General features: G+C 40.1%; 1 protein-coding gene and 2 non-coding genes across 9 annotated transcripts; 2 read left to right on the top strand and 1 right to left on the bottom strand.

Annotated features, from left to right (window-relative positions):
• Positions 1-65,038: 65,038 nt before the first annotated feature.
• On the top strand, positions 65,039-65,131 carry mir181a-1 (microRNA mir-181a-1). The gene has a single exon (NR_129884.1). It is a non-coding gene; the product is annotated as a microRNA mir-181a-1 (primary transcript).
• Positions 65,132-65,231: 100 nt separating this feature from the next.
• Positions 65,232-65,319, top strand: mir181b-2 (microRNA mir-181b-2). Its single transcript, NR_129888.1, has one exon. It is a non-coding gene; the product is annotated as a microRNA mir-181b-2 (primary transcript).
• A 51,757-nt stretch (positions 65,320-117,076) lies between these two features.
• Positions 117,077-253,224, bottom strand: ptprc (protein tyrosine phosphatase receptor type C). 7 transcript variants are annotated; one of them, XM_008115016.3, is made up of 32 exons: positions 252,940-253,224; positions 252,735-252,854; positions 177,319-177,345; positions 173,211-173,420; positions 170,979-171,098; positions 169,253-169,345; positions 165,156-165,179; positions 163,074-163,298; positions 156,944-157,051; positions 156,381-156,536; positions 153,067-153,216; positions 150,396-150,551; positions 150,010-150,203; positions 148,490-148,550; positions 147,925-148,033; positions 146,043-146,077; positions 145,001-145,110; positions 143,579-143,669; positions 143,351-143,427; positions 143,185-143,221; positions 142,382-142,479; positions 139,446-139,571; positions 138,079-138,236; positions 134,452-134,587; positions 131,995-132,144; positions 130,488-130,578; positions 127,754-127,890; positions 126,864-126,998; positions 125,375-125,497; positions 122,077-122,258; positions 121,328-121,463; positions 117,077-120,142 (listed from the first exon to the last, which is right to left on the bottom strand). In XM_008115016.3, the coding sequence occupies exons 2-32, from the start codon at positions 252,799-252,801 to the stop codon at positions 119,864-119,866; spliced, it is 3,801 nt and encodes a 1,266-aa protein (XP_008113223.2). In that variant the 5' UTR covers positions 252,802-252,854; positions 252,940-253,224; the 3' UTR covers positions 117,077-119,863. The 7 variants fall into 7 exon arrangements, with proteins under 7 accessions (XP_008113223.2, XP_008113222.2, XP_016850688.2 ...); XM_008115015.3 differs by having other exon boundaries at positions 169,244-169,345; positions 252,940-253,223; XM_016995199.2 differs by having other exon boundaries at positions 169,244-169,345; positions 252,735-252,850; positions 252,940-253,223.
• Positions 253,225-288,358: the final 35,134 nt, after the last annotated feature.

Raw genomic sequence — 288,358 nt, 5'->3', positions numbered from 1 at the left:
ACTTGTTTTCCTCTCAATTGTGTTGGGCTGCAGTTCTCATGATTCTTCGTCATTGACTTTGATATCTACAATTGCTGGCACTTGTAGTATAATATTTAAAGTACCATAGTTATCCAACCTCATTGCATAATATTAACCACGTGATTGAGGTGATTCCCCATTCTGATCTTCTGTGTGTTAATTCTTGTTTAATATCCAATGCAAGTACAAATTCATGTGGAAAGTTTGTTATATAATAAATGCAATTAAAGCTTTATTTTAAAAGTAATTTGAATGGAAAACCATTCTATACACATGGCTGACCAAAGAAGTTTTATTTCAGAACGCAACAGTCCCATTGCAATGCACACATAAAAACAGGCATCGCTGGGCACTGAGTCCACAGAACTTTACCATACTGCAACATTAGTGTCACTGATGGGTGAAAGCAGGCTATTATTTTAATAAGTATGGCATGGGAAGAATGGGAAGGAAGGCCAGGTTCTTGAAAACACTATCAAAAGTGCAATGTCTATTGAAGACTTTAAAACATGCACACACACAACACAACACAACACAGCTCTGCTCTAATGTCACAATAACTAGAATGATTTGGATGTATTTGGCATCTGAAGACAAGCCTTTGTTAAATAGCGAAGATATGTATGTGAGGAATCTGAGTAGGAGTTAATCGAATCATCCAACCGTGACCTATTTCTTTACTAAAATAATATAAAGTCTGACAACAGAAAGGACATCCAGTGCTAGATCTGCCATTACAATCTCCATTCACTCTGTTGAATTTCAGCAGAGCTGAAATTTCTGCCTGTTGTGTAAGCTTCTCCTATATGCTCCCATACTCTGTAGCAATTAAATGAGATTCTGAAAGGCAGTTTTTTGACCTCATTTTGTTGGTTTTCATCAACTTTAAAAGTCTGACCTTAAGCATTTTCTTGGGGGATGGGTGGGAGAAAGGGAACCTATTTGTGCTACATGCCATGCATTGTTGCCTTATCCTATGGAAACAGCTGCTCTGTGGAAGATTAACTGCACATATTTTCAAATATGGAACTGTGACTCTAGCACATAAAGCAAGAAGCAACCTTTGTTACATGAAGATTGCTTTATAACATTGGACTGTGGAGAGATAGATACGCCATTGAGTCTTGGCGGTCTGAAAGCAATTCAAGCTTATGAGAACAGAAATACAGGAAGCCAACGTAATAACAAACCTCACTTGGAGGACTCTAGATATTTGACATGGAATTCTCACCAAAATGAAGCTCTATGGACACATGACACACTTTGGTCAGTGTGCAAAACGGTCAGCAGGCAGTGGCTAAACACTGTGGTTTTACCCTGGATTAAAAGTAGCACGAGGAAGATCCTGAAGCAGGATTTGGGGTCCTCCCTGAGTTAGAGGCAGTCCAGATGGCTGTACGTGTTTTTTTATGCAGAACTTACCTTAGCGTGTTGGCAGCCCAGGGATGGGGGATGGCTGCCCACTTCCATCCACCCTGCCTGTGTCACTACCAACTACAGCAGGTCTCATGACTTGTGAAGGAGGCTGGGAAGTAGGTGAGAGGGAATTTCCCTGCGATACCAATTCGAGACCACGTTTAGGGTCAATGTACCTCTCCTCCATGTTACATTATCTTCCCAATCTACATCATATTCTATATTAGGTTGCCTTGTACTAATGGAAATGTTTTGTTTATCTAGCCCAATGTTGTCTCTTTAAGATCTCAGGAATTTGTCTTTGCTACCCTCTGCCCAGGAGTGGGTAGTGTATTGCTCTCTAAATATTGTTGTGTTTCAGCTCCCATTTTCCCTTGTCAGCAGAAGCAATAGTAAGGAATTGTGGGAGTTATAATACAAACAAATTTTTAATGACACAATGAGCCCTTTATCGTGAGAACATCTGAATTAAAAAAACATGTATTTTACCCCAGATAACTTGTTCCCCCTTCAAAGTGTTTGGAGAGCCAGTGGATACAGTGCTAGAGGCTGGGGTTCAAATTGCCACTCAATCATGGATACATATTGGATGACCTTGAGCAAATCACACTCTTTCAGTTTTAGAAGAAGGCAAAGACAACCCCCCTCTGAACAAATTATGTCAAGAAAATTGTGTAATAAGTTCACCCAAGTGTTTCTCATGATCAGAAAGGACCAGAAGGCATACAAAAACAGTAACAATAACATGAAAAATCCAGTTTAGGCAAATTTATAAAGATTGTAATATTTTCATATCAAGGGATATGTGTACCTGTCGCATCCAGTCATTCTGGATTCTTACAAAAAACTTGCATTTGCTTGCATTTCAGATTAATATTTACCAGTCTGAAAAAAGACATCCCTAAGATTTTTTTTTAATTTCCCTCACTGTTGGACTAGCATATCAAAATGCACATATTTTAAAACATTAATTTTGCAAATCTTTATGCATTCATGATAACACATACACTAATATATTTTATTATCTGTTATAAGGATAAGGCATCAAAACTCAATATACATGTCCGTTAAATGCATTTGCATATACCAGTACCACAAGTCTTGGCAAGGTCACAGAAACAACTTGGTTAATTCTGCTTGAACAGGAAAAGGGGAAGATAGAGTTGGACATGGGCTCACCCTTCAGTGACAACAGTGTGTTTAAAATCTCATCTACTCTGCCCTCACTCATAGTGAGGAAACTCCAAGACAGATGGCTGCCATTCTTTGCATATTTTTCAGATATGGGAAAGATCGGAGAGAATGTAACCTTGCTTTTAAAATAAGCTACACAGTGTTAATGAAAGCAAACAGAATTTGACCAAGTATAGATCACGTTATCTATAGCAGTTTCCCCAACCCAGGACTCTTGGGATATGCTGGACTACAAATCCCAGAATTCTTTAGAGATGGTTCTAGTCCAACGCCTTTGAAGAGCAATAGTTGTGTGAGGCAGATCTACAGCCATTCACTGCAGACCACTTCTACAGAAATGCAGTTAAGTGTGATATCATCTGATAACATAATTGCATACCTTCCTTCCTGAAACTATGCAACTATTCTGTGTAACAGACATCTGGAAAACCTACTACATAAGTAGCAGTTGTGGTCCCTGGGCTAAAACAGGAAGACAACTGAACATCCACCTCCACAGGTTTTATTGCAATGCAAACTATTAGTGTGATTTAACAGGAACAGCTTTTGCTATTTTCATCAATAAAAATAATATACAGTAAGTTATGTTTGTATGAGACAGTAGGAACAAACACTTCAGAAGGATGGAGGTGGGTTTTTTTTTCATTGCCATATTCTGAAGGCCAGAATATGATATTGAACTCTAAGAAGGCAGGAAAATAGAAAGAAACACATGCTATGGGGGAAAAGTAGAATAGAGCAATATTCTCTTTCAATCTTGTGATTAATTGTTGTGTAGCCAAAAGAAAAGATTTACATTGCAATGCTAAGCATGTTTACTCAGAAAAATCAGAGTCCTATTTGATTAATTGAAACTGACACAACATAAGATTAGAGATTCATTTTTAAGATTGCAGCCATACTAGTGTACATTGAAAATCTTATTAATTGCACATGTAGATGGAGCAATGGTAAGAATGCCTCATAGTATGCATCATTATCACCATCATCATCATCACCACCACTTGCTTAGGCTCTATCACTGCAATCACTGTCTTTATCATTTAAAACATGAAATCATAACTCATTTTAAAAATGTATGCCAAGAAATGTAATATAATCTCAGACTCAAAAGTTCCATATTGCATAGATTTATAAAAAATTGTGTTCACCACCAATAAAAGGAAAAAGAGAAGAAAGAAGAGAAGGGGGGAGGGGGAATCAGATTTATCTTTCAATCCTGAAATGAGTCAATGCATTTCTCTGGGAGAATGTGGCCCCAAAACGTCTTATTTGAGGATATCAAGTTGTGTGAATTTCAAGAACAAGATTCATTTGCTCCCTAAAGCTCAGCCAAAGTCTTTCTCTTGATTGACGCACCACCCCAGCTCCCCCGTTGTGATCTTTTATTCTTCCCTGAATTGTACAGCTTAGGGCCAGAGCTCATGAAAGCAGCCTCCACCTGGAGGCCGCTTTAAATTGTTCCCTGTGGCGACTGTCTCCATGCAGCAAGCTGTTTGTGTGTAGTGGATTGCTGTGCCAAATTGGGCAAAATTCTCCACACATCACCACAAACTTAAGAACCCTTAGGAAAAATGTAAAGCAGCCTCCATGTGACAAGGGTTCTTTCTGCAGTCGCATTTCGTTGTTTCAGAAACCAAGGTGAATAGCCTGAGTTAAGATGCTCTTATTTTCTTTTTCCTCCATCTATCAGCATCATGAAAATTGCATAATTTCTGAGACTATAATCCTGTGCAATGACAGCAGTCCATAGAGTTGCAATAATATAATTTATGGACACATGCACGAAGGAGTCCAAAGGCTTAACTTAGCTATTATCCTGCTTTCTACAATGGTCACCTTGGAGCCTCTGGAAAAATGGCAAATTAAGACAATGTCTCCTTCTGATGTGGCTCATAGCTATCATGGCTAGAAATGTCAGTAACAATGCTCAATCATATCACCAACATAACATTAAAGAATGTATTCAGAGGAGATCACAGCAGCCACTTTGATGGAAATCACTTTCCAACCGATGCTGCTTGTATTAGTGATCACTCTGATTTTACAAGAGTACCTTCTTTGGTATTACATTGCTCATATGAACAGATCACTCCAATGTAGTCCAGATGTTTTCATTCTAACTTCTGAAGAACAATTAGAATAACTTAAAACAACAGGACAGAAAAATACCTTACACAGTGCAGCAGCTGCTTAGAATGACAACTTCTTTATATTTAAGGAGATTCAATTATATCTCTGTTTATGGAGTTGTTCAGCTGCACTGATTATATATTGTGCGTATTCTTGCCAGATTAATCACTAGCATTTCAACCAACTGATTTGGAAAAATCAGTTTGGATTTAAATATTTTAAATTTCAATCATATTTCATATCATCAGAATCTAAGTATCTGTTCACTTTTGAGATGTGAATGGAAGTGTAAAGCAGCTTTAACTACTGCATCCTAAGTTATTCATTACAGAAAGGCAAGGATGGCTTGAGGGAAATGCATTTCATATTAGAGATTCTCAAAATTGGATCTGGGGCTCCTTTCTCCCTCATTTTTACAGCTATTGGGGTGAAGCTTGCTACAATGGAAGAACACATTTACCACTGTTAGCCCATCAAGTGTCGGAATGTTTCACTTATCCACAGAATTTTGGGGACTTTTCAAAGTTTTTATAAACAAGTTTTTTAAAAAACTACAAGAGCCATCTCCTTGAATTTTCTATATAATAACGCAAGATAACAGGGGATCATTCCCCCAAGTTTCAGAAATAATCATCTACTGATTTCAGGGATTTTTTAAATTTTGGAAAAATATTTTTTCAAAAATAAAATAAAAAGCCACAACAACTAACTCGTTTAATGTCTCTCATATTAACCAATAGAATTTCCATTTAGGGATTTCTTCCCAACCCAGCACAGAGATTTACTTACTAGAAGTATCAGTCAGTCCTCCTCTTTGCAGATTCAACAATTTATTGGAACTCTGGCTGGCTTCTGCTATGGAGGTAAGCATCTCTCCCTATCCTGATTACAGCTTTCTGATGATGGGCAGAATTCTGGGAAATATAGTTTAGGGCAAGGCCTTTTGAATTCTCTGGCATAGGCCTCCTTGCCTTCCCAAACTACATTTCCCAGAATTCTGTGCTTTCTCAGTCTCTTTCCTAGCAAACTCTTCTTTCTCCCTGCTGCTTCCCTCTCCTAATGGTGAGAGGCCATTAATTTAAAGAGGAAAGACAGTTTTGTCTTTGCTTTTCTTCTTTGCACTGAAAGTAAAGCTGACTTTGGGAGGCTTCCGGGGCTTACAAAATTCAAACAAAAAAGGATTGGGTAAGTTTGATTCTTAAGTATTTGGCACGGGCCATGCTAACGCATCAGATATTGTATCATAAGCATGAAGTTAACGAATTTGATATGACTAACAAAAAATTGCACACCCCTACTGGCCATATGTTCCAGGATACATATATTTTCACTGCCCTACTTTTTAAAAAAAATTGAAATCTGAACAAATGCCACCTATTATTCTGTGTTATTGTGTAGCTTCTTCTTCTTCTTCTTATTATTATTATTATTATTATTATTATTATTATTATTCTACCTTATTGTGTAAATATATTACAGTCGATGACCAGCACCAAAAAATGTACAAGCATCAGAATAGAATAGAAACTATACATTTAGGCATTAAGAAACACTGTCAAAAACAAAGTTAAAACCCAGTATTGAATATGGTAGTTAAAACGATATTAAACATTTATATGCTAAGATGACAAAGGTAAATACTGAAGTAAATATTAAAACCTAAAACTGTGACAACATCTTGCACTGACAAGCTATTGCTGCTGCACAAAAGCTAGCAACTTTGGCAGTAATTTCGAGGTCTTGGTCTGCCAAAAGATAATCAACATAAAATCTTACAAATCTTCCTGGTAAACTTTCTAAAATTGGATGTATAAAATGTTTACGAAGGTCTCAGTAAAAAGAGCAGTACAACAAAACATGCTCCACAGTTTCCATTGCCTCAGCCTCACAGGACATAGGCGTTCATTGTATGGTATTTTGTTATATATTCCCTCAAGTACAGCAGAAGGGTAGACTATGCATATACTAGTCTTTTCAGTCTACTGCCTGCCTCCACTTAGTCTAAAACATTTAGATGGAAACTTATTTCTTTCTGAAACATCTTTGGACCTTTTTGCAATCCCCATCCCAAACTTTGCCCTTTTAGCACTGTTGCTACAAGCTACTGTGGCAGTGTCACCCACTATTACACATACAATGTAGGGATGTAAATCTGCAGGCATTTCATAAGCAAGAAAAAAGTAATCAGTAATCTTCCCATTGCCAAACATTAGCAATAATGCTGATGTTTTAGAGGATGAAATGATGTAAAAGTTTATTGGAAAAAAATTCTCCAGTTTTTTTAAAAGGAAAAATGGTCAGGGGACATGAGAGAGGAAGGAGACCCTGCCAGCATTGCAAAGTGATTATAACAAATACAGGAGATTGGAAATATCCACATTTAATGTTACAACCCATGTTACTAGCAAGATATTCACAAATCAATTCAAATGTATTACCACTCATTATTATCATCTTCATCATTTATTTATTTATTTATATAGCACCATCTCTGTACACTGTACAAGTAAAAGAACATCAAAACAGCTTTCAGCCCTCAGGCTCAAAATTGAATTAAAGGAAAAAAGGGAAGATGGCATTGTGGGGGAGAATAAGTCCAACACATGCTGCTTTTTCTCTCCCTACAAGACCAGGACAGTGGCAGTTGGTATTGAAGGAGGCACTTGCATCAATATTTATTAAAGGGTTTATTTTGTTTCTCATCCCCCTCCTCCTCCTTGGACTTTTAATGGTAAGTAAAGAAAACATTTGGATGGAGAAGTGACAAAAAACAATGAAAACTGCCAATAAATGGTACAGGACTGTATGTCAGGTTGAACCCTTACTTACATCTAATTCCTATTGAAAGCATGAGGGCTGAAGTTGTTAGTTAGAATAACTTGTTCAACTTTCTTCAACAACATCATGACTGGAATGATTATGTGTATCTATATTCTTATTATTAAATATAAGAAAAATAATACATGTCATATTCCAGAATATCTTCTGCTACCAAAGCATTTCTTTCATAATTTGTTTTATTACATTGACATGTGATAATATAAGATCTGTGGAAAATAGTATAAAATATTTTAATATGCACATGAACAATGAAAATCAGCATCACAAAGTTGTCTGGAATGGCAATCAACTGGGTACATAAAATGAACTTCTGTACAACACAACATGAGTAAAAACCTTTTTACAATTGCCTCATTCATTGCTTCACTATACACAATAATGCATCTGTTGATAGAAATGTTGCAAACTCATTAAAAGGATGTGTGGCTGCCTCACAAACTCATGGAAAGGCATCCCATGAGTTTCAAGAGGTTTTCTTGGGCAAAGAATACTCATAGGTGGCTTTGTCAGTTTCTTCCTATGAAGTATAGACCACAGTATCAGGTGTTTGTTAATGGTCTCATCCTGCTTAGCTTCCAGGATCAGACAGGGTCTAGTGCCTTTAGGGTATGTAGACCAGATATTGAAATCTCAGCATGTATAATATTTATATGTCATTTATTGGATGAAAAAACCTAAAGGGCTTGAGATCGCTAATATAAGATTATCAACTGTGAAACATTGTTAACAGAATTCTCAGAATTGTCTACAGACAATAGTTTCCAGTACTGATTGATTTCCCTTCCCTTATTTATTTATTTATTTATTTATTTACAACATTTCTACCCCGCCTTTCTCATCCTCCAAGTGTTTTGGACTTCAACTCCTAGAAATCCCAGCCAGCTTACTATCTGTTAGGAAGTGTAGGAGCTGAAGTCCAAAACCCCTGGAGGCCCAAAGGTTGGGAAGTCTCCATGTCATCTAGAACACTGATGTTTTATTAAGATTATTGTTACAACTTCACTTACTGATTGACGATTCCCTTCCAAACATAAAGTAATGGGAGGGATGTACTAGCACACTCTCTTCTTTACTTGTCGATTCAACAGAAAATGATGTCTGAATGGGGCTACAGTCTGCTAAAATATGCAAGGCATTCCTTGTTTTTCACCTACATGTGCTGTCTAGTGACTGTCAGTCCACTGATAGATTAAAATATTCTATGCTTAAGTTTTAGAATATTTTGCTCTTATTCTCAGTTTTCCAAAAACAGTTTTCTCAGTTTTCCATTCTTAAGTCAAAACACTTTATTCCCTCCATGTTATCTGATATCACTCGCACTTGCGAGACAAAGTTGCTGTGCTCCAGTAAGCTATAATCAAGTAAGACTGCTGAGCAGCATCTGCTGAAATTCTTCACAACTAGATGATTGAAAAGAAGACACAAGTCACTAGAGGCCACTCAAATATGTTTTTGCTTTCTTCCATTATCCTTGTGAAGGTCAAATTTGTTTTTCTTCAAGGAGTAGTGTAAATCCAAGCAGTGCATTCCAAGTTTTTCTTGAATTCAAATGAAAGGGTTTTTTTCCCTTTTATTAGAGTACCGATTGGTATGAAACTCTTACTTCTTGACAGCTGCATGCTTTGTTCCACATTACTGGCTAGAAAACGTCATACATTTATAGTGGGTCCCTATATCAATCCAAAACAAAAGAACTTCAAAACTGTGTTTCTAAGGGACTTAGGAACAATCTCTTGAAATAAAATTTCAGAAGCATTCACAACATGATGAAAAAGTCAAAATTTTCACTGGCTGTGTCCAAGCTCTTTGGAACCCAACCTTAATATTAATATGTCTTATTCCACCAGTAAAAACATAGTGCAGCCAGTTTACCAACTGTTAGGATTTCTGGGAGTTGAAGGCCAAAAACACCTGGGGACCCACAAGTTGAGAACTACTGTTTTAAGAGAACATATTTGGGAATGCATTTTTGTACAGACTACCCAACATTAGACCTGCCCATGATGAATTATTTGAATTTACCTTCCCAGTTTAAAAAGATCATAAAATACATATATTAAAGAGAATAGAATGTGTGTAACTTTTTCACCTGGGGAAAACTGGGCAAATAGGTTTATTAGTATGTGTGTTTGAATCTCTCTGTGTGAAGGAATACGTGCATGAAAATGAGAGAACCAGAAAACTATAAATTGTGTAGTAAAATAGCCCTTCAAACTGTTTGTTCATGATTGGAAGGTGTGCATTTTATTTGCATTTTGTGAGCTTTCTTTGGAAATATTCATTTAGACAAAAAACCTGAAAGTCTCAAAATTCTCATGGTAGCTGATCATTTCTTCAGACTTTTTTTGTCAAAAGTGCAAATATTTCCAAGTCTTTAGATCCCTATAGAGGACTAACATCAGGGAATATACATTTGAACCTCTAATACTTGTTACAGTTTTAAAATTTTTGTATGTATATTTTATAGGGGGGGGGGTGCAGTGGCACAGCGGGTTAAATTGCTAAGCTGCGGAACTTGCTGACTGAAAGGTCAGTGGTTCAAATCTGTGAAATGGGGTAAGCTCTTGTTGTTAGTCCCAGCTTCTGCCAACCTAGTAGTTCGAAAACATGCAAATGTGAGTAGATCAATAGGTACTGCTTTGGTGGGAAAGTAACAGCACTCCGTATAGTCATGCTGGCCACATGACCTAGGAGGCATTTCTAAGCCAGTTCTTTGGCTTAGAAATGGAGATGAGCATCACCCCCCAGAGTTGGACTAGACTGGACTTAATCTCAAGGGGAAACCTTTACCTTTACTATGTATTTTTTAAATATGATGTGAGCCGCCTTGCATCCGTCCTGAAGAAAGGCAGCATAGAAATCTCCGTAATAATGAATAACTAAATAAATAAACTTGGAGGGGTTCAAAAATGATTAGACAGATTCAATGAAGAAAAGCAATTCAACTCATAATGGTGTAGGGCAAATGTAGGCTTATGTACAACAGAGTTATAATTCTGGGTACCAGATGTGGAAAATACAGCCATCTGGCTAGCCTCAAGTGGAAATGAATCTTGAATTTGATCTGTAACAGCAAGACACAAGTTACATATCACATGAAGACTCCTCATTTTGGCTAGAAATGCTAGGAATTGTGGTCCAAAACATCTGGAGGACACTGGATTGGAGAAGACTGTTCCAGGAGCAAAGTCACCTGAAGCTACTGAAGAACATATGTGTATGTTCACATGTGATTGCAGTAGCCATTAATGGTCACCGTAATGGCAGTAGCCTTACTCATCCCACATGGGCAAATATCATAAGTGGACAAATCAAATTGCAGTTTCCTATGTGATTCTCCAATATATGCTTGGTAACAAAGTATCATCACACACAGAATTGGAATTCAGAAAGTAAATCTAATTGTTGTAACCAAAGCAACTATGACTGACTGCCTTGATAAACGTTTCCCTTAAAGACCTTGTTGTATCAGTAATACTTCAATTTAAACTTTTCATTGAGCCATATTGTTCCTCTTTACAAAATGTGCATGACAAGTCTAAGTCACAGTAACCCACATGAAATAGATAACTTATTTATATTTTATGTAAATGCTAATAATTTATTTTAGCCATTTAAAAACATTTTAAAAACAATTGCATCAAATATCATGCTGTCTGATCTTTCTTCCAACATTTTCAGTAAAGAACAATGGCAATTCTGAAATGTTATTTTAGAGCAATTTCCCCAGTGCAATAAAAATAGCTTTCACTTGGGAAAATAAGGCAAAATTTTCTACCATTTATGGATCCAGTCTCCTGTTTGATAGCTAGCTGGTGTAGACGTTAGGCTGTAAGAAAAGGACAGGAGAGATTCAGGTTCTTCTGAACTCAATGGAAAGGCAAACCTGTTTTCCATGAGCTGGTTCCAGCATGGAATGGAAAATCTTGGCTATTTTTGTTCTTGAATGAAAGAACAAATAATTTCTGTTTTTCTCCCCATTTGGTGAACATTCTATATTTTATTTGTATATTTGAGGACTTTCAAAATAACTTTTAACTATAAGAGAGGGGGGCAGTCTGCAGAAAATGGTGCTTGACTGTTTTATTGATGGGTTGTCTCAATTTATCAAGATATTCTTTGTCATTGTAGATAAAAAAATATATGAGTACTTCCTAGTTCCTAGTTCAAGGGTAAAGGGCCACTGCATTATACAAGCTGGACAAGCATGATGCTGAAGCTTCCAAAGAGCATGGCTGACCATTTCGATCCGTTTTCTGAGGCCCTCACCTGCTTTAGACCTGTATTGGCTTTTCCCAAACACTAAGTGACTATCTGCTATCTTGTGTCGGCTTTTGTTGGCCTAAAGCAGGTAAAAATGTGACAAAGTGCACCCTCTCCAAGACATGTAATACATTGTGATCTCTGTAGAAAAAGTGGGATATAAATGCAGTTTTAAAGCATGTATCGGGAATGCCTTGTGATGTGTAAGAAGCTGAAAGAGTTATTAATTGACAGTAGAGAGAAGAAGAGTGTCCTGCATATATTTGCCTGTCCAAATACTGTAATTCAGGATATAGTTAACATGAGTTCACACACTGGAGGAGACTTGCTACGCATGTACTTCTAAATTATTGATTCCTATTCCTCCCAATGACTATTTAAAAAACCAGTGAGAAAATTACCAAACTTCATTTGTGAGGATTTCTTGTTTGTAAGTGCTCTTTAGAAATATACTTACACTTTCTCCATACCTCAGACTTGATCACTGAATAAGTGTGTTCCATTTAGGGTTTGCTTATTTATCCTATTAGTTTATTGGCTAAGTTAAGTGAAGATCATGGTTTGAATATGTATTTGATGCAGCAATTCCACTAAACATACTGGTATTGCATTCACAATGGATACCCTCACTGAAGGCATAATGTGCTTATGATCTAAATAACATCCAAATCTACATGTATATTTTTAATAATAAAAATAAAATAATCATAAAATTTATTTGTAGATTGCCCTGTCTCCCGGAAGAGACTCAGGGCAGTTTCCAACATATATGGCAAACATTAAATGCCAACAAAAAAACGAATTATACCAAACAGACTACATCAAACAGTGTAAAACAACCTAGCTTTGAACTTATTTAACTTTAAAGTGGGAAGAAAATTACAAAACAGAACATGATGGGTAATTTAAGACACATTACATGTAAGTCTGAATAGAATCCAAAGGGGATATAAGCAACATAGATAGCCATATATCATAAATGCATCTACAAAAGGTTGCAAGTGAGATGGCAGAACCTACTCCCTCCTGCATTGTGCATTACCTGTTGTTGATGACAATGTGCGCCTGCAAGTTGTTTCTGATTTATGAAGACTGAAGGATGAAACTATCACAAGAGTTTCTTGGAAGAACATGTTCATAATGGGTTGGCCTTGCCTTTCCTTGAAACTGAAAAAGTGAGACTTGACAGAAATCATCTAGTGGGTGTCCAACTTTAGTGACCCAGTCCAAGGCTCAAATTGGTACACCATGCCCTCTTTCTCACACATTAATAATAATAATAATAATAATAATAATAATAATAATAATAATAATAATAATAATATAGTTCCCAAGATTTCCCGGGAGAAGCAATAACTGCTCAGATGGATTGATAGTTTGACATAGTATAAAGTAGTTTCCTACAGAAAATAAATGTTCTATTACTCTTCTTGTGTAGTGTCTTAAATAGGAGAACTAATATGATAAAGTGGGAACAAGTGAGATTCCATATCCACTGCCATCAGTGATAGCTGGTGTTTTCCATGTCAGTGGCGTAATAAATATTCTTCCAGGATTCAGTCTGAACTTAAAGGATCTATCTAAAGTGCTATTTTATTTTATTTTATTTCATGTCAAAAACATTGTACAACAAATACATTTCAAATAATGGAAATTAAAAAAAAGAAATCACAAGCAACTAAATAGTTTTGGACCAAAAGCGGGCAACAGCAACCGCATTGTCTGTAGCTTTAAACAACTCCTCCTCCGTACATGAGGCAGGGCATTGTGGGCAAGCATAAATATGCTGAGTTGTTTGTTCAGCTCCACAGTCACACAAGGTGGAGGATTCCTCCAGGTAGTGCCACCTTGCCAAGTTGTCTTTTGATCTGCCCACTCCGCTTCTGAGTCTGTTCAGGGACTTCCAAGTTGCCCATTCTTGGTTTGCCCCTGGAGGAAGACCCTCTTGGGGGGCCATCCAGTTAGAATTGCCAGGTTTAGCTGCCCAGAGGGACACCCTTGCTGCTGCTGGAGGAACATCAAGAGGAGTGGTGGTTCTCATGAAGCCCTTCCTTGATTTGAGTCTGGTGGGAGGAGGGTGATAGCCATGCAGTGGCTATCTAAAGTGCTGAACCCTATCTTCAAAATAATCTCAGCGACTTGGATAGTTTCTTTAAAATTTGGAATAATTCCCAAAGTGTATTCAAGATATTCAAGATACTAATATGGAACTATATAGTTAGCCACCACTGGAGAAAGATCAAGGTGAAATATAAGAAAGGTAGATTGGATCAAAAATGAAAGGAAACACAAATAGGAATTAGTCCTTTTTTCTGACATATTTTAGATTGTAAAAGGGTAGGTGTATGCGTGGGAAAAAGCACACTATGTTTCACAAATTTTCTAAACAAGAAAGCAAAACAGAAAGTCAAGTTCCTAACTATGAAAAATATAATAATATAGAACTGAAAGCTACCTCACCTGTAAAACAGAAAATATTGCCATTACCAATTTATTTTTATTCTTTAGAACAATACTTCTGGCAGATATCATCAGTATTTATGCAGATTTATTAGGAGGATTTTCTCCCTCCTTCAAAAATTAGTTACCTCACACATTCTAGGTAATAAGGGGTACTAGCTACAACATTGTAAAGAGGGCCCCAAAGAAAACAGATGAATTATTCCAGAGAGTGCTGTTAAGGTCCTAAATATATACACAGTTGAATGTTATATTCATTACAATATTTATTCTGAAAACTCCAACTAATTGGAGCAAGATGCTTGGAAATTAGGATTTTATGCAGCTGAGGATGGAATTCAGAATCAATGAGAGTAACTAAAGGAAACCTGTATAGAAATTTGGTTTTAAAAGTCTAAGTAGAGTGTGTTTAGGTTTTACTGGCCCCTTCCAGACAGGCCTATATTCTAAGATAAACTGGCATTTAAAATGTTGATTCCTCTTGGGTTTTAGGCTACAAAGCAGGCCCAAACCAAGCAATTTTGGTGTCTGTGTGTGTGTGGGGGGGGGGGGGGTGGCTAGATGCCCTCCCAGGCCAATCAGAGATCAATCCGGGAGGCTATCTAGCCAGCTCAAGCCTGTCCTCCTTTCCCCATAAACTTAGCAGGCAGGCCTGTCTCCAGCTGCAAGTCTCTAGAAGTAAGCTGTTGATGCAACAGAAGCTTACTCCTAGTAGCTTCTGATAAGTTTACGGGGGAAATGAAGCTTGGAGGGAAGGGTGGCAGTGTCTGGAACCCCCGAAATACAGAATGGAGTGGAGATGGAACCTCAGGATCATGAAATGTGATCCCAAGAGTAAATCCACACAGGCTCCACACCTACAAAGAACTGGATCCTATTGAAAAGTCTGGATCTTTGCAGGTGGTTTTTTTTTTTACCCTGGACCAAACCTAGGTTACTCTAGGTTAAACGGAATTAGCCTGAAGCATTGTTTGGGTGCTAATCCAGACGCAATCATGGGCTTTAGACCTGTGTCGATGAGGGCACTGTTGTTACAGGCCAAGTATATACACAGTTTACCAAATGCTAAGTTAGCAGAATATATGTGCAATGCTGCTCCAAATTGTGAGAGGCTTCTGGGCAGTATTACAGAGGACATACAGCTCTCATAGTGTACATTGGCCAACTTTTGCAATAAATTCTATTCAATCTGCTTAGAAAGCTTGAAACATAACACAAGTTCTCTAAATTTTCTAAATTTTCATTCTTCTATACTTAGAGATGGTTGGATGGACAAGTAAATGCAGTTAGGAGGACAAAAGGTGGTAACTAGGTACCATAAAGTAACTGACTACAGTTTCTGTCTCTGGCATCATCTAAGACTATTTACCTTCCTCATGAAGATTATTTCTCCAGATTTATCATCTTATAGAGTATTGTGGTGCATTTCCTCTTTGTGTTTTACAGTTTGAGAAAACGGGTTTACCAAGTGCTGTCATGTGCTCCATAGTAAAAATAAATGGCAAATGGATTCGGACATCTCCAAACTATACACACTTGTGTATAGTCAGAACCATGCAGTATAAAGTATTTATTTGATGCTAATTTTTTATATTCCTGCCAAAATTAAAGGTACATACCCTAAGCCAGTGGTTCTCAACCTGGGGTCCCCAGATGTTTTTGGCCTACAACTTGCAGAAATCCAAGCCAGTTTACCAGCTGTTAGGATTTCTGGGAGTTGGAGGCTAAAAACATCTGGGGACCTCAGATAGAGAACCATTTCTCTAAGCTAGTGTTTCTCAAACTCTGCTCCTTCAGATGTTTTGGACTTCAAATCCCATAATTCCTAACAGCTGGTAAGCTGGCTAGGATTTCTGGAAGCTAAAGTCCAAAACACCTGGAGGTGCAGTTTGAAAAACATTACTCTAAGCAGTTACATAAACTGTCAGCATCATGAAAGCTTACAGAAGGTCTCCTATTTAGTTCTGGTCTTTCTAGTTAGAAGAACAATCCTAGCTACATGGGCAGATAGGCAGATGGTATTAAATATTACCTATTATTCTCTAGGAAAGCACTGTAGCTCAGTGCCAGATCACTTGCTTAAAATCAGAAGGTCCCAGGAAAATGTATGTCATCACATTATTTGATCTATGAGTGAACTATCTATCTCTATTTGTATTATTCTAACTTATGTCTGGAAAAGCGTACAAGTATCCTGAGAAAAGAAAATAATTGAGAATAGTGAGCAAGTCATCATTAGTCTCTGAAGTTACCCGCTATAGCAAAGACTTTTACTGGGGAAACTAGGTGTCCTTACTCTGGTTTCTTTACATGGCTCAAAGAAAGACACATATTTAAGAAGTAGACTGTGCTGGCTTTTCGTTTGTGTGTCAGAAATTATGCTGATTATTTACAGAATGAGGCAATATTTTCTACTTAATAAATGGCTATCTGCTTTTCCATTTACTCTGACAAGACAAAGAGCCTTGCAATACATCTCAGGAAACAGTCATAATGATCCCATTTAATCCCAGAAGAATGACACCTATTTATTGATCTTAGATATGTCTTGGTCCTATTTTCAAGATCTGGCAAATGACAATAAGAAAATTAAGAAACCTAAACTATTTAAATGCCTGCCATCCTATGTATACTCAAGGATTTCACTAACTATTCTAAATGATGAATTCTCCATTGTCATTACTGCTAACAAGCTCCTCTTCCCTAGGGGAGAAGCAGTTAATTTTCTCCTCAAAGGAAGCAATGAGTAATTTTAGCAATTTTCTTTCTACTGTGGGAAAGTCATTGAAAACTATGCAGTTTGCAGAGACAATTTACAAATACTATATATGGATTTTTGTACACAGAACAGCATTTTGTGTGCAGAAAATATTTCTCCAGGAAGCTAAATGGATGCACATTGTATCAGTCCACTGCAGAAACCAGAACAGCGCAGTTAGGAAAATGTCTCTTTAGTGTAGGAGGCTTCTATACTACAGGTTACCTCAGCAGACAAATTGATGCAGAAATTATACCTATAGAACAGAAGTCCTGTAAAAATATTACTGCTATAGAAGTAAATCACCTATTGCAAAATGTAAACACATTCTACACAAACTGTGCATTTGTGTGCAGTTTTATTGCAGAAACATTTTTGTGCAGGAAACAGAATTTTTGACATAAAATAAAATAGGACTTCTGAGCAAAAGCCATTGCACGTTTTACACAGAATAACTCCCAAATTGAGATAAGTCCCATTAATTCAGCATTCCTATGGACAGGGTTTCTCAGCACTTGAGAAATACATTTTCCTTTGACCTCTAGAAAGAAATTATGTTGTACCTCCACAGGAAGCACTTCTGTATGGGAGTTTCTACCTTCTTCTAGATTAGTGGTTCTCAACCTGTACTTGTCTGCAGTATCCACTGTCCAGTAAGAAATGAGATATTTTAGCTATTAAGCAGCTGTCTCGACAAAGTATAAACTTGTACTATTTGTTCTGTTCTTACATAGATTTTTAAGGTGTTGAGTTCCTTTATCACTACTTCTTATTACAAAGGAAGCTCATAGAAAATGATATAGGATTCCATAGTTAAATGAACTGAAATGAGATAAATGCAAATGCTCCATCCCCAATCATAGACCAGGAGCAACAGGAACATCCTTGGGAGAGTAATGGGCTCTCGGATGTATCTCAATGGATTGTCATTGATGAATGCACTGGGGATGTTGAGGAGGAGGACAACACTTTACACCTACATGATTCACTTCAACAGGAACACTCTTCAGGGGACATACACACTGTCTTGCACAAAAGGGACCCTGTCAATCCTCAAAGGAAACAGGTCTTGGTAGTAGGTGACTCCCTCCTTAGAGGAACGGAAGCCATCATTTCCAGACCGGATGGGATGGCTCGAGAAACATGCTGCCTCCCGGGGGCAAAAATACACCATATCACTCAGAGGCTCAGCAGGCTCCTAAAGCCCCATCACCCTCCCCACCTTATGTTGATTCATGTAGGTACCAATGACACCGCTAGGCATACTTTTCAAAAGATCACAAATGATTTTCGAGCTCTGGGAACAAAGCTAAAACTGTATAATGTACATGTGATCTTTTCATCCCTCCTCCCCGTTGTAGGACATGGCTCTACAAGGGCCGGAAAAATAGTACAGGTCAATAACTGGCTCAGAAAATGGTGTCAAGAGGAGCATTTTGGCTTCCTTGACCATGGTCTACTCTTCCAAGAGGATGGACTACTGGCAAGCGATGGGGTGCATCTCACACAAGTAGGAAAACATCTTTTTGCACACAGACTCACAAACCTCATCAGGCGCACTTTAAACTAAATCCACTGGGGGAGGGGAACAACAGCCTGGCGAACACTATATTACCCACGACCACAGGGAACCGCCGAAAGGCTAAACGGAGGGCTGCACAAACACAGCAAGGACCAAGTACAGAGAGCACAATAATCCCAAATAAACAGTTCGAGGGGAGGTCACAGGGGCTTACATGTCTTTACACTAATGCTCAGAGCATGGGAAATAAGCAAGACGAACTCCAACTCCTAGCACAGCACCACACATACGATGTCATAGGCATCACTGAAACCTGGTGGGATGACTCCCATCACTGGAATTTAACCATTGAGGGCTATAACCTCTTTCACAGAAATAGAACAAAGGGGAGAGGAGGGGGAGTAGCTTTATATGTCAAAAACAGTTACGTTGCAGAAGAAATGCAAGACTGTAATCCGGGAAACCAGCTTGAAAGCATCTGGATAAGAATCAAGGGAACCGGGACTCAAAAAGATCTTGTCGTGGGTGTCTACTACAGACCTCCGAGTCAGGATGAAGGACTTGATGAAGCCTTCTGTCAACAGCTGACCAAACAGGCACAAAGAAGAGATATAGTAGTCATGGGCGATTTCAATTATCCCGATATCTGCTGGAAAACAAACTCAGCCAAGAGTACAAAGTCCAACAAATTCCTCACTTGCCTTGCAGATAATTTTATGGTCCAGAAGGTAGAAGAGGCAACAAGGGGATCAGCAACTCTTGATCTAATCTTAACAAATGTGGAAGACCTGATCAATACAGTTGAAGTGGTTGGATCCTTAGGGGCAAGTGACCATATGCTCCTGCAGTTTGCAATACAAAGGAATGCTGAAACTAAGACAAGTCAAACACGCATTCTGGACTTTAAGAGAGCTGACTTCCAAAAAATGAAGGAATTACTGAGCGGCATTCCATGGACGCCGATATTAAAAAACAAGGGAGTTAAGGATGGATGGGAGTTTTTCAAAAGTGAAATACTCAAGGCGCAAATGCAAACAGTGCCAACAAAGAAGAAAAATAAGACAAGTGCAAAGAAGCCAGAATGGATGTCCAAAGAACTTCTAACTGAGCTAAAGCTCAAAAGTGACATGCACAAGAAGTGGAAAAGGGGAGAAATCACCAAAGAAGAATTCAAACGTATAGCCAACTCCTGTAGGGAAAAGGTTCGCAAGGCTAAAGCGCAAAATGAGCTCAGGCTTGCCAGGGACATAAAAAACAACAAAAAAGGTTTTTTTTGCTTACGTTGGTAGAAAAAGGAAGAAAAAGGAGGCGATAGGGCCACTGCAAGGAGAAGATGGGGTGATGATGACAGGGGATAGGGAAAAGGCAGAACTGCTTAATGCCTTCTTTGCCTCGGTCTTCTCACAAAAAGAAAGCCATCTTCAACCTCAGCAACACGGAATGGACGAAGGATTGGGGGAAATCCAACCCCAAATAGGGAAACAAGTTGTCCAGGAACACCTGGCCACTCTAAACGAATTCAAGTCGCCAGGGCCAGATCAGCTACATCCAAGAGTATTGAAGGAACTAGCGGAGGTTATTTCAGAACCACTGGCAATCATCTTCGAGAGTTCTTGGAGAACAGGAGAAGTCCCAGCAGATTGGAGGAGGGCGAATGTGGTCCCTATCTTCAAGAAGGGAAAAAAGAACGACCCAAACAATTACCGTCCGGTCAGCCTCACATCAATACCAGGCAAGATTCTGGAAAAGATCATTAAGGAAGTGGTCTGCAAACACTTAGAAACAAATGCGGTCATTGCTAATAGTCAACACGGATTTACCAAAAACAAGTCATGCCAGACTAATCTGATCTCTTTTTTCGATAGAGTTACGAGTTGGGTCGATACAGGGAATGCTGTGGATGTAGCGTACCTGGATTTCAGTAAGGCCTTCGACAAAGTCCCCCACGACCTTCTGGCAAACAAACTAGTAAAATGTGGGCTAGACAAAACTACGGTTAGGTGGATCTGTAATTGGCTAAGCGAACGAACCCAAAGGGTGCTCACCAATGCGTCGTCTTCATCATGGAAAGAAGTGACAAGTGGAGTGCCGCAGGGTTCCGTCCTGGGCCCGGTTCTGTTCAACATCTTTATTAACGACTTAGACGAAGGGTTAGAAGGCACGATCATCAAGTTTGCAGATGACACCAAACTCGGAGGGATAGCTAACACTCCAGAAGACAGGAGCAGAATTCAAAACGATCTTGACAGACTAGAGAGATGGGCCGAAACTAACAAAATGAAGTTCAACAGGGACAAATGCAAGATACTTCACTTCGGCAGAAAAAATGGAAATCAAAGATACAGAATGGGGGACGCCTGGCTTGACAGCAGTGTGTGCGAAAAAGATCTTGGAGTCCTCGTGGACAACAAGTTAAACATGAGCCTACAATGTGATGCGGCAGCTAAAAAAGCCAATGGGATTTTGGCCTGCATCAATAGGGGAATAACGTCTAGATCCAGGGAAGTCATGCTCCCCCTCTATTCTGCCATGGTCAGACCACACCTGGAATACTGTGTCCAGTTTTGGGCACCGCAGATGAAGGGAGATGCTGACAAGCTGGAAAGCGTCCAGAGGAGGGCGACTAAAATGATTAAGGGTCTGGAGAACAAGCCCTATGAGGAGAGGCTTAAAGAGCTGGGCATGTTTAGCCTGCAGAAGAGAAGGCTGAGAGGAGACATGATAGCCATGTACAAATATGTGAGGGGAAGTCATAGGGAGGAGGGAGCAAGCTTATTTTCTGCTGCCCTGCAGACTAGGACACGGAACAATGGCTTCAAACTACAGGAAAAGAGATTCCACCTGAACATCAGGAAGAACTTCCTCACTGTGAGGGCTGTTCGGCAGTGGAACTCTCTCCCCCGGAATGTGGTGGAGGCTCCTTCTTTGGAAGCTTTTAAGCAGAGGCTGGATGGCCATCTGTCGGGGGTGCTTTGAATGCGATTTCCTGCTTCTTAGCAGGGGGTTGGACTAGATGGCCCTTGAGGTCTCTTCCAACTCTACTATTCTATGATTCTATGATTCTATAACAAACTGTCTTTGGGTCACATAACACTTCAGAAAGTGGTTCCTGTTCCATGTAAATTTCGGATTACAATACTGAAATGCAGACATTATTCAATTGAATAATAAGACCTTCTTCTAAATATAAATCACAGGATGGGGTTGAAAAGAGAATGGACGAATCTGTTATTTTCATTTTCAACTATATTCTCCATCCTTCATTTTTTTTAAGTAAAGTTTTGTCTGATAAAAACAAGCCAAACAAAATTATCTGACAAAATTGGAAATGCACTGATCACATTCAATTGTTACAGGTATTCCCATGAAAGGATTATGTTGTATTTGCTTGTCATGTATCTTTAAAAGATCAGAGAGCTATCAAGTAGTTGGAAACCTAAATCATCAATGCAAAGCTTAAATTGGGATTGAAATCTAGACTTTCAAGAACATGGCTTTTAATGTCCTTCAAAAGACTGGATAAATAAGCATATTTTACATTGTCCAATATTTCCTTTTTTTTTTTTTACAAAAAATATGTTATTTTCATTGTATTGATAAAAAAACCTTTGGAAATCTGTTGAAATAATTAAAATTGCTATCCATCCTTAAAATAATATTTCATTCTTTCTTTCATGGTAAATCTAAATAAAACTACAATGCCTCTATGGCATCCTCAAGACAGTTTTTTTCTTTTGATTTATATAGTAAATCCAAAAGCACAAAGAAACATTTGAAAACTGATAGACCAATTCTTAGTCTACTCAGCAGTAAGTTCTATTGCATCCAGTGAAACTTTCTTTGGGTACAGAGTCATTCCTATCTTTTCTAAGGAGTAGTATCATCTTCCAGTTTGCCTCAAATCTAGTATATACTTAAAGACAATTAGCTTTTTCAGGGTTAAAGTTTTCAATTAAATACATCTCTTCTGATCCATTGCACTTCCTTTTTCTCACTAGCTGTCATATTAAGATGTTCTCTTCTTCATGCTGCCTACAAACACAGGCATAGTCTCTTGGCTGCCTACATTTGTAACCATCTGTTAAAATGGCAGTATGCCCAGCTCAAAGACATTTGCTTCATTTCTCAAAGACAAGTGATGTTAAGCAAGGTTTGGATGGACAGGTGACAGACAGCTTTGACATCTCTCTACAGACTGGTTTTTCACCTTGAGGCATTTTTTCTGTACTAGTTTGACAAGATTACATCTCCTGGCAATCAAGGTCCATACTTTCCCCTCAGCAAAGTGTTACACTATAGTCGAAGATTCTCTGTGTTTTTCAATGCCAAGAGAAAGATTGTTTCATAGCCAGGACTCTGCCAAAGAGCATATCAAAATACATATAGCTTCCAGACACAGTGTTCTGGTAATCTCATAGACCCATAAAGGATTCAGTTCGTTGCTAACAAAACATGAACATTCCAGTTAAACCACTGGCTGTGCTCAACCTATAAGTCTTCAGCATAACAGCTCTAGTAATTGCTTCAAAATAGTCAAACTACATGGCCATATGTTAGGAGAGTAACAAGAACATGAGCAGGGAGAAAGACAGAGACAGAGCACAGCCTGTCCAACATTCACCTTGTTCAACTCTCCCAGACTCAAATCCAACTCAGACCTTTCCAGAGTTCATGTCCAGCTTGACATGAGTCCCTTTTCTCCTCTAAGTTAAAATTTTGAGTGCTGCCTTTTAGCTTTCCCTGATCCATGCTTAGCCTGCATCAGTTTGTGTCTGGGCTCACCACTGGGTTTCATGGGCTGCCAAGGGTCACTATAAATAATAGGAAATATAGTTCATATGGGTCCTGACATATCAGAATAAATACATTATAGATAGATGGATAGATGGATGGATGGACAGGTGGATGAATGGATAGATAGATAGATGATTTTGATTGTTCTTGCATATATTTGCACAACAAGATGACAGGATCATTTTCCCAGTGGTTCTCTAGCACACAGACAGTACAAATTATAGGAACAGTGGTTCTACCCAACCTTAGCAGCATCTAAAGATGGATGCTCTTTGCACCCTTGTTTCTACTTCTTCTCCTGTAGGACTGTGAGAATGAAGAAGATTAAGAGGTGCTAATATCAGCTTTATATGTTGCCAATGGCATCATATAGCAGTAAAGGGCTCAAACTTCAGAACTATTGCTCTTTGTGAAATCCTGAAGAACTGCTGCCAGCGTAGAGTTTATTGTATTATGATAAAGGGATGTTATACAGATTGGGAAAATGGTTTGACTTCCAATGAAGAGACAGAGCAGAATTCACAAACTTAAAATATCCTTAGATATGTCATGTGTGTTTTGAGTTGCCTTCCCCTTCATCACTCCTAATTCTCCAAACATTCTAAACATGCAGTCTTATGTATGTTTAGATCCTATTATTTCTCTGTGCATTTTAATCTTTTAACCTCCAATAGCAGAGATTTATTTTAATCCCTCCTTTTCCTTCTTCTCAATGTGTTCTTCCATTATTCCAGAGGAAGTGTAGGACAAAATGTCAATCACCCACTTTCCCAGTGGCTGTCATTTTGTCCTGCAGCATTATGTGAGACATTTCCTTTGACTTAGAAAAGTTAAAAAGAAGAAGCCTCTGACTGCTAAAATTGTAAGCACCCACAGCCTGAGAAAACTTCAGAATTTCTCCAACCTATTATATAATGTTTCAGCACGTTCAGAGCCTCTGAATTAAGCTAGGAAAAAATGGACACAATTTCTGGAGTTGAAAAAAAAAGGCACAATGTTGGGATGTACTCTTGAAATATGTCTGTTTTGTTAGAATACTTGCATAAAAGTGGTTTGAGTTTCACTTGCCCTCTCAGATATCTAGATATTAAATATTCAGGGATTAAGTATATGTACAATTGATTTGGACATACATGCATACATGTGAATGTGCTAGAAACCTCGAGCTCTTGGTCTCACACTATCCCAGATAAGGTCAGTGAAGGTATAGTAGACTGCTTTTTTGGTGGCTTCACTCAGGCTTTGGAATTCCCTTTTAGAATCATAGAACCATAGAATAGTAGAGTTGGAAGAGACCTCATGGGCCATCCAGTCCAACCCCCTGCCAAGAAGCATGAAATCGCATTCAAAGCACCCCCAACAAATGGCCATCCAGCCTCTGCTTAAAAGCCTCCAAAGAAGGAGCCTCCACACAGTCCGGGGGAGAGAGTTCCACTGACGAACAGCCCTCACAGTGAGGAAGTTCTTCCTGATGTTCAGGTGGAATCTCCTTTCCTGTAGTTTGAAGCCATTGTTCCGCATCCTAGTCTGCAGGGCAGCAGAAAACAAGCTTGTTCCCTCCTCCCTATGACTTCCCCTCACATGTTTATACATTGCCATCATGTCTCCTCTCAGCCTTCTCTTCTGCAGGCTAAACATTCCCAGTTCTTTAAGCCGCTTCTCATAGGGCTTGTTCTCCAGACCTTTGATCATTTTAGTTGCCCTCCTCTGGACACATTCCAGCTTGTCAACATTTCCCTTCAACTGCGGTGCCCAGAATTGGACACAGTATTCCAGGTGTGGTCTGACCAAGGCAGAATAGAGGGGGAGCATGACTTCCCTGGATCTAGACGCTATACCCCAGGGGTCCCCAAACTTTTTAAGCCGAGGGCTGGTCCACAATCCTTCAGACTGTTGAGGTGCCGGATTATCATTTGAAAAAAAAAAAAACCAATTCCAATGCACACTGCACATGTCTTATTTGTAGTGCAAAAACAACAACAACAACAACAACAACAACAAGAAAAATGAAAGAACAATACAATATTTTAAAATAAAAACTGTCAGCTCACCACAGCCGCTCCTGAATGAACACACGAGACTCTCTGTGTTATCACCAGAAACTTTTACTGTAGGAAACATGAACATCAAAAAAGCCAAGAATGGGAGGCTCCGGCCAACCATCCTTTATATACCCTCCCCCTCATTTGAAAAGTCTCTTCCCGCTCAGCAAAACCCCGCGCAAATTCCCCGCCAAGTCCAGCAGCCGTTTCTTCTCCGAGTCCTGAGCCGCAGGTGTCTTATCAATGTCAGTGACCCTGAAACTCAGAGCCACATCCAGGCTCTAGTAGCAGGGTTCTGACATGGCGTCCTCCTCCCCTTCGTCCTGGAAGGAAAAGATTTAACACAACTATTGTTCTCCGCTGTCCAGAGTTCCTTTATACTTTTTTAACAGGCTGCAATGGAATACCGGGTGTACCTTTCCTAGGTCCTTGGGTAGCCTCAGCTCATAGGTCACTTCGTTTATTCTTTTTGCTACCCTGAACGGCCCTATATAGCGTGGAGCCAATTTTTTAGATGGGAACCCCAATTTCAGGTTTTTTGTGCTCAGCCAAACCAAATCCCCACACAATTCTCCCTTTTCCTTGTTAGTTTGTAACCATTTGTCCATTCCATACGCTTGCTTCAACTCTTCCTCCCATATTTCTCCTCCCCCCGTGGAAATGGCAGTACGTTTGTTTTCTTTGGCCGCTTGTGCTCGAGTTAGTACTGCCAGGCCCCACTGCTTATCTAGGAACAGGCTCCCTTCAGATTCCTGAATTCCTCCCCCGTGCTGAGGCATCCGAGAGAGAGCGTCAGCGAGTATGTTATGTTTCCCCTGGAAGAATCTGAGTCTGAAATCAAAACGGCTGAAATATTGGGCCCATCTAATTTGCTTCGCTGATAGTTTACGAGGGGATCTTAGATACTGTAAATTTCTATGATCAGTCCACACCTCAAACGGTGTTCCACTTCCTTCCAGAAAGTGTCTCCAGCACTCTAGTGCTTTTAGAATCGCTAAGGCTTCTCTCTCCCAAATCGGCCAGTTTTTTTCTGTATCGCTAAACTTTTTTGACAGATAGCCACATGGCTTCAGGTTCCCCCCCTCGTCTTTCTGCAGCAGAACTGCCCCATATGCCCGGTCTGACGCATCGCAATGTAGTACAAAGGCCTTAGACATATCAGGGTGCTGTAGGACAGGTTCCTCAGTAAAACGCTTTTTAAGGGCTTCGAAAGCTTCCTGGCATTCTATTGTCCATGTCAGTTTGGCCCCTGGGGCCTTCACTTTGGCTGTTTCTCCCCTGCCTTTAGTTTTTAACAAATCCGTTAATGGCAAAGTGAGGCGCGCAAAGTCCTTGATAAATGTTCTATAGAAGTTTGCGAACCCTAGGAAGGATTGCAGCTGCTTCCGTGTTTTGGGGGCTTCCCACCCCCTCACGTCTTCCACCTTCGCAGGGTCCATCGCCACTCCCTGGGAGGAAATCCTATACCCCAGAAAGTCTATCTGGTCTTTATTGAACTCGCACTTGGCAAGCTTCGCATACAGTTTCGCTTCCCTCAACTTTTGTAGGACTTCCCTGACTAGTTCTACGTGTTGTTCCTTAGTTCGAGACATTATCAATATGTCATCTAAAAAAATAAAGACTCCCTTGTACAACAATGGATGCAATACTTCGTTGATTAATTGCATGAACGCGGCCCCTCCCCCGCACAAACCGAAGGGGAGCACACGATAATTGAATAATCCGAATGCGCAGGAGAAGGCCGTCTTCCACCTGTCCTCTGGTTTGATCTGCAATTTATGGTAGGCCTCAATTAAGTCCAATTTAGTGAATATCTGTCCTTCCGATAACTGGGCGATCAAGTCCTTCACTAAGGGTAGGGTGTCATGGAGCCAGATCCCAGGGCTGAATTTCCAAGCCCTGAATCTGACTTCATAACATAAAACAACCCTGCAAGCACCTGGCGGGAGGAGATAAAATGAGCCTGGGAACTCAGAGTTGAAAGTATAAACAATTATAATTGCTGTAGTGTGTGGGAATAGAAATCATGGTAGAAATGTGATCCCGAAGGTGGGGTTTGATGATGATATTTGCGTGTGATATTACGTTGCATCAGAAGTGATAAAATTAGATGTATGTAAACATTAGGTCATTCTCGACTTTTCCAAAGTCATGTATTCCTCAATAAAGATTGAATTTGAGAGCAGCTATCTTTGATCTGCGTTCAGACTGGTCCTTTGAAGTGAGCCTGACATTAAAGTCGAGAATCCATTTCTCACCCTCCTGCGGAATTCGCAGTGAAGTGATAATGAGTGAAGAAGGAGATCAAAGCCCAAATGGGGCAGAGAGGCCTTTGCAAGGGGCCCGGCCGAAGAGAGAAGAAACGCTGCAAGCCATAGCTTCCTCTACGGGGTACCCCAGGCCGAACGGCGTGACCCAGAGAATTCCCAGGGGAGGAAGAGGCATCTCTGCGGCTGCAGAAACCAGTTGGGGATCTGGAGGAAGTATGCCGGAGACCGTGGCCCTGCGGTTATCCATCCTGGAAACTAATTTATCCAGGCTGTCGGAAACCGTGGGGAGATTGGTGCCATTATTGGAAGAGAATCTCCAAAAGGAGCCCAGCCGATATGGCGCCGAGAGAGAACCAAGTAAAGAAGGAGATTGGAGCCAGAGGGGCCAGCGAGCGTCAACGCAGAGTCCCGTGGCGGCAAGGGACGAGGGAGATGAGGAATACTGGCGGGAGCTGGAGTTCCGGGACAGAATGGCGCGAGAAGTGGAGCGTCAGCGAGCCCTGGGAACTCTGAGGCCGCCATCTCCAACAGAGCTCCCAACCCCCCGAATGGGCGTCGGGGTGGAAAGGCCACTGGGGCCAGGGATCGGGTCCAGTGGATTAGCAGACGAAGGCGGAGAGGAGCGGGGGATCCAGGAAGAGGAGGAGGATGTGCCGTACGACGAGGAAAGGCGAGATGAGGGGGCTACAGCAAGGCCAGTATGCGGATGGGCGGAAGAGCCGACAGCGGCGGCAGACTTTCGGGAGCCGCGCAGAATGACCACCGGAGTGGGGCGCGGCGTGTTCCAAGGAGCCGCCCGAGGAAACCTGATGCAACCCTTCCCCATGCCTCCCAGACAGCATCAACGGGCTGCAGAATGGATGCCTAGAAGGGAAGATCTCAAACTAGAATACGGAGGGGAATCAGATGAACTGAACTTTTTTCTAATTAGCATCAGAGGATACATGGAAGACAATGCACACACATTCCCCTCCGAGGCAAGCAGGGTTCGAGCCATCGGCAACACACTAAAGCGAGGAGCAGCCAGCTGGTATGTGCAGCTTCATGCCAGACGCGACCCATGCCTGAGGTCAGTGCCCCGCTTCCTCGCCGCACTGGAAAACCGGTTCAGAGACCGGCTAGAGCAATTGAGGGCTCGAGACCAGCTGAAAGGAATAAAGCAGAGGGACAAAACAGTGCCCGAGTACGCAGAGGAATTCCTTCACCTCGCGGAAAGGGTACCAGAATGGTCTGAAGTGACCAAAGTGGAGTTATTTAAAGAGGGACTGCGCCCCGAGATCTTCAGCTGGGCAGCGCACAGAGACGACCCCGAAACGCTCCAGGGATGGATTCAACTAGCGGGGCGCGTCGAATCCACCCTGGCCCAAGTAAAGCGCTTCAGGAGCGGCAGCGGCCAGCAAAGACCGGTGGCGAGGGGTCGAGGAGAAACGAGGAAGCAGGAAAGACCCGGAGGGAGGCCGGGGATTCCCTCCAGAGGAGACGACAACAAACCTAAACCGGGATGCTTTGTATGTGGGAAGACGGGCCATCGAGCAGCAGAATGCTGGGCCCGGAAGGGGGAGCCGCCAAAAGCCCCAAAGCCCAAGCCAGCAACCGGGAGGCGCGCGGAAGAGGAGGTGCAGGCCCCAGAATCTTCAGAAAAACTGGTGAGTCGGGACAACCGCATGATAGTAGTGCCAATCTGCCTCTCAGGGCTAGAAAATCGGGCCACCTGCAAGGCATTTGTGGATTGTGGGTGTTCTAGAAATATTATAACCCCGGAGTTAGCAGGAGCGCTGAAATGCCAGCAGATGGCGCTTGACTCCCCAATTGCATTTTCGCAGCTAGATGGATCAGTCGCTGCTGGGGAAGTATCTACAAAGGAAATACGAGGAATCCCATGTAAAATAGGCAAATGGGAAGGAAGAATATCCTTTGTGATAGCCCCTATTGCCACATACCACGTAATATTAGGGATACCATGGCTCGAACAGGCAAATCCTGAAGTAGATTGGAGAGGAAAAAGCCTAGCATTCAAAGAACAGCAGATGCAATGGGAGATAAGCAAAATTGCAGAAGAGGAGGACGAGGAAGATGAAGCAGGGGAAATAGACCCACAGCTATTGCCACCTGAATACAGGGACTTTGTGGATGTTTTCAATCAGAAAGAGGCCAGTAAATTGCCTCCCAAAAGGAATATAGAAGTAGAAATTGAAATAACCCCAGGAGCAAACTTACCCAAACCAAAAGTGTATCCCATGTCTGTGCAGGAGAAGGAGGAATTGAGGAAATATATTGATAAAAACCTGGCGCGAGGCTTCATTAAGCCATCCAATTCTCCTCTCGGGGCCCCAGTGTTATTTAGGAGAAAGAAAGACAACTCCCTAAGATTGTGCATTGATTATCGAAATTTAAACGCAATTACTAAGGACAATAAATACCCTATGCCCTTAGTCAAGGATTTAATTACCGTATTGAAGAAAGGGAGCATATTTACTAAACTGGATTTAATTGAAGCGTATCATAAATTAAGGATCAAACCGGAGGATACTTGGAAAACTGCATTTTCCTGCGCATTCGGCCATTTTGAATACGAAATTTTGCCTTTCGGGTTAAAAAACGGAGGCGGCTGCTTTATGCAGCTTATAAATGAAATACTACACCCGTTATTGTACAGAGGGGTATTCATATTTCTTGATGATATCTTGATTGTAACTGAAGATAAGGAAAAGCACGTAAAATTGGTCCGGGAAGTTTTGCAGAGACTAAGAGAAGCAAAGCTGTACGCAAAACTGTCCAAATGTGAATTCAATAAAACTCAAATTGACTTTCTGGGGTATCGGATATCTCCAGAAGGGTTAGCTATGGATCCAGCTAAAGTAGCAGATGTGAAAGAATGGGGAGTGCCTCAAACAAGGAGGCAATTACAATCATTTCTGGGGTTTGCAAATTTTTACAGACCCTTCATAAAAGGTTTCGCGCAAATAACCGCACCCCTTACAGAACTTTTAAAAACAAAAGGGAAAGGGGAGACAGCAAAAGTGAAAGCTCCTGGCGCCAAACTGAGTTGGACGCCAGAATGCCAAAAGGCATTCGAAACCTTAAAAGAATGCTTCACTGAAGGACCCATCCTAAAACACCCCGATATCAGGAGCCCTTTCATAATCCATTGCGATGCCTCAGACTGTGCGTATGGGGCAGTACTATTGCAAAAAGATCAAAATGGGAACTTAAAACCCTGTGGATATTTGTCACGGAAGTTCAGCGAAACTGAAAAAAGTTGGCCAATATGGGAAAAAGAGGCATTAGCCATATTAAAAGCCTTAGAATGCTGGCGACACTTCCTCGAAGGAAGCGGAATCCCATTTGAAATTTGGTCTGACCATAAGAACCTACAATATTTAAAGTCTCCTAGAAAATTGTCCCCCAAACAAATTAGATGGGCGCAATACTTCAGCCGATTCGATTTCCAATTAAAGTTTTTTCAAGGGAAGCAGAACGTCTTGGCAGATGCTCTTTCACGCATGCCTCAACACGAAGGCATAACCACAGCAAAAGAGGGGACAATATTCTCTGACAAACAATGGGGCTTAGCTGTCAGGACAAGAGCACAAACCCAAAAGGAGGACACGGCTTTTGTTGAACTCGGCGGGGAAGAAAACTGGGGAAATGAACTTAAACAGTCTTATGAAGGAGATCAATGGATCGCGTCCAACGCAGAAAAGGGGGAACAGAAGGGGGGATTTTGGTTTGTAAACAAGAAACTGTATATCCCAGCAATATTAAGGATTAAGATTCTGCATCGTTTTCACAACAACCAGAGCGCTGGTCATACAGGAATTACAAAAACAACAAAGGCAATAGTAAAACATTGTTGGTGGCCAGGAATGAGGAAGGACATAAAGAATCATGTTGTTCAATGTGATGATTGTGCCAGAAATAAATCGGGAGGAGGGAAGCCTATGGGATTGTTACAAACAGTAGCGGAACCTACCAGACCTTGGGAATGTGTAGCTATGGACTTTGTGGGAGAACTGCCGGTTAGCAAAGGACATCGTTATATTTGGACAGTATTAGACCTGTTTTCTAAACAGGCTCACTTTATAGCGCTGACGAAACTACCATCGGCTGAGAAACTAGCTGAATTGTACATAAATCATATTTACAAACTACATGGATGTCCCAGTAGAGTAGTCAGTGACAGAGGAGTACAGTTCACAGCAAAATTTTGGGAAAAATTCTTGGAAATGCTAGGAGCAGAAAGGAGTCTAAGTTCTGCTTTTCACCCCATGACAAACGGGGCGGTAGAACGTACTCAGCAAACGCTTGGGCAGTTCCTTCGAATGTACTCTAACTTGAGACAAAATGACTGGTCTAGGTGGTTGGCTTTTGCGGAACTAGCCTTTAATTCAACTATACATTCAGCAACAAATAAAACCCCCTTTGAAGTAGTTTACGGGTATGAAATACAGCCTTTACCCCAGTTGCCAAGGTGGACAGAAAATGAGGAAACAGAGGCAGAGAAGTGGAAAACGCAAATGCTAGAATGTTGGAGTCAAGTGACTGCATCCTTAAAGGAAGCACACAAAAAGTATAAAGCGTTCGCAGACAGAAAGAGGGTGGAAGGCGATAAATTAAATAAAGGAGATCTAGTGTGGTTAAGTACCCAAAACATCAAATTGGGGCTACCTTCAAGAAAACTGGGCCCCAAATATATTGGACCATTCAGAATACAGGGTGTTATCAATGAAGTGACTTTCCAGTTGGCATTGCCAAAAAGTTTAGGGAAAATACACCCAGTATTCCATCGCAGCTTACTGAAAAAGTATATGGGGACTTTGGACAAAATGGACACATAGAGTTATTGTTTGATTTGTTTCAGAACTATGATGAAAGAAGAACCGAAGAGGAGGACGAAGAAAACGAGGGCGCCATGTCATGGAGCCAGATCCCAGGGCTGAATTTCCAAGCCCTGAATCTGACTTCATAACATAAAACAACCCTGCAAGCACCTGGCGGGAGGAGATAAAATGAGCCTGGGAACTCAGAGTTGAAAGTATAAACAATTATAATTGCTGTAGTGTGTGGGAATAGAAATCATGGTAGAAATGTGATCCCGAAGGTGGGGTTTGATGATGATATTTGCGTGTGATATTACGTTGCATCAGAAGTGATAAAATTAGATGTATGTAAACATTAGGTCATTCTCGACTTTTCCAAAGTCATGTATTCCTCAATAAAGATTGAATTTGAGAGCAGCTATCTTTGATCTGCGTTCAGACTGGTCCTTTGAAGTGAGCCTGACAGTAGGGGGTATTTATTTACAGTACTGATTGCATTTAGGCCCCTGTAGTCAATGCAGAGCCTCAGCGTTTGGTCCTTTTTCCGCCTGAACAACACAGGCGCCCCTAGAGGGGAATTTGAAGGCTCTATGAAACCCCTCGCTAGGTTTTTATCAATGTATTTTCTCAGTTCCTCCTTTTCCCTAGCTGACATCGGGTATATTTTTGCCTTGGGAAGCTCTGCTCCTGGGACTAGCTCTATTTTCACTTCAACTCTCCGCTTCGGTGGGAAATTGTCTGCTTCCTTCTCATCAAACACGTCCACAAAATCCCGATACTCTGGGGGTAATTTATCTGCCAGTTCTGCTATTCTGATAGAGTCTTCCTCCCCCCTTTTCCCTGGCTCCCTCTCAACTTCCTGGCTCCCTTCTTCCAAATTCATCCTGAAGATCATGCTCTTATCCTCCCAGTTGATTTGCGGGTTGGCCTGCCCCAGCCACGGCATGCCTAGTATAACATTATAGCTGGCTATTTGTGATATCACAAATGACACCTTTCCTTCCCAACTCCCTATCTTACACTTTACATCTTCGGCACTGTACTTAGCTAACGATCCCGATGCTGTGGATCCGTCCAACTGCGAAAAAGCTATTGGGGATTCTAGGTTCGTTCTTTCGCATCCCAATCCCTCGGCTAATTCAGGGGAGATGATGTTCCTGGAACATCCACAATCCACAAATGCTTTGCAGGTTGCTTGTTTGCTGCCATTTTCAAGCTGAATGGGGACCACTATCATAGCTTTGTCCTGACTTACCAACCCCCCCGAGTGGTGCCTCATCGGTGGTTCTTCCTCGGCGCGTTTTCCTGCCACGGCTCTGGGTTTGGGCTGGCCTCCGCCTTCCCCTTTTCTCTGCCAGCACTCGGCAGCCCTGTGGCCCAACCGGCCGCACACGAAGCAGCCACTCCTGCTGGCGCTCACGTTCCCTGTCGGCTCCGTTCTCCTCCCGGCTGGGGTTGATCCCTCCTTCCGGCTCCCCTCTTTCATCTGCGGCCGCTGCTGTAGCCCTCCTCGGTGCCTCCTCGCCTGGGCCAGCGATGTCTCGACGCGCCCCGCCAGCTGAATCCATCCGCGCAGTGTGTCAGGCTCATCACGATGCACCGCCCAGGAGAGGATCTCCCGCCTGAGACCCTCTTTGAAGAGTTCTATCTTTGTTACTGCAGACCATTCCGGCACCTTTTCGGCGAGGCATTGGAACTCCTCCGCATACTCAGATACCGACCTCTGCCCCTGGGAGACGGTCTTCAACTTCTCCCTCGCCCGGATCTGCTCCAGTGGATCTCGGAAACGGGTCTCCAGGGCCCCCATAAAGCGTCGGAGTGACCCCAGACATGGGTCGCGCCGCGCGTGCAGCTGAACGTACCAGCTGGCCGCTCCCCTCTTCAACACTGCACCAATGGCCCGTATCCGGCTGGATTCCGTTCTAAAAGTGTGAGCATTGTCCTCCATATAGCCCCTCACCGTGGTCAGGAAAAAATCCAGTTCAGAGGACTCTCCCCCAAACTCGATCCTTAGTTCCTCTCGTCTCGGTAGGGGTCCCTGTGGTGGCAATCCCCAATTCTCCGCCCGTCGCAAGCCCCCTTGCGGACCAGTGGGCCCCGCTGCTGCTTCTCTTGGCCCTGTGCCACGCCCGGCATTCGCCAGGGGCACCAGGGTCTCAGCTGGGAGCGTAGCTGGGATTCTCGGAGGTTTTTCCCCTTCGTCGTCACTCTCCTCCACCCGCGTCAGGCTTGTTTGGGTCTTGGGCCGGGCGCCGGGCTCCTTTCGCATTTCCCTTCCCTTCGGTGCTGGGAGGTCTGCAAAGCCCTGGCTGCTTCCCACGCTCACGTCCCACATTGAGCCAGCCCGAAGTTCCCTTCCTCTCTCTGGCTCCGCCAAAAACGCCAGGCGCTCCATCGCCCTCGACATCACTGCCAGGGTGGTCTCCATCGCCGACATCCTCTCCTCCAGAAACACCATCCTTTGTGGGCCTGGGGAAGGTGAACCTTCCTCTCCTCCGGTGCTGTCTCCCCGCACCACTCCACGCCTCTGGGTTACCCCATTTGGCTGGGCATAAGCGGTGGATGACGCCAGGGCCGCCAGCTGGTGGAACTCAGCGTCCGGCTCGGGAGTGGCCCTTTCCGACCTTCCTCCTCCTGCGCCCAAGAGCTCTTCATCCTCCACTTGCATGTTACACCTCACCGCTACAGCGGGATGGTGTCCGTATTCTTGGCTTAGTGTCAGCTCACCACAGCCGCTCCTGAATGAACACACGAGACTCTCTGTGTTATCACCAGAAACTTTTACTGTAGGAAACATGAACATCAAAAAAGCCAAGAATGGGAGGCTCCGGCCAACCATCCTTTATATACCCTCCCCCTCATTTGAAAAGTCTCTTCCCGCTCAGCAAAACCCCGCGCAAATTCCCCGCCAAGTCCAGCAGCCGTTTCTTCTCCGAGTCCTGAGCCGCAGGTGTCTTATCAATGTCAGTGACCCTGAAACTCAGAGCCACATCCAGGCTCTAGTAGCAGGGTTCTGACAAAAAACAATTTTAACCAACATACATTGATCAGGATTTCAATGGGAAGTGTGGTCCTGCTTCTGGCCAATGAGATAGTCAAGTTAATTAGGATTGTTGTTGTTGTTGTTGTTGTTGTTGTTGTTGTTTTTGTTTTTGTTGTGTGCCTTCAAGTCATTTCAGACTTTGGGCGAGCCTAAGTCTAAAATTTATTTATTTATTATTTATTTATTTACTGCATTTATTTACTACATTTGTATCACACCCTTCTCACCCCAAAGGGGACTCAGAGTGGCTTACAAATTATATGTACATACATACAATATATTATATTATTAGCATAGCACAATATTAGCATTAAATATTACTATATTGAACTATACCACTATACTGTAATATTATTAGTAATATTATATGTAATATAGAACATATAATAAATATTATTATATGGTATTATTATTAGTGTTATATTGTATTACATTATAATATTATTATCAATATTATATGTTTATACAATATATTATATTATAAAACTGAGGGTGGGGGCCAGGTAAATGACCTTGGAGGGCCGCATCCGGCCCCCGGGCCTTAGTTTGGGGACCCCTGCTATACCCCTATTGATGCAGGCCAAAATCCCGTTGGCTTTCTTAGCAGCCGCATCACACTTCTCCTAGTTTTCTTTCTGTCCATAAGAGAAGTCCTTTATATTAGCTGACCATTGAAAAACTGTTTTTATTTCAGTGTACTCTATTTTATATGATCATCATTAAGGACCTCTTCACATAGGGCAAAATAGCCTCGTTTTGCTGCTTTTATCCACGGCTTGGACAGGGCCTGCTGAACACCATCAGATGGCACACGGCAGGCCCCACCAACATACCACCTACAGAGGGTGCTCCCTCTTCCAGCACTTTCCTCCCCTTTTCCCCGTATGATGAGGGAAAGGGCAGCAGGACAATGCGCGTTGCCATGCATTGCCACCCTTTCTTCCATCTGATGAGGATAGGGACAGGGTGACAATGTGCCCTGTCTTGTCCCAACCATGGTTAACATTGTTGCTTAATTGTGTTACATAGTGCTTTAACTGTATTTGGTTTTAACTTAGTATGTGTTTCCAGACTCATATCACAAAAAAGCCAAAATATAAATAAAATACTTATATACATACATACCATTGTAGTACTTCCCTTCCCTTCCATAATAATTCATTATCCAGATGGTAACACATTGCTCAGCATGCATGAGTTGCAGCTGTTCACTTAGTAATTACAACTAGATCCACTTGTGCAACCCAATCTTGTGTGTGACCTGTTGCTGGAAAAATAGTAGAAGTAAAAAGGGGCTACATTCCCCATCTACTGCTGTTTCAGGGGTGTGTGAAACTCTTTGGAGTAGGCTTCTGAATAGCTCTTACAGGAGGCAAGAGGGGGACAGAAAGGGAATGGAAGGAAACTACATCGTGTCGGTGTAGCAGTGAAACTGATAAATTCAGATCAAAGTTTTACATTTTTTTACTGTGCTGTACATCTTTTCACACATCCTGATAGGACTACAACCTAAATGTAAAGTTTCCTGGGTATTAGAGTGGATGATGAATTATTGTGGCCCTAAGACACAAACCATTTTCCCTCTCAGCTGTTTTGAATCATCCCCATCCACCCCACTTAGTAAAATGTCCATTTAAGCCAACCTCATTGAAGACTATAATATAAAAACAAGAGCAACAGTAAGTTATGATGGGGAATCCTGACATGTTATTGTAATTGAATTATTTGATGGCACACCGATCATTATCTCTGTTTCAATCTGGAAACTTCCAAATTCCAAAAAGGGCAATGTCCTGGCAGCCCTCTATTGGTCTGGAGAACTAGATCAAATGTTGTCTTTTGTCGTGACACAGATCCAGTGTAGGAAGCTTATCACTGGCAATGAAGGAATTCTTAAACTAAAATCATAGATTATGCTAAAATAGCAGTAGGAATACTATTTATGATTAACTTTCTGAGCACCTTAGACCATTTTCCAAAACATAAATGGAAGTGCTGGGATGTATCTTTTGTCCTAAGCAGCAGTAAGCAGCTTTGGGGGCTAATTAGTTGGCTAGGTAAAAATGCGGTAATTCTTCAATATGCTTAGAAATGCTTAAATGGTTTTTTCACCCTACAGTGTATCATCTTACAGAGAAGCAGTAAATCAGCAGGGTTATGGAAAGAGCTAACTTTCAAGAGAAAACCATTAGATGTATTCATATGCTATACCTTGCCACTTATACTGTAATACTTTCCAGACAGTGCTGTTAGGTTGCTAGTTCATTAAGTATTATATATCCTTTCCTTAGGCAAGAAATGTGCTGTGGAAATGCTTTACTTGTGCAGACTCGGATTGAGTTCAATGTGTACACTCCAACCAGGATTCCCTCCAGATGGTCAATGCTTTGACCACCAATTGGTTGTATAGTAGGGAAGATGATGGAACTTACTGAGCCAATCTCCATTTCCTGTGCTTTTCTTGCATAGCAGGGGGTTGGACTAAATGGCCTATATGGTCTCTTCCAACTCCATAAATCTATATTCTTCAGCAAAAAAGTAGAGGATTCTGACCTGTTTGTTCAGAAAGTAACTGGAGTAGTTTATAGTTCAGGTCCAAGATCTTACTCTAAATGTTTAATTGCAGTTTTCATATTATCAGTCTTACACTCCGCATTGACTTTCCGACTGTTCTGGGAGCAATCATCTGATTTATGCTGCCTTATTCTTCAATTGAATGCATTCATGGGCTGTTCTTTTGATGCACAAGAAGCAAGAATATTTAGTTTTGTATGCAGAATACAAAGATTTGAATTTATCGAGCAAGAATAAATTCAAGAGTTCACAAATTTTGCTCTGGAAAACCAAAGTGGTTGGAAAACAAAGCACTTCATATATCACAAGACGAACATTTACTTTTACCTTTTGTGTATATTTAGGGAACAAGGGGGACTAGAAGAGCCTCTTTTCCAGTTCCCCCTTCCTCAAAAATGAGTGGATATACTGCTGGTCAGAAACCAGCCATCATGCTTGAGTCACATTGAAAGACAGCACAAACAGGCCTTGGAAAGCAGGGCTATTCAGTCTTCCATTCTAAAATAAGTTTGGTAAATGCATTCTTTTCACATTTCAGGAAAAGAAACCCATGTTTTGAGGTGTAAGAAGGACTGGAAAGGGAAAGGGTGGAAACTGGAAAGGCAGCACAGAGCAAGGAAAAAGAGATAAGTTTACATAGTGCAACAACATTTGGGTGAAGTCAAAGCCAAAGCAACATCTAACATTCACTGTCCCACTCAATATGCCAAATCAAAATAAATAAATCCTTGTTTCCACCAAAGATATGTGGTCCAGTGACCACTTTCAACTCCCTCTTTCCTTTCAAGGAGGGGAACAGGGAAAGTTCTAATTAAAAGTAGCCTAAAAAAGTTGAATGTGTTTGCTGAACCTCACAGTGCTCTCGAAAGGAAAATCAGAAGTACTGAGGTGGTAGTGTGGCTGCAGTCAGAACAGGGCTGTAAATTCAAAAAGGAATTGAAAGAGTAATATAGATTTGGATTTAAACAAAAATAAGATACCACTAATTTATTTATGTATATGTGCATTTGAATACCATGATCTAGCATTTTCTCTCTTGGGGCCCTTCCACACAGCCATATAACCCAGAATATCAAGGCAGAAAATTCCACAATATCTGCTTTGAACTAGAATATCTGAGTCCACACTGCCACATATCCCAGTTCAAAGCAGATAGTGTGGGATTTTATTCAGCTGTGTGGGAGGGGCCTTGCACTTACCAAAGTTCCTGCTCTCTGTTTCCTACAAATGTATCCCAGTAAGGATTTGTTTTATAATAAACAGCTACTTGTAGTTAAAGTCCCTAAAGTAATAAATGGCTGTCATGATAAGAACTTGATAATAGTATTTCCCAGTTAGAGGCAACTCAATCTATTTGCAGCAGTTCTTAATATATTTACTCAGGATTGTACATGACCCATAAATGTTACAGTGACAGCATAATCTTTTGTTTAGCTTTTAATCTGTGACCCTGCTTCTTATAGTACATTAGCAGCATGAAAGTAAGTAAAACATAGCTCCTTTCTGTGCTACTAGGATAATACTAAAAGCCACAGGCCATATGGGTCTCAGCACCCTAGCAAGCATGATTGAAGAAACAGTGATTCTGCGCAGAAGAGCTACAGCTCTGGCTTTTGCAACATATCCCTGGAATTTTTTACATTGGTGAGGGAAGAACACAAATTACATTTCCCACGCTATCAGTATAACATAAGTAGCACAGGAAGTGTATAATCCTATTGTGTCATGTGAAAACAATGCAGGGTTCTCATTTGTTTTTTCCCCTCATCTGCATCCAGATAACATCTGGATGACATCTACTACTAGTTCTCATTTCTTTCCTATAATGCAGGAAGGATGGTACAACTGAGGTTCATAAGACTTTTCTCAATTTATATGTTTGGTGGAACTCATGTCCTAGTTCTTTTTTGTGGCACCATTGCACTCCATGTTCAGCCACTTTCCTCTTGGATCTAGGCATTTGCTGTTGTGAGTTCAATTCTTGCTTATTGAGACAAACAGTAATATGAGAAGAAAATGCTAATTTTGACTAAACAATAACTTCTATGTCAAGATAACACAAATTGAAAGGTCACTTCTAGCTTATTGAGAACAGCGATAAGACTCTGAGAACAAAGTTAGACACAAAGGAACCCACATAGCATCAGCATCAAGATAATGCAATTTGAAAATAATTATACACTTGTACAATACTTATCAGTGGATGGCCTAAAATTTCAAAATATTTCATTGACAAGCTCTTCTGAAATTTCTCTGTCATCCTTTCTAAGTGCATCTTTCTATCCCTGTAATAGCTATATTTTGAACTCTGACCTGACAAAAGAATGAAATTGTTCAAAAGTCTGAGAAAGAATTAGATTCAGCAATTTGGTAATTTGTTTTAGCCAAAGGAAAGCAAAAAAAAAAAAGAAAGCTGCACTCAATGTTCCCTTTTGTCCTCTTGCTGCACAGTTAATAATAATAATAATAATAATAATAATAATAATAATAATTATTATTATTATTATTATTATTATTATTATTTATTTGTTTGACCAGTCATATGACCATTTCAAAGTGCAACATAAATAAAAACAAGGCAAAAAGGATGGGAGGACAGGCAACTGACCATCTGTTTGCCGACAAAATCTTATTTTCCTGATTCTTCTTTCAGGAAATGTGCTTGATAGCTTTCAGGATAAAAAGGCTTACTGTAATTATGGTGGATCTTTCTTGTCCTTGCAAGAGGGCTGTCAGAAGATCATTTCTGTTGGGAGACCTAAAATTAGATAGTAATGGATGTAAGTAACTGTGTCTAAGATCGGCATATGCTGGTCAATCAATCAAAAAATGTTCGATATCTTCCACTATTTGATCACCCCAGACACAGAATCTCTCATTTCTTGGGATGTTACAGTAGCGACCAGTTTGCATCATAATACCGAGTTGTTCAAACCTGGCCCTGGTGTATATTCTTCTTAAGGGCAGTTGATGTGCAATCTTTACTCAGAGAAGTGAACTGATTTGCATGTGTATTGCTTGGTTTTGTTTGTATAAACTTTACTGGGGGCCACTTTCAGACCAATGTATGAGTCGAAACCTGGTTAAAAGCTCACATTTCTACAAATTTTACATGAAGTTATCAAATCAAAAATGTGTTAGGGGAAAGAACATACGAAAAACCATACATGAGTACAAGTTCTTTCTGTTGAGAAAATTACTTGAAAAACAATATGTGCATTTGGCAAAATTGTGTATAACATTCATATATTAAAAGAAATGTTCACAAAATATCTACAGATTAGATGTGATCCTGGATTTGCAAAATTCAATTTTTTGAATGAATCAGATGTAAGATGGAAACCTGGATGTTTGGGATAAATTGATATTTTTAAGACAAAAAAAAAACAACAACAGAGAAACTGAATATGGCAAATGTGTGCATCCTTAAGAAATACATTTTTACCACACTAAATTAAGTCCAAGTTTACCCTAGAAAACTGTAAAACTCATGAAGGGAAAACAGGACTTGGGAATCCATTAGCCATGCTTGTGAAAACTCATTCAGGAAATTTGTGGAGCAATCTTCTCTTAAATTAAAGAGCATATCTTTGTGTATTCTCTCCCACACATTATAAAAAAACAAGAGCGCATTCTTAAACCAAATCAGGACAGCCACGATTAACAAGAAATTCCCATCAAAGGGAGGAAAACGATGTGCAGTCTTTTTTCTCTCACTCTGTTTCTGTTGTCTTACTTTGTCACACGCTGATTCTCAACTTTTCATGATATTTCCTGTGGTATTATTTCCACTAAGCTGTTTTGGGGTCTTAGCTTACTTGCTCAGTGCCAGAATCTTTTTCCAGTTCCCACTGTCTACAAAGTGAGATTCCCAAAATATTTACTAAAGCATTACATCCTCAACAAGTTGTCAAGATGAGAACATTGGTCTCAATGATATTAATGAGAAAAGCAGTTGCCATGCTTCTTCAGCTGATATACAGAACAGACACACATATATGATTTATAAACATGGATATAGGTGTCTCACTTCTAAAGCAGCCATGTGTTCCATTAGCAAAACTAGCAGAAACCTTACTATCCAGATGTGAGAAAGATTGTCCCCTAATATAAATTTGGTGACATTATAAAACCAAATATATATCTCATCTGTTGATATGAAATTATAATCATAATTAATATGGAAGAACTTGTGAGGTCAATATGATTAAAGGTAAGGGTAAAGGTTTCCCCTGACGTTAAGTCCAGTCATGTCTGACTCTGGGGGTTGGTGCTCATCTCCATTTCTAAGCCGAAGAGCCGGCGTTGTCCATAGACACCTCCAAGGTCATGTGGCCGGCATGACTGCATGGAGCGCCGTTACCTTCCCACCGGAGCGGTACCTATTGATCTACTCACATTGGCATGTTTTCGAACTGCTAGGTTGGCAGAAGCTGGAGCAACAGCAGGCGCTCACTCCACTCCCGGGATATGAACCTGGGACCTTTCGGTCTGCAAGTTCAGCAGCTCAGTGCTTTAACACACTTCGCCACCGGGGCTCCTCAATATGATTAAGTAGACCCAATAATGTAAATAATTTAGCCAATTAGATATTCTGATAAAATATAAAAGTAATTACATGTTCAGTCCTCCACATCTCAAACTATGCTTTAATTCTCAATTTAGTTCTCATTTCCATTTTGGAAGTAACTCCCTTGTTTTTCACTAGGGTGGTCCTATAGACTCCTAGATTTTGCATTTGTTGTGAAATCAGTCTTTTAAAGGGGACCATCAGATATGGTTCCCAATTCTAAAATACTTTGTATTCATCCCATAATACTTATCACATGAACATATTTAATTGTAATTTTATTAGTAGCCATTCCATTGTCCCGATTTTCTAGGCTATTTTCTGATGAAACTTATGTCACTCACAAACATTGATTCTCCTTTCACCATCACTGCAGACTCAGGATAAAATGAAATAAGCATGTTTTCATTAGCATGCCATAGTAAGATAATGAATCAGGGAAAGCATGTACAGACAGTCCCCAAGTTACAAACAAGATAGCTTCTGTGGATTTGTTCTTAAGTTGAATTTGTTTGTAAGTCGGAACAGGTACATTTTTAAGTGTAACACTCTCTCTCTCACTCTCTCTCTCTCTCTCTCTCTCTCTCTCTCTATATATATATATATATATATATATATATATATATATATATATATATATAAGCTTTGGATAGTATAGGAAGAGTTAACAGCTCTGTGGTGTTTCTTTTGCCCCTGTTCAGAAGATTTTTCCTCACTTTCTGTCCCTGTGATAATTGGATTTTGAAAAAGTTGACTTGTTGTGGAAACAAAATTTGGAGATAAAACTTCAGTGGAGACACCTTTTCCCCATGAGAACTTTTTCAGCAATGAATTTCCCTTCTGAGGATAGATTTCTCTCACTTCCTGTTGTCTCACCTCTGTTTTTAACTATGAGGTGTTTGTAAGTCAGATGTTTTTACTCTGGAACTTCCCTTACTGTACACACTCATGTATGTATAAGTCTAAAAATGTTAGTTAAAAAATCTGATTGAAAAAATTAGGTCAGGTTATCCACAGATCAAAGTCAGTGCTTAAAACATATCCCCTCATACCCCCTAAAAGGAATCATTTTTGACTAAAGTGGTGGAAAATGAGAAGCATTTCAGCCTTCACTTTTTACATGGTGGTGGCACTTCTGGTTTTTCTGAATGCCTGGGCAAGAAAATGGTGACTGGCCATTGCCAGGGATGGCTGGCCCTTTTGAGACTCCAGTGGCTCTTTCCTCTCTCTGTGGAATTGACTCTGGATGTATCTACAAGTTAAAGCATAATCCATGACTTTAGCCCCCAAACCTGCTCTCTGTATATAAAAGTACATGAGGTCAACTTATACACAAGTACTGTATATGTGGTACATGAAACTATGCTTATTTGAACCTAAAAGGTGTTTTGGACAAAATTAGTCAATCAAGAAGAGATGTAGCTAGCAACAGTAGATGCCATGGGCTTATCAGTTGATCACATATATAAAATCAAATATAAACCCATTTAACTTTTTTCTTCTTCTCACAGATTTGCAGACCATGCCATAATGATGAAGCATTGTAGCTGAGAATCTTCAAGACACAATGAATTTGAAACCAGAAATAAATGGTAAATATGAATTAAACTAGGTGTCAGGAGGGTAAAGGAAGTATGTCTCTCCTTACGACAAATGGTGAGATTGGCGAAGAATGGCATCAGCGCAATGATTGAAACAATTATAATTATTTCAATTCCCTTTTCTTTATATATTTTGCCTGTTCTTTCTCCCCCACCCCTATTCTCTTATTCTATATGTATAAAAAAACCTCATATATTAGAATTACTGGCATTTCTAAAAACTGGACACAGCAACCAGTGATGACACAATTTTAAGGGCAGAAAGAAATGAGTACATTGAGAAGTTAAAAGGAATAAGGAGCAATGTGTGCTGCTGACTATGAAGAAAATGTAAAATCAATTCTAATAGCATAGTTGCAAAGTGTCATTTTATGTTATTTTATAAGAGAAACATTCACCATAACAGAAACGCATGGAGGTGTTTTTAAATTGCTTAAAATGGAATTTAGAGCCAGATGAATTCCAGATGTTGGTTAATGTTGCTATTTTCAAAAGCAGCTACTTAGATGATAGAAATTTCCAATCTTGCAATTCCGATTTCACATCAGTCTTAACAGATAAAATGGAAATGAAAAACAGGGGGTGCTTTAGTAATTATTAGGCATATGCGATAATTTTTTTAAAAAAGTTTCAAAAGTAATTACAAAATGGGAGAACACTGGTGCTCCATTTCTAAAGTATTGTTAGTGAAAAAATTGTTAGAATAAATTTCATTACTTTTTCATTATAGTAATTGAGCACTGGGGGGGGGAGCTTCTGGGACTCCTTTCTCCCTCATTTTTACAGCTATTGCTACAATTACAACTTGCTACAATGGTAGAATACTTTTATCACTGTTAACCCACCAAATGTCAGAATGTTTCACTTGCTGCTGCTGCTCAGTCGCCCAGTCGATTCCGACTCTTTGTGACCTCATGGACCAGTCCACGCCAGAGCTCCCTGTCACTTATCCACAGATTTTTGCTAAAAGATTTAATAATAAAGAAAATATGTTCCTGGTTTGAACATGTTATTTCCTATTTAATGGTGTATTCCTTACTTTGAAAGTAGTTGTTCTACTCCCAAAACTTTGTTTGTGTAGTGCAAACTATGTTGAATTGGTTGAGACTCGATGATTAAGATATTCATTTTAAAACGATCATGCTATAGCACGATTTCCCTCCCGCAAAGGCAAAGTTTTTGCAGTTTAATAAAAGTTCCTCATGGTTTTATGATAGAACCAATTAGGAAATGACATTTATAACCCAGGTACAAAAATCATAGTGTAGAATATTAACCAATTTATTGGAATTCTGGCTGGCTACAGAAGGGCAAATCCCTCTCTCTCTTATTCTGATTGGGGCTTTCTGATGCTGATGTATTCAGGGAAATGTAATTTAGGGCAGGGCCTTTTGAATTCTCTGGCATAGGGCTCCTTATCTTCCCAAACTACATTTCCCAGAGTTCTGTGCTTCTACCCAGTAAACACTGCTTTCTCCTTCCTTTCGCTTTCCTAATGGTGAGAGGCCATTAATTTAGAGAGGAATGGGAGCCTTTTTGGCTTTGCTCTGCTTGCTTGCCATGAAAATGAAGCTGACTTTGGGAGTTTGGGAGGGAGCCTTCTGAGATTTACAAAATACAAACAAAAATGTATTTGGTAAGTTTTGATTCTAAAAATTTTAGCACGGGCCATGCCCATGTGTCAGATATTCCTTTGGATGTACAGATTTAACTAATTTTCTTACGGCTTACAAAACTTCTGAAATTTTTTCATATTTCTAGTAATTATGCATACTGTAATGTTAATTAAAGATTAAAGATCATCAGACTATAGAAACCTGGAATGTAAGATAAATTAGCCAGGGCAAATTGGACGTGGTTATTAGTGAGATGTGAAGATTAAAGATACACATTCTGGGGGTCAGTGAACTGAAATGGACTGGAATGGGCCACTTCACAACAAATGATCACCAGATCTACTATTGTGGAGGAACACCGAAGGAATGGAGTAGCCTTCATAATTACTAATAAAGTTGCTAAAACGGTGCTTGGATACAATCCAAAAATGATATCATGATCTCAATTCAAATGCAAGGTAAGCTATTTAACATCACAGTGATCCAAATATAGATCCCAATGACAGCTGCTGAAGAAGCAGAAGTAGATCAGTTATATGAGGATCTGCAGCACCTACTGGATAATACACCAAAAAGAGACATTATTTTCATTATAGGAGACTGCAATGCTAAGGTGGGTAGTCAAATGACAACTGAGATCACAGGCAAGCATGGTTTTGAACAACAAAATGAAGCAGGATGTAGGCTGATATAATTTTGCAGGGAAACCTCACTGTTCATAACATACACTATCTTTCAACAACCTAAAAGATGGTCAACACCAAAATCAGATTGACTGTATCCTTTGCAGCCAAATGTGGCGGACATCCATCCAGTCAGTGAAAACAAGACCTGGAGCTAACTCTAGTTCATATCATGAACTTCTTATTGCACAATTTAGAATCTGCCTAAAGAAATTAGGAAAAACACACAGACCAGATAGATATGATCTCACTAATATTCCTAGTGAATATGCAGTGAAGGTGAGGAATAGATTTAAGGGACTATATTTAATTATGGACAGAATTATGGACAGAAACTCACAACATTGTTCAGGATGTGGCAACAAAATATGCCCCAAAGAAAAAGAAAACCAAGAAGGCAAGATGGTTGTCTGCTGAGACACTGGAAGTAGCCCAAGAAAGACAGAAGGGAAAAGGAAAGTGATAGGGGGAGATATGCCCAATTAAATGCACAATTCCAGAGGTTAGCCAGAAATGATAAGGAACTATTTTAAAACAAGCAATGCATGGAAGTGGAAGAAGACAATAGAATAGGAAGGACAAGACACCTCCTCCAGAAAATTAGGAACATCGGAGATAAATTTCAGGCAAAACTGGGCATGATCAAAAACAAAGATGGCAAGGACCTAACAAAAGTTGAAGAGATCAAGAGATGGTGGTGAGACTACACAGAAGATCTGTATAGGAGAGATAATAATATCAAGGATTATCTTTGAAGGTGGGGTGAACCATTTTTGAAGGTGGGGTGAATTAGAACCATACATCCTAAGAAGTGAGGTTGAATGGGCCTTAAGAAGCATTGCTAATAACAAGGCAGCAGGAGACAACAAAATCCCAGCTGAACTGTTTAAAATCTGGAAAGATGATACTGTCAAAGTGATACATGCCATATGCCAGCAAATATGGAAAACACAAGAACGGCAATCAGATTGGAAAATATTATCTCCCCATACCAAGAAAGGGAAACGCTAAAGAATGCTCAAGCTTTCATAGAATGGCACTTATTTCACATGCTAGTAAGGTAATGCTGAAGATTGTGGGAGGTAAACTCCAGCATTACATGGAGTTACAACGCAATTTCATTTTTTCCAAATGCTGAGATGCTCCTTCTATCCTCTGGCGTTCCATTCTCCTTGTCTTATTTTTTCTGGCCCCTTGTTGAATTATCTGCCCTCTTATATAGGCTTTGCTGGCATCCCAGATAACTTCTATTGCAGTGTCTTCCTCTCTATTGAATTTAAAGTATTCTTTCAGTAATTCTCTATACCTTTCCTGGTCCTCCTGATCTTTTAACATTAATTCATTTAGCCTCCATCTAAATTCTCCTTTGTTTAAATCTCCCTTGACCAGTGTCGCCTCCAAGGGCGCATGGTCGGAATTTATTCTTGGTAATATTTTACAGTCTGTTATCTTGTTCGCAATTGATTTGTTCCCCCATATCATGTCTATTCGAGTCCATGTCATATGTCGATTAGACAGAAATGTGTAATCATGTTCGTTCCCGTGCATGTTCCTCCAGATGTCAACCAGGTTTAGGTCCTCCTTCATTTTAAGAAAATATCTGGGTAACTCTCCTCCTTTTGTGTTTTTTGATTTCCCTTCTGATTTGGATTTATCTAATGCAGTGTTCAACACTCCATTAAAGTCACCCATTACTAATAGGTCGTCGTATTCCTGCTCGATTATCTTTTGATATAATCTTTCTACAAATTTTAATTTGCAACCATTTGGCGCATATATGTTACATATAAGAAGTAGCCTGTTATCAGCCTCTACTGTGACTCCTAGCATCCTTCCCTCGTGGTCTTTGAATGCAATTTTGGATAGCAACTTCTCACTTACATAAGTCACTACCCCATTTTTCTTTTCTGGTCCTGATGAATAATATACTTTTCCCAGTTTACTGTACTGTAGATGGGATACGTGTTTGTGTGTAATATGCGTTTCTTGAAGACATATTACCTCGTATTTGCCTTTTCTTATTTGTTGCCAGACTTTGTTTCTTTTATTAGGTGAATTAAAACCATTTATATTGTTAGAGTACAATTTAAGCCTCTGAGCCATCATTCAGATTATCTTCCGCTCCCTTTGCCTTTTCCCCTTTTCCCAGATCCATCAGGTCCAACAGATCTTCAGGCGATTTTTCTCTAAGTCTTTTTTTGAGTCTATTCCATTCTCTGTCTGCCTCTGATTTCCTGTCCTCTTTTCTCTCCTCGCCTTCCCTCTCTTTTCGATAGTATTCCCCACTCTTGTTCTCTTGCTTTCCTGTGTTTAGATATTTCTCGTAAAAGGCATGTGCTTTGGGTTCACTTGTGATCCAGTGCTTGTTACCTTCCCATGTAAGCATCACCCCCTCTTTTTTATCCCATTTAAATCTTATATTTCTTCTTCTCAGCTCGTCTGTCAAAAAGAAGTATTTACGCCTCTTTTCTAGAACTGACATGGGGAATTCTTTTAGGATTGCGATTTTTTTTTCTTTGGAATATGATGGTATTTTGGCGTTGCCCTTAAGTACCTCATCTCTTAGACTTTTTTTATTAAAATGAACCACTATGTCCCTGGGCGTGTTGAATTTTCTTGAATAATTTGAATGGATTCTATAAATTCTATCTATATTTCCGTCCACAATTTCTTTAGTTCTCTGCGTTATATTTGTTATAATTTCGGTAATTTGGTCTCTTAAATTTTCACCTTCTGCCTCATGTATGTTACGAAACCTAAGCTGAAATTCTTTTTCTTTTGTTTCTAATATTTCTTGTCGGGCTTTGATTGCATTTATTGTTCTTTCTAATTCACCTAGATCTTTTCTTATTTCTCCTTGTTGCGTTTTAATTATTGAATTTTCTTTAGATCTTTCCTTATAGTCCTGTTTAATAAATTCTATATCTTCTTTAATCGCTCTTATCTCTTCTTTAACCAATGTTTGAATTTCCGATTTTATTTCATCTTTCAGACCCTTCATCTCTTCTCTAATTTGGGTATATTGTTTATCTTGCTTTTCTTGTATCTTAATCACCTCAGTTTGTAATTTCAATATTTCCAGCATTACATCTTTAATACTATAGTCTTCGGGTAGCGAATCTTTCCTGCCTGTCCCTCGCTTCTCCTTTTCCTTGTCCATCTTCGCTTTAGATGTGTTCATCTCCGTCTATTGTACTCAATCAGTTTTGTGAGTCGCCCCTTACACTGCGCACTCTTATAACAAATATCAAATACAATTTCAATTGTTTTAGCTTAATACATTGATACCTTAATCAAAGCTAGAACAGCCCCTACATAGGCAGACTGAGGATGCTAAAATAGTAACAACAAAATAATGATATTAATAATTAATTATTAATTAATCATTTCAATTAATTAATTAAAATAATTAATTACTTAATTAATTAATAATTAATTAACAATCAATAACCAATTAATTAATAATTAATAATCAATTGAATCAATCAAGCAATTAATACTCTATCGACAATGGTTGGTAGCACCTTACAAAGCTAGACCCCCTCCCGCTATTTTTTTTTCTTCTTTTTTTTCTTCTTTATCTTCTTTGCCTATCACACTCACTGCTCCCTTGACCTGACAGAAAACTGAGCCAGGTTGACAACTGAAATGAGCTCTAACCTGTAGGTACAAATAGATCTCCTTCTAGCTCTGATGGTCGAAGTCAGAGCAATGGCCAATTGCTCCAATCAAAATAGTCAAATAACCAAATAACCAAATCAAAATAATGTCCAATGTCCACTGACAAATGTGTATTTGTTTACCTAATAAAAGGCAAATGGGTTGTGGCAAAAAGCATGTAGAGCTGGTACTGTAGATAATAATACTTCCACAAACCCTTGTATTCGACTGATCCTTATTGGCTGTCCATGATCCTATATGGTCACTCCGCCACGGCGTTTCCCACTTCCGCCTACCAGGGTGCTCTGTTGTAGATCTCCTCTGGCTGTGCTAGCATACACATCTCCGGGCGCCTCCGCGTGTGCGTCTCCGCGTGTGCGTCACCGCGTGTACGTTGGACGTCCGCTCTGCGTCGCTACGTCGCTGCGTCGCTGCGACGCTGCTTCGCCGCGTCGCCGCGCTGCTGCGTGCGTCGCCCCTCGTCTCCTTGGCTTTGCTCCACCGCACCGCTCCGCCGCAGTTCCGTCCTCCACACCAGCGCACCGCCAATCGCTCTCTGGGACCGGCAGTCCCAATCCAGCCGCCAATCCACCGAGGGGTAGGCCGTCCGTCCACGTGCTTCAGGTCTCGTCAAGCAGGGTAGCTTTTCCGTTTACACGCCTTCTCTCCTCGCTCTCCAGGCGGGCGTTCTTTTGCTCTTAGATTTCTCTAGCACTCCGTTGTGCCAGAACTATCTGTCTTTCTCTCACAATGCATGCTCGCTTTTCTTCTCTAGATCTCTTCTTCCCACTCTCTTCTCAAAATTTAAAAATAGTGGCGGCGTTCTACCCTGGCCGTAGCTAGGGGACCTCTGCCTCGCTCTGCCCACCAAGGATTTCCCCTATAATAATAGTAAACGGGTTCAAACTGACCGTTCAATCGACTGTCCTGAGGGGAGTCCTATAGTTTTGCAGCTCACCAGTCTATGCCGCCGGTGAGCGGGAGCCTAGGCTCTACCCGAGCTTCTCGGAGAGGTCAGAACACTGAGGAGCCTCAGCGTTCTGCTGCGTCCGCCATGAGCGCCACTACCGGAAGTCATATCAAGGATTATCTTTGAAGGTGGGGTGAACCATTTTTGAAGGTGGGGTGAATTAGAACCATACATCCTAAGAAGTGAGGTTGAATGGGCCTTAAGAAGCATTGCTAATAACAAGGCAGCAGGAGACAACAAAATCCCAGCTGAACTGTTTAAAATCTGGAAAGATGATACTGTCAAAGTGATACATGCCATATGCCAGCAAATATGGAAAACACAAGAACGGCAATCAGATTGGAAAATATTATCTCCCCATACCAAGAAAGGGAAACGCTAAAGAATGCTCAAGCTTTCATAGAATGGCACTTATTTCACATGCTAGTAAGGTAATGCTGTAGATTGTGGGAGGTAAACTCCAGCATTACATGGAGTTACAACGCAATTTCATTTTTTCCAAATGCTGAGATAGATGGTGACTGAAGCTGGCTTCTTCTAGTCCAGGCACCCTCAAACTGCAGACCTCCAGCTGTTTGGGCCTCCATCACCTAGATCAGGGGTCCTCAAACTTTTTAAGCGGAGGGCCGGTACATGGTCCCTCAGATTGTTGAGGAGCCGAATTATCATTTGGAAAAAAAAAACAAAAAACAAATTCCTATGCACACTGCACATATCTTATTTGTAGTATAAATGCCGCCCCGTCCCCCTCAAACAACATTTATTTATTTGCTACATTTATACCCCATCCTCCCTCAACCCGAAGGGGACTCAGAGCGGCTTACAAGTTGTATGTACATACAATATATTATATTATTAGTATAGTACAATATTAGCATTATATATTAATATATTGCACTATACCACTATACTGTAATATTATTAGTAATATTACAGTACATTTAATATATAATATATAATTTATATTATTATATTATACAATATTATTATATTGTATTATTAGCCACCCTGAGTCCCCTATTGGGTGAGAAGGGTGGGGTAGAAATACTGTAATAAATAAATAAATAAGTTATTATCAATATTATATGTATACACAATATATTATATTATTACCATAGCACAATATTAGTAAATGAAAGAAAAATACAATATTTAAAAATAAAAACAGTTTTAACCAATATACTGTAAATCTTTCAGGATTTCAATGGGAAGTGTGGGCCTGCTTCTGGCCAATGAGATAGTCAAGTTAAGTGGGATTTTTATTGTTGTGTGCCTTCAAATCATTTCATACTTTGGGCGAGTCTAAGTGTAAAACTGAGGGCGGGGGCCAGGTAAATGACCTTGGAGGGCCGCATCTGGCCCCCAGGCCTTAGTTTGGGGACCCCTGACCTAGATGCTTCAGCTGGCCTTTCTGATGAGGCCCTTAGTCTGTTGCTGTGAATGCCATAATTCTTTCCAGACTTGGCAATAATTGCAAGTCCACATCAATGTGATCATTCTAGATTGTTCCATAGAGTATTTCTTATTGCAATAAATTGGTTTTTGGTAGCTGTACAGACAGGACTTCTGTTGGTATTACAGTTAGGGAGACTTTTTTAAAGAAATAGGACAATATTAAATACAGAGGCCAAGATTTCCCAAAGGGAAAAAACTCTGCATTTTAGCCCAATTCTAATGTTTCTATTGGTCGCAAATTACTACTTGATATGAATGAGACACTAACCTGATTGGCCAGTTTCAATTTTGCAGTTATGTATTATTTATTTATTTATTTATTTATTACCAGTTTAATGTTTTTAGCAAATAAAAAAATAAATAATCTGAAACTGGAAAACATCACTCAGTTTGCACAATATTGGGAAACAGTACTTTTAAAAGGTATTCCCAACATGGCAAGTATGACAATGGCACATTTGAAAAGAAGAGTACAAATGGCACTCTGAAAGACATCACTTCTTAGGGTTTAAATGGAAATTCATCAGTTTTTGAGCTCTCGAGAAACTTAACCAGGAAGAAAAACAGTAAATCTAATGTTCCCTCAAATTATGGAAACATTTTTTAATCCCAGCACAACGTAAACGTAGGAAATTGTACAGTTTTTGAGAACTGCACAAGATTTTGCTTTGTAGTCAAATCTTATATTCAGTCTTTTTTATTATTATGCAAAGAAAAATGCTCAGCTTTCCAAAGGGGGAAAATACACCTCACCCACTTATATCCCCCCCCCCCCCCAAATATTACATATTTGGGAAAGTGCAGAACTTAATTGCTCACTATCCAAAGATCCAAACAAAAAAGTGGAGCCTTTGCCAGTCTGAATGCTGTGCAACCCAAAAATACTGTATAGCACAGAAAGAAACTTGGGCTGACTGAGGCTGCAGTCACACTTGTGGGTTTCTTGTATATTTCTGAATTATTGTTATTATTCAGCATTTCTATTTTTATGTAGAAAATAGCAATGTTACATAACAAAAATGTTGCACAAAATCAGCAGTGCTACATGGTTTTGTTATGTAATAGTGATTTTGTGCAACATTTTTGTTGTGCAACATTGTTGCATTGCTGTATTCTAGGTGACAGTAATACTATGGCTATTTCCAGTGGTATTTACAGGGATTTCTACAACCAGCCAGGAGAGCATGGATTCCTCTAAAGGGAAGCTGTAGTATGCTCAGAATCTGCAACATAAGCAGAGCCAATTTGGGATGCATGAATTGTAACTAAAAGCTAGAACATATGGCACTTTTGCTTCAGGGAAACCATCAAAATAACATACAATGAAGATTTCTGTACTTTTTATTGTTAGGTTTTTAGGTTTTTACTGTATGCATAGCCATGATATTATATATTTCTCCATCTTTCTGGAAGCCAACAGAAGCATATTGCTGAGATTTTTGTAGGGGGTTTGATCATCATAGTAGGTATAAGCTTATAAACAACACAGTGGGGAAGAGCAGAACTTGTCACTTCTGTCCTATTTTTGGTGTCATTCTCCTGGCAAGAGCAATATGTGATCCATCTCTCAGTTAACAGCATTCATAAATCATAGAATCGTAGAGTTGGAAGAGACCTCACGGGCCATCCAGTCCTTAAATAGAGGTATGAAAGCAAAGAAAGGAAGAAGAGTGATAGCTGACATCCTAAATTTAGCAATAAATGAATAGAGAAATGGCTTTCTTCACAAATTCAAATACCAGACAAAAGCTGTGTATACAAAACTTGCAACACCATTCAAGATACCACAACTAACATATATTGGTTTCCTGAAAAGACCTTTACCACAAATAAAATTGGCAACAGTCAATGCGACTGTTTCATGAGCAAATAATTTGTGATTACTTTTATATCAATAAAACCATTCCTGCATTCCATGAAATTATTTTATATTCTATATTCAAAACACAATCCAGTCCAAACCTTACTGATTTCAATGGGGGAGACTTAAGTACGTGTTTCTCATTTCTATTGAAATCAATGAACTTTACAAGGACTCAGCTTTGGCTGAATAATGCTTATTGTTTATATTTATACAGTGTAAAGTATTAATGTTTGAATATTATGGTGCTGTCTGTGTTCTGTTTTATTTCATTACATTATAAATTATCAGGACACAATCTATTTATTATAATAAACACATACACATGCAAAAGTAAATCAACAGCCTTAAGGCATTCATCTGTACCCCCAGCCTCCTTGATGCAAGTAAAACATTATTTCCTTCTAATTAACAAGATTAAAGATGCTGCTCAGCCCAGCAGTAAAACAAATGTTTTGTGCGGCATAGCACCCATATCTTCAATTTAGGTCAAGCCATCAAGACGATGCAAAGGGCTGAAGATGGAAGATGAGATGCTCTATTTCACAGATACGCCCTCTGGAAGGACTGGCAAAGGCAGCCACTTAAATTAAGTACAGGTCATCAGACAAGATATTTAATCTATTCCTAAGACAGACAACTTCCACTGCTGAAATCCCTATGGCCTTTAAAGCAACCCAATGAACTACTTGCTCGTGTACTCCTGTCAAGTCACGTTAGGTTTCTTGTTTTTTTAAAAGTGAGATTTCATGTACGTTTATGATGGTATTGCTCAGAGCAAGAAAAAGTGTTTTGGTTTATTTATGACCTACTAACCTTAAATAAAGAACAAAAAAAATTACAGCCAATCTTAATGTTCTCAGAAGCCCAGAGATATGAAATGAACATAAAATAAATCTGGCATTTGTAGTGCAGGCCAGCAAAGGCACACATGGTCAATCCGCAGGGTTTCTTTTAAAGAGAAGATAGAAACCAGATGATGGAATTGGAAGAGGGGAAAGTCATTGTTACTTTGTGCATAATGTAAAAGGCAGACCTAAAACTGAAGTTTAGGAGAGGGTAGGGGTTTTTGTATTGAATTAAAGGTGAGAAATAAACCGAAGAATGAGGTTTGAAATACTTTATTGGAAACAAAAAATGGAAGTGAGATGTAGCCAAGTCTATCATTTGGAGGCTGAATCTAATGGAAATGACATGTCTGAGGAGTCAATTTCTCTGACTGATGCCAAGAAAAAGCAAGATAGTAAATTGGGAGAAAAATAAAGTCATGGGAAGAAGAAAGAAAATCAAAAAGACACACACACAATGGAATGATAATAGGAAGATGGCTGACTGTAAACCACAAAGTCTGCTTTCTTTATTAGGACAGTACAGAATATACTACAAAGATACATTTTAAAATAACTCAAATACTTTATTTCTTTAGTTTGCTGAGCAAGCTACACTGAGACAAAGCTATTCTGTAGTCTTGAGGAACCAGAAACACCAGTACAATGGTTCTCAACCTGTGGGTCCCCAGATGTTTTGGCCTTCAACTCCCAGAAATCTTAACAGCTGGTCAACTGGCTGGGATTTCTGGGAGTTGTAGGCCAAAACACCTGGGGACCCACAGGCTGAGAACCACTGCACTGGCATGTCTTGCAAAAAAACAGTACTTCCATATTAGCTTTCATACTCCTTTCCCAGTCCCACTAAGCTTGTCTTCAACCCCTCCAACATCAGCCCATTCTGTGAAGCAGTTTCATAAACAATTCACCATATGAAGAAAGTGTGACTTTAAGCAATTGTTTTTATTGACATATTTTAATGATGCGATTTTAACGTATATGTTGTTTATGTTGATATGTGCTCATGGCATTGAATTGTGCCCTTGTTGGGTCCCTTTTGGGGTGAGAAGGGTGAGATACAAATAAATTAAATAAATAAATAAAATAAGGTGAAAGCTCTTATGGCATTATGTTAAAACTGGTAATGCCTTACTTGGAGGAATCTTTTCATCAGGCAAAAAAGTGTAGCCTGCACACTGATATCACCAAAAGTATGGCCCCCATCTACTCTCCCATACTCTCCCCATCTACTCTCCCATTTTGAAACAGTGTGGGCTCATATAATTCAGTTTAACTGCATTGTATTGCATTATATGAGTCTTCTCTGACCATATAATGCAGTTTCAAGTAGATATTTTTGGGCTAAACTAAATATAGGTTCACAAGTAAACAAGTAGCATAACAATAATGCTACTTTTCAGTCTTTCACTCAGGTTAGTTGAATAACTGCAAGTGTGACCCAGCAGTAGCTCAAATCAACTTTTCAGCATAAGCATCTAATGGAAACCATTTTCATATTAATCAATCAATAATTTATTTTATTTATTTATTTCCATCATTTCTATGCTGCCCTTCTCACCTGAAGGGACTCAGGGCGGCTCACAATCTGGCAAAATTCAATGCTGGTATACAGTACAAAATAATCCACTACAGTCATAGACCAACATAAGAAGAAAGTAAACAACATAAGATACTTTAGACAAAGAATGCTATTGTGGTGTAGAGACTAGAACTCCAGAGACCAGGGTATTCTCCACTCAGCCATGGAAAACCACTGGGCAACCTTGGGTGATTCATACACTCTCAGCCCCAGAATGTCCTTTGATGAGTTTCCCTTAGGGTCACCATAATACAGAAATGACTTGAAGATGCACAACAACAAAGCTCAGATAAGGTGGGATAAAATGTAATAGACATACTGAATTCACATTTAATAATAATAACTTTTTAAAAAAGCAAAAAGAAAGCAATAACACTACCTAAATCCAAGGTTTGTACACAGTTACCACCCCATGTGTCTCAAGGGACTGCCTATATATTTCAGAAAGGGCTCTTGATTGCCATTATCTACTATTGATTTATCATTTGCCTATGAACCACACAAAATCTAGTGACCTTATCCATAATCTGTGTGTCCTGGTCATCAAGCAGAAGTGAAAGATACAATTCCTCCACCATGCCAGGAATATCTTGTAGGATATGTATAATTAAAGGAAGATCTCTCTCTTGGTAAAGAGAGAGGGGGGGTAGTATAAAAGGATATGGCTGAGAGTTTCTACTACCTCATCTGTACAGGGACAAATGCTGTCATGATATGGGATCCCTTTTCATAGTCCCTTGGTTACTCCACCAAACAACACTAAAACACTCTAGTGTAGTAGTATTCAACCTGTGGGTCCCCAGGTGTTTTGGCTTACAACTCCCAGAAATCCCAGCCAGTTTACCAGCTGTTAGGATTTCTGGCAGTTGAAGGCAAAAACATCTGGGGACCCACAGGTTGAGAACCACTGCTCTAGTGTCTATCAGTTAGATAGACAGGGTCCAGACTTTGCAATGTGCATTTCATGATATACACTTCACATAGAAAGGTGACTTGACTAGATAGTTCATAGCTGTAGTGGTTTATTAATGCCTAAACCGGTGTTTCTCAAACTCTGCTCCTCCAAGTGTTTTGTACCTTAGCTCCCAGAAACCTAAGTTGGTTTACCAGCTGTTAGGAACTGTAGGAGCTGAAGTCCAAAATGTCTGGAGGAACATGGTTTGTGAAACTCTGGCCTAGACCATGGGCCATTCACATACAAACAAATGCATGCAATATGAAAATGCAGCAATCTACAATAATATACATGAAAACAATTTAAATGAAACTTTGCTCACCCATTGAGAAGTCAACTCAAAGAATGAGAGAAATCCTCACAATAGCCTTATCATTTTTAACCTCCAAACATAATGGAGGTGCTTGTTAGGAAATAATGCTTTATGTAATCTGCCCAAAACTTTCATCAGACATCTTGCTTTATTTTGTCAAAAGATTAGAGGAAAAAGATTTAGAGACACAGTACGTATTTCATTATGTCTAGACAGTAGAAAGTCTCAATTTTACCACCGCATTCACAAGCTTTTTATTATAAATTCCCCATGACTTTCTTATCAACTGTATTTAAGGCTTGGTAGCCTTAGGCCCCTTCCACACAGCTGAATAAAATGGCAGTGTGGACTCAGATAACCCAGTTCAAAGCAGATATTGTGGAAATTTCTGTCTTGATATTCTGGGTTATACAGCTGTGTGGAAGGCCCGTTAAAGAGACTTTAGAGATCAAACTATCAGTCGGGTTTAAAGAGGATGCCTTTCTTAAGACACAGCAGAGACCATTATTGGCTATGTAGTAAATTAGTTCTACATCGTAATAGACTGACACCTGTAGTCATTGTTTAGTTGGCCATGCTATTACTGAGGGCCTTCCACACAGCCATGTAACCCAGAATATGAAGGCAGAACATCCCACAATATCTGCTTTGAAATGGAATATCAAAGTCTACACTGCCACATATTCCAGTTGAAAGCAGAAAAGGTGGGATTTATTCAGCTGTGTGGAAGGGGCCTGAAAGTCAAGCTCATCCAGAACTGCCAATTCAAGCAACTTTATACTATTGAATTGATGGCTTCACCAGTTACATACATTTCCTAACAATTTCTTGTTATGCTACACACATCTTTTTTTCCCCTGTGTATGAAGAGGTTACCTCTAGCCTTCAAAACCCAAATATCAAGATATCACTATAAGCTAAGTACATCTCTCATATCATGAGCTTCTCAGATTCATGATCAAGCATTGTAATACAGATTATACTTAGTCATATCTACACTGACCACCTAGTTCAGTTTGAAACTAGTATTAAAATGGTTTTGTTGTGCAGATTATTAGATTATAATCCCTGGAGCCAGTCTGTGGCCTGGATGGTGTATCCACACATGCAGAGACTGACCTCCAACTGGTTCCAGGATCCACTGTGCATTTTTTTTAACTTCTACCTGTCCATCAGTGAAGTGCTTTGGAAGACTGCACAGAAATTTACTTTCAGTTAAACTGATTTTGCTGTTCAATGTAGTTCTAGCCACAATGTTTTGAAGATAGCTTGAAGTTGTGTTAAATAATCAGTGTAAAAGGGGCCTTGGGTTCATATTAAATACATTCAGAAGACTTTGAGTCTGTGTTTCCATCCCAAACCTGTATTTCCATGCTGGGTACATCTAGACTGACAACCTTGTTACATGACCACCAGAATCGCTTTGTATCACCAGGGGTGTAGGGAACCCGGAGCCCCATGCGCTGCATTGCCTGGCTCCAGAATTTAGTGATCCCATGGGGGGAAGCATTGACCATGTGGCTTCCCCCCCAATGCTTCTTATGGCAAATGGGAAGCCTTCCATGTCGCTGCAGTGATGGCATGTATTGGCTCTGCCCTACATCACCCACAGAGCTGTGCTGGTGTTGTTTGATGGGAGCTGATGGGCTCCATGGATGATGTAGGCCAGAACCGGTGTATGACACCAAAATCTGCCCTTTGTGATGAGGTCTTGAGGTCGGTATGGGAGTAGATCAGTTTGTAGGTGGCCACAAAACACATGTGAGCTGATATGGATTAATCCAGGGAAAGCCGTTGAAGGGGCTGCACTCTGAGTTAAAATAATTCAGGGAAAAGCTCAAATCCTGCATTAAAATGCGGGCTTCCCTCTGAGTTCTGGCTGTGCAGACACATGAAGCTGCTTCCTATGAGGTATCCTGAGCCATCTCATGCTCACTGGGCTAAGGCAGCCAGAGGCACTGGATGGCAGTGTCCTCCTGCCTTCTGTCACGACCCAGGCTGCAGAGCACCAATAACCATACACAGAGGCCAGAATCTATCTAATATCTTTATTAAGGGAATATATAAAGTTAATAAAAGCAAGTGTAGGAAATAGTTCAGAAGTAGACCTTTCAGGGAAGGTCAAAATTAGTCCAAGAAACAATGTCCAATATGAAATATTAAGGTCCAAAGTTGTAATCCAATAACCGAAACACTCACTTTGCCAAGCAAAGTGAGGGGAGTTGACAAGGTCCTTTAGTCCATGAAACTTGAGCAAGGCTAGGAAGTAACTTGATTCTTGGAACACAAGGCTTGAAACAAGGCAACAAGAAACGAGGAGCAAGAACAAGATCCGTGGTAATTACTTGGCAAGGTCCGGGAAACAAGGCAAGATCCGGGGAGTAAACAAGGCTGGGAGCGGAGGCTTGGAAACAGGAACGAGGCTTGGAAACAGGAACGAGGCTTGGAAGCGGGAGTAGCGCTGTCCACACACACTACTCCAGTAGCTGACGAATTGACTCCGCAAGATTCCTAAAGGGCAAGGAACCTAAATAGGTTCTCGTTTTCCCACCAAAGAACACTTCTCTGGGGAATCAGAAACGAAAGTCAATCTCTGTGCCCAGATGTATGACTCCCTAAAATTTCTCATGGAAGCAGGCTTAATCATCTGAATGCTTTGCTGCGATTCTCAGGCTTCTGCGATTAGCCTGCTGAACTCCTTTTTGTTGCTGATAATAATTACGGCGAGAAAATGGGGGAGATTTTGACTCAGGGCTTGTTTGGCAGATTTCTGGAGGACAAATCTCCTGCAGGTGCAAGGGCTCCAATTCTGGCTGGGAAAGTTCCCTTTCTGGCTGAAATGGTGGGAAACCCAAGTTTTCCTCTTCATCCGTCACAACAGCACTAGGAACGGGACTACATGGCCCATGAGTCATCACACCTTCTTTCTCCCTGTTACTGCCAGCTATAATCATGACAGTCCTTCTACCTGGTTCTGTGTGGTATGATTGGCAACTCCTCTACTGTGAGGAGTAGAGGGGTATTGATCCTCCGAAGATCTTTGCTAGTCAAATGTCATGGAACTGGGGATTGTCAACCATCAGGTACATGGCGTTGTCACCATAGCTGGCAGTGATACAGAGAGAGGGGGGGTGGCAGTTGATCCCCTGCCCAGAGGCACCAAACTATGGCAAGGCAGTAGGAGTGTCTTCCTGCTACTGATATCCCTGTTGGTTCCAACCCGCATTGTTTCTCTCTCTAAAACTCTCAGATTATCACTATCATCACACCACCTCATTATTATCAAAGCCTTAATTTGAATTGGAATGAGTCATAAACAGTCAAATCATGAGCATTTACCATAAAATAGACATTAAGCAAATGACAAGAGTATACATAAACAGCAAGTGAGGGATACAAAAACTGGGAATGGCCTAACTGTGATATATCATCATCCCCTTATTAGTTGTTACATGTAGAATCTTGTATGTAGATTACGGGTCTTCCATGTAAAGTTCTGCTGTGCGTTGCTGCCATAGAGCTGGATAGATGTGGTTTCAATGAGCAACATTCCTTGTGGCAATTATATTTGTTTATTCATGTTATTAAAATATTTATATTCCAGAATTTATAATGGGATCTTGGGGCAGCATGCAATATAAACAATTTAAACCATTCAAACCATAAATAATAGAAACAAAATAAAGCATATTCAACAAAACAGCAGTTAAAAATTATTTTGAATTTATAAGAATTTTAAACTATGTGCATGTGCACTCACATAAATTCATCTCTAAATAAAATTATATTTTGACTTGATGCCAAAAGTTTGTGCCAACTGGACCTCAAAGGAGAAGACATTCCTTACTTGGTACACTATGAAAATGTGGTTTTTTGTATTTTGTTTTGTATTTTGTTTTTCTTCCTATTGTGGGGCACCGAGGAGGGCCCCTTCTGCTGACTGTAGTTCTTCAGCAGGTATGAATAGGGAGAGGAACTCTTTCAAGTATCAAGGTCCCAAACTAATTAAACCCTTAAAGCACAAGTATGTCGGATTCAGACCAGGTGGAATTGGCAGGCAGTCCTTTAAGATTGATATTATATGTTGCCTTTATAGTATTCTTGTCAGCATTCTTATTACTACATTTTGCACTAGCTGTAATCTTCAAATCATCTTCAAAGGTAGTCCCATATAGAGTGTATTGCAGTAATTTTTAATTAACAGTATAATGGACTGAAATTAACTCCAGTCTATTCCTAAAGTCAGATGACTAAAGTATTCATGACAAAATTATAATTCAGTTAGTATGATATTTTAGCTTTAATGACAATGCTATCCCATTCCCCCATCTTCATAAATACCATGTAATATGAGTTAGGTTGAGAGATACATAATGACTGGTCAAGTGTGACCTAGTGACCTTAATGAATGAGTATTTGGGTCAGTTGTCTGACTCTTTAGCCAGTATAATACACTTGTTTATCCTTTTATTAGGCCAATAAGACTTCTAATGCATCTATACTCTGAAACACAACAGTCCCTAGTGAGAAACAAAACCACACAGGAAGGATTATATTATTGTTATAACTATTCTCATTTATTTCTGAGAGCCATGGGATCCTTCTGATATTGCAGTGTAGCACAACATCACTAGCATGTCTTTCTGATGCAATTTCTGTATCATCAGACATCCAAGATCATATGGGAGAGGCCAACCAAAGTTGTGTTGTTTTCTAAAGTTGTGTTGACATGGGAGGGACACATAAGCAGTTTCCCTTATAGTTTTCCTCTACAAATGGATTCTTGTCCCTTTATGGCATAGATTTCTTAAAAATTTACATTCAACCCAAGAGAACATGAGAAATGTCAAAGTGAAAGAATATCCAGTAACATTAAAACTTTGAAGCTGGTTGAGCTTGCTGTTATTTGACTGAAATATTGTACGTACATGTGTCCTTGTGACTAGATCTTATTGAACTCACTAAGACCACCCAATAGGATATTATTAACTACCCCATTAATGCATTGACTTCTGAAACAACAGAGTACTGTTATTAATAATATACCAATGTCCATGTAATATACCAGTGTCCATAACAGAAATAAATGGATGGTCTTTGTCCTGATATATGGGATTATACTCTAGATATCAACTCTTTACTTTGCAAAGGAAGCAGTAAGTATCTCTCTGCAGCAAAAACTGCATTTTTAAATACTTACTCACCCCACTTATTTTGCACAAAAATCTACCTAGTTATTTTTCCACAGAAAATAGAATATCCTGCACAGAAATCACATTTTTCCACAAATATGTTGTTCAGACAATGGTGTTTCCTATGCAGAAAATGCTGGTGTTTGTGTGTGTGCAAAACAACCATGTGCTAATCTTGTGTAGAATAAGTCCCCAATACAGTATTTTCTATGCAGAAAATAATATTTACACAAAAGAATCATGTGTGAATTTTGTACAAATAAATTCCAAACTGCAGGGATTTTCTTCACTGTAGGATTCTTGTCAGTGTTTCTCAACACACAAGAAGCACATTTTTCAACGATTTTAAGAATATTTTGAAATAGATTTCCCATCCCTACCTGTTGTCATCAGTCTTTGTGTATGGAAAGTGATAATCTCTAAAGCACAACCTGTGATGCATACAAAAGTTCTTCATGCAATCCATAACCGCGGCTCACTAATCATATATTTAAAAAAAAATCCACACACCTCTCTGTATAATCCAGAGCCCCCAATTTTCAGGACTCTGAGTCACAAGGAGAGTTTCCATAAATAATAGAGAATCTGGTTCACTACCCACATATGGAAAAGAGTGATAGCAAAGAATGGGACTACAGTACTTCACAATTTTATTAAACAGCATTATGAAAGGAATGGTAAGTATGGGTAAAAGGGAGAGGAATACCATGCAATCACTCTACAAAGAGCTCAGTAATGGAACTTTCTCCCAAGCTTGATGTCATTATAATAATTTTTTCTAATTATATTGTGATCAAGAAAAAAAATTGGACCAAATGGGGTCACTTGAATATATGACTTGAAATCTCACCATTTGTTTATATATTATATTGAGGAGATTTATGTATAATTGTGTGTGTTTAAGTAATGCTATCTTCAGAAATCAGCAAGGGATGAAATTCAGGTATACAGCTGCAGGCTGATATAGAGTAAGGGCTAAAAGATTTGAGCTTTGTCCCAGTATTTCCTCACTGCAAATATATTCTTCCAGAACTTCATTCAACAGGCTGAAAACAGCCAAATGATATTCAGGTAATATCATCATGGGAAAAGTAATACTGCTCTGCTTTACAGAAATATTGGAAACATTGTTTAAGACATCTAAGTGAAGTTTTTCCATTCTTTGTTAATATTAGGCTTTGTTACCTATATGACTGATAAATACACTAAAATATTCACAAGATTAGTTTGTATAGCCCCCCCCCCACAACACACACACAGAGTAGTATGTGTGTTAGAAGCAGATTTTTTGCTTCAATATTATACTTTCTTCCATGGGTAACTTTGCCCTTTATTCCTGTGCCCAAATTCCCCAAACAGGTCAGAAATAGATTTTTCTGAACACTCAGAGCCATTTTTTTAAACTGGGAATCCTTTTATAGGACAATTTAATGGGATGGGTCAATGGTCAAGTGCTATGGGACCAGTGACTTAAAAGTGAATGATCTATGGAATGTAGGCTATTGTCCCTTTTATCTCTCCTCCTCTCCCCCCTTTCAGAAATGTAAGGATGGATGCTGTGAAGTCCATGGAGTTCTGTTTCTTGTGGTTGCTTCAGTGAACATTCAACGCTGTCGGTGAGTTTGGGATTAAAGTGAAAACCATCGACCGTTGATTGTACCCTCCAGCTAACCATCCTCCTCCTTCCTTCATGCTTTCAGACCTTTCACTGAAGACAATTGCAAAACCAGCACACCAGATTTCTTTGTCTGTTTGTTTACAGAATCTCTCTCACACACAAAAGGTCACAATCAACATTCATTGCTGTCGGTGGGTTTAACTATGTGGACAAGCTCACTGAACAATGAATGCAACTGTGGCCCCACTTTTTACAGTCACAGCCAAGAAGAATATTGTCTTTGAATGCAGCACCTGAAGTGGATGACATAGAAGGAAAACTATGCTTCTAACTCAAGAGGTTGAAATGTTTTCAAGCTGCCTTTTTAAAACATAGGGGTAGGAGAAGGTAGCAAATACCAAAGATTCTAGAAGATGGTATGTTGTGATTATGTCAAACAAACATAATTTATTTTTCTCACCTGTTTCTTATCTGTACTGGAGGCTCTCTTAATTGTGTGTGTTTTTATATGAGGAAAATGTGTATGTAAACCTAATGAGTATAAGAACAGAGATCATTAATGTCCTCAGCTAGAATGAAGAAGGTAACTGGATATCAACAGTAATTAAGGAGAACCTGACATTCTTAAACTGCAGATTGAACCAAAAATGGGGAGAGATTAATGAGATTCTTGCACTTTTTAGTGAAATCTGCTCCAAACTATTAATTCCACCAAACACACACACAAACAGACAAGCAAACACAAGAAAATAGTCCTATTCTGAATCAGATTATGGAATCATCAAAATCAGTATTGTCTGTGCTCTAACCTAAACTACCGTGTTTCCCCGAAAATAAGACAGTGTCTTATATTAATTTTTGCTCCCAAAGATGTGCTAGGTCTTATTTTCAGGGGATGTCTTATTTTTCCATGAAGAAGAATTCACATTTATTGTTTAACAAAAAAAAAATGAACTGTATATACTGTACAGTAGTTGTCATCACAAATCAGCATAACCAGACAAACTGTGAATCCTATCAAGAATTTCTTGTTACTACCATTATTTCCATGTACAACTGGTATATACATTTACCAATATTGCATGCTCTGGTGTTCTGTTTCGCAGGCGCTGGGCATGCTTCCAAACAAATACTTTGCTAGGTCTTACTTTCAGGGGAGGCCTTATATTTAGCAATTCAGCAAAACTTCTACTAGGTCTTATTTTTTGGGGATGTCTTATTTTTGGGGAAACAGGGTATTTGGGATTTTGTACATAATTTTTTGGTAGTTCTATCAAACATGATTTCTGGCACACAGAACACATGTTATTCTGCTCTGCTAAGGCCTTTTGTCAAGTCACACTTTCACATTGGAGACAAATAAAAGGAAAGATTCTCACTTTTTCTCCAGGAAATTTCATCCCTGGATTATCTTCAAAGTTCTATGGAATCCATGTGTGCTATCAATAATGCTTGCTTATTTTCATTGTGTTCTCTAATGAAATATTTGCTACGATTTTGTGATTATGTATTAAAAATGTGTGACTGGGTGCTTTATTCTCATATCTGTTGGATTTTTGTTCTGTACATGCTTCTTCTAATGCTATATGCTCCTGAATTCCCTTTAATTTCCTGTCAATGAGATGTCTTAAGCAATGCATACTAATTAACTCACTTGCCAAAAGCATTTTAAAGCCCACAAAAAAGAAAACACATTGGGAATCCAGGGAGATCTTTTCCAGCTGAATAGAATGTTTACTACAGTAGGTTCAGTTAAGTAGAATGAAGAAACAGCAGAAGTTCACCAGTCTCATGAAGATAAATGCACTGCTCATTAAGTTGAATTTTGAATTAATATCTATACAGAATTTTTGAGTATTTTCAATTTCTGGATAAGAGATGTTCAACTCTACAATAACTATCCAGGCAGTCCCCAAGTTACAAACAAGGTAGGTTCTGTGGGTTTGTTCTTAAGTTGTTTTGCTATCTATGTCCCTTTTCAAAAGATTTCACCTCACTTTCTGTCTCGGTGACAATAGGATTTTGAAAAATTTGGCTTGTTGTGAAAACAAGGATTGGTGATCAAGTTTCAGTAGAGACACTTTTTCCCATGATAACTCTTCCAGGAATGAATTTCCCTTCCTGGGAGTAACTTCCTGTAGTCTCACCCCCGTTTTTAATTATGAGTCTCTTGTAAGTCAGATGTTTGTAACTCTGGGACTCCCTGTAAGTTAAAGCCTTAAGATGACATATTCAGATGAAATTATATTTATTTTGGATTTTAAAAACAATATATTTGAACCTTGTGATTTCACCATATTTGCTCAACAACATAATTCAAATGGCATGTACTCTAAATAATCTTTTTAAAAGTTGTGGTGTGTTTCCCCAAAATATGAAAAATTTAAAACAACTGCACTATTTTGAAAGTAAGATAAAAGATCATCTGGAGCTCCTCACACTAGCCTGAAGACCAAAGTCTGCAGGTAAGTTATGTACACACATGAATACATGTCTTCCAAAAAAGGGAAAAGTCAGAGCGGTCCTCTTCCCTCCATCAAAGAACTTTGCTGGGGCTGTCAATTATTCTGTGAATGTATGAGCAAACAAAGAACTATACACAGACACTAACCACGGGAGCAACAGGCCTTATGGCTTTAGGGAGTTTTTAGCTCTATCTTCAATCAGTGAGAATAGATTTCGGAACACTGCCTGAAGAAAATACCTGATTCAGAATGCTTTCATTTCTTTCAGTGCCATTATAGTATTTTAATGTGTTTTTCATGATGATTTTTTATATTAGTGTTTTTAGACTTTTTCAGGCCTTCATAAAAGTAATTAGATGATAATATCTATTTGTGTTTCCTCACTCACATTGTTGTATCTGGTGGTGGAAGGCTATTGCATTAAAAGCACATTTTGTTTACCATCACATAAGTGAGTTATACAAGTATAACTATTTCACATGCAGTTGAACATTCTTGTATGATTTTCTTTATTATAATCATTGTGTTTTAGCTGTACTTTGATTTTAACCTATGCTATGAACTGCCTTGGTTCCAATGTTTGGTAATAGGAGTGACAGATGGAAAAAAGAAAGGGAGGGAAGAGGGTGTCCTCAAGTTCACGTATTATGAAATATTTTTATCATGTCAGAAGCGATTTGAGAACATACTGCAAGTCACTTCTGGTGTGAGAGAATTGGCCATCTACAGAGATATTGCCCAGGGAACACCTGAATGTGTTGCTGGGAGGCTTCTCTCATGTCCCCGCAAGCTAGAGCTGACAGACGGGATCCCATCCCATCCGGCAACCTTCAGGTTAGCAACCCAACCATCAGGTCAGCAGTTCAGCTGGCACAAGGGTTTACCCTACTTCACAACTACTGCTCTCTTGGGTGGTGTACAACCATTTATCAGGGTTTCAATGCACTGTCTGATTCATTTAGTTTATGGAAACAGCTATCACACACTCCCGATTGCACAGTGGGACAGTAAATAAGTACATTGATAGATTTACAATAAAATTGTTATTTTTAATTATTGCAATTGTAATTATATTGACATATCATTTATACTCATGATTATCACTAATTTTTAATATTTATTTTGATTTATTTTTACATAAGTATGCCTGTCAAATGTGATTCAAAATACAAGTTACTAAAACACTGCAAAATTGTTATCTGTGAATACTGGTGATTTTCCCCACATCTTAATTGGTCTTTGAGGAATGAATGAATGAGACTGTATTTCTATCCTGTCCTATCTCTCCTGTGGGGACTCAGGGCAAACGGAAAGGATTCAAGAAATGTATACAGTCAGTCCTCCATATCTACAGATTCAATAGCTTAAGAAATATTCCCTCTCCCTCAAATTCTAAAAACCAAACTTTTATTTTGTCATTTTTATATAAGGGACACCACAATGGGACTTGGAGCATCCACAGATTTTGGTATCCTCTGGATGACCTGGAACTAAATCTCAAGAGTCAATCTATTTCTGTTATGCATTTTGTATAACTGGTTCCAATAAATGAAAATCTCAGCTCCACAACCCCTAAGCCTTTCCCATCCACAATTTTCCCTTCCCAGATAAATATACTAAATTTGCACAATGGAAAAAGAAGAATATACAGATTAAGTAGTCATCTACATGGACACTGAAATAGAGGGTCGGTCTGAAGCATCAATGTTCAGTTGTTCAGATTCTCTGGCCCCCAAGCTGCCAGACTGGCTGAAGTGGAATTCAGACTGTCCAGTCAGGCTGAACCCAGTTTGGTCCCACTGAATGGTCACCCTTTCCTGAACTATTATATCTGTTACTGTGGTAGCCATCAGAGAGCTTTCAACCATCACTGTGCACCATTGCTGACATAAGAAACACATCCATGCGGATGAGGAGAAGGAAGGAGTAAACACATTACCAACCGGAAATCCCTGGACATCATCCAGAAATCCAGAGGAGACTTCTGATTACAACTGGGGTATAGGTTCACTGTAGACAGGCCCCAATGTGTGTTTTTGTTAGCAAGAGAGTTTTATCAATACAAGTAATTGAACAGGAAATTTAAAAGCCATTATAAGAGATTTCTCTAATTTTGAAAAATATATTACACTAATGTGTTGTCGAAGGCTTTCATGGCCGGGATCACAGGGTTGTTGTATGTCTTTCGGGCTGTGTGGCCATGTTCCAGAAGTATTCTCTCCTGTTTCACCCACATCTATGGCAGGCATCCTCAGAGGTTGTGAGGTATATTACACTAATAGGGCACTAGAGTTTTTAAATCATTGTAAAGAATTATCTTTTACCACTGTTACTAAAGGGCAAATTCGGTCAAATTCTGCCTTGGTTATTAGAAACTAAATTTGGCACACCATTCAGCTCTAAGCTTGCATAAAGAGAAATATTTAGATTTCCAAATTTCCCAAGAAAATTGGAAGATCTCCCCCATGGCCAAATAAAATGTGCTTAAAGTTACACACACCGGAGGTACTTATGCCCTGTTCATCCGCTGAGTTATATAAAATATATATCTACATAAAGAAAGTGAGTCCCTTGAACATATGTGGAGCAATAAAATCTTTTGGGGCAACAAATTGTTTTACTTTCATACTTTTATGTATGAAAATCCATACTATAGATCCTCAAGGGATATATGAATGAATGATGAATATATTCTCCAGACAGAATAAACAACTTAGATATAAACATTTTATTGGCTGTTTGCTTGTTGCAGCCAAGGCTGAAAATGCCCCAATGATAGAAAACTTTAAATGGATTCAGTACAACTGGCTAAATAGAATTTAGACAATAGCCCTCTCAGAAAAAAGATAAAACAGAGAAAGACATATTGATAATTTTGCACAGATGTGGGTTTCTTTCTATTTTATTTATAAATGCAAAACACTCTTTTTGACATCCTCCAAAACATCATCTGATATTTTGGAAAGATATACCAGTAGACACTCTATATAGAAAGATGCAAGGAAGCAATCAATATAATACGTATAAACGCTAAGATCTGACTGTACCATGTAATATGCATGCTAATGAGTCCTGATTCCCGTCTTTGTTTCTCTCTTGCAAAAATAGAGTGGAGTAGTATTCTATGAATTAATTTATGTTTTTGTCACATGATTTTCCAAATTATTTTGGCTTCTTATTTGTTCTTAGAATAAAATTAATTTAAACATATTTTAAAATAAACATACCACTAGGCAAGGGTGAGACAGCTGCCTCAGGCAGGCAGTGTATTGCGAGTGTTATTAAAAAGCAGAAAACCATTAACTGTTTCCCTTTTGGAAAAAATAACACTTCTACAAAAATCACAGAAGGGAATATCTCAGACAATAACTTGGCCAGCCCAATATATTATCCCATAACGATGGTTGTTGGAGGATATCATTTGCTGTTCTGCCTCAGGCTGCGAAATATCTTGTGTTGGCCCTAATAACACAGTTTCAGATCTTATTGGGTGGCAAATGCAGTTCTTTCCCTGACTTATACTTCCCAACAGTCTCTTTTTTCTGTCTTCCACTGTGCCACAAAAAATATTCACCAGAAGTTCTTTCCCATTATCTCCTATGGAATTTCATGAGGGTTGAAAAGCAACAGAGTCATGGGATAACATACAGTACAGGATTATTTCTTTAGCAATACAGTAAAGCTCAGATGCTGCAGAATAAATGGCCTTCCACTGCTCCTTGCTGGCACCAGGCACTCTTCCCAATTTGGATTTGGACTTCAAAATACTAGATAAAAGTTTTTGCATGGAACTTATTTGTAGGCAAGAACAGTTAAAGTCCCATATTGACCACAGGGTACATGTACTGTATTTTGTAAATTCTAAGACACATTTTCCCATACAGATATTTTGAAAAAAGAATCATAGGTGCTTAGATAAATAGAGCTTTTTTCTGTTGGTGGTAGTGAAATTAGTATATGTTTTAAAACTGATGACTTTTTAGAATAGATGCAATATGGTACTATAGAGTCAGTCTTCAGTTCAGTTTCCTAGGCCCCTTCCACACAGCTGAATAAAATCCCACATTTTCTGCTTTAAACTGGAATATATGGCAGTGTGGACTCAGGTAACCCAGTTCAAAGCAGATATTGCAGGATGGAGACCTATGGGATTTTCTGCCTTGATATTCTGGGTTATATGGCTGTGTGGAAAGGACCCTAGTTTTATAGCAATTGAGCTAACATGCCCCAAGCTGATAATGTTGTTATCACTTAAATTTTATTAATACATTGGTGGGTTGGTTGTTTTTCTGTTTTTAAAAAACAGAATGTTGATGAATATGGCAATAGTGGAATTCCAGCTTAAACACAGTAGGTAAACCGAGTAACTATAATTATGCCAGAAAAAGAAAATGAAAGGTCATCTACAGGAGGTTGGGCTTTCTCTGTTTCCCAGCAGGCTAGGACCACTTTATAATCGACTGGCTTTTGGGAATCAACTGTTTATTGCAAAATGGTCCTTTGATGGGGAAGTCCTGCACTCTCATAGTTATGTTTTATACTTCTAAACTGTTTTAAATCAGTGGGTTTTATAATAATAATAATAATAATAATAATAATAATAATAATAATAATAATAACAACAACAACAACAACAACTTTATTTATATACCGCCCTATCTCCCGGATGGGACTCAGGGCGGTTTACAGTCATAAAAGCAACACAAACATTACATAACAACATAATACACATTATTAAACAAAGTAAAACAATACAATTATAACAATAATCACACTTACATGACCAGATCAAGGGGATGGGAACCATAAAACCAATATATTAAAATGTATCATTTTAGGCTAGGGAAATCTTGTGCAATATAATAATTTTAATAATTAGATAGTTTCCATTTTAAAACTTTTTATTATAATAATTGTGTTTTAGCTGTATTTTATTTTTCACCTATGCTATGCCTTGGTTCCACTGTTTGGTAATAGAAGTGAGAAATGGGGGGGAAAAAGGGAGGGAAGAGGGTGTCCTCAAGTTCCTGTCCTATGAAATATTTTTATCATGTCAGAAGCAACTTGAAAACATACTGCAAGTCACTTCTAGTGTGAGAGATTTGGCCCTCTACAGAGATGTTGCCCAGGGGATACCCAAAAGTGTTACCATCCTGCTGGGAGGCTTCTCTCATGTCCACACAAGCTAGAGCTGACAGGCGGGAGCTCACCCCATTCTGCAGATTTGAATGGACAACCTTCAGGTCAGCAGTCCAGCTAGCACAATGGTTTAACCCACTGCGCCACTGCAGCTCCTATATTGTGAAAGATGAGAAATGCTGTTTTCTTATAAATGTCATGATTACAACACCAGATATTTAGTTCAAGTCATCATTTCTTACTGGCTATTAAGAACAGGATAAGAACACATGCTGAATGAGATTAAAGGCATACCTATTCCAAATTGTGCTCCCACAGTGATCAGTCAGGGCATATAGGATGTTTATATACAAGTCATCAAGGTAATAGAACTGTGCCGCTTGTGTTCATCAGTAACTGGTATTTTGAAGAACATCATAACAACAAGATATAGTAGGGAGTGGGAATTATACTCCGCTATATGTTTTTTGGACTGGAATTTTCAGGCTGTCTCACCATTGACCATGCTGGCTAGCCCTGCTAGGATTAACAGTCCAACAATATCTGCATGCCACATGATTCTCACTTCTACATTTGATAGATAGCCCATGCATAAACTCAGTGTGTAAAAGAAAGGACCTCTCCATACTGCCTATTTTTCAGTGACAGGTGTTCTATAGTTTAGCATGGAGCCCAATGGCTCCCATCACACCCTGGAGAACTACTTCCTGGGTGGCTGTGTGGCTGACTGCTGCTACCAAAAAAATTTCAGCAGCAGTTGACAGGAGGCTCTCCATTTTTCCATTAGGAAAGATGGGTCAACCTGGCTCAAGGAGGCTTCACCCCTTGTGATGAAGTGGTGGGAAGCCAGGATGGTGTGGAGCGTGGGGTGACACGCCACCAAGATCGAACTCAATTTGCGGCAATACCCAATGATTCCAGCAGCGCATTTGACAAACTTCTGAGTTTCTTCCTAACTGGCACTATCCATGTTATCTGGTGATTTCCTCCCCTGTAGCCCTTGTAGAATACTACAGAGCATTTTCTAGTGAAGCAACAGAAATTCTCCAAAAGGAAACATTCCTGCATGCAAATATCACTTTCTAGACAAATGATCCCAGATGTATTTTTAGATAAATGTGGGCATGAGTGGGGATTTTTAATAGTAAACATTTTTTTTCAATCATGAAACGATTTTTTAAAAAAAAGAAAAGAAAGAATAACACTGGCCAACACATATGTTGGTGCCTCAATTGTTAGCTCTGTTTCTAGGTATATTTCTAGGTATATTTAACCTTATGATTCCAAAAATGACACCGTTTTCCCCTATCAGCTCTGTTTTTTGAAATATGGAACACGTGACTCTAAGAGTTGATGTGGTTTCTCCAGTGCAATTTTCTGAATTAGCACCCCAAATAACCCCAGGAACAGGCCTAAAAAACCAATAATTTATTTTGTTAGGCTGTGTAATCCATACCAGATTTTAGGACAAGATAGTAAATGAACTGGCTTTAGCATTTTCCTTCCTGTTTTCAAAGCAGCCCATTCAAATAAAAGACAAAAGAACTAGAAACCCAAACCACAAGAATCTTTATGGGATTTGTTGAAAGCAGAGACAGAATATATCACAGAGTTCAGAAATGAGACACAAAGCCAAGAGTCATTTATTTAGCAGTGGCAATGGTTCAGTTTACAAGTGTCGGATGTTCTGTGAGTATTCCTGGTCCCCTTTTAGAAATAGCTAAAAGTTCCAACCTAGAAACTTCTAGAAATTCGATCTCTTTTCTCCCCAACCCCAGTATTTGGGGTATAACGCTTAGCAGAGTATCAAGATGAACAGCTGCTGATGTCTTTAAATGAGCCAGATGAGGACATAGTTACTTAAGAACTAGAAAAGCAAAAAGAGAATGCTTTCCACATTTTTGACTGTGATCAAGTGAGCTTAATATGTGCAGAAAATTCACACATAATAATGTATAGTGAAATCATTTCTGCACTGTGATTTGCAACTATTCACATGTTCCCCAGGGAAGATGAATGAGAAGCAACTCATTTGGAACCTCAGCAGACCTGCCAGTGTTTACACATATCATTTTTCATCTTGAAGTTGATAAGGGCTACTAAATGTGTATGGGTAGCTATACTGGTGAGATTAAAGGAGTCAAAACACCTTCTGGACACCTTCCAGCTTGTCAATATCTCTTTTGAACTGTGGTGCCTAGAATTGGACACAATATTCTAGATGTGGTCTCACCAAAGCAGAATATAGAGGCACCATGACTTCCCTCAATCTAGACACTATACTCCTTTTGATGCTGCCCCAAATCCCACTGATCTTTTTAGCTGCTGTATCACACTTTTGTCTCATGTTCAACTTGTTGTCCATGAAGACTCCAAGGTCTTTTTCAATAGCCCCAGCCTATCAGTGGATACAGTCACAACAAGAAAACATCAGCACTATTATGATCACAAGAATTGCAAAAGGTGTTGCTGTAATTATGGAGACCATGGAGGGATATGGAGGCCAGTTTTTCTCTAGTCACAGCCTGGTCCATTACTCCATATCCCTCCATGATTGCAAGTATGAATTTTGGAAAGGATGCCTCAGCAGCTGCTGGGCATAAACATTTGTGACTCTGGTATTATACCCATCCATCAACTATTTTATGAAGTTGCTATGCAGAAAAATCAACTATTCCACAGTGACAAGTTACAAACTGATCTGGGGAAACCACCACACCTAAAACACTGGAGTGATATTCCCGTTATTTTGTTCTCAAGCCACCTGTGGAATTCTAGAGGAAATTCCTATAATACTGACAAGTTTTACTATACAGAAGAAGTCTTTCACAGCAATGTATACAGGACAAGCCCAAGATATTTCTGAGGGGGTGAAATACGATGGTCCTTAGCTGACCAGACTAGTAGTGGCATCCAACTTCAACACTGGCAATGGAAGCTTGAAGGCAAAAATCTGCATGAAGAGATACAGGAGAGGCTGTATGGCACATAGCTCTGTTCTAAAAACCCCTTCTGTAGGTCCCTGTCCCCATCTGAGTGCACACTGCCTGAAGAGGTTGCCTGATTCTGTAGGGCTAGCAAGTCTATTAAATATGTTGCATACTCCAAATGAAGTATTCAACACTATAGTGTTGTAAGATGTGTGCACGCTACAGTTTAAGAGCACAGCTTGGAACCTACCTCGCTGCTAACTGCTAACATAATTGAAGAGCACTCAGACACATTTATTCAATTTATTCTGGTTTAAAACAAGTCTCAATCTCATGGATGTTCTTGAAACACTGATATAACTTCTTCTTGAAACGCTTATTGGATCAATCCTTAGTAATGATGTATAAATGAAGCCTGATGATCTTGACCTTGCATAATATGGCCACTTCATTTTATAGCTCCCAGAGGCCATTGTGGGAGCCAACCATTTCAGAACATTCAGCTTTTCTGTATTTCTTTTTATGTAATACTGTACCATTTCTTTTGCCAGGCACACACATGGTTTGAGTTGTGTGTGTATCAGTTTCAATAATGTCCTCTAGATGTTGCATATTTGACAAAGACATCTAAAGAATTGTATATTAGAAATAGCAAATCAACCAATAGTTGCATGATAAATCATGTGTGAATGGCATGATCATCTTAAAGTCATTTCCCTAATAAAGAATAGCATTCTAGTTTCCCAAGAGAGTTGGTTCTCTCTAAATACTTCCTCAACCTAATCGTTGTGCAGAATAAAAATGGTTTCACTTCAGCTTCAAAGTAGTGAAGCTAGGGCTGTTCTGAACTTTCTTCACAATGGCATGTGCATAGATATTTTCAAAATATTAACAGATTTCAGCAAATATCCCTTAGCAATGATAAATTTTAAAGTAAATAGAAAAGGTATGTTCTGAACTAATTTTGGGACTGTCTGGATGGGCCCCTAGTGACAGTAGTTTGGAGAAATGTCCCTTGCTAATGATTAAATTATAGAGAGCCAGTGGTTTGAGTATTAAACTATACATCTGGAGACCAGGGTTTAATTCCCCACTCAGCCATGGAAACCAACTGGGTGACCTTGGTCACGTCACACACTTGCAATCTCAAAGGAAAAGAAAGGCAAACTCCATCTGAACAAAACTTCCCAAGAAAACATCATGAGAGGTTGCCTTAGGGTTGCCACAAATCAGAAATAGCTTGGGACATCTACACTGACCACTTAGATCAGTGTGAATTTAGAATACGTGGAAGTGATTTCAATGGGGGTGATTACATGGGAAGCCCTGGAACTGGGTTGGTGCTGCTTATATATACACAAGTTGATCTGAACCAGGTTCCAGGATTTGTAGTATCCATGACTCCCATGGCTTTGGAAGATTTAGGGTTTTGTTTTTTGTTTTTTAAAACTGTCCTCACCCCAATGAGGATGTGCAGATTACTTGAGCTCCCATCCCTTAATCAGTTTCATCATACAATGTGGTTTACACCTACATGCACTAATACACATTACAGGCTCTATTTTGGAGTATCTCCCAATTTTGCTTATCCCAGATCAAAGCCTTACATGTGCATTACTGCATACATTCACAGTGTGCATTATTTAAGCACCATATTCTCAAGTTGCCTTCAGATGTGCCCAAAGGTTAAATTTCTGAATGGTAGAATATTTTATATACACATTGTAAAAGAATCAAGAAGTTTAAAGGTGGTAACATTAAGGGGAAAACAGACAAACCTTGAGGTTAATACTATCTTATGAAAATCACAACCATGCATTCATTAATATCTTCCTGTTTCTCTTTATAATGAAGCTTGCACATTTCTCAGTAGGGCTCCATGACCAAATAGAAAGTTGAGACCAAGCCAGTCTTCTGTTACTCTGATGCCAGCATTCATAATTTTTCAGGTATATGAGCCAATAAAGCATAAAAATAATAATATCAGTATTACCTTTTATTTTCAAACTGGAAACAGTCCAAGAAAAAGATTCCTAAGCCATAGAGAGCTTTGTCAAAAGAGAAAAATGACCTTGAAGTAATATACCACATAGATGAGAAAGGCAGATATCTCAAGGCCAAAGAAAACAATATTAAATCATTTCTCCCCCTATCTTGTAAAAGGAAAGAAAAAAGTCATTACCCAGCTCATCATTTTTGGCTCCTATGAGATGGCACAGGTGGTTGCCCAAATGTCAATAACACCATCTGATGTGAAAATCAGATTAATTATCAAGTACAACCAGTGCTAATTGATGTATTTTCAATGAAATAAGGAACCATAACAAGCTCACTACTCCTGTGGAATCTGTTTTTTTAAAATCATGTGAAATACTTCAGCTATGGAGCCAGCAAAATTATATGGACTTGCCAATGGTTCCAGTGAAGTCAAAAGTCAGTCCAAATATGGAGTAACCAGAGCAATACCACCTAAGGGTGCTTCCAGACAGGGCTTAAACTTGCTTTGTTAAAGATACCCACTCCAAGAGGGTTTAAGTCCCCACTCCCTTGCTGAAAGCCCAGGTTTTCCTGGATGGGTGTCCGAATGCCAGCACTGTAATATCCACACTGGCATGGGGCCACTCCACCCACCCACTCCCCAAGCCCGTAAAGTAAGAGAAAGCTTACCAGGCTGCTATTAGGCCTCTCTGGATGCCTCTGGGCATGTAGAAATGATGTGCAAGGAGGAGGAAGGCAGGAGCAATTCCCCCCTCCCCCGCCACTGCCTCCTCCTGGCACATCATTTCTACACACCAGGAGGCCTCTGGAGAGGCCTAGTAAGTTTTCTCTTTTTTTTGGGGGGGGGGGGGGTTTGGGAAGGGGTTGGGTGCTCTACTTGTTTCAATAGGTGTGGGGACTGACCCCCGGGAGTACCCGGTAGCTAGTCCCTACAGGGCCCATAACCCATTAGGTACCAGCTTTTCAGGAAGGTCCAGGTCCAATGGGGTATCTAATTAATTAATTCTAATTAATTCAGGACAAAGCAGGGTTTTCCTGCTTTGTCCCAAATTAATCCTCTTTTCCAGTAGTTCCCAACCCTTCATCCCCCCAGGTATTTTGAACGTCAGCTTTCACAATTCCTAATAGTTGTTAAGATGGCTAGGATTCCTGTGAATTGAAGTCCAAAACACCTGGAGAACCAAAGGTTGATAACCACTGACCTAACTGATCAGGTCAATATGCATGCTAAGTTTTAAAATGTCGATCGATCTTGGAGTGGGGAGCCAACTGATCCCTTTGGCCTGATATTGTAAAGAGACCCAATTCCTTATGTAATTGCTCTCCTTGCAGTTTTCTCTTTCAGGCACAATGTGTATCAAAAGCTGTTTCTCTCAGATTGCCAGGGACAGAACTGCTTAAGCCACTTCTGATTATGTTGATGCCCCATCCTCTCCTACTCTCCTACCCCCATTTTTTCTCTGATTTTTCTCCAACATTTTTATGGCAAGTAAGTTTTGAGGGAGTAAGGATTACTATACAAAGTAGATGTTCCTCCCGCCTCAGCATTATGCTGGCATATCTCACTAACAGGGCACAGCCTTGTTTTTAATTATTTTCTTTGTCTTCTGGACCATGAAAATGAAAGAAGTCTACACTAAGGTGGTTTTTTTTAATTCTAAGTACCATAGCTTCTTTACCTACCTTTTAGAAATTTTGAAGAGCTGCTGCTTAGAAGCATCCTGTGACATTTGGCATTTTCAAGCCATTTAGGAGGACCTAACTTTGGAGCACAATTATTCCACATATACAGAAAATCCCTGTGCATTTCCTTCTATTTTTTCAGATTTCTTAATCAGTTCCCTCTGTTTTATAATGTTAGCTTCATAGTTTAGCCATACAGCTATCTTCCTCTAATAGGTCTCCGCCACTCTGGAGAGCTTTGCTGTGTGAATCACCGACCTTCATGGAACCATAGAATCCTAGAAATGGGGGCAGACCTCAAGGGTCATCCAGTCCACCATAACACACAATCAAAGCACCCCCAACAGATCACCATCAAGCCTCTGTTTTAAAAATCTCCAGAGAAGAAGAGTCTATCATGTTCCAAGGTAGTATCTTCCATTGCTGAACACCTCTTACAATCAGGATGTTTAGGTAGAATCTTTTTTCTTGCAATTTGAATACATTGCTCCATGTCCTAGTCCCCAAAGCAGCAGAAAACAAATTTGCCCTCTCCTCAAGGTGATATCCTTTCAAATTTTTAAACATGGCTATCATGTCCCCTCTCAGCCTTCTTTTCTCCAAGCTAAATATGCCCCGCTCCCTCAGCCATTCCTCAGAGGGCTTTGCTTCAAAACCTTTAATCATTTTAGTTATTCTTCTCTGAACATATCCTGAAGATCAAGCTATGAATTAATTTTTAAACTAGATTGCAGCCATGCTTCAATCCATATCACAAAGCCAATCAATCATGTTTCTGGGCCAAAACCTGAGGCCGGGGGCTGGGCCCTGATGATAACATTGTTATGTGTTACGTACCAACTACAGATGCTAGCACTTTGCTATTGCAACAGAGAGAGATCAAAAGAAAAATACATACATAAATCTTTCCTAAAAGACTTGATCTTAGAAAAGTGAAATGAAGAGATTATATATAAGAGACATTAAACTTAACATTAGCGTCTAGTCAGAATATGGAAGCAAAACACAATGACTAGGATGGGAAGGAGAAGCCAGCTAAGTAAAGACTAGCTGAGAAATTAATGAAACCTTGGAAGTGGGAGTAAGCTTTTACTCTGTTAATGGACCTGGAGACAATCTGTTCCTTTTGCCAGGCGCTGAGCCCAGTAAAATTGGAGAATCTGCACCCTGATCACCCATCTGGAGATAACCCAGGAAAATGGAGACAACCCTTAACATCATGTCATCTCTATTTCTATAAGGCCCTGAGTCTTTTATTTCTTTCCTCCCAGCCCTAGGAAAGGCCCAACAAGAAACAACTAGGGCAAACATCCAGTTGTTAAGCCATATATGCTAGCAGTTGCACCCTGATCCTGGTGCTAGCCCTCTCCCCTCAATACTAAGCCGTGACACCACAAACACCTAAGGAGCTGAGGCTGGAGCTCAATAGGCTTACAAAGCCTAAGTGTCACTGTTCTCAGCATATACCCTCTTCCAAGAGGGAGTACAAAACACCTCTGCCCCAAAACAGTCACCTGGAATGGCAGTGTTACAGAGCAAGTAATCTGTGCACAAGACATTTGTGTTTAAGAATATAAATTTTCTTCCTTGGCTTGACAAAGATCTTTAGTCCCAGGAACTGATAGGCCTATGGTAGTCCATTAGGAATCTGGAAGCAGATACATATGCTACTAGATATATGTTATAGCTCTTCATTGGACAAATTGGTAAACAAAGACAGTTATGTAAGATCAGTTGAATTAATGCCCTGCCTTTGACTGATGTGCTTTCATGGCAGTCATGAGATTATTCTAATGCTGGGATGTCAAATCTATTTTTACCGAGCCTCATAAACCTTATAGTTGCTTTCAAAGAGACACTTGTAATTTTAAGACTGTATAAACGTACTTAAGTTGCCCTGGCATTTGATGCTTCACAGGTCACATGCAATGGCATGACAGCCTAGATTCGGCCCATGGACCTTATATGTGTTCTAACTTACAAAACATACAGAAGTATACTGTATAAGCAGAGTATTGTTCTGAGCTTGCAATGCCCAGCTATTTTTCCTGAAGATTGGGCACAATTCTACAGTGGAATACTGCACTTGCGCCACATTTGGAAACTGAAGAGCCCAGTTCCATATATGAGCGATCTATGTGACTTGTTGCTAGATCCCAGGGTGCCTCTTCTGTTGCCCTAAGCACTGCAACCAGATGGGGTGATAAGGAATAGAAGCACCAAAGCCCATATGGAATCAGGCTGTGATAAATGTGGCATCAAGTAGCAACTGGCATCACTGACAGCTGAGATAAACAGTTGCTATCCCAAAGACCTGGAACAATGGAGGACTTCAGCTGTGGTTGATGTACCCATCCTGGCCCACTGCCCAGTGCTTCCACCTTTCAGTGTATTTCACCTCTACTGGCAGAAACTAAGTATAGAAAATTGCAGAGAAAATTCATTTTAAAAAAAGTTGCTTCAAAACATGGCAAATACAGACAGTCCCCAAGTTACGAACAAAATAGATTCTTTTGGTTTGTTCTTAAATTGAATTCATTTGTAAGTTGGAACAGGTTTTATATTTTTAAGTATATATTTACACACATGCTTTGGTTAGCATAGGGAAGGGTTGACATCCCTGTGGTGTTTGTTTAGCTGTCTATGCTCCTGATGAAGATTTCACCTCACTTTCTGTCTCTGTGATAATTGGATTTCGAAAAATGTTACTTGTTGTGGATACAAGGATTGGTGATAGATTCAGTGGAGACACCTTTTCCCCATGATAACTCTTCCAGGAGTGAATTTCCCTTCCGAGGGTTAGATTTCTCTCACTTCCTGCTGTCTCACCCCCTTTCTTAACTATGAGTCTCTTGTAATTCTGATTTTTGTAACTCAGGGACTGCCTGTATGGGAAAATTGTGACAAAAAGTCAACATTCTGTTAATGCACTAAACTAGTATAATTGTATTATCACACAGAAGGCTTGCACAACCTCCACCCCTCCATGTATTTGGGATTCCAACTCCCATCAGATATGGTAAAAATCATATGCAATTTCATCAGTTTTGCAAGGGAGCCTGCTGGCTCCCATCCTACGAAGTACATTCCGACGGGGATCCATTGCAAAACTGAAGCGGAAGTGGTGTATGCTGCTGTGGCAGCAACACAAAACGCTTCCTGTGTTACATTGAGATTAATGAGAAAAGCTGGTTGGGAGTTGCTTCCCCCCCATGGGATGGGGTCAAGACTAAGTCATGCAGTGCATGGGGCAATGGGTTCCCCACTTCAGGCACTATCAGATTTGCCACGATCCATGGCAATTCCAGCAGCAAATGTGATTAGGTTGGTCCCTAGTCAGTAGGCTTGAGCGATCCATGAAAAAATTGATTCTAAACTCGTTTCAAAAGTAGGGGGCACCAGCGTTTCGTTTCTGATGCCATTTCCGAATTTTGCCCCCCCCAAAAAAATTCGAAATTAACGAAAATTCGTTAGTTTCAAAATTAATTCGTTAATGGTGGACGCGCATGCGCAGTGGCAAAAAAAACAGCATGAGGGGAGGTTTTACAGGACTCTCCCGCCCTCATTTTTTCTTCAAACTTGGTACAGTGGTAGAACACATTTAACACTGATAGCTCACGAAAATTTGGAACGTTTCCCTTATCCTCTGATTTTTGGCGAATTTTCATAGCTTTTATAATAAACCATTTTTTAATAATTGCAGAAATCTGTTCCTGGTTTGAAAGTCTTATTTCCTGTTAAATTGGGTTGTCTTTACTGTGTAAGTCATTGTTCTACTTCAGAAACTTTGTTTTTGTGGCTGAAACTTTGTTAAATTGGTGTGTGTGTGATATATACTGTATGTGTGTGTGTGTGTGTGTGTATATATATATATATATACACACACACACACACACATACAGTCCCTGCATATGTGTGTGTGTGTGTGTGTGTGTGTAGGTAAAGGTAAAGGTATCCCTTGACGTTAAGTTCAGTCATGTCTGACTCTGGGGGTTGGTGCTCATCTCCATTTCTAAGCCCAAGAGCCAGTGTTGTCCATAGACACCTCCAAGGTCATGTGGCCGGCATGACTACATGGAGTGCCATTACCTTCCCGCCAGAGCGGTACCTATTGATCTACTCACATTGGCATGTTTTCAAGCTGCTAGGTTGGCAGAAGCTGGAGCTAACAGCGGGCACTCACTCTGCTCCCGGGATTTGAACCTGGGACCTTTCGGTCTGCAAGTTCAGCAGCTCAGTGCTTTAACACACTTCGCCATCGGGGCTCATGTATATATAATATACATACACATACACACAATGTGGAGAATATGTGGAAAGGTAGATAGATAAGTTGGGAGCCACAGCGAAGGCACCTTCGTGGGAGCAAGGTCTAATAATAATAATAACAACAACAACAACAACAACAACAATAATAATCCCTTACAATATCCAAGATGGCTCACTGCTACAGAATCTTGGGAGCTTTAGTTTGGTATGGTACCATTATTGGCAGAGAAAGCTAAGCTGTAGGAGTTGAAATCCAATCATTTATCCTCCCTATAGAATCAATTTTATATGCATTTTTAGCTACAGAAAAGCTAAAATCAGGACAGTAAAAGAACAACACCCAGAAAATGGGAATTCCAGACAGGAAACAATCAGGGCCAGCTAATACCTCCCAACAAAGGATTCCCCCAGGTAGAAAGCAGCCAGGCTTTGAAGCTGCAAGGCTATTCAATGCTAATCAAGGTGACCAATTGCAACATTCACACTTGCCTCCCACAGACAAGAGTTCTTTCTCCCACCCTGGACCTTCCACAGATATAAACCCCACTTGCCTAGCTTCGCACAGACGTCAAAACCTCTGAGTATGTCTGCCACAGTTGTGGGTGAAACGTCAGGAGAGAATGCTTCTGGCACATGGCCATAGAGCCCGGAAAACTCATAGCAACCCAGCCAGTAGGCTGTTGCTGAACAACCTATGAACTTTTAGCATTATAGGAAAAAATGCCCAAGATTTTATCACTTAATACTGTTGGCATGTGTGGAGAAGAATAGAATGCTTCTATACCAGGCAAGGGCAAACTTTGCCCATGTCTGGAGTTAGGAATTGTAGGAGTTGAAATCCAAAACAATTTGACAGAAAACTGGGAGTTGTAGTTTGGCATGGTACTGGCTCTCTTCTGCAGGGAAGGCTAGGGACTTTGTAAAACTACAGCTCACATGACATGGCACTGAATCTGTTGCAATTGAGCTGGTGCCAGAATCCTTTCCGGGAGATCTCCTCAGTGGAGATATCTCTTAAAGGGATATCCTCTGGCTCTAAGGATTCCGTTTAGGAAGGCAAGCCTTGTTTTGGTATTCCCCTTTAAGCCTGGCTGAAGAAGCAAAACCAAACGGCGGCTCCAGGGCGAGGCAGGGCGAGGAGAAGGCCAAGCACAGGCACGCAGGCATGGCTCTTCTCTCTTCTCTTCGCTCCCTCCCTGCTTCGCGGAAGGCTTCTACTGAGCCGGTGTGGTCGGGGGGGGGGGGGGCATCCGAAGACATCAGAAACAAACGAAAAAAAGGTACTTTTATTATTCAAATTCGTAATATTTGTAAGGCAGTGAGCAGATGTTTCAATATCAATTCAAAATTAATTACGAAACGAATTTTAAACGAATTTAACGAACTAACGAAAAATTTGCTCAAGCCTGCTAGTCAGCTTGTCCAAATGACAGGAATTCTGGGAGCTGACGTCCAAACAGCTGGAGGGCCACAGGCTGTGCAGGCCATATGGCCTCCAAAATGTCAAGGTATGTTTAACCAAGCAACATCAAAATGTGGTCAATATTGCAAACATATTAAGGAAGAACACATAAACCAGGAGAGGCTGCAGCAGTTTATCTTCCTCTTAACCTATGGAGGAAGAGGATTCTTCCACCTCCTTATCTTTCCCTATTGCAAATCTGTCTCAACACCAACTACATTTGAATCTTAGCGTGGGAGACTTGTACCCCACTGTACACACTCTTGCAAGTTTGCTCTCAAATATTGTTTCTCAAAACTGATTTGAGGCTGATCTTCATCTGATTTCTTAACGTGAAGTTGGGGGGGAGGGGGGTTGGGGGGTTGGGAGAGAGATGTTTTGATGCGTAATGAAACTCTAGGGGATGTTTGAGGGTAAAGGATAATTTTCCATCCACTTTTAATACATTGGGGGATATCTGAGGGGTTCACAGTGCAAGAAACGGTTAGGGAGTACAGTTTCTCTACTACAATTCTTGCTAATATAACAGCATTTTCCCAACCCCTCATTTTGACATACTAATTCTATTGCTTACTTACAGTTCGTTTCACGGAAAGGACTAACTTTCTGAAAGCTGTAAATTCACTTTGGGTAGAAGCCACTTTTACATTTTGGTCTACAAGGACATTAAATAAATCCCTAGGAATTTAACTCAGATTTATCTGCAGCAGTGGAGGAGAACGTAGGCCGTGTGTTTTTTTGCTGAAGGGAAATTGTGACCAAAATAAACAACTGACTTTTTTCATCTTTTATATTAGAGCTATATTAGAGAGGAAAAATACAAACCCAATGAGCAATTATGTCTTTGGCTTTCATGTCCTTTTACATCATCTCATGATCAGCCATGCTCAGAAGCTGGAAGGCAATATTCTAGGTCAGTAGCTTTTGCCTCTAGTGTATTTGTTATTTTTGGTAATTAAATTAGACAGATTGAAGTAACTTAAAAGTTCTGAAACAGAGGCACAGATACACAGCCCATTGGAACCTTTGTGGTGGATTTCTAATTATTATTTTTACTCAAGCATCAATACTGATTTGGATGGAAAATTAACTACGGCTGGAAATGTTAAGCAAGAAATGCTAACACACTAGTGTTAGCTGTTTGCATAAATACATTATTTGCATTTATCCTTGCTTATCATTCAATAGTAACACATAAAAGAACACATTGAACTTGCTGTGATTTCCTGTCTTTGGAAAATAGTGGGATATAAAAAAATATATGAAATGAAGTAATATAGAATGAGTGACACCTGGTTTGAAAGCAGTACATTTGAAAAAAATAATAATCAGGGTTTCTTATTAGACCATAGACTAAACCAGAGTGAACAATTTGAAGCAGTAGCCATATAGAAAGCTGCATTTACAGGAGGATGGCATACGTATAAAGAGAAATAACAGTTCCCTCTATTCTACTTTGGTCAAACCTCACCAATTTTAGAGAACACAGTTGAACAACTTGGAGTGTGTCCAGAAGCGGTCAAGCAATATGGAACATGTGGAAACCAAGCTGCCTGAGGAACATCTTAGAGAGTCAAGTACATTGAGGAAGGAGAAGAGAGAACTGAGAGTTGACATCATAGCCACATTTAAATATCTGAAATGATGTCATATAGAAGATGAAATGACCTTATTTTCTGCTTTCCAGAATTGTGAACAAGAATCAATGGGCTCACATCGTAAGAAAAGACATTCCAACTAATGATTTAGAAGAATTTGTAACTGTAAGAACTATTCACAATGGAATGGAATACATTGCCTCATTGAGTGGTGGACTTTCCATCTTTAGAGATTTTTAAGCAGAATTTTAATAATTATCTTTCACAAGTGCTTTAGTTGTGTATTTCTATGTGGAATATAGCTCTTGCAGCCCCTTCCAGCCCCATACACATATTCTGTATGATATGTGAAGGCTGCATAACTTAGGTAGAAGAGAATATTCATATTACTCCCACAGGTATGGAACATCATCCAGGATTGATTACATCTTTGCAACAAAGGAGTTGGTAGTAAAAACTTAAAAGGGGAACAATGGGAGAATAAATGTTTATATGTTGAAAAACTCCAAAATTAAGGAAAAGAACTGAGTAGGGATACAAAACTAATTAAAAGAGAATTTAAAGGTGGATATTCATGAAAGTTTGTCTGGGATGCAGGGAAAGTGGCAATGAGAGGCTTACTGATCCAGCAAAATGCTTTTTGATTCACAGGAAAAAATAAAGTTCAACACATCCTAAGATTAGAGATAAGGAAAAAGAATTAGAGAACAATAAGTTAATCATAGAATCATAGAATCACAAAGTTGGAAGAGACCACATGGGCCACCCAGTCCAACCCCTTGTCATTCAAGAAAAGCACAAAGTACCTCTGACAGATTTCCATCCAGCCTCTGTTTAAAAGTTAGATTTAAAAAGTACAGCAAGAGTTGACCAAACTACAACAGCAATACGAATTGCTAATCACAAATGAGTTGGAAAGGTAAATTATGTACAACAGACATAATTTTTTCAAAAATGCAAATAAACCTGGAAATTGCTAGCATGGAAATTGAAAGAGCCTAAGAAGACAATTTAGGCCACGATTTCCATTGTCTGGAATTATACGACTCATAGTTTGCTGGCATGGTTTTAAACCACACATTTGGTTCTTTTTCATTTTAGAGTAACAGTGTCACTCTAAGTTCTTCAAATCTGGGCAGTATGGATTTTTTGTTACAGAAACTGATTAATAATAATGCAGTTCAAGGAAATTTATTTGGTCATTTCTTACAAGGATACTTCCATGTCTATTAAAATCAAGAGTTGTTCTATAACTATTTCATTTTCCCCTCTCAATAAAGGGGAAGAAAGCAAGATGGAATAAACACTGAGAAATACAGAGACTTTATAAACAAAAGATACTGTGGTTAGAAGCCCTCCCCCATAAAATTCTGTGAGTAAACTAGACCACAATCTGATGGGTTGTAGTTCATTTATTTTTGCCAGCTCCTCTTAAATTTGTTGGTTGATGGTTCTCTTCCCCGTGATAAAATATTTAAAGTGGAAAAGAACTCCAAATTCAAAAACTACTGGATTAATAGCGAAGAAGGATAAATGACTACATATCTAATGCTTAATTTGAAAAGCCCCAAACTGCTTTGTGCATGTACAACATTTAAGGAAAAATGATATGGAAATATATATAGCTGTTTACTTACACCATGAAAAGTTTACCCACACCATGAGGAAAGAAATGTTTTGCATTAATTCTGCCTAGTTTTTTCTGAGTGAGAGCAAAGGCAAGCTGGCAGCATAATCTTATCCTCATTTCCGCTGCTATGACAATATATGTCTTTGCAACTGTGCTTATATGAAACTGCAAATTGGAATTATTAGTGGGAGCTTATCGTACTGGACTGCATAGAGTAGGTTGGCTGGTTCAACAAGGAAGACAGCATTGGAAAGAGCCAGAGAACAGGCATTGCATGCTTATCCTGAGAAATAATATTTATGTTGATTTAGTCCATCTGTAGGATTTAAAGTGACTGCAGTCTGACTGGCCTGATCGTTTTAGTTGCCAGAATATCAGGATAGAGAGCATCAAGCTGAGCCCCCTTTTCCTGTTAATCACATTCATACATGGGAGTTGTTACAAGCAAAAATTAATAAACACTGTGCAGCCCTATGAAATGGAGGCTCTTTTTGAGAATACAATGGTGATTGCAAGCAGCATTATAGACATATAAAACTAGCTTAGATCAAATCAAACCATTGCTTCATTTATCCCACTGTTTATGACAGGAAGCAGAAAACTCTCAAAGATCTCCTCCCGTTCTTTCTGTGACAGATCCTTTTAACTAGAGATCTGAGAAAATGGAATTAATTATATCATTGATTTCTTGCTCAATAAAAGCACATTTTAGAGATCCACTTGTGAAGGACTTTACCAACCAGTGTGCATATATATAGACCACAGCTTCTAGATAAAATAGGTGACAGGTCTCGTATATCCTTAATGGCTGTGTATAGGATGAAATTTTAGCAGGTTTTGCTTTTATGTCAAGCCTTGTCTCCCCCCCACCCCAATACCCCATAATGCAAACATGTACATAATACATTTGTGCATTTTGGCTGAACCTCATTTCTGCTATTTGGATTCTGAGAGGCCCACAGTTCCATTTTTGTGCACCTCCAGAAAACAGGCAGGCGCCGAATGGGCGTTTTCAGCCCACAGCCAGAAAATGAGGCTAGATCCCGCCTATTGGTGGCAATGGGGGGGGCTTCATGGGGTCCCCTTCCTGTCATTTTCAGGGCTATCAGGATGAAAATGGACGCACTTGGAGGACACACCTACCACTGCTATCTCACCAAGTTTCATAATGTTTGGGTCATCCCATGATTTTACAGAATTTCTTTTCTTTCTAGAAATAAAAACTCCTTCTAAAAATTCCCCAAAAGGTATCCTTCACTACCCTGCCTTATAACTTCTTCAGGAGCAGCAGCAGGACACCATTCCTTCCTGCCAAATGTCCAAGATGCACTTCCATATCACACAGCCCACCCACTATTACACTTTCTTTACTAATAAAAAAACAATAGCAACTTCTTCCAAATCTTTTGAAATTCTTGTTCTCACAACATACTGGAAAAGGCCAGCAGCCCACCACCCGCAAACAAGCAAGCAAGCAGCATGTCTCTTTATTAGAAAAACATCCCTGTATCCAGATACTATTAGGCATTGGTGGTAAGTTTAGGTAAAGGTAAAGGTTTCCCCTGACGTTAAGTCCAGTCATGTCTGACTCTGGGGGTTGGTGTTCATCTCCATTTCTAAGCCAAAGAGCCGGCGTTGTCCGTAGACACCTCCAAGGTCATGTGGCTGGCATGACTGCATGGAGCGCCGTTACCTTCCCACCGGAGCAGTACCTATTGATCTACTCACATTGGCATGTTTTCGAACTTCTAGGTTGGCAGGAGTTGGAGCTAACAGCGGCCGCTCATGCTGCTCCCGGGGTTTGAACCTTGGACCTTTCGGTCTGCAAGTTCAGCAGCTTAGTGCTTTAACGCACTTCGCCACCAGGGCTCCTAGGTTTAGGTAGGTAGGTAGATTGTTTTTCTGAGAATGAGGCTTTGCTGTTCACTAGAATTTTTATAATTATTAATAACAATCTTTTAAAAGTACTACTTTGATGAAAGAGAGGAGGAAGGAGAGATAAGAGAATTAGTTAAAGACTTTACTAGAGGCTAAAGGTGATTCAAAGCTCAGAGCCACCCTAAAAGAAAAGCACACCCACCCACAAATACCCAAATACCCCAAAGACACATCATGGCTATCTTCTATTCTGATTGGCCCAATAGGGAGGCCTCACAGGACCATGTGACCATGCAACAGCTTCTCCGCATGCTGCGTGCTCCCGAATAGAGCAGAAGGAGCGTCAACCAGCAGCCACATGGTCCAGCTCTGTCAAAAAAATATATATATGGTGGCAGAGTCCTTGCCGTTACAGGCATCCGAACAAGCCGAAGGGGAATGGAGAAAACTAATCCATTCACAAGTCTAGTACATAACACAAATTGTCCTTAAACTAAACCCTTTAATTAGTATGTGGGTCATATGCTAAGTTTAGGATGCCGTTTATAAGATATGAAGGTTTTTACTCATGTCTAGGGAGACTCCAGTGAGACTTACGACTTCATCAAATGTGTCTTTACAAGCATCTTAGGACACTTGCAGCACAGTTGATCCACAGAGTCCCATGTCACCCATCACAAAACACACTCACTTCCGCTGTGTCTCCATTGATCAATGATATGGGAGGCTTTCAAGGTTTGGAGGGAGCAATGGAGACAGTGCAGGAGGAAGCTGTAGAGCAATGCTTCTCCACGTGATGGGAAAGCATCACTATTAGTGAGGTGGGACACGGGGCAATGGGATTGCCCTGCTGCCCTGAAAATTTGCCACAAAGGCTGGTGAATCACTCCGCTGCACCTTATCAATGTGATTGCCATTACAGACTTGTACAATGTCCACAGTCCTTTGGATGGTCTGTACAAAAGCCATGTAGGACTTTAAAAATCATAAACAGCAAAGAAGAGGAGGAGGGGAATGAAGAGGAAGGGTAAGAATGAAAAATTTACTCCTGATCAGGATAATCTTGAGTTGTGGTTTAAGTGAAAGAAGCTGGCAGCGATTGAACTGACTGAGGAACCTCAGTGGGTCCAAATGACACCCCTGCATCAGAAGCTTGTTTTATAAACAAAATCAATGATGTGGGGAGGCATGAAGATATGAAAGAATCCAACTGTTGTGAATAATGATAGCTGTGAATAAGGATATGCAGCAGGTGCAACTTATCAGTTCTTAGCTTTATTTGACAGCCTCTGTCTGTTAGCATTCCCTCTTTCTTTGCTGACTCTTTTGAGTTTTAAAGGCCTTTTATCCAGAGTAAATAAAAAATAAAAAGATAAAAAGATGAGTCCCATAAACTAAAGGTAGATGTGGGATCCCAAAGACCAGGAGACCATCCATGTTTTCATTTCACAAGGATCAACAACATGGCTGCACTGACTCTGTTCTCTTGAACATGAATGATAGTTATTTTTATAGCAGCCACAGGCAAATTTCCTTAGCTGCCAGGGTTGAAAAGGTGGCTGGAAAGTTCCTCAGCATTAAAAAAATGCCAGTAAGAGACAGTCTGCAATTATTTCATGATATGAAAACGATTCCATCAAGCAGTCGTGTGAAAAAAAAACCCGAACAAACTGCTTGCTGCCTTAACAAAAGATTTCCTGAACCAAGAAATGTTGTCGGGTCATTCTCTCTCTCTACCGCAGGAAAAGAAAGTTTTCTCCCCTGACATGCCTGGTTTGAAACAGGTGCTGCTGTTGCGGGTATCAGTTTAAAGGTCCCATTCAGTAAGCTTTCTCACTCCCATTACGTAGCCTTTTGAGAAGGAAAACAGAAGAAAACAGAGAGGTCGTTATACTAACCTTAAAAGCCTTCACACCCTGACCTCAGCTATGTGTCTCAAGCTGTGCAGATCACAGAAAAAAGGCAAAAGTTGTCCAGGGAAGGACATTTTCTGCTCCAATTACTTTGCCTTTGTTAATGTGCAGCCTGGGGAGTGAAAAGGAGAGAGGGGGAAAATGTCAAGCTATTTTTTAAAAGCAATACACACAGGTGCAGTGTTTTAGCTATCAAGAAAAAAAAGGGGGGGGCTGAATTTTTAAATGCTCAGCTATAATGATAACTGAAAGACAGGCAAGGCCTGAAAGTTAACATTCATATGCTACCCTGGTTAAAAAAAACCCAAAATATTCAATGCAATTCTTACAACTGTTTTCTGTTTCTGTTTTGTTTTTTCTGCCATATGATTTTCTGGCTCTTTTTATGTTTTATGTTGTTTTAAAATTATAAATGGTTTTCTGTTTTGTTTTTAATGTATGTTTCCTCAAGAGCCTATATTTGGCCTAAATGGTAGGAAGTATAAAAGTAGAAAATAAATGTATAAATACAAGGTGTTCTGAATGTGGAGCATATTTTATGTAATACCACCCTGTTCCCTTAAGGGTTTATCACTCTCCTGGGAGAATAAGTTTGCTTTTCTCCAGAAGAGTTTCCCAATGCTGGTACAGAATATTTACTCTGTTAGCCTAATTAAAGGTATTTCCATGTATGTGTGATTAATGGAGATTTCCCACTGGCACTGGTAAAAGATGTGAAGTATAACTCTATTGGGATATATCTTGGTGCTAATACCTATACATTACCACTTTAAGCAGGGATACACAATAAATCAAATAAATTTGTAGCCCTTTCTGAGTTACAGCTTCAGCAAAGCAGCTGTGTTTTTCTTTCTATTACTTTGTTTTTATATTAAAAGCACACAGATGTACTTAAGTATGCTTTTATATACGTAGTCCTTCTCCAGAAAGAAAATTACCAGAGAAAATATTGCTCAACCATATTTCAGTTTTATGCAGTTTTAGAATGGAAACATCTCATTATTAAACTAGAAGTTCTTAAAAGCTTAAAATCCATGATGAGAGATGGGTAAGAAATAATAATAATAATAACAACAACAACAATAACAACAACTCAAACTACATTATTTATTTATTTTATTTAAAGTATTTATATTCCGCCCTTCTCACCCTGAAGGGGACTCATGGCGGATCACATTGCACATATAAGACAAACATTCAATGGCATAACATAGAACATTATATGCCAGTGTAGATGGGACCTCAGTTTAGGTATGATGATGATGATGATGATTCTCTTCAATCAATCACGTTTTATTGATTAGCTCATTGGCCGTATCAAAACATTTAACACATAGACATACATACAACATGATGATGATGATTACTACTTCTACTCCTACTACTACTACTACTACTACTATCATTATACTTAAACTGAGGCCCCACCTGCACTGGCATGTAATGCAGTTTGCGATGCATTATATGGTCAGTGTAGACTCATATACTGCAGATTGACTATATTTCACAAGTCTATATATAATCTAGTTCAATGGAATTAATCTGCATTCTGAAACTGCATCATATGGCAATGTAGATGGGACCTTAGTGTACTACACAACCTTCAAGTCAGCAACCCAACCACAAATGCTGCAGGAACACAAGTTTTCTTGAGATTGCATTATGATATAGCAATGGTTCCCAAGTTTTTCTCCTCCAGATGTTTTAGACCCCATCTACACTGCCATTATAATTCAGATTGAACTGGATTATATGGCAGTGTAGACTCATATATACTGACCATATAATAGAGTTCAAACTGCGTAGTATGGCAGTGTAGATGGGGCCTTAGGCTGAATATACACTGCCATATAATCCAGTTTCGGAGTGCAGATTAACTGTGTTGAACTGGATTATATGAGTTCACTGATGAAACCTGCCTCCAGCAACAAAGCCACATAATCTACTTCAATAAGGATAAGTAATCTGACTACTGCAAAGAACTGTCTGTTCAGTTGCCTTTGGTTTTGTTGTACTTATAAGTGATATAGATGACTTACTGATAAGCATCTTAACAACAACAACAACAACAACAACAGTAATGCTTTATTTATATCCTGCTTCCTCTCCTCAAAGGGAATCAGAAAATAGAAAAAAAATAATCGCAGACACTGTCAAAAATAACACAATAACAATAAAATAAACAAGGCAAACACAAAACATAGTACATATAACTAAAAAATGGCAACTATAATTAAATAATTATAAAACATAGTGCAATTTAAAACTGTTTAAAACATCCCAAGGACTACTTTTGTTTGTGAAACAATAGGATATAGTTAGAGTTTGATCCCTTAAGACGTCCATCAAAGTATATTACACATTAGCCATCACCGAAGGCCTGTTTCCAAAGCCATGTCTTAAGTTCTTTCCTGAAAATCACCAGTGTAGGAGCCAGTCTGGCCTCCCTGGGGAGGGTGTTCCAGAGCCATGGAGCCACAATTGAGAAGGCCCTTTCCCTCATCCCTACATCCCTCATCCCTTGTGACAGAGGTGGGACCGTGAGAAGGGCCTTCCCAGTAGATCTCAAGGCCCAAACAGGTTCATAGGGGGAGATGCAGTCGCGCAGATGAGCTGGACACGAACTGTGTGGGGCTTTTTAGGTGTTTACCTGCACTTTGAAATGGGCTCAGAAACACATGGGCACCCAGTTGAGCTGTTTTAACAGGGAGGTGATGTATTTCCTGTAATTAGCTCCAGTTAGTAGTCTGGCTGCTGATCTTTGTATTAGATGTAGTTTCTGAGCCGTCTTCATAGGCAGCCCCACATAAAATGCATTGCAGTAATCTGTCTGAGATGTAACTAAGACATGTACTGTCATGGCCAGATCTGGTTTTTCGAGGTACAGACACAGTTGGCACACAAGCTTTAATTGTGCAAAGGCCCTTCCAGCCATTATAAACACCTGAGCTTCAAGAATCAGTGCTGAATCCAGGATGATTTCCAAACTCTGGGCCTGTGACCATAGAGGGAGTGTTACTGCACCCAGCATGGTTGCCACTGTATACCCTGATCAGCCTCACAACTGACCAGAAGGACCTCTGTCTTGTCTGGATTAAGCTTCAGTTTGCTAGCCCTCATCCAGTTCAGCACAGCAATCAGGCACTGTGTCATACCCCAGCCACCTTTGGGTTCTGAACCTGGTTCAGAAATGAACTTTGACCAGGATGAAGCTTATTCTGACTTTTTACCCAGTTCTCCAAGCTCCTTCCAATTACAGACCCCAGCTGTGGATAGCTCCGATGCTTCCTTAATTGGGAGAGATACTGAAAACATTACTCCCCTGGTAGAACCAGATGTCCCGAGTTCCCCAGGGAATGTATCCTTTAACAGAAGGGAGTTTTTGCATCGCCAGAGATCAGAGAAACAGGAGCTTTGAAGGAGTAAACGTTTGGCATCTAGAGGGGATAATGGATAGGATATTTCCTTGGGAACCTTTGGGGAGTTGGTTTCCCTTCGCTGTGATTAGATCTAAGTTCCATAAAAGTGTCTTGCACTATGAACAATTCGTGGTGTCAACGTAGCGACTTCTGAGAACACTTCACCGTTTCTAGTTCCTTGATTTCACTAAGCCAAGTCTCCTGTTCCTGGAGGCCAAGCCGAGCCACGACTCCCGTTTTAAACCGGAGTAAATTCACGTCCTTGCCTTGTTCCTGAATCCAGATTGCTTTTAGCTTTGTCTTCTGCCTGCCTGGATATCCAAGACTTCCTATTGACTTTGGACCTTGTTATTCACTCCTGCTTTCTTGTTGTTTTCCCGCTCAAGAACTTCCCAACAGTTTTGAGCGTGTTTTGGTTTCTGGACTTTGGACAATATTGGACATATCTCTTCAACTCTTTGGACTAATTCATATCATATCATAAAGGACTATTGCTCACTCATCCTTTCCACTTATTCTTTCCTGAATTTATTATTGTTTTAATAAAGATATTATATGATTATTGGTCTCTGTTTGGTTTCCAGTGCTCACGCTGCCTTGGGGTGCAACACACTGGTTCAGGACCCTGGCAGCTTCCTTGGTTTTAGGTGGGAATGAATAATAGAGCTGTGTGTCATCTGCGTACAGATGGCACCAAACTACAAAACTCTGGATGACTGCATCACAAAGACACACAGGCATATATACAAAAGGTCAATGTAATAAGGTCCTAAATCAATAGGTGATTTGAAGGGACTTACACACAACCATACACATTAAAGAATAATGACCTCATCACATTGAGATCCTGAAGCCGGGTGACAGCGGGGGAATCCTTGGGGCGGTGTGGTGAATCTGTGGGGCAATGGAGGAAATTGTCACTCTGTGCCCTGCATCGCCTGCATCGCTCCCTTCCACATCACACAGGGGAAGTCGTCACTGTCCAACACCCCTCTGCACTGTCCCTGGTCTACTCAATCAGAACACGGGTGAACATGGGAGAATTATTCCTCCAAGCATGCTTTTAACATGGAGCTGGCCTATGTCATGTGATGGGCTCTGGAAGGCTCTGTACTGATTTCATGTTGTAAGCATCCTACAATCCTACATGTTGTAAGCATCACCCCATGTGATGAGGTCCAAAATCACCAAGAGGATTCTGTCCAGAGCTGGTCAAAAACTTTGATGAAGAAAGGAAGGAAATAGAATGGTGATGAGCCATAGCCTATGCTAAATATGAAGTGTTCATAAAGGAAACTAAAAGTAGCATTATGAGACAATAGAGCTCTCTGACTGAAACTTATAAATGCCCTTCCTCAAACTACAAATACCAGGATTCTTTAGGCCATAAGCATGGCAGTGAAAGGGGAATAGTAGTGCTATAACCATGTAGTGTGAATAGGCCCCAGATCTCTGTGCTATAATGTTCTAAGGAAGAGTTAGGTTGAATTCCACACTTCTGTTCCATTGCTTGTTTTTATTTCTCCAGCAAAGAAATTTCTTTCTTTGATATCCATTTGTGTTTCAAAAAATGTTTTTAAAGGGAAGAAAGAAATTCTAGAAGAAAAAATACTTTGTTTGTCTTTCTCTATTAATGTGCCAACAACCCAGTGAAAAATGGAAACAATAAACAGACAAATAAAACAGAAATTCCCCTCTGTATTTCTTACTCCCCCAAAAGCTTGCTCCCATTTTTTCGATGTACAATAACATATCTGTTGGAATTACATAATCTGTCTGTGTAACACAGAAACATCTTCAGTAAAAAAAGATTAAACTCTTCAAGAAAAACAGATTAGGGAGGAACTGAGCATTTCTTTATTTTATTTGTTAAATTTAGTTGCAAACCACCCTGAGAAAGCATGCTTATAAAGTGACCTATAAATAAGAGGGAAAGGGGGAATGTAATCCAAGCTCAAGCAAAAAGCTGACTTGGGGGCCATAATGAACAAATAAAAGCCAAGTTTGCAGTTATCAGAAAAATACTTCTTCAGTAAGGGGAAGAGTGTTCATTGTGAAAGGAAAAAAAATGTTAGCATTGAGTACATGACTTAGAGAGGGAAGAATAGTTATGAAAATGAAGTCAGGCTAAGATCATCTCTCTTAAGGATGAGGAAGCGACATAACAGCCAAGCCTAGGAAGATATACAGCAAGAAATCCAAACTGTTGTACATCTTTTACCCCTGGAGGCACATGGTCACTCATGCAGGCATGGTTGAACATGTTTCCAGTTCCATCTAACAGGAACTGGCATGTGTTGCTCAAATTTGAAGCTGGTAATATGCTAGCACATATCTTTCAGCATTTCACAGTTGAAAACCAGGACCGCATGAGCAAGCAACATCCGACTATGATAAGAAATGGCAAAATATATTAATGAGGAAGAACTCACAAGCTAAGAGAGGCTGTAGCAGCTTGCTTTGACCTGAAAATACTGGAAAGAGCAAGACTCCACCTCTTCCTCTCCTCTTTCCCCCACTGAACTGGATCTACACTGTCCTATAATCCAGTTTCAGGATGTGGATTACCTCCTACATTGATGTGGTTATATAAGTCTACATTGCCCTGTAATCCAGATAAATGCAGTTAATCCACATTGTGAAACTGAATTATAGGACAGGGTAGCTCCAATTAGATGAGTGCAAACTTCTTTTTGTACATTCAGTCCAGTTTGTAGCAAATGAAATTGACTGGAGACAAAGGAGTAAAATGAAAGGAAAGGGGAACTGAAAGCATTGTAAAAAGCAGGGTTTGGGGAGAATAAGACATTTAGAATTTCAGGATTCTTATTTTCATGTATTATTTTACACATCCTGCTGTGATTGTATGGCGATTCCATTTGGCGAGGATTCTGGATACTTTAAAAAGTTGTGATGAGTTTTCTGGATCTTGTTCCCCTGTTTCTTAAAAAATCCCACACAGGAAACTGTACACACTGTGCTAAAATAGTGGCTGACACATCCCCAACACCTCTCCTAATAACTGAAAATGGTACTGCTCTTGCGATATTTCAGATCATGAAACCAGAGACCTCAGCCCTTGAAGCAATCTTTCACACATTTCCATTAAACATACTAGCCTCCCCCTGCAAAAAAAAAAAAAAAAGGCTGGAGGAAAGAGGGAGAGAAAGCTGTCAACTCCCACAAATGGTGCCTGTTTGTCTCAAAATCTGCTTGTACACCACACATTTGTAGACAGAATGACTACAAAAACGTAAGCAGGGGAAGTTTGCTTTATTTCTTTGCTTTCATCTCTAAACATCTAACTTACCCACCAACCTGTGTATCTTTATGAATTACTCAAACACAGCAGGAGCCGCTATTAAAGGCATACATTCCAGGCCATAAATCAGAAATTGCCTGCTTGTTAGTCATAACTGTACAAAGTATATATTTTATAAGGAATGCAATTAAAGATAGAAACATATGTCTAAGATTACCAGAGATTTTACTACAAAACCTATCAACAGAGACTTGAGTCTCTATCATATCCACCAACTAAAGCAGTTAACATGTTTTGTTTTATAAAATGTGCCATATTGCTGGTGTTACATATGTTCGTAGAAGGAAAATAAGGTTGCTACCGCTCTTGTCCTAACTGTAATCTTAAAAAAGATGTTGTGTTCTTTGCAGAATGAAAACATGCTTTGGTTTCTAGTGAGTCCTTTCTCACAGTAGTTATATATTCATCTGAAAGTTGTCCTGAGAAGCTTTTGAACACAAATGATGTGTAATTATATAACAGACCTTTACAGGACTGGTGCAACTGAAATAATACAGAAAGCAGTTCAATGATAGGAGGAAAGAGAGGGCGAGATTTATGGGACAACAAGGCTACATGCATATGTGAGGGGAAACCATACATGAAACCATTGGCACCCTTGAAGTTGTTCTCTCAGTCACTCAGATAAAAAGGCCAACTGCATTCCATTTTAAAATCGATTTTAACATAAGGACTTAGGGCATTATGAATAAATGCATGTATTTGGAATCTCAAAGGCATTATGTTGTTTGTTTTGAAGGAAAGGATGCTTTGAAGGAAGCAGGTTGGTGTATAAAGGTGATGATAGAAAGCTTTGTATTCTTTCCTCTATGTGCTATCATTCTTAGAAACAAAGATAATGTACTCTTGTTTGTCTGTGTATTCCAATATATTTTGGGTATGATAGCTTCAGTTCTCATTTCATTCTTCTCAAACTAACCTAATGCCTTGGATTGCTATGTATATCTAATACAGTCAGTTTTCCCTTCATTCCCCCAACTCCCCTTGAATCTAGCATGCTACAGTGTTCCCTGGCCTCTTTCATATGTGAGAATCATGTTAGCACAAATTCAAATTTCCACATTTTCCTTCTTCTTTGCATGCAAAGAAAAAGCAGTTGAAGTTCAGAGCACAGTCTGAATTTGAGCAAATTAACATTAAATCATATTTTCCTTCCCATGTTACAAGTTCAAGTTCAACTTATTTCCCATGTACTGGTCTTGGGACATCTACGACAATAGAACATTCACTCCAGCTGTGCCCTTATTGTTTGGCTTTTAAAAATTAATTAGTGAGACCTTGGGTTATTATGACAATGTTTCCTATGTTGTTGAGACTATTGCCCCCAGTACTTGGTTTCCTCTCACCTTCTGAAGTACTATCCCTTTCTTCAGTATAACTGAGTGGTCTGTCCCCTTCAACTATGAAATTTGATTTGGTAGGCATTTCTTGATTTGGTAGGCATTTCTTACATTCTTGAGCAAGGATTCAGTTTAAATGTGTGCAGAGTCTATTCATGTGTAAAAGGGAAGACAGATGAAAAATAATTAAGACCATTTATGGCATCTTGCAGAGATCTAGATAGATAGCAAACCCTGGGAGTACATCTGGAGTAAGAGGTTAAGAAGAAAAATTCACAGAACCCCATTTACTAGACATTTTTATTCTGAAATAATAATCCCATAAAACCATTGAACAAAGATTGAACTGTCTTGCTCTTATGTGCTACGTTATAATCTCATTTATGTGAATGAAGAGTGACTCTTGACATTCATGTTGGTTTCCAACTGGTTGAATGATCATGTAAATGCTCACTTACACATGGGCTTCATTTGTTCCATGATAATGGATTCCTGTGCACAACCATCAAGTGAATAAAGAAAAGGAGAAAAAACTGCTTTAGCCACTATAAAAATTGTTCCAAATGTATCAGAAAATGATATTAATTTCAAATAATCAGATGGGCTGGGTGAGCAGAGCTAAAAAGCTTGTTTTCTTGTCATTATGTGAGAAACTCGTTGCAACATATAAAGCTTACAAGTCTTAAAATAATCTCGCTATGTCTCTCCCTGTCTGCCTTTTGTCCTTTCCTTTCTTGTTTTTTTTTTTTTTTTTTAAACAGACTGTAGCCAGGCCTGCCCATTTTTATCTGGCTGAATGTACAATCCTCAGATATAGATGCTATTATAAATTATCATCACTACCACCTACACTGAATGAACAGTGTGTGAGTTGTTGGAAACAATATTCATCCAGTGTATTATCTCCATGTCATTTGCCAAGACTGCTGTAGGATTCAAAATACTGATGATACTGTTTTGGTTAATTATCTCCCTCTTGGATATTTTTCTTTTTCTTACAAGTCCCATTTTTTCTTTGTGTGTGTACGCCTATACATGTGCCCTTATCAGTACCTCTGTTCACACCTTCCCTCTGCAAAATCTACTGTGCTTTTTTCAAGGAAGCATGAAATTATGCAAAGCTTTGCCCCCTCAGGTCCTCCCCCTTTTCTTTTTTCAGACAAACCCTCACACTCCTAATGAGTGTAGCCAGTGAAACTCAGCAGCTGCCTTCACTCACCCCAGATAAGCCTGTAATGAGAGGCGCTGACTCCCTGGAACATTCGTCTTCCATTGTGTGCTGCATGAAGGGCAAGGAGAGTCAGTGACAAGCAAATTCCCCAGTGTGCCCCAAAGATTACTGGCAATACTTCACACTGGGAAGCCTGTGAGAGCTAAGGTAGAGGGAACCTTTTTGCCAAAGTCAAGGATGGAAATGATGAACTGGGGTTGTTTTTAGTGTCTCTTTGTTACTTTCCCCAATGTTTGCCAGAACACAGTGCTATATACATACAGGATGGAGCAAAGGGCTGTTTCCTATCAAAAATGCCTGTGGGATTTTCCCCTTTTTATAGTGGTGCTTAGATGGAGTCTAAAGCCAGCTTGGGTGAAGTCCAAATACCAAGATGATAAATTTGGTACAAATTTGGTACAATTATATTCCAAATGAGCATATTTGGAACTTTCAAAGTGGGTGGGTGGGACTTCTTGGTTGATAATGCAATGCAGCTTTGTTCTTCTGAAGAAATATGTGAACCAAAGGCTAAGGACTGATCACATTGCCAAATTTCCCCATCTTGGAACAGTTTGCTGATGCAGCCAGCAAGGTGCCAGCCAGATCCCATCACATGATGCACAGAATAGTAGAGTTGGAAGAGACCTCCAACCCCCTGCCAAGAAGCAGGAAATTGCATTCAAAGCACCCCCGACAGGTGGCCATCAAGCCTCTGTTTAGAAGCCTCTAAAGAAGGAGCCTCCACCACAGTCTGGGGCAGAGAGTTCCACTGTCGAACAGCTCTCACAGTCAGAATGTTCTTCCTGATGTTCAGGTGGAATCTCCTTTCCTGTAGTTTGAAGCCATTGTTCCGTGTCCTAGTCTCCAGGGCAGCAGAAAACAAGCTTGCTCCCTCCTCCCTATGACTTCCCCTCACATATTTGTACATGGCTATCATGTCTCCTCTCAGCCTTCTCTTCTGCAGGCTAAACATGCCCAGTTCTTTAAGCCGCTCCTCATAGGGCTTGTTCTCCAGACCTTTGATCACCCTCCTCTGGACGCTTTCCAGCTTGTCAACATCTCCCTTCAACTGCGGTGCCCAGAATTGGACACAGTATTCCAGGTGTGGTCTGACCAAGGCAGAATAGAGGGGGAGCATGACTTCCCTGGATCTAGATGCTATACCTTCTGGTGGGGCTCTTTGATGGCTATGTTGGCGAACTGTTGTAGGACAGGGAACTCTGAACATGGGAGACTAGCCATGTTCAGATTGAAAATGCTGGGAACAGCACTGGAGCAGTGGAGCCTTCGGTGGCCTAGAGGATAAAAGCCTCATGACTTGAAGGTTGGGTTGCTAACCTGAAGGCTGCCAGGTTCGAATCCCACCCGGGGAGAGCACGGATGAGCTCCCTCTATCAGCTCCAGCTCCATGTGGGGACAGGAGAGAAGCCTCCCACAAGGATGGTAAAACATCAAGACATCCGGGCGTCCCCTGGGCAACATCCTTGCAGACAGCCAATTCTCTCACTCCGGAAGCAACTCCGGTTGCTCCTGACATGAAAAAAAAAGCACTGGAGCAAGTGAGAAAGGTACGCCCTTTCAGCATGTGATGGGCAAATAGATGATGTTGGCAATGTGGGGTGCTTGGCAATGGATTCGCCCTGCTGCCTCATGATTTGCCCTGCTGGCCTAATGATTTTCCCACATCAAGGACCTCCATGTGATGAGGTCCTAAGACATGAATATTGACAAAAGTGTATATGGAGAGCTTACACAGGCCATCACCTCACTCCTCATTGCTCACAGGGTTCTGTTGGCCCTCAACTTTTGTGTGGGCTCAGGGCCACCACAAAAGTCGGAAAACCGCAAATACGTCTAAGCCCCTTATGTTCCGTCACTCTGGCAGGACAGGGATAGAACAGGGGAGCAGGAGGAGGGAGAGTGCACATATCACCTCACTCTCACTCAAGTGAGGGAAAGGGAATGGAATGGAGGAGTAGGAGAAGGGAGGGTGAATGGTGTATGGGTCTCTGGGGCAGACGTAGGGAGTGGGATGGGGAAGTGGGGTGAGGAGGATAGAGCCAGGGATGGTGGCAGGAGGTGGTTAAGAACTAAAGGAGTTCACCTTCTGGACCCAATTTAAGGTGCAGGTGATCACCTACAAAGCCCTGAATGGTTTTGGACCCTCCTACCCTAGTGATCGCCTTTCCCCCTATGAACCTGCACAATCTCTTCGTTCTTCGGGGGAGGCCCTCCTCTCGGTCCCACCTCCGTCACAAGTGCGGTTGGTGGGGACGAGAAAGAGGGCCTTCTCCGTGGTGGCCCCCCCAGCTCTTGAACTCGCTCCCCAGGGAAATCAGGAAAGCCCCCACCCTGGTAGCATTCAGAAAGAGCTTGAAAACCTGGCTCTTTACTCAGGCCTTTAGATAAAGATTGCTCATTCCCATAGCAATCTGTATCTGTGACCATTCTTGTACCGGTTTGCACTTTTTACCTTTTTCAACTTGATATAGACACAGGGTCTATTCCCATCCCAATGTGCACTTCCAAGAATTTGCAGCACTTTATCAGTCACCTCGTGTTTACAATATTTATATGGTGCACCTTACCCAGTCTACTTTTACAACCTCTCCATTTTAATCCATGTTTTTATTAGTTCTTGTCATTTGTTTTTATTGGCTAATGTTTAAATTTTTATGATTGCGCATTTTTTTGTCTATTGTTGTGTTTTATATTGCTATTGTTTTTATTCGGGCTTGGCCCCATGTAAGCCGCCCTGAGTCCCCTTTGGGGAGATAGAGGCGGGGTATAAAAATAAAGTTATTATTATTATTATTATTATTATTATTATTATTATTATTATTATTATTATTATTATTATTATTATTGGAGCTCCTTTTACTATGACAGTCTTGGTGAGTCTGGGCTTAATAGGGTATTATAAGGTTGTCTTCAGTTAATTCAGCAAGGCAAAGCTAAAGGAGAAGAGACAGACTCTTGCGATTCCCTGTAGACTTGGGCAAAAGGAAACTGATACAACCTTTGTCTGTTTGTCTGTTCTTCATCATTGATAACTTTAGTGTTCCATGTTCTCATCTGTGAAATGCTGTTGGATATGGAATGGTGACAACTACAGCAGTTCTGCTTCCTCTTCACTATACTAAACTTGACACATTACGTGATTTTCATTTTTTTTCACTCAGATTTTGAGCCCATCCCATTTTTTCCAGTTCCTGCCTCAATCCGCTCCCATGCCTTCTGAGTCCTTTCCCATTTTCCCCCCTCTCCATTTTGGCATGTTACAGGATAGGCTACATTTTGAAGGTTCACCCACTTTTGCAAGAATAGGCCAGTAACCGGATGATAACGTATGTTGGTGTAACCTCATATTACACACAAAATAGGTACTTTTTGGTCATTGGAGAAGGAGATATCGAATACCTTTTTATACAACAGTCTTGCTACCAGGCATGCTGGCACAGTCAATTGATGACGGCAGTAAAGTATGGAGCTCATAGCCACCAACCACCTTTAGTTTTGAATGTAGTAAAAGTGTCACTCTCCCAGAGATGTCCTAGAGAATAGTGGCCTTCCTTTTTGTGAGCTGCAAAACTCTAGTCAGATAATGTTTGGGATCCACACACACATCACATGAATTTCTAAGCTACCAATTGGCCATGAAAATGTATATTTTCATCTCAGGTGGATGGGGAAACGTTCTACCGGCCAGATCTTTGGCTATGGTTTTTTCATCCCCACCTTCACCTAGAATCATAGAATCATAGAGTTGTAAGAGGCCACAACGGCCATCCAGTCCAACCCCCTGCAAGCCAGGAAAAGAGAATTAAAACACCTCTGCCAGGTGGCCATCCACCCTCTCCTTAAATATTTCCAGAGAACTTTCACCATGCTGCTTCTACATAGATGGATTTCTTCAGTACCTCCTGTTCAGACAGGTTATAACATTTATTTCCCTCTTTTTCTTTGTCAGCATGTGCGCATTTACATCTGTACTGCTTGTACGTGTTCTCTTCCAGATTTGGCATTGATTCCTTCTCCCCCTTTCCTTCCCCTCATCTTGTCTTCCTTCCATCTGTGCAGTTGAGAACTGTTTCCTTTTCCTTTGCAGCTTCTGTATGCTGTGCTTTGAAGACCTACATACACACATACCTGTCATGGAAAATGTGAGAGAGCTGATGGGGGATTCATTTTTTAAAAAAGTTTAAAATCATTCTACATAAGAGAAAAACAGATGTCGTATGTTGTATATATTGGTCTGGATTTCCAGCTCTAAAAAAGTTGAAGCGAAAGTCCAGAGGAGCTAAAACACAGTATAATCTCCCTACCCTGAGCCATATATACATCTAAATAAATATCTATATTGTTACTCTTTTACATATAATATTTATTTGTGTAAGTGTGAAATGACCTATGCTCTAGGCATTAATAAATAAATGAATGAACAGACGAACCAAGATAAAATAAATTGTCCCATCAACACCTGTGCATATCTAGGGCCTTGCCATGGTGACCATGGTGATTAAAATCCATATAGAAATGTTTCCTTGTCCTCCCTTTGTTGTGTTGCTCAAAATAACTTAACAGGTTTGGAAAACTCACTTTATGGCTAGTCAAATAATTCCCCCCTATAGAGAGGGACAGGGCAGGGCTGACCTAGTGATGTAGCTGCCTCTGCCAGATTTTAGGCACCATGAAAGGGCAACAAATTGTTATTATTTGTTTATTTTGCCACCTTGAAATGGGAATGAGTTCCATGTGGGTTTTTGGATTTTTTTGCCTTACGTGCAGAATAATTTGGCTGCTTTTCAGTACTCGACATCTTGATTTTTGAGAAAATAGAAGATTTGTTATTTTACTTGAGAAACTAAAATATCTTGGCCTGATCTTAAAGCAGCATCTCATGGCATGGGGTTAGATTAGATGACTGTAGATGTCCATTCTAAAACTGTAATTTTATTATTTCAATTCCAAATCATGTATCTGTAATACAAATGATTATGCTGGCTACATTCTACTTGCAAATGTGTGTGTTGGGTTTCAATGTAAAAGGGGAGTTATTGCATTGGTTGCAAACATAAGACCATTGTAAAGATAGGATAGCTTGTTAGGCAGCTGTGACTGGCAACTGCTATATCTTATCATCTCATCACATTGAGAATGGAAAGCATGGGTGACCGTCCCTTTAAGAGTAAAGAATCACTCCTCTTATATCGTCAGTAGTCCCATTTCGAGTTCTGCCTCCCCATCACACTCACACGTGGAAACTTAAGAGCTGGCAATACATTCATCTTTTACAGTCATCAAAAGGTCAGTATTACTTTTTTTGTTTTTAATCAGGAGAAACATCAATATCCAAAAACCAAGAGATCCCTGGCCCTTCCCAAAGCCCGTTACATTAAAGGAGACAGACACCAGTTTAAAACCATTTCTTTCCATGGGAGCCTATGATTCTGCATGAATACAAGAGATCCAGGTTAAAACCATTGCTGATGGTTGGGCACTGAAACAAGACAGAAAACTGTGATGGTTCTCATCGCACCTTTTTTCCAGCTGTAAACGTAAGAGTAAAGTGCGATAAAAGATAGGAGGTCTGTTAAGAGTTCCCTCCTATCAGGACATTTCTGCTTCTTTTCAACCCTGAAACATGTGATGAGCTCTGTGACTCTCCATAGAATCATAGAATCGTAGAGTTGGAAGAGACCTTGTGGGCCATCCAGTCCAACCTCCTGAAAGAAGCAGGAAAATCTCATTCAAAGCATCCCCGACAGGTGGCCATCCAGCCTCTGTTTAAAAGCCTCCAAAGGAGGAGCCTCCACACCGTCCGGGTCAGAGAGTTCCACTGCTGAACAGCTCTCACAGTGAGGAAGTTCTTCCTGATGTTCATGTGGAATCTCCTTTCCTGTAGTTTGAAGCCATTGTTTCACGCCCTAGTCTGCAAGGCAGCAGAAAACAAGCTTGCTCCCTCCTCCCTAAGACTTCCCCTCACATATGTGTACATGGCTATCATGTCTCCTCTCAGCCTTCTCTTCTGCAGGCTAAACATGCCCAGTTCTTTAAGCCGCTCTTCATGGAGCTTGTTCTCCAGACCCTTCTACTCCTGTCTTCTAGAGTGTTAGCTGTCCCTCCCAGTTTGGTGTCGTCTGCAAACTTGATGATCATGCCTTCTAACTCTTCATCTAAGTCGTTAATAAAGACGTTGAACAGAACCGGGCCCAGGTTGGAACCCTGCGGCACTCCACTTGTGACTTCTTTCCAAGATGAAGAAGATGCATTAGTGAGCACCCTTTGGGTTTGTTCACTCAACCAATTACAGATCCACCTAACCGTAGTTTTGCCCAGCCCACATTTGACTAGCTTGTTTGTCAGAAGGTCGTGGGGGACCTTGTCGAATGCCGTACTGAAATCCAGATATGCTACATCCATGGCATTCCCCGCATCTACCCAGCTTGTAGCTCTATCAAAAAAAGAGATCAGATTAGTCTGGCATGATTTGTTTTTGGTAAATCCGTTTTTGGTAAATCCATGCTTCAAAAGAGGTTGAAGTGTCCTACCAGGGAAAAAATTTCTCACGATGATTTCGATTGCTGGAGTTCCCTTCTTTCAGTACGCTTCTGCCTCTTTTCAACCACGGAGGGCTATGCATGACAGCCAGAAGTAGTTTAACTCATGGAATGAGCTCAGTGTTTCTCCATGCTTGAAAAGAGGCTGAAGTGTCCTATGACTGGGAAATTTCTCAATGTGATAAGGTGGTCACTTGACGGAAACCATTGTCAGAAAATGCTTTCTAGAGCACAAAAGCTCTGAGGCTAGATTTATCCTATATCTCAGGATCTGATCCCAAATTATCTTCTTATCCCAGATAATCAGACAGTGTAGACTCATATAATCCAGTTCAAATCAAATAATCTGTGATCAGATCCTGAGATATAGGGCAGTGTAGATCTAGCCTGACACACTTACAAGTCACTGACTCCCAACTATAACTCCCATCGTCCTGCATGTCTGGCTAGGTTTGATGTTGCAGGATGAAGTTGTATCCTGAACATGAAAGCTGTCAAGTACACACAAACATAGTGCTATAAACCTACCTCAGTGAGACCAGTGCCTTGAAAGGCAGCCATCCAGGGCAGAGGAGAGAGAATCACAGCCTGTGTTGGTTCAAAACTATGTTTGTGTGTAAGATGATTATCAGAACTATCAATGTTGTACTTGTAATGGCAACGGTCGCTTGCCTTGCATAAGGTTTTGTTGGAATGAGGCTACATAAACATGTGGTTGGCAGCAAGGCCTGTTGTTGAATCTGGCATGCCCACTTCCACCAAAGACATCCAGCAGGCTAACAGCTGAACACCTGCATAGACCACGATGCGATCTCCCACCTTCCCTTTTTGGGTTCAGCACAAACTATATCCTGTACTTAGATTTGTGTTTTACTAGCTGTGCCCGGCCACGCGTTGCTGTGGCGAAGCCTGGTGATATGGGAAATAAAGTATTGAGCAATTGGTGGTAGTTGGTATATGTCATTTCCAAAAGGTTGTGAATATGCAGTATTTGTGGTTATTCCTTTTTTTGTCGTTTGTTTCTTGTGTGGAATTCATCTGTTTTGAGAGTGGGGTTGTTGTGTGTCTTTCGGGCTGTGTGGCCATGTTCCAGAAGCATTCTCTCCTGACGTTTCGCCCACATCTATGGCAGGCATCCTCAGAGGTTGTGAGGTATGGAGAAAACTAAGCAAAGAGGTAAATATATATCTGTGGAAAGTCTAGGGTGAGAGAGGTCAGTGTGAATGTGTGTAGTTAATCACTTTAATTAGCATTGAAAAGCTTATCTGCTGTCTTCTTCCTGCCTCTGGGGCATCCTTTGTTTAGAGTCGTTAACTGCCCTAGGTTGATTCATGTCTGGAAATCCTCTGTTTTCATAGTATTGCTTTTTATTTACTGTTCTGATTCTTGAGTTTTTTAATACTGGTAGCCAGATTTTGTTCATTTTCATGGTTTCTTCCTTTCTGTTGAAGTTGTCCACATGCTTGTGGATTTCAATGGCTTCTCTGTGTAGTCTGACATGATAGTTGTTAGAATGGTCCAGCATTTTTGTGTTCTCAAATAGTATTCTGTGTCCAGGCTGGTTCATCAAATGCTCTGCTATGGCTGATTTCTCTGGTTGAATTAGTCTGCAGTGCCTTTCATGTTCTTTGACTCTTGTTTGGGCGCTGCGTTTGGTGGTCCCTATGTAGACTTGTCCACAGCTGCATGGTATCCGGTAGACTCCTGCAGAAGAGAGAGGATCCCTCTTGTCCTTCGCTGACCGTAGCATTTGTTGGATTTTCTTCGTGGGTCTGTAGATAGTTTGTAGGTTGTGCTTCTTCATCAGCTTCCCTATGCGGTCAGTAGTTCCCTTGATGTATGGTAAGAACACCTTTCCTCTGGGTGGATCTTTGTCTTGACTCCCATGGCTTGTTCTTGGCCTTGCAGCTCTTCTGATGTCTGTGGTGGAGTATCCATTGGCCTGTAGAGCCCAGTTTAGGTGGTTGAGTTCACCTTGGAGGAGGTGAGGTTCGCAGATTCTTTGTGCACGGTCTGTCAGGGCTTTGATTGTGCTCCTTTTTTGACTTGGGCGATGGTTGGAGTTTTTATGAAGGTATCTATCTGTGTGAGTAGGTTTTCTGTAAACTGTGTGGCCCAATTGTTGATTGGGTTTGCGGATGACCAGAACATCTAGAAATGGCAGTTTTCCTTCCTTTTCTTTTTCCATGGTGAATTGGATGTTTGGGTGGATGCTGTTAAGATGGTCCAGGAACTTGCTGAGTTCTTCCTCTCCATGGCTCCAAATCGTGAAGGTGTCATCTACGTATCTGAACCAAACAGTTGGCTTTTTTGGTGCTGTTTCTAGGGCCTGTTTTTCAAAGTATTCCATATAGAAATTTGCTACTACTGGGCTGAGAGGGCTCCCCATGGCCACTCCATCCTTCTGTTTTGAGAGTGTTGTTCTTTACGTCTTGATGTGGAGGAGTGTGGTGGTGTTGAAAATAAAGTAATGAGGAAGTCGTGGTATATGTGTTATGGTTGTATATATGTAGAAAATGGATAAGATTGTGTGTGATCTTGAGCTCACATCATGTCTAGTGAACTTCCAGTAAGTCCATTAGTAGTTAAAGTCTGAAGGAAGTACGGTTTGATGGTGTAAGGGTATTGAATGGTATTAAAAGTGGTCAAGAAAGGTTTAGCTTAGGTAGGAAGGAGCGAGGGTTGGAAGGTGAAAGGATATTCAATTGTATTTAAGCTGGGTAACGAAGGGTTGCCCTTGGTAGGAAGTAGTCATATGTTGTACGTTGAGCATCTGTTGTACGTTGTATCCATATACAAATGTGTGTATATGTATATAGATTCTGTTTCTCATATAGAAATAATCTGAAGTTGCCTATATATATTCCATATATGTATGTATCCCACACCTATATATGGTGTATGGTGAGTATGGGTTATCCATATATACCAGTGTGTGTGTGTGTGTGTGTGTGTGTGTGTGTGTATACAACCTGCTGTATTATATTATATTATTGTTATTATTATTATTATTATATTCCAAAGGTTTATTATTATGATTCAATATTATTATTATATTTGAAAGGTTTATTTTCATTATTACTATGTAATATTATTATATTTAAAAGGTTTATTATTATTATGTAATATTATTATTATATTCCAAAGGTTTATTATTATTATTATTATTATTATTATTATTATTATTATTATTCCTCCCAAGAAAGGATTCCCCTAAGTAGGAAGCAGGCAGGGTTTGAAGTTGTAAGGTCATTCAATGGTAATTAATCTGATGAGATTTGGTTTGAAGATCCAATGATGGTTAAGTGTTATTATTATTATTATTATTATTATTATTATTATTATTATTATTATTATAGTATGGAGTATTAAAAAGCCTTATTATTATGATAGCATTATAATATTATGGGGTATTTAAAAGCCACCCCTTATACACAATAGAGAGAACAGAATGGCAGAGAAAAGAAACTTTGCACATCCTCAGAGGTTCGCTTTTTGGAAACTGTTGGGAGAAAAACAGGAGGAAAGTATATTGCCTATTTATTGACTGATTAATGTATTGTTTTATGATTGTTATTTAATATCGATTGGAGTGAAGTCACTTGAGCCACGAGGTGCTGGTTTTGTATAACCCAAGGTTGTCTGTTGTATAACCAAAGGAGGAAGAATGGAAGTTTTCCAGTAGCTAAGGAAACGTTGCAAACTCTCCCTGCCATTGGGGAAGAGGCATGGCAGAGAGAGCATGATGGGAACTGTAGTTTCCCCAGAATAGAGGCTGGCTCTTAAAGGAGTCTTTGAGATTCACAGCAGTTGAGAACATTTGAAAGTTTTGGAAAGGAGTACTAAAAGGAAGACAGTAAGGCAGAAGGAAGGGAGAGAGGGAGGGGGTGTGCGGGGAAAAGGGAGAAGAAAATGATTTTGAGGCAGAAGGTGCTGCTGGTGGTGGTTCTTCCCTTCTTCCCTCAGGAATCTCACCTCGAATCGGGAGGCAGGCGGAGGAAGGAGAGAGGGGGAGAGAAAGGAAGCCATAGTGTCTGGAAGAGGAAAAGGTGGCTGACGAAGAAGCCGCTGAATGGAGGCTCTCCGTTTTTGGGTTTTTTTACCTCAGAGGCCTGGAGAGAAGGAGGAGGATGGAGTGTACCGTTGGGGGGAAGGTGGTGGAGGGAAGGATTGGTGAAGAGTTTTTTTTGTAAGATGGAGGTGGTGCTGGAGGAGGGAGAAGTTGAGCGCGTGGGCGAGGGGAATGTGTGTGCGCGCGCGCGGGGGAAGCGTTTCTAGGATTGTGTGTTGGCGCAGGCGCACATGGTCTGTTGTGGTTTTTGGCCCTGTGATTGTTGTTTGTGTGATATTTTGTTGTCTCGTACTGGAGGCGGGGATGATGGATTGCGTTGCCAATTTTCGAGCTTGGGGGGCCTGTAGATTTGTTGTTTTGTGCATCGCCGTGATGCCATCACTCTTTTATATATATAGATTTAATCCAGATCCTTTTTAATGCTGCTTCTTTGCTTAATTCCTGGAGACATCATCAATATGCAGAAGTTGTATAAGTCTATTCAAAACATGGAGATGAAGAATGCTCATTTCTCTTTGAAGATATCCTGTCAGTCAAGAAGTATCTCACCGCTACACAGGAGTACCAGTGTGACAAATTGTGTTTCAAAATTATGCTGATAGAAATAGAAAAATGCGAATTTTATATTTGATTAATTATGACTATTTATTCTGGATTTTCTTATGTTTGAATTTGTATTAGAGCAATTAGTATATTTTAACAACAGAATAATTCCCATTCTATTACTTAGGGAGTTAACTTCAGGAAATGGAAAAGTTATTAATCTCATAGCCAGTTGCACCAGTTGCTGTAGCTATTTTGCTGCTGAGGACCTCTATTGAACTTCCCAATATTTGTATGTGCATGGGTCTTGACAGGAAATGCCGCCTGTCAATTTGTGGCATTTCCATGAATTTCAGAGTTTTCTTCAGCAAGGAATATGTAGAGGAGGTTTGCTATTGTCTTCATCTGAGATATAGCTGGCCGCTCCAAGTATTCTGACCTGAACCTCTAGCCGATATGGCCACTGGAGGTCATGCTCCAAAAAGTAAACTTTTTCAAGCTCTGGTGATCTTAAGCTACAAGAAATATGACTAACTTCTGGAAGTGGAAAGAGAGATAGATCTACCATTAGATCTCCCTAGTTCTCCCAGTATGCTACTGGAAAGTTCAAGTGTGTTTGTGCGTGTATGCGTATGCATGCATGCGCATGAAAACACACACATGCTCAAGGGTGCATCTCCACTATTAAATTAATGCAGTTTGACACCACTTTGTCTACCATGGCTCAGTGCTATGGAATCCAGACTCTTTGGCAGAAAAGGCTACAAACCGTGTAAAACTACAACTCCCATGATCCGATAGCATTGATCCATGGCAGTTGGGTTACACTACATTAATTCTAAAGTGTAGATACATCTCTGGTCAGTACTTAGATTTATTTATCATGTCAGAAGCAAATTGAGAATACAGCTATAATGTATATATATATTAAAAAAACTAAGTTAAAAACTTGGCATTATACTAAATTTCCTTTGACCAGAAGCTGGCCACTTCAGGTGCTCCTGGTGTTGCTGTAGATGAAAGTACTTAGATGAAAGATTGCCCAAGAATACTTGCAGCTGTCAGCTATATCTCAGGTGAAGACAATAGCAAACCTCCTATGCATATTCCTTGCCAGAGAAAACTCTGTGAAATGCATTGCAATGTCATATGTTGACAGGTGACTTGAAGAAGGCACATGCACATACAAATATTTAGGAGTTTTGTAGAGTTTCTCTATTAATGTGGTAGTCAGTTTGCACCAGTTGCTGTAGCTATTTTGCCGCTGTCTCAGTTTCCGTGGGTTTAAAAGATTGCTGGTAATTTATATTTGAAATCCTTTAGCACAACCTGGTGGACAAAGCAGGAAAGTTCTCCATACCTCATAACCTCTGAGGATGCCTGCCACAGATGTGGGCAAAACGTCAAGAGATAATACTTCTGGAACATGGCCATACAGCCTGGAAAACATACAACAACCCTGTGATCCCAGCCATGAAAGCCTTCGACAACACAGGTAAGTTCTGCTGAAACCATCATGTGTTTGGGACTCTGAAACAGATTGACTCCTTTCACATCTCCCTTTTTTAAAAGCATGTTTTCTTTCACCATTTCTGTGGAACTATCTGATGTGTTCCTACAAACTGAAATCAACTCTATGATGCCTTCAAAATGCCCAACAATTAATTGAAGTAATGAAGGACCACTAAGTGCTGCTTAAAGTAATGTCTTTGGAATTCTGTAAATGTAAATGATTTCCCCTGACATGAAGTCTAGTCGTGTCTGACTCTGAGGGTTGATGCTCATCTCCATTTCTAAGCCGAAGAGCTGACGTTGTCTGTAGGCACCTCCTAGATCATGTGGCCAGCATGACTACATGGAGCATCGTTACCTTCACGTCAGGGCAGTACCTATTGATTTACTCACATTTGCATGCTTTCGAACTACTAGGTTGGCAGAAGCTGGGGCTAACAGTGGGAGCTCACACCATTCCCTGGATTTGAACCACTGGCCTTTCCATCAGCAAGTTCAGTAGCTCAGTGGTTTAATCCGCTGCGCCGCTGGAGGCTCTTTGGAATACAGTAGGGGATTTAAAAATTGTGGCTAAACATTTTCATTAATTAGTTTATGAAGCTTTGGGAAGACATTACTTAGAAGAATGTCCCACAGGAGAGATTTTGTATTTTGGGTGCCATCTCTCCCTTCTCATCACTGTATGATCCATTTTAACTTCCACCATGAAAAGTAAATTTCCAAGAAAAGAGTAAAGTTGGGGCGAGTGTTGCCACCAATTCGTGAAGACCCACAGTCATCTTTAACTTTCTTCCCATGAAAAGCATTTGAAAAATTCTTAGGAAAGCATCCAGACAAATGTTCCAATTAGCAAAAGACTAAGTGGTGAACTATTTCTCAAAAAAATATCAAGTTCTTTCTATCAAATTATGAAAAAATTGGAGCCTTTTGATAAATGCCTAATTTAAAGAAAAACAATAGAAATCTAATCCAGACCTTTTAACATGCCATCTATGGCCACTCTCAGAAGATGTCACTAACTGAAAATGGTGAAGGTGGTACACTTACATATGTATGCTAGATTATTTAACTTAGGTAAAGGTAAAGGTTTTCCCCTGACGTTAAGTCCAGTTGTGACCAACTCTGGGGGTTGGTACTCATCTCCATTTCTAAGCCGAAGAGCCGGCGTTGTCCGTAGACACCTCCAAGGTCATGTGGCTGGTATGACTGCATGGAGCACCGTTACCTTCCCGCCGGAGCGGTACCTATTGATCTACTCACATTTGCATGTTTTCGAACTGCTAGGTTGGCAGGAGCTGGGGCTAACAGCGGGCGCTCATTCCGCTCCTGGGATTTGAACCTGGGACCTTTCGGTCTGCAAGTTCAGCAGCTCAGTGCTTTAACACACTGTGCCACCACCAGGGGCCCTATAAGCTGTGGGTTTTAACTTTGATGATGTTTTAATGGTTTTAAATTGGGAATTTTAATACTGTTTATATTTAATCCTGCTTTAATGGTTGAATATTTGTATATTTTAAATTGTAATCTGATGCTTTTATGTTAAACCTCTTTGAGTCTCCTGTGGGGGAAATAAATATATTATAGAGGTACAATAAATAGATATCTCTAGCACCCTGTTTCTCAGCTACCTGGTGAGAAGCCCAGAAGCAGGACATGAATGCACTAGCACCATCCTGCTCCTGTATAAGCATTTGATACCAGTTTATATGGCTATCATAACTTTTGATTTTATTGGATCCCCTTCTCAAGCCAGCTAAGTTAGTGAGCATCGTGCCATGCAGTTGTACATTCCATTGTTTAAGCTACATGGAGAAATACAGTGGCCAGCATCCTTGCATCAATAAGATTGAGTATAGCTTTATGTTTATAGGACTACAGGTCAGTTGTGCAATGCTGCCTCACTAATGAATTGTGAAATTGCACAACTGAATGTATGACGGTTGAATGAAAAGTAATGCCTCCACCTTCGTAACTCCTCAACAGATGGCAGTCCTGTTATGCGGCAGTTCAGTGGACTCTTCTCTACAGTTCCATTTGGTGGGAAGCCTTAGCATTGAATGGTTGTGTTGTTAAAGTGCAAAGTATGGAACCCTGTGCAGACAGTTGGTCAATGCAACTTAAGCAATGTGCAGTCACTGAATTCTTGACAGCAGAAGGTGTCACCGCAAAGGAGATTCATCAGAGAATGCAAGCTATTTATAGTGATTGTGTTGATGTGAGTACTGTGCTTCATTGGGCGAGAGAGATTAAAGATGTTGAGGTGGGAACATCTTACTTGCGTGACAAACAAAGAGTTGGACATCCTGTGACAGCAACCACCGAGTTTCACAAGCAAAGGGTTCACAGATTGATTCAGGATGAAGGTCGTACTTGCTTGTGAAACTCGGTGGTTGCTGTCACAACTCTTTGTTTGTCACTCATTCAACCCTTTTCATTCAACCCTCGTATATCCAAATCAGCCAGAATATATTTATGCTATAAAACCAACCCACACCTATTTATTAAATCCAGATATCATGAATGGGCAATTTTATAGTCTGTTTGTGTGTGTTTAGTCCAACTTATACCGGGGCTGGGCTGTGGCGCAGGCTGTTGAGCAGCTGCAATAAATCACTCTGACCATGAGGTCATGAGTTCGAGGCCAGGCCGTGGCGGGGTGAGCACCCGTCAATTAAAAATAAAAAATAGCCCCTGCTCGTTGCTGACCTAGCAACCCGAAAGATAGTTGCATCTACCAAGTAGGAAATAAGGTACCACTTATAAAAAAAGTGGGGAGGCAAGTTTAACTAATTTACGACCTGGAATGAGGAAGTGCCGTCAGAGTGGATGTTGAAGCAGCTGCTCCCCCCTGTGGCCAGAATTGAACATCCCCTCAGGAGAAGGTTAACTTGCCTCTGTGTCTGTCTGTCTCGGTCTCTGTTTGATGTGTTTATGGGCATTGAATGTTTGCCCTATGTGTGTATAATGTGATCTGCCCTGAGTCCCCTTCAGGGTGAGAAGGGCGGAATATAAATACTGTAAATAAATAAATAAAATGTGTGTTTAGTCCAACTCCGTCGCAACTGCCACTGCCCAGAGGGAAAGAAGAAAAGGCGGGTATAGCTCCATCATATCTAGGCCCAGGAAGCAGAGGAAAATCCCTTTTACCATCCTGATTGGTATTGCTCCAACCTCGCAGGATGGGAAGAACAGACAGACACAACCTCATCATCCCTGGGCCCAGAATAAGAGAAAGTCCATTCCACCATCCGAACTGCCACTGCCCTGGCAAAAGAGAACAGTAGTATCTGCTGAACTCAATCCCCCTCTCAACCAACCTCCATTCCATTCCCCTTTTGTGTCATGTCTGAATTCGATTGTAGGCCCAAGAGCAATCTTGTTTATACACTTGTAATGTTTTATGTACAGTGATGGTGCTACAAGCAATCCATCATCATCATCAAAGTATAAATATACTTGCCTCAAAATATTTTTTGTTGCTTTTTTCTTAGCTCACACATTATTTTTATTTCAAAATGGCAATGGTCAGAAATATAATATAGAAAACTTCATAGAGAATGCCTGCAACATGCAACAGTTCACATTGAGGAGCATATACAAGAACAGAAGAAGAGAGGAAAACATTTTCTATGGAAAGTTCTATTCAAGCCAGAGAAAACAGGAAAACCCAACTGTGCGAATGTTAACATGTTAGCTGGATAATGTTTCTTCTGCAGTTTTCAAAACATTCCCTCTTCATAACTTATCAAATTTACTAGAGACTCAAGAGAACAGACAAATGAAATTTCTGTGAAGATAGTGACACCCAGAGGTCAGTTTTTGACTTACACACTGTAAATTTTTTTTATCAGGATCTTGGTACAGTAGAGTCTCACTTATCCAAGCCTCGTTTATCCAAGTCTCTGGATTATCCAAGCCATTTTGGTAGTCAATGTTTTCAATATATCGTGATATTTTGGTGCTAAATTCGTAAATACAGTGATTACAACATAACATTACTGCGTATTGAACTACTTTTTCTGTCAAATTTGTTGCATAACATGATGTTTTGGTGCTTAATTTGTAAAATCATACCCTAATTTGATGTTTAATAGGCTTTTCCTTAATCCCTCCTTATTATCCAAGATATTTGCTTATCCAACATTCTGCCGGCCCATTTAGCTTGGATAAGTGAGACTCTACTGTATTTGCAAATGTGTATTACTCAATTTCAGTACCATGGTTGGTGCTGTTCCAGTTCACACGTTGTCTGTATCTGCCATCATTTAAAGAAAGTTTTCTCATGGCGGTAAAATTTGTTATGATCCGCCATGTTTTCAAACTTCCAAGGTCCTGCCGGATCATAGGCTGATAATCATCATCAAGGAATGTCCTGTCATCGGTGGACATGATGTTCTTTGCAAGCTTCCCATTTGTGTTCTCATGGAAGCTAATGGATCAGCTCATTATCTCCCATTAGACCAACAGCATTAAATTAACATTTTTTATCACTGTGATTGTGATCCAAAGAATCTGGGCTTTAACATGGCCAAAGCAGTTGTTGATTTCCTCTCTCCTTTTGATTACCAGACCTACCAGAACCCAATTTTACAATTAAATTTAGACATGTAGACTGTTGAATTGTCATTGTAGAAAAATATTCCTTTCCTATCATTGCTTGGTTACTATAGGCAGTCTCTGTGTTACAAACATGCAATTTACAATCTCATCAGATGGGCCGATTTGCCTGTTGTATGCTATTTCACCTCCCTTTATGGCATGGAGACCTTCACATGTCGTAAAGCAATTTCCAGCCAGGCTTCATGCCGAAAAGCGAGGTGAAGCGGTGCTCACCACCTCAGCAACACAGGAGCCTTCTCGTGTTGCCTTTTCTTCAACGGGGGAAAGCCGAACAGTGACACTTTCTCCCATGGGTTGAGGGAGAAGGTAAGGTGGCCAATGCAGGGTGTGGAGCAGTGGCTTCTCCATGCCCCATGTCAGGAGCCCATGGATTTGCCCTGATGAGGGGTGAATTCATGAGCCTTTATGATAAGGTCCATACAAATGACTCGTAGTTAAGAACGAGGTTTTTTCATGTCAGGAGCAACTTGAGTCGCTTCTGGAGTAAGAGAATTGGCTGTCTGCAAGGACATTGCCCAGGGGACACCCGGGTGTTTTGATGTTTTTACCATCCTTGTGGGAGGCTTCTCTCATTTCCCCGCATGGAGCTGGAGCTGGTAGAGGGAGCTCATCCGCACTCTCCCCGGGTGGAAAAATGGAATGGGGTGAGAAAAATGGAAATGGGAATGAGAAAAATTAATTCCTGAAAGAGTTATCATGGGGGAAAAGGTGTCTCAATTGAAGCTTTCTCACCAATCTTTGATTCCATAACAAACCATTTTTTTCAAAATCCAGTTATGACAGGGAAAGAAAGTGAGGTGAAATCTGAACAGGGGCATAGAGCGGGGGTGTTAACACTTCTCTATGCTGTCCAAAGTGTGTGTGTGTGTGTGTGTGTGTGTGTGTGTGTGTGTAAGAACAAACCTACAGAACCTGTCTTGTTTGTAACATTGGGATTCCCTATATTTGTGTTGTGTTTTGGATACCTATTTGAAAATTCATGCTTATGATTGTATATAACCAATGGTATGCATCTAATCAACTGATTAGTTGTTTCCTTCCTTGTTGAAAATATGAAACATAACAAAAAAGCCCCTTTTAAAAGAAAAACCCCAGCTCTATACATTTAAAAATATTAGAAAATTACAAATTATACTGAACAATTAAAATGGCAAACCTACACATGAACTGCCACATAAAATTCACAGTGTACAGATATCTTTAGCTGACAGGGTTCCAATGGATTCTAAGCTAGTTCAGTTAAAGCCTGAGTCATGGGTCCATTCAAAGAACTTTCTGCTTCCCTAGAGCCATTCTTGGCTTTGGAAGCTTCCTCCATTTCCAAACCATCCCCACTTTCTTGAACTGAGGGGCAGACGTCAATTGCAACAGAATTAGCCTCATCTTCTTTCTTCACCGTGTTGTGAATATCAATCTTGTGTTCCTGGCACTGGGCCTTTTGTGCTTGTCCATTCTGGGCTGGATAGATGCTAGCAATAGTATCATAGAGAAACTGGTAATCTTCCTAAATATGGTTTTTTTAAGAAGAAGAAGGAAAGAAGGAATTAGTATATGCCTTAAAAGCCTCCTGAGTTTTTCTCTCTTCCCCAATTTCACACACCAAAAAAGGTAAGATGCAGAGATATGTAGAAAGCAAGCCAGAACTGTTTATGAACACACATCACTAGCTTTGAAGTTTTAGTCATCTAGTTGTCTGTCTATGTGCCTTCAAGATTCACTGTTAACTTACAGCAATGATTCTCAACCTGTGGGCTGTGAGAATGAAAATCTGTTCTGTGAACCTCCTTTCTCTATATTTATTTTATTTTATTTATTTTATTTCCACTCCTTTTCACAGAGCTGACAAGTGCATTGGATAGACCACATCAGCTCTAGACAACTAAATATGGTTTTCTGTGGGCGAGCAGATGGCGATGACTGGATGGCATATGTTCTGTTTCAGAAACTAGAGCTGATGTAGTCTATCCAATGTAATTTCCTAAATCAGCACCCCAAATAACCAAACCGAATCTAAAGTTGACCAAAAACTGATTTGTAACCCTTTTGATACTAATGTTGGAGAGTGGTCCCTGGTCAAAGTGGTCCCTGATCCAAGTGGTCCCTGTTAAAATAGTCCCTGGTCAAAGTGGTCCCTCGTCAAAGCAGGCCCTGATCAAAAAAGGCTGGGAACCACTGATTTACAGCAATCCCATGAATTTCATAAAATTTTCTTAGACAAAGAATACCCAGAAGTTATTTTCTCAGTTCCTTCCTTGGAAATATTGCCTCCAGCCCTCACATTCCTTGCAAGACTCCCATCCAAGTACTAATAAGGGTTGATCCTTCTTAGCTTCTAAGGCCAGATGGGATCTGTTGCCTTTAGGGTATTATTCTTTTTCTATTAAGGATGTAAAGAATACAAAAAGGTTTTCTCTTCATTGACAAAACAATGAGAAAATGGTCTGCATTCACTTGGGTTTTTTTTTTTCATTTCTGGACTTTTTTGTGTAAAACATTTGTTTGGGGACATTTTTGCACAAAAATACTTTTTCATTCAGGCCAATTTTTAGAAATATTTTTTTTAATGAAGTGTTGTGTGTATTATTTTAAATATGGTTAATAGTTAAATTTAGTTTTAAAGTTGACTTTTTGTATGTTTGTAAAGATGGATTAAAATAACAACAATAATATCCAACACCAATTTACTTACAAAGGAAGGTATCATTCCTGGCCTTGCTTTACGAAGAGCTTTCACAACTTGGAAAACATCTATTGCACCTTCAGTCTCAGCACTTTCCAAGAGGTTCATCAAGGCACAAAATACTCCTGTTTGCTGGGAACCATCACTAAAAAAATAATAACAATACACTATAACAGCAGTGTTGCATCTGAGGAAGTAGATATAGACTCTGAAAGCTTATGCTATCAACTTCATTTTCGCAGTTAATCTCTAAGGTGCTACAAGATCATTCCACATACTGTACATTAAAGAAATAGGCAAATCTGTTTGAATAAATACTTTTTAAGATGAAAAGAGGAAATCAACTTCAGAAGCCCAATATGGGCTCAAAGCTGGGCAAAACTGTATGACTTTTAAGTAAAATAATAGCATCTAGATAACAAACAGCACACCTTGAAGTTTAGCAACTGAATAAAGAATACAGGGAGTAAAAAGAACATCCACACAACAGGCAAAATTCAGCACTAGGACATCTTTTATTTCACAGCAGTTTATCTGTCCCATTTTAATTTCTCTAGCCTGAAAGACTCCATTCTCACCAAACCACAGTCAAAGATTTTTAAAAGTGGGGCAGAACAGAAAGTTGCAATCCTATTCCATGTGTGTAATAAAAGTAACACGGACTGAACATGAATATCGCCAAGAACAGGAGTTTTTAACATGCAATATACTCAAACCAAAAATAGCTTGCAAATATTATCTCACAAATTTTCACCTACCGGCAATGGATAACAACTTGAGCATTCTTGCTATGTGCATGTGCTTCAGATATTTTATCTGGTGCTGGTAGCTTTTGCTTGAGATTCTGGATTATGGTGACCAGATCTTTGGGGCTTTCAGGGAGATCAGAGGCCTTCCACTTATGATATTGATACTGATATACCTTTCGTGGTTCTTTTCTCTACAAGCAAAAAATATAGATACTGAGTTTCATCAAGAGATAGCATAACAATAATGAAAAGATAGCATGACAATCATGGGAGAATGAAAATCATATAGCTGAGTAGGAGCTGGAAACATATCACACTCCTGATATTTTGACCAACAATTGTCATCATCCACCAGCACAGCCAATGGTGGGGGCTTGTGTAAATGGTGGCCCAAAATATCTAGAGAATTAAGGACCTGGAGCTAAACAGTCACTTGATTTAGAGGATGAAACTGATGGTTTGCAGGGCTACCAAAGCCAATGGTGAGTGATGATGGAATTTGTAGTTTGACAAGATCTTGAGGAACACATGTTCCCCATATCTGTCTTAGCTGCCAAGTTAGGTTGTTGCTTTTGATTTGAGAGTAATCTTAAGAAATTTTCTGCCTGAGGTAGACATTTCCTGCTTCCATGCTAAGAACATAAACCAGCCAAAGTATGGGCTGGGCTGTGGCGCAGGCTGTTGAGCAATCAGCTGCAACAAATCACTCTGACCAAGATGTCATGAGTTCGAGGCCAGCTCGGAGCCCCGTGTTTGTCTTGTCTTTGTTCTATGTTAAGGCATTGAATGTTTGCCTTATATGTGTAATGTGATCCGCCCTGAGTCCCCTTCGGGGTGAGAAGGGCGGAATATAAATACTGTAAATAAATAAATAAATAAATAAATATGTGCTAAACTTCAGGAAATGGAGAGATGTCTGGTTTTGAAGGCGGAAGATCAACACAGGGAACAGTAAACAGTTCTCCAACACCCTACTGCTGTTCTCTTTCCCCAGGTGAGCTTCTTCATTCTGCCTAACACTACTGGTTATCAGTTGCAGGCCACTATTAATTGAGGATCTGAAATGTAAATACTACTCATTGGTATGTCAGTATGGGATTCTAACTTATGGTGATCCTAACATGGTGTTTTCGTGGCGAGATTTGTTCAGTGGAGGTTTCCTGCCTTCTTTGAGGCTGAGTAAGGATGACCTGCTCAAGGATTTCCATGGCTGAGGGGGGATTTGAATCTGTGGCACATTCCAAAAAGTGTGTGGTGGTGGTGGTGGGGGGGGGTGAGTGAATTGGTTCTATGGCAGTTATTTAATTTACACATTTCAGGTAAATTAAACCATAGCCAACACTCCAGAGAAAAGGAGCAAAATTCAAAACGATCTTAATAGACTAGAGAGATGGGCCGAAACTAACAAAATGAAGTTCAAGAGGGATAAATTCATGATACTTCACTTCGGCAGAAAAAATGGAATGCAAAAATACAGAATGGGGGATGCCTGGCTCGACAGCAGTACATGTGAAAAAGATCTTGGGAGTCCTTGTGGACAACAAGTTAAACATGAGCCAGCAATGTGATGCGGCTGCTAAGAAAGCCAACGGGATTTTGGCCTGTATCAATAGGGGTATAGTGTCTAGATCCAGGGAAGTCATGCTCCCCCTCTATTCTGCCTTGGTCAGACCACACCTGGAATACTGCGTCCAATTCTGGGCACCACAGTTGAAGGGAGATGTTGACAAGCTGGAATGTGTCCAGAGGAGGGCAACTAAAATGATCAAAGGTCTGGAGAACAAGCCCTATGAGTAGTGGCTTAAAGAACTGGGCATGTTTAGCCTGCAGGAGACATGATAGACATGTACAAATATGTGAGGGGAAGTCATAGGGAGCAGGGAGCAAGCTTGTTTTCTGCTGCCCTGCAGACTAGGACGCGGAACAATGGCTTCAAACTACAGGAAAGGAGATTCCACCTGAACATCAGGAAGAACTTCCTCACTGTGAGGTCTGTTCAGCAGTGGAACTCTCTCCCCCGGACTGTGGTGGAGGCTCCTTCTTTGGAGGCTTTTAAACAGAGGCTGGATGGCCATCTGTCGGGGGTACTTTGAATGCGATTTCCTGCTTCTTGGCAGGGGGTTGGACTGGATGGACAATGAGGTCTCTTCCAACTCTACTATTCTATGATTCTATGATTAATATGAGCCAAGGCCACTTAATGTGACCATGAACCATGTTTACAAAAGTCACGCATTGCTCCAGAATCCAAAGTATACTGTGACTTCAGGCAGATGTAAATATTCAGAGACAAAACAGACTGCAACTGCTTACATGGCCATCCTGTGTTCCTGGGCTCAGGTGACCTGGAGACATTGCACTCTAAGTGTGCTGACCCCTGCAATGTCCCCAAATTCAGGAAACACAACTGCATAACTAAGCTCCATCTGTTTTGCTGCTTCAACCTCTTGTTTCAAAATGGCTAATGGTCATCTCTTGATGACAGTCATGACATCAATAGAAGTGCTGAAGTGATGGGGAGAAAGGAGGAAAAAGGAGGAATCTCCCCTGCTTTTCCCCTTCCTTCTCTCTTGTCATCTTAGGTTGACACTGAGGGAGGACCATCAGCCAGACAGACAGAGGAAAGTAAGGGCATCCATTAGTAGCACTGAAGCAGGTTTGGCATTGCTGGATGGTCAGAACTCCCTCCTGCTTCTGCAGTGGCCCAGGCTGGTGATAAGGACCATCCTTAAGCCAATTCAGAGTCTGATACCCCAGATCAGCCCCAGGACATTGTATCTATGTAGAACTGGCCATAGAGCATCTTGGAGTCTTCATCCAACACTCAAACACTACATGTTGGCTCTCCCACTCCTACATATATCATAGTAGGAAGACATCACTTTCATTTCTTTGAAAAAGCATTGTTAGCCCCAGGACCTGTTTTATCATACAGCTGGAAGAGGAGGGGTGTGTTGGGGAAAGAAATGTAATAGCAGAGAAGAAAAAGGCATAAGTTTTGTTATGACTGTGGTGATAGTACCAAAAGAAAAGCAGAACCAGGAAGGAAAGTTATTAGGAGGAAAGTCTGCTTTTCTGGTTCCCAGAAACTGGCAAGGCTCTTATCAGTTGACAGGGATGAGTTTTGGTGCTGTCTTGCTTCTTCTGCACACAATTGGATTAAAAGAAAGGACTCTTAGCAATAGTATTTCAGCTTCTGTTTACAACCCATACAAAAGAGAAGATCTGAATAACTATGATATTTGGGTTGTAGATCTGGAATTGTCAAGGAGCAAAATATGTCTTATTATTGGATTCTTATTTTTACCTTCACATGAGTTACATCAAAGGTACGCATGGTGTAACTGGAATAAGAATCAACATCTTTCAGATCTACTGTGATGCTGCCATATGTTACTTGTCCATTTCCCCAGTACTGTTCACAGAGTTCCTAGAGGGAAGAAATGCAAAATGAAGGTGAATTCGATTTAGAAAAATTAATGTAGGAAGACAGGAATGTAGGAAAAAATAACTACCCCCAAACTAAGGGCTCCTCTAGACAGCACCGAAAGTGCATACTCTCCTGCATTTTCTTGTGGGTCTCCCAATGACGCCCCACGTAAATGTGACTGGGGAGGTTCTAACGCCATCCCAGAAAAACCATTTAAAAATAAAATAACGTACTTGGCCACCATTGAAATGCTGCTGGAGCTCTTCTGGCATGTAGGAATGATGTATCAGGAGAAGGGAGGAGGAGGCCAATCGTGCCTGGCCCACCTTCTCCTAGTGCATCATTCTTACATGCCAGGAGAGCACTGGTAGCACTTTAATGGCGGCTGTGTAAGTAATTTAATTTTGTAAAAGCTATTAAAGGGGTTTTGGGAGGGGATGGGGGTGTCTCCCTGTTCTCCTGAAAGGTTCTGGGGGGACATCTGGACTCTGCCCCCCCCCCCCCAGAAAAGCATGCACTTTCTGGGAGTGTGTGGACTAGAACCTGGGAAGAAGCATGTTTTAAAAATGTGACTAAAGGTAAAGGTTTCCCATGACGTTAAGTTCAGTCATGTCTGACTCTGGAGGTTGGTGCTCATCTCCATTTCTAAGCTGAAGAGCTGACGTTGTCCGTAGACACCTCCAAGGTCATGTGGCCAGCATGACTGCATGGAGCGACGTTGCCTTCCCACCGAAGCGGTACCTATTAATCTACTCACATTGGCATGTTTTCGAACTGCTAGATTGGCAGAAGCTGGAGCTAACAGTGGGCGCTCATTCCGCTCCCGGGATTTGAACCTGGGACCTTTCGGTCTGCAAGTTCAGCAGCTCGGCGCTTTAACACACTTTGCCACTGGGGCTCCTTAAATGTGATTACTCCCGGGTTAAAGGGCTGTGTGGAACCTCCCTATAAGTTCACAGGGATCGACTTTAGTATCCTATTGTTGTTTGGAGAAGGAAATGCAACCAATATGACTAGAAAATAAGCACTATATAGATGAGGATGCACTATGAAGAATATACATGCATAGAAATACTCAATAGAGAATGATTATCTTGAGATCATAGCTGAGATTTCAGCCTTTCAACATGTGTGACACAATGTAAATTATATTTTCAGTGTCCATGTGTGCTACGAATAAAGTCTTCAAAACAGCAACATATCGTTGTATGCTTTACTAAAGCAATCTTTTGCACATCTAGATTGAACACAGTGGGTCAGGGTTTTTGTTTTTTTTGCAATGGATAGCATTGTTCAGTTTTGTACACGAGAGAAACTGAACTTTATATGTCTTTGTACAAGTACAGATTTTTTATGAGCAGCTTACTTGAGTATTGTCTCTCAGCTCTGTTAACATGACAATCACTTTCACTTTTCTTTGATAAACCATATTCCAGAAGTCACCAATGGTTTCTGGGAGTGGCCCTTGTGTTGCTATCATTCCATTTTGAAGCCAGTAGCCCTGTAGGGGGGGAAAAATCAATATTAAATCATTCTAAAGAAATCATAGGTGGAGAAGAACAGTAGAATCATTTATCATTATACAAAAATTTATGTCATAGTGCAATATCTATGAATTTACTTGTATAAATTCCCCTATGTATACTAGAGACCAAATTCAAACGAATAACATCATGGAGGTTGGGGGGGGGGGGCAGAAAAAACAAAGAAAATAAATCTATGTGGATTTGTGTAGCTTTTGAGAGATAAAATCCAAGAGTTTGAAATCCAATAAAAAGTAGGTTGATGCATTCTTACCGGTTATCCAGTCTTTAGGTTTTGTATTAATTGGCACTATAATCTACATCCAATGTATCTTCAAATACTATCTAATTATATCCAATTCAACTTTGTCTATTTACAAGCAGTTATATTATGCTTTCATAATATATTCCCATGTGGGGACATAAGAGAAGCCTCCCAGCAGGATGGTAACACATCCAGGCACCCCCTGGGCAATGTCTCTGTAGATGGCCAATTCTCTCACACCAGAAGTGACTTGCAGTATGTTCTCAATTCACTTCTGACACGATAAAAAAACAAGCAAAAAAACTACTATGCTTTCATTTCAGTACTGGATATTTTAATAGCCATAAACCCTAGAGATAACTTTAACATGCAAAAGGGTTTTTTTTTTTTTGCAAACAAAGCTGGATTAAATCACCCTGCTAAAAATGTTAACAGCCAGGAGGAGGTTATTTATCCAAACACACTTACGCTTATGAAAGAAGCATTGATATATTTGTTGGGTTCCTCATCACAGTCACTTTCATCATCAGAGGATTCACTGCCTTCATGTTCACTTTCTCTGCTTCCCTCCTCTTCCTGTTTGAATAGCACTCTGTTGTAATCATCTGAATAGCAAGGAGGTCAGACGGGAAAAGGCTTTCAGGTCAATAGATTCATGAAAGGTCAACGGCAACCATCATTGTGTCATAACAGAAATGTATCTAAGCTACAGCCATCCTCCTAGTAATGAAAAGACCTATTTCCATTTATCAAAAATTTAACAACAAATGAGTTGTTAATAATGGAACCTGCATTAAATTATTGTAGCATTATGTAGCATCAGTGAGCCATGCTTACTACAAAATATTTCTTTGTTTTCTTTCCCTTAAAAGACAGCCAGGATTTCTTGGCCACTTAACAGGATCTGCAATACTTTGGCCTTTGTGGTGGGGATTCACTTATTTATGGCCATCTTCTAAATATTTTTTGTAATTCTATACTTGGCATTCCCTAAAGTCCTTTGACAGTTTCCTGTTGTGTGCTATTTTGACTACATAAGCAACCCCATACACAGCTTGAATATCAGAAAAAGAGAATAGGGTTTTATTCTAGGATGAAAAACATATTTCAGATTTGTCTACTAGTCCTCCTGCTCTATTTGTTGTTTTAATTATCAATCTTTAATCTTCATTTATGCAATACCATTGACATTACGCAGTATCATTGACTTTTATACCTGGGTCCCCCTCTCAAAATATCTGCCGGTTGCCAGTTCCTTCCTTGGTTTATTTATTTACTGAATTTGTTTCTCACTATTTCCATAGAGCCTCCAGTGGCTCAGTGTGTTAAAGCACTGTGCTGCTGAACTTGCAGACCGAAAGGTCCCAGGTTCAATTCCCAGGAGCGCCTTGAGGACCCGCTGTTAGCTCCAGCTCCTGCCAACCTAGCAGTTCGAAAACATGCCAATGTGAGTAAATCAATAGGTACCACTCCAGCGGGAAGGTAACAGTGCTCCATGCAGTCATGCCGGCCACATGACCTTTGAGGTGTCTATGGACAACGCCGGCTCTTCAGCTTAGAAATGGAGATGAGCACCAACCCCCAGAGTCGGTCACGACTGGACTTAACGTCAGGGGAAACCTTTACCTTTACCTATTTCCCTAGAAATGGGTCTTGTGGTCACTCACAAAATACAGCTCCTACACAGTTGAAACCCTAAGGCCCCTTCTACACAGCTGTATAAAATACAGATTATCTGCTTTGAACTGGATTATATGGCAGTGTAGACATAGTTAATCAAAGCAGATAATGTGGATTATCTACCTGGATATTCTGGATTATATGGCAGTGTAGAAAGTCCTTTACTTAGTAATCAGTCACGTGTCAAAAACAGGGAAGGGGCCAGTTGGATCTTCCTCAGCAGGGAGTTCTTGTACATGGAAGCAGCCACCAGGAAGGCCTTGCTAAGCCCCCATTTTGACTGTAGCAACGGCTATGAGATTGCATTTGTTCGGCTACTCTAGTTAAACCTTCCTGTCTTTTAAAGTTGGTTTTTGCTATTATGGATGGCACTGACTTATATAGACAAGCAAAATGTATCTACATGATTTCATCTCTCAATTCCATTGTTTTGGTGTAAGTTTGTCAAATTGCAAAACTGAAAATTTGAGCTAAACTTATTACCGACATTGCAGCTGACTCTTATGGGGATGCTTTTAGCTAAAGAACTCTGTCTTTGATTTTATATTGTATCTTAATGGTAAAAGGTAAAGGTTTCCCCTGACGTTAAGTCCAGTCATGTCTGACTCTGGGGGTTGGTGCTCATCTCCATTTCTAAGCCAAAGAGCCTGCGTTGTCCATAGACACCTCCAAGGTCATGTGGCCAGCATGACTGCATGGAGCACTGTTACCTTTCCGTCGGAGCAGTACCTATTGGTCTACTCACATTGGCATGTTTTCAAACTGCTAGGTTGGAAGAAGCTGGAGCTAATAGCGGGCGCTCATTCCGTTCCAGGGATTTGAACCTGCGACCTTTCGGTCTGCAAGTTCAGCAGCTCAGTGCTTTAACACACTTCGCCACCGGGTACTGAATTTTAATAGTCAAGACCTGAACACCAATCATTTTATGTAGTACTTTTATAGTGTTCTATATTGTTGCCTTTTTACATGTTGTATTTATTTGTCTGAATATGAATGACCTAAGGTCTAGACATTAACAAATGGAAACGGACATGGTAACATGGTCTTCTTTGGATTTTTAAACCAAAGAGTTATGGGGCACTCTGACATACCACCCCTTCTAGTTTTGCACCATTGGATGCTGAATCCTCCATTTCTTAGCCATGTTCCTATTCAAGTAAAAATGATTAATGCCATTGCATCCCTTTTCTGGCCTGAAACAAAAATGTACACTTACACCTTTAAATGTTTCCAAATAAAGCATACACACAATTTAGGGCAAGTTTGATAAAAATATGGTTCACGAAAAAAAAAAAACCTTTAAACTCTATCCCACATCCAAATATACATGTATGGGTGGTGGGGGTGGAGTGAGAGGGGTCTTCGATTTGTAAATAATTCAAAATGATTGGTATGCATCCAGTCACCATATGTAACATAATTCTTAACACATTGTATGTTAAAATGGGAAGAAGTGATCCCCCCCCCCAAATCAACATTGCAAATAAATGTTTAGAAATGATATGTTTAACCATGTACTCACATGGAATAACTGTTGAACTTCGATTTTTACTTTTGTTTTCATCTTTCTTGCCAGTTCTCTGGCTCTGCCAGTTTTTGTATGAAGGCAGCCTCTACAGAAAAAGATCCAGGCAGTAAAAGAACAAATTCCAAATAAAAGCTGTTTACTCAGCACGATTGAAACAAAAATGCTAAATCATCTTTCAGCATTATGCTTTCTTTACTTAACATTACACAGCAGTCTACTTCTCATATTCACCAATTCCACGAGTATGAGAAATTTAAAGGCAAAATGAGTGGTGCCTGGCAGAGAAGACATATGCCCACTTTAAATATGTAATATATTGTATATACATATAATATTGATAACAATATTATAATGGAATACAATATTATACTACTAATAATACAATATAATAATATTAATTATTTATTATATATTAAATATAATATTACTAATAATATTACCATATAATGATATAGTACAATATAGAAATTTAATGCTTATATTGTGTAATGCTAATAATATATTGTATGTTCATTTGATTTGTAAGCCTTCGCGGTGAGAAGAGTGGGATATAAATGTCGTAAATAAATAAATAAAGACTAAATACAGTAAGTATTCCATATGTGTGGATTATATATTCCCAGATACACAAAACCATGGATAATAGTGCACTCTACTGAAATTAAAGGTGTCTGGTTCAAGAATACCGTACAATAATGCTGAAGAGCCAAAAACATGAATAGGAAGGATATATTTTGTCAGACATGGATAAATGAAATCAAAAATACCCATCCAGTGGATATGGGGATTATATTTTTTTAATATATTTTTTATTGAAAATTTTGTATTTAAGGTTAGAGAGAAAAAAAAGGTTAACAAATAGTAGAGTTTTCACACTGAAAGTGGGAGAACACTGATTGTTTATAGGAAAGTAGGAAATAAGATATAAAAAGAAGAGGAAAAAATAAGTAAAAATATTAATGATAATAATAAAAAATAAAAAAAATTTTTTGACTTCCATCTAACTTTAACTGGTTCATCATATATATATATATATATATATATATATATATATATATATATATATATATAATTTATATAACTGGATGTTTGTAAAAATTGGTAAATCACCATATCCCCTTCGTCCTCAACCGTCATGAAGATTGTATCTAATTCAGCAGATAGGGTCCAATTTCATTTGTTTTGTTTTGTTATGGGGATTATACTATAATGGCATTCGTAATTATCATTTTTGATAACACTAGCCAAGGGCATAAGCGGACCTAAAAATGTTACCGACTACGGAAATGAATAAAATGAAACCACTTCTCATTCAATGTACAAAAAATCAACTGGACTAGTAGTAGAATCTGATGAAAAATGTATCTTCTATACCTCTATATCTGAGGTATTAGGATAGCTTAGCAAGCATGACACAACTCAAGGATCTCACAGCTTTCTCCTGCAGCACTTTTCTACCACCACCCAGCATTTGTGCAAGGTTTAGAGAAGAGCAATTTACCTGGAATTCAGCTTCCAGTAGAGATGGATCACTTGGGAGATCTGCTTTCTTCAGCTGATTAAGGTAGTTGTGCAGTTCTGCGATACTGACCTCTGTTTCACCATATTGGACGTATTCAACCAATGCTTGATGGATCAAGATGTACTGGGCCTAATGTTCCCAAGGATTCCCACAATGCATAGTGGTAAAGAAAATTGAAATATACGTGAAATTCCATTATTACACCATTATTCAGTGTAGAATTGCCTCTTTGAAATCTTGTTCTCCAGCAGAGAAAAGCTGTGCAAATAAAATGTCCTTCCTTGCTAAATTTATGTGTGAAGGATTGGTTTTTTAAAACTACTTGATAGCGAATCCTCTTGAATTCAAGTACAGTAGAGTCTCACTTATCCTACATAAACGGGCCGGCAGAACATTGGATAATAAGGAGGGGAAAAGGAAAAGTCTTTTAAATATCAAATTAGGTTATGATTTTACAAATTAAGCACCAAAACATCATGTTATACAACAAATTTGATAGCAAAAGTAGTTCAATACGCAGTAATCCTATGTAGTAATTACTGTATTTATGAATTTAGAACCAAAATATCACAATGTATTGAAAACATTGACTACGAAATGCATTGGATAATCCAGAACGCTGGATAAGTGAATGTTTTGGATAAGCAAGACTCTACTGTACTACTTATTTCTGAGTAAACATGAGCAGAATTTGAACAGAAGTAAAACCATTCAGAAGTTCCACAAAAGTAAACCTCAAAACCTGGTGCACTCAACACAGGGCCCTTCCACATAGCCATATAACCCAGAATATCATGGCAGATCCACAATATCTGCTTTGAATTGGGTTATCTGACTCCACACTGCCATATAATCCAGTTCAATGTGGATTTTATATAGCTACTAGCTGTGCCCAGCTACGCGTTGCTGTGGCGAAGTATGGTGGTATGGGAAATAAAGTATTGAGGAATTGTATATTGTATATTGATAATCTTATATTATCTAATTAGAACTGGATTATATGAGGCCCTTCTTCACAGCTGTATAAAATGCACACTGAAGTGGATTATATGGTAGTGTGGAGTCAAGATAATCCAGTGCAAAGCAGATAATATAAGATTATCACTGGGTTATATAGCTGTGTGGAAGGGCCTTGAGTCTACACTGCCATATAATCCAGTGCAAATTAGATAATCTGTGGAAGAAGCCTAAGTGAGGCCTAAATCTGCCTGTCCCCTGGGCTGAGTTGGTTGCTAGGAGACCAAATGGGCAGAGATTAGCCCTCTAAACTGGCAGCAATTGAATAAAAACAATTATTGCTCTCCCTCTAATTAGGACTTTATTTTTCTTTTCTTTTTGTTGTATCAACCTAGAGGCGTGGATGATGGGTTGTGTTGTCAAATTTTGAGGTTGGGGGGTCTGTAGTTTTGTTGTTTTGTGGGTCGCCGTGATGCCATCACTCTTTTATATATATAGATAGAAGAAAGATGTGGAAGGGGCCATAGATATCCAACCAGTCACAGTTCTGTTCTGAATCTGTCTGGATGACACATACATTTGCGACTGTATGTGTGTTGTCACATTTACATTTTAGATTCATATTTAAAGTACATTAGACTCACATCTCAAATAACATAATGCAAACTGCTCATGATATAGAGATATGTTTTATCAAAGGGCAAAAAGGAATAACTTGAGAACAAGTAATTTTCTGAGCAACCTAAATATTATACTAATCTGCCTATGTATCCTGATAGTACATAAAGAAGGCTCCATCATGTGTTGTTGGTATTCAATTCCCCTAAACCAGTGATGGCCAACCTATGACACGCATGTTGGCACTGACACGCCTAGCCATTTTTGCTGACACACTGCTGCCTGCAGATTGATTGGATGACTATGTCTTTTGTGGCCAAATTTGGTGTGATTTGGTCCAGTGGTTTTGTTGCTTACTCCATGGGAATTATGCACATTACATTTATATATTCTATTAATATTCTATTATTATTGTAGTATATTATCATATTATTACTATTATATTATTCATTATTCATGACTACATTGAAACTAGAATAGAGAGAAATCAGCGTGAAAACTGCAAGAGGTACCATAGATCGTTGTACATGGAAATAAGGGTAGTAAATAGTTTTTGATTTATTAAATACAGTTATATATTACAATTATACATTTTTGTTATTTAAACTATACATATTGCAAAATTATGGGTTTTTTTCTCTCAAAGTGACACACCACCCAAGTCATGCTAGGTTTTTTGGTGAATTTTGACACACCAAGCGCAAAAGCTTGCCCATCATTGCCCTAAACTAAAGTCAGCATGAGGAATGGTGGCATATCATGGAAGCTAAAGTCCGAATAAGTTGATAAAGGGCATCCATCCACTGCTCTAACATCTATAAATCATTCTGTATTTCAAGATTGTTCTATTTGGACACCTACCTCTACTTGAACCATGAGGCATCGCTGACGCCGTAGCTTTACAACGTAGCCATAAACATCTACTCTTCCTTCAGATTCCAGACCCTCCAGCATTGCATCAATTCCAATGTAGGTTCCTGTGCGCCCAACACCAGCACTGAGCACATGGTAATAAAGGGGAGATAACAACTGTCAAATTGCTGATGTTCACAAGAAATAAATAGAAAGCAGAGAAATTTACTATAAGGCTATTAAAGGAACTCAAGCAAAAAATTGATTTCAGGATTATCTCTGAGATGCATAACTTTAAGTGAGTGGTCAAGATAGCAAACTAGTTGAAGACTTTTTATTCCTTAACTCAATTAAAAATCAAATTTTAGATTGTGCTCAAGAAATCAGAAGATGTAGGAAAGTAGTTATAAAGGACCTAGGCAAGGCAAGGTAAAGGTAAAGGTTTCCCCTGACGTTAAGTCCAGTCATGTCTGACTCTGGGGGTTGGTGCTCATCTCCATTTCTAAGCCGAAGAGCCGTTGTCCGTGGACACCTCCAAGGTCATGTGGCCGGCATGACTGCATGGAGCGCCCTTACCTTCCCGCCGGAGCAGTACCTATTGATCTACTCACATTGGCATGTTTTCAAACTGCTAGGCTGGCAGAAGCTGGAGCTGACGGCAGGCGCTCACTCCGCTCTTGGGATTTGAACCTGGGACCTTTCGGTCTGCAAGTTCAGCAGCTCAGTGCTTTAACACACTTCACCACCGGCAATTGCAAAATTGTATCACTGAATACTAATATCAGGAACATGCATGCCACAGTATTTCAATTTCCTATGTATGGCTGTGAAAGCATGATAAAGAAGAAAGCTAACAGAAATATAATTAACTTATTTTAAATGTGGAGCTAGCAGAAAGTTCTATACATGTCCGGAACTGTCAACAAAGACAAAGAAATTATTTGGGGAAAAATCAAGCCAAAAGCTGAAAGAAACAAACCCAAACTATTATACTTTGGTAATGTCATGAGATGACATGAATCAGGTCTGAGGAATTAATGTGTGACAAAGTGAAAGGCATTAGAAAAAGACCTAAATCCTGATAAACAGGCCCAATTAAGGAAGCTGCAACCTTGAATCTGAAACTCTAGAGCAGGATTGTTGATGTTCAGGGTGACTTGGAAGTCTCTTATTCATAGAGTCACTATAAGTCAAAGCCAACTTGACAGCAATTAACAAAAAAAACCATATTGTTAATACTCATAACGCCATCACACACTTGGCATTTTGGGGGCAGCTTTCTATATGTGTGCCTAAGTAATAGTAATAATGCTCACAAACTGTTTAAAACATAAGTTTGAATGTTCTCTAGCTTAGATTTCCTGGTAGATTTATATCCAGTTTGCTCAGGCCAAAAAGAAAAAAAAAATCCAAGGCAATTATTGTCAGAGTTTTATATCATTTCTTAAGTGAAAATGGGTAAGTGATTGTAAGGATCATGACCAAACACTGTATGGCCAGCAGCAATCAAGCCACCTGTTAGAAATGGAGACTAATAGAGACTAAGTAAATTATGTTACTCAAGGTTGGTGCTTAAGATTGGAGGTTTGAGGTTGGAGAGAGTTTGGAGCTTGAATGCTGAGCTGGAGTTGCCGGAGCTGATTTGTCCAAGTTGGAGTTGCCAGAGGTGTATTGTTGCTGCAATGTCTAAAGAACAAGACTGTGGCATTTTGCTGAAGGTAAGGACTTTATTGTTTACTATTCATCATGTGGAAGCAGATGAAAGATCCAAGGACTCTGCTGTATTTGTAAATACCTTTATATAAATCTTTTCTTTGTTAAAGAGACAGTTTGTTTTGGGTATTCTCCTTAACCAGAGGGCAAAGCTTCCGAAGAAAGGGTTTGAAAATTTAGAACCCCAATTGACGGGAGCAACAATTATGTGGTGGTAGAATTGACTATATAATGCTGGAGTATAAGTGCGTATCTGCATATCTGCATTTTTGAATGTTCACCTGTGTAAGAAAAGCCCCTGTGTATACTAATCTAGCATAGCAGAAGGAAGGTTTTAGTACAGTGGCCAAAATCCTATTGGTGAGAGACAGATGTGTAAATTCCGTTAGACATGTGGTTGTACTTTTTTTTCCACGTCATTTTACATGAGCCTAAACCTTATGGTTAGTTTTAGCAAGAACACAACCATTTAATCAACTGGATTTACCTATGAGCTGACTCACCATTCAATAACTAATGCTATGAGTCTACTCTAGCCGGGACTAATGAACAAGATTTCAACCATAGAGTTTTATATCCTATTTTTTGATTGTCACTACTTGTCAATGCCTTCAATGTGTCATTTTATTCACAAAGATTGCAGAAACAGACACTGTACATTCTTCATGAACAATAAGCATGCAGAATGTACAATGTCTGTTTGTGCGAGATATAAAATTGGTTGCATAATATCAGTATTCAGCAGAAGGGAGATGAAACTACATTATCACTTTATACTACAAGGTGCTCTCAGCCAGGAATTTAGGATGGAAGTGGAGAAGGGATTGGTCTCAAATGAATCCAATGATTTTCTGATTGTAATGAGGAGAAATGAATGGGTCTGACTAATTGGACAGATTCCCTTTTCTTAGGGAGATGTACATTGCTGGCTCTGAAGGGACAGATTTGGCACGAATAATGGCTGATAGGGTTGTGGATTTGGGGTAAACCTTGACCCGTTTTGTGTCCAAGCTTTCAGTGGAGGTCCCAATTCAGTTTTTTGGAGCCTCCTGAAATCGGGAGGGATGATATCTGTTTTTGCTCTGGGGTGCCGAAAGATCCAGGTTCCCAGGCTCCCCTTTCCATCATTTTAGGCATTTAAGTTGTTCTACTCCAGAGGATAGGTGCTCAGCTGCAAGCAGGCATGCACACTTCCTCTTTCCAAGACATTTAAAGGAGGCAAGCAAGTTCTTAAAACTGTTTCTTACTCTAGAGGACACATGTGCACGCCAGCAGCCATACACACTTTCTATTCCAAGGCATTTAAAGGAGGCAAACAAGTTTTAAAGCTGTATCTTACAATAGAAGAAATGCACACATGCCAGCAGCCACACATTCTTTCAATTCCAAGACATCTAAAGAAGGCAAGCAAGTTATTAAAGCTGTTTCTGACTCTAGAGGAGACATGCACATGCCAGCAGCCACAAGCTCTTTCAATTCCAAAGAATTCAAAGGAGGCAAGCAAGTTATTAAAGCTGTTTCTTACTCTAGAGGAGGCACTCAGCTGCAGGCAGGTGCATGCGCATGCCAGTAGCAACACACTCTTCCAAAGCATTTTAAAGGGGCTTAAAGGAGGAAGGTAAGGTAAGGAAGAACAATGACCTCCTGGAAGAGGAGAGGTAACTGGTATAGTTTTCAGGGAATTAGGGGTTTTTTGTTTTGTTTTGTTTGAAAAGCAGGCAAGGATCAGCTCCCACTTGCTTTTGTGTCAAGCTGATTTTCATAGGGGGAGGGAAATGGTTCTACGCACAACTCTAATGGCTGATGATAGTTCTAGAGGTGGATATGTTTTATCCTTTTAAAATTTTATAGTATGTAATCTTACATGTGCAGACCAAAACTCAGTGTAAATTTAGCAAAGATTGTTGTACATTTAAATCTTACCTGCAATGAACCACGATTGGGCCACTGAAAAAGTTGCTTAATGCGTTAACTCTGCGGCGTAGCTTGAGAAGGAGATGGGCCTCATCAGGCACTCCATGGTCTGGCCAACTTGTGAACTGAATGTGGGTCACATCTCTTCCAGTTGTCTTTTCTCTTCTCTAGAAAGAGGAATGTTTATGTAAATATTCATTTCAATATCAAGACGGGTAGTAAAGAAGAAAAAATAATCTGAATTGACGGCATTTGGTCCAAACTGGAACAAAGCTGTTGTGGAATGCCTTCCACACTGAACTAACACTGTGACAAAAGCCTATCAGATGACTTCCTCCATTTATTCTGCATAAGGAGAGGGAAGATTTCTGGAATCTATTACGTTTTTTACATGAATTCTTTTACATAATCCCCAGCCCCGAGCAATTTGTTTTGAATACTAGACTAGAACTAAACAGAGTTCACCAAACACCATTACTGCAATGTTTCCTTATTTCAGCTTTATAATTTAGGATTGGAAGAGAGTTATTTTACTGCAACTTTGGTTAAACAATTGAGAGTCAGAAATCATTACTAATGTGTTATAAAGTATAAGGAGGTCCACTTCTGTTCACGTCATTCTACTTTTGTTGGTTTATTTTGAATGTAAGGATGAAACAGTAAGTGTTTTTACTGTTTGCAACTGTGTATACTGGATTTGTGTTCCAGCAACTTAACTGTTAACAGCAGGCCAGTTTGAGTGATAGCCTGCTGCAGCCAATAGGTTGTGACTTCTGGTCTGAAAGGACGTTCGTCATTCTACTGTGGAATGTGCTCTTATCAGTAGTGTCTGTGTGCTGCACTGAACGGCAAGCAGAAAGCATGTCTGCAATGAGCAATGGACTTTGTATCTTGTAAATGTCTTGTATATATATATATGGAATAAAGACTAAGAAACCTCTGCATTCAGCTGATTTGTGACTGAGGTGTCATTTGTCGGTACTGCTTCTCCAGACGGGCAAGCAGTCTGACCAAAGATGAATTGGTGAGAGTCAAAGGATCACCAATAAATCAGGGTGCTGCAGAGCTGATGTTTTTTAAACCCACCCTGACAACTTTCTGTACCTTCTTCCATACTTCATCTATTCCTTCAAAGCAAATACTGTATTTCAGTAGAATAGTATACAATAGATGTCATAATGCATAGACTGAAAGAATAGAATATGAATGAGAAATATCCTTGCACCTATAATGTGTTGGTTCATTTTCCTCTGCAACCAATGAACATACTAGGTGATGCTTGGCAAGTTTCAACTGTATAGATAACAACATTTTCTGGAGTCATAAGGATTACTTCCAGGTGTACATAAGGCTTCCCAAGTGTTATTTTTACTCACATTTGTGATATGGAGCTTCTGAATGTTGTAATCGGGACATATTTTGCAATCATTTATCTTCACAAGGATATCTCCATAAGTTGCACTCTCCTCCTCCATGGATGGCCAGTATTTGGCACACTTGATCTATAGAAATATAAAGCCATCTAATGTCAAGAACCATAACAGAAACATAATCTTTGTTTTCCTTTTTAGTTCTTCTTGTTAAGACAGGGTAGAATTTCATAATGAAATTAATGCAACAGAACTGTACTTTTTCTTGTGTTTATAGAATACACACACAACATACACTCACATTCCAAAACTCCAGAGTGAAGAAACTATATACACAAAATTCTGTGAATATGAACATATGAAAAATTAAAACTTTGAAGGTCTAGGATACAATCCAAAGTCCTGTAAATATCTAATTATTTGGTGCTCAGCTACAAAAAAAAATCTGCAATATCTTTAATCAGTCATAATCAATCGAAGTTTATTTCAGAGATGTGTGATAGGGAATGAGATAGAGACAGGCTTCTTCATGTTCCAGCAATCTGCCTAGACTTGTTAGTTACTCTTATTTTCTCATTGTTGTGGGACAATTGGCCCCAGCAGATAGGAGAACTAGGTTATGATTAGGTGAAGTAAAACACATAGAAATGTTTTGTTGCTGCAGTAAAGTTAAAGTGGAGTGCAGAGCCATTATGACATGGCCACAGTTCCAACTGGGAAAATAAGATTAAAGTGATGGAGGAAAAATAAACATAAAATAAAGGCTGGGTTATAAAGAGCTCAGCTTCTTAAACTGTGGATCGTGACCCCATTTGTGGTTCCCTGAAAAAATTGAGAGTTGTGAAAAAAATATATAATTTTCCACTTAGTGGCCGCTTTAGACGTTTACACGAATCTGTTAACAACTATAGCAAATGTTTCAGCTGTCATGTAAGACTGCAAACAAAGCATGGCAAGATAGCATGAAAAATGCTGAAGATGCTCTATTTCCTTCAGTATCAAATATTTATCCAAAATAATTCTTTATGTAAAAATATCAAACACATCCATCTCATTGGTATGCAAATTTTCTTTCATTTTTAATAAATGGTAAAATTATATGTTTTACCAGGGAATTGCTTTTAATTTTTAAAATGTATTTTGTCAACAATAGATGTTGGATTTGCATATCTGTTTTATATATGGCCTCTCGTTCCCTGTAAATGCTTAGTCTGCATCCCAAACTGAAAGAAAGGCTAAGGCAATGTAACTATATTTGTCTTACCTCCCATTCATCCCTTTGACTATATTCTTTCCTATGATGGCTTCCCTCTTTTGTTTTCTCACCTTTGGAAACACGTGGCTTCTATAGAGGAGTTGGTTTAGGTTTTTTAACTAAGACACCCACTAGATTGACCATTTAATGCAATTTGAAGCTAGTTTCCAACTGTGATGACCTCCTACAAAAGCACATCTTCATGTGCATCATGTGTAATCACCATCTGGGCCTCAAACTGGTTCCAGAATTTCCTGTGTAAACATCCGCACAACAAAACCACTTTCTTCAATACTGGTTTGAAACTACATCAAATGGTCAGTGTAGATGGGACCTATGTCACTCTCTAAAGAACCATTGTTGAAGGTGGTATTCTTGGTGTATTTTGGTGTATGTGTAAAATGTTGAATCAAGTGTTTTGTTGTTGGAGTTTTGCAACTGTGTATGCTTTCCAGCAGCACATGGGTTAATGGCAGGCCGGCTTGAATGATAGCCTGCCTTGCCAATAGGTCAAGTCTTCCGGTCTCAGAAGTACAGACAGGACATTCGTTATTCAGCTATGGAATGTGGGAGCTGCATGCAGAAGAGCTTCGCAGACGATCGGCAAAGAGAGAGGGCATGCTTTGCCTTTGTTAGGGAAGTATGGGTCTTATGAGCGATGGACTTTGTAGTTGTATGTAGTTTGTATATAATAAAGCCTTAGAACTGCTGTGATCAGCTGAATTACGACTGTGGTGTCGTTTGTCAGTGCTGCTTGTAGCCAATTGCTTAAGCGGTCTGACAGAAGATGGCTTGGTGAGAGGCCTGACTCACCAATAAATCAGGGTGGTTCAGAGCTAATTAACCCCCTGACAGGTATATCCATCAATTATTTTATAAAATAACAGCAGCAATCCCAATAACATTTCAGAAGAATTTTGTTTCTTCTGGTTAGAGCTACTCTCTCCATTGGTTACCTATTTCAGAGAATGAACAAGAATGCTTTCTTTATTCCACTGCCTTCTTCATGCCTGATGGAGTACAGATGGTTTTAATGAACCCGAAGGTCCAACTTATCCACTATGGATAGTCAGATGTCCCTGTAAGTCCCACAAGCAGAGGACAATGGCAAGGGCAAGGAGCTTACTTGAGGCTTCAGGAAATTGTATATTAAATGCTCTGTGTTGGAACCTAAGTTGCATCTGCACCATAGAATTAAAGAAGTTTGGCACTAATTTAATCACCATGATTCAATACTATAGAGCCATGGGTGTTGTAGTACCAGCACTCTTTGGCAAAGCAGGCTAAGGAATTTGTAAAATTACAACTTTCATAATCCCAGAGCTTTGAGCCATGGCAGTTAAATTGGTGTCAAACTGCCTTATTTCCATGGTGTAGATCCATCACTAGGCAGACAAAATGTCAAGAAGGTAGAAGTAAATATATATATGAGAAAGGGCACCAAAAGAATTCATTACTGGCCAAGGAATTAGACTTTTTATAATTCAAAGAAATAACACAGAAGCAAAAAAACTCACAATTACATCAACAAAAAATAGTATTTTTATATGATGTACCACAACATCATCAGATGCCCTTGCAAAATGTCTCAGTTATTGTGGTGGCAAAAGGAATGCATGAAATAAACTACACAATGGTAAATATTTTACAATAACTGCAAGAATATAATGTATATTATTTGTCTTACCCTGTTTCCTTCCTCGCAGCGAGTCACCATAACAACAATGGTTGCCTTTTGCTCCCAAATCATTCTCCAGAAATCATCTGTTGTCTCATCCTTGGGTCCTGGTAAAGAGATTATTTTAAACACTTAAAATGAATGCAAGACCAGCATTTTCAACTGCCATGAATTCTAATAGAGAATTCTTTTCTTTAGTATATCCCTGGAATTCTGGTATCCAGCAAGAAGAAACAGATAGTGATTCATCTGAAATGCACAGGCCTAGTATCTAGTAGTATTTATATAATACATACAGATATACATGTGGACAAAAAACGCTTTCAAGGTCATAATTGAGATTTTTTTTTCAATTTTGGTTTCTTATTGTTTTAGTTGTAATCCACCCATCACAAAGGAACTAAAAATAGTGACCATCATAATGGGTAACTTAATGCTTTGATTTAGCAAAAATAAAGTAGCAGTGAGTTAATTTTTAGAATGAATAACAATAAAAAAAACCTTTAAAAATTTTCAGACTTCAAAAAAATGTATACACGTGGAGACCATGTTAGAAATCAGGAATGTACTGTAAAGTGCCTATATTATTCAATAATGTATTCAATAAAATTATATTGAATATAATATATCAGGAATGGACTGTAAAGTGCCTATATTTTATACCATCAGTTTGTTATCATTATAAATTGTTTATTTCCCTAGAAAAATCAAAACCATACAAGGTGGAAAAGGGACAGATATATTTATTTTATTTTCCCAAAAGAAAAAAGAAAAGATAACAAAAAAGGGTGAAGAAAAGAAAAATAGCAAACCTTGTGCAGCAATGTACTTCCTTGGTTCTTTGAAACCCTATGATAGAAAGTCATATATTATTATACCGTAAGTGCTAACAGATACCAGTTTTTATATATCTGCAAGAATGAGAAGATAATGAATAATATTTCAACTTTTAAATGCTTCTTGGTGAAAATGACTCACATCAATATGGCTTGCATTTATGTAGTCAGATCCTGGGTCACTGGGTATTGCTGAAAGCTCCACACGGTTGTAGTCATCTATAGGTATTTGGGGGGGAAAGACAAGTTTCTTCAAATGGTGCAGTTTAATATAATTCCAGAGAGAAGTCAGAGTGATATAATTTCAGAGAGAAGTGAGAGTGCTTAAGAAAAAATATCATGAAAAACCAAGTATAATACAAGTACTTACAAGGGAGGATATCAACGTAACGATTTTTGTTCTGGTTGTAAGATTTACGTGCATCTTTTATTGTAAATTTGCTGAAGACTCTGGGAATACTCTGCAAAAGGTAAAACCAAATGAAGTAAAACTTTTAGGTCTATAAAAGTGTAAGATAGTTTGACATAATATTTTCTAACCTGAATACAGTCTTACATATTCCGGCTTCAAGATTTTTTTAAAAAAGTATTTTAAAAACAACAACATTTGCATTGAGAAGTATTTTCTGACCTCAATGTGAATTTTAACACATTGCATGATTTTAAAATAACCTACATCCACAGCCAGAAAAAGATACAGGTCTGGTTAGTTTAAGAATAAACTATACTATAGATATCTATATATATAAAAGGGTAATGGAATCATGGCACCGGACAAAACAACTAAACTAAATGCCCCACAACCTCAAAAATTGACAGCACAACCTCTCATCTATGCCTCTACATTCATACAACAAAAAGAAAAGAAAAATAAAGTCCTAGCCACAGCAACGCATGGCCGAGCACAGCTAGTACATTTATATATATATAAAAGATTTATCATGTGTAGATCCTACATGAATGACACACAATTATAATAAATATTTACATGTATAATAATAATAAATAATAATAATGAAAACTTTATTTATATTCTGCCCTATCTCCCTGAAGGGACTCAGAGCAGATCCCAGTCACAAAAAGGCAAACATTCAATGCCTGAAAGCAACCAATACATGCATAATAGCACAATTAATAACTCCACATAAAAAATATAACCTATCAAATAAATAATACTTTCTTAAATGTCATAGAGTGATGTAGGGGGAGTCATAGCATGATGAGTCAAAGCGTAGTATTTTCAAACTATAAGAATCATAATCAGGTGTGATGATTATTAATAATCAGGTATGCATCCAGTCCTAAAAAATATGGGATGTATACTGATATAAACTGATTATATCCTAATGTGATAAGGTCCTTAGCCTTGGAGGAACGCAATAACAAACCTCATCTGAACAAATTTTCCATAGGAATGGCTTAGGGTTGCCACAAGTTGAAAAATACCTGAAAGCACAGAGCAACAGCAACAAGAACAAAGGAAAGCTACCACTAAGATAAATAAAAGGAGGTCTAATGATATGGGTTAGATCCAGAGCCAGCTGCATGGGAACAGAGTAGATCTGCACACAATGAAGTTGTATTTGTAGGAAAATGTCTACTCTGGTCAGATTCACACTGTTTGAAAGTGGACCTCAAGAATCCCCCCCAAAATTCCTGCTCTTCAACTCTTGCAATAGCGGCTAAGGTTGGCTGCTTCCTAGGCCACACCAAGGAAAAGCCAAGTACAAATATCAAAAATTTTGACATTCAATTGATTTATTGGTTTATTTATTTTAAATAGTGCACCAACCTGAAATTCTTCCAGGAAAAGTCTTCCTTCATCTGCTATATTTCTCTTATATGTTTCCCACAACAATTCTGCAGGAATTGGTTCTATGCTCATCAGCTGCCTTTCATCATCTTTTTTAAAAGACGGGGACAAAATTGCTTTTATTGTGAATAATGTCCAGAGATATAAATATTAAAATGCATGTTAAGTTGCCTGTTGCTTAGTTATAGAGAAAAATGTGCAGATTTTGCTCCTTGAACACAATTATAATAACACTTTCTCACAACACATACATTTAAAACCTTCCAGGTGACTCCACAATGATCAAAGTAATTTTTCTTCCAGACCCCTCACAGATCAGAACTTTACCATGGCTATCCAAAGACTTGTTTCTATCTGCTGTCTCTCTCAAAATGAGGGCGGGGAATTACATCACTTCCTGTTGCCATTCCTGGTGCCTTATGTTTTTGAAGGATGAGCCTAAATACCCTAAAGGCACCAAATCCTGTCTGATCTTGGAAGCTCAGCCTTGGTTAGTACTTAGGAAGGAGACCATCAATGAATACTAGGAAGGAACTGGAAAAACCACGTCTGAGTATTCCTTGCCTTAGAAAACTTGTGTGTATATGTTTCTTCAGGCAATTTGAATACACACATACTATACTGGGACACTATCCATCTTATTATCAGAATTAATGTGTTTGAGTGGGGTGGAGAGATAGTTGACTATGAAATGAAGATTGACATCCTTGATCTGAATTGATGGCAGGTCCAGATAATTCCCTGTTCTTGTCATGATGGGGAAAATTTCCACCCTTACAGACCCAAGGAAATTGGATTGAAATTAGGTTTCAAGGTGGCATTTATACAGAGGTCTGGGCAAAAATATCCACATCATGCCTACACTTACAAAATAAATATAGCAAAGTTTAAAAAGAGAGACTAGATAGCCAACATTCTAGGATACTTAAGTAGTGAATTCCTGAAAATCAGAGGGTTAAATTAGTTAGCACTTGAGGTCCTTTCTAGCTGTATAATCGCCTATTTACTGCATGATATTTACCTCTGGGAACAAGCACCACTGCTTCATCTGAATTTCTGTAAGAAGCAAAAACACTTATGAATGAAAAGTAATATGCTGTGATATCAACATTTTCTGAAACCAAAAGTTAGGTTTGAATCATTGTGTTTGGGAACATATATCCTAATAGCAAATTCATGCATTGTGCTGGGATACTTCTGTAGATGAAATGAGTCTACTGAGAAATGATCGGGAAGTATCAGCCAGACCTTGGAAAAATTACATTTGGGAAACTACACTTTTCATTTGTATTTAGCTCAAATGGCTATTGACTGGCCAGATGGGGCAATCTGGGAGATGTAATCCCAATCAAAAGGATATTCCAATGTTAGTATGCTCTGAAGAACCAAAAGGTTTGCAGAAATGGACATACTCAGTATCCACAGAATGCTTTTGGTGACATAAAAATGGCGAGGAGAAAGAAATGATATTATTTATTAACTATTTTGATACTAATCCCACATTTAGAAGTTTAATAAATGCTGCTTTTCTACAGTTTGGTTCTACGTCATTCCAGCAACAGTAAAGAGGAGGGTGGTGGACCAAATAGCATAACATACCACCATTGCACAATTCCTACAGAGAAAATTGTTCATCTATGTCAGTGGTTCCCAAACTTATTTGGCCTGCTGCCCCTTTCCAGAAAAAATATGACTCAGCGCACCCTGGAAAGGGGGGCGTGGCTTAGAGGGGTGGGCGTGGCTCCTGCTCAAGAGGGCGGGGCTGAGCCTCTCCCCTAGTCCAAGATGCAGGGCTGGGAGGGGGAGGGGGAGGTGGGTGGGGCCACAAATGGGCGGCCAGGCCTGGGATGGGCAGAGTTATGAGCTCTGAGGCAGGGCTGAGCTTCTATCCCTGACCTGCAGCGCCTGCCAGGACACAGGGGGCGGGGCTAGAGGAGGGGGCTTGGGCTTTTCCCGATTGCCTGGTGGGGCTGAACCTCTCTACCCCGCCCCCGTGTTCTAACAAGTGTGTCAGGGGAGGTATATAGAGGCTCAGCCCTGTCTCACGCCCTTTGGAAGAGTCCCTGCCCCCAGCCCAGCCCCGCCCTGCCCTATAGTCCTAAAAGGCCTTAGTGGCTCAGTTCTGTCTCAGGCTCTTGGAAGGAGGCCCTGCCCCCTTCCCTAGTTCTGCTCTCTGTGTCCCAACAAGCGCCTCAGGAGAGTATAGAAGATTCTCAGCCCTGTCTTGGGCTCCTGGGAAGGAGCCATGCCCACTCCTCTAGCTCCGCCCCCTGTGTGTCCTAACAGGTGCCTCAGGTGCTCAGCCCTGTCTCCGACACTTGGGAAGACGCTCTGCCCCTCCTCTGTCCCCGCCCCCATGTCCTAATAGGTGTCATCACCGCCCCCCTGGATCGCTCCAGTGCCCACCGGGGGCCGGTAGCGCCCACTTTGGGAATCATTGATCTATGTAGTCATGCTCATATGGTTCTCTAAGGAGCTATCCAGGGTTCTGAACTCACGGAGAGTTCTTTAAATAGTTGGCTTCATGGAGAGCTCCTTTAATGTTCAGACCAAAACTCAGGGCAATGTGTGCTTTTTCTTTATTTAAAAATGAGAGTACTAGGGAATTTTTTTTTGAAAAAATTCCCCAGTTAGAACGGTCAAACTCTGAAAATGAAAACCCCTGAAAAATAGTGAGTTGTAGACTGCAACTATGCTTTTCAAATGCAGACCTGTGACTAGTTCGATATGAAAGCTATTGGCTTTCTCTGCATTGGAATAGTCAATGACAGTAACATGGAGAACAAAGCCCCATCCCACTTCATCAGCGAGAAAGATGGTTCTCATCCTTCACCTGGAAGGAAAGGTTACAGCCTTCTCATCTTTATTGCACAGACCTGGTCAAGGAAAACAAATATTTTTACCTGGATTTTTGTCTGTTAAGGGTGTAGATCCTGTACAGAACAATGAGTAAAGCCAAAGATGTCACAATAATGAGGAATGCCAAAAATCCAATCAGGGCTTTAGCATTATCTGTTTAAGGAAGGAAAACAAAGGATAAAGCCAAACAGCTACACTGCAGAGCTTTAGAAATATCAAACAATTTACAGATATACGGCGTTCCCTCACTTATTGCAGGGGTTATGTTCCCAGACCACCTGCAATACGTGAAAATCTGCGAAGTAGGGGCGATATATTTATTTTAATATTTACACATTATATTAGTAGTTAGGTGACCTTTCTCCCCTTCGTAAGCCTTCTTCCTGCTCTTCTTCTTGGCGGCCACCTCTCCGGCGCCTGCCAGTTTCACTTTTGCATATGCGTCTCCCTCTTTTCAGCATCAAAGGGAAACTGGCACCTTTTACACATGTGCCACCGCTTAGAAAAAACTGTGAAGCAGTGAGGGAGCAAAAAGCAAACCGCAAAGTAGAGTAACAAGTAAATTAAGCGATCTAAGAATTAAAAGGAATGATTTAAAACTGGACGTACACTTGGTGTTCACTGTTTCCGATGAAGCATCAGAAGAATAATCTCCATTGGAAAAGGTAACCTTAAATACAAAAACAATAAACAAGGGTTATTTTAAACTGAAAGATGTATTATTAAAGAAAAAAATATTCTAGAGATCTTCCAGGTGTTTTCTATCTAAATAAAACATGGACCTTTTTTAAATGCTGAGGTCCTAAACTCATATTCCCTTTCCTATTTTATCAGGGACTTTGTAATGTGAGACATGTTTATAAAAAATCAAGAGTTCAAACTATTTAGAGCAGTGGTTCTCAACCTGGGGTCCCCAGATGTTTTTGGCCTACAACTCCCAGAAATCCCAGCCAGTTTACTAGCTGTTAGGATTTCTGGGAACTGAAGGCCAAAAACATCTGGGGACCCCAGGTTGAGAACCACTGGTTTAAGGGGAAAATCAAAAAAATTACCACCTCCTTGTTTTGTTATTCATTTTAAAGGAGTAGGTCATGAAATGAAGACCTAAGAAGACGATAGATATGGAACCAGTAGCATTACATATTACGTTTTGAAGCAATATCACTAAAATTTAAACTGGGTATGACCCTCGGCCACAAAGAACCTCACAGTTACAAAAAAAAAAGAAAAAAAAAGAGTATTCCAATGAGCAAGGATAGTGTGTGACCAAGGAGTAACATCCCAAAACATTCAAATTAAGAGTTACCATTAAGCGGTGGGTAGCTACCTCAAAAATGTAATGTAAGCTCTCAATTTTAATGTAATTTTTAATTTAAATGGATTTTTAAATGTGATATAAATTATTTTGATGTATATGTTCATGTTGTAAGCCGCCCTGAGTCCCCTGAGGGGTGAGAAGGGTTGGGCAGACATGATGTAATAAATAAATAAATAAAAAGCTTGAATTGTTTACACATACATCTCTACATCTCAGAAAATACACATGGCCCATGGGTGTTTGAGTATAGTTGAAAAATAGGCCAGGTGCAAAAGTACACATGAGCTTCAGTTCATATGGTCACATCCAAAATCAAGGCAAATGTTTGCCCAGGACCATATAATTTTTAGATATTGCACCTCTACCCACCCTTGATCTACCCTTCCTTAAGTATCAGTTGAGATATCTTACAAGTCTTTCAGATTCTTTAAAGACATCTGTTCTTGCAAGCCATGCAAGATCAGCTCTGGTCAGTATTTGGATGTGGGGCCAGATGTTATCAGTTATATTTCAGAAGTGGCAAAGCTATCTCTCTGAATATTCCTCACTTAAGATAACTCCATTAAACTCATGGGATCACCACCAATTAACAGGCCTCTTGATACCACATAATAAACACACATGCACATATTAAAGAGAAATTAACATTCCTTACTTTCCCCACCTTATTTCAACATATAGCTCTGGTGTGACATCATTTATTTCAATATATGTAGGATAACTTCTTTGACATTTCTATTCTGTTTTCCCCCCTTTCCGACCTCCCCCTTCAATCAACAAGCAAATCCCAATATCCAAGAATGCAACCTACTGTGAAAGTATATGATGTCAAATGATTAAGATTTTTTATAAGAAATTCACATGAGTCGCTAATTTCATGGCTATTCCCCCAGGACAAGTTAAACTTTTTCTTAGGACCATTTAAGTCCACTGGATCTGAGCAGGTTATTTTTACAGCATTGTCTTCTACCAAGATGACTTTAAGATTATTCACACATGACGGTTCTGTGAAAAAGAAAAAAAGAAAACAACAATAGGAGTTCCTGTTATACTGCGCCCTTCTCCTATTTTTTGAAATGACAGATCCTAAATGTTTATACAAGAACTCAGCTCTGTAGAAAATGTGTGATAGTGGCTGAAAACAGCCCTGCTCTTCCTGTACTTATACTCCTCAATAATGCAGTATGTATAACTTACTTGATGAAGAAGTCTTAATCGTTTTAGTAGATTTTTCCCCCTCGAATCTTGGGTTTTTGTTCCTTGAATTTTTGTATGCCCATATTTGGACGTTGTAATTTGTGAAGGGTTTCAGGCCAGTCAAGTTACAATAGGTTTCTGAAGCTTTTAATTCAACTAGAAGTTTAAATATATATACATTAGGAGCTTGAATCAAAACAAATTAATTCAAATAATTACATTCTCAATATTTGAAAACACCAGTATCTAAGAAAAAAGGGCAGTAGCACCAAAGAGAATATGAAGAAGGCCTCTTCTATACTATCATATAAAATCCATATTATCTGCTTTGAACGGGATTATATAACACAAACACAAGGTGGTCTATGCACAAAGAAAATATGTCCAAATAGCATATAGTATTATTAAAGTTCCCTGTATAAAGCTCAATTTGGCAGTACCAGACAAAATAAAAAGGAGCAACAGCTCTAACACAAAAGTTATCCAAGTCTGATATTGGTTCCAATGTATAATGTGGATTATCTGCTTTGATAATCTAGATTATATGGCAGCATAGAAGAGGCCAAAGCTTATCTGAATAGAAGCTACTTCAGTTATCTGCTGTCCATTTGATGTTGACCAAAAGACTTCAGTCTAGGACACAAGATATTTTCACAATTTTCTGTGAACTAGAACTAAGGGTCTTCTTCCACACAGGCTTATTGCATACTTCCCACTAAAAATTCCACAGTACAAATCCCATCAGAACAAGCCATGTTCAGGGCCATAGTCAGATTTTTTTTTTTTGGGGGGGGGGGAGGGTTGAACCATTTTTAGTGAATCATGAAGAGTAGTTCCATAACGCAAAATAATTTAGAAAACAGGCTCCATCGATAAACTTCAGTGGACACTCAAAACAGATAAACTTCCTTGGACACTCATGGGGATTTGGTTAATCAGTTAAAATTCATAGGTAAACCAGGTTTTTTTAAAAAACCTGAAAATTTTCAAGGGAGAGATTGAACCCCTAAACCCTCCGCTCCCATTCTGCAGAGCAATTTGCGAACATTTCATTGAAAATTAGTTGCAGTTGTTTCTTGAAAATCTCATTAATAAGTGGGGATGCTTCCCAATCCTATAAGTACAGAGAGATCATATTCTTTCTCAAATGCAAACTAGAAGATCATACCCACCCAACGACCCCAAAATTTAACACAGAAAATTCCAAGAAATGTCTGTGAGATACTTTGGAAATAGCCTTTTCCAAGCTTCTTCCACTTCCTCAGAATATGTGTTACTACTTGCTTTCATTTTGTCTTATAAATCAATGCTATTCAAAAGGGTAATCTGTCAACCATTGTTAGTCCAGAAACCATTGCCTGTTGATTCTTAGCAAGATACAAGGAAAGAAAGGAACAATGGTTTATTTATTTATTTACAGCATTTATATTCCGCCCTTCTCACCCCAAAGGGGACTCAGGGCGGATCACATTACACATATAGGCAAACATTCAATGCCTTTTAACATAAACAAAGACAAGACAAACATAGGCTCTGAGCGGGCCTCGAACTCATGACCTCCTGGTCAGAGTGATTCATTGCAGCTGGTTGCAGCTGGCTTGCTCTCCAGCCTGCACCACAGCCCGGGTTCCAAATTTGGTACTAGTCTCAGGCATAGAAAGGGCAGTGGGGAAAGTTTTTGCTATTCTTCCTTATTACTTCGCTTGAGAGGCATATCCAAAGTTTCCCTAAACCTGAGACTGTGAATTTAACTCATAGTTAGAAAGCCTGTTAATCTGACCAGAAGCCACAGCAGTCCTTCTTCTTGCCTTTTTATGGTGTTTTGCTTTACCCTTGGTATCAGATTCCACTATGCTAAGTTTAAAGTTGTCTCCAGCAAATCTCACTAGATTTAGACAATGATACTGTACAGACATTGAGTCTAGTTGAGTCCAACTCTGCGGGTTGGTATTCATCTCCTTTTCTAAGCTGAAGAGCCAGCGTTGTCCATAGACATCTCCTAGGTCATGTGGCCGGCATGACTGCATGGAGCACCATTACCTTCCCACCTAAGTGGTACCTATTGATCTACTCACATTTGCATTTTTTTCAAAATGCTAGATTGGCAGAAGTTGGGGCTAACAACGGGAACTCACCCCATCCTGCAGATTTGAACTGCCGACCTTTTGGTCAGCAAGTTCTGCAGGTTAGCGGTTTAACCCACTGCGCCACCGAGGCTCCTGAGGTAGGTCTCCTTTATTATTGTTCCAATCCACATACTCTTATATTTCCCCTAGTAATCTGACACTTCATCTCCTTCCTTAAATAATACAGTATCTAGTGCCCAGAAAGACCAGTATCATGGGCACCTATTGTTCACCCTCCTGCCTACTCACATGCCACCTGGGTAATGGGTTGCCATTTAGTTTGCCATCTAGTTTGCAAGAAGATAGATTTACATAAATATTCTGAAACAAGATCTCCAGTTTATTCTGATTTTTTTTCTCGCATTAATAGAAGGCGCATAGCAGCGACAGCAACAACAACAACAACTACTACTACTACTTTAGATAGTCTGGTACTCTTTGCTCCTGGGACTCTTTGCTTCTGTAAAGTTATTTCCAAGGTTTAAAAACTAACTCCTCAAAAATGTTTGTGGTAGAGTAGAATATTGTATTTGCAAAGTACGTACCAGCAGGCTCACAGGAAAGAGAATCCGCATGACATTTTTGGACCATGTAACCATCAACTGGTTTATTGCTTTCATTTGTTAGCTTCTCCCAATAAATTAATATATTATGTGCAGTTTCGTTTATACTAATGATTTTAGGCTTATCTGGCTCTGATAAAGGGAATAAGCAGAAAAATATATATTTAAAATACACAAAAACCTTAGCTATTGAAATAAAAATCACATTTTAACAAAAAAAATTATAGCACACGAACCACATTGTACATTACCCTCCAGATAGTTTATAAAATGTTGTCAAGGCAGATTACATAATAAAATACAATCTAACAAATAGCCCTTGTGATATAATGGTTAAATGGAATAAACAAAGTATAAAGTTGAGATTTCAAATGAGAATAGTGTGTTCAATATAAGAACAGGCGTCAAAAGTACTTCTTGACAATGTAAATAACAGCTTCAAAGGAGTTACGTTTTTATGATTATAGCAACAGGAGAAGAAGGAATAAAACTTCACAGTTTGCTTCTTCTGATAATTATTACCCACCCTGCCAGCAAGGTGTTACTTTTGTAAAAGTACATGTTGAATGCAACCATGTTTCTAGGGCAGCTACCTTATGCACACTTCCTCAAGGATAAGTTCCATTGCATTTAAGGACACTTATAGAAATGTATAGGATAAATTAACGTATTCCCCAATTTAGCCCAGAGTTTACAAAGGTTTTTCCGTTTACTTAAGTATAAGAGGATATCCAAAGAACCACTTGTATAGTGCATAGCATCTAAGTCAGATCAGTGTGAGAAATAATTATTTGTAGACACAAAGCAACCAGTCAAAAGAAAGATTTTGATTTGATTGAAATTGTTCCTTTTTAGACAATAAATCTGTAGCACCTGTTCGATCCCATGTCAGTTAAATCCATGCTTGCTTCTAGTATCAACTTGGAATATGCTTTTCAAAGTGCTGAACCTATTTGAGAGTATTGTGACCAGCAACTTGAATAACTCTTTGTATATTCTTACTAAAACCCAGACCAACTTCACCACTCTATTTCAACATCTAATGTTCACAGTCACAATGTTTTTTCAGTGCCTGAAATACTAACCAAAGTGTTTTATTCAAGGTGTAACATGAGATAAAAGGTAAAGGTTTTCCCCTGACATTAAGTCCAGTTATGTCTGACTCTGGGGGTTGGTACTCATCTCCATTTCTAAGCCGAAGAGCCGGCATTGTTCGTAGACACCTCCAAGGTCATGTGGCTGGCATGACTGCATGGAGCACCGTTACCTTCCCGCCAAAGCGGTACCTATTGATCTACTCACATTGGCATGTTTTCGAACTGCTAGGTTGGCAGGAGCTGGAGCTAACAGCGGCCGCTCACGCCGCTCCCGAGGATTGAACCTGGGACCTTTCGGTCTCCAGCTCAGTGCTTTAACGCATTTTGCCACCGGGGCTCCTGTAATATGAGATAGATCTTCTTTATTATTTCCTCTAGTAATCTGACACTTCATCTCTTCCTTAAATAATATATAGTGCCCAGAAAGGCTAGTATTATGGGTCAATATTTTTGGGCACCTATTGTTTACCCTCCATGCCACCAGGGTAATGGATTGCCATCTAGTTTGCCTTTCAGAGAATCATAGAAAAATAGAGTTGGAAGAAACCACATGGGCCATCTAGTTCATTTCTGCCATGCAGAAAAAGCACAATCAAAGTATCCCTGACAGGTGGCCATCCAACCTCTGTTTAAAAGCTTCCAAGGAAGGAGCTTCCATCACACTCCAAGGCAGAGAGTTCCATTGCTGAACAGCTCTTATAGACAGAAAGTTCTTCCTAATGTTCAAGTGGAATCTCCTTTCCTGTAATCTAAACCCATTGCTCCAAGTTCTAGTTTCAAGGGCAGCAGAAAACAAGCCTCTTCTTTATGGCATCCTTTCACATATTTATATATGGCTGTCATGTGTCCTCTCAAACTTCTCTTCTGCAGGCTAAACATATCCAGTTCTTTAAGAGGCTCCTCATAGGGATTCATAACCTCCATACCTTTGATCGTTTTAGTTGCCCTCCTCTGGACACCTTCCAGATCTTTTAAACTGCGGCGCCCAGAACTGAACACAGTTTTCCAAGTGAGGTCTAACCAAAGCAGAATAATACCATGTCTTCCCTTGATCTAGACCAGGGGTCCCCAAACTTTTTAAACAGCGGGCCAGTTCATGATCCTTCGGACCATTGGAGGGCCGGACTATAATTTACCGCTGAGCAATAATAATAATAATAATAATTAATAATACTAATAATAATACTAATAATAATAATAATAATAACAATAATAATAATAATAACAATAATAATAATAATAATAATAATAATAATAATAATAATAATATAAAAGAGGGTTGGAAGAGACCCTTTGGGCCATTGAGTCCAATTCCCTTCTGCCTTTATGAACCAAAAGCACAAGCAAAGCACCCCTGACAGATGGCCACCCAGCCTCAATGTTAATAATAATAATAATAATAATAATAATAATAATAATAATAATAATAAGGGTTGTAAGAGAAGAAGAGACCTCTTGGGTCATTTAGCCCAACCCCCTTCTGCCCTTGTGCCATGGGGGCTGGATAAATGGCTTCGATGGGCCGCATCCGGCCCCCGGGCCTTAGTTTGGGGACCCCTGATCTAGACACTATATTCTTTTTGATGCAGCCCAAAATCCAATTGGCTTTTTTAGCTGCTGCATCACACTGTTGGCTCATGTTCAACTTGTTGTCCACCAAGACTCCAAGATCTTTTCACATTGACAGTTGTTAAGGCAAGCGTCATCCATTCTGTATCTTTGCATTTCTTTTCTTTCTTTCTTTCTTTTTTTGCCTAAGTGTTCTACCTTACATTTGTCCTTGTTGAAATTCATTTTGTTTGTTTTGGCCTAGCTCTCTAATCCATTAAGATCATTTTGACTTCTGATCCTGTCCTCTGGAATACTTTCCAAATGTGGATGGACTGTTACTCTTTGTGGTCCTAGGAAGCATTGGTGATGGTGAGAAATGTTGTAGTCTGACTACATCTAGAGGACCTCATGTTTCTAAATGTGACCAAAAATGATTCAGGGAGAATAAAAAAAAGTGGCAGAAATGTCCTATGCTAACTAGAGGGCATTCAAGTGCAAAACTTTTTTTATTGCGGGGGGGGGGGGGGGGATCTTGTAAATACAAATAACACTTCTAATCACATGCATGCACAGGCATTCTCATTATGCTTTTGGGCTGAAGCAAAGTTTACAAAGAAACAAAGTGCAGAAAAATCATATTATACTCACGTCCAAAATCTGTTTGTACTTCGATGTCTGTCTTTGTGTTATCCAAGACTGTACTATTGAAATATATTTGTGATGTACAAATGTACTTCGTATTAGGATCTAAATTAAAAATTGTTGCATTTCGTCCAGAGTATTCTTTACAATAAGTTTTACCATCTGAAAGAAATTGTAAGATAACATGAATCTGTGCTTGCAGGACGAGGCAAATATCTGCACTAGGTGTGAAGAAACTGTGACCCTTCATATGTTTTGGACTATAACTCCTATCATTCTTAATTATGGTGGTTCATACTGATAGGAGTCAGAGTCCAATAATATCAAGAAGGCTAAGTTTCCACAATCAATATGCTGTGGTTTAAAATTTGTCACTTTAAAATACCCGGATATTCCTATTGACTAGGTAGGTAGAGTTCATATATTTCCATCCCAGCTTAGACATTTAGAATATGTTGATCTTCAAATGTACTACTTTTCATTTTAAATATTCATACACAATTTTTAATGTAAAATGAATTCTCCATCAAATTAATACACAATTACAAAAAGCTTCTTTAAAGTCTTACCATCAAGTTGACAACAATAGGAAAAATTTAAATTGCATTTAGGATTTATTTCCCAGACTAAAGTCACACTGGTATCCATTTCATCCTTTTTGGTCAAACTCCATTTAACTGGGGGAGGGGGGAAAAGGGAAGAAACCACAATTATATTTGTTTCAGTAGTCATTATTCACCTTTTGAAAGAGGGCAGGATCACATTTTGTACTTATTTCTATATTTTATAATGGATTACATAAATGCATGTCTGAATATCCAGTGCAACTTTCCAGTGCTCTGCTATACACAATACTATCAATGGCATCATTAACAAAGATATCAAAAAGAGAAAAAAATGATTATTGCTTATTTTGTTTTTAAAAGGGTATTATCACAGTAAGATAAAGGTAAAGGTTTTCCCCTGATGTTAAGTCTAGTCATGTCCAACTCAGGGGGTTGGTGCTCATCTCCATTTCTAAGTCAAAGAGACTGCATTTTCCGTAGATGTCTCCAAGGTCATGTGGCTGGCATGACTGCATGGAGCGCTGTTACCTTCCTGCCGGAGCAGTACCTATTGATCTACTCACATTTGCATGTTTTCGAACTGCTAGGTTGGCAGAAGCTGGGCTTAACAGCAAGAGCTCACCCTGCTCTCCGGATTTGAACTGCCGACCTTTTGGTCAGCAAGTTCAGCAGCTCAGTGGTTTAACCCGCTGTGTCACTGGGGGCACAGTAAATTGAGCAAATTCACATTAATCCACACCAAGCAACATGAGTAGACCCTAGCCATTGTTAAACTTTTCACTTCTGGCTAATGTCAAGAAAAGATAATTGAAGGGTGTGCTTTGCTGCTCAGTCATTTAGTCATCTCCAACTCTTCGTGACCGCATGGACCAGTCCATGCCAGAGCTCCCTGTCGGCCGTCACCGCCCCAGTTCCTTCAAGGTCAAACCAGTCACTTCAAGGATACTATCTTGCCCTTGGTCGGCTCTTTTCCTTTTTCCTTCCATTTTCCCCGGCATCGTGATCTTTTCCAAGCTTTCCTGTCTTTTCATGATGTGGCCAAAATACTTCAGCTTTGCCTCTAATATCCTTCCCTCCAGTGAGCAGCCGGGCATTATTTCCTGGAGGATGGACTGGTTGGATCTTCTTGCGGTCCAAGGCACTCTCAGGATTTTCCTCCAGCACCAGAGTTCAAAAGCGTCTATCTTCCTTCGCTCAGCCTTCTTTATGGTCCAGCTCTCGCATCCATAGGTTGCTATGGGGAATACCATTGCTTTGACTATGCGGACCTTCTTTGCCAGTGTGATGTCTCTGCTCTTCACTATTTTGTCAAGGTTGGCCATTGCTCTCCTCCCAAGAAGTAAACGTCTTCTGATTTCCTGGCTGCAGTCTGCATCTGTAGTGATCTTCGTGCCTAGAAATATAAAGTCTGTCACTGCCTCCACATTTTCTCCCTCTATTTGCCAGTTATCAATAGGTGTAGTTGCCATGATCTTGGTTTTCTTGATGTTTAACTGCAACCCAGCTTTTACACTTTCTTCCTTCACCTTGGTGATAAGGCTCTTCAGCTCCTCCTCACTTTCAGCCATCAGAGTGGTATCATCTGCGTACCTGAGGTTGTTAATGTTTCTTCCAGCAATTTTAACTCCAGCCTTGGATTCCTCATGCCCCGCATGTCGCATGATGTGTTCTGTGTACAAGTTGAATGGGAGGGTGAAAGTATGCAACCCTGCCACACTCCTTTCCCAATCTTGAACCAGTCTATTGTTCCGTGATCTGTTCTGACTGTGGCTACTTTATACAGATTTCTCAGGAGACAGACAAGGTGTACTTTAGGTGTAAGTTATTTGAAAAAAATGTTTCAATTTCACCAGGACTTAAAATAATTATCCTGTGCACATAGTTTAATTTTAATAACCACAAAAGCATCTCAGGGTTACAATGCAGTCTACAATCTTCCACTTCTTACCCCTTATTAGACGTCTTTGTTCATGGATGTTGAATTTTATGAAGAGAAATTATCTACACCAAGATGCCTTTGAAGACTTTCAGAAGCTTCAAGTAGTCCAGTGGGCGGTAGCCAGATTTCTCACCAGAACGGGGTACAGGGAGCATGCAACCTCCCAGCTACGTCAGCTCCACTGGCTGCCAGTCTCTTACCGATCACAATTCAAAGTGCTGGTTTTAAACTATAAAGCCCTAAACAGTTACAGCCCAGCTTACCTATCAGAACATATCTCCCTGTATGAACCATCTCAAAGTTTAATTTTCCCTAGTGACATCAGATCAGCCCCCTCCCTCCTGACCTTTAGGAAAAAACTGAAGCGTGGATGTGGGACTAAGCTTTTGGATAATATATCAGTGCAACAAGTGAATGTGGAATGCTGCAATGATAACTGTAATGGCCTGGATTATGATATTGGATTACCGTATATACTTGAGTATAAGCCGACCCGAATATAAGCCGAGGCACCTAATTTTACCACAAAAAAACTGGGAAAACATTGACTCCAGTATAAGCCGAGGGTGGTAAATTTCAGAAATAAAAATACAGTAGAGTCTCACTTATCCAACATAAATGGGCCGGCAGATTGTTGGATAAGCGAATATGTTGGATAATAAGGAGAGATTAAGGAGAAGCCTATCAAACATCAAATTAGGTTATGATCTTACAATTAAGCACCAAAACATGTTATACAACAAATCTGACAGAAAAAGTAGTTCAATATGCAGTAATGCTATGTAGTAATTACTGTATATAGGAATTTAGCACCAGAATATCATGATGTATTGAAAACATTGACTACAAAAATGCATTGGATAATCCAGAACGTTGGATAAGTGAATGTTGGATAAGTGAGACTCTACTGTAGATACCAATAAAATTACATTAATTGAGGCATCAGTAGGTTAAATGTTTTTGAATATTTACATCAAGCTCAAATTTAATAATAATAATAAGATCAGAGTGAAATAATAAATGTATTAATAATAATAAAAATAGAGTAAAATAAATGTAATAGTAGCAACAATAATAGAGAAAAATAATAAATGTAATAATACCAATAATAATAGAGAAAAATAATAAATGTACCATATATTCTTGAGTATAAGCTGACCCAAATATAAGCCAACCAGGACCCTCACCCGAGTATAAGCCGAGGGGGCTTTTTCAGTCTTAAAAAAAGGGCTGAAAAACTAGGCTTATACTCAAGTATATACAGTATGTGCTTTAATGATTTTAATTGTTGAAATGTTTTTAGCAGTTGTTTTACTTATATGTTTATTTGCTGGATATGTGTTGTATGGCATTGAATTGTGCTGTGATGTGCACTGTCCTGAGTCCCCTTCGGGGTGAGAAGGGCGGGATATAAAAAGGACAAATAAATAAATACACTGTCATGACTCAAGGGGACATGAAGAAAATGAAAAGGTGACCTGTGGAGAAGTCAGTAATAGGGCTGTATAGCTTTCTCCCGCACTTTCCCCCTTTATCCATGCATTGATAGTGACATTTGAAAAGAAGGAGCCTTGCTGGATGTAGGAATTTGAAAGCTCAGCCAGGTTTGAATTTATGGATATCCAAAAAAAAAAAAGCTGAATCAAGAGTTTTCACATTTTTTTCTGTCTCTCCGAGGCCCCCTCTTCACTGCCATATAAAATCCAAATTATCTGCTTTGAACTGGATTATATAGCAGTGTAACCTCATATAATCCAGTTCAAAGCAGATAATGTGGATTATCTGCTTTGATAATCTGGATAGTATAGCAGTGCAGGATGGTTCTGAGAGATCCACATCAACAAAAACTTTATGCCAAGCAGATTTAGCATGTACTCCTCAGTCCCCATGTAAGGCAGCAGATGATCCAATTTTTGATGTATGGATCCCCTTTATAAGATTAATGTATGTATGGAACTATGTACAGTAGAGTCTCACTTATCCAACACTCACTTATCCAACATTCTGGATTATCCAAAGCATTTTTGTAGTCAATGTTTTCAATACATCGTGATATTTTGGTGCTAAATTCATAAATACAGTAATTACGACATAGCATTAATGTGTAATGAATGACTTTTTCTGTCAAATTTGTTGTATAACATGATGTTTTGGTGCTTAATTTGTAAAATCATAACCTATTTTGATGTTTAATAGGCTTTTGCTTAATCTCTCCTTATTATCCAACATATTCGCTTATCCAATGTTCTGCCGGCCCATTTATATTGGATAAGTGAGACTCTACTGTATACATTGTTTCATGGTAGGACCTTATCATATTGGGATATAATCTGTTTATATCAGTATGCATCCCATATTGTTTAAGTACTGGATATATACTGTATTGAAACAGGAGGCATACTGTCCTCATCACACCTGATTAGTACAATTCTTATGATTTGAAAATATTGTGCTTTGACTAATCCCAATCCATTCAAAACACCCCCTATATCACTCTATGACCTCTTAAAAAGTATCATTGCTGATGTGATACAAACAAATTTTCCTATCACACACAAAAACAGTGCTTCAGCAATGGAAGAATCCGTAGTTTTCAAAAAAACAAAAAAAAAAAATCAAAAACAAAACAAGATCAGAATTCAGTCTGCAAATCATCCATTTCTGTGACACTTTGCAGACAGATTCCAGCAGAATACTGACGGAATGAGGCAAATGTCATGTGATTGTGGGGGGGGGGGGGGGGCATTTGAAATCATTCTCAAACAGTCTCAGAAATGGAGTATTTCCTAATGTGATAAGGTCCGTAGATGTAATGGGAAACTCCAGTTAGACACCTGAACACAGAGATAAAAACAACATACACACATACACACACTTGAAGTTGCTTATAATTCATTTTTAACAAGGGAATTCCAGCTTTGAAGGAAATGTATCATGTGACAAAATGCCCTTAAGATTAGTGTTTTCAATTTCAGTGGAATTTAGTATCTTCCTTCCTTCCTTCCTTCCCTCCTTCCCTCCTTCCTTCATTCCCCCTTCTACACTGCCATATCTTGCATTGCATATATTCTTTCAGAGGCCAACTAAATAAGGAGATGCCTGATGAATTAATACTACATGGTTTCTCACCTTAAAATACTTGTTATGAGTTTCCCCATGATTAATGTTTGGCATCTTGCTACTGAGCGACATCCTTTCGACAAGACCCTGATGTTACTTTGCCATACATGTCCCCAGGTGGCTGGTATGAGTCTGGGTTTTGTTTTGTTTTTTTCGTGTCAGGAGCAACCGGAGTTGCTTCTGGAGTGAGAAAATTGGCCGTCTGCAAGGACGTTGCCCAGGGGACCCCTGGATGTTTTGATGTTTTACCGTCCTTGTCGGAGGCTTCTCTCATGTCCCCTCATGGAGCTGGAGCTGATAGAGGGAGCTTATCCGCGCTCTCCCCGGGTGGGAATCGAACCTGGCAGCCTTCAGGTCAGGCTTGATTTGATGTGTTGGGCTAGACTGCAGTTGAGCTGGGTTCGAATTACCACTCAGCTATGGAAATTTCTTGGGTAGGAGCCCCCGGTGGTGCAATGGGTTAAACCCTGGTGTCAGCAGGATTGCTGACCGACAGCTCGGCAGTTCGAATCCGGAGAGAGCAGATGAGCTTCCTCTGTCAGCTCCAGGTCCCCATGTGGGGACATGAGAGAAGCCTCCCATAAGGATGGTAAAACATCAAACATCCGGGAATCCCCTGGGAAACGTCCTTGCAGATGGCCAATTCTCTCACACCAGAAGCAACGTGCAGTTTCTCAAGTTGCTCCTGACATGAAAAAAAAAATCTCTTGGGTGACCTTGAGCAAGTCGCACTCTCTCAGCCAACACAGAAGGCAATGACAAACTGTCCCTGAATAAATCTTGCCAAGAAAACCCTATGAGAGGGAGACCATAAGTGAAGTTGACATGAAGTCCATATTGACTCTGCAGTTGGGTGTTAATATGCATATTCATTAAAGCCCCTTGAAACTGAAAATGCAGGATTTTTTTCATTAACATAAACATCTGCCAAAAGCTCTCCACTGCCCCTCCAGCTCAACTCTTCAGTATAGTTCAACACCCAATTCAATAATCCAACACCAGGGTTAAAACAACTGAGGTGGGCAAATTAATCTGGATTTTTCTTGTATAAAATATAAATTTTCTTGTGCTTACCAGGTGGGACATGAATTGACTCTGGTTTACTGCAGCTAGCTTTAATTGTGTATCTTTCACATTCCTGAAGTCCAGTAAATTCGTTTGTGCTTTTATTCCAAATACATTTGAGATCCTCCATTGCATCTGAGTAGCAGGTAACATTGTCTGTATTTGATGCTCCATTAATATTAAGTTTTGCACTAACATTGCTGCCAGCATCCACATATTTTTCCACCATAATACCTGAGAAATAAGAAGGAAAGATACATTCAGACTCTGTTTGACATAATTTCTTTTAAACAGGAAAACATTTTTAAGTGTGCACTGCAATTTCAATCAAGATTCAGAACATACAATTCAAATGAGCTTACTATCATACCGCCTTGAGTCCCCACATGGAGAAAGGCGGGGTATAAATTGTTGGAATTCAACCCCACAATGCCCAAGTCTCAAGTCCTCAATGAGGAAGAGTTAGTTTTAGAATAGACTGAGGGAAATCTCTTCCCCTTGTCTCCTGACTTCACGCTTTGCTTGCTGTGAGCTGATCGCTCAGCTATAGGTATCCTGTTTGTATTTTGGACACTCTGCTATCTTTCTGAAGTAGTTTTCCCTAACCTAAACAAAAAATGCTAACAAAAAGGGCTATGGGTCCAGAATCTCCCTAACAAAATCCAGACATAAATAAAAATGATGATGATGATGATAATAATAATAATAAAAATAATACTAAATAATTGATCATCTTTTTATTACATCAGCGAGGCTAGACAATTAAGGACCCTTCTACATTGCCATATAAAATCCAGATTATCTGCTTTGAACTGGAATGTATGGCAGAGTAGACTCATATAATCCAGTTCAAAGCAGATAAAGTGGATTGTCTAATTTGATAATCTGGATTATATTGCTGTATAGGTAAAGGTAAAGATTTCCCCCTGACATTAAGTCTCGTCATGTCTGACTCTGGGGGTTGGTGCTCATCTCCATTTTTAAGCCGAAGAGCCGGTGTTGTCCAAAGACATCTTCAAGGTCATGTGGCCGACATGACTGCATGGAGCACTGTTACCTTCCACCGGAGCAGTACCTATTGATCTACTCACATTTGCATGTTTTCGAACTGCTAGGTTGGCAGAAGGTGGGGCTAATCGTGGGAGCTCACCCCACTTCTTGGATTCGAACCACCAACCTTTCAACCAGCAGGTTCAGCAGTTTAGCCGTTTAACCTACTGTGGCAGTGGGAGCTCATATCTATCTGTATCCCTGTTCAGAAGATCTCATCTCACTTTTTATCACTGTGATAATTGGATTTTGAAAAATGTGGCTTACTGTAAAAACAAGAATTGGTGAGAAAGCTTCTGTGGAGACACCTTTTCCCCATGAAAACTCTTTCAGGAGTGAAGTTCCCTTCCTAGGGGAAGATTTTTCTCACTTCCTCTTGTCTCACCCCCTGTTCTTAACTACAGGTCATTAGCAAGTCAGATGTTTGTAATTTGGGGACTGCCTGTATACAGTTGTTGAGCATCTTGCATTTCCAGGAATCCAAAATTGTTCAGATATTCCTTAATCCATATTTTAACATGTGCAGCAAAGTCATTTCTCCATCAAGGAGATATTTTGTGAAAATGTTTTGAAATGACTTTTTAAACTTTCTAAATCTCCTTTCCCAGTCTAAGTATTCTGCCTGAGTCAATTCCATAAAAGAAACAATTACATTTAATGTATACCTGTCTTCCAAGGTGAAATTGCCATTTATGCTCCCTTAAATTATTTACCTGAATGAAGCAAGAGGCATTTTATGCTCCATAATATTTTTAAAAACTACTTCAGGGTTGCATGTAATATTAGACATGTGAAATTAAATGTCTGCAACATATTCCATTTTGCATCTGCTACCATATCATGGATAAACAAGACACTGAGATATGTGAGTACCACTGCACATTAGGAAGTGGGACTTGTGGGTGTTTCAACAGATATAAGTGCCACTTTGATGGGAATTATCAGTTGTGAGATAGCAGGGGAAAGCAGCATTGAATAATGTATGTCCGTTCTTATTGCAAAAGTTGATGTCATCTCCAGGGAAAAAAAATAAAGACTTACTGCAGCTACTGCTAGAAGGAGGTACTGTAAGAAAATGAGAGAAAAAATATGATTTTTAAAAATATATATTTATACAGAAGAAGTGTTAGATATCATCCCCTCAACATACTTCTTAAGTATGATTTATTTAATATATATTTTAACTTTTATATATGTATTTGGATAGATACCTAAATAAAGGTTTTAGGCAAAACATTATATACCTTGAACACTATGATAATACTCTGGCTGACTTGGTCTCTGTAAATAGAATTTCAATATATAAAGATTCAATTTCCCATTGCATTGATTAATGAACTTTGCATAATTGTTTTGGATTGATTAATTGGAAATAAACATGGGCAATAAAAGATGAACCATTGCACAGCAGTTAGGATTTCATCCACAATATGTGGTGGGCTATTATCCAGATTGTGTTGTCGAAAGCTTTCATGGCCGGGATCACAGGGTTGTTGTATGTTTTCCGGGCTGTATGGCCATGTTCCAGAAGTATTCTCTCCTGACGTTTCGCCCACATCAATGGCAGGCATCCTCAGAGGTTGTGAGGCATGGAGAAACTAGGCAAGGAAGGTTAATATATATCTGTAGGAAGTCCAGGGTGTGAGTAAATTTCTTTGCCAGTTGGAAGCCAGCATGAATGTTGCAGTTGAGGGTTGCTGGGCCAAATATGTATAGTCAGCACCAGCAACTCCCAGGGATACTCAAGTGTCAGAATTAAATATCCCTCTATCTATGGATGCCTGGTTCCCTCTAGGGAAAGTTGGGAAGAAGGCAAAATTATTGAGGATGCTGCAAAGAGTTATTAACTATGGAGTCACCTCCTCCCTTGCAAGGTCTAAGGTCCTTTCTATGCTGCCAAATAATATCCAGATTATCCACTTTGAGCTGGATTTATATGACAGTGTAGACTCATATAATCCAGTTCAAACAGATAGTGTGGTTTATCTGCTTTGATAAAATGGATTATATGACAGTGTAGAAGGGGCCTAAATTACACTTTTGCCTAGCTGGTGTTCAGAAGAAGTATTGGGAATTGAGGGTCTAGTGCAGGCATGTGCAAACTAAAGCCCGGGGGCTGGATGTGGCCCCAGGGCTCTTACGTCAGACCCTCCTCATTTATGCTGTCCTCTTGGCATAAGGACACGGTGGTCCGCAGCAGCCGAGAGCCATCTGGAGCGCTCTCAGCCACCCCGTGTCTTGCTCTCCTCCTGGCATAAGGACGGTGCAAGCGTCCCATCCTTATGCTGGGAGGACTGCTCAAGGAAGGCATGTGATGACTGAGAGCCCTCCGGAGCACTCTCAGTTGCCACCTGTCTTGCCTTCCTCCTGGCATAATGCGAAGAGGACAGCCTGAGGATCAGGGGAGGAGGATCAGGGCAGTCGCCACATGTCCCACCTTCCTCCTGGCATAAGGATGGGGCAAGCAGCCCCGTCTTTATGTGAGGAGGACAACTTGAGAATGACCCAGGCACCACCCCTGCCCTGCCCCCTCCTGGCCCCACTCTCTCCCAGGCCTTAACCCTCATGGGCCCGCACCCACCCAACAAGCGGACAACCCCACGCCCTCCTGGCCCAGTCCTCCCAACCTGGCTCACAATGTGGCCCCAAGGCAAATAGGTTTGTGACCAGATGGGTTCCATTACTGGGTTGATGGACTGGACTAGAACTGGCTGCAGTTTCACCAGTAAGTTGCACCAGTAAGTTCATGAAAAAGATGTCAAGTTTACATGGGCCATCTTGGAATTCATGTATTTTGGGAGGCTGTTGAGACATGTGTGCCCACAGGACTGTATTATTTCAGTGCCAAGCAGGGCCGGCCCCACTATAGAGGCCCCTGACGCCGCCGCCTCGGGCGCAGGCCCGGGGGGGCGCCGTCAGGCTGGGCGGGAGGCGGGGCACCGCCCTGACGGTGCCCCGCCTCCCGCCCAGTGCGCCCTGGCCCGTCTGGCCTTTTCTAGCTGGCCAGACTGCAGCGGAGGTGCCTGCAGGCCGCAATCGCAGCCTGCAGGGACCTCCGCTGCAGTCTGGCCAGCTAGAAAAGGCCAGACGGGCGAGCGGGAATAGCGTGGGAGGCGGAGCCAGCTCTGGCGCCGCCCCCCCCGCCCAGCGTGCCCTGGCCCCGCCTCCCACGCTGCGTGGGAGGCCGGGCCAAGGCACGCTGGGCGGGGGCGGCGGCGTCAGAGCTGGCTCCGCCTCCCACGCTACTCCCGCTCGCCTGTCTGGCCTTTTCTAGCAGGCCAGACGGCAGCGGAGGTCCCTCCAGGCCGCAATCGCCTGCGTGGGAGGCGGGGCCAGGGCACGCTGGGCGGGGGGGGGCCAGAGCTGGCCCCGCCTCCCACGCTACTCCCGCTCGCCCGTCTGGCCTTTTCTAGCAGGCCAGACTGCAGCGGAGGTCCCTCCAGGCCGCGATTGCGGCCTGCAGGCACCTCCGCTGCAGTCTGGCCAGCTAGAAAAGGCCAGACGGGCCTGGAGGGACCTCCGCTGCAGTCTGGCCTGCTAGAAAAGGCCAGACGGGCGAGCGGGAGTAGTGTGGGAGGCGGGGCCAGCTCTGGCCCCGCCCCCCCGCCCAGCATGCCCTGGCCCCGCCTCCCACGTTGCGCGGGAGGCGGGGCCAAGTCACGCTGGGCGGGGGGGGGCAGAGTTGGCCCCGCCTCCCACGCTACTCCCGCTCGCCTGTCTGGCCTTTTCTAGCTGGCCAGACTGCAGCGGAGGTCCCTTCAGGCCGCAATCGCGGCCTGGAGGGACCTCCGCTGCAGTCTGGCCTGCTAGAAAAGGCCAGACGGGCAAGCGGGAGTAGCGTGGGAGGCGGGGCCAACTCTGGCGCCGCCCCCCCCGCCCAGCGTGCCCTGGCCCCACCTCCCACGCTGCGTGGGAGGCGGGGCCAGGGCACTCTGGGCGGGGGGCGGGGCCAACTCTGGCCCCGCCCCCCTCACTATTCGCCCTGGCCCCGTCTCCCACGCAGCGTGGGAGGCGGGGCCAGGGCACGCTGGGCGGGGCCAGGGCGCGGGAGGCGGGGCCGGTGGCGGGGGCGCTTTTCAGCACCCCCGCTTCACATTAAAAAATATCTCCGGCCGGCCCTGGTGCCAAGGCAATACTCACCATCAGTTTCAATTATATACAAGGGCCATCCAGAAAGTATATTACGTTTTGGAATTAAAAATGAACAAAGTATAGGAGAAAACATTTACCATATGCAGTTGAAAGCCACACCCAAATACCACATCTCACATAGTCGCCATTCAAATCTAGGCACTTACCATAGTGATGAAAGAGCTTTGCAACTCCTCCCCCCCCCCACTAAATTCTGCCACTTCTCCTCAACCAGCCGGTCACCCCTTCCCGCAGCTGCGCAGCGTCGCCAAAACACTGCTTTGCCAGCCACGCCCCCATTGTTGGAAATGAGTGGTTGAGGAAGCAAGCGGCAGAATTTAGTGGGGTAGGAGTTGCAAAGCTCCTTCATTGCTATGGTAAGTGCCTAGATTTGAATGGCGACTACGTGAGATATGGTATTTGGGTCTGGCTTTCAACTGCATATGGTAATTTTTTTCTCCTATACTTTGTTCATTTTTAATTCCAAAACATAATGTGCTTTCTGGATAACCCTTGTAGAAAGGAGGAAGGGAGTGGAGGGAAAAGGGGATGTGACAGCATCTTCAGGATTAACTGGGTTTTATTTCCATTGATATAAACCCACTTCTTCAGATACATACCAAGTGATTTCAAAATTCAGGACAGTGGTTTCAAAGTGATTTCAGAATCATATAATGATGGATTTTAATGGTTATGCCTCTTTCCATGAGAATTACTGTGCAAATCTTACTGAAATGAAACCAGAATCTAAGCAACAACATGTGAATTCTGTCCCTAGAGTTTAAGATCATAAAACAAAATTGTTGGCTCTTAAGCAAGACCAACTTCAGTTGTGAATTCTAGCTCTTAAATCAATTGCTAGAGTTGAAATATACATTAAGAAACAGTCCCATTCATGTCTACAAACTGAACAAGAAAACGATTACAGACATGTGAATAGCATCCTGAGCTATATGCATGCATGCAGTAACAAGTAACAATGTGTGCAGGTTTGTCACCTATTGTACCAGAGGTGGTGCTTGCAGAAACTTGAGAGATGTTTGCTGGAGTGGCAGTAGATGCTGAGGTGTTGTCATGCATGGAAGAATTATTCGGATAATCTACCAGGGAATAAACAGAAGGTTAGTTAGTATTACAGTAACCATCAAATTTTCATAAATGGGAACAACCTTGAAGCTGAAAGAACAGAAAATCTGTCACGTCTCATTTTTAAAAACTAGAATTCTTTGGGCAAATATTAAAATCCAGTAAATAGAACATTGAAATTTACATAAGTGTTAATTTACCAAATGCCTGCTTATTCAGTGAATAGATTCCAACATTCCAACAATAGGATGTAAGCCTTTAGCTGCTATATTATCCATTATAAGTAAATGTAAGGGGCACTCCTATGCACATTTGCTTGGGAATCAGTCAGACCAAATATAGGGAAGCGCTCCAATATCATGGCAAAAAGACGGTTTATTGGAAAAGACCAAATTTAAGCAAACCTTGGGCATGTGCGGTACCTTGCTGCTTTATCTGACATATAGCTTCAAAGAGTAATACAGTAGAGTCTCACTTATCCAACATTCGCTTATCCAACATTCTGCATTATCCAATGCAGCCTGCCTTTCACCTGGATCCACAACTGTTTCTCTAGGCAGCAAGGACTGAACTTTTTACAGATTTAATTTTCAACAAAGTTGTTACTGCAAGTTCATTTTATGCAATTCTATCTTTATTTGTAGTCAATTTGTTAGTAGTCAATGTTTTTGTAATCAATATTTTCAATACATTGTGATGTTTTGGTGCTAAATTCATAAACACAGTAATTACCACATAACGTTACCATGTATTGAGCTGATTTTTCTGTAGATTTGTTGTAAAATATGATGTTTTGGTGCTTAATTTGTAAAATCATAATGTAATTGGACATTTAATAGGCTTTTAACCCCTCCTTATAATAATAAATAAATAATAAACTTTATTTATACCCCGCCACCATCTCCCCGTGGGGACTCGGGGCGGCTTACATGGAGCAGAGGCCCAAACAACATAAGGACAAAATATAAGCAACAGAATACAAATCACAATATAAAAAAGATAAAACAGTAATACAGTGTATCAATTAAAACAACAATACAAGGATAAAAAAAACTGTATTTAAAACACATAAATGGTAAGACCATAATAAATACAGGATAGATTATCCAACATTTTCGTTTATCCAACATTTTGCCGGCCCATTTATGTTGGATAAGTGAGACTCTACTGTAGTTTCTGCTTCCATTTCCTATTCTAAAGAGTGATTATTTCAATTTTAAAAAACATGCCAACTTCAAATGGCAATTACTGAAGTAATTTATTTCAATTAGCTATAGATTAAGGCAAGCATAGTTTATGGTTCAGATGACATGCTAAATTATCTGTAGATAATTGAACATAGAAGCAAAATCGTCTGAACTTTTCTGGTGATATGAGGACCTGGAAGGTTGGAAAGTGAGGGATCTTCTTTCAATAAGCTATTAGTTATCTCGCCATCCAAAGTCACCCAAAAGCTTTGAGAAGAATAGGGCAGATGTGGCCTTTGAACCTTGCCACTAAACCCTTGTGATCCAGCTCTAGTTAGATGACAGAAGCCAATTATACATCTACACTCTGATAACATATATCCATGTCACAGTATAGATATGTACACCATGCAGTTACACATGTAGATGCTTTAGGGGCACTGAAAAGAGCACATCAAACCTGATGGTGCATGCATGTCGGTGGAGGGAGAGAGTGGAGTGCTGGTGAATGGATGAATGCTGGAAGAGTTTGAATCCATGTGCGTGGTGGTGAGAGATGAGTTGCTTGCTGGAAGAGGCTCTGGAGTAACAAAAGTGCAATCAGCTCATTATTACTACTATTAGAACACAATAGCCAAGTACTAAAAGGTAAAAGAAAAACCTTAACAGAAAGGAAGAGGTAATGAAATTCCCAATCTTTTGGAAACCTTTCTGGAAATTAATTCACTTGTGAAACGGCAACATATCAATCAAGGTTAAAAAACTTGGATGGGAATGAATAGCCAGATACTTCCATGACCCCATTCATTCAACTCACACTAGTCCATTTGGATTCAGGAGTTACATATTCTTCATTGCCCAAGGCTACAATGCCATATAAAATCCAGATTATTTGTTTTGAACTGGATTATATTCAGTTATTTATTTACAGTATTTATATTCCGCCCTTCTCACCCCGCAGGGATCACATTGTACACATATAAAGCAAACATTCCATGCCATATAAACATAGAACAGAGACTGAGACAGATGCAGAGGCAATTTAAACCTTCTCCAGCATCCAGCTTCCTGAGGGGATGTTCGATTTTGGCCACAGGGGGAGCAGCTGCTTCGTCATCCACTGTGATGGCAACTTCCTCATTCCAACGGCGACTGGATGATTTTATGGTGTCATAAATTAGCCTCCCCACATATAAATGGTACCTAAATTTCCTACTTGATAGATGCCACTATCTTTCAGGTTACTTATGTCAACAACGAGAAGGGGCTATTTTTAATTTTAATTGTCGGGTGCTCACCCCAACATGGGCTGGCCTCAAACTCATGACCTCTTGGTCAAAGTGATTTATTGCAGCTGGCTGCTAACCAGCCTGCACCACAGCCCGGCCCCACTTAAAGGCCTCCAAAAATTGCGAAACCGAAGGGAGTGTTAACTCCCCCGGCTGCGGGTTTAATTCTGGAATTGCCAAAAATCTTCTACAACCCAGAAAACTCAAAGCAGTGAATAGACTCATAATCCAGTTCAAAGCAGATTCTCTGCTTTGATCATCTGGATTATATGTCAGTGTAGAAGAGATTTAAGAAAATGCTATTATATTCCTGGAGTCTCCATAGGTCAAAAACCAATTTGAAAGCACGCACACATCCTCTTGATTCTGCGGAATCTTATGACTACATAGACTACTTTACTGTTTTTATTCTGTTGTTATAACTCTCTTTCATTGGAGCCAGACAGTTGTAACAGTAGATTAAAAATAGTAAAATAGTCTATATGGTCATAAGATTTTGTAGAATCAAGAGGATGTGTGCGTGCTTTCAAATTGCATGGTAACCTACGTTGACCCCAAGAATATCATAGCGTTTTCTTAGGCAATAATGAAGGATATGTATGTAATTCCTGAATGCAAATAGCTGATCTGCAGAATTTTGAAAATGGACTAATGTGAGTTGAATGAATAAAGTCATGGAATTATCTGGCTATTCATTCTCCACTGCCAAATAATCCAGGTTATCAAAGCAGATAATCCTATAATCCAGTTCAAATAAGATAATCTGCATTTTATATGGCAGTGTTGATGAGGCCAAAGTCTGATCAGTCAAAGTAGAGAACATCAATGGTGCTGAATAGGTGGCCTGTTATGTGTATCAGCTGTGTGTACAACATTGAATCTAGACAACAAGAAAACAGTCACCCATACATGATGCAAACACCTCAAACATTTGTCCTATGTTGTTATAATTAGAACAGTGCATGTGAATGTTTTTTCATACATATAGCATGTCAAACAAAGACGTATAGTAAGAGCCTAGCTTCTCTGCATCACAAGGAAGAATAATGGCAGACACAGTTTCCATCTTGCTAATGTTGGTTGCCAATTGTCCTTAGCGGTTATCTGCATAACTGTTATCTGTATCTGTGCACCATTGTTTCTTATTGGAGTCTATATTATATTGAAATGTATAGAAACTTACTACCTACTCACACACTCACTTCACGTAACTGTCAATTGATGGCAGAGTTGCACTGCTTGCCACACCATATAATTCCTTCAGCTCCATCTGAATAATGCTCTTAGCAACTTAGCAATTACTTCAACTTAATAAAACTTAATATTTTTCCATTCCTTGTTTTTGAAGAAATATAGTATTCCCATCAGGGTAACCTTGATAATAAAAACTCTCCAAAGCAAACCTGTGATGGCGATGGAAACAGTTGTGGCAGGAGGAGAAGTAGCGTTCAGTTTCCTAACAGATATTTCAGTAGAATTAGAGGTCTGGTAAGTAGGGACCATTGTGTCTTTTGTTTTTGAGCCAGGGTTTCCATTCAGGGTGTTTGCAGGTGAGGATAGCATGGTGCGTGGAGGTATGAAGGAAGGGTCAGTTGGAGAGTGACTTGTTTCTCCTAAGGTGAGTAGATGTGTGGGGAGAAGGCAACAAATTAGGCAGGTTACATAACAGAGCCTGAAAAAGAGGGTTACAAAATAGCTAAACACCAAAGTCTATTTAATAAGGAGAAATTGGTTTCTCAGAGATCTCCCATGCCATGTCAACCAAATAGGCTATATCTTACGATTGTAGATCTCTCTGACTGTGACATCTGTTGTCTCTTTATTTTACAAAACATAATTACAGTAGAGTTCCGGTTATCTGACTTCCGCTTATCCAACACACCGTATTATCTGACGCGGAGCTTCAGGCTTGGCAAGGAGGGAAGTGACTTTTGCCCACCATGCATGGAGAAGCATGGAGGAGCCCCTCCAGGGGGTGCAGAGGGGAAGGCCAAACTAGAGAGGCACCCTTTGTGCACCTTTAAAAAATGAGGCCGCGAGAAGGTGCCTTGAAGGGAGAGAGGCAGGCTCTGAAGGAAGTTCTAATGGAAGATTTCTTCTCCCCGCACCTTGCTTGCTCACCTCGAAGGCTCCCACCAGCTGCTCTGAGACAGCGGATTGCAGAGGTGACCTTCTGGCAAACAAACTAGTAAAATGTGGGCTAGACAAAACTACGGTTAGGTGGATCTGTAATTTGCTAAGCGAACGAACCCAAAGGGTGCTCACCAATGCGTCTTTTTCATCTTGGAAAGAAGTCACGAGTGGAGTGCTGCAGGGTTCTGTCCTGGGCCTGGTTTTGTTCAACATCTTTATTAATGGCTTAGACGAAGGGTTAGAAGGCATGATCATCAGGTTTGCAGATGACACCAAATTGGGAGGGATAGCTAACACTCCAGAAGACAGGAGCAGAATTCAAAATGATCTGAATGAGATTTCCTGCTTCTTAGCGGGGGGTTGGACTAGATGGCCCATGAGGTCTCTTCCAACTCTGCTATTCTATGATTCTATTCTATGATTCTATGATCTTGACAGACTAGAGAGATGGGCTGAAACTAACAAATTGAAGTCCAACAGGGACAAATGCAAGATACTTCACTTAGGCAGAAAAAATGGAAAGCAAAGATACAGAATGGGGGACGCCTGGCTCGACAGCAGTACACGTGAAAAAGACCTTGGAATCCTCGTGGATAACAAGTTAAACATGAACCTACAATGTGATGCGGTGGCAAAAAAAGCCAATGGGATTCTGGCCTGCAGAAATAGGGGAATAGCATCTAGATCCAGGGAAGTCATGCTACCCCTCTATTCTGCCTTGGTCAGACCACACCTGGAATACTGTGTCCAATTCTGGGGACCTCAATTGAAGGGAGATGTTGACAAGTTGGAATGTGTCCAGAGGAGGGCAACTAAAATGATCAAAGGTCTGGAGAACAAGCCCTATGAGGAGCGACTTAAAGAACTGGACATGTTTAGCCTGCAGAAGAGAAGGCTAAGAGGAGACATGATAGCCATTTACAAATACGTGAAGGGAAGTCATAGGGAGGAGGGAGCAAGCTTGTTTTCTGCTGCCCTGCAGACTAGGACGCGGAACAATGGCTTCAAACTACAGGAAAGGAGATTCCACCTGAACATTAGGAAGAACTTCCTGACTGTGAGAGCTGTTCGGCAGTGGAACTCTCTGCCCCGGAGTGTGGTGGAGGCTCCTTCTTTGGAGGCTTTTAAACAGAGGCTGGATGGCCATCTGTCGGGGGTGCTTTGAACGCGATTTCCTGCTACTTGGCAGGGGGTTGGACTGGATGGCCCATGAGGTCTCTTCCAACTCTACTATTCTATGATTCTATGATTCTAGAGCGGAGGAACTCAAGAGAAGGAGAGGGAGAGGGAGGAGGACTTTTCTCTCCCTCTTCCTCCGTCTGCCCCAGGAAGATACGAAGGAGGAGGGGGAGGGGGGGCAGAGGCAGCTATGAGCGCAGCGGCAACAGCGGATTCCTCCTGGGCCTTCTTGCAGCTCCGCGTCCTCTTCTGCATGAAGCCCGCTCTGTTTTCCGCCACCTCAGGGCAGCTGATAGGAGCCTTCGAGGTCCTCGAAGTGAGCAAGCAAGGTGTAGGGAAAAGAAATCTTCCATTAGAACTTCTTTCAAAGCCCGCCTTCCTTCCTCAAGGCACCTTCCTGCGTCCTCAGTTTTAAAAGTTGCACAAAGGCCGCCTCTCTAGTTTGGCCTTCCCCTCTGCACCCCCGGAAGGGCTTTTCCATGCTCCTCCATGCATGATGGGCAAAAGTCACCTCCCTCCTTGCCAAGTCCCCGGCTTGGATAATAAGGCCGCCTTATTATCCGTCAGTTTCGGTTATCCAACATTGGGCACACCCCTTTATGTCAGATAACCGGAACTCTACTGTATGTGTGGTGGGATCCATTGGCCTCTGTATCATTGTGCGAATCCAATTGATTCCTCAAAAGTTGTTCTTAGCCATGGAGAGGAAGCTCATGGACATAAACACTCTAGCCCATGTGGCTTCACCACATTTCTAGGTCAGGAAATGAGTGTGGAAAGATAAACTATTAGAACACCGTGCTTATTTGTGGGCCTTGAGGCTACATTTCACCTCCAGGATTTGAGGTTACAATAGTATTGCATTCAGTACGATAGTTATAATGAACAGCACAAAGCAGAAAATGGCCAGATTTCCCACAGCCCTGAGAAAATTGTATCTAAGGAGGAGGCTGAAAAGGAAATTTAGCAAGAAAAATATGGGAAGAATGGGGAGAGAGTGAATGTAGTAGATCTAGTAACAGTGTTATATGCGCCTCCACCTCGGCTGCCAGGGAGTCAGTTTGTGCTATAGCTTTGTGCTGTTCATTATATTTAGGTGCAGGAAAACCTGCCTAGAACCTAGAATGTGTGCCCTCGGTCCCAATCTAGCACTACTTTTCTCCATCCCCCAAATGCAACCAGTTTTCTTGCTGGCAAACTTTGTGGCACACTGGTGGTTTGTAAAGTCCCCCTATCCTTCCATTTCTTCTAACCTAATCCAAACTCCAAAGCACTTCTGGTCCCAAGCATTTTGGGTAAGGGATACACAGCCTTTACAGTTAAACTCAAACAATAACCAACCAATCTGGAAGTGGGGAGCAATTAATAGTTGGCAAGGAGAAAAGAGAGGTCATAACAGTGTGATGAAATTGACAATCATTGGTGATCTTTGTGACCAATATAAATTCTGTCTTACTGCAAGAATCCCTCAGCCAACATGGCCCAACTATGATTCTGAAGACATTCCCCATCCAACTAGCTATTAAACCTAGGACCTTATCACATTGGGATATAATCTGTTTATATCCGTATGCATCCCATATATTTTTAGGACTGGATGCATATTATATTGAGACGGGATGCATACTCTCCTCATCACATCGGATTATTAAGATTCTTACTATTTGAAAATATTGCGCTTTGACTCATCACACCACGGAAGGCTGTCAACTCCCAATCCATTCAAAACACCCCATGCATCACTATATGACCTTTTAAAAAGTATTGTTACTGATGGGATGCATAAAAATTTTCCTATCACACACAAAAACAGCACTTCAGCAATGGAAAAATCTGTAGTATTTAAAAAAGCCATAATTAGAATTCTATCTGCAAATAATTAATTTCTGTGATGCTTTGCAGATGGATTCTAATGGAATACTGAGAGGATGGGGAAAATGTCATGTCATGGGACCATTCAAAATCATTCTCAAACTGTCTCAGAGTATTTCCTAATGTGATAAGGTCTCTAATGATCTACAAACTCAATTTTCCAGCTTCCCATACTGTTGCTCTCTTAATTCTAATGTCATCTAGAATAGAGAAAGCATGGTTTGGGGAAAAAAGGACTGAAAAAGGGCACCATCACAGAACTTGATCCTGACCAATGTACAGCAGACATTTAACAGAAATGCAGTTCAGTTAAAGGTGTTTTCTTACCATGATCACGAGGAGGTTTTCTTTGATCTAGAAAGAAAGAAATATGACAGTATTATAGTCTGGTCCCATTAAGGGTGTTTTTAAAAAGACAGAGAAAGATCTGGCACCAGCACTTTAAATGTACATCCTGCTAAGATGGCTACATGGATATTTCAAGCTGATAGTTGACAATGCAACATACATTATAACAAAATGATAGACAGAAGACAATGTCTGCACATATTATTTTAGGGGAAAAACATATTAAATAAGCAATCAAAAACCATGACTCACTACAGCGGGTTTCTGACCCACAAGAGCCCATGCAAGAGAGGGGCACATCAACCTTCAATGTGGGAAGGTACACTTCACTGGGTTTACAAACCATACATAATGAACCTATTAAAGTGAAAATACATGGAAGACAAAATCAGACTGGCTGTTAAGAATGTGATGAATTATAGTTTCCTCATTGCCCAGCCATGCGTTGCTGTGGCTTATGGGAATCATTTGTTGGCCAGGTGGAATAGCAGTGAATAGCCTTGCAGCCTCAAAGCCTGGCCGTTTTCTGGAGTAGCTGGAGTAGCACCCTCAATCAAAGAGCCGCTTTGAAGCCTGGCTGCTTCCTTTGTAGGGGAATCATTGTTTGGCCAGATTGAATTTCACTGAATAGTCTTGCAGCTTAAAAGCCTGGCTGCTTTCTACATAGGGCATCCTTGCTAGGCCAGGTTGAATGGGACGGAGTAGCCTCGTGGCTTCAAAGCCTGGGGATTTTTCACCTAGGGGAAATCTTGGTTGGCCAGGTTGAAAAGCACTGAATAGCCTTGCTCCTTGCAAGCCTGGCCACTTTTTACCTTGCGGAATCCTTGGTTGGCCAGTTTGAATAGCAATTAATAGTCTTAGTGTGGTAGGGAAGAATGCTGCAGTTAGGCACCTTAATTAGTAGGCTTGCTCAAATAATTCGTTTTCCCCGTTAACCGTTATTAATTCGTTATTTTCGTTTGTTTTGAAGCAATTTTGAAGCATTGGTTGTCACACGTCTGGATATCGCGGTTTCGAATCGCGAGAGGCCGTTTTTCGTTATGTCGTTGTTTTTTTCGTTAGGAAAAAAAGCTTTTGCAAAGCACCCAAACTCCCACCATTCAGGCCCTTCCCTTTTGCCCCTCAGCAAAAGGGGCGTCACGGGCTCAGCCAATGGGAGGGGGCGAGGGGGAAGGAGGCCGAGGAGGAGGAAGAAGACGGAGGGGGGAAATGGCCGCCGCCTCGCCTCAGCAGCTGATAATAATTTATTATTATTACCTCCCAAGGGTGATCTCCCAATAGCCTACCGAGGAAGGACTGGGCCAGGTTTCTGTCTTCGGGAGGGAGGCTCTCGCGTGTCAGCGCCCAGGAAGGCGAGGGCCGCACGTCGGAAAGGAGGCGCATCCACGTGTCTTTCATTTCTTCTTCCAGGAGGGAAGGAGGGGGAGAGGGAGGTCCCCCCTTGGTTGCCCTCTTTCCCTCCCGAAGTGGCTCTTGAAAATGGGGCGCTTTTTCCCCTTCCCCTCCCGCCCTTCCAGCGACCTTCCCCAAGGTCTCCCCCGAAGAGCCCACCGACCTTTCCTTTCCTTCGGGCGGCGTCCTCTCCTCCTCCTCCTCGGAAGCCTTGCGGGGAGGATGGGGCTGAGAGGGAGGGAGGGAGGGTCGCTTAGGAGGCGGAAGGCGAAGGCGGGCGAGGGGCGCGGGCGGCGCTGCTCATGCCTCCCTCACTGCCTGCCTCTGCTTCTCCCTCTGCCGCCCCCTCCTCCACTTCCTCCGCCTCCTCCTCGCAAGGCGCATCCAGGCGGGCGGAGGCGGCGGATCGAGACCCCTTCCCCTCTGCTTCGTCCTCCTCCGGCGGCTGTCCTCCCTTCGCTCGCTTGCCCTTCCCTGCCTGCCAGGCCTGATACTCAGAGGTTTTGACGTCTGTGCGAAGCTAGGCAAGTGGGGTTTATATATCTGTGGAAGGTCCAGGGTGGGAGAAAGAACTCTTGTCTGTGGGAGGCAAGTGTGAATGTTGCAATTGGTCACCTTGATTAGCATTGAATAGCCTTGCAGCTTCAAAGCCTGGCTGCTTCCTACCTGGGGGAATCCTTTGTTGGGAGGTATTAGCTGGCCCTGATTGTTTCCTGTCTGGAATTCCCATTTTCTGGGTGTTTCTGGGAAGGTAATGGCACTCCATGTAGTCATGCCGGCCACATGACCTTGGAGGTGTCTATGGACAACACTGGCTCTTGGGCTTAGAAATGGAGATGAGCACCAACCCCCAGAGTCAGACATGACTGAACTTAACGTCAAGGGATACCTTTACCTTTACCTATACACACACACACATTATGCAGGGACTATATATTATATATATACACAGACAGTATATATCACACACACACCAATTTAACAAAGTTTCAGCCACAAAAACAAAGTTTCTGAAGTAGAACAATGACTTTCACAGTAAAGACAACCCAATTTAACAGGAAATAAGACTTTCAAACCAGGAACAGATTTCTGCAATTATTAAAAAATGGTTTATTATAAAAGCTATGAAAATTCGCCAAAAATCAGAGGATAAGGGAAACGTTCCAAATTTTGGTGAGCTATCAGTTTTAAATGTGTTCTACCACTGTACCAAGTTGGAAGAAGATCACTCAAAAAATGAGGGTGGGAGAGTCCTGTAAAGTCCTCTCCCTCTGTGCTGTTTTTGGGAATTGCGCATGCGCGTCCGTCATTAACGAATTAATTTAGAAAATAACGAATTTTCGTTAATTTCGAAAATTTTTGGGGGCCAAATTCGTAAATAGCAACAAAAACGAAAAACTGCCCCCTCTAGTTTTGAAACGAGTTTAGAATCAAATTTTTCATGGATCGATCAAGCCTATTAATTAGCATTTCATGGCCTTGCAGCTTCAAAGCCTGGCTGCTTCCTGCCTGGGGGAATCCTTTGTTTGGAAGTGCTAGCTGGCCCTGATTGTTTCCTTTCTGGAATTCCCAATTTCCCTGCTTTCAGAGTGTTGCTCTTTATTTACTGTCCTGGTTTTAGAGATTATATTGTTCTGTATTATTATACCACAGTAATTATTTCATTATATTTATAATCTTATATTATCTGCTTAGAAGTGGAATATATGAGGCCCCTTCTACACAGCTGTACAAAATCCACACTGGTGGATTATATGGCAGTGTGGACTCAAGACAATCCAGTTCAAAACAGATAATATAAGATTATAAATGGGTAATATAGCTGTGTGGAAGGACCTTGAGTCTACACTGCCATATAATCCAGTTCAAATCAGATAATCTGTATTTTATAGGCAGTGTGGATCAGGCCTAAGTGCATCTTCCTGTGCCCTGGGCGCCATTTTGGCTGAAGGGGGCAGGGCCTAAAGGCAGAAGAGCCTACCTTTCTAACTGGCAGTTGGGGGGGGGGGGAGGCTCTTCCTCGTCCTCTTTAATTTGGACTATTTTTCTAGTTTTTTTTTAATTGAAAGACATATTTTGGATAACTATGTCTTTTGTGGCCAAATTTGGTGTGTTTTGGTTCAGTGGTTTTGTTGTTTACTCCATAGTAAAACTAACATTACATTTTTTATATATATAGATGGCATATACTAAGATTTATCCATATGCATGATATCAAGATGAACATCTTTTTGATGAAAGTCTTACTAAAACAAGAATATTACATTCTGACAACAAAATGCTGTGGCAAGGGCTCAACAACCACAAACTTGTTATCTTTCAATCTAAATATTTAACTACAGGAATATTGTATGGAACAATAATACATTCTACATATCAGGGCTTGATTATATACAATTTCATTCTTTCATCCAGTCACTAAAATCCCATCACACTGTGTATTGCCCAGCACAGAACAGCACGCGGTACATATTTTAAAAAATTAAGGCATTGCTGCTAGTATTACTGATCAGCCCTGCAATATCCAAAGAAAGTGCCATGCTTCATTTATAGTTAAAGCAATTAACAGTTGTTATCAAAACTTTGCTAGAATGAAAGCAACATGACATCCTGGCTCTTTTGAAGCTCAAAAGGTTAGATCTTTGGTCTTGATGATAAATTTGTTCACTTCTGTTATAAAAAGGCTACACTGAGATAAATGTAAGAGGAAATTATCATTTCTATAAAACAATAATGTCAGAAAGTGTTGTATCCTATCATTAAGCAATAATAACTGGAAATCAAGCAGTGAGTTGCTAAAGCGATAAAAATGCATGAAGTGAAATTGAATGCATTGCTTCTTTTTCAAAGAACCGGATGCTTTTCCAGAGAACCTGCCTTTTACCACCAAAAAGATAGAAATGCCTTCTGTAGTAATATTTATATATACAGGATTTACAGAAACTTTTGAGTTTGAATGGCTCATAATGAGTCACTAGAGTGCATAGATTACCTACACTGCAAAATTAATGCTTTTTGGCACTCTTTTAACTGTCATGACTCAATGCAATGGAATCTAGGGATTTGTAGCTTGGTGAGGCACTCTTTAGTAGAGATGGCTAAAGACCTTGTAAAAGTACATTTCTCTTTGGCATTGAGACATGGCAGTAAAATTGCTTCAAATGGCATTAATTCTACAGTAGATGCACCCATTATGGACTGTTTGGATAAGTCAAAATCAGACCCTGTAGTTGTGCCGTGGCTATAATGTTCTTTGTAATATTGCAAGAGTAAACAACTTGTCCTTCAGATATCATTGGAACACACCTCCTTGATCCTGATAGCTAAGGATAGCAAATCCAAAAAACTCTGGGGCTCCACAAATCCCTACCATATTGAAGGGAAATCCACATGGACAAGTCATTGTTTTAGTTATTTCCCAAAAAAGGAATTTCCAAACAAAAAGTGGCACTGCTTGACTGTGTGCAGCTCAGATTCAAAAACTACCACAAAGCACTTTAGCAACAGAGCAAAGGTCTAAACTGGCTGTTTCTTTTCATTGCAATAAATTCACTTGTGTCCTATGAGATTTATTTTTTTTCTCCCAGTTAAACTCACTCAACACGAACAGATTACTCAAATAACAACAATAAAAGCTGACGTTTTAATAACCTGCCTTTCATATATCTTCCCGCTCTCTCATGAGATTTCAGTTTTTCCCCATCTTGCTTCATTTCCTGTTTTGCTTCCATTTTACTTCTCCTTCCCAATATTATGCTTTGCTGTCAACAGCATTTTCTGCCATTTGCTTTAAATTAATTGTTTCACCTCTTCCCATGTCACTCCCTGATCAAACATCCCACTATCCACCATGACTTTTGGTGGATCTATACACCATAGAATGTATGCAGTTTCACAACACTTCAACTGCCAAGATTTAATGCTATACAATTATGGGAGTTGTAGGATTACAGTGTCCTTTAGCCTTCTCTGACAGGGTGTTGGTGCCTCACCAACCTACAAATCCCAGGATTTTGTCAGCCAGATATATTGAGCAGGGGGTTGCCATTGCCTTCCTCTGAGCTGAGAGAATGTGACTTTTATCATACGGTAGATTTCCATGGCTGATTGAAAACTGATTTCTTGGAGACCTCGTCCAACACTTAAACCACAACATCACATGCTTTAAATGTGGGTATGTATGTGTTTTCACCTTAGCCATTGCCTTATAGTGACCTCATAAATGTCTTAGGGGATTTTTTAGGGCAAGGAATATTCAGAGCAGGTAATAATAATAATAATAATAATAATAATAATAATAATAATAATAATAATAAGGCAGTCAAGAACCAACATTGAGGGAAGTCAACAGTAGTAAACTGCTTCAAGTGTAAAATACCAAAAGTGAATACCGTAAAAGCACAATCCAGAGCAGAAGAGAAAACTAGCGAAAGAAGGTTCTCCATGGGGAGTTCCTGGGAAAAATTGAGAGCCAAATTGACAAAGAAAAAACATGGTTGTGGCTCACAAATGGAACTTTGAAAAAAGAGACGGAGGACCTGATTCTGGCAGTCCAAGAACAAGCCATTAGAACAGGTTGAGAACCATTGCCCTAAAACAACCTTGACTTTTTAAAAAATTACCAGGCCACTATTACAGTGGTCTTTCTGTCCTCCTGGTGCACCCCCTTATCTCATTTCTACGTTACTAAGAGGATGGAAGGACCACCGTAATGGTGGCCCGATAAGTTTTTATAAGTTTTCAGTATTGTTTTGGGGGGGCTTCAGGGTGCCTGGATGCCATCGCAGTAGTTATCGGGATGGCATCTAGACACCCTACCCAGGAAAGCTCAGGTTTTGTGGGGGTGGGAATTTAAACCCATGCTAAAGCGGGTCTTTAAAACCCACTTTGGTACAGGTTTAACTCCTGTCTGGAAGTGCCCTAAATGGTGTTTAGATTTTATACCAACTCTATAATTCTATGATTTCATAAAAGCAGTTCATGAAAAGAGGAAACGAGACTTCACTACTGAGTTACTGGTAACATGGTTATCCCAGGGCTCAAAATAAAACACATTAGTCACACTTCCTAATTTTTCATTTCACATTGGAGTTTAAGGGAAATGGTTAGCAAGACAAAAGATTTTAGTCAGTCAGAAGGATCCCAATGAAATGAAATGAAACAGAAACAATAGTGTTTATTCATTTAGTAAAAGGTAAAGGTTTCCCCTGATGTTAAGTCCAGTCATGTCTGACTCTGGGGGTTTGTGCTCATGTCCATTTCTAAGCCGAAGAGCCGGCGTTGTCTGTAGACAAGTCGTGTGGCTGGCATAACTGCATGGAGCACTGTTACCTTCCCGCCGGAGTGGTACCTATTGATCTACTCACATTGGCATGTTTTCGAACTGCTAGGTTGGCAGGAGCTGGAGCTAACAGCGGGCGCTCAAGCCGCTCCCGGGATTTGAACCTGGGACCTTTTGGTCTGCAAGTTCAGCAGCTCAGCGCTTTAACACACTTTGCCACTGGGGCTCATTCATTTAGTAGTGCCTATAAAACATTGAATCAGAGGGTTGCAAAGGACCTCAAGGACCATTTAGACAGCCTTTTGCCATGCAGGAAAACACAAAGTACTCCCAATGGATGGCTATCCAGCCTCTGTTTAAAAAATCTCCAAAGAAAGAGACCTCATCACACTTAGACAGTATATTCCATTGTTGAACAGCTCCTACTATCAGGGAATTCTTCTTAATGGTTATGTGGAATATCTTTTCCTGTAGATTGAGGTTTGAAGTCCTGAAGCATCGGTTTCTATTCATGAATATAAAACAGCCACAGTCCCTATTACCTCATCATGACTTTTTCCTGTTCTTGCACTTTCTCAAGGCAATGCCATGCTGTGTTTTACCCGTCTTTCCTCTTTTCTTTCTCAACAGCATAATTCATAGAAAATATAGTAAGAAATCAATAGATGGCACCATAGCACCAAAATCTGTAGCAAATTGTACAGAGGAGATATCTGTGTTAATGGAACATGGGAGCAGTGAATCACTAGGCCAATTGAAAATGAAATTCCCCCTTTTGAAAATAGCCAAAATTAAGGGGGAATCACAGGGCAGCCGATCACTTACAAATGTCTTACATAGCTTGAATTCTAACCCACGTTAAGTGGGTTAAGTGAATTACATTTCACTTTTCAAGGCAGAAACCAAGGGTAAGGTAAATCCTTTCTACAGCTCAGAAAATGGCTCAATAGTTTGAGGTGAAAGTTGGCAATATAGGGGAGGCCGATGTGAGGAGAGTCAATGCTGCTTTTGAGGTTTTTCAGAGAAGAAAATGGCTAGAATCTTATTTTTACCTCCTGCAGTCTGACCATGGTTTATTTTGCTGATTTCTTTGAATGTATAGTGCCTTTTGAGAAACCATAGTGTTACATGAGGGAAAGAATCCAGTATGAGCTACATGTGAGTAATAACATAAAGAGTTTGCATTTTAGAATTATTTTTTCGTTCTGTTTTAGACTATGAACCACCTGTTCCAATTCGGTTTGTGTTATTTGTCTGGTGGCCCTTATTTGGATCACACTGCATGATTAAAGCTGGATGATTCCATTTTAATTTTAATGGCAACATTTCAGGGAATCCTGGGGCTTATGGTTTGATCAGTGGCATAAGAGTTACCTGGTTTCCCATTATAAATGCCTCCCTATCCAGCACTTAATTGCCAAGGCAATTATAGGGGAATTATATTGTTATAACTATGTAGTGTGAAAGAACCTAATGATTGAGATGTTTACTAGAAATACAGAATAAAATATCTCTACTTTGCAAGAACTATCTTGAAAATAAGGACATATATTATTTGAGTGGTTTAAGCAATTTGTGGTGTTGATACCCTGTTTCCCCTAAAATAAGACAGGGTCTTATATTAATTTTTGCTCCAAAAGATGTGTTAGGGCTTGTTTTCAGGAGCAGTCTTATTTTTCCAAATTGACTTTTTTAATTAACTATATCTAGGGGTTATTTTTGAAATAGGGCCAATATTTTGAGCATCCTCAGAAATGCTGAAAAATCACGATAGGTGTTATTTTCGGGTTAGGTCTTATTTTGGGGAAAAAAGGCTAGTCCATTGACTGTCCTCATACAATACTACATATTCATCCTAAATGGTTTAATCAACTTTACTAAGAATAGTAACTTAGTTCCTGTTCTTGGGAAAATTGCAGATGTAATGTTTATTTTTTTCCAATACAGAACCCATATTAATAGAATACTCCCCTCTCCTACATGGTGTTTCTGTGCAGAACCCCATTTTTTGCAGAAAGGTTGTTTCTGTGTAGAAAATCAACATCTCTGTGCTATAAAAGCTGGTCACCAAGGGAAAAATATGTGTGGAAAAATGATCTCAGGGTCACAAATTGGTGAATCAATGCAATTGTGGTAATGAAGAGATGTACAATATCAAAGATGCTTAACATGGTATGTATTCACTATTAATGATAACACAAATGTAGATGAAAGGTAGGCTAATGTGATAAAAAACCAAGATAAGGAGAATCTCAGTTTTCATCTGTGAAATGTTTGCGTGTGTGTAAGAGGTAAGAGCCATTGGAACGGCAAGGACAAACTAACTATGAGATTCCCTTATTGGGAGAAAGGGAAATTTGGTTGATTGACTCTGACACTTCCACTAATAGACTTCAGTCATTTTAAGCTCCTTCCTCCCTTCTTTTCTTTCTCTTTCTCTCATTGTAAGGATTCCTGAGTGTAGAAAGTTTAAGGATACTTTTTTAAAAGAATGTGATCCTAATACACCTGGGACAGAGGTATGATCTTGTTAGGGAAGGGGAGTAGCTTGCTTTTATTTTCCTCGTAGCTTAATTTTATTTTCCTCCTATTTCTCCACTTTCTCTCCACTGTTCCCTCTTTCTCTCCCAAAGAGTCTTTTGTTTGAGATTCTCCTGGAGGAGAGAACCTTTCCATAGAATGAAGTCCACTAATGAAGCTTTGAATTCCAACTTACTGGCTTCTTTGAGATTAGAGTGTCATCTAGAAAAGTAATGAAAGAAGTATCCCTTCTGATATTGTCTTACTCTGTGTCTTGTTCTGTCTCAATAATGCCGAGAAAAAAGCAGCTCTTCCCACTCTGCAAATATCCCCAAACACTAGTGTAGACCCATAAATTCAATAGAACTTACGTAAGTGTTGACTTACCATTTAAGAAGTGATCCAAAGGTACTACTCCAGTTGGGACCATCAATAAAAATTTTAAGTGTGCATTGGCAGCTACAATATTACAAATACGCAGCAGAGAACCAATGGCATCTATATAGAATGAGATGATAGCTAGGAGTAACTTTGAAGGCCATGTAATCCAGCTTCCTGACTTTGGTAAAGCATTTTATAATATCTTTTCTCTCTAAAAAGTGGGAGAGTGCCCAAGAGGGAGACTAATGGCCATTTCATAATGTCTAGTAATAATGCTACAATGTCACTTTAACATCCAGGGCTGTATTACATGGAATCTTGGGGGTTGTAGATTGGTGAGGCACCAGAGCTCTCTAGGTAAGAATTTTACATGCTGTTCCCTAAACTACAGATCTCAGGATTCCATAAGATGGAGCTAAGAAAATTAAAGTGGAATCATAGCAATACAACACTGTAATGTGAAAGGGTCCCCTTACTTTGCACTAGTGCTTATCACACATAATGGTATCAGAAAGACATACACCACTGTGCACTCAAGATTCCAACTGGCAGTATTGCCATTTTTGGATTTGCCAAAACACAGCTCTTTAATATGGAATCATATCACACAGAAAGATTTTTTTTTTGAAATGGTCACCTTTTGTGGAATAGATATTTGGATCATATGCTGTAACTGGCTCACAAGGTTCTAAACCCCAAAGTATTTGTTTTTGTTCTTTAAAACAAAAAAACCCCTAACAATTTCAATCCTGATGTTTCATTTCTCAAAGCTTACTATAACTTTTGTTTCCCTTCAAGTTCTATAGCTTCCAAGGGCTTCATTTCCTCTTTCCACACTCTCAATTGAGTAGGCAGATTAGGATTGCAGCAGTGGTTCCCAACCTGGGGTCCCCAGATGTTTATGGCCTACAACTCCCAGAAATCCTGGCCAGTTTACCAGCTGTTAGGATTTCTGAGATCTGAAGGCCAAAAATATCTGGGGACCCCAGGTTGAGAACCACTGAACTAGAGTTTAGTTAAGGGTTTGAATACTTTAAAGACCCCTTCTACATGGGCCTTAAATTCCTGAAGAAAGTCAGATAAAAGAGAGGTGGTGGCTAGATGACACTGGTGGCAGCTAGATGCTGGATTGCTGGATCGCATGAAAAACACATGATAAAAAAGATGTGCTTAAAATCTGTGATGGGGTGAAAAATGTGCTGCTACTAAGCACTGTATATCCCTGCACTCAAAAAACACGAGAGCTCCTTGCGATTATAAAATGCATCCTTATTTTATAATCCCAAAACAGTTCATGATATATGTAAACATATGGAGCCGAATGGAAGCACAAGAGGAAAGCAATTCTCAAAAGAATGCTCTTCAACCATTCTTTTGTTCCCATATTTCTGAAATGAAACAGAGCTTGAATTTACACAGTGGGGCACCAGCATGGCAGACAAGTGACCCCAAAGGGAAGTGAGGTTTAAGAGGGCAAGCTTAAAGGCACCAGGAGGGAGAGGAGAGATGATGACAGAAAATCTGCTTGTGTGCACTTTGTTATATCCACATCAGCACTTAAGAGGTGCAGTGTGTATCAGAGTGTAAATAAGGAAAAAATTACTTTCATAATCTAATATCCTGATTTTGATCCTGGTTCTCAATAGTGACCCATTTAGGTTCAGAAGACAGCTAGCTATTTACCTAAAGTCCTGGTGTCCTCTGTGGAGCAGGATATATTAAATACAAATGTATCTTAATAAACTATCTTTCAGTAAGGCTGCAGGTCTTCAATATACACATTCAGAATTTAGATGATGTCAGTATTGGAGGCTAGGAAGCAATATTCTTACAGTTTAGAGTAGTAGTGTCTCAGCTTTGTTTGTTTATTTTTATTCCTTTCCTTGTAACATTTGATCTTGATCTTTCAGATGTCTGCAAGCATAGTCTTGAGAGGAAGGAAATGGATTAGGGTGCAGATCCAGCTTGATTTGAATACAAAATACCTATGACATTGCTTCTCTTTCACTTCTCCCCAAGATCATTATCTGTACAGATAGTGTATGATGCTGAAAATGTTGCAGTTATTCTATCAACTTTGAACGGTGGATTTCTGTAACTCACAGGTTTACACTGAAATAGTGGTACAATTGAGGTTGATCTTGGTGGTTGATGTCAACAGCCTTAGAACCCAGCTTCCCTCCCTTTTAGAAAACACTATGGCTAGATCTACAGTGCCTTATATCTCAGGATCTGAACCCCCCCCCCCCCAAATAAGCCCTTAAAATTAAAACAACTTACCCAGTAGAGTCCTACTGGTGCATAGAAATGACAGGACAGGAGATGGGGGCACGGGTGAGGAGGAAAATCGTTTCTTATCCCCCCCCCCCCCAATGTGACATTTCTATACACCAGGAGGACTCTAGCAGTACTTTAATAGAGTCTGGGTAAATTGTTTTAATTTTTAAGGATTTATTTTGGAATTTTTGGGGAGAGGGTGGGTGGTCTCTTGGTTTTCCAGGCCCCAGGGTTCATGTGACATGGCCCTCAGACACAATCCACACTGGGTCCACACCTGGAAAGGCCCAGATCTTATCAAAGATCCAGGGCTTACCAGGTCGTGAATTAATTCGGTTTTACCAAAGGCGTCATTTGAAAACTTTGTGATATCACACCAGTCTCTTGTAGACTTCATACAGATAAGGATTTTTTACTGGCTTTGTAGAAAAGTTTTTCTGGGTTTTTTTCACTCTGACTTTAAACATTTGTGCTACTGCCTCAGCCTTCAAAACTTCTATAATGCTAAACGGATAAGACCCAAGCAACTTGTAGCTCACCAAATCAAATGAAGCCCGTTAGTTGTTTCTTCAGCTCTGGGAAGATAGCATATAGTTTTCCCACTCCATCACGTGAGTCATTTCCAGCATCGTAGGAGCCCCACGTTGCCTATCAGATGACGCAGGCTCACTTCCGGTGAGGCTCCATGGTTCAACTGGGGCAAAGATGTCCTACAATGTTGCGTCGGGAACACAGGAGGCTTCCCATGTTCCATTGCAAACTACAAGGCCAGCGCGGGGGGGGGGGGGGGGGGGAATCGCATGGTGATGCGATAGGAAAGCATTGTTGTGGGCAAGGTGGGGTGCTGGACACCAGGACTGCCCAATTGCTCCACCAATCACCCTTCCGGGACCTCATCCATTTGATAAGGTCCTTATTCTGCTCTGCATCAATGTATTTGCTTTGAGGTGCACAAATTGTGCAGACCTTAACTTGGGGGTGTCTATGGACAACGCTGGCTCTTCGGCTTAGAAATGAAGATGAGCACCAACCCCCAGAGTCAGACATGACTGGACTTAACGTCAAGGGAAAGCCTTTACCTTTACGTCACAAGCACGGTTGGTGGGGACGAGAGAGAGGGCCTTATCCGTGGTGGCCCCCCGGCTCTGGAACTCGCTCCCCAGGGAAATCAGGCAAGCCCCCACCCTGGTAGCATTCAGAAAGAGCTTGAAAACCTGGCTCTTTACTCAGGCCTTTAGATAAAGATTGCTAATCCAGAAGCAATCTGTATCTGTGACCATTCTTGTACCGGTTTGCACTTTTTACCTTTGTCAACTTGATATAGACGCAGGGTCTATTCCCATCCCAGTTTGCACTTCCAAGAATTTGCAGCACTTTATCAGTCACCTCGTGTTTACAATATTTATATGGTGCACCTTACTCAGTCTACTTTTACAATCTCTCCGTTTTAATCCATGTTTTTATTAGTTCTTGTTTTTTATTGGCTAATGTTTAATTTTTTTTAATTGTGCATGTTTTTGTCTATTGCTGTGTTTTATACTGCTACTGTTTTTATTCGGGCTTGGCCCCATGTAAGCCACCCTGAGTCCCCTTTGGGGAGATAGAGGCTGGGTATAAAAATAAAGTTATTATTATTATTATTATTATTATTATTATTATTATTATTAACTTAGACCATTAACTTAATGTTATTGTTGGGGGAACCAAAAGCTTATATTTTAGTCTCATTAGAACAGGGGTCCCCAAACTAAGGCCCGGGGGCCACATGCGGCCCATCGAAGCAATTTATCTGGCCCCCGTGGTGGCGGTGGCTCCCTCCTCCTCCACCGAGGAAGGTGTGTGCGGTGCGAGGGAGGAGGGAAAGGCGAGCACCTTTCCCACCTCCTCTCTCACCTGGTGCGTGCCTTCCAAAGCTTTGTTTGTTTATAATGGTATTTTAATTATTATTTAATTAATACTTAATTATTAAGGGGTGCTTTGCTAGTGTTTTTGGTGCACATAGGCAGAAGGGGGTTGGACTAAATGGCCCAAGGGTCTCTTGCAATCCTCTATTATTATTGTTGTTGTTGTTGTTGACACAAATCACAGTATAACACAGCAAACAATATATATATATGCTGGATTTCATATTATAAAATCAAAGCTGAACACTTTCCCAGCGTTTAGGACTGTGTGATGTATGATGCTGATGATGATGATGATGATGTTTATTAACAACATTGAGGCTGGGTGGCCATCTGTCAGGGGTGCTTTGCTAGTGCTTTTTGTGCACAAAGGCAGAAGGGGGTTGGACTAAATGGCCCGAGGGTTCTCTTCCAACCCTCTTTATTATTTTTATTATGATTATGATTAACATTGAGGCTGTATTTGTTCCCGTTTTGTTTTTGTTTTTTACTTCAAAATAAGATATGTACAGTGTGCATAGGAATTTGTTCATAGTTTTTTTTCAACTATAGTCCAGCCCTCCAACTATCTGAGGGACCGTGAACTGGCCCCCTGATCTAGATGGTCTTTGGAGGTCTCTTGGCTTACTTATGGTCTTATGAGATTGTCCAGATCAGGGGTCACCAAACTAAGGCCCATGGGCCAGATGTAGCCCTCCAAGGTCATTTACCTGGCCTCTGTCCTAAACTTTGGACTTTTTTGTTGTTTATTCATTCAGTTGTTTCCGACTCTTTGTGACCTTAGGGTTGACCTAAGTCTGAAATGACTTGAATGCACACAACGACAACAGCAACAACAATCCTAATTATGGACTATTTCATCATAGTCCGCCCCCCCCCCCCAGCAGTCTGAGGGACTGTGAATCGGCCCTCCACTTAAAAAGTTTGAGGATCCCTGCATTAAAAGGTGTCCTGCAGCTTTACTTCCTATCAGACATTTGCTAAAGTGAAGAAGTTGTATCGAGTAATTTGTAGAGTTGCAGCTAATGACACTATAGTCATTCCATAGTTACAAATTTGTGATGTTTTCATTTGGTCTCCTTCAGTTGTTCTCCCTTTCAGAAGCCAAGTCAGGGTGTGAGTGTGTGTGGAGAGGAAGAGGGTGTGCAGCACACTGTGGTTTGGAACGTAAGTTCTTCTAAGTGGTGAAACTTGGTTGCCATGGCATCCACATGCACAAGGCCACAGCCCACTCTGAAAACCAAACCACAACTTCTCTGGCGAAGCTGTCAACTTCCTGATTCAATGCCTTTGCTATATGTATGTGCTGCTAAATATACACAGTTTGCTGATTTGTTGGAGATAACTGTGAATAACTTCATTAGTTCCCAAGAACAAGTGACACACTGTATATTTTGAATTCATCCTAATTTGTATTTAACCGCTCATAAGGGGAGCCCAGTTTCATAAACCTTTGAGCATAAGAGGATGACACTGATGTAATACAATACTACCCCCATAGTCATTGATTTGGTACCTGTGGGTCCACTTACCCACATCCAGAAAAGAAAAATCTGGGTTCTGGAATGCAATTCTACAGTCAACATCCAACCTCAGCATGTCATAGAATTGTGCTGAAGAACCTAGAATTGCTATAAAAGTGTTCTCTCCAGGCATTTCTGGGTCCTCCAGGGCAATGGTATGGTTTGTTGTGTTGTCGAAGGCTTTCATGGCCGGGATCACAGGGTTGTTGTATGTCTTTCGGGCTGTGTGGCCATGTTCCAGAAGTATTCTCTCCTGATGTTTCGCCCACATCTATGGCAGGCATTCTCAGAAATTGTGAGGTATGGATAAACTAAGTAAGGAAAGGAAAGAATATATATCTGTGTAGAGTCCAGGGTGTGGCAAGAGTCCTTTGTCACTGGGAAGTCAGCATTAATATTTCAGTTAATCACCCTATTTAGCATTGGAAAGGTTTTGTCTCTTGCCTGGGGGCATCCTTTGTTCAGTCATTAGCTGCCCTTTGCCCTCAGAGTGTTGGTTCCCATCTACTGTTTTGATTTTAGAGTTTTTTAATACTGGTAGCCAGATTTTGTTCATTTTCATGGTTTCTTCCTTTCTGTTGAAGTTGTCCACATGCTTATGGATTTCAATGGCTTCTCTGTGCAGTCTGACATGATAGTTGTTGGAATGGTCCAGCATTTCTGTGTTCTCAAATAATATCCTGTGTCCAGGCTGGTTCATCAAATGCTCTGCTATGGCTGATTTCGCTGGTTGAATTAGTCTGCAGTGCCTTTCATGTTCTTTGACTCTTGTTTGGGCGCTGCGTTTGGTGGTCCCTATGTATACTTGTCCACAGCTACATGCTATGGTTTGTTTGGCCAGGAAGTTATTTCATTGTAAATAATAGGGTTCCCTATTATCCATTGTTTGAGGTATCCATGGGAATGTATGATTCACAGATATGGGAATTGTACTTGACTTAGATTTCTAATCAACAGGATTATGTTTATCGATGGGAGAAAATGTTGGACCCTGTTTATTGTTTTTATATATATAAACACTAAAGGCACACAAAACAACAACAAAACAGCAAGACAGAGTGACTGACTCAATGTCACTTAAGGAGTTTCAGGACTTAGTTGGAACTTTTATCCCAGTTCAGTGCCCTACCCACCACCTCCCAATGGCTCTGTTCTCACATGTCATAGAAATATTACACAAATTTCAGGTGGTTGAAGTTTCCTTTCCCCTATATTTAAACATAGCAGTGAGGTCATTGAAACCTAACAAGATTTGCTCCTGAGTGTGAAAGAAGTGTGAAAGAAGCATATCTTAGGCCCCTTCCACACTGCTAAATAAACTAATATATGCTTTGAACTGGAATATATGGCAATGTGGACTCAGATGACCCAGTTCAAACCAGATATTGTGGGATTTTCTGCCTTTATAGTTTAGTTTTAAAAATTGACCCCAAAAATCTGGGCTGACTTGTTCACAAATTAATGTAAGTATTGTACCTCCATTCTTACCAAAAAGGAACTACCCCTTCTCTAGAGGTGTCCTGGAAAAACCTAAAGGAAGCATCAACCCCTTCTACTTAGACATTATGTTTTTAACTGTGTTTTTAATCTGGTGATTTTTTTTTTGTTTCTATGTTTTGTTGGTCTTGCTTGTAGAATCGCCTCGAGTCCCTTCAGGGAAATGGTTGGTGGGGTATAAAATAAAGTTATTGTATTATTATTATTATTATTATTATTATTATTATTATTATTATTATTATTATTATTATTATTATTTTCTGTCTTATGATATTGTGTTGGTTTTTGTTTTAATGCCTAGATGGTAAAATGGGAGCAGCGGCCAACGGTAGTCCCTCTGAGGCTACCCTGGTGCTTTCTTGTTTCTACAGAAAAACTTTGGACTGATCTATGGGTAACATTAAAATCCATAATTTTGGCCCCAAAACCTAACCTTGACTTTAGCATGAGGTTGAGGTATGCAGAAGTATATATAGTACACACACACATATTTTTCAAGAAAGTCCTCTCCCCAAAATTTCACACCTGCCCCCTGAAGATGACTGAAGAGAACTGAAGAGAACCAGTCTTAATATCTAGGAGTCATAGATGAACTGGTCTAGTACAAAACATGAGTACACTAAATATAGGGAAAGTTCCATATGAAATTGTGGTCAAGGAATTCTGTCATTTGTGTCTTTAGACTAGCCTAGAAATAATGAAGATGAAAGAATATTTACTTACTGATAATAATTTCACAATGTATATTGAGGAAACCCAGGGGAATGCCCAATCGAAAAAATAAAAATGGAGGAAAAGCCAATTACAGCTTCCCGAATATTATGATGATGTTTATTTATACTGAGCTTTTTCTCTCCACCATGAGACTCAAAGCAGCTCACAATGAGACTCAAAGCAAATAGTATCAAATGACCAAAAGAGGTACAGTAGTATGAATTCAGAGGCCAGCCCTTAGGCTATGTAGGCTCTGTTGTTATTTTGTGTGTGTACTTTCAAGTCACCTGTCAGCTTAAGCAGCCTCTTGAGGTTTATGGGTTTTTCTTAGGTAAGTAATGCTCAGAGGTGATTTTGCCAGTGCCATCCTCTGAAATATAGCCTAAAGCATATCTGTTGTTATCATGAATTAGCATGATGATTGTTGTTTTGATCTGCGAGGTAAGGTGTGCATGGGAGAGTCTTTGTGTTGCTAGAATCTCAAGGAGACTGTAGAAAGTGACCAGTTAATTCCATGTAAGTGTTGATGAGGCCAACCAATGTCTGGAATAGAGGACAGGTTTTTCTCAAATTGCATCACTTTTTCAGGTTAATTCATTTTATTTTTTCCCACAGCTGCAATACAAGAAAAGAAAGTGCAAGCAGGGGTGAACTTATTACCTATCCTTGTGTCTCAAGAGCTCTCCATCGCTCTTTGTTTTGCCAGTGTTTTCTGCCAGCTCTCATTCTCCCACAGTGGGGAAAATAGCAAAAGGAAAGATCTTATGTAACTGTGTGGGCCTTAAAGAACATATGTGGCCTCACCCTCTTTTTCATGCTTCCCAAAACAATTTTACAGGTGAAAAAATGCTCCAAACTTGTCAGTTGCTCCTCCAGGACTATGTTCATACATACCCCAGCCACTCCATAGCCCCTCCAAAACCTCCAAATCACAACTAAAAATATATAGTTATGATTTTTGATCAAAATCGAGATTTTGTGACTTACCATGGGTTTTAAAGGTGAACATTGGAGAGTGGGCATTTTTTGGCCTGTCATAGTCCATGGTTGTTCTTAGCATGATAATGTGAAACCCAGAACTCCCCCAAAGACCTCTCCATCAGGCCTGTGCATTTTGGGTGAACCACTACCCATGTTTGCTTGCCTGATACCAGAAGCCTCATATCCATTTTCCAGAGCCTTCCAAAAATGGGCATGTTGCCGAACGGGCATTTTCGTTCTGCATCCAAAAAAAAGGCTCCTTTTGGCCCATTGGCGGGAATGGGGAAATTACAAGGCTCCCCTTTCCCCTGGGAGCCTTATCTTCCTTCCCTTCAAGGGATCCTCAGCCTGGGTGTCAGCATAATGGGTATCCAGCCCATTATGAGAGGGGGGACTTCCCACAGGCTCCCTTTCGATATCCTGCATTAAGACCTAGATTTTAAAAAGCATCAGAGCTACCGCTCTTAAGTTTCAGGATCCTTTCCCAATCCCTTCTGTTTGTAGAGGAGACTGGGTTTACTGCTCCTTAAAGCTGTTCTGCTCTAGAGGAGAGGCAGGCATGCATGCTTTCTTCTCACCCAGCTCCAGCAGCTTTCCAAGTCATTTTAAGGAGGCCTAGGGAAGGAGGAGCGATAACCTGGAGCTCAGTCGAGCTATCTTCCCTGGACTACCTTAAAAATCCCCTCACTTGGCTGCAAGACTGCAATCTCCTTTCTGCTTGAGGTTTTGCTTCCTTAAATCTGTTTCTACTTTCTACTCTAGATGAGAGGTCAGCTTCTATTTTTGTTTGCTGCGATTACTATTATGAATAATATTTTAGAAGTATTTCCTGAAGGAGAGGAAGGGAAGGAGAAAAAGAAGCTAAAAAGGTGAAAGCCCTCAAATGCCTGCATGCCCCACCAACAGTCCCTCAGGTCCCCAACTCCCACTAAATAAAAAGAATCGGGAAAATGAAGGAAAATCAAAACGATTCAATTGTGATGCCGAATAGAGTAGGAGTCGAGATTAGCTCCCACTTGCTTTCGTCCCAGGTGGGCTTTCATATCGAAATGGCCCTTACCGTTACGGACTTCCAAAGTACCGAAGGAAACAGAGGAAACAGAAGAAATTAAATCTGTGCACAACCCTACTCTCCAATACATTAAGGAAGAATAATGTTAAAGGCTAGGATGCCCCATTACACCCTTTAGAGCAAAGAGAATAAAGCCACAATTCCTTTTCAGCATCACAATCTCTCTGCTGATCAACAATGCTTTCTACACCTGGCAAACTTGTCAATGAGGAATCCCTCCCCTCAATATGACTAGTAAGAAGTGACATGGCAGTTGTATTCCAATAAATCTAGAAAGCCCAAGGTTTCGCCATTCCTGATTAAGGTTTTCAAAATATCCCAAATGTTGATTTACATGAGACCTTTTACTCATTTGCTCTGGAAATCACACATAACAAATACAACTTGAGCTAGAAGTATTAGATAATCTTGTCAAATCCTTATCTTGTTGATAGCCACAATACCAGTAATTTTGAACAAACCATGGTGTTTAAACTGAATTAAAATAATCAACATTATACAGTAATACGTATGAAAAATGACAAAACCAGTGTATCTCTTAAACTTCTGTGTACATATCAGATAGTAAACTTGAGTATCTAGTAGTGAAATCAACATGATACATGGACAATATCCACTGTCAGGATTCGATAACTGACAAGCTGTGATAGATAACATAGTTTTTAATCTAGTATTAGACAAGAATTATTGGCACTCTGACAATATTTAATTGCAGGCAGCTTGTAGCTTTTGATACTTGACACACAATATGTGATATATGACAGTATTTGATAGGCAAGGGTACCCACTACTATTCAATTTCCAGTATTTAACTTTTAATATATGGTATGTAAAAGATGTGTATTTGGAATCCTATTGAAAATTAGATGTGCCATCAGTCATGCAGTTATTAATCTGTTAAGTAGTAATGCTCATAAGTTGTGGATATCACCTTCTTTTCACCAAGAAGCTGTTTTGCAATGAATAGAAAGTTCACAAAGGCTTTTGCATGGCCTCCATTTATTATAGTAATACTCCAACAGAAGAACTATCAAGTACAATGATGGATGACAAACACGAGCCATCATTGTGCTTGATAGTTCAATGACAGCTCGTGTTTGTCATTCATCTTAATCGGACTCTTGGGTCAAAGTCTCATTGAATAATTTTCTTAAGATTCAAAAACAGGTAAGTAATTTGTAAAAAAAAAACAAGTTTTGAACAAGTTTTGGTGGTTTCAATTGGGATTAAATCAAATACTTGGTGTACTAGATCTACCAATGGTTCATCTCATATTCAAAGGGTAGTGTGCTTCTCTTTAACTTTGTGTTAACTTTGCAGAGCAAAAAATAACAAAAGTGTGTGGAGGAGGTGAGAAAGAGATGTGGGCACCATAGTAGATCTCATTATGATTGGAAAAAAATAAAATGAATAAGATGAACACAGTTATGCTACCACAGCAGCACACAGTGCTACATTTCACAAGATATCCCTTACCTGTTGTCCTCCCAAGGGTGGTTTGAAATTCCATAACCATCAGCACAATAAAAAAAATACCATTTTTGCACAACTCTGGGATTCTGCTATTTCTTCCTCTGAGCTTCAGAAACCCTTCCGTCTTATCTGCATCTTGAGTCTCATCTATTGTGTGACCAAGAAACAATGCCAACTAAACCACATTAGTCAAGCCCCCAGTGGCACAATGGGTTAAACCCTTGTGCCGGTAGGATTTCTGATTTACAGGCCAGCAGTTCGAATCCGGGGAGCAGGTGAGCTCCCTCTGTCAGCTCCAGTTCCCCATGCGGGGACATGAGAGAAGCCTCACACAAGGATAGTAAAACATCAAACATCCAGGCATCCCCTGGGCAACGTCCTTACAGACAGCCAATTCTCTCATACTGGAAGTGACTTGCAGTTTCTCAAGTCGCTCCTAGCATGGAAAAAAAACCCCACATTAGTAATCTTATACTAGCTGTGCCCGGCCACGCGTTGCTGTGGCTAGGACTTTACTTTTCTTTTTGTTGTATGAACATAGAGGCGTGGATGAGAGGTTGTGCTATCAATTTTCGAGGTTGTGGGGTGTTTAGTTTAGTTGTTTTGTCCGGTGCCGTGATTCCATTACCCTTTTATATATATAGATAGATATCTACCTGGATGTAGATTTCTTAAGAAAGGACTCATCACATTGAGGTCCTCAAGCCAGGGAACAGCAGAGCCATCCATGGGACAGCAGGGCAAGTCCAGAAGTGGGGAAACTGTTGCCCTGGGCCCCCGCACCACATCCAACCTCATCCCATGTGTGAAACTGGCTTCCCCTGCACTTTCCCTGGCTTACCTAATGAAAACATGAGAAGCCTCCTGTGTCCTCTGGGCTCCATCCTAGGACGCTTTCAGGATGGAGCCCACTGCAGCCCATCACATGATGAAGGACTACTTTTGGCAGTACTCCGTCCTAGATCCATCCTAAAAGCGTCCTAGGACAGAGCTCAAAACTCATGTGATGAGGTCCAAAGTATCTATCTAGTAACTATTTTTACGCATTTAACTTCCGATAATGTTGATACTGTAAGTTCATTTTATGCAATTCTATATTTATTTGTAGTCAATTTGTTAGTAACCAGTGTTTTTGTAGTCAATGTTTTTAATACATTGCGATGTTTTGGTGCTAAATTCATAAATACAGTAATTACTACATAACGTTACCGTGTATTGAACTGCTTTTTCTGTCTATTTGTTGTAAAACATGATTTTTGGTGCTTAATTTAAAAATCATAATGTAATTTGACATTTAATAGACTTTTCTTTAATCCCTCCTTACTATCCAACATTTTCGCTTCTCCAACATTCTGCCGGCCCGTTTATGTTGGATAAATGAGACTCTACTGTATGTGAAGATAGATATATAAAATTCAAAGCAATTCAAAAATTGAGAGATCAGCTAACCCTTACAGCCCATAGAAAATTTATTGTGGTCTCTTTCTGTCCAAGATCTTGAAATCTGTTGAATAAAGTCTAATCAGGAATGGCCTCTTACAGTAGGATAGACAGGTGAACAATTTCATTTCGCTCTTTCAAATATCGTCATACCCCCAAATACACTGAGAAGTGTTGTAGAAGCAGGATTTTTTTTAAAATTTACTCTATATTTCTATTTCTTTTCAAAACCTCAAGTTCTTTCTGTCTAAAATCTACTGAAATCTTTTAAAATACTGTATATACTCAAATATAAGCCTAGTTTTTCAGCCCTTTTTTAGGGCTGAAAAGGCTCCCCTTGCCTTATACTCGAGTGAGGATTCTGGCTGGCTTATGTTCGGGTCGCTTATACTCAAATATATAGGTAATCAGACTTAGACAGTCTTGTCTTATTAAAGTCTTATTATTATTATTATTATTATTATTATCATCATAATTTTATGTAAACATTCAAAAACATTTAACCTATTGATGCATCAAATACAGTAGAGTCTCACTTATCCAACACTCACTTATCCAACGTTCTGGATTATCCAACGCATGATGTTTTGGTGCTTAACTTGTAAAATCATAACCTATTTTGATGTTTAATAGACTTTTTCTTAATCTCTCTTTATTATCCAAAATATTCACTTATCCAACATTCTGCCGGCCCGTTTATGTTGGATAAGTGAGACTCTACTGTAATGTAATTTTATTAGTATCTATATTTATTTTTATTTTTGAAATTTGCCAGTAGCTGTTGCATTTCCTACCCTCATCTTATACCCGAGTCAATAGGTTTTCCCAGTTTTGTGATAAAATTAGGTGCCTCGGCTTATATTCAGGTCAGCTTATACTTGAGTATATACGATAAAATGAATTATCTCAGCCAGTTCAGTAGCTACAGCAATTATTTGTTTAACTGTGTGCTTTTAAATTTTTTTGGATGAGCCACCTTTAGTACCAGCTTTGCGAAAAAGTAAACTGTTAACTAAATAAGCAAAGAAATAAATAATGGGCAAACAATGAAATGAATAAATAATTACTTATATTGAAATTGCGTAATCCCAGCTACAGTAGGTCTACTTAATCAATCAATTGAATGATGTCAACATGCAGGTAAATAATATTGGCTGAGTGGGTCTACTGTAGCTAGAAGAAACAACAAAGTTTGGGCTGCTATTTATAGTAATAAAAATAATACTAAAGATTTACATCATCAAATTTCTCAACAGGTTTATCAAATTTTTGTTTTTCTCATAAGAGTGAGTTTCAAATTTTATTAAACCAGGAGAAAACATTCTGAAATGTTAAGTCTCAGCAATCACTACAGAGTAATAAGTAGAATATAAATGTTTTAAATTCTTTTAAAAGGGCAGGGGAAATCCAGGAAGCTTACACCTGGAAGCAACGCAGATTCTAAATACAGTTAACAAAAAGTGACCATTCCCAAATTTTCAACTAAAATCAACTTTTTCTAATATAACAAAATTAACATGCTGTCACATAAGTAGATTACATCTGGGATATTGTTTAATTCTTCACCCTAGAACAACAAACATAAAACATATGCTAAAGGAGACTAACAAATCCAAGAGGACAATTTGTTAACAATTCGTATCCCTCTCAAATGTACTGGCATTAATTATAATTTAAATTTTCCAAAGTTTCCGAAGATTGTCTCCTCGGAGTTTAAATATTTTATATTATTGATGGATGAATTCTTCATCAAAGATTAAGGTAGTTATATACATAGTTTTCCCATTTATATTGAAGCTACATAAATGAGAAAAGGGCAAATGTGGTGTAGTTGCTTGAATGGACTTTAAGAGACCCCAGAGTCCATATCCCCATTCAGATAGGAAGCCTAGTGGGTGTCTTTGGGCAAGTTACACACTCTCAGCCTCAATCACAGGGGTGAGACATCAGGAAGTGAGATAAATCTGCCCCTCAGAAGGGAAATTCACTCCTGAAAGTGTTATCATGGAGAAAAGTTGTCTCCACTGAAGCTTTCTCAACAATCCTTGTCAATGCCTTGGTCCTTTCATTGCTGGCTACTACTTCCCGGTGGTTGACAGGTGGTGCAATGGTGGCTAAACAGTATAATCTATCCACTGGTGTGGGGCGTAGACATCCTGTGATGATGCGGCATGTGTCATTAAGAGCCACATCCACTGTTTTAATGTGGTGAGATGAGTTCCACACTGGCTCATCCCCTGTTCGGGTATCAGCCAGCACGCCAATGCCTTAAATCAAGAAAGATCAACAGAGATACTCACAGGAATACCTCAGCAAGCAAGAGTCCAAAAGTGGCAGGCTAAAACCTGGAACCTCAATCAGTGGCTGACACCGGATGAGAGACTCCCTCCTGTGCACACAGAAGACTGGGCAACTTGGAAGGCGCTGAACAGACTGCACTTTGGCACCACGAGATGCAGGGCCAAACTTAAGAAATGGGGCTACAAAGTGGAGTCCACGACATGCAAGTGTGGGGAAGAGCAAACCACAGATCACCTATTACAATGCAGTCTGAACCCTGCCACATGCACTATGGAGGACCTTTTTACAGCAACACCAGAGGTACTCCAAGTGGCCAGCTACTGGTCGAAGGACATTTAGTATAATGCCAAGTTCTTGTTGTTGTTTTTAACATTGTTTGTGTTTTCAAATACATTACAACTTGTACCCTTGGTTTGCTTCTGACATGATAAAATTAAAAAAAATCCTTGTTTCTGCAAGTCAAACTTTTCAAAATTTGATTATCACAGGAACAGAAAGCGAAATGAAATCTTCTGAACAGAGACACAGACAGCACCTTTCCCTATGCTATCAAAAGCATTAAAAAAGGTAAAGGTTTCCCCTGACATTAAGTCCAGTCATGTCTGACTCTGGGGGTTGGTGCTCATCTCCATTTCTAAGCCGAAGAGCCGGCGTTGTCCGTAGACACCTCCAAGGTCATGTGGCCGGCATGACTGCATGGAGCGCCATTACCTTCCCGCTGGAGCAATACCTACTGATCTACTCACATTGGCATGTTTTCGAATTGCTAGGTTGGCAGGAAAAGCATACACACACACACACACACACACACACACACCTGATCTGGAGTTACACTTTAAAAAATGTACCTGTTCCAACTTACAAACAAATTCAACTTAAGAACAAACCTACAAAACCTATCTTGGGGACTGCCTGGATCAGTATTAACTTGCAAAAAAGTTACATGATGATCTAGAGTTTACTAAAGAATGGATGAGGACATCAACAGTATAAAATGTGTGGCAATTTATGAAAAGGTTTTTGGTCAAATGTTGGCAGATTTTTTTCTTTTCCCTCAAGCACATGTTGTATTACCTGGTAAATCTCAAGAGAAGCCAAGAAAAACTAAACCAGTGTAGCATTTAATCCACATAGCTCTTCCCTGAGCCTTATTTCTTAAGGGACTTTACACAAGACTTTGACTAGCTTTAAGCATTCACAACTGCTCTCTATAGAATAAAGGCACACAGGAAACAGACTTGTTTCCATCTTGCCCAGTATCGTTCACTGGCATTTTCTCTCTGAGGTTTCAAAAAGACCTTTCCAAACCTACCCGAGAGATTTCACAGATTGAATCTGAAATCTTTATCATTCTAAACATGAGTTGTCACTGATGTTTGGCCTTTCTTCAAACCATTTAAAAACCCAGTCAATGAGGATCAGGCCATGGGCGATGTTGTAGAGTATGTGCAAGCAGATGTTCACATGAAGATTTCTGCAGATTGCATCACTGTGTGGCCAATGATAATAATAATAATAATGACACTTGGGAAGTGTTCGACTTGTGATTTTGTGATATGAAATCCAGCATATCTATCTTGTTTGCTGTGTCATAATAAAATAATAATAATAATAATAATAATAATAATAATAATAATAATAACAACTTTATTTTTATACCCCGCCCCATCTCCCCGAAGGGACTCGGGGCGGCTCACATGGGGCCTTGCCCGATACAACAATCAAATATCAATAACAAAGCAATAACACAATTATCCCCATAAAAACATCAACATCAGTAAAAAAACAATCATTAAAATCAACATGAAGCATACAATGTTAAAAACAGGAGACTCATTCATAGATTCAAAGTGCAGAATGTGCCGAAATGGGGAAAGGTAATTTCACAGTTGAAATGGACAATAAAATGCAGTATAACAATGGCAACACATCAAGAATGGGGCTATTATAGAATGGGCAGATAGATCAATCCAACACAATTAGACGTCAATGCTATCCTACAGGCAAACAAAATGAAAAGTTCTGAGACCAGCACCATATAAAACATCCTTTCAGAATCAAAGATTTCCATGTCATTGGTTTAGTTAACCTGTTCTGGGTTTTATTCTGAACTATCCAATGTGTTTTCTATTTTGCGAGGAGTGGGAAGATACAGTTAAGCACTTTGGAATAAAACCCAGTGTTGATCCACTATAATACCATGGTAGATGTTACTAGCTGCTCCAAATTCACATAATCAAATCTCAGACTGATATTTGGTCAAAGTAGAGTGAGCATCTTTTAGTCATTTTTGTAGTTCCCTGCATCTTAGCAGTTTGTGTCTATTCATTCAAAATCCAACATACACAAAAAAAAAATTCAGTGTAAAATTGGCTAACTATGCCCCCATGTTGGAGAGAGGACTAACTGTTATTTGGATCTCATCCCTATTTTTATTGAATCAAAAATGGAAAATTTAAAAATATATTTTGTGTTAAAGATACTTGTTCCAATAATATTTGAGAACTTTTGTGTTACAATAATGCTTATAAAATGTCATAATATACAAGACTGGAAAAGTGCTATATTATTCACTAGGCAGCTGGAAATCTCATGTTCTGCTGAAAACTGCATTTCTAACAGAAATAAGAGCAAGGCCCATACAACCCAGTGAGGCTTTGTATAAAAAGTATGATATACTATATCAAAAACTGAGACATGTTTCAATTGTTCTCATAACTAAAAAAATGATGCTAGCTCCTGGGGTATTTATTTACATTGGGACCTGGAAAGTGAAATAAGTTTTTCTTTTTTTTGGTCACCTTAATAAATGAAGACAAATGTTTCACTACTAACTCCTGAATATCTCAGTCTGATTATAGCATTGGTTATGACTAATATGGTTCGTTTATTAAGTGCATGATTATCCATTTATTTATTATTTATGGCATTTATATCCCGCCCTTCTCACCCCGAAGGAGACTCAGAGCGGTTTACGTTACATGTACATACAATATATTATATTATTAGCATAGCACAATATTAGTATCATATATGACTATATTGTACTATACCACTACACTGCAACAACACCAGTAATATTACATGTAATATATAATATACAATTATGTCATATTATTATTAGTATTACATTGTATTACAGTAATATGATCAATGATATCTGTACATGCAATATATTATATTATTAGCATTGCACAATATTTGTATCATATATGACTATATTGTACTATACCACTATACTGGAATATTATTAGTAATATTACATGTAATATATAATATACAATTATGTCATGTTATTATTAGTATTACATTGTATTACAATAATATGATCAATGTTATCTGTACATACAATATATTATTAGCATTGCACAATATTATTATCATATATGACTATATTGTACTATACCACTATACTGCCATATTATTAGTAATATTACATGTAATATATAATATACAATTATTATGTCATATTATTATTAGCATTACATTGTATTACAATAATATGATCAATGTTATCTGTACATACAATATATTATTAGCATTGCACAATATTCGTATCTTATATTACTATCTATATAAATAAAAATGCAATGTGCATTTTTCCTATGGAGCAAACAGCAAAACCACCGAACCAAATCACACCAAACTCTGCCTCTCCATGTCCCCCAATAAAAAAAACCTAGAAAAATAAAGTCCAAATAACAGAAAACCCCCAATTGCTTAGCAACTTCAATACCACTGAATAGCCTTGCAGCTTCAAAGCCAGGCTGCTTCCTAACCAGAGGGATCCTAACCATCAGACTACACCACAGCAACACATGGCCGGGCACAGCTAGTATTGTACTATACCACTATACTGCAATATTTAGCTCTGGAGTTCTAATACATAATGTTTTTTTAAAAGATGGTGATAATAATAAATGACTTAGGACTTCATCACACTGAGCTGGAGAAAAGGAGGGAAAGTTGGGAAAAGGGTGGAGTTTCACGGGGTTCTGTCTTTAAAGAAGATGAAGAATTTACTCACTCCCATCACCTCCTCCAACTTCTAACGCAACCATCCGCTTAATTCTCATCACATGGGCAGGCAATGACTCCTCCTATTTCAAGGATACCAGCACACTTTTTAAAACAGGAATCCAGTACTGCCTTCAATCCCATTTCACTGAAATAGAAGCACCTTTCTTAAGGCAGCACTTATCGTGAGGTCATTTGCATTGAGATTACCTCCTATTGTCCCTCCAGAATTTTATTTATCTTTTGAAAATAACATCCCAGGGCCTTTGCATTGTCTATCTGGGGGAAATTGGCATTTTGGCTCCTCCCACACACAACATCATCATTTTATTTACAAGTGGGCAACAAAAGCAGGCAAAATGGATTAACATCACACAGGGAAATTGGCTACTTTGCCCATCTCTATGTGGGGAATTGAAAAAGATGTTGATTGCTAACCAGCTTTGGAATGGTTGGAAAATTCAACACTTTAGAAACGACAAAATACCTCACCCCCACAGTTGAAGCTTGTGTCAAGTAAAGGGCACAATGGGTTGCTTTTTCTTAAATGTAAAGAAATGCTGATTTTATTGTGTGTGATGAAGTCCTTATAGTCTTCAAGTAGATTGTAAACCACATTTCTATACTTTATTATCATCAGCATTTTAATTTTATAAAGTTGAGCATGATTCTGTTCAATCAAAGCATTTTTACTTGACCCCTTTCTCTCGTTCAGATGAAAGGGGTCAAAAACTATTTCACCTCAGCTGAATTACACCACAGACACACTGAGTCACACAAACTTTCTACAGCAACAATGATTAATAAAGCCATTTTTAAAAACATGATGCTTTCCCTATACATTCAATCATGTAAGTTCTGGAAATATATATATTTCATATTTTCTTAACACCACTATCCAAAAGTTTTCTATTTCATTTGCTTCTATATCATGCTCTGAATTAGATTTTACAACCTGAAAGAAGATGGCAGGCAAGGGGAAATGAAAGTCACATTTTTTTAAAAAATGGTACAGAATACATGAAAGAAGTTTTGGCTTTGAAAGTCTGCTGTGGACTTCTGAAAGCCTATACTTTTGGTCCCAAATAAAGCCTTCAGGCAATAGCTGGGAGAACATGTGATTACATGCTCCAGTTACCCTCCAACTCTTTTTTCCATTCTCAGAGACAGGAATGAGGTACACAAACTAGGGAATTCAGCAGACTTGTAAACATCTTCCCTGACCTTGACAACAAGATATTTCTGAGGTGTACACTGTACAGTGGCATTTCGGTTATTACCAGTGAGACAGAGGGAGAGAACAAAGAGAGCAAACTATTACAAGGAAGAGGATATCAGAGCTCTTTTGTTTTATCAACAAAACAAACCTTGGTTTGGAGCCACAGGGATAAAAGCTTGGCAGAAACCCATGAGTAACGCCACAAGTAGGCTTGCCAAAAATACACCTTAAGAACCTGCTGCCGTGAAACAAGTAGAAGAACATATGTCCAGAGTTAAAGCTAAAATTGGTCTTGTTAATGTCTGAAAATCTAAAACAGGCAAATGTGAATAAGGAAAAGTTGCCCTAGCCTTGTTGCAAGTTATAGTCTTAATTTGCTTTCAAAGCTCATCTTCATTAAGGATGGGTAGGATAGTTTAGTTGTGATAAAGCACTTATTCTTGTCTTCATTCCCAGTTGCAATGTGTGGGAACTTACAGCGAAGGAATGAATCTGCTAAAGTCAAGCCAGTGCAAAACTGGTGACCCATGCTTTATTGTGGCTCTCGCAGCAAATTATAAATTTCTTGCTTTTCTTGTTTGCTTGGGACTGCAAAATGTCGGACTGGGCAAAAGCCAAAATAATACAGTTTGGTGACAATATACTTGTCTTTGTGGATTCCATGGATTCTCTTATTCACAGAATCCAACCATCCCCTAAAAATACATAAATCAAACCTTGATTTTCCTATTTTATATAAGAAATTTTATCTCAATATGCCATACATATAATGCGACTTGAGTATCCACAGATTTTAGTATCCTTTGGGGATGAGGCGGACAGTAGCTTAGAACCAAGTATTGGTGGATACCAGAGGCCCAAGGTACATTTAGTGCAAACCTAAGGCAGAGAAAAAAGAAAACAAAAACAAGAAGATGACAGAACCATATTAGTGGAGTAGATATGACATGTAAAGGACATGGTTTGGAGTCAAGAGGAAGATGGGAAAGTTTATCAAATATGCACTTTAATGAAAATAATATATTGCTGGCCGATATAGACACTGACTCAATGTGAATTTAGTACATTAGTACTTAAGTAAACTCCATCAAGGTTTACACCAGGGGCCCCTGATGGCACAGTGTGTTAAAGCACTGAGCTGCTGAACTTGCGGACCAAAAGGTCCCAGGTTCAAATCCCGGGAGTGGAATGAGCGCCCGCTGTTAGCCCCAGCTCCTGCCAACCTAGCAGTTCGAAAACATGAAAATGTGAGCAGATCAATAGGTACCACTCCAGCAGGAAGGTAACGGCACTCCATTCAGTCATGCCGGCCACATGACCTTGGAGGTGTCTACGGACAACGCCAGCTCTTCGGCTTAGAAAGAGATGAGCACCAACCCCCAGAGTCGGTCACAACTGGACTTAACGTCAGGGGAAAACCTTTACCTAAACTCCCTCAATTCCATAGGTCTATTTTAGTTGGGATTAATAATTATATTTAGGCCTAGCAATGTAGACTTTTAAATGTTATATATCTCCTGTTTAAAGAACAAAATCTCTTTTTTCTTATCCTGTTGTCAATTAGTTGCCAAAAATGTCAATTCCATACCCTACTTTTCATTTTTAGGGCCTCAAAGTTCAATTTATCTTTCTTATCTTTGCTGCAAAAAGAAACTGCCCTATTAGAGTTCCCAGATATTAGATCCTGGTTATTCTTCTCTAATAGTCAATTGGAAGACTATAAAACATCTTGAAATCATGTATTGGAGGAGGGTGGTATCATATGTTAGATATGTTTGTTTGGGTTTTTTTGGATGGCATAGGATGTTCAACTTCTGGGTTGTTGTATGTCTTTCGGGCTGTGTGGCCATGTTCCAGAAGCATTCTCTCCTGACGTTTTGCCCACATCTATGGCAGGCATCCTCAGAGGTTGTGAGGTTGTGACCCTAACCTCACAACCTCTGAGGATGCCTGCCATAGATGTGGGCGAAATGTCAGGAGAGAATGCTTCTGGAACATGGCCACACAGCCCAAAAGACATACAACAACCCTGTGATCCCGGCCATGAAAGCCTTCGACAACACATGTTCAACTTCTGTTGATATCTAATGTATCATGATCTGTTTTTGGGCCCAAGATAGTCTTAGCAAGGCTTACCACAGCCATGGAAATGTGCTTTCTCCAAAAAATCAGCAGACCTCATCAGTTTTATTCTTATTCTTACGTTGTGCAAGTGGAGGCTGCACAAATGACACTTTCCCACAGAGCCAGGAAATGTGAGTAAACTGGGACCAGGTGGGTAAAGTCATCTTCCACTTCCTCCTCAAACTCGTACTAGTCCACTTTCTGAAGATTAAATGTTGCCTTAGGAAGAACTGAAACAAGTTTTTCTCCATCATATTTCCAGTCCTTTTGCATTATCCCAGTGCTATACATAATTTTCTGGATCTCATTTCTGATTGTCTGATGTGGACAGAGACATCTCAAAATGATTGAAACCAATCACATTTTCAATTGTTGTTGCTTTGTGCTTTCAAATCACTTCTGAATTATGGCAACCCTAAAGCAAACCTATTATGGCATTTTCTTGAAAAGATTTGTTCAGAGGGGATTGCTCATTGTCATCCTTTGAGGTTGTGGGTAGTTCTACATTAAGGCCAAGTTAGGAAGTAGAATAAAAGGAACTGGTTCTGCTGTAGAGCACCTACACAATCACCCCAGGAACTGGCTTGCGGCTGGGACAGTGGCCACAGTATCCATTAACTGTAGATCAGAATCGAACCCAGGAATGTTTTTTTCTTATCCAGTTTGCTGAGATGTGCCAATGCATTCAGAATTAACACTAGACTATGGCAGAACCAAGGGGATATGAAAAGTGAGAGTCTCCATGGGAATGATATGGTTTCCTTGCTGGGGGAGTAATTATTTACCTTCCAGCAACTTTGTCTTGGTGTTTCATAAATTGCACCAGTGCTAGTGTTGTCCTGACAAGCACCCTGCATTTTCCTGGCCTGGTTTCAGGCCCTGCGTGAGATATATTCTGATTAGCTGCAGCACATTTTTGTCTTATTCCAGACTTTCTGGTAAGATTTTTAAACATGCTGTTTCTGGCTAAATGTGTGTTGCAGTACAAATTAGGTGTGTACAATTTGTGGACAATGCACCCTCAAGCCATCTCCAAACTGCATTATATGGCCTTTGTAGAACTGTCCTGAGAGAGAGTGAATTGCCCAAGGTCACCTAGTGTACATCCATGCCTGAGCAGGAATGCCGTAGATGTAGCATATCACCATCTCCATCTTGGAAAGAAGTGACAAGTGGAGTGCCGCAGGGCTCCGTCCTGGGCCCGGTTCTGTTCAACATCGTTATTAACTACTTAGACGAAGGGTTAGAAGGCACGATCATCAAGTTTGCAGATGACACCAAACTGGGAGGGATAGCCAACACTCCAGAAGACAGGAGCAGAATTCAAAACGATCTTGACAGAGATGGGCCGAAACTAACAAAATGAAGTTCAACAGGGACAAATGCAAGATACTTCGGCAGAAAAAATGGAATGCAAAGATACAGAATGGGGGACTCCTGGCTCGACAGCAGTACGTGTGATAAAGATCTTGGAGTCCTCGTGGACAACAAGTTAAATATGAGCCTACAATGTGATGTGGCTACTAAAAAAGCCAACGGAATTCTGGCCTGCATAAATAGGGGTATAGCATCTAGATCCAGGGAAGTCATGCTACCCCTCTATTCTGCTTTGGTCAGACCACACCTGGAATACTGTGTCCAATTCTGGGGACCTCAATTGAAGGGAGATGTTGACAAGCTGGAAAGTGTCCAGAGGAGGGCAACTAAAATGATCAAGGGTCTGGAGAACAAGCCCTATGAGGAGCGGCTTAAAGAACTAGGCATGTTTAGCCTGCAGAAGAGAAGGCTAAGAGGAGACATGATAGCCATGTACAAATATGTGAGGGGAAGTCATAGGGAGGAGGGAGCAAGCTTGTTTTCTGCTGCCCTGCAGACTAGGATGTGGAACAATGGCTTCAAACTACAGGAAAGGAGATTCCACCTGAACATCAGGAAGAACTTCCTGACTGTGAGAGCTGTTCGGCAGTGGACCTCTCTCCCCGGACTGTGGTGGAGGCTCCTTCTTTGGAGGCTTTTAAGCAGAGGCTGGATGGCCATCTGTCGGGGGTGCTTTGAATGCGATTTCCTGCTTCTTGGCAGGGGGTTGGACTGGATGGCCCATGAGGTCTCTTCCAACTATTCTATGATTCTATGATTCTAGGGATTAGGATCTTGATTTCCAAGAGTCTAACGACCTCATCATATATGCTCCTGGAATCGACACAGATCGTGGTTAATCTGGTGGCATCCAGTGGGAGGCATGGGGAATCCGTCACCCCACTCCTCACATCACTTGGCTTCCTGCCTATTTCATCTCACAGGAGGAAGTGTTTGCCATGCAGCTGCACCCCGTTGAGAAGTCTCCTGTGTTGATGTTGTGGCGGCATAGGCCAGTTCCTCTTTAGTTTTGTGACTGAGCTCCGCTGTACATCATGGGATGGGAGCTGGCAGGCTCTATTGCAAAAATAGAGAACTTCATCGGATGAGATTGCTAGTCTAACATTCAAACCATTAGTCACCACTATCTCTTACTTTTTACTAGAAGAGACGAAATAATATCAAACTCTTCTAAATGCTTGATCTAAAAGGATGTAAGGAACTACCAAGCCACCCTGTGTCACCTGAGGGGTGGTGTAAAAATGAAGTAAATAAATAAATAAGTGGTTTAGAGTTCAATGAATGTTCATTTGCATATAACTATCTGTTGTAATTATACTGTGATCAATGGAATGCTCATTCTGGTACACATTTTATGCGCAACTTGCCAGCATACATGCACTGGCTTGTTGCTATGACACATATCAGTTTGTAAAACGACACTTTCAGAGACAAGGGAACAAGAACACCAGGCATGCAAAAGTTACCCTGAAAAACAATAGTATCTGATAACTTCTTTGCAGATTTCCTGTGTATTTATGAGAATACAGGATGGCAATGCAGAAAACACCATAGAAATAAACGAGCAGGTTTGCATCTCTATCTGGTGAGACAGGAAGTAGCACTGTAGCAGATGCCACAGTTCTTGTCCTTTCCCCATATATTTTCTTTTACATTTTTATGAAATAGAAAGAACACAAGTACTTTCCACACCATTCCCTTTTGTGTGAATATATGCACTGATAAATGCACACATACTATTTTAATTGATTTGGAAGCAAAGAGTTTTTAATTGAATCTCTTATAAAATTAAGTAAAGTAGAGGTAAAGTTGGGCCCACTAAAAACAGGTTAAGATGCTGAAATAGCTAAAACTTATTTCCATCTCTATATGTAAAAGTTTTAATGGTATAATACACATTCCAACCTAAATTCTATCTCTATTCATTTCTCATTCATTCGGTTGGAGAATGAAGAAAGTAGTTCATTTTTAAGTGGGCTGCTTAGCGTTACCTGAATTATTTCTTTTACATTATACCCTTCTTTAACAAAGGGAAAGGACCAAAATATTGCCAAAGTAAGTCTGCTTCTAACATCTCTGTGTATAACTTGCCCTTTGAAAAATAGGATGGGTTGAAAACAGTACATGAAAAGGATATAAGGTCTTACTAGTTGTTGTGGTTTTGTTGTTTCAAGTGATATTTGACTTATGGTGACTCTAAGACAAACCTATTACAGTTTTACTGGAAAAGTTTGTTCAGAGAAGATTTGTTCTAGATCCTCTGAGATTGAGTGTGACATACCCAAGGTTTTCTTGGCTGTGTAGGTATTTGAAGCCTAGTTTTCCAGTGTCTTGCTCCAACACTCAAACCAATGCACCACACCAGCTTTCAGGGGTTTTAGTAGACCACAAGTGAAAGGTGAGTCAACAGTGTGATGTGGCAGTCAAAAATCTCATGCAATTCTTGGCTGCATTAATAGGAGCATAGTGTCCAGATCAAGGAAAGTAGAAATGTTACTATATCCCTCTTTGAATAAATCTCACCTGGCGTACTGTGTGCAGTTCTGGACATCATAATTCAAGATGCATATTGACACACTAGAATGTTCTCAGAGAAGGGTGAGGAAAATGGTCAAAGTTTGGAAAACGACAAAATAAACAATTTAGGGTGCTTCCAGACGTGGCTTAAACCTGCAATGAAGCAGTTTTAAAAAACCCACTTCGGTGTGGGTTTAGGTCCACATGCCCTCTTCAAAAATTCAGGCTTTTCTGGTTTAGGTTTAACCATGCCATGTGGTTTTCCGAACTTTGACCATCTTGCATGGGACCATCCAATCCTTCTGTTGCACTAGAGCTCTGAAGCCTCTTTTCACCACAAATCACACACTGTACAATAAAAGCTGAATTTATGAAAAGCAAGTACAGTAGAGTCCCGCTTATCCAACGTAAACGGGCCGACAGAATGTTGGATAAGCGAATATGTTGGATAATAAGGAGGGATTAAGGAAAAGCCTATTAAACATCAAATTAGTTTATGATTTTACAAATTAAGTATCAAAATATCATGTTATACAACAAATTTGACAGAAAAAGTAGTTCAATATGCAGTAATGTTATGTTGTGATTACTGTATTTACGAATTTAGCACCAAAATATCACAATGTATTGAAAACATTGACTACAAAAATGCCTTGGATAATCCAGAACGTTGGATAAGCGAGTGTTGGATAAGTGAGACTCTACTGTAAAGATAAAAAAGGAATAAAAGTTCATCAGCTTATGTCCATAAGAGTCAAGAGTCCTCAAAAATCCCTTCAGGGAAAGTATCCAAAATAAATCCAGCAAAATATGCAAGAACAGAACACATAGATCCAAGGCAGGCAAAAACATTCAAAGACAAGGCCCATGAATCCCAGACAGGCAAAACTATGCCTTTCAAAATCAGAGCACAGAAACATCTTGGCACTTGATTACATGGATTATTTATTTATTTATTTACAGTATTTATATTCTGCCCTTCTCACCTCGAAGGGGACTCAGGGCGGATCACATAATATACATATAGGGCAAACATTCAATGCCCATAAACACATTGAACCGAGACAGAGACAGACAGACGCAGAGGCAATTTAACCTTCTCCTGAGGGGATGTTCGATTCTGGCCACAGGGGGGAGCAGCTGCTTCATCATCCACTCTGACGGCACTTCCTCATTCCAATGTCGTAAATTAGTTAAACTTGCCTCCCCACTTTTATAAGTGGTACCTTATTTCCTACTTGATAGATGCAACTATATTTCAAGTTGCTACGTCAGCAACGAGCAGGGGCTATTTTTTATTTTTATTTGACGGGTGCTCACCCCACCATGGGCTGGCCTCGAACTCATGACCTCATGGTCAGAGTGATTTATTGCAGAAGGCTGCTCTCTAGCCTGCGCCACAGTCCGGCCCCTTTCATGACTCTTCCCATGAGGTTTGTATCTGAACACAGCATTGGTCTCACAACGATTGTATCAACATGAGCCACTTTTAAAACCCTAAAGCCCCTCCCATGGGATCACTTTGTTTGCACCTGGACTTCTTATCTCTGAGCCAGCAGGAGAAGCGAGTCCTTCATTGCTGGCCCTGTTGACGTAGTTCTAATCTCTCTGACCTCAACAAACCTTCATTTTCCTCAATTTCCTCGGACAGCACTTCTGGTAGGTTCCTATGGGAATGGCCTTCACCTGGGAATCACTAGCCAAAACCAAAACATTGCTACCAGAAAATTCCAAAACATTTCCCTCTTAGCCTTCCAAAACTCTCCCAGTATCCCAGCCTCATCTTCTGAACACTCAGAATCTGACCAGGCTACGACACCTCCTCCTAAAAGCCCATAAAAAGTAATAACTTACTAGGCTGCCATTAAAGTGGTGGTGCATAGAAATGAGGTGCCAGGAGACCAGGGGTGGGTGGGGGAGCAAAATTGTTCCTGCCACCCCATCTCCTGGGGCATCATTTCTATGTGCCAAGAAGACTCCAACGGTACCTTAATGGCAGCCTGGTAAGTTATTTCTTCTTTTGGAAGTCCAAAGAAGTGAGATGGGCAATGGGCACTCATCCCTGGGTAGTTCCGGGTAGTCCTGCGGGTGAGTCCTCACAGGTTCAATAACCTATTTCAGGAACGCCTGGATGTAATGTGGTATCAAATTAATTTGGAACAAACCAGGGTTTACCTGCTTTCTCCTGAATTAATTTGCTTTTGCCTGAAATGTCGTTTGGATGTCTCCAGTAAAAGCTTGAGAGACCCTGCATTTTGGGGCCTGTCTGGAATTGCCCCTTGAGAGTTGAGTATGTTTAGCCTGTAGAAAACTGAGATATGACATGATAGTCATCCTTAAATATCTGAAAGAATATCACTTAGAAGATGGAGAAACTTGTTTTCTGCTGTGCCAAAGACAGGAACATGAACCAATGGATTCCAATTATTAGAAAACAGATTCCACAAAAAATAGGAAAGCGCTTTGACTGTAAAGACTGACAGTGGAATTACCTGCTTTGAATCGCAATAGACTCTCCAATTTTGGAGATGTCTAAACAGCGGTTCAATAGGAATTTTTCAGGAATGCATTAGTCTTGTATTCCTGCACAGTCAGGAGTTCGACCAGATGGTCCTTACGAACCCGTCTAATGTTTAACTTTTTGTTCTCACAGTACAATTCCTACAGTTCTCTACCATTTGTCATGCTGGCAGGGATTTCTCAGAGCTGATATTTGAAAGATCTATAAATCTCAAGGTTTTCCCGGTAATCTATTTCTGAGATAGATTAAACTTGTTATAGAAAACAAGCATTGCTCAGAGTTCTAGTTTTCTTAATTCAATTTTAGACCTTACATCCCACGTTCTGCCAGATTTTTCCCTTGCTTTTCACAAGGATATGTACTTCCAAGCTTATTCTTTCCTGGCCACTAAACTACTTCAAGAGCAATAGCAGTTGCAAATATGTTACTGCCAACTGCTGAAAAAGGAAGTGAAGCTTCACTGCCCAAATGTAACTAAAATGTGAGGATCTATATATTTTTGGCAGCTTTTTCTTTTGGAAAAGAGTATATAACCCACACAGAGCTTTCTGTAATTACTTTGACAGGAAACAAGAATCTACTATATATGACTAGTTACACTAAGGAAATTAATTTTTGGAGGAAATAAAAAAGTAATACAGGCAGTCTCCAAGCTACAAACAAGATAGGTTCTGTAGGTTTGTTTTTAAGTTGTATTTGTTTGTAAGTTAGAACAAGTACATTTTAGTGTAACTCCAGCCATATATATATATATACAGTAGAGTCTCACTTATCCAACATAAACGGTCTGGCAGAATGTTGGATAAGCGACTATGTTGGATAATAAGGAGGCATTAAGGAAAAGCCTATTTAACATCAAATTAGGTTATGATTTTACAAATGAAGCACCAAAACATTATGTTAGACAACAAATTTGGCAGAAAAAGTAGTTCAATACGCAGTAATGCTATGTAGTAATTACTGTATTTATGAATTTAGCACCAAAGTATCATGATATATTGAAAACATTGACTACAAAAATGCATTGGATAATCCAGAATGTTGGATAAGCGAGTGTTGGATAAGTGAGACTCTACTGTTTGTGTATATATATATATATATATATATATATATATATATATATATATATATATGACAGCATAGGGAATGGTTAACACCCGTGTGGTGTTTATTTTGCAGTCTATGCCCCTGTTCAGAAGATTCCCCTCACTTTCTGTCCCTGCAATAATTGGATTTTGAAAAAAATGCCTTTTTGTGGAAACAATGATTGGTGACAAAGTTTCAGTGGAGACCCCTTTTGACCCATGATAACTTTTTAAGAAGTGAATTTCCCTTCAGGGGGGTAGATTTCTCTCACTTCCTGTTGTCTCATCCCTGTTCTTAACTATGAGTAATTGCTTGTAACTCGGGGACTGCCTGTACTGCATTTTAAAAAATTATGCAAGGCTCACAAAAGATAGGAATAATTTATTTCAGCTCAACACAGCACTGAAGGAATATATGTGTTTCGCATTTGGCCACCACACCAGTAGTGTTTACATGTATACATATGGTTCTTAGCAATTACACATTGGGTTTATTTCCTGATGCAGGACTGACAGCTTGAATAAGTGTTGCCGGATGTGGCTATGTTAATTTTATCTACTATCTGCAGAGCCTGTAATGCTGGCAGAGAAGTCTCAAAGTCTCAGCTTGCACCTCCTAGGAAGCTGGCTTTCTTCTTTCCCTCAACTGCTCCATGTACATTCATTAAATGAATAGTGTGTTCATATCAACCAGCTGCATATGCAAGGACCAAGGTACCCTGCTGCCTGTATTCTCAGCAAATCATATTTTTCTCTTTAAAATGAATTGACTTTCCTAAGGCTGTGGCAACAGTGGGGCATGGGAAGAGAAGGACATTTCTGCTATTGACCCCTGGGTTGCCAACCCTTGAACTCTACCACTCTTTAACCTCTTTGTAAAGTTAGCTCAATTTGTGACTGTCACTGCAATGTATTGTAACAAATAATTACATCCATGCTGGGCAAAGAGGTGCACGGGAGGAAGAATTCTTCCTTTTATCTGTCTTGAGTACTTATCCAAGTATGTACTGCATATGGCCCAGGAGTGCATGACTGCTTGTGATTCTCATCAGATCCTAACACATACCTGGTGAAGTTCAGTTGCTATGAGGGATGTGATGACATTTTATTCCAGCTTCCCTCAACCAGCTGATGAACATGTTGATCATGTACTTCTCTCAAACTCATCTTAGCTGGGACTTAGTCTCAGAATTAGCAAGGATGAAAACAGATTGTGATTGAATCCTATGTGGTGCTCAGGATGTAGGATGATGTAAGTGTTGGATTTAGGCAGATTTTAGCACAAATATATGTTGTTCAGGAGCCTCCGGTGGCTCAGTGTGTTAAAGTGCTGAGCTGCTGAACTTGCAGACCGAAAGGTCCCAGGTTCAAATCCCGGGAGCGGAATGAGCGCCCGCTGTTAAGCTCCAGCTCCTGCCAACCTAGCAGTTCGAAAACATGCAAATATGAGTAGATCAATAGATACCGCTCTGGCGGGAAGGTAATGTCATTCCATGCAGTCATGCTGACCACATGACCATGGAGGTGTCTACGGACAACGCCGGCACTTCGGCTTAGAAATGGAGATGAGCACCAACCCCCAGAGTCAGACACGACTGGACTTAATGTCAGGGGAAACCTTTACCTTTACTTTATATGTTGTTCAAATTCATTTAAAGATCAGCTTCATGATATGTAAACGGAAAATTACCCAGAAAGTCCAGTACAGTCAGATATATACTTAAAAGCAGGAAATTACTCAATTATGAGCTAAACGTTTAGTTAATATGAAAGTCAGGATTAACAATTACAAGAATCTATATTACGGTTTGCACCACTAATTTTTCTATGTTCCTGTCTGATAGTATGTTAGACTGTATGCAACTATTATCTCCATCAAGCACAGATGTGGTAGTCCAGCACCTCTGTAAAATGCTGGATTAAAGATCTTGTGAAATATTTTTCAGTAATTACCCAAACTAGTTGCTGGTCACATCAGACTAGGGCTAGATCTACACTGCCATATAATCCAGTTTATCAAAACAGATAATCTTGATTTGCTTTGATAATCTGGATTATATGACAGTGTACATCCAGCCTCAAGCCAACAAACAGCAGAGGAAGTGAAAACCCTGAGTCTCATGGCACAATGTGAGATTTGAAATGTAGAGATCGATTTTCTGCTGTGAGGTTGTGACATCAACAGTCTCATCACATTGCCTTCGGGAAGTGTCCTATGTCACTTCCGGGTGCTTCCTCAATGGAGCCCAATGGAGCCCATCATACAATGTAAGGCTACTTCCAGCGGGGCTCCGTAAAGGAAGCATCCTGGCAGTGTGCTAGGATGCTGCCTAGAGAACATGAGAAGCTTCCTGTATTCTTCTTAGATAGAATAGGGAGAAGCCAGGCAGTGACGCTTTACCCCATGAGATGGGGAAAGCAATGCAGGGGTGTGAGGCAACAGTTTTCCCCACTACCTGCCAAATTCATGCATGGCAAATCCCCCCCCCCCCCCCCCCCGTTGTCGCCTGGCTTCAGGACTTCAGTGTGACGAGGTCCAAAGATGTCATTATTATTTCTCATTTGGTCAGTTTTGACTTATGATGGCCTATGAGAGAGGGCCTTCTCCATGGTGGTCCCCCGGCTCTGGAACTTGCTCCCCAGGGAAATCAGGCAAGCCCCCACCCTTGTAGCATTCAGAAAGAGCTTGAAAACCTGGCTCTTCACTCAGGCATTTGGATAAAGATTGCTCATCCCCATAGCAATCTGTATCTGTGACCATTCTGGTACCGGTTTGCACTTTTTACCTATGTCAACTTGATATAGACACAGGGTCTATTCCCATCCCAATTTGCACTTCCAAGAATTTGCAGCACTTTATCAGTCACCTCATGTTTACAATATTTATATGGTGCACCTTACCCAGTCTACTTTTACAACCTCTCTGTTTTAATCCATGTTTTTATTAGTTCTTGTCATTTGTTTTTGTTGGCTAATGTTTGAATTTTTATAATTGTGCATGTTTTTTTGTCTATTGTTGTGTTTTATATTGCTATTGTTTTTATTCGGGCTTGGTCCCATGTAAGCCGCCTTGAGTCCCCTTTGGGGAGATAGAGGCGGGGTATAAAAATAAAGTTGTTGTTGTTGTTGTTATTATTATTATTATTATTAATCTCTTTGGATGTTGTTTATTCTTTATAAGCTCTGGACTTATAGCTCAAGACTATATTTGTAACTGACTTTTGGTGCTTTACTTTTGCTTTTTGAAGAACTTTTTACTATCTATCTTTAATAAACTAAACAGACTCAAACCTGCTGTGGAGTTTGTGTGTTAGAGCAAGGTTTTATTTATTTATTTCATGTCAAAAGCATTGGTACAGCAAATACATTTCAAATAATGGAAATAAAATAGAAAAGAAAAGAAATCACAAGCAACTAAATAGTTTTGGACCAAAAGCGGGCAACAGCAACTGCATTGTCTGTAGCTTTAAACAACTCCTCCTCCGTACATGAGGCAGGGCATTGTGGGCAAGCATACATATGCTGAGTTGTTTGTTCAGCTCCACAGTCACACAAGGTGGAGGATTCCTCCAGGTAGTGCCACCTTGCCAAGTTGTCTTTTGATCTGCCCACTCCTGAGTCTGTTCAGGGACTTCCAAGTTGCCCATTCTTGGTTTGCCCCTGGAGGAAGACCCTCATGGGGGACCATCCAGTTAGAATTGCCAGGTTTAGCTGCCCAGAGAGACACCCTTGCTGCTGCTGGAGGAACATCAAGAGGAGTGGTGGTTCTCATGAAGCCCTTCCTTGATTTGAGTCTGGTGGGAGGAGGGTGATAGCCATGCAGTGGGTGGCTTTCACAATGTTTGATCTTTTTTCTCTCACCGTTAGCAGCAACTTCCCGTCGCACGTCGGGAGGGGCAATGCCAGCTAACTTGTAGAGTTTATCAACAGGTGTAGGTTTAAGGCATCCTGTGATGATTCTGCATGTTTCATTCAGTGCTATGTCCACCTGCTTTGCATGGGCAGACTTTTGCCAGACAGGACAGGCATACTCTGCAGTTGAGAAAGACAAGGCCAGGGCTGATGTTCTTATTACTTGTGAGTCTGCTCCCCATGCGCTGCCAGTCAGTTTCCGCAGGATGTTATTGCGTGCAGCTACTTTGTGCTTGGTGTTCATGCAGTTAGTGTTTCCTATATGTTAGTGTTCGGTCTAAGGTGACACCAAGGTATTTAGGATGGAAACAGTGTTCGAGCTCTTGGCCTTCCCAAGTTAGAGAAAGGTGAATCAAGGCTGAGGTGTGTCAGAGAGCCAGATAAATGAACTTTGAGGGCTGCATACAACCCATTGGCTTTAGTTTGGGGACCCCTGTTATGATTTATGGCCCAATCACCCCTAAATCATAATCTATATATAATATAATTTACATAGTAGCTACAAGATGGACATAGGACACATAGGTCCGTAGTTTAAGCACATGGTGCAGCTTTTTATGAAAAGTATCATTCGAGACTAGGGAATATCATATCCGAATTGTACATGTATGCATACCCTCATGCTGACTATTGACATATGATGACCCCATTAATTTTTTTCATAGGGTTTTCTTATGGACGAAGTACTCAGAGGTGGTTTTGATAGTCCATTGCTCTGGGATATAACCTATACAATCCAGTATTCATTGGCTGTCTCCTATCCAAATACTAACCAGGGCTGACTTTCCTTAGTTTTCAAGATCAAATGGGATTTGGTGTCTTAAGGGTGTTTATGCCCCAGTCTTTGAAGTACTTAAAATTTGCAATGTTTTGTATATAAGGGAAGATTGTAGTATATCTTTTTTTCCTAACACATTTGGAAGCTGTGTGTTCTGTGTGTGTATAATACTTTTTCTAAAGAAAAGACCATCTAATTACTAGAGCTACTCTGTTCCAATGACTCATAGTAATCTTAAGAGGTCTTTTTTGAAGAAGAAAAGTCAGAGATCATGATTTGGATCAGCTCAAAATCTCCGTATTTAATAGTACTTCCAGTCCTGAGTCTGTATGCTTGATAAATTAGTTTTGAAACAGGGCAATGTTGTATCATTTGGCTACAGTTCCATCTCAATTGCTTGGTAACTAAGTGTACCGTGATTATCTTGCCAGATCCATAGGACACTACATCCTCATAAATCACAGATACTTGCTGCTTACTGTTATGTGAGTTCATCTTATAATTTTAGTAACATGTACAGGTACCAGCAATCACACAGAAAATGATTTAAAACTCCTTTCCCATTTTTAGATATTTCCTTTCATCACTGCTGGCTGTTAGAGCTCACTCTACCATCTTGAATAGGAACACATTTAGCCCAGGGCAATGGAGTCAACTATCTAAACAGGTGGCATTATACTTTTTGCTTCTGGAAGATTTTTCAGAAACATTGATTGAAAAACAAGGATGAAAAACTAAAACTGCAGCATACAGATAAAATCTGGAGTAAGTGACAAATCTATCACTCTATCAAACTTACGCACCAACTCCTGCAAGTCTGCAGATTTTTTTTTTTTAAAAAAAAAAAAAAAGATCAAAAGCATGTTACCTGAACATAGAAATTACTAGACACAGCAGTGCAGTTGGGTAAATTTAGTCTTTGGATCTAATGGTTTTATGATAGACATGCACCCATGTATTTAGATGGTAAATATGTGTCTCTTTACTTATTTCAAATATGTTAACCCACCTTTGCTGCTTATTTTGTTAGTGTGGCGCCATCTACACTGCCATATACAATCCAGATTATCTGCTTTGTATTATATGGCAGTATAGACTCACATAGAATCATAGAATAACAGAGGTGAAAGAGGCCTTGTGGGCCAACCTCTTGCCAAGAAGTGGGAAAATTGCATTCAAAGCACCCCCAACAGATAGCCATCCAGCCTCTCTTTAAAAGCCTCCAAAGAAGGAGCCTCCACCACACTCTGAAGCAGAAAGTTCCACTGCTGAATCCAGTTAAAGCAGATTATCTAGGATCAATGTAGATCCAGCCTGGGACTCAACCTTCAATGCAAAGGGTGCTTATTTCTCTCTTCTGATACCTCCCAGGTTTTTTTTATTGTTTTAACTACTCAACTAATAAAATAATAAAAAGGCTGCAATCCTAGATTTCCCTAAGAATTACTGACTTAAATAATTGTTTGATAGGAAATAGTATGAATAATGGAGGGGAAAAATCAGTGAAGTCATAGGTTAAGGATTTTTAAAAAGATTTTGGCTACTTTATTTCTGGTATTCTTTCAGTAATCAAGGGTGCATTTACGTTGTAGAATTAACACAGCTTGACAACATATTAACTGCCATGACTCAGTGCTATGAAACCATGGGAGAAGTAGTTTTATACAAGGTCTTTAGCCTTCTTTGCCAAAGGGTGCTACCTTGACAAATTAGAAATTATAGGATTCCATAGCATTGAGCCACGGCAGCTAAAGTAATTCATAATCTTAAACTAGAAACTGGCTAAAAGTCAGCTAACTACTCAAATAAAAAGTAATCAATTAGTTGGTAGTCCTGAGTTAGAAGGTAGGTACAGTAGAGTCTCACTTATCCAACGTAAATGGGCCGGCAGAACGTTGGATAAGCAAGTATGTTGGATAATAAGGAGAGATTAAGGAAAAACCTATTAAACATCAAATTAGGTTATGATTTTACAAATTAAGCACCAAAACATGTCATACAACAAATTTTACTGAAAAAGTAGTTCAATACACAGTAATACTACGTAGAAATTACAGTATTTACAAATTTAGCACCAAAATATCATGATATATTGAAAATATTGACTAGAAAAATCCGTTGGATAATCCAGAACGTTGGATAAGCAAGTGTTGGATAAGTGAGACTCTACTGTATTAGTCAATTTTCAAGTAAACAACTCATGGTAATATTTTAATATATTTGTCTAATATTTTAAAAGTAAGAGACATGGGAACTGCAGCAGACCATTCTTTTCTGATGAAGTTTTTTTTTCCTTTTGTATTGTGGCTGCTTCTTGAGATGAAAGGTCAGACTAAGAAGACATGAAAAGAGAGGTGATCAGTTTCTTCTTTAAAAGTCAGCTGTTCCTATTCTTCTCCTAATTTTTTAAAATAAGGTTCAGGTTGGAGTGTAGAAGGTTAGATGGTATTCTAACCATCCAGTTCTATTTTCTATTAAACAAAGAGTTTGGAGGAGAAGATATGATCATATATGAAACCACTGATTAATTTAGAAAGATATCAACATTCACAGAATTGAAAAAAGGATGCTTGCTGTTGCTTCTGAAACTAACACAATGTTGAGGTTTGGAGCATGCTCTGATGTTTGATCCAATTCATAGTCCATCTATCTCACTATCGTGCTTGATTGAAGGTATATCTGCAGGACCATTTGCCAAGGTTTTTTTTGAGACACCAATTGTCTGAGAACCTTCAGTGACAGATGGAACCTGGAATTTCAAACATCCAAAGTAGATCCTCTTATACCTCATCAGACAGGGTGAATTCAGCTTCATGGGATGCTTTCACCCTGTCTAGAGGACAGAGCTCCACGCCGGACATCACACGAAGTTGTGTGAGTTTTGTTGGAGGCCCCGCCCTCAACCTGGGTGAAAATATCAATGGACACTTTTCCCCAAATACAGGAGACTTCCTTTTTTTAAAAAAAATTTTTTTATTGAATTTTAGTACATTTAGTTGGGAACTAAAGGAAAAGAATAGGGTTGATCTGGGTGGGAAGGATATTGGGTGGGGATAGGAGTCTCATCGAGACGATGGGGCGGATATGGGGAGGGTTGTCAGGGAAGAAGGGAGAGGGAAAGAGCTGGGAAAGGTTATCTAACTAGGGAGGGGGGGGGTAGACTTCCACTCTTCTGTCTTCCTGTTCAGTCTGTTTATTCATCACCTTCTTAATTCTTCCTGTAGGTACTTTTCAAAGTCTGACCAATCCGTTTCCTTCATGGCGCGTCCGGTATTCTTTTTGACCATGTAGGTCAATTTATCCATATTCTTAATCTCTGTTACTTTTTCCAGCCACATTTCTTTAGTTGGGATAATTGTTCCTTTCCAATATCTCGCTATTACTAGTCTAGCTGCAGTTACTAAAAAAGTGAAGATTTTCTCAGCATTCTTCCTATTTTCCTTTGTATCTTTCCTCTTGTTATCTAATATAGGGGATAGTCCTAATAGGAATATTTCTGGCTTACATTCAAATTTGGTTTTTAAAATTTTTCCACATTCCTCTCTAATTACTTTCCAATATTTTTTAATATTCTTACAGCTCCACCACATATGATGGTATGAGCCGACTTGTTCTTTGCATCTCCAGCATCTATTGTCTATATTCTGGAACATATACCCTATTTTTTTTGGTGTTAGGTACCACCTGTGTATTGTTTTTAGCCAATTTTCTTTGAGATCAGTTGCTAGGCAGTATTTAATTTTCTTATTCCAGATTGTTTCCCATTCATCCATTAAGATCGGTCGACCTACATCCCTTGACCATTTTAGCATTGATTCTTTGACTATTTCAGATTCTGTTGCCCAATCTAATAATTTATTATATAGTAGTGTTATGACTTTTTTTTTCCTTAAAAGTATGTTGTCCCAGAATCCATTACACATATTAAACCCTACTTCTTTATCTTTTTTAAAACTCTCCTTTATCTGTAAATACTGATACCAAGATACGTTGTTATATCCTTTTTGGAGTTCCTTTAATTCCTCAATTTGAGGTGTTTCTTCTGTTCTAAGGGGTTTCTTTAGGATTTCCCTATATGTCGGCCAGTTATTCCAACCAAGAAGTCTTCTTTGATGTGCTTCTAAGGGTGAAAACCAGAGTGGGGTTTTCCCATAAAAATATCTTTTGTATTTTATCCATGTTTTGATTAGGGATGATCTAATGAAGTGATTTCCGAAGTTTTTTTCAGTTTTAAATTGGTCACACCATAAGTAGCTATGCCAACCTTTTCTTAGGTCGTAACCTTCCAGTGTTAAAATTTTGATTTTTTCTAATTTTACCCAATCCATAGTCCTGTGATGACCCATGGGCCTTGTAGTCCTGCTCAGGACATTGTAATTCCTGATGAAGATGAAAACTTGGGTTTTTTACCTTCCCAGTCTGAACTGGATTCCTCTCAGCCAGATCTTTCCCAGGCAGATCTGGGAACCTTGCACCTGCAAGAAAGTTGTCTCCCAGAAGTATGTCAAACAAGCCCAGAGCCTACTTCTCCCGTGTTCTTGCGCCGGGAGTTTTGTAAACAACAGAGAAGTTTGGAATCAGCTTCGCGCAGGAGTGCGAGGATTGCAGCTAAGAATGTGGCCAATTAAGACTGCTTCTCGTGAGAATCTTTGGGGAGTCTCACATCTGGCCTCAGAGTTAGCTTTCGGTTCTGATTCCCAGAGAACTGCTTCGGCGGGAAAGCTAGACTCTATTTAGGTGTTTTACCCGCGTAGTAACTTCGCGGAGTCAATTCGTCAGCCTACGGAGCGAGTTGTGTCCGGACAGCGCGCTCCGATTCAAGCCTCGCTCCTGCTCAAGCCTTGCCTTGCTATCCAGCCTTCGCCTTGCTTCCCAGCCTTTGTTTATCTACGGACTTTGCCTTGTTTCCCAGGATCAATCCTTGCCTTGTTCCACGGATTTTATCAAGTTATTCCACGGACCTTGTTCTTGTTCTTAGTTACCTTGTTCCACGTTCAAGCCTTGTTTCAAGTATCAAGTTATTTCCTAGCCTCGCTCAAGTTTCATGGACTAAAGGACCTTGTCATCTCCCCTCACTTTGCTTGGCAAAGTGAGTGTTTCGGTTATTGGATTACAACTTTGGACCTTAATATTTCTTATTGGACATTACTTTTTTGGACTAATTCTGACCTTTCCTGAAAGGTCTAATTCTGGACTATTTTCTACACTTGTTTTTATTAACTTTATATATTCCTTCAATAAAGATATTAGATAGATTCTGGCCTCTGTGTATGGTTATTGGTGCTCTGCAGCCTGGGTCGTGACAGTTTGACTCCGCCACCCTAAGCACCAATTAACCTCGGCCAGAATGTCTACCGGAGTCGTACCTGGGCCGAGCGGCCAGCCGATTACCTACACCATCGACAAGGATGAGGTGGACCGAATCCGTGATAAGCTCAATGCACAGGATGGAGAAATAAGGGGTTTGAAGGAACGCGGAATTCGTCTTCCGGCCATGGCGTTGCCAACCAAGTTTACTGGAGAAGCTTCTAAGGTTCATGTCTTCCGTCGCCAATGTCAAGCTTATCTAGAGGCCCGTGCTGCCGAGTTTCCCCAAGAAGACATCAAAGTGGCATGGGTTTACAGTCTTCTAGACGGGCCAGCGGCCAGCTGGGCGACGGCACTGTACGACCAAGCCTCTCCACACCTAAGATCAGCGCAACACTTCTTGGACCACCTCAAGGAGACTTGGGGAATCGAGGACAATTTGGAGGCAGCCGGTCACAAACTCCGTCGCCTTTTCCAAGGAGACAGACCTATGTCTCAGTATATAGCCGAGTTCCGAGTACTGGCCCACAACACCGGCTGGAACGATGTAGCCCTCAGGGGACAATTCCGGGAGGGTCTCAACATTGAAATGCTGGAAGAAATCTCCAAGGTGGATCCTCCCCAGACCCTCGAGGCACTCATGGATCAATGTTTACGGGCTGAAGTCATGATTGCCAACAGGAAACAGTGGGTTCGAGGCCAGGGCAGTAGAGCCGGGGCAAAACCCCCCGCTCCCGCCAGCGTTCAGCCACGTCCGGTGTGGAGACCCCCACCGCCAACCCCATACCCCAGAGGAGGCGAGGAGGTGCCGATGCAGTTGGGCAATGTGCGTCCCAGACTAGATGCCGCCGAGAAGGCCCGTCGTCAACGCTTAAACCTCTGCTGGTACTGCGGGAACGGGGGCCACTTCGCCAGAGAGTGTCCAGCCAAAGGGAAGCCTGCCGCCCGTCTTGCGGCGGCGTCCTCCACGGAGACGAAGGCGTCTGAGCCGACTGGCACACAGCCGGCGGGGGAAGCCAACGACCGGGTGTAGAGAGGCTCGCCAACCCGGTCAAAAAATCCATCCAAGAGCCGCCAACCGGGGTCCTGTTCCTTCTCGTGGTCACATTATGGTCAGCAAAAAGGGGACCCGTCATGATCCACGCCATGATAGACTCTGGAGCTACCAACAATTTCATCGATAGAGAGTATGCCGACTCTCTGGGATTACAATATCATGATTTCAAGAATGCCCGTGTGGTGCAAGCCATAGACGGCCGCCCCCTCAAGACGGGCCCCGTAAGTCAGTGGTCGGAACCCACCAGGATGTGGATAAGGGAACATATGGAAGAGATTTCTTTCTTTGTTACCGAGGTTCCCCATTTCCCTGTGATTTTGGGAATTCCATGGCTGACTCTCCACGACCCTAACATCTCCTGGTCCAACAGAGAACTGCAGTTTGCTTCACCGTACTGCCAAAACCATTGCCTCGTAGCCAAGGTATGCCATGCCACAGACACCGAGCCCATCATCACCTTGCCAAAGAAGTACTCCGAGTATTGGGATGTATTCAATGAGAAAGAAGCCGAAAAATTACCCCCACATAGACCTTATGACTGTGCCATTGACTTGGTGGAGGGGGCCCCGATCCCGCGAGGGCATCTCTACTCCCTGACTGAACCAGAGCAAGAAGCTCTCAGGGAATTCCTAGAGACAAACCTTCGCAAGGGATTCATCAGACCCTCTCAATCCCCAGCCGCCTCCCCAGTGATGTTTGTGAAGAAGAAGTCAGGGGAACTACGCTTGGTGGTGGACTACAGAGCATTGAACAATATCACCAAGCGGAACAGCTATCCCCTGCCCTTAATCTCGGATCTACTGGATCGGCTTCGAGGAGCCAAGGTTTACACCAAGCTGGATCTTCGGGGGGCTTACAACTTAGTTCGCATCAGGGAAGGGGACGAGTGGAAGACCGCCTTCCAGACCAAATTCGGATTATTTGAGTCCCGAGTTATGAATTTCGGTTTATGCGGAGCCCCCGCAACGTTCCAGCATTTTGTCAATGACATTTTTCAGGACTATCTAGACAGGTTCTTGATAATCTACCTGGACGATTTTTTGGTGTTTTCTAGATCACAATCAGAACATGAGAACCACGTCAAAATGGTGTTACAACGATTGCGGGATCATGGACTTTATGCCAAGCTGGAAAAATGCGCCTTTGATCTACAAGAGGTAGATTTCCTTGGTTACCGCATCTCGCCTCTAGGGCTTTCCATGGATCCAGCCAAGGTTACAGCAGTATTGGAATGGCGGGCGCCAACTAACAAGAAAGAGGTGCAGCGTTTCTTGGGGTTCGCGAACTATTACCGCAAGTTCATTCCAGATTTTGCCCGCTGGTCCGACCCCATCACTAGCTGCATCCGTGGAAAGCAGCCTTTCCGCTGGACTGATCAAGCAGAGAAAGGGTTCCAGCAACTAAAGAAACTATTCACCTCCCAGCCAATTCTACAGCACCCAAATCCTGGAACCCCTTTTGTGGTGCAAGCGGACGCCTCTGATGTGGCAATTGGGGCTGTACTCTTACAACCGGTGGGAGATCACCTCCATCCCTGTGCCTTTTATTCTCGTCAACTAACCACACCAGAGAGGAATTACACCATTTGGGAAAAAGAACTACTGGCCATAAAGGCAGCCTTTGAAACTTGGAGACATTGGCTAGAAGGGGCCAAATTTCCCATTGAAGTCCACACTGATCATCGTAATCTAGAACATCTAAGAACTGCCCGCAAACTAAATCAGAGGCAGCAACGTTGGGCTTTATTCTTTGAACGTTTCAACTTCCAGATCCATTATGTGACCCCAGCCCAAACCAAGCAAGCAGACGCCCTGTCACGTAAACCGGAATACGCTGCAGGACGCAAGGAGACCTTTGAATCCCAACTGCTACAACCCGAGAACTTTGCCACGCTCACGGTGGGGAACACCAAATCCATTCCCATTGGTTCAACTTCCCCTACTCCAGGACCCATCTGTGCTCAAGAAATCAGGGCTAGTCAGCAAGCAGATGCCTGGGCGCAGGACCAACTTCGCCAAGGTCTGCATTTTCCCTTTTCGCTTAAAGATGGGCTGCTCTGCTATAGAAATCATGTTTATATCCCACCCGGACCGGGCAGGGAAAAAGCGCTTCGTCTGTGTCATGACTGCAAACCAGCAGGACACTTCGGACTATTTAAAACTATGCATTTGATCCTAAGGGATTTTTGGTGGCCCAAGATCCGCAAGGATGTGGAAAAATATGTCAACACCTGCCCAGTATGCCAGCGCTCCAAGATACGAAGGGAGAAGCCCTCAGGGCTTTTACACCCCCTTCCTACCCCATCTCGCCCATGGGAAATAATTTCCGCGGATTTCATCACTGACCTACCACCTTCCTGTGGATTCACCACGATCTTAGTGGTGGTGGACCTTTTCACCAAGTTAGCCCATTTCATTCCCTGCGAAGGCCTCCCCACGGCCAAAGAAACTGCGGATCTATTTCTTCAACATGTTTTCAGACTACATGGATTGCCCAAGAGTTTAGTCACAGACCGTGGATCTCAATTCACCTCTCGTTTTTGGAAGGCACTACAAAAACTATTGGGCATAGACTCTCGCTTATCTTCAGCTCATCATCCCCAAACAGATGGGCAAACGGAGCGCACCAATGCCACTTTGGAGCAGTATCTTCGCTGTTATGTAAACTACCAACAGGACAATTGGGCTTCTCTGTTACCACTGTCTGAGTTTGCCTACAACAATGGAGTTCAAGCTTCTACAAAAGAAACGCCGTTCTTTGCAAACTACGGCTTCCATCCACGTTTCTTCCCCCCTGTCATTGAAACTTCAGAAGTTCCCGCAGCAGAGGATTGGCTGCAGGAACTCACAGCGGTGCAACAACTTTTGCTCCAGCAACTGGACCAAGCCAAGGAGGACTATAAACGCCACGCTGACAAACATCGCCAGCCGGGCCTCGAAATCAAGGTAGGAGATCGGGTTTTCCTGTCCACTCGCTTTCTGCCCTCCCACCGCCCTTGCCGGAAGCTAGATGCCCGCTTCATTGGCCCCTATCCAGTGGTGGCGCAATTAAACCCCGTGACTTTCAAACTCCAACTTCCGCGTTCAATGCGCATTCACCCAGTGTTTCACCGTTCCCTGCTCCTTCCGGCGGATGGTGTGCGACCTGATACAGACCAACCGGCCCCCCCTCCTGTTTTGATGAATGGGGAGGAGGAGTTCGAGGTTGAGGACATTTTGGATTCTCGCTTTCACCGCCGCCGCCTACAATATCTCATTGACTGGGTGGGTTTTGGCCCTGAGGAACGCTCTTGGGAAGACGCCTCCACAGTCCATGCTCCTGATCTAACCCGTCGCTTTCATCAGACCTATCCCACCAAACCGCGACCTCGCGCCTCGGGGAGAGGGCCCCAGTTTGGGAGGGGCCTTGAGGAGGGGGATAGTGTGATGACCCATGGGCCTTGTAGTCCTGCTCAGGACATTGTAATTCCTGATGAAGATGAAAACTTGGGTTTTTTACCTTCCCAGTCTGAACTGGATTCCTCTCAGCCAGATCTTTCCCAGGCAGATCTGGGAACCTTGCACCTGCAAGAAAGTTGTCTCCCAGAAGTATGTCAAACAAGCCCAGAGCCTACTTCTCCCGTGTTCTTGCGCCGGGAGTTTTGTAAACAACAGAGAAGTTTGGAATCAGCTTCGCGCAGGAGTGCGAGGATTGCAGCTAAGAATGTGGCCAATTAAGACTGCTTCTCGTGAGAATCTTTGGGGAGTCTCACATCTGGCCTCAGAGTTAGCTTTCGGTTCTGATTCCCAGAGAACTGCTTCGGCGGGAAAGCTAGACTCTATTTAGGTGTTTTACCCGCGTAGTAACTTCGCGGAGTCAATTCGTCAGCCTACGGAGCGAGTTGTGTCCGGACAGCGCGCTCCGATTCAAGCCTCGCTCCTGCTCAAGCCTTGCCTTGCTATCCAGCCTTCGCCTTGCTTCCCAGCCTTTGTTTATCTACGGACTTTGCCTTGTTTCCCAGGATCAATCCTTGCCTTGTTCCACGGATTTTATCAAGTTATTCCACGGACCTTGTTCTTGTTCTTAGTTACCTTGTTCCACGTTCAAGCCTTGTTTCAAGTATCAAGTTATTTCCTAGCCTCGCTCAAGTTTCATGGACTAAAGGACCTTGTCATCTCCCCTCACTTTGCTTGGCAAAGTGAGTGTTTCGGTTATTGGATTACAACTTTGGACCTTAATATTTCTTATTGGACATTACTTTTTTGGACTAATTCTGACCTTTCCTGAAAGGTCTAATTCTGGACTATTTTCTACACTTGTTTTTATTAACTTTATATATTCCTTCAATAAAGATATTAGATAGATTCTGGCCTCTGTGTATGGTTATTGGTGCTCTGCAGCCTGGGTCGTGACAAGTCCAGTCTAGTGTACAGGCTTCATGGTATAATTTAAAATCTGGGAGGCCGAATCCACCTTTTGATTTTGGGGTGATCATTGTTGCTAATTTAATTCTGGGTTTTTTGTTTTTCCATATAAATCTACTTATTTCCTTGTTCCAGCCATTGATTAGCTTCATATTTCTAATAATAGGTATATTCCGAAATAAATAAAGTAATTTAGGTAAAATGTTCATTTTGACAGTCGCAATTCTTCCTAATAAAGACAGATTTAAATCCTTCCAATTTTCTAAATCTTTTTTAATTTCTTTCCATTTTTTACTATAATTTAGTTCCAACAGTTGATTATTTTTGACTCCAATCCAAATTCCCAGGTACCTAATTTTTTTTACTATTTCTAAGCCTGATATCCTCTTTATTTCTTCTTGATCTTTTAAAGAAATATTCTTTGTCAGGATCACCGTTTTGTCTTTATTTATACTCACTCCCGCTAGTTTACCAAATTTTTCAATTTTTCCTAACCAATCTTTTAATTTAGATTTTGGGTTTTCTACTATACATATTAAATCGTCCGCAAATGCCCGTATTTTAATTTCTTGTTTATCAATTTTGATGCCTTTTAAGTTTGGATCCTTCCTAATTGATCTTAGGAGTACCTCTATCGCCAAAATGAAAATCAGAGGGGATAACGGGCAGCCTTGCCTGGTGCCCTTTTTTATTTCAAATTCTTCTGTTGTTTCGCCATTGATCCTTAATTTTGCTTTTTGTTGATTATAAATCGATTGTATTCCATTTATGAATTGCATTCCAAAATCTAATTCTTTTAATAACAGTTTTACAAAGTCCCAATTAAGTTTATCGAAGGCTTTCTCAGCATCCAGCGATAGAAAGCCGACCTCTTTTTGGCAGTTCTGATCATAATATTCAATGGCATCTACAATAATTCTAACATTGTCTTTTGTGCTACGATTTGGTAAGAACCCCGTCTGGTCTTCTTCAATCCATGTCTGTAGAAATTCTGTTAGTCTATTCGCTAATATTTTCGTGAAAATCTTATAGTCTGTATTTAACAGGGAGATTGGACGATAGTTTCTTACATCCCTCGGGTCTTTCCCCTCTTTATGTATCATTATGATTTCAGCTTCCTTCCAAGTATCTGGTATGGTCTTATCAGTTAGGGCCAGGTTCATTATTTTTTTTAAATGTTGAAGGACAACGTCCTGCTCAATTTTGTAGAAGCCTGCAATGAACCCATCGGGGCCTGGCGCTTTGTTTGCATCTAGATCCTTTATTGCCTTTTTAATTTCGTCGATATCTATTACCTTATTTAAATTTAACCTCTGTTCATCTGTAATCTTCTGTAGTTTTTGTTGGCATAGATATTCTACTATACTTCCATTAGAGCCAGCATGGGGCCTTGCCAGGAGGGTGATGCTTTCCCCATGTGGTGAGGAAAGCATTGTGGAGAGGAAGCTGTGTGCTAGATGACTGATTCACTCCACTACTTCCTCTTTCCTCCCTGATGCCAGGTGAAGCAAAATGCTTCATCCGGCCTTTATGATGAAGTTGTAATACTGACTTTACAAGAAGTACTCCAGAAAGTGAGGCCTCATCTAAAGCTTGTCTTGGTCTCTAACAAGTGATTCACCAGAGTAACTTTCACTCAGGGATGGGCAAGTTGACATCTCTGGATGTTCCTGAAGTGCAATTCTCATCAGTCCAAGTTGCAAAGAAAGCATGTCAAGCTGATTTATTTCACTAAGTAGTGTCTGTGCTTGGTAGTGGTCAGGTGAGAACACATTGATGCCACTGGTTTGGATCATGAGAAAATATCAAAAATATGGACCAAATTGTCCTCTGAAAACTGTTCCTGAATCACAGAAGGTTTCCATGCATATCCTATAGGACTAGACAGGCTTATAATGGAGACTATGGACCAACTGTAAAAACTTGGGACACTGTAATGAATACATTTCTATGTTTTCTACCCATTAACCTCAGAATTTCAGTCCTGTGCTCAAAGATAGGATTATGATAGGGATAGGTTCTAGGATGGGTCATGTTGAAGAAGTCCCATTGAATTACCTCAACCTCAAATCTACTATATGTTTTGTATGCCTTTTTAAAATATATTTCTGCTCACCCCTCAATTAACTGCAGACCCAGGTGACATCTTAATTTGTCTATCATGTAAGTAAGTAAGTAAGTAAGTACAGTAGAGTCTCACTTATCCAACACTCACTTATCCAACGTTCTGAATTATCCAACGCATTTTTGTAATAAATGTTTTAAATACATTGTGATATTTTGGTGCTAAATTTGTAAATACAGTAATTACTACATAGCATTATTGTGTATTGAACTACTTTTTCTGTAAAATCTGTTGTATAACATGATGTTTTGGTGCTTAATTTGTAAAATCATAACCTACTTTGATGTTTAATAGGCTTTTCCTTAATCTCTCCTTATTATCTAACATATTCACTTATCCAACGTTCTGCCAGCCCGTTTACTTTGGATTAGTGAGACTCTACTGTATTGCTTGTAGCTGTATTTATACAAATACAAATTCAATACACTGGATCCTTGGTATCCATTGGATTTTAGTTCCAGGATACCGAAATCCATGGATGCTCAAGTCCGATGGTCTATAGTAGCATCATAAAATGCCCTATATAAAATGCAAAATCAATGTTTGCTTTTGGAAGTTAAAAATAATAATTTCAAGAAATGATTAAATCCATGGATACATTATCTGTAGACATAGGGCCCTTCCACACAGCCATATATCAAGGCAGAAAATCCCACAAGATCTGCTTTGAACTGGGTTATCTGAGTCCACACTGCCATATATTTCAGTTCAAAGCAGAAAATGTGATATTTTATTCAGCGATGTGGAAGGGGCCATAGAGGGCCAATTGTACTGAGAAACAAGGAAACCAATATTTGAAAACAGTTACTTTTTGCTGTTGTTTATTCATTCAGTCAGTCACTTCCAACTCTTCATGACCTGAACGAAATGGACGTGTTTAATCTAGAACACACACTACCCTGAATATTTATATGATGAAACGATGTAATTCTTTCCTGACAAATGGGTGGTGAAATGACTTCTATTGGTACAGCAAACACTTTTAGTTCTGTGGCCTTTTAGAGGAAGTATTCAGAAAGATTCTAACACTGAGAAGGCCACAAGGAATTATCTCACCCATGCTAAAGCAGATATGCCACAGCGTAGGTTACAAGCTTCACACACAGGCTAAACCAGAGTTTAAAAACATCTTGAAATAAGCCCAGCTTTGCAGTATAATCCTATCGGTGTCAACTCATTATTCAGACACAAGCTCCCTCAACTGCACCTTTGATCAGCTTAATGCCCAAGCATTCTGGTTTGAACTTATTTATCGAGAAAGGCAATGGACAGAAAATAATGAAGCAGTATGTTTCTTGTGATGTCATAATAACGTGGAATGAGAAACTATCTGGCACATGTGGAAGATATAAAGCACATCTTTTTTACCGACAAATGTTGTATTTCCTTGGGTTAATCTTGGACCACAAACCAGTAGTGGACAAGTCATAAAAACTAGGTTAGACCACTGGTTTCTTGTCCATAGACCACAAAATTCTTATTCTTATTCATAGAGAGAGGTCTATTTGTAGCTAGAGATGTATGCATCTTGTATATTCTCACACACAGTATGTATTCACTTACAGTGTTCCCTCACTTATTGCGGGGATTACGTTCCAGGACTACCCACGAAAAGTGAAAATCCACAAAGTAAGGACGCTATATTTATTTTAATATTTATACCTTATTTTAGTAGTTATACACTATTATTTGTTGCCTGACTATCTCCCAACATACTTCTTTGCAACTCTTCCTTGCCATCCGCTTCGGGGGAGGAGGGGGAGGAGGAGGGGGGGGCTTGGGCGGTCTCAGCAGAGTCTCTGCCTCTGCCATTTCTGTGTGAAGGAGAGGGAGAATGGTGGGAGAATCGGTATGTATTCCCCTTGGGGGGGAGGGGAGGGGAAAAACCGCGAAACAGTAAGTCCGCAAAAAGTGAATCGCGAAGTAGCAAGGGAACACTGTACTCTCATTTCTATCTTTCTTTCACTCACTCTCTCACTGAAACATACACACATTCTCCGACTGCTGCTTCTGCATTTTTCCTTACTGCAAAACAATTCCTGAATGAAGAAAAGATAAAAAGGTTTTGCATAGTACCACTAGGAGCTGGTAGTGTGGATGTTCCCATAGACCTAGTTTCTGTTGAGTTGTCCCACCTAGTAGGGTCTGGAGAACAAGCCCTATGAGGAGCGGCTTAAAGAGCTGGACATGTTTAGCCTGCAAAAGAGAAGGCTGAGAGGAGACATGATAGCCATGTACAAATATGTGAGGTGAAGTCATAGGGAGGAGGGAGCAAGCTTGTTTTCTGCTGCCCTGTAGACTAGGACACGGAACAATGGCTTCAAACTACAGGAAAGGATATTCCACCCGAACATCAGGAAGAACTTCCTCACAGTGAGAGCTGTTCGGAAGTGGAATCCAGCAGAGGCTGGATGGCCATTTGTCGGGGGTGCTTTGAATGCAATTTCCTGCTTCTTAGCAGGGGGTTGGACTGGATGGCCCATGAGGTCTCTTCCAACTCTACTATTCTATGATTCTATGATTCTATGACCTATTAAATCAACTGTTGAACAATGGAATCCCATTGATTCTGTGGGTCAACTATACTTTGGTCTAATGGAATCCAATTACCAAAGTGAAACTGAGACAAGAAAAGTAGACTTTCCCCCTTTCCCCACAAAAAGTGTATTTCCTACTGATATTTGGAACCTTGATTTACCAAAGAAAATAAAGAAGCAGCTAACTAAACCCAGAGATTTTAATGCTCATTTCAAAATAATGTAGCTTTTTGATATTAAAGATAAGCGTCTCTTCCCTGATTTCTGAGAGTAAGAACTGATTGACAGTCCTCATTTATATGATTTTGTGGAGAACCAGTCAGCCCAAATGTAACATAATTTAGGACCTCATCACATAGGGGTTTTTGATGAGAGGGAATCTGTAGTGCAATGCGACAAATCCATCACCCAGTGCCCCATATAGCCCACATCATCCGCTTGTCCATCACAAGCTGGAAATGGTACCATTCCAGCAAACTTCCATGCTGTCCCCATGATTTCTAATCTGAACACGAGTAGTCTACCGTGTTCAAAATTCCTCATTGTAAAACACTTCACCAGTGCAGCCATTATGGAGCCTCACCAGAAATAGCTGTGTTTCATGTGATTAGATCTGGCAAGCTCCTTGCTGGCTGCATTTGCGAAGTGTTCTAGGATGAGTAATATTCCAAATGTGATGAGGTCCTATGTTACCCCCTCAGTACTATCCTGACCAAAAATTAACTATCATTCCTAAAGGTTTTGAAAAATTTGTTTCTGTTTAAAGAAATAGAGATATGAAATTCTAACAGGTTCTTAGAAGAAAACTTCTACTGTGGTCATGTAAGGTAAAATCCAGCTCAGATGACAAAAGAGATGAATTAAACCTGCCTCTCTAATTTTTGAATTTGTGCATGAACATTAGATGTACCAATTTGTTAGATGTACCAATTTGTTAGGGAATGGACACCAGCACCCCATATCTCCATAGTTATGGTTCAAAGCTTTCTCTGATGTAGCTTATATAAAAAGGAAACTACATGTCCTGTGACGTGGTTGCCTTCTGTAAGGTTTTCACAATGAGAAAGGATTTAAAAAAACCCATCACTACAATCCCCTCTTTGGGTATCTGGCTGAGAGAAGACAGAGAAAGAATGATCGAAATACATGCACTGATGTCACCCACCCAAAGAGACCAACCACGTTCCACCATCTATGGCCCAAGGTACATTATCCATACAACGTTGAGATCATTCAGATCTGTGATACACATTTTTGAGATGCAACTTTTGGAACCAGAAATGACTCTTTCTCTTGTACAGGATTTAATTAAATCTGGCAGGGACCTGAATAGAGAGCAATATGAATTCTTTTGTGCTGAACTTTCCTTGACCTTAGTGATTCATTCCTGTTCTCCTAAATTAATCCTAAGCATTCTTTGCCATTAGAGTGCCCGGAAATAATATGCGCTTATAAACATTCATGGATACCAGCAAGCTGTGTTTCCAAGTGTACATTTTCTCAATAATATTTGCTTTGCATTGTACCTATATGTATACAATTTATTTAATGAACTCTAGATGCTATTGCGAATGTAGAACGTGACTTTGATCTAGCATCATTTTATCCTCACCTACCAGTTAGACTGATGATAGTCTGATTTCTATCCCCCATCATGTTTCAAAGCAATTTTTTTGTAAAATTGCTCCACAAAGTCTATCCTTTTTTGTGAAAGAGAAAAGAATTCCTACCCCCTGTGTACTGTAAAAGATACGGTTGATGCTAATAACTTTTATATGGAGTGGTGGGATTGTGAATGAGGAGCCAAAAGATGAAAAGTCTTTGAATCTACAAAATGGAGACCAAGCAAGCATCCCAACTGAGGATGTGTTGACACAGAGGGAATAATGGCCACCCTAGAGCAGTCAAAGGGGAAGTCTGAAAAGAAAAGCCAGAAAAATAGCTCTTTTTGTGTGTGTTACATTATGTACATTGTGGACTGCACCGAAATACTCACAGCTAGTTTTAAAATTCCTGATATCTGTGGCCATGAAAGCTTTTATTTAAAGAACAGAGAAAATGCCTGAAAATAGATAAATGGTTTAGCAGTTCTTGAAAGACCAGCAAGCATGACCTGTTTGCAAGGGTCCTATTTTATTGATATATGCAGTTGGAACTCAGCAGACAGCATCTCACACTAGACATTTATTATCCAGCTGTGCTTTATTGTTTGAATCCTATGACAGACTTTTCTCTGGCTCTGGGAAAAAAACCCTTTAAAGTTAATAAACAAAAATGATGTCTAAAAGCTATGGAAATATACAAGATAGACAGGTAAACGATGTGCAAAAACCTTAGATGCAGGATAGTTAATATTCTCTATTGTGCCAGTTCCAGATTTACTTATATTCTTTACTATTTTAGGGTTCTGCTGCATATACCACATATGACTTTAGCATTATAATCAATACATTTAAAAGAGAAGGAAGGAAGGAAGGAAGGAAGGAAGGAAGGAAGGAAGGAAGGAAGGAAGGAAGGAAGGAAGGAAGGAAGGAAGGAAGGAAGGACACTGTAATTATGTTTTTAATTAGAACAACACTAATTGTTTTAATTAGAACAAATTGAAAGCCAACTACACTAAGCTCATCATACTTGAATGCATAACAGTCATGGGTGGCTATTTCAGTTTCACTTCATTTTTATGGAGCCCTCGATGGCCTAGGGGATAAAAGCCTTGTGACTTGAAGGTTGGGTTGCTAACCTAAAGGCTGCCAGGTTCGAATCCCACCCGGGGAGAGCACGGATGAGCTCCCTCTATCAGCTCCAGCTCCATACGTGGACATGAGAGAAGCCTCCCACAAGGATGGTAAAACATCAAAACATCCGGGCGTCCCCTGGGCAACGTCTTTGCAGACGGCCAATTCTCTCACTACAGAAGCAACTCCGGTTGCTCCTGACACGGAAAAAAAGGTTCATTTTTATAAGAAATTTGGGGGTGTGTATGTATGTGTTTTACAACTGCAGAAAGAAATTCTTACATTTCTTAATAATTTGGATGGAAACAATTTGAGAGCTTAATTTTTTAAGTATGGGACAAACCAAAGATAACATTTGTCCAGTCAAGTTGTTGAATGCTATCACTAGAAAGATGCAAGTTGCCACAATTTTCCCCTTTCCCCATTAAAAACAAGTGTTGTTATCATGACCAAAGCCCACAGTCAATCTTCCAAAAGGCTGGAAGTTTCAGTCTGTCTATCACACAACCAATCTTTGTCTTGAAAATATTCATATATGGAAAATATGGATGTTTTTGAACCCCAAAGTCAAAGAAACAGGTTAGAGGTAGCAGACACCAGTTCTAGGCAAGTTGAAAGCCCACTACGGAATCTGACAGGCATTGAAACATGGGAGAAAATGAAAGAGTTCCTTTGGAACCTATTGTTCAGTGAGAGAGTCCCATGTGAATCTGCTAATTTGTTCCAAAAACTGAAGCCAGAACCATCTTGAAAGAGCTCTCTCCTTCATCGTAGGGCCTTCTTCATTTTTTTAATAAATAAAGATACCTCTTGTAGTGGAACATCTTAGAAGTATTTTCCAGAATTTCATTTTTTATTGCAACTATGAAAGTTTTTGTGGCTTTGTATGCTTGTGGAACTGTCTGATTTCAGTTTTTCTCATTGACCTGAGATAAATGACCCTGGCTTCATCTTGACACACACCAACACCAGCCCTTCCCCTTTCCCTCACCCACACACTTCATAGAAGGTGGGTGTTTGCAGCTACTTCAATAATTATCGAGTCCCTGAGCCATGTAACACAGGAAAGGGGAAGGAAATTCGCTCAACTTCCCCTTCCGTGCCTCCAGAGTGTGACTGAACTACCTCATCAAGGTAACCTCCGATCTAGTTTGAAGAATTGTCCATTCTTGCCTTCAAGCATAAACGAGCAAATGTCTATCTTCTGATCCTTCCCAAATGACAAGTGCTTTAAGTTGGAGCAACTTCTTGCAAAGTAGCAATACTCCATCTCATTTCGTGCCCCTTTCTGTCACTTTTACTTTGATAGAAAATGCAAGAAGAATTTTTTTTTCCTGAATCACATGGAACCTTCATCAGACAGCAAAGTGAAACCCATTACAAGTGGTCTTCTTTATCTGCTGGAGTTTGGCTCCAGGAACCACATGCATACCATAATCTTTGGATACTCAAGTGCCATTATATACAATGATGTCCATTGGGAAGAAAATAGCAAAATCAAGGTTATTTTTGGAGATTTAAAAAATTAGTTAAATAGAAGCAGCCCCTGAGATAAAAACATCCAACTTACAAAATATTAATATAAGGAGCGATTTTCCTCCTCTCCACTCCTACCCACCCGCTCTCCTGGCACGTCATTCCTATGTGCCAGGAGAGTTGCAGGACCATGCTAATGGAGGCCCAGTAAGTTGTTTTACTTTTTAAAGGGGGTCAGGAGGCTTTTGGGGAGGGGGTTGTTGTCCTCGCAGTTTTCTGAGCTAATTTAGTCCAGACAACGGAAGTAGTGGGTTTATCCTGCACATTCCAAGAAGGCATGGAATAAACTACTATCAAATTAATTCGCCACCAATCAGGGTTTTCCTGGTTTGTGGTGAATTAATACATGTTTTTCACGGACATCATCTAGACAGCCCCCTTTTTACTGCGGGAAGTCCCGTATTAAAGGGGCTGTCTGGATGTGCCCCTAGTTAAGAATGGAAGTGAAACAACAGGAAGTGAGAGAAATCTATTCCTAGGAAGGGAAATTAATTTCTGAAAGAATGTCTACATAGGGACCACCAAACGCAGTGCCCAAACAAGAGTCAAAGAACATGAAAGGCACTGCAGACTAATTCAAACAGAGAAATCAGCCATAGCAGAGCATTTGATGAACCAGCCTGGACACAGGATATTATTTGAGAACACAGAAATGCTGGACCACTCCAACAACTATCATGTCAGACTACACAGAGAAGCCATTGAAATCCACAAGCATGTGGACAACTTCAACAGAAAGGAGGAAACCATGAAAATGAACAAAATCTGGCTACCAGTATTTAAAAAAATCTAAAATCAAAACAGTAGATGGGAACCAACACTCTGAGGGCAGAGGAGCCCCAAGGACGGCTAATGACTGAACAAAGGATGCCCCCCAGGCAAGAGACAAAACCTTTCCAATGCTAATTAGGGTGATTAACTGAAACATTAATGCTGGCTTCCCAGTGACAAAGGACACACCCTGGACTCTCCACAGATATATCTTTTTTTCCTTTCCTTGTCTAGTTTATCCATGCCTCACAGCCTCTGAGGATGCCTGCCATAGATGTGGGTGAAACGTCAGGAGAGAATACTTCTGGAACATGGCTACACACCCCAAAAGACATACAACAACCCAATTCCTGAAAGAGTTATTAGGGGGGAAAGGTGTTTTCACTGAAGCTTTCTCACCAATCCTTGTTTCCACAACAAGCCAAATTTTTCAAAATCAAATTATCACAGGGACAGAAAGTGAAGGGAAATCTTCTGAACAGGGGCACTGGCAGCAAAACGAACTCCACAGGGGTGTTAACCCTTCCCTATTTTATCCAACACACACACAAACACACACTTGACTGGAAATGCACATACTTGCTCCTAATTGCAAACAAATTCAACATAATAACAAACCTACAGAATCTATCTTATTCATAACTTGGGGATTGCCTACAGCTGCATCCGTGCATGCAAAATCCATAAATATAGGGGAGTGACTTCATATTATAGTAATTGATTTTAGTTACTGTTTACAAGTCTTTGCATTCAATAAACACATGTACACACAAAGAGGGAAGGAGAGGGCAATACAATTTCATTTAGGCTGGCATCTTTTTCCGTATTTATGAGATTGTGATCCAGACATGATCTCATAGCTTTGGAGATTCGCATTTACAGCTGTTAACAACTAAACATGCCCCCAAAAAACAATCCCTTAAACAAAGAAGCACTTCAGCCAAAGGGTTTTCAAGGCTCTGGAAAATGATTATTATGCCTGAAAGCAGGGCGTTTTGTGGAAATACGTTGCAGAAGGACCCCAGGGTGTCTATACTGTCTCAAGTCACTCTAATCTTCTAAATACTCACATATGCAGAAGAGTTCAGATATCAAGTGAAAATGTTTTTTGCATTTCATTCACTGTAATTTCCAAAGGAAAAGATTGTTTCACAATACAATCTCTGGCAATGCAAAGATGAAACAAAAATGTGGATAGACCCAGGAAAAATATGTTAATTTGTTTAATTTTTAATAAATAAAATATAGAAGAAATAAAATATGGTGGATGGGAAGCAGAGTAAGACCAAGACATTTTGCTACATGAAGAATAGGACAAGATGGCAATTCATATATCTGCTCCACCGCACCCGAAGGCAACAGGTCAGCTGAAGGTTTACAGAAGGCTGCAAGGCACACACATCTTAATTTCATACATGTTACAGCTTCTGTCTGCATCTTCCTTCCTCTACCTATTAGTAGAAGCATCTTTGATAGTGAGAATGCACAATTGTAGCATTTGCTGTTCACTGAGGACCTTGTCCCATGAGGAAAATAATGGGTAACCATCTTCTTTAGCATTGCATTTCTGTGTTTTTTACAAATTGCTATATTTCTCATCAAACATGTTACTCACCTGCTCCATTTGTCTTCATAAAATATAATGAGACACCCGAAGACAGTTGCCATCACACCTTCAAGTACCTGACTTTCCCGCTTCCAAGCAAATTTAGAGATCTGGAGTCAATAGCTACCCAACTCCAACTTTAAAAATGGAGTTCCATTGGCAACTCTTGGAAGTAACCTCCGAGGGGTTCCATTTTTTAAAAAACTGCATGTTATGAGGTTCCTAATGAGGGCAGCAGTCTGACCAGTATTATTAGCAATTCTGGATGTCTGATTAGCTACTATTTAAATTACGTACAATTTCTTAAAGTGATTTTTCATCAAGTCCATTTTAAAAAACAAATATGTAAATAAAATTCAATCACATAGAGCTTGTTTGGATTTTTTCTTTTAATAGGGAATCACAGTATACACAGTTAGTCGTCCGTATCCATGGATTCTGCACCTATAGATTCAGCAATTCAGAACTTGAAAATATTCCCCCAAGAAACAAATTCCAAGAATGTGTTGTCGAAGGCTTTCATGGCCGGTATCAAAGGGTTGTTTGTTTTTCAGGCTGTATGGCATCTATGCCTGCCATAGATGTGGGTGAAACATCAGGAGAGAATACTTCTGGAACATGGCCATACAGCCCAAAAAACAAACAACAACTCTGAAATTCCAAGAACAAATCTTGATTTTGCTATGTTACATAAGAGACACAATGTCTCTTTGAACATCACCTGTCAAGGCAATGTTGCATTGCAGCCTTCACCATAAACATTAATGATATCTTTTCCCCTTCACTAATAAGGCACAAAACATTGTGCTCAATATTGGTCAAGGAAAGAATGGGAAAGAATTAAGGTTTCTCTGTGTGCCACATGTATTCCTGCATAGAACATATGTGTATAGAAAGGTAGGGGGGATATTATCATACTAAACTAGAAATATGAATAAAGTAGTGAAAGGCAAGAACTTAGTCCATCCACGAGTTCTGAAAAGAAGTACTGTCTCTCTCTACCCTCCATGCCCCAACACTGCTTCTGGCCTTGGGAAAATGGTGACAGTAGCCAAGAATGGCTGGCCACAGAAGCAATGCTGGTGTTTTCTGTTTTCCATGGAATGTGCCTTGATTTATCCATGGGCTATATCAAAATCCATAATTTAAACTTCCAAATCTGTTCTTGACTAATACGTGAAATACTATACTATACATGTATGTATATATATGGTACATTGGAAATTGACTAACAAAATAGGACAGCTTCCATTTATTTTTTAACAAAAGTGACTGACCTAAATTAGATCTACAACATGAATTTAATTCCAGAGTTGTTAATTTGTTCTAAAGTGCAAAACAAACTTTATATTGCCCAGCTGTTTTGTGTCAAAAGGGAAATTCTCTTGGATATTTGCAAAACTACATCTTGTTTTCTGTTAGTGTTTCAAAATGGGGGTGGGGGGGTTTACAATATGAGGTTTAAGAATCAATTGTAATTCCATTGGACTCGATTATGCTAAGATCCTTTGAGGTTAGCAGTTTTAAAAAGGCAATGAATTTTATTTCTAAAAATAACAAAGGAGACCACATAAGTGTAACAAGACATATGTTTATATCATTAAAATGTGGAGGTTTTCAGATTGCATAAAGTTGTGGAAAGACTTGAAATTCATGTGAATGAGGTCGATGCTCATGGTTTGAGCATTGAACAAAGGCCCCTTCCACACAGCTATATAGAATCCACTTTAAACTAGATTCTATGAGAGTGTGGCCTCAGATAATCCAGTTCAAAACAGATTTTGTGGATTCCCTGCCTTGATATTCTGGGTTATATGGCTGTATGGAAGGGCCCTAAGGCTGGATCTATGCTGCCCTATATCCCTGGATCTGATCCCAGATTATATACTTATTCGTAAATTCATACAATCCAGTTTAAAGCAGATAATCTGGGAGCAGATCCTAGGATATTTGTTTGGTTTTGTACTGTGACTTATTTTTTGCAAGCCTCCCCGAGTCCTGTTTGGAGAGGAGGCGGAATATAAATAAAGTTTATTATATTATTAGGATATAAAGCAGTGTAGATCTAGCCTAAGGCCCCATCTACACTGCTATCTATCTATCTATCTATCTATCTATCTATCTATCTATCTATCTATCTATCTATCTATCTATCTATCTATCTAATCCAGATTATTTTCTATGAACCAGATTATATTGCAGTGAGGAATCATATAATCTGGCTCAAAGCAGATAATGTGGATTATCCGCTTTGATCATTTGGATTTATGGCAGTGTTGATCCAGCCTAAGACTCTGGAAACCAGGATTCAAATCCCTGCTCAGATGTGAAAACTCACTGGAAGATCTTGGGCTCAATGGGAAGACAAAGGCAAACCTGTGCTGAACAAATCGTGGCAAGAAAAATCTATGATGTATTTGCCTTCGTGTTGCCATAAATCAGAAACAACTTAAAGGCTCACAGCGACAACAGCACCAAAATGTTCAGGCTCATACCAATAAGTCCTATGATGCAGGCATCTAATACAAATTTTAGCAGTATTTTAACACACACTTACTAGTTTTTCCCCCTTCAGTGTAAATATAATTGCATTACTAAAGTATATTTTAATTTTTTTAAAAACCAACTTAATAATCATCAACTAAATTCAACACCTTTTTTTTTACTTATTTTTTTATCTCTGGAAGTGGGATATCATCACAAAAGTAGTACACTATTATATCCTTAGCCTTGATAATGAATAATGCCAAAGTGGTCACTAAACCAAGGTAAGAAGTCAAGCTTTGAATTCTGTGAAATTGAGTCTCTCACTTTTTGTTGTGTGGATGGATATGCTTATTTCGCAGTTGATATGCATATCTTTGCTCCATACCAACAGTATTGAATCTAAATTTCTTTTATAGAACTGGTCTGCCTACCTGACAAAAGGGGTGAAAAAATCATTTTTAAAGAACAGATAAAGAACGGTGGGGGGAGGTTGACCTGCTTAAGAATATAAGCATAAAGTATAATATTCTAACATGCACAAAATCCAAATGAAACAATGTGATGGCCTTTCAGCAATAGGATATTTCCTATAGGATTTCTATAGCAACAATTAGTTAGGATATCACATGCCCTAGACATCTACCTCATGCAGACAAAGGAGATGAAAACCTTGCTTTTGTAGAAAGCTATTGTAGTATAACCTCCTTTCCAACCCCTTTCCTTGCCTTCTCTGTTAGATACTGCATAAGGTAACAGTAGAGGTGAAATAAAAAGACATGGACTGGCCCACTCTCTCTAAAGAAAAGAGAACAGCAGTCAACTGAGAAGAGTCAGTTATAAAAAAGGAAAACACCACCATCACCCTAAAATGAAAGGCAGGATTCTCTCCTTTAAGCTTTACCGTTTTTGCTTCTTTTCATAAACCAGTTTCTTCCCATCTACGTGTTACAACTATTCTGAAAATAATATTGCACATAATTTTTTTAAATCCTGCTTCCTAATTCTGCACTATCTGTTGTATATATATTTTAAAACCTCGCTTGTATAAATAAAAAAGTATTGTACAGCACTTGAATGACCAACACGTAAATGTATTTTCAGAATTTGATCTATTTAAGGCATTTGCCGTACATGAAATCAACATGCTCCATCAAATCTTCGGAGAACAATTGTGGTACCATAGATGGATATGGAATTATGTGCAATGACTACTGGAATGGCCCAGATTATGATTGTGGATGGGGTGGTTAATAGTGAATGTAATGTTTTTAAAAAATTTAATGTGTTTTAAATGCTATTTTAAAATGTTTATTTTAATTGTACATTGTTCTAAGCCAGTTCCCAGATGTTTTGGCCTTCAACTCCCAGAAATCCCAACAGCTGGTGAACTGGCTAAGATTTCTGGGAGTTGTAGGCCAAAACATCTGGGCACTTACAGGTTAAGAACTACTGTTCTAAGGCATTGAATAATTGCCTATGTGTAAAGCCGTCTTGAGTCCCCTTCGGAGTTGAGAAAGGTGGGATACAAATATGGTAAATAAATAAATATTGTTCAATTATCAGAAGATTTCATTGTTTTAGCAACCCTCTTGTATATATATTTTAGAGAAACTGACTTCAAGAAAAGTTGTTTATAGGAACTGTGATCAACTCGCATTAATACGCAATATGATCCAAAATCCACTCAACAGCAACATTTCTACCAGGAATCCAAAATCCATAAAATAGCAATACTTTTATTGATACTGCTTTTTTTCAGGGAAAATACGTTTAAAATCATACAAGAGAAGAAAACTGCCAGTTATTATGAAACTGAATTTTTATTACTTGTTTTTCTTGCTTTTTATTTCTGGTCCCCACAGTGGACCCCAGAGTGGCCTTTGCCTAAACTGAGATCCCTCCAAAAACTACTGAACTACAACAGAACCAATGTCATACAAAATGTAGATCTATCATTCTAACATTGTGGGTTTTCCTCTTCTATATGAGTTTTAACATCTTTTGTCTGATGAAAATGCCAGTGGGACTGCAAAAGGTTGCAAGATGAATTTTCTACCTTTCAGATAGCCAGTAAAGGGGTACTACTTTTTGTGCATATTGGATTTTGTTGAATTTTGCTGCATGGTCACCATGGACACTCCTTCATAGGTTTCACATTTTATATGTATATATGTTTAGCTTAGCCCACATTCTTATCATATGCATTTTCTCCCTCTATCCTTTTTATTCTCTTTTTTGCTCTCTTTACTGGGAAGCAAACTTTCTAAAACCACACAATTTTTGTTAAATATATACTATATTTTTATATATTTACTAGCTGTGCCCGACCACGCGTTGCTGTGGTGAAGCATGGTGGTATGGGAAATAAAGTATTGAGAAATTGGTGGTAGTTAAGGTAAAGGGTAAAGGTTTTCCCCTGACATGAAGTCCATTATAAATGGGGTATATAGCTGTGTGGAAGGGCCTTGAGTCTACACTGCCATATAATCCAGTTAAAATCAGATAATCTGTATTTTATAGGCAGTGTGGAAGAGGCCTTAGTGAGGCCTAACTTTGCCTGTCCCCTGGGCTGAGTGGGTTGCTAGGAGACCAAGTGGGCAGAGCTTAGCCTTTAACTGGCAGCAATTGGATAAAAACAATTATTCCTTCTCCCTCTAATTAGGACTTTATTTTTCTTTTCTTTTTGTTGTATGAACGTAGAGTCATGGATGAGGGGTTGTGCTGCCAAGTTTAGTGTTTCTGGGATGTGTAGTTTTGTTGTTTTGTCCTAGGCCGAAATTTCATTACCCTTTTATATATATAGATGTACAGTAGAGTCTCACTTATCCAACATTCGCTTATCCAATGTGCTGGATTAACCAACACATTTTTGTAGTTAATGTTTTCAATACATCGTGATATTTTGGTGCTAAATTCATAAACACAGTAATTCCTACGTAGCATTACTGCATATTGAACTACTTTTTCTGCCAAATTTGTTGTATAACATGATGTTTTGGTGCTTAATTTGTAAAATCATAACCTAATTTGATGTTTAATAGGCTTCTCCTTAATCTCTCCTTATTATCCAACATATTCTCTTATCCAACATTCTGCCGGCCCGTTTATGTTGGATGAGACTCTACGGTATTTATATATTTATATATATTGAACTATATCAGCATTTTTAAATCAGAACATCTAAAGTGACCAAACCAAGATAACATTCTTGTGAATTTTTGTAGATAAAATCAATGATACTACAGTAAGAAACACATTTTATAGAAACTGATTTTTTTTCTTCATCCCATCCCACCTACCCATTTATGATTTATCACAATCTTAACCTGCTTGTAAAATAATAAAGGAACTGAAATCCATCTGCATTAATTAGTAACTGCAATCAGATTTGACATAATTGAGTATATATTGAAACAGCACGAAAGAAACACACAGTTTCCCTAGTCAAGTGTCTCTCTCAGTTCTTAAACTAGAAGTACAGCAACTCCGTCATTTGGCACACCATTTTTTCCTGCAAATATGCCTCCTCTCAAGTTGTTTTTAATTGCCTCCCATTAACCAAACTCTGGAACTAAAAAGCAGAGGTAACAATAAGCCTGAGCGAGAAGGCAAAAGGGAAAATCAATAACTGAAGAATGGTTCAAATGCCTTTCCCTCTTTACCCTTCTGCAACCAATCTCTACTAAATTCCCATCATCTTTGCAAACACGAAGTCAAAACAATGGACTTCTCAGCATATTTCATAAACTCAGGAATGGAACTCTATATTTTATATTTTTCTCCCATGTGTTTTCTGAGAAACCTGGGTGTCTTAAACTGATAGAAATTACAGAGATTTCATAAACGACTGATTTATGCAAATGGATAGTGTCATCCTGAGTTTAGATTAACTATCTGAGGAAATGAAACATAAAGAAATATGTATGTCATACTCATAGTGGAGTTACCAACGATACTATGGATTTGGAAGAGGGATAAATACGGAGTGAATGAAGAAATGTGCCAAGAAGAAGGAATGTCAAGCAAACCCTTGTCATGACCACCTTTCACCTAAGTCCAATGTGAGATATCATGTGGTTCCAGAATAGGTCTTCACGGTTATTTACGGATCCACTGTCAAGACTCTGTCTTTGGAAGATAATCATGAGTGATCGCCAACAATGATGGTGGAGGACCTAAATATCCCAAAGGCAGCAGATTCCATATGATCTTGGAAGTTAAATAGGATAAGCGTTGGAAAACCACCAGTATATTCCAGGTATTGTAGATTATATTTCAGAGGAAGGAGCTGAGAAAGCCACCTCTGAATATTCCTTGCCTAAGAAAATCCTATGGCTTTATGAGGTCAACATAAGTCAACGAATGACTGGAAGGTACATGTATCCTGAAACTGGCAGTGAACCTATAAACTATGGAGCAAGCTTCCTCAAAAAGTAGGAGAGTCACAACTCCTGGATAAATTGAAAGTATAGGAATTAAGCAATGGTTTCTTTCACCAGCTTGATTATTTATTATTTGGATAACACCTATCATACAAATGTATCTCCTGAGAGTTTACACTAGTAAATGAGGTTTATTTGAAAAAGCAAACAAACAGACATCCGAGAATCCTGGTTTGGAGGCAATATTGGATATGCTTAACATCCCAAAATACAAACTTTTAAAAACCAGATGTGGACCTCTTGCTATTTCTCTGTGTTTTTCACTTCCTTATTTCTTTCTTTGGCAGTCCTTAATCACAAAACTCCCAAGCCAGGGACAAAACATTGACCCTGAGACCCACTCAAGTTTCTGATTCTTGACAGATCTTGAACAGTAAGAAACTCACAAACCACCCTCTTGAAATCATACTATACCTGTATAGCTTTGTGATGGAAATATTATGTCCTTGGCTACCAGATTAAGGGTTGCAACTAGACTTATATTTTGAATTTAACTAGGACTAAAGTAATATGCAAAGTGGAATTGTATAGAAAATAATAGTGAGAAAATTAAAATACAGGTCTGAAGGACGCAGGACACAGTGTTTTGAGGATAGCCATTTTGCTTTGGCAGAGAAAAATGGGGAATAAATACATATAATACATAAATAAAAAAATATAGAGGGAATCAGATTTTTTTGATGGGATGTCAAGAGAAAGTAGGATGATATTTTAAAAAACAGCAGCGGTAATATCATTACTTAGAAAGCCAATTGTCCAATAAGTTTAGATGAATTCCCAGCAGCTAAAATTATACTCAAGATGATGCACAATGTGATCAGATCAATTTTTTTCAAAATAAGATATTTGATGCATTAAAGCTTGAAAGATGAGGAACTAAATACAGGATCTGAGAACAGGGAGTGGCTCAAAGATTGATAGCAAGCAAAGTCAATTGTTAAAAGAGAGAGGGGGAAATTGTATTATATTATTGCTTATAAACGTCTGAGAAAAATGAGTGTACCCATAATTTTTTTAAAAAAATGTAAAACAAAACTCTCGTATGTAATGTCTGAAATTAAACCTTTCTAATTAGTAAACCCAAATGCTAGATGTGTTTGACTGAAATGCTAAATATTTTCTTTTTAAAATCAATTAAAAGCATTTTTATATTTCTTATCCAGATCTTTGGAAAGTGCTTTGACATATTGTGGCCTCGGGTTCACTGTGAATATTTTCAAAATGCAGATGCTACATAATATAGAGAAACTTAACCTGACTAATAATAATAATAATAATAATAATAATAATAATAATAATAATAATAATCGATCTCAGCTGGCATTTGGAAACTATAGACACTGACAAAATTACGATCTGCCAACTGCAAAAGGCCACCCTACTGGGATCTGCATGCATTATCCGAAAATACATCACACAGTCTTAAACGCTTGGGAAGTGTTTGACTTGCGATTTTGTGATACAAAATCCGGCATATCTATCTTGTTTGCTGTGTCATAAAATAATAATAATAATAATAATAATAATAATAATAATAATAATAATAATAACAACAACAACAATAATAAATGTCAAAAAGCAAAGCAGCAAACCAAGCTACCATTATTAATTGTATAGCTATCCAAGCTGGGGGACACGGATTGTTCCTTATGAAATAAATTGAAGGTCTTTATGGGTGCTATTCCCCAATAGTGTGTTTCAAATGGCCAACTTCAGGAAATGATTTCTATATTGTTTTCTCTGCTTAGAAGTACATGTGAACATGTAGCATTCTGCGACTAATTTACGTACATTGCACAAATAAATTTTACTGCACCCAAACAGAGACTGTAGCACAGAATACCAAAGACACCAGCTGCCAATACTCTAGTGTGCTGTGACTGTCATTCTTATTAAAGAACCATTGCTAATGTTCTGACACTCTCCAACTTTCCCGGAAACATAGAAATATTTCATAAGCAGGCCTGCAATTTTCAACGTAATCATTCAGTCCTCTAACAATTCAATGTGGCTTTATTATTACTGCTGTTTTCAAGAAGATTTTACAGATCCAAAAGGAATGAATAAGTCATGGCTCTCTTACCTTGTCCAAAAACACCCACGTCCACAAGGGCCAAGCCAAAGGCCAAGAGCTTAAGCCACAAAAGCATGGTTATATCCACGGATTGGGTGTAGCCTTACAAAACAGCATGTGTGTGTCTGTCTATGGAAGGCAAAATAATTGTTATAGTTTGGTGCAAAGGCCTTGCCACAGACCAAATCAAATGCAGAATATGCTATGAACATACATTGCAATATCTCCTTATCATCCGGTGAGCAGCTTCCTCTGTCACCCAGAAACTAACCAACCGCAGTCACACTCTTCAGCCAAATGATGTCACAGACAATTTTGCTCACACTTCCCTAAAACGCTCTCTTCTTCTTCTTCTTCTTCTTCTTCTTCTTCTTCTTCTTCTTCTTCTTCTTCTTCTTCTTCGTTTCCAGGAAGTCACAAAGGTTTTCTAAAGATGTTACAGAGACTGACTTCCTGGTTGAAAAACAGATGCTACCAGAGTTTCTGAAGACTTGAGAAGAGTTTCTCTTTCAAATGGTGTCCCCACTACTTTTTTTTTTTTTTTTTGAGAAAACAAAAACCCAGTTTTTACACAAAATGAGCGTTGTACCAGCTTTTTCATAACATTGAGAAAATAAGATGTCAGCATGCTTTATTAACAGGACCTCACTAACTATCTGATGCCACCTTAAAGTGATCACTTGTTGCTTAAAACAAAGCCGGACAAAACTCACTGATTAAAATAATGAATGTGTTAAGTTTGGGTTTCTTGAGATTGTTTGTCAACATCTGGCATATCCTTGATCCTTTTCTATGCTAGTTGTGGATGATGGGGATTAAGGTGAAAAAACCACCTGTGGACGGCAGTCTTAGAAGTCATTCTCTTTTAGGGTATAATTCATCTGAATGCAAGGAGGCCAAAATTATGGATCTCTGGATATGTTGAGTGGAGGAAGTTGGTGGTTTGTTTACGTTCTCCACAGAGAGGTAAAAGTTCTCAATGGTAGCTTTTAGTAATAGTAATAGGGAGTTGGTGCTTTTTTTTACCTTCTCTAGGAACAAACTACCATAGATTTTTGTACATGGAAATAATGGTACAGTAGAGTCTCACTAATCCAAGCTAAACGGGCCGGCAGAAGCTTGGATAAGTGAATATCTTGGATTATAAGGACTGATCAAGGAAAAGCCTATTAAACATCAAATTAGGTTATGATTTTACAAATTAAGCACCAAAACTTCATGTTATACAACAAATTTGACAGAAAAAGTAGTTCAATACGCAGTAATGTTATGTTGTAATTACTGTATTTACAAATTTAGCACCAAAATATCATGATATATTGGAAACATTGACTACAAAAATGGCTTGGATTATCCAGAGGCTTGGATAAGCGAGGCTTGGATTAGTGAGACTCTACTGTAGTAACAAGAAATTCTTGATAGGATTCACAGTTTGTCTGGTTATGCTGGTTTGTGATGACAACTACTGTAGAGCATATAATAAACGTTCATTTTTTTGTTCAACAATAAATGTGAATTCTTCTTCATGGAAAAATAAGACATCCCCTGAAAATAAGACCTAGAGCATCTTTGGGAGCAAAAATTAATATAATACACTGTCTTATTTTCAGTAGGAGATGAAAAAGGAGTCTCTACCCTAGAGGCTGATTTGGGGGGTTGCTCTCATTTATAAAGTCCTGAGTCTTGGGTGGTAGTTCCCATTAGTTTACCCTCCAGTCAATAGCCAACAGGAAGCAACCTAATTGTTCAATTGTTCTCGGAGCTTAGGTGTTTTGTCCAAGGGAAGGCTTAGGAAGTGGTCAAAGATTGACACTAGGCCACAGCTGGAAACATACCAAGTCACTCCCACCTCTTGTTCCATACCAAGTTCAGTGGTTATAAGTTAAATAAAGTTACCCTTATTTAATTCATTTTTCTTTATCTGATCTCATTATTATATGGTTGGTCATTAAAGAAGCACCATGTGAATTTGAGATCCACCCTACTTTCCTGGCAGCTTGTATCAAGATAGCAGCAGCTGGAGGAGCCTATGGTTGTGCTTTTGAAATTGAGCAGAAAGACTCAGTGCTGCAAAAGTGAAAGCAGCAGCCTTTCTGCTGTGTTATTTGTGAATGCAGGGAACAAGTCACAATAGTGGGATTCCTTCCCTCATACTGTCTTCTGTCAGTTGGTTAGAAATGGGGATGAGATGGGGGAACAGAGGCTGGAAAAGTTGGAAATCCTTAACAGATATCATTTTTCATTTGCGAAGTTAGGGATGGAAAAATTGGATTCAAATAAGCTTGCAGAAAGTAGTCTTTTTGTGACCTCAAAATTTGTTAGCCTCAAGAATTCACACTTTCAAGACAAAGGCAATGTTTCAGTGCTCACAAAACTACACACATTTTAAAATGTGAGCGGTTAAAATGCATATAGCTGAAAAATATTTACACACCTAATTCAGCAAGAATGACAAATGTATGCATTAGGTAAAATATAAGTGTAAATGTACACTTTTAGAAAGAAATGAGTAAAATGTGGAATATTTTCATATAAGCAGGAAAAACAAGATCTTGTTATTCAATACCAAGAAATGCTGAAGGGGGCAGATCCTCAATTGGTAAAGGTAAAGGTTTTCCCATGACGTTAAGACTCTGGGGATTGGTGCCCATCTCCATTTCTAAGCTGAAGAGCCGGCGTCCTTAGACACCTCCAAGGTCATGTGGCCGGCATGACTGCATGGAGTGCCATTACCTTCCTGCCAGAGCGGTACCTATTGATCTACTCACATTTGCATGTTTTCGAACTGCTAGGTTGGCAGGAGCTGGGGCTAACAGCGGGCGCTCATTCCGCTCCCGGGATTTGAACCTGGCACCTTTTGGTCCTCAAGTTCAGCAGCTCAGCGCTTTAACACACTTCGCCACCAGGGGCCACTCAATATGTAGCATCAAATGACAGTTGGCCATCAGCTGAACAACTGTGATCGGTGTCTTCCACATGAAAACTTGGTAACAGAGAAGGAGCTACATGAGATGCTGGACATGGAGATTATTTGATCTTCAAGCAATTTGTGGGTATCAGCAGATGTCCTTAAAACCACATAGGTAGGCATAGCAATTCAGTTTTTTTGTTTGCTTGTTCCATTTGTTTTCATGGATTACAGAAAATTGACCTCTGCAACATAACCTGAACATTACCCTATTCCTTTGGTGGATGAATTGTAGGGGAAACCAGATCATGCCAAGTATCTATCCAGGAGAGTCAAGGGACCATCACTCATTGCAAGTGAAAACAGAAGTTGTTCATCATTGGCCTACTCCGCAGCTCTGGAATCAGCCCCAGTCTTCCTTGGTTTGGCTGGGTACTAGAGAAGGCTTGTGCCTAACAAAAGTCAAATGGCAGTACCTCTGACAGATCTGACAAGTTCCAAGAAGCCTAAAACAATTAACTGGACAGCTGGATTTCAATAAGTGTTAAAGGCACTCGTGAAGGTTTTTATGTCAGATCCTGACGGTGCCTGACTTTGGCAAGACATTCATTGTAATTACATATGCTTCTGACAGAGGTACTGCAGTGATCCTGATGCAAGAGAGTCAGATGGCATCTTGCATCCTGTTCTGTTCCTTAGCATGAAGCTTTCTGGGAGGGAGACTAATTGGTCTATACCTGGAAATGAATGTTACCTGGGAAAGAATATTTCTTCACTTGGCGATGCTGCTTCATTTTCCAGATCAACCATGCTGCCCTGTGATGGCCCCACACTGTCCAGGAAAGTAACAAGAAACTGTTCCAGTGAAGCCTGTCCCATCAGAATTTTGATTGCAACAAGTATCTGGAAGTTCCAAGATTGTTGCAGTCTTTCTCTTCTGAAGGGGACTGAAAGGGAGGTTAAAGAAAAATGCTTACCACGTGTCACCAAATTGACAATGAAAAATACCTGTAACACTCAACCCCTTCACACGTCCCTCCCCACTGTGCAGTTTCACTGGCAGTCATTTCACGGTGCCCCATACACCTTTCCGCTTTCCCTCATCACATTGGGGGAATGGGACAAGGTGCATTGGCACCCTGTCCCTGTCTCCATAAGATGTTAACATAACATGTTGCTGTGTTGCCCTTTCCTCTATCTGATGGGGAAAATAGATAAAAAATGTGGGTACCTCAATTGGAGCTATGTGAAAAACACTTACCCAAGTGTGGTGGCCGAGGAAGTGTCTTGTGACACTTCAAGCATCAATGGGGTGGGGCCTGCTGAGCATCATGTGATGGCACACGGCAGGCCCCTTCCCCAAAGTGCTGCAAATGGGCAATTTGCCCCAGTGTGATTAGATACTTCATGTGTTTTTCATGTATGTGTACATGCATGTTTTAATGCTACTTTTTCTTAGATTAGAGAATGAAATCACAACCAGTGTGGTTTCAGTCCCCTCTTCCTCTTTCCTATATTGTTTGATAATGCTCTCTCTCTCTCTCTCTCTCTCTCACTCTCACAGTCGCATAGTCGTTTCTGACTCTTCGTGACCTCATGGACCAGTCCACGCCAGAGCTCCCTGTCGGCTGTTGCCGCCCCCAGTTCCTCCAATGTCAGGCCAGTCACTTCAAGGATACTGTCCATCCATCTCACCCTTGGTCGGCCTTTCTTCCTTTTTCCTTCCATTTTCCCCAGCATCATGATCTTTTCCAAGCTTTCCTGTCTTCTCGTGATGTGGCCAAAATACTTCAACTTTGCCTCTAATATACTTCCCTCCAGTGAGCAGCCGGGCATTATTTCCTGGAGGATGGACTGGTTGGATCTTCTTGCGGTCCAAGGCACTCTCGGGATTTTCCTCCAGCAACAGAGTTCAAAAGCATCTATCTTCCTTCGCTCAGCCTTCCTTATGGTCCAGCTCTCGCATCCATATGTTATTATGGGGAATACCATTGCTTTGACTATGTGGACCTTTGTTGCCAGTGTGATGTCTTTGCTCTTCACTATTTTGTCAAGGTTGGCCATTGCTCTCCTAGAATCATAGAATCATAGAATAGTAGAGTTGGAAGAGACCTCATGGGCCATCCAGTCCAACCCCCTGCCAAGAAGCAGGAAATCGCATTCATAGCACCCCTGACAGATGGCCATCCAGCCTCTGTTTAAAAGCCTCCTCCCAAGAAGTAAGTGTCTTCTGATTTCCTGGCTGCAGTCTGCATCTGCATCCACCTAGAAATTTATTTATTTATTTATTTATTACACTTGTATACCGCTACTCCCAGTTTGGTTCGGAGCAGTTTACAGAAATAGATTAAAACAATACACTTAGCTTTAAAATAACAATAAAAACAATAAAACAACAATAAAAACAGACATAGCCCCGAGTTTTTCACCCATTGAAAGCTTGTTGGAAGAGCAGATTTTTCAGGCTTTCCGAAAGGCAAGTAGGTCTCGGATAGTTCGAGTTTCAACTGGCAAGGCATTCCATAAATGAGGGGCTACACTGTTTGTCACTGCCTCCATGTTTTCTCCCTCTATTTGCCAGTTATCCATCAGTCTGGTTGCCATAATCTTGGTTTTCTTGATGTTTAACTGCAACCCAGCTTTTGCACTTTCTCTTTCACCTTAGTGATAAGGCTCCTCAGTTCCTCACTTTGAGCCATCAGAGTGGTATCATCTGCACATCTAAGGTTGTTAATGTTTCTTCCAGAAATTTAACTCCAGCCTTGGAATTGTCAAGCCCCGCACGTCGCATGATGTGTTCTGCATACAAGTTGAATAGGGAGGGTGAAAGTATGCAGCCCTGCCATACTCCTTTCCCAATCTTGAACCAGTCTGTTGTTCCGTGATCCTTTCTTACTGTGGCTGCTTAGTCTTTATACAGATGTGTTTGGCCTTCAACTCCCAGGAATCCTAACAGCTGGTAAACTGGCTGGGATTTCTGGGAGTTGTAAGCCAAAAACCCAGAATGAGAACCACTGATCTAGATATTGATGGATGATTATTCATTTCACCCCTCATTATTGATCATGTTGGCAAGAGATGGTTGCAAAAAAAAATCCAGTAATAGCTGGAGAGTCATAGTTCCTGCAGCCACACTAGAGACCATCATAAACTGGAAAGTTTAAGGGTCTGACATGTAAATCACAACCACAAAGCTTAATCCTCTATGCCTTATTTTGAGAAACTAAGGGAGGATTCTGGCGGGAGGGAGGGGGAGAAAATGCAAGGAGAGAGGAGGTTTGAGGGGATGGGTGAACCAAGAAAGAGGACTTGTCAGTGGGTATGTCCTTGATGTACATGATGTCTTAGCTGCCAGTGCTCATGCCATTTTGTCAGCAACCCTCAAAGACTCTTTTTTCTTATCAGCTACTAGTTGTTGAGACATTTGTTTAAGGGCATAGTTGACAAGCAAGGATCGAAGGGATACAGAATGCCACTGAGTGTCATTTCCTTCCTAAAGATATTCTTTCTGTTATAACATTTCAGCACCTACATTGGAGTTCCCCTTGCATTTCACTTGGGGGAAGAAATCACACACACAACCATATATGAGAGAGCGAATATGCTATATTCAACAAAAGCAGCGATTGTATGGAACAGTAAAAAAAAAAAAAAAGATGCCAAGTTCATGCACTTCTCACTGTCAATTAGATTTTTATTCCCAAATGTTGTCAAGGTAACCAATTCATACAATGAAATGCATTCCAATTTGTATATAATAATGTCTCCCCCACAAAGCTTTACAGGGTGTCAGCTAAGAAAACAAAGGTCACTAAGGGTAACATTTGAAAAGACAAAGAAACTTGCTGTCTCAGAGAAGTGGAACGATGTGGATTTAAATTACTTAAAGAAACAAGCAAGAACGCAACTGGGGTGAGAGAAGGATGGAAATAGACAAAAAAGAGGCAGAGAGAAATGATGCAGATGGGTGAGCATAACGGGGATCTGGATATAGACTGTATCTCAAAATTTGGTCTTGATTGTGCCATTTTGGGTTGTGGGGATGTTTAAATTGTACTGTATATAATTTCCTTTTCTCCCCAAAATTTGGTAAGCTAGCTTCACTGAAAACCCCTTTTCTCATTTTTTTTTCATGTCAGGAGTGACTTGAGAAATTGCAAATCACTTCTAGTGTGAGAGAATTGGTCATCTGCAAGGACGTTGCCCAGGGGACACCCGGATGTTTTGATGTTTTACCATCATTGTGGGAATTTTTTCTCATGTCCCCACATGGAGCTGGAGCTGATAGAGGGAGCTCACCCACGCTCTCCCCAGGTTGGATTCAAATCGGCAACCTACAGGTCAGCAACCAAGCCTTCAAGTTTTTAGTCCTGCGGGCACAAGGGTTTAACCCACTGCACCACCAGGGGCTCCTCTCATTTGGCTGAACGAGGACCTGTACTGATTTCATTTTAAAAATAATTCTATTTTATTTTCAGGAGAAAGTCAAGGCGAAAAATAATATTTTTGTTAATGGTTTAATGTTCTTTTGGCACTCTCAATTTCAAGCATTAATGTAGTAGAAGAATAAAAATTGTCACTAGGGACACTTCCATTCTTTGTCTTATGATTATGAAAGACTAAAGCAATGGCTTTTGATCATCAAATTATCAAGAGCTGCAGTGGTGCAATGGGTTAAACCCTTGTGTCGGTTGAACTGCTGACCTGAAGGCTGGCAGTTCGAATCTGTGAGACGGGGTGAGCTCCCGTATGTCAGCCCTAGCTTATTTATTTTATTTAGGATATTTCTATCTCGCCTTTCTCCACAACATGGACCCAACTTACAAACAGAATACATACATTATAATCCTGCAATCAGGAGAACAAAAGAGATAAAATCATGACAAAACAATCATCAACAAAACCCAACATTTCAGTTAAGACCATAATCTCCTCCCTCAAATATCCTTCCTCCATCCCGTTCATAAAGTCCCCAACTCCTGCCAGGGTCAATTAATTACTCTAAAAGATACATTAAAGGTGAATCTTATAAAAATTATATGAACAAAATATGTATTATGTTACATTAGAACAGCTTGGATAATTCAGAAATTTTGTCTTCTCTTTCAGACATGTAGGTGTCCACACTTTCCCATGTGGGAAAGCTTCCCATGCATGGACTTGAGAAAAGTAACACATCTGGGCATCCCCTGGGCAACGTCCTTGCAAACAGCCAATTCTCTCACACCAGAAGTGACTTGCAGCATGTTCACTTCTAACAAGATAAAAAAATTAATCTATCAGACACGCAACTGGATCAGCACACAATGTCTAGAACCTAACAACTTCATCCCATAGGATACGTAAAGCATTTGGGATCGTTGGTTTTTCCTTAAGCTTCGCAATGCCCCATTTGGAAATTAAACAGATGATTTTCCTACCCCATCACACCTTCTTCTTTTCTCCGCTTTCTTTAGGATTTATCCATTTGATTTGCCATCACACAATACAGATTTGTTTCATCTCATTGTCTCTCCAGGATTTCGATTATTTAACTTTTTAAAAAAAATATCACCCCGGATCATAGGAAGTGGTTATAAATTAACCCCGATCATTCCCCAAGCCTCTCCATTGGCGATTGTACAAAGTGTTTTAAAATTGGGGAAATGAGCTTATAGGCTCTTTACACACAGGGCATCACCATTTATTTACAAGAGAGCAAAAGGGATTTACATCACATGGAAAAATTGCCATTTTGCCCATCTCTATGCAGGGAATTTAAAATTAAGCCAGTTACCAACTGGCTTAGAAATTCTTAGGGAAACCAACACTTTAGAAATAGCAAAATATCTCAATCCCATGGTTGAAGCTTGTGCCGTTTGAAGGGCACAGTGGGTTGCCATTTCTTAAATGTGTAGAAACGCCGATTTTACTGTGTGGGATGAATTTCTAAGTGTTCAACTTAAAGTCACTATACCTCAGAGAGAATCTTTTAACATAGCAGTTGTTTTCAAACAAGTTTTTAGCACCTCTGAATGCACACTGTTCTGGAAAGACACTTGCCACCTCATGGTACATACTGCGGTGGGTGTGCTATTTTCAGGTCATTCCCCTTTCCTTCTGTGATGTTCCACTATTTATATTTTATACTATTTTTAAATTGATTTTTTTCAGTTTTTAAAACACCTGTACTTGCAAATATGTATATACTATATCAAAGATGAGAGCCCAGTTTAAACTCAAAAATCATTTATATTTCATATACCCATTTATACACATAACCTGAAAGTAATTTTATACGATATTTTAATAAATTCATGCACCAAAAAAAGTTTGTATACATTGAATTGTCGCAGAAACTGGATTATATAGCAGTATAGGTGGAACCTCAGCCATCCATACAGACAATTTAGAGGATTTCAGAATTCGGAATTAAAAATCATTGGATTTAAAAAACAACAACAGCAAAGCACAGGTTAATGAAACATGACCAAAGACTTCCCAATAAGGTTTTATAGTAAGGAAACAAGGTCAGAAAGTGAACTGTGCCACCATACTGGGAAGATGGCATGATATGTTCTTATAGTCATTTATATTTGGCTGGCTTGTCTCATACACAAGTGAAATGGAAAGAATTTGATACATCGAGATCATGGGGTAAACGTGAAATCATTAATGGGAAATGGCAGATGCTCCTGAATGTTTTGCAGATTAGCAATCCAAACTTAAAATTTACTATGGACAAGACACTTGTTTTACTTACCCCTGTCCTCGTTCAAACCTTACCTTAGGAAATTACTAATTTTAACCTTTTTACTCTGTATTTGTCTAGGAGTGGGTTATTAGGCTGCAGGTCGGGATGTTTTGTATCTTTACATGGTTTTATTGTATGTATGCGTAAGTGTGTACGCATTGTATGTTTTACATGTTTTGATATGGTCAAAAGTGACTAATCAATAAAGAATTGTTGTAGCAATATTATTAGCTTGAGTTCTGGAGCAAATAAAGCCTGAGCTCTCACTAGAAGGCAAGTTAAATGAATTGAGGCTGTCATACTTCAGACATATCATGGGACAACCTGGACCTTTGGAAAATTAAATCACAGAAGCCATAGCCATGAGGTTTTAAGTTCTTAAGAGAAGTGTTGAACACTGGGGTTCTTAGATGTCTCCCATACTGAAGATCACTGTAGTTCAAATAATAATAATAATAATAATAATAATAATAATAATAATAATAATAATCTTTATTTATATCCTGCCACCATCTCCCCAACGGGGACTCGGGGCGGCTTACATGGGGCCATGCCCAGAACAATACAATATAACAAAATATAATAGAACAACAAATCATAGCACCTTAAACAACACAATAAAAGAAAATACACACTACATTAAACAAGATCAAAAGAACAATAAAACCAAGGGCAGGCCACATGAACACTAGGTTAAAACTCGGGGTGAGAAAGGAAGTAGGAGTAAAAACCACAAATGGCTTGGATTGCAAATAACTACAATATTGAAGTACTGGAAATTATAAATATAATTTCATAGTTTGAAAACCAAAGGTATGGTCACAGATACAGCTTGTTACGATACTAACAAAACACAATAATATTTTCTATATTTCATTTTTTCTCCATTTTGTTTCTTTGGTATTTTAAATAGCGTGTATTTATTGTTTTAGCAATATGTTTTGAATACACATGTACACCTGAAAAAATATATAACTATTTCAAGATAAAGCAGTCTTACAGCTGATGTATTTTACTTAGGCTTGTCCTGAAGAGTTTCTGAAGATCAAAAGCCATGCCCATTCGATTTTAAGTTGCTGAGTTTACTGTGTTAAGAATAAAAATTGATGACAGCAGGAATTGAGACTAAAAGAAACTGGAGCACAGAGTCTGTGTCATTTGGGTTACCAATAGGAAAGTGGGGTGCTTGTACACAAAGAACTCTCCAGAGTTCAGTAATTCACTACATGGTTCTTCTTACCACGCAGTGAGCCACTAAACTGTAGGTTAAAAAGAAATCTGGCTTATTTCTCATGCCACCCAGCATCTTTTCTACAAATGTTATGGCCTCTATGTTTTCAAAAGACAAATAAAGTCACTTTCAAAATGATGGTACTTTTAGTATCTGTGCAAGATGTGGTTAGTGAACCTGCAGTTCCAACTTTGCTGAAAACATTATGTCACTGTATGTCTTTTTGCTAAAGAAACATGTCAATGGATAGAAAGTATATCCGTGCAGGTCACAACAAACACAGACTTCAAAGAGCAGGAGAGAGATTTTATTTTAAGGTAAGGAAGCCAACATGATGTTGGAGTCAGTATATAGTAGTGGTTTGAGCATTAAATTATGACCAAGGCATGACTCCCCACTGAGCCATGGACAACCTCTGAGTGACTTTGGGTAACTCACATTCTTTCAGTCTCAGGGGAAAGCAATGGAATACATCTTGCCAAGAAAACCTTGTGATAGGGTCATCATAGATTGGAAACTACTTGAAGGCACATAATGACAACAACACCATAGATAGGCTGTGTCTAAAAATCTAAAGTCACCAGATCCTATCTCATCTTGGAAGCTAAACAAGGTCTGCCCGTGTTAGTACTTGGATTATTTATTTATTTACAGTATTTATATTCCGCCCTTCTCACCACGAAGGGGACTCAGGGCGGATCACATTATATACATACAGGGCAAACATTCAATGCCCATAAATACATCGAACCGAGACCGAGACAGACAGACAGACAGACAGACAGATGCAGAGGCAATTTAACCTTCTCCTGAGGGGATGTTCGATTCTGGCCACAGGGGGGAACAGCTGCTTCATCATCCACTCTGACGGCACTTCCTCATTCCAATGTCGTAAATTAGTTAAACTTGCCTCCCCACTTTTTATAAGTGGTACCTTATTTCCTACTTGATAGATGCAACTATCTTTCAGGTTGCTAGATCAGCAACGAGCAGGGGCTATTTTTTATTTTTAATTGACGGGTGCTCACCCTGCCACAGGCTAGCCTCGAACTCATGACCTCATGGTCAGAGTGATTTATTGCAGCAGGCTGCTCTCCAGCCTGCGCCACAGCCCGGCCCATTGATTGGAGGCAATCAATGAAGACAAAGTACTTTAGGTTATATTTCAGAGGAAGGAAGTGACCAAACTCTGAGAAACCAGGAAATTCATGGGATTGTCATAAGTCAACAGGTGACTTGATAACATACATCAGGGGTTCCCAAACCGAGGCCCACAAGTTGGATGCGACTCCAACGTCATTTAGCAAGGCCTGTCCTAAACTTTAGACTGAGGGTACTTCCATACTTTTTTTTATGTCAGTGAAAAACTGCAAGTCGCTTCTGGTGTGAGAGAATTGGCCATCTGCAAGGACGCTGCCCAGAGAACAATAATTGTGAATTTCATCATACACACTACTTCTGAAATTCAAAAGGTACCTGCAAACAGTATGCAAGGTATATGATTTGCATGCTAAATTAGGACTTAAAACCATCCAGTAACCTTGAATGAAGACTTCGTCACATAGATGAGGTCCAGTGCCGTGATTCACCTGCCTCCATGGCGAATCATAATAATCATAATAATAACTTTATTTTTATACCCCACCTCTATCTCCCCAAAGGGGACTCAGGGCGGCTTACATGGGGCCAAGCCCGAATAAAAACAATAGCAATATAAAACACAACAATAGACAAAAAACATGCACAATTATAAAAATTTAAACATTAGTCAATAAAAACAAATGACAAGAACTAATAAAAACATGGATTACAATGGAGAGATTGTAAAAGTAGACTGGGTAAGATGCACCATATAAATATTGTAAACACGAGGTGACTGATAAAGTGCTGCAAATTCTTGGAAGTGCAAATTGGGATGGGAATAGACGCTGTGTCTATATCGAGTTGACAAAGGTAAAAAGTGCAAACCGGTACAAGAATGGTCACAGATACAGATTGCTTCTGGATTAGCAATCTAAAGGCCTGAGTAAAGAGCCAGGTTTTCAAGCTCTTTCTGAATGCTACCAGGGTGGGGGCTTGCCTGATTTCCCTGGGGAGTGAGTTCCAGAGCCAGGGGGCCACCACAGAGAAGGCCCTCTCTCTCATGGCAGCAGCAGGGCGGTAGTGGAGCAATTCTGAAGCCCTGACTGCCAGGTGACACTTCCCCATCCCACATGGGGAAGTGTTGCCATTCCACCAAAGCCCCATTGTTCCTGTTGTAGCTCAGCCATCAGGTTCTGCCCTTCCACAGGAGATGGAGGGTGAATCAGAGTCTGATTTGAATTTTGGGCCCCTCCAGGATTTGGATCTTAAGCCCAATGGCTTTGCAGGTGCCCGAAGTTGTGTTTACAGAAGATCCGTTAATTAGAGAACATTCTGATGTTTGCCAGATGTTGTTGCGGAGGAGGATGTGGCTTTTGATTGGAGGGATTCTTTTGCAAAGGACAGGAGTCAAAGGGAGGGGGTGAGACGAAGTCGACGCTTGGCTCTCATGTGCACCAATGAATAACTTTCCCATGTGAAGTTCTGCATGTCCGAACTCTCACTGCCTTGGGATCTCCTTAAAGGGGCCTCGCTTCCTGTTCTCGTTGTGGTGTCAACTTTGCCATCCTTGCAAGAGGACTCTATGTTCCAGTATCTTGCTCCTTGCCTTGTTCCCGTGTCTTGTTTCAGGATTTCCAAGCCAAGTTCGTGCTTTTTGACTCTCGAGTATACCTTGCCTTGCTAACCTCGATTCCAGGATTCCTCGGTTTTTGCTTCCCATGTGGATTACAGTTTGTGGATTTCCAACGTCTTGTCCTGTTTCTGGAAACTTCTGGCTGATCCTGGTTGGACAACGCCTATAGACTAACCCTGACTTCTTGGTGAAAATAACGAGTTCCATTTGTGGATTACAATATTGAAAGACTTTATTGAACTTGCTTTTGGAGAGTTAAGGACATCACCTTATGAACTATTCTTTCCATTGACTTTAAACGCTTTTGCTAGCGCATATATATATATATATATATATATATATATATATATATATATTCTAATAAACTACTTTGCTTTTGATCCTGGTTTTCAAGGTGCTCTTGCAGCCTTGGGGTGTAACAGTTCCTTATGGAATACAGGATGGCTTATGTGTTGGGAGCAACAGCATCCCACCATGTTGCCACCCCAGTTTACCCATGGAGCCCCACTGGAAGTTGCCCTACATCATTTGATGGGCAAACTGGCGCAGAAGTATCCTAGAATGCTTCAATTACCCCGTGTGACAATGCTGTACGTCCCACTATCATCCTAAGAGGAAGGCAACAGCAAGCCTCTGAATAAAACTTTTTTTAAAATCCCATGATAGGGATAAATCAAAATGGCTGGAAGGTACACATAACTCCAAGTCTACAATATGATGTAATCAATGTGGTCTTGACAAAGACAATACCAATGTGTGTGCCATCTAATTAATAATTGATATATTTTTATACCAAAATAATGAGTAATTTAGGTTTAGAGTCATTTTCTGGACACACAGCCAGAACTTCATTTTGATCTGTTTTGTTTTTTTACTTCCAGCTCATTTGCGTCTGATGTACCTGCAGCGGATAGAAAAGTAATGTAGCTTTCCTTCCTTCTATGGCAACATCTCAACCTCATTCTCTTTCTGTATTTTCCTTTATTTCTTCCAGTTTTGCAACCATCCCAACACTGGGTATCCTGTCAGATGGTATTAATGTTGTGCCTAGTTCTTCAGGTACTTTTCAGTCTGCCATATGACAGAGCTTGCATTGCAAACCGCTTGATTTGAATTTTTCCCCCTTAGCATTCTTCCAAATAGCTTTATACAATCTTCTTATGCATATAGCTCCCAATCTTTAGACAGGAACATGTTCCCTCAGGTAGTTTTCAACCATTACGGATTGGAGGCCCCCAAAAAAGCCTTTTAGCAAGAGTACTTGTAAACATAAATCATAAATCATAGCATTTACATGGATGATCTGCTTCCAGTGATGCTTCTTGTCTGGCATCCCAGATCCCCTCTTCTGTTGAAGAGACGATTCTCTCTGGGGATATCCATTTGGGTTAGACAGATGTCAGTGAAGATGGGCATGTGGAAAGAATTACTTCTTGCTCAGTGCCTTGTCAATGATATGTCATTAGAGAATGACAACTAAGCGCAAAGGGTGCCTGGGAGTTTAAAGTGAGGATTTCTGCCTCTAAGACTGCAATGAACTTCTGTTCCAGGCATTCTTTAAGAAGCTCTTTAGATATCCTTGTTTTTTGTTTTGTTTTTTTACTTAAAATGAGTTACAATAGGTGAAGATTTGTATATGAGAGGAGAAAAACAAATGTAACAACACAAGCAGAAATATTATATATGCTGTTTTGCCAATCAATCATCCTGCTTTTCTACTTCTGCATACCCCTGTAACCCTGCCTTCCCACACTTCCACTATTCCATCATTTATTATTATTTTTAAGCAATTTTGCACTTCAAGCAATAATTATTTCAAAAAAGCAAATGTTACTGTAAAGATAATAATATACTAAACAGCTCACAAAGAGTGAGGGGAGGGGAAAGTGGAAAAAGGAGAATTATCACTGATGTCACTTCAATTCCACCATTCTGGCACAGAAGTGGAATAGACTCATCACACAAGGTAGGTAATAGAAAAACCCATCAGTGGCTACCGTCTGCAGAAATGATAGCAATTGATGGGTTTTTACTATCAATAACAAGGGATGAGTCGATTGTGGTGAGAGGCACACCGGCAGTGGGATGTGCACAGCATTGTGTAATAGGGATTGTCACCAAATCTGACAACCCTGCTTCAATGCTGGTTTGTCTCCTTCGTGCAATAAATTACAAAAACTCAAGGAAACTTTTTTGTTCTTTCAAGTCATATTTTTAAACTTATGGCCACCCTAAGGGAAAGCTATTACAGAGGGTTCTTGAAATGAAATGTTCAGAGAGAATGTGGCATTGCTTTCCTCTGAGGCTGAATGTGACATGCTCAATGAACCCAATGGGTTTCTTTGGCTAAGTGTGGATTCAAATCCTGGTCTCCCAGAATCCTAGTTCAACACTCAAGCCACCCCCTATCTCACATTAAAGGTAAAGGTTTTCCCCTGACGATAACTGACTCTGGGGTTGGTGCTCATCTCCATTTCTAAGCCGAAGAGCTGGCGTTGTCCGCAGACACCTCCAAGGTCATGTGGCCGGCATGACTGCATGGAGCGCCGTTACATTACACATTATCTCACATTAACAATTTATAATATTTAAAATATAATATTTATAATAGTTAAATATATAATATATTGTATATACATATAATATTGATAATAATATTATAATGGAATACAATATTATACTACTAATAATACAATATAATAATATTAATTATATATTATATATTAAATGTAATATTACTAATAATATTACCATATAATGATATAGTAGGTAAAGGTAAAGGTTTTCCCCTGACGTTAAGTCCAGTCGTGACCGACTCTGGGGGTTGGTGCTCATCTCCATTTCTAAGCCGAAGAGCCGGCGTTGTCCGTAGACACCTCCAAGGTCATGTGGCCGGCATGACTGCATGGAGCGCAGTTACCTTCCCGCCAGAGCGGTACCTATTGATCTACTCACATTTGCATGTTTTCGAACTGCTAGGTTGGCAGGAGCTGGGGCTAACAGCGGGCGCTCATTCCGCTCCCGGGATTTGAACCTGGCACCTTTTGGTCTGCAAGTTCAACAGCTCAGCGCTTTAACACACTGTGTCACCAGGGGCCCCTAATGATATACTACAATATAGTAATTTAATGCTTATATTGTGCTATGCTAATAATATATTGTATGTTTATTTGATCTGTAAGCCGCTCTGTGTCCCCTTCGGGGTGAGAAAAGCAGGATATAAATGTAGTAAACAAACAAACAAACAAATAAATAAAACAGATACAGCTTAAAATACTTACTAATCAAACATTTAAAATAATTAAACTATCAATAAATTTTAAAGCAGCTATAAGCATAGCCTTTAAAAAAACAAGTAACAGAATGTCACACATTCTGTTATACAGAATGAGGCTAATGCTGAGGGACAGGGTGGCGATGACCACATAGCTGTTCTTCTTAGATGCATCTACACTGTAAAGTTAATTCAGTTTGACCCTGCTTTAACTACAATGGCTCAATGCTGTGGAATCATTTATTTATTTATCATGTCAGAAGCTAATCGAGAATACAGGTATAATGCATATAAAATCCACAAAGTTAAAAATTTGGCATTATACTAAGTTTTCTTTGACCAGAAGCTGGCCACTTCGAGTGCTTCCGCTGTCGCACTAAGAAGGTCCTCCATTGTGCACGTGGCAGGGCTCAGGATGCATTGTAGTGAGTGGTCTGTAGTTTGCTCTTCTCCACACTTGCATGTCGTGGACTCTACTTTGTGGCCCCATTTCTTAAGGTTGGCTCTGCATCTCATGTAATCAGTTGCTAGTATTGTCACTTTCTGTGTATGCAGTAGGGTAGGGTTCCCTCTTGCTCTTTCCCTTAAGGTTTAAGGTTTTCCCCTGACGTTAAGTCCAGTCGTGACTGACTCTGGGGGTTGGTGCTCATCTCCATTTCTAAGCCGAAGACCCGGCATTGTCCGCAGTCACCTCCAAGGTCATGTGGCCGGCATGGAGCGCCGTTACCTTCCTGCCGGAGCGGTACCTATTGATCTACTCACAATTGTGCTCTTTCCCTTAAGCACCCAAATATTTTTGGATGACCCTGTCTTGGTGGGGGTACTTGTCAGAGTATGGAGTTAACTTGGCTGCGTCTCTTGGCCTAAAACAATCTAAGCAAGAAGTTGTGCATTAAATTCTTGTACATAAATCAGATAGTCCCACTAAGCTTAACAGGACTATGAGAATATTCACAAAAGCCCATACTGAATGTGTTCAGGTGTAGTGCTAAGTGAGCACAGTTGTTAAATGAAACTTCCCAGAAATGACATCATACTGTTCTTCCATACAGAAAAATATGCCACTGATACCCTCAGGAATTCCTTTTTATTGCTACCCACAGTCAGATCTTTCTCTGAGAATGAAACACAGAGCAGGTGGACAGATTAGCTTCTATGGAAAATAATTTCAGTTAGATAAAGAAACTAGGTTGCATTCAACAGCACCCATTAGTTCTCTAAATGTCCGGCTGCTAAAAACCCTCATTGTGGGCAGTGAACCCTGTGGGACTCATACCCCCCCCCCCCCCCACTGTCCGGATTAATGTACTACCACCCCACATTTCCAGCTAAAAGTCCCAATTTCTTTCTCTTACTTTTCCACTTCTTTTCAGCTTGCTTCAATTGCTGCAAATTAACTGTGTTCCAAGTGCAAAAGTAGATGGTACTCCATACACTCAGCAAGGGAGGGAGAAGAGCAGAAAGTGAATTATTTCCTTTCTCAATGCAAACTTCTCCACTCGTGTCTGGCTTGCCTATTCTTTTTCAGTACAGATGTTTGCCATCTTTACCATACTTTGATGTCGCATGGCCACATGTGCCACAGTTTTCATCTGTAAAATGTTGTAGGGCAGCATTTCTCAACCTGGGGGTGGGACCCTTGAGGGGGTCGCAAGGGGGATGTCAGAGGAGTCACCAAAGACCAGTATTTTCTGTTGGTCATGGGGGTTATTTCTGGGAAGTTTGGCCCAATTTTACCGTTGGTGGGGTTCAAGGGATGTAGATGAACTATAAATTCCAGCAACTACAACTCTCAAATGTCAAGGTCTATTTTCCCAAAACTCCGACAATTATCAAATTTGGGGATATTGAGTATTTGTGCCAGGTTTGGTCCAGATCCATCATTGTTTGAGTCCACAGTGCTCTCTAGGTGTAGGTGAACTACAACTCCAAAACTCAAGGTCCATCAAACCCAGTATTTTCTGTTGGTCATCGGGGTTCTGTGTGCCAAGTTTGGTTCAGTTCCATCATTGGTGGAGTTCAGAATGGTCTTTACTTGTAGGTGAACTATAAATCCCAGCAACTACAACTCCTAAATGACAAAATCAATCCCACCCCAACCCCACAGTATTCAAATTTGGGTGTATCAGGTATTTGTGCCAAATTTGCTCCAGTGAATGAAAATACATCCTGCATTTCAAATATTTACATTATGTATTGTCGAAGGCTTTCATGACCGGGATCACAGGGTTGTTGTATGTTTTCCGGGCTGTATGGCCATGTTCTAGAAGTACTTCTAGAACATGGCCATACAGCCCGGAAAACATACAACAACCCTGATTTACATTACGATTTATAACAGTAGCAAAATTACAGTTATGAAGTAGCAACAAAAATAATTTCATAGTTGGGGGTCACCTCAACATGAGGAACTGTATTAAAGGGGTTGCAGCATTAGGAAGGTTGAGAACCACTGTTGTAGGTTATGGGGACTCTGTTTCTTATAAAGATCCTTCTGAGGCAGGATTTGGGATTTGGCTGCCAGTGGACAGCAAGGGTCTCTGGAATAGCAATGGTGGTTGCACCACAGTATGATCCTTTGCCTTTGGTGCTTCTCTTTTCTCTGCCCAATGGAAGGATGAAAAAGTAGGAAAGCTGCTACCATACTCTAATTGTACATCCAAATCCTTTCAACCAAACAAAAAAAATGGCCAATTAATATTCCCCCAAAAAATAATGAACAGTGGACTTTCTTTCCCCTGAAAATGCAACAAAATGCTGTTTCCAGTCTGTGAAACTCACTACCATAGAAGTTCTGGTTAGCCACTTCTCTGTTGCCTTTCAACCAGTGGCTTTTGATTTTTATTCACTTTGATTTTTATTCATACATAGGATGGTGTTTGAAGGCACCATGCTTTTTAAAAATATATAGTATGCTTTCAGTAGAATTGTTATTTAATGGTTTTTAAACTTTTGTACCATAATATTTTAGCTAAACTTTTATTTTAAATTACTGTAAGCTGCTTTGAGTCCCATGGCAGGAAGAAAATGGTGTATAAATTGAATGAGTAAACCTTTGTAAGCCACTCTGCATCCCTTCAGGGAGATGAGGCGGGGTAAAAATAAATTATTATTATTATTGACACAACGACGTTGTATGACACAGCAAACAAGATAGATATGCTGGGTTTCGTTTCAAAAAATCACAAGTCGAACACTTCCCAAGTGTCTAGGACTGTGTGATGTATTTTCGGATGATGCGCGCAGATCCCGGCAGGGTGGCCTTTTGCAGTTGGCAGATCGTGATTTTGTCAATGTCTATTGTTTCCAAATGCCGGCTGAGATCTTTCGGCACGGCACCCAGTGTGCCCATCACCACCGGGACCACCTGCACTGGTTTCTGCCAGAGTCTTTGCAGTTCAATCTTGAGGTCCTGATAGCGGCTGAGTTTTTCCTGTTGTTTTTCGTCAATGCGACTGTCACCTGGGATGGCAACATCAATGATCCAAATCTTGTTCTTTTCCACAACTGTGATGTCTGGTGTGTTGTGTTCCAGAACTTTGTCAGTCTGGATTCGGAAGTCCCACAGTATCTTTGCATGTTCATTTTCCAATACTTTTGCAGGTTTGTGATCCCACCAGTTCTTTGCTGCTGGCAGGTGGTACTTGAGGCATAAGTTACAATGAATCATTTGGGCCACATAGTTGTGCCTCTGTTTGTAGTCTGTCTGTGCAATTTTCTTACAGCAGCTGAGGATATGATCAATGGTTTCATCGGTTTCCTTGCACAGTCTGCATTTTGGGTCATCAGCTGATTTTTCGATCTTGGCCTTAATTGCATTTGTTCTGATGGCTTGCTCCTGGGCTGCAAGGATCAGGCCTTCTGTCTCCTTCTTCAGGGTCCCATTCGTGAGCCAGAGCCAGGTCTTCTCCTTATCAGCTTTTCCTTCAATTTTGTCAAGGAACTTTCCATGCAATGTTTTGTTGTGCCAGTTGTCAGCTCTAGTTTGTAGTGTGGTTTTCTTGTACTGATTTTTTGTCTGCCGTGCTTTGAGGAGTTTCTGATTTTTGACTTCAATCAAAGCAGGTTCTTCACTTTGCTTTACATATTCTGCCAGGGCATGTTCTTCTTCTTTGACTGCTTGTTTGACTTGTAAGAGTCCTCTGCCCCCTGATCTTCTAGGCAGATATAGCCGGTCAACATCGCTGCGGGGGTGCAGGGAATGATGGATGGTCATGAGTTTTCTTGTTTTTCTGTCCAAATTGTCCAGTTCCATCTGTGTCCAGTTTATGATGCCAGCAGTATATCTTATGACAGGTATGGCCCAGGTGTTTATGGCCTTGATGGTGTTGCCTCCATTGAGCTTGCTTTTGAGAATTTTTCTGACCCTTTGTGTGTATTCTTTGCTGACCACAGTTTTCACATGTTCATGCTTGATCTTGTCCAGCTGTAATATGCCCAGATATTTATAGGCCTCTGGCTGGTGACACTTTATTGTTTGGCCATTGGGCATATTGATGCCCTCACTTTCAATGATTTTTCCCTTCTTCAATGCCACTGTCGAACATTTGTCCAAACCAAACTCCATGTTGATATCAGTGCTAAAAATTCGGACAGTGTTGGTCAGAGACTGAATTTCAGTTTCTGTTTTCCCATATAGCTTCAGGTCATCCATGTACATCAAATGTGAAATTTTGTGAGAATGTTTGGTAGCCGAGATTTGTTTTTTGTAAGATTGTTGACAGAGGGATCATGGCAATAATGAAAAGCAGAGGGGACAATGAATCTCCCTGGAAAATTCCTCTTCTGATGTTGACAAGTCCATAGCTTTCATTTCCAACAAACAGTTCAGTTTTCCATTATTATTATTATTATTATTATTATTATTATTATTATTATTATTATTATTATTATTATTATTGTATGACACAGCAAACAAGATAGATATGCTGGATTTCATATCACAAAATCACAAGTCGAACACTTTCCAAGTGTCTAGGACTGTGTGATGTATTTTCGGATGATGCGCACAGATCCCAGTAGGGTGGCCTTTTGCAGTTGGCAGATGGTAATTTTGTCAATGTCTATTGTTTCCAAATGCCGGCTGAGATCTTTTGGCACAGCACCCAATGTGCCGATCACCACCGGGACCACCTGTACTGGTTTCTGCCAGAGTCTTTGAAGTTCAATCTTGAGGTCCTGATAGCGGCTGAGTTTTTCCTGTTGTTTTTCGTCAATGCGACTGTCACCTGGGATGGCAACATCAATGATCCAAACCTTTTTCCTTTCCACAACAGTGATGTCTGGTGTTTTGTGTTCCAGAACTTTGTCAGTCTGGATTCGGAAGTCCCACAGTATCTTTGCGTGCTCATTTTCCAATACTTTTGCAGGTTTGTGATCCCGCCAGTTCTTTACTGCTGGGAGGTGGTACTTGAGGCATAAGTTCCAATGAATCATTTGGGCCACCTAGTTGTGCCTCTGTTTGTAGTCTGTCTGTGCGATTTTCTTTCTTCTTCTTCTTCTTCTTCTTCTTCTTCTTCTTTTTATTATTATTAGTAGTGAATCAATCAATAAATAATAAAAATATTCAGCACTTTGGCTTTTTGTTGTTATTGTTTGTTTCTTTCTTCATTCCCAATTTATATGCTTTTCCTATTTAGCTTGAAGGAAGCATGGTTGGTTTTAACAATGACGAATCATATTGATTTTTTAAAAAAAGAATTCAAATAAACAATGTGGCCCAAGATAAAATGATAAAAACGAGCATTACACTTAGACATTTTCTCATATTAGTGTCTATGTTTTTTAAAATGTTCAGCATTTAAAGATCTCAAGCTGTGATAGGGAAAAGTAGTTTCCAGTGACCCAAACTCTCCTCATCTCTTTTCCACCTATCCTCAGCTTCCTGAGATGCAAACTGATACTCTTAGCAATCTTACCACCTCTTCTTTTACCACCCCCACATTTTCTCACTTCCACAAAATGTAAAACTAGCATAATTCAGTCTAGTACTCTTGGAGCACTTTCCTATCTTTAATGGAGTTCTTGCAATAAAGGTTGCTTTCTTTGGCCATTAGTAGTTTTGCTCCTTAGTCAGAATTGGCATCCACTGTTCACACACATGCCCACCATGATTATCAATTCCTTTAGTCCCCTCCTCCCTCGAATATTGAGATCAACCAAGAAAAAGGAACTCAAAAACATTTTCAGCACCAAATGCAACTCTGTTGCCTGTCATGGGTGTATGGGGCAAAATATAGACTTCCTTCCCACAATTTCATGCTCCTTGTGGGATAAAAACCTGGGACCTTATCGCAAGAAGCCACTATTCCATAAAAATACACATATTAAAACATATTTTTGCAAAATAGTAAAGCAAAGGTTCCCTCTTGACATTAAGTCTATTTGAGTCCGATTCTGGGGTGTGGTGCTCATCTCCATTTCTAAGCCAAAGAGCTGGCGTTTTTCGTAGTTGCCTCCTACGTCATGTGGCCCGCATGACAGCATGGAGTGCTGTTACCTTCCTGACGAAGCGGTACCTATTGATCTACTCACATTTGCATGGTCTTGAACTGCTTGTTTGGCAGAAGCTGGGACTAACAACAGGAGCTCACCCCATCTGCAGATTCTAACTACCAACCTTCTGATCAGCAAGTTCTGCAGTTTAGCAGTTTAACCCACTGCACTATCACAGCCCTTTTACTTCTACAAAATACATACATTAAAACACAATTACCAGTCAGGTTCTGGCAAGCTGGGGCAGCTGCTCCTTCCAGGGCAGATTGTATGGGAGAAGGCGATCCTATAGGTAACCTGGAATCAAACCATGTAAGGCTTTAAAGGTCAAAACCAACGCTTTGTACTTTGCCTAGAAACTACTTGGCAGCCAGTAGAGTGACTTTAGTATGGGTTTAATATGCTCATTCCTGGATGTTTCTGTAGACAATCTGGCTGCCATATTTTCAATCAACTGAAGTTTCCGAACTTGGTACAAAGGTAGGTAAAGTTTTCCCCTGACATTAAGCCTAGTCGTGTCCAATTCTGGTGGTTGGTGCTCATCTCCATTTCAAAGTCATTGTTCATAGACACCTCCAAAGTTATCTGGCCGGCATATCTGCCTGGAGCGCTGTTAACCTTTACCAGAGCAGTACCTATTGATCTATTCACATTTGCATGTTTTCAAACTGCTAGATTGGCAGAAGGGAGTAGTATAAAGGTAGCCCAATGTAAAGCACATTGCAGAAGTCCAGCATTGGGGTTACCAGCCTGTATGCTGCCATCTTTAGATCTCCCAACTCTATGATGCTCAGATGGGGAAGATTTGTTTCTAGTATGCTTAACCCTGGCTTAACTCCTTCTTCTGTTTCTGATTTTCCATTTATTTATTGATTGATTGATTTATCTGGTCTGCTATTGTTTCATTATAATGTTAAAGCATGTCCTACCATCATGGCATCATAGCACTATTACAAACATACACATTTTTTAAAGAAATAGACAAAGCAAAAATGAAGTGAGGCATCGAATCCAGGCGTTGGCAATGATATCATTGATACAGACAAAATGAAATGTTCTAATGAAGCTCTTAAAGCACAAATGTGACAAGGGTGCAATAGAGACTGATCTGGTGAATGGGAACAAAATGTCCTTGGTAATGCTGGGAGTTCCCTGGGAATACATCATGATGGGGAAAACATGGAGTATATCTTCAAAATAAAACTGTATTATATAGGAACAAAACCTGGAGCATTTAGAGATTATTCTAATCTAGAGAGGTTTTATAAACTAGTGACCCAATACATTTCACATCAAGGAAGAACAGAATTAGAACAGCAACTGAAACATTGCAACATTGGGAGCTGTTAATAGAAATGTTGGGCATTGCACAATCTTGCTCTATTTAACTCCATGTTTATCCAATCCAGGCTGGGACTGGAAATGACAATATGCTAATGATGCATAATGTATTGATTGTTATAATGTATCTGTTGATATGCTGAATAGAGAATTGGCAAAGGAATTGTACAATATCAGGTATGCTTTATAAAACCACTTCCTTAATTAAAACCTATTTTAAACTTTCTCACTTTGCAGTATACTTAGAACATTCTTTGGAAGTAATGAAGGTGTTCCATATACAGGGCAGTATGTAAACTGCCTTCCGCTTATTTTCTTCTTGTTAGCAGTCAGAATTTTGTTTGACATTAACCCCCACCTTCAGTAAAGTATTGTGGACGGGCTCATCTTCGTTGCATGAGAGTATCAAGAAACAAAGCAGAACTGGGGGAAAATACGGAAGAGAAAACTGATAATGTATGATGCACTAGTAAACAGCTGCCTAGTTCGTCTACACTAAATATGTGGTTCTTCTACAGAAAAGCTTTCTTCAGATAAATGTACGCAGTGCCCAGGGCCAGCCTTAATTAGGTCTCTTGTAGACCACTTCAAAAGGAGATTTTGGGGGTGGGGGTGGATGATCTTTGTTTTGATGCCGCTAGATCGAGGTAAGCCCTCTTAATTCTATGGGATTTACTCCAGCTACATACCTCCTCCTCCTCCTCCTGCTCTTCACATACTTACATGACTGTACACAGTGCCTTACAAATAAAAGAACAACACAACAGTTCCCTTCCCCATGGCTTATAATTTAAGACATCAAAAAAAGAAGATGCGTGGGTTCAGTTTCTGAACCTAGCCATGATGGAGCTGTGCCTACCTGCTCCTCCCTCCATCCAAGGCCAGGGCAGTTGAAGTTTAGATGCAGGGAAGGCCTTTCATCTGCTTCTGAGCCCAGAGATGACCCACCCACACACTGCTTTGAATTAGTTCTTGTTTAGGATTATAGTTCCCAGAATTCCCAATTCAGCATCCTCGTGCTCAGTGTATAAGACAGCAGCCTTGCCCTATTTGCTTTGAGATAGATATAGATAGATAGATATTCTTCCCTCTTTGCATTTCTTAGACCACATCCTCCTCATTCCTTTGTGCCAGAAACTGAGCTTTCGTTTTGCATTGCTCACTTTACACTAAACCTCCTAAGCAGGTGCTAAGAGTAATATTTGTTTATTTATTTGTTTATTTACAGTATTTATATTCCGCCCTTCTCACCCCGAAGGGGATTCAGGGCGGATTACAATGAACACATATATGGCAAACATTCAATGCCAACAGACAAACAACATATATAGACAGACACAGAGGCATTTAACATTTTTTTTCCAGCTTCACGATTCCGGCCACAGGGGGAGCTGTTGCTTCACTGTCCACTAGTGGCTGTACTTCCTCATTCCTTTTCCTCGTGTTTTGCTGGTAGTTTTTTTATGATGTTGTAAATTAGTTAAATTAGCCTCCCGCATAAAGCGTACCTAAATTTCCCTACTTGACAGATGCAACTGTCTTTCGGGGCTGCATAGGTCAACAGTAAGCTGGGCTATTTAATGGTCGGGGGCTTAACCCAACCTGGGCTTTGAACTCATGACCTCTCGGTCAGTAGTGATTTATTGCAGCTGGTTACTAGCCAGCTGCGCCACAGCCCGGCCCAAAATTAATTATTTTATAAGTATTGCACACCTGCAAAGATTTAGACCTTAAGGTAATGTTTTCACTTCAGGTGCTGGGCTTGTGGGAGTCCCAGGGGTCAATCCCCGCAGCCATCCACAATAACAGGGGTCAATCCCCACAGCCATTCCAATTCCTCAGGCTCCTGAAGCTCAAAGGAGTGGGATGGCATCCACCCCCTCACTTCCAGCCCCATCTTTCCTCCAAAACCTACCCGAGGAACCTGCTTGCCCCTCCAGATGCATAAAAATGATGTGTCAGGAGGAGGGGGGTAGAAGGGAAATCCCTTCTCCCCCCACTTCCTGATGTCTCATTTTCATGCATTAGGAGTACTCTCTGGAGGGATCTGAACTGCTGGCAGGCCCCTTGAGTACATTTTAGAGGGGAAAACCTGGAGGGAGGTTGAATGGCATCCTAGGTTAATCTTTAGTTTACCCAGAATGGCACCTAGCCACTCCCTGAGGGATAGCCTGGGGTTTAGGTTGGGGATGGGGACAGAAACCCAGAAGGAACTGGATTAAAAAAACCCAATTCCTCACAGGTTTTGGGACAGTGTAGAAGTGCCCAGAGATAGTCAATAAAAAAAACCCTTTGCAATAAAATTGAAAAACAATTAAAATTTCCTCACAAAACAGTAGAATACCATTTTGAAATTTTTAAAGATAACTAAAACATCCCAGTAAGAAGCTCTCATCATATACCTTAAAAGCCTTTTGCAAGTCAATGAAAAGAACACAGGGAGGGGTTCAGCCTAGAAATGGTAGATGATCAACTCGTCTTTCATCTTTCATGATATGATGATGAAAGGAAGATTTGAACTGGATGGTTTTTATTTATTTCGTGTCAAAAGCATTGCATAATAAATAAGTTTAAAAGTGATAAAATAAAGGAATCACAAACAAATAAATAGTTTTGGACCAAAAGCGGGCAACAGCAATTGCATTGTCCATAGCTTTAAACAACTCCTCCTCCGTGCATGAGGCAGGGCATTGTGGGCAAGCATACATATGAGGAGTTGTTTGTTCAGCTCCACAGTCACACAAGGTGGAAGATTCCTCCAGGTAGTGCCATCTGGATGGTGAAATTATAGTTTGAAAATATAGTTGCTATAAATGCCTAATTAGCTACAGCAATATGACGAGACCCATTCTTGCAAGGAAAAACACATAAAATAGTTTTTTTATAATTATAATAAAAAAAACTGTGAATAAAGTCAGTCCTCCATATTATCTGGGGTTTGAAGTGCATGCACAAGTGGAAAAAATATGAATTAAAAACAGAATTTTTATATCTGAGACAACACCTTGTTAGTAATCTCTAGGTCTTTCAATGCAAGGACCTAGAGGTTCCTTGAGACAACATATAATCAAATCCACAAATAATCAAATCCCCAAAAGTAAAACCAACAAATGTGGAGAGCTGACTGAACTTAGACTTAAATGGTACGAGTATATCCTACTCAGTCATTCAGGGAACAGGGGAATGGTTTTGCTTGTGGTTTGAAATCAAATGGCAAATGTGTCCTCATAAATAATCATTTCTTTGAGGATATCAAACAGAGCTGACAGGGAACAAATTTTGGTTTGGTAAAACTCTCAAACTTGGAAGAGGCAACTGAGTTGCACTGATACTAGTGGAAGAGGCAGAGGTAACCAGCATAAGGGAGCTTTCAACATGAGAGAAAGAAGAGATGTCAAAGATGGGCCTCGTAAACCTTCTATGTTACAGACTTGGATGACTATTTTGAGTGAAGTTGATCGGATTGCTGAGCTTTGCTCAGGAGTGAATAAAAAGAAAATGAAATATGGAAAAGATGCTACTTAGCATATGGTCATGTTAGGACATTTGGGGAGAGAGTGCCCTTATTGTCAACATCAGAAAACTCAAGGAAATTATTCCTGGCAACTCTGCTTCAAATTAAAATCAAGGAACTGACAGTAATATGTTGAGAAAGTTGTGTAAGACATTGTAGACTGAGTCAGAAGTACTGCTTCTCCGTAATCAAATATGTCATGAAAAAAATCAAAGGAGTGGCAATAACTCATCAACCTTGTACTGTCACTGTACTGTCACAGTTGAAGATGTTGCTCAAGGTGGGTTGAATCTGGAAAGATCATATCATAGCCAGACATTTTTAATCAGTTCTGATCAATTGCATTATTTTGTACGGAGTTTATTAAGAAGGAATCAGAGTTAAACCAGTTTTGCTCCTAGTACATTTTATCTCTAAATAAGAACTTTACTTTGAGAATTAACCAACCCATACAGGAAGCACTGGCAGTGGAGAGCCTGCAAAATGTGGTTAATGTCTCATGAACTAAATGCTGGTGGGTGGAAACCTAAAGGGAAAGTACATGCTGAGACAGAGAGGTGATGAAAAGCTGATGGATTGGAGATCCAGTAATAAAGTATATGATGAGATAACCATCCAGGTTGCTAATTTGACACTGACATCATAGATTCTCCATCAGAAGACTATATTTTGATCTTTTGATACCATTGTGAACATGGACCAGACAAACATTTGCTATGAGTCATGATATCAGATCAAGAGAGAAAATGTCTCCCTTATAAAATTCAGCCAGACTGTGGCTCAGATCACAGAAGAATTTCAATTACATCAATAGTAGCTGGGGTCTAATCAGTTAAGGAAACCCTGAAAAGGTTTATTAAAGACTTCAGATGAGAGGACTTCAATTTTTTCCCCATATGAATTGAACAAAGCATCATCCCAATGATCAAGGTTCTTGGGTTATAAAGCAATGTCTAAGAGTAATTTCTACTCATTATCAATAAGAGTTAGAGCAATTGTGGCAGAGAGTACACAGGAGGAGATTATTGAAGCTACTGCCTGGACTGACCTAACAAGGAAAGAAGATTGTAATGTAAGTTTCTAAATGTATTGCAAGTGTGACTGTAAAGGATGCACATCCTCTGCTAAGAACAGATAACCATGGATTTGTTAGCCAACGTTTGGTGGTTGTCTTTAAACCTGGCTACTAGATGCTAGCTGCAAACATAAAATAAAAGCAGCTTACTGCAAACAACATAGTTTGCAGAAGTTGTGTCCTGCCCTTTGAGAGTTACAGGAGCCGTCTCCAGTTTTTAATCCAGAAGCACCTTGTAGTGTTTCTGGTTTAAAAGGGGTGAACGTGACATTAACAGGGTTAAATCAGAACAGGATATAAAGCTGGGATATAGCCCTCATGTGGATTCAGCCAAAGCCTGAATACCTATATACTAACACAAACAAAATCTTCTGACTGGTGCAAAATTCCCTACCATTTTCTTACGCTTTCTCAGAGTGTTAGTTTTTGCGATGGACAGATCGGAGTTGATTGTGCCTATCATAGGTTTGATAAGTTCACTAGTTGGAACAAGTATTTCTATGACATGGTAAATAATATTCACGTGTTTGAGAACTTTCAGGAGAGCATAAAAAGTAGGTGTCAGTGGTTGAAAGCCTATTGCAGTTCAGGTTAGAACCCAACCTGTGGGTCCCCAGGTGTTTTGGCCTGCAACTCCCAGAAATCCCAGCCAGTTTATCAGCTGTTAGGATTTCTGAGAGTTGAAGGCCAGAACATCTGGGGACTCACAGGTTAAGAACCACTGGGTCAGAACAATGGAAAATGTGATTGCACAGGAAAAAACACTACAGTATTGGTATGAAAATAAAAACATATGATGTCAGCATGGCGATCGTATTTCAACCTCTCTTGTATGCAATTAAATTAATTCCAAACTATACAGCAGGCCATTTGGCAATGGAAAAAGTTGTGCAGAAAGCTGGTCACATTGTTTGAGTCTGGTTGAAGGAAAGATGTCAAAGATTAGTGCTAAAAATGCATTGTACACAGTTTTAAGAGCTTTAATGATGTCTTCTCAGGAATGATAACTGTTGAAATTTATAATAATAGCATTCTAAGTCCTATAGGAGTCATGATTTCATCCCTATCATTTCCAGGGTCATTTTTCCTCTATACATTTATACATTATGAACTATAAATTATATTACACAGACAGAAGTGTTTCCTCTTCAAAATTACTAGCATGGGGTTTAGGAAAAAATATTTCCCTTCCCACTGATATGGAGAACAAACATTGAATCTCAATTATTTTATTTTAGGACATGTGTGACACACATACACACAATGTATATTATCCCCATCCAGAGTATTAGACTAGCTTCCTTTGTAAATGCTAATTACTAAGCTGAGATAAATTACTTTGATTTGTAATGTTAGTTGATAGAAATAGTATTGTATCCTTCACAGGATTTGCACCATATAAATTTCTATTTGGGCAAGAATGATGTTTGCTGTACAATTGGTGAATGGAGCAGAAGCCCCAGAAGAATACAAGAGCAGAATGGATTACGTACATAAGTACCATTTAAACGTACAAGAAAATGTTCCAATGCCAAGTTCATGGCACCCAGCATAAAAATATTTATTTATTTATTTATTTATTTATTATTTACAACATTTATACCTCGCCCTTCTCACCCGAGGAGACTCAGGGCAGCTTACAAAAATTGACAACATTTAATGCCCAAAAATGCAATCATAAAAGCAAAACAATACATATAGATCCATTAATAACATTGTTAAAACACATTATAAAAACCTTAAACACACACACACACACACACACACACACACACACACACACACACACACACATATATATATATATATATATATATATATATATATATATATAAAATTCCATTCGTCCGAGATCCTCATGCTTCATCCTTAAATCAGGTAATGTCGACTTTATCATTTACTCATCAAAAGCTTGGGCACATTTGGGACATACGGGAATAAAGGAATGCCTGAATGAGGTCAGATTCCAACAGCACTTCCTAGGCCCCTTACACAAAGCCATGTAACCTAGAATATCAAGGCAGATAGTCCATAATATCTGCTTTGAACTGGATTATCTGAGCCCACACTGCCATATAATCCAGTTCAATGTGGATTTTATACAGATGAGCTAAAATAGTTACACATTAAGTGTGCCATTCATATCAGAGAGACAGAAAATAAATGGATTATATTGCACTGCATATGTATCAACTAAACCAAAAAGCAGAAGATAATTGAAAACTACATGCAATTTTTAGTTGATAAGCAATCATACCTTCTCATTGGAGATAAAATATTACTAGAATTCCTGAATATGTATCTGAAGATATTCTGTGCTCATATACGGGAATCGTGATTGATGTAAATCTCACATATCAACTAAGGAAGATGTTACAATTATTAGCAATTATCCATGGCTGCCATATTAAGAAGTTGAAAAATAGGCTGTAGGGTGCCCGAGACTACAAAAAACAGGAGCAGCTTGAGATTAAGAGATTTCTGAAGTGAGATTGGCTGTATCTGTTGTTTGAGATGAAACTCAAGTAGTCATTAAGTTAGGAACAGTCCTCAGATTGAAGAATGCAGTCCATCATATACAATAATTCCCTGATATCATAGGAATATGTTCCCAACTGGACTGTGATCACTTGAAATTGCAGATATGACGAAGTGCCATTAAATTATCTGTCTTGTGGTCCCTGCATATCATGGAGTTGCATTAAAGGTACTGGCAGGTGGTCCCTTTGAACTCAGCATGGCTTATTTCTAATCAGATATTCACAACCTTGCAGTGTTAAATTTTGGTCTCCCTTACCCTTTGGATTTTCGCCAGGTATTCTTATTTATTTTGCCATTTTACTGCCAAATGGACCCACTGAAACAACCCTTTCAAGGTGAATGCTTTTGAAATCCTCCGTGTCAGTTTAAGCCAGCAATGGAAAGCACACATGGGAGTCAATCCTTTTGGTCTGTTTTTCTGCCTCAGATAGAACAGCGAAGGCTATGGAAATGAACCAAACCACTAAAGCATAGGTGCAGGGACAAAGTAATGGCAGAGATCCAGGAGAGTAAACTGCAATTCAAAAAGATGCAGAACACAGGCTGGGAAATGAAACACTTCGAAAGAGCAGGGCATGCTTCTTAAATGGTCTGCAGTTTTATGTTGTGCTTCAGTTTCAGGATTGTTTGTTTTGGTATCAAATTGAGAATGCTGGCACAAATTAAATGGGCTCATTGTAAATTTGGCAAAATGTCATAGATACTTAAAATGAATTTTGTATCTTTCCAAGAAAGATTCTCACCATTAACAAGATAAACATAACAGGTAAAAAGCTGTGCCTGATATACAATTATATTCAAAGATCTAAGAATAACCATAGACATAATTACCAATGATAGATATTTTGGATCAAAGCACAATGCCAATATTCTGATCAGACCTTTCCATCAGTCTTTTCTTTTCCTTCTTCTGGAATGTGTGCCTTTTCAGAAGTTGACTTTCCTGCGTCTATTCCATTATCCTATGCTGGCCTATGAGATATGAGGTCTAAGACCAGAAGACCTTTTATCTCTTCATTCCTTCATGCCTTGCAGTGATGTTCCACGAAAATTAAATCAAGATATAATAATGTAATGTATTTTTCTTTTGCTTGCTATTACTTAGGCTAAGCTATGAAGACATCAATAAAATAAGTTTTGGTTTAAACTGAGGTTTAGCATAGTAAAGGTAAAAGTTTCCCCTGATGTTAAGTCCAGTTGTGAACGACTCTGGGGGTTGGTGCTCATCTCCATTTCTAAGCTGAAGAGCCGGCGTTGTCCGTAGACACCTCCAAGGTCATGTGGCCGGCATGACTGCATGGAGCGCCGTTACCTTCCCGCCGGAGCGGTACCTATTGATCTACTCACATTTGCATGTTTTCGAACTGCTAGGTTGGCAGGAGCTGGGGCTAACAGCGGGCGCTCACGCCGCTCCCGGGGTTTGAACCTGGGATCTTTCGGTCTCCAGCTCAGTGCTTTAACGCACTTCGCCACTGGGGCTCCTATTGAGGTTTAGCATGGCCATGTATAAATATGTGAGGGGGAATCATTGGGAGGAGGGCAGTGTTTTCTGCTGCCCTGGAGACTAGGATGCGGAACAACGGCTTCAAACTCCAGAAAAGGAGATTTCACCTGAATATCAGGAAGAACTTCCTCACTGTGAGAGCTGTTCAGCAGTGGAACACTCTGCCTCAGAGTGTGGTGGAGGCTCCTTCTTTGGAGGCTTTTAAGCAGAGGCTGGATGGCCATCTGTTGGGGATGCTTTCAATGCGATTTTCCTGCTTCTTGGCAGGGGGTTGGACTGGATGGCCCATGTGGTCTTTTCCAACTCTATGTTTCTATGTTTCCCTTGCCGTCATTTTAGGCATTTAAGCTGTTTCTACTCTAGAGGAGGAGAGGTGCTGCAGCCACGCATGCACACTTTCGCTCCCGGGCTTGCACCACACCACACACTCTTTCTAAGGCATTTTAAGGAGGCTTCCCACTTCCAGGTAAGGAAGAGTGATGACCTCCTGGAGCTATCCTCCCTGGGCTACTTTAAAAAAACTCTTTTTTTTTTGGCACGCTTCAATCTCCTTTCTGCTTTAGTTTTAATGTTTCCTTAAAGCTGTTTCTACTTTCTAGTAGAGGAGAGGTAACTAAGTGGTGGTAGTTTTAAGAGAATGAGGGTTTTCTTTTTGTTTGCTGGGATTAATAAAAAAAGATTGAATTGTGATGCTTGCTTTCATTTGTGGGTGGGTTTTCATACCTGGAAGGCCCTTACCATTGAGTGCTCCCAAAGGTACCGAAGGTACCAAAGGAGACGGATGAAAACAAATCCGCGCACAAGTCTAATCTCTATCACCACAACTGCATAGGAAAACAAAGACTGTGAATGATATATAACTTTACTGATTTGAGCTGCCGTGAATATCCATGAAGTTCTTTTTGTAATAACCAAAGCAGGTGGGAAGGATGTTTTAAACATGCCAGTTCAAACAAATAACAAAGGCTGAAGACTTTGATTTTAATCATAGCAACACCATGTCCTTTGGCATGATCATTAGATGTCAGCTCTCTGGGGTTTCTAGCTATGCTGTGTTTTGTTATCAGCTTTTTGAACACATTTAAAATAGTACTCCAGGAGGAGAGAGGAGGGGAAAGAAGAAGATCAAGAACAAGGGTGAACAGTTAGCTCCATTTGGGCAATTCGCAAAGATAAAGGTATGGATGAAATTCTGTTTCTCTTGAAATCAATGGCTATTTGGCTCCTGACTTCAATAGCGCCACAATTCTGCTGGGATTCTTTTTGTTTGGGGTTTTGTTTTGTGTTTTTTTGTTTTAAAGTGGTGGGATTTATTTATATCACAATACTTGTGGACTACAGTATTCACACTGTTTTTATGTTTCTCGTTTTATGTGGAATTGCCTAAGGACATTTTAGAAAAAGACGTGAGGAGAGGAAGAAGGAGAGACTTTGAAGTCATTGTTCCAGCATCCAGCGGGGAGCGTGGAAGACGATCAGCAGCACCAACCGTTGGCAACCTGCACTCACAAACTGACGGTAAAATGCAGAAATGTGCTTTCTGCTGGGCTCTCCTCCCTGATGGGAAACTGCCACTAAGACCAGAATAAAGAAGGTTTGACTGCAGGAAAATAAAAAAGCAGGTTAGAATGAATGACTCCATGGTTGATATTATAGTCATAGTTTCTGAAAATGTCCTCCAGTGAGCAGCTTGTGAGTGTAGAAAATGGAATCGTAAGGGTTCACTAGTGGCCAGCAGCCAGCTTGACAACTTAGCTCAGAATTTGTTTGTTATCTGTGAATGTTATTATCCCATCCCATTGCCACCTGACCTTCCTTAGCCCCATAAGACATCCAGTTCACAACAACATGTCAATGAGAGCCTTACCAACAACAAGCAAGCTTCTCTTGACCAGGCAACCCTTGGCCCTCCTCTACAATTTATTTTGAAAATATTGATCTGCTTTGTTCAGGGAGAAGACAAACCCCTGTGAAGTTCTAGCTGGATATCAAGATAACAACAAAAAAGACTTTCTTGGTGCCACATTTCAAAAAAGGGGAAGGCATAGAACTAAAATTTTTGGGTTACACAGAATAGCCAAATGTTAACATTTCAACAAAAACATAATTGAGACTGAATCAACATTGCCCTATATCCCTGGATCTGATTGCAGATTATCTGCTTTGAGCTGGATTATATTATTCTAAACTGACAGATAATCTGGGATATGCCGATAATCAGGGATCAGATCCTGGGATATAAAGCAGTGTAGATCCAGCCTCTGTCTATATTAACCACATTTAGTACTTGGTTAAACATTG

This window comes from Anolis carolinensis, chromosome 4 (genome assembly GCF_035594765.1).
Source record: "Anolis carolinensis isolate JA03-04 chromosome 4, rAnoCar3.1.pri, whole genome shotgun sequence".
Taxonomy (NCBI): domain Eukaryota; kingdom Metazoa; phylum Chordata; class Lepidosauria; order Squamata; family Dactyloidae; genus Anolis; species Anolis carolinensis.
Note: the sequence above shows the minus strand (reverse complement) of the source record. Positions and strands in the feature narration are given on the sequence as shown.

What these genes read in the sequence shown, in the direction of transcription:
- ptprc (XM_008115015.3), bottom strand. Translation starts at nt 252,801, where the DNA reads ATGCTTTTGTGGCTTAAGCTCTTGGCCTTTGGCTTGGCCCTTGTGGAC. An exon ending in CACCACCTCTGGTACAATAG is followed by an intron (nt 165,180 to 169,243) that starts GTGACAAACCTG and finishes ATTTTCTTACAG; the next exon opens with TACCTCCTTCTAGCAGTAGC. An exon ending in AGCTGAGAGACAATACTCAA is followed by an intron (nt 125,498 to 126,863) that starts GTAAGCTGCTCA and finishes TCTTCCCTCTAG; the next exon opens with GAACTCTGTGAACAGTACTG.